This window comes from Stegodyphus dumicola, chromosome 2 (genome assembly GCF_044657685.1).
Source record: "Stegodyphus dumicola isolate Sdum_Otavi_A_Nest chromosome 2, ASM4465768v1".
Classification (NCBI taxonomy): Eukaryota; Metazoa; Arthropoda; class Arachnida; order Araneae; family Eresidae; genus Stegodyphus; species Stegodyphus dumicola.
In genome coordinates this window covers 110,565,732-110,854,089 of record NC_140769.1, presented here as the reverse complement: position 1 = coordinate 110,854,089, position 288,358 = coordinate 110,565,732, and the positions used below count along the sequence as shown (strand labels likewise).

The 288,358-nt window shown below is 34.7% G+C and overlaps 2 protein-coding genes across 2 annotated transcripts; both read right to left on the bottom strand.

The window, feature by feature from the left end:
• Positions 1-47,573: 47,573 nt before the first annotated feature.
• LOC118183104 (uncharacterized) lies at positions 47,574-65,974 on the bottom strand. Its single transcript, XM_035352534.2, has 4 exons — positions 65,819-65,974; positions 53,301-53,415; positions 49,195-49,313; positions 47,574-47,780 (listed from the first exon to the last, which is right to left on the bottom strand). The coding sequence occupies exons 1-4, from the start codon at positions 65,858-65,860 to the stop codon at positions 47,670-47,672; spliced, it is 387 nt and encodes a 128-aa protein (XP_035208425.1). The 5' UTR covers positions 65,861-65,974; the 3' UTR covers positions 47,574-47,669.
• An 11,773-nt stretch (positions 65,975-77,747) lies between these two features.
• On the bottom strand, positions 77,748-187,112 carry LOC118183105 (uncharacterized). The gene is made up of 15 exons (XM_085811028.1): positions 186,880-187,112; positions 186,205-186,534; positions 172,313-172,601; positions 167,040-167,244; positions 155,905-155,942; positions 149,558-149,579; positions 139,470-139,533; positions 131,182-131,272; positions 115,642-115,819; positions 109,549-109,696; positions 99,422-99,634; positions 93,887-94,113; positions 93,356-93,433; positions 85,517-85,628; positions 77,748-77,960 (listed from the first exon to the last, which is right to left on the bottom strand). Exons 1-15 carry the CDS (start codon positions 186,886-186,888, stop codon positions 77,835-77,837), a joined length of 2,130 nt encoding a protein of 709 aa, XP_085667154.1. The 5' UTR covers positions 186,889-187,112; the 3' UTR covers positions 77,748-77,834.
• Positions 187,113-288,358: the final 101,246 nt, after the last annotated feature.

Sequence of the window (288,358 nt, the reverse complement as noted above, 5' to 3'; positions counted from 1 at the left end):
TTTCTCATAAATTTTTAATTTCTCTTTGAATTCAGAAATAGTTTTACAACAGTACAAAACAATTTTGTTACTACTCTGATCTGGTATCCCATTTATTACATAATCAAGAATTGATGAATCATCAACAGAACCTCGACTGGCTATTTCACGCATGGTAATTAAATATTCGAAAAGTGATTCACCAGGTTTTAAGTGTCGTTTCTGTAACAAATTATGAAGTTGTGCACTGTTTATTTTAGAACCAAATTCAGATAAAAGATTTTCTTTTAATTTTTTCCATGATATTATACCTTTCAAAGACCTAATAAATACTTTAGCCGAACCAGTAAGCAATTTTTTAGCAAACACAATTTTCTGTAATTCCGATAACTTAAATAATTTAAAAGATTCTTCTAAATCACCAATGAAGGATTCAACTGGATATGTATCAGTGCCATTAAATTCAGAAACAGTTTCTAAAATATCACGAAAATGTAAGGAAATATTGCTAGGCGTTATAATGTTTATAATTATAATTCACTGAGTTATTAATGGGAGGTGATTCTGACTGAACAGAATTAATATCATCATTTTTATCAGAATCATAAACACTTTCGTTTTCAGATAACTCATCATCGTCATCACTTTCGGATTTTAAAAGCTCAAAATCACAAAGACTATTCAATATTAAATCACAGTTTTTATCAGGATTTGAATCATAATTAAGATGTAACAAATTACACACAGAAATAAAATCATTTGCAGTAAGAGTTTTAAGTAATTTTTGTTTTGTTTCTTCAATATTAAAATCAGATGGAAAACCGCAAAAGTTACGCAATCTAGCTCTATTTTTTCGATCACCCAAAGTTCCAAACACAATTTAATGTAAAAGTTTAATTGACTTAGTAGGCCCAGTCTTTAAAGAATTTGAAATTCTAGGAATAGAATTCAAGGTAGTCATCTTAATTCACAGTATCATAGAACACTATTCTTAGAAGTAACAATGTGGAAATAATCGAAACAAAACTTACTTATTTTGTAATATTCATAATGCTTCTTCCTAGGCTTATCCCGGCCCGAGCGCCCAAATCTGTAGAATCGGTATTTACTGTCTAGGAATATGATGTTCGTAAACTTACTTCCGATGTGGCTGTCTAGGGGCTAATAAACTAGTCCAATTTACAAATAACTTGAATATTTAATGAAACATGAATAGTTGCTACAAACTACAAAGTAATTACATACATAGAAGGAAATAGATGAGATTATTTACAAACGAAGAGAAGGAATCGTATTTCATAAGCAAACATCTTTGAATCGCGTCATCGTCTTAATGCCGGAATCGTCTGCCTTCTATCATCGGAAAAGTAAAAGATTTATTTTCACAGCTTGTCGCGTCATCCGATTATAAATGAACGATGCCAACCCACATATTTTCAGTTTCATTATGAATCAACTTAATATTTTGTGAAACTGTATCAACTTGGATAGAATCAGAATTCAATTTCTTTATTTTAGAATGAAGTTTCGATTTCCAAAAAATTATTTTTTCTTTTATTTCTTCCGAAGCTTCTATATCTTCAGATGTTGTCTCATCGCTCAAAGGATTTTCAATTTCATCATTTAAAGAATTTAAATCAGTTACTTTTCCGATTAACTGTTCCAAAAATGCTTCCAACTGATCAACTGTTTCGTTGTCGTTGTTGATAGCAACTTCTATTTTGTTAATTAATTTCGTCAACATCGAACGCATGGAAGTGCGTTTCTTCTTCAACTTTGACAGATTTTCTGCCATATTTAATTTCTATCCGGGTATAATTCAGTTTCAATAATTCAATAAAGATTCTCTTACCGGGTTTTTGGCGTAGATGCACCAAATGCGCATCGGTGGTTTTAAGATTCAGTGGTAATCCAAGTTTGTCGAAAGAGTGGTGGTTCAGCAAAACATAATATCAAATCTCATATCAAATAAATCAAAATCAATAATCACCAATCAATAAAATATAAATTGATTTAATTAAATATAATAATATCTCAATCTCAGAAATCGCACATCATCCATCGACTAACTTCCATGGAGTCTCAGTACACACTCAATGGCGCTCTCAGCGCCCTCTAGCGTTAGGCGGGTCTTACCAATCATTTTTAGGACTCGGTGATTCCATTATGCACCCAATAGGCCTTTTTCACATGTTGCTTCAGAATCAAAATATAAATTTTAAAATTGATATTCATGTTATTGATGACAACTTACATTCTCCTGACGCAATTATTGGGACTTATTTCATTCAACAAGCTGAATTTTCTATTGGAAAACCTAGTTTTAATTTAATAGAAATATGATTAGAAACACTCATTTTACCGTTAGAAAAGCTGTATGAAGAAACTTTATGGTAGATAAAACACATAGAGAATAAACTTGTACATACAGAGAATGATATATGTAATATCGAACAAAGCTACTATTTATTGCATTCGTTAAAAGTGAAAGAACTCGTGAGTAAATGTGAAGAACTAAAAGAAATCTTTAAAACATCCCAAAATACAGTATAAAGGTAATATCTTTGAGATGAATGTAACCATTTTAAAGTTAGTTAATAAATTGAGTTAAAAGAAAAGCTTTTAAAGGAAGAACTTAAGACGAAAAGTTTGGAATGTGCTCTCCAACATGTGAGAAATGAAAACAATGATCTTTGACAAAGATTTCTAAAGCTGAAAAGGAAGTAAAATAACAGGAAAGTTTAAAGCGTTAAATTGAACAGCTGGAATGAAAATATCAATATGCTAACAGAAGAGAGAAAATACCTCAATTCAGCCCTAAATGACACTAAGAAAGCACTTTTGCGAAATCAAACAGAAAAAGAATATTTGTCCAAACGTTTCCCAGAAAACTTTTCAAAATTTCAGAAGATTTTGAAGCAGTTATACATGATTCTGAAACACTGATTCATTCTAATGAAGAATTTAAGTAAATGATGCCAAAAACGAAGATTCTTGAAGAAGAACTGCAGTCTAATGAAGAATATATTCTACCTAATGAGAAAATCTACGAAAAGGACAGAAATCAAAAGAGAAGGAAACTGCTGCTTAAAATGCAGAAATATTCTGATTAGAAGAATAATTAAAATATGTGAAATTTCTGTTAGATGATTCCAATAAATTAAAGCACGAAACGAAAAATACATCTTTTTTTTCCCCCTCAAGACGCTAGAGAAACACACAACAACAATTTTTTCTTCCCCTCCCTTTTTTTAGTTTACATGTTTTAGATTTTACTGTATATTCATCGTTGCCAGAGAACCTGTTGCATTAGAATATCCGAGTGTAAGTATCAGGAGGGAGCAGCACAAGAAGACTGGCGAAATAAAGCGGGGCAAGAGGATGATGGGATAGAAAAAGAGAGAGTATGACGCGATAAAAGAAAGATACCGTGAGAAAAAATCTGATGCGGACACCATATGAATCCCTTGTACGGCCTATGAAATTGTATATATATATATATAATATATATATATATATATATATATATATATATATATATATATATATATATATGTCCTTCATCTTTCATCTAAGCTTATTTCATGGAATTCCATTAAAGATATATTTCGCATTCAAATAATTCAATTCTCACTTCAGGGCAAGGCAAAAATACATAAAATCTCAAAGCACCTTCATTAAATTAAAAATTGTAAAATGTAGAAAAACATAAAACGCCAAATACAGTTAAAAAAAGTACTTTTTTTTTTTTTTTTTTTAAACAATTCAAATTACAGTTTCTAAACAGAAGCAAGCAATTCGTCCAGTGGACAAGAAGCTAGATTTTTTGGTGCACAAAAGTAAGTTTACCTTTGCTCCCACTCGGCAAAAAGACACTGAATTTGGTGCAGAAGACTTAATTCACTATTCTGCTAAGAGTTTCAAATGTAAACAAACGGTGGTTCCGTTAGACTTAGTGCATTTAAACAACTTTTAAATTGTTGATAATTCTATATGTATTGCATCATTGTGGATCAATAGGTATCGTCTCAGTGTGTATTCAGTCTTGTACAAGCCCATACGCACGCAACAGTAGCATTTTTTCCCCATATATTTCAACTTTTTTAAACGGCTCCATATGAAATTCTTCTATACAAGCTTTACTGCCCGGGTTTGGGAACTTCTGCACTTCAATAACAGGTAACATGAATGCTTCTAATTCCTCACAAACTGCCCAAGCCTCATTACAGATATTTTGTTACTTTGTTTTGCTCACGAACAAGGAAAGGGGGAAAATCGTCTTTGTGCCATACCAACTGCAGATTATAATTTTTCTAGTCTTGGCAGCAACAGTAGCCTAATTAGAGCACTACATTAAGAAAGCTGATCAACATTAGATAAACTTCCATTTCGAGACTTTCCTTTTTCATTTTATACATTTCATCATCCAGAAATTCCTGCAGTTTCTCTAAGTTAAATTTTTATTTATTAAGTACTCCGGAAACAGTCGAAAAGTTTATAATAAAAATCTGCTCCGTTTTATTCTATATAACTTTTGCCGTCTCTTAAGTAGCTAAAAAATTCTTCTGTCAGAGAATTCTTTATGTTTATTAGATAAAAAATCATCAAGGCAGCCTTTGATAATTTGAAACGAATTGCTCTCTTCTATTCATGGAATCTTGAACTGATTCAAATGGATGAAATTACGAGGCGGCAAGATTAGTTGAATAAAAGTATCTCATCCGTAATCAATAAATATCTGTTGAACATTCATAAAAATGCAAGACGTAACATTATCATTAAAAGGAAAAAAAATCAATGGTTACACATTTTTACAAGTTTTGCACCAAATTTCGCCTTTATAATTGCTAGCTGTGAGAAATATTAATTGATTACCTGGTTGCAACAACAATTTATAACATTACTTTGCAATCCTCCTATACATAACATCACTTTCTTGAAATGATATCCACCTGTGATGATCACTGAAAGAAGCTCATTTTATTTGCCTTGCAATCTCTCATAACATTTTAATATTTATTTTAGTTAGCATGCTACTTTATATTAATACTTTTCTGTAATTTCTATTGATCCACTCAGTCTTCAGCAGAATACAAACTAAATTTAGTTTATGTAACGGAAAAATTCGTAATTTAAAGAGAGCAGTTGCAACTTGCTAATAATATGCTTATTTTCCAAATTGACAACCCAGTGTACCAATCTGCTTTTATGGATATTTTTGTATTTATTAGCTCGAAGAGTTAGTAACCGCGATGGCTGGATCCGGATTGATTAGGCATCGATAGTTATTTTCGGTATTATGCATTTTTAAATACAGTACAATTTGTTCCTGAAAGCCGTTCTTCATCCGAAATGTTCGTAATCCGAACGTACTTTTCTCTATAGAAATTAATATAAAATGAATCAATTCGTGTTTGTATTAGAGATGACTGCTTATTTATAATTCAGAACACTACTTATGTTCGTGGCATAAAATAATGGAAATCATTATACATGGATAAAAAAAGGTAACCGCAACATTAAATAGATAAAACAGATCAAAATTTTATTTTACTGTCCCTATAGGAAAATGAATGTTTGGTATAATTCGAAAATGATGAGGAAAACATGTTATTATTTGGATGAGGAACCCCTTTCCATAAAATCATCAGATGACTGTCTTACCATGGTCTTTTTCTTTACTATTTTTTCTACATTTTGTCGCCACTAAATTCTGCTTGAGACTCGTTGGGTATCGGTTTTACAATATAATTTGCCGTAGTCTACGTTTTCAAACATCTCTAAAGTAAAACAATGCTTTGTCATTTAAATTTCTTATGTCGCGTCTTGGTTTTGCTGTATCATTTTGCCACTTTCATAACCGCTGATACTATTACGGTTAATTGCGCACCTTCTTCTACATTGCACAAATTTCCCAGATCAAAGACTTAGCTTCATTTAATCTTCCTGCCTCTTTCTCTGAAGACACTTCCTCTTTACAATCGCCTACTGTTGTTGTTTTTTAAGTTATTCCAGGCGTTTCGTTTTGAGCCCATTTTTACAGTCCTCTCATAATTTGTTAATACCTTCAGTGTTATCTTCCAAGCTCATGGTTTTGCCTAGACACATATCATAAGTAACAAAAACAGTCTCAGTGTCAAAGACCTCAAAATCTGTCCCTGCAACACAATCCGTAGTAATTTCCTCCAGGCCGAATTCAGTTCTGTAAGTCACTTACTACATGAGGGATAAACAATCAGAAGTATTAAAATGATGTTTTTAGATGTCCTTGAGTGTTGACTTCTGTCATCGTCTAAGGCATTTTAGGTCCAGATAATTTCTTCGCGAACGGATTTTTTCGCGATGAGGGACTCCACTGTAGTTGCTTTACCGGGTCCCTGGAAGTAGCGATGGATAATTGTTTTCAATATGAGTTGTATTGAAAGACGTAATTTTTAATAAACAAACAGATTTTTGGAAAAATTAAAACATTTTTCTTTTGAAGAAAAGGAACCTGTGTCTGATGACCCTTGAAATCTACACAGTTTTATTCAAAATTTATGCAGTCTAACCTTGCTTTTTATCTAATTTTAAATGTTACATTGGCATGCTTCTATTTCTCTTTTGTACTGTTAACAATTTACTTATTTTAAAGTAATTTAATCTAAAAAATAAGTTCATTTGGTTACGTAAATTAAAGTAGTATTCGAAATGAAAAGAAGACACTTTTAGTAACAGAAGAATAAACATAGACAGAAATCAAGAAAATAAGTTATAAATGTTACTAAAGAACAATAGTTACAAGAGAGTTTCAACAAATACCATCCTGTTTAAACTATGCCAAACTATCACTTAAAACGCTTTGTTTTCGGGTAGAGTTTATGTTAGAATAAATTAATGTCACTTTTGCATAATGAAACTCGGCAACGTCAAAAACAAACGAGTGCCAAACGATATACACTGAAGTGACAAAAGTCATGGGATACCTTTAATATTTTGTTGGTCCTCCTTTTGCCCGGCAAAGTGCACCAACTCGACTTGGCATGGACTTAACAAGTCGTTGGAAGTCCCCTGCAGGAATATTGAGCCATGCTGCCTCTATAGACGTCCATAATTGTGAAAGTGTTGACGGTGCAGGGTTTTGGGCACGAACTGACCTCTCGATGATGTCCCATAAATGTTCGATGGGATTCATGTCGTGCGATCTAGGTGGCCAGATCATTCGGTGGAATTCTCCAGAATGTTCTTCTAACCAATCGTGAACAATTGTGGCCCGGTGACATGCCGCATTGTCATCCATAAAAATCCCATCGTTGTTTGAGTACGTGAAGTCCATGAATGGCTGTAAGTGATCTCCAAGTAGCTGAAGGTATCCATTTCCAGTCAATGATCGGTTCAGTTGCACCAGAGGACCGAGTCCATGCCATGTAAAAACAGCCCAGACCATTATGGAACTACCACCAGCTTGAACAGTGCCTTGTTGACAACTTGGGTCCATGGCTTCGTGGGGTCTGCGCCACACTCGAACCTACCATCAGCTCTTACCAACTGAAATCGTGACTCATCTGACCAAGCCACGGTTTTCCATTCGTTTAGGGACCAACCGATATGCTCACGAGCCCACGAGGGTCGCTGCAGGCGATGTCGTGCTGTCAGTAAAGGCACTCGAGTCGCTGCTGGCATAGCCCAAGGAAGACAAATTTCGCCACACTGTCCTATCGGACACGTCCCTCGTACGTCCCACAATGATTTCTGCGGTTGTTTGACGCAGTGTTGCTTGTCTGTGAACATTGACAACTCTACGTCGCTGGTCTCGGTCGTTAAGTGCAGGTGGTTGGCCACTGCGCTGTCCATGGTGGGATGTTATGCCTGAAGTTAGATACTCTCGGCACACTCTTGACACTGTGGATCTCGGAATGTTGAATTCCCGAACGATATCCGAAATGGAATGACCCATGCGTCTAGCTCCAACTACCATTCCGCGTTCAAAGTCTGTTAATTCTCGTCGTGCGGCCATAATCACGTCAAAGCCTCTTCACATGAATAACTTGAACACAAATGAAAGCCCTTAGACTTAGACTTTATAATTGACCGAGCTATTCCGAAGAGCAATGTTGCCGGTTGCAGAATTAAACCCCAAGGGCACTTGACATAAAGAAAAATGGACATGGAGAAAATCTCAGATGAGAAAACGGAGATAAGGGGAAGAAGAGAAGTACCAAAAGGAGCAAGACAATCCAATCGGACAAGTTCGCAAAACGTGACGAGCGATCATAGCTTTCAAGGAGGACCCAAGACAATGTAAATCAATGACAACAATACACTACAGCAATAGTTCCAATGACAAATTCACATAAGAGAAGATACACTACAGCAATAGTTCCAATGACAAATTCAAATACAATAAAACAACCTCAATCAGTTGTGCTAAATACAACACAATACAAAACAACTATACAACACAATTTAAATACAACTATTCAACGAAGTTACAGAAGAACTTCGATCAAAATCAAATGCATTGGAAGTATAAACAGCTACCAGTTGAGGATATAAGTGAAAAAGTTGTCGTCTCCTCCCATGAAGGTGTGAGCTGCAAGTGGTCTGACGCTTCTATCTTCGAAGAGAATTTCATAATTAAAGACTTGGGAGTAATTAACAAAGTCACATTGCACAACTTTGTTGAAGAATTTTTCATTAGATCTTCTGATGTAATCTGGAATCGTCTCAAGTTTTAAGTCTCGGTGTAAAAGTTTATTGCGGATAAGATAATGTGAATCAGTAATAATGCGCAAAAATTTGTTTTGCACTACTTGTAATTGATGCAGTTGAGTTTGAGTGACCGTGTTCCAAGCAGGAGCAGCATAACAAAGTATCGGTCGAATGCAAGTGGTATATATATGTTTTTGGTACGCAAGCTAAGATTTGAATATTTTCCAATGACCGAGAGAAATCTGCATATTATGCCCATGGCTTTGCTCTTGACACTATTAATGTGATTAGACCATGTGAGCCTTTGGTTCATAATAATTCCTAAGTATGTGGCCTTTGTGACCAGAGGAACAGCTTCCTGAAAAAGGTAGAGATCTTCAAAAGCAATGTTTTTCTTAGTTTTGCTAAGAATTAAAAGTTGTGACTTGCTAGCATTGATTTTTACGCGCCAATTTGTGCACCAGTCTTCTACGGCGTAGAGGTAATTTTGCATTTTGTCTATTGCATGATTAGCTTGGATGGATTTAATTGAAATCGCCGTATCGTCGGCATAACATGCTAACAGAGAGTAATTGTCCAAACCAGGGTGAGGAAAATCTGATATGTAGAAAAGATATAGTACTGGACCGAGAATACTTCCTTGTGGGACGCTGGATCTCATAAGTCTTGAATTGGATTTTTTATTTCCTTGAGCGACGAAGAAAGTGCGGTTCTGCAAAAAGGAGATCAAAAGAATGAGTTCTCTAGGAAGTCCCAAGTTGATAAGCTTGAAGACGAGCCCCTCATGTCAGACGCGGTCAAAGGCTTTTGCCACGTCCAGCATAAGGAGCGCAACACTTTGCTTGTTATGAAATGCAGATCACACAAATTCTACAATTCTTACTAGTTGTCGAGTAGTACTGAGGTTTTTTCTGAATCCGTACTAATCATTAGGTAGCAGGTGAAGAAAAGGTTCCAATCTAGTGAGAATAAGTCGTTCATAAATTTTACCAAGGCTGGATAACAAACTGATTGGACGATAGCCATCAGGCTTGGTCACATCTTTACCCGGTTTGGGAAGAAGAAAGATCTTGGCTTGCTTCCAAGGATCAGGGAAATAGTTGAGAGTAAGACAAGCGTTGAGAATACTAGTGAATTTACTGATAAGTTTTCTAGGTAAGGTTACGAAGCATTTTATTAGTAATTTGATCACTTCCAGGAGCTTTTTTAATGTTGAGATATTTAATAATATTAGTAATTTCCATAGGAGAAGTAAGCTTTGGGATGTTATGAGCCGAAGAAGAATGAAGCCAGGAATGCACATAGTTTTCCAGAACATCTTTAAATGTCTGATTCATGGTTCCATATTAGGAGTAAACTGCTTTTCCAGGTATTCAGCGAAAATATCAACTTTATCTTTAAGTGAATAGGCAATTTTAGTATCCGTATGAATAGGTCTATTGTTAATACTACTTCTTTTAAGATTTTGAAAATACTTCCACAAAGAACCATCATTAATATTAAGTTTAGATATAAAATCTTCTCTTGTTTCCTTTTTAAAATCAGTGATAAGCTTCTTAATTCTTCTATTAAAAATACTGATTTCTCTTTTAAGGTCAGGGTCCCAGTTACGGTGCCAAAGCTTCAGCAATCGGTTTCTTTCCTTGATAATATCTCTGATACTGCGAGGAAGTCGAATATTATTATTAGTTAATTGAATGGTAACTGTAGCATCTCTGAAAGCTTTCAGTATACTGTCAGTGAAGATTTGAATGGCAAGATCGATATCCTGTTTGGTAGAAAGTGAAGTGAAAATAGGAGGATGTTTGATTAAGATATTGTGAAAAGTAATCCAGTCAGTATTATTTCTGATAATAGGAGGGTCTTCTTTAGAAACACCAAGAGAAGCAATGACAGGTACATGATCAGATGCAAGTTCTGCCTTGACTTCTAAGGAAATAGGGATAGAAGTATTTGTAAGGATAATATCCAAGATGTCCGAGAGATTTGGAGAGGCAGGACGATAAGTGGCTTCAGCAGGTACAGGTAATGCGACAGGATGATTGCAGATAAAATTATGCATAATACGTCCATTGGTGTTAGAACGACGACATCCCCATTCGAGGTGCTTAGCATTCATGTCTCCGGCAATAATAACTTGCTGATCTTCAGGAAGTAAGTTTTTTAACATATTTTCAGAAAGTCGATTTCGTGGTGAATTATAAATAGCCGTAAAATGGATGGTACCAAATTGTGGGAGTATAACAGCAACAGTCACACTTTCGAATTGAAAGCCCTGCCAAAGCACTTCGTATTTATACATTTTCTACGCGATACTACTGCCATCTGTATATTTGCATATTGCTATCCCATGACTATTGTCACTTCAGTGTTTTGGCGAAAGATGATTCTACTTTGAATGTTCTGATGGAGAAAGTCTTAAAAGATTTTGTGCTTCATTCATAGTGTTAAGTTAGAATACAGCGCCACCTATTGGATAAGGAGAGAAACTCTCACTTGGCCATCTGGATTCGGTTAAGCAACATGCAAGAGCATGTATTAGATCTGAATTTAGTTAATTACTGTCAATAAATTAGTTAGTTCTTTTGCTATACAATCCACTTATTAGTTTAGAATCATAGTACATGGTCAGCAGAACCGGAGAAATGAACAAAATGCTGGCATTAGATAGAAATAAAACTTCGTTAAAAGCGAAACTAACTAGATTAGAAAATGTAGTGAAGGAATATGATGACAGTTCGAATAAGAATGAAATTCAAATAAAGTATAGATCCCTTCAAAGCATTCAAATGGATATTAGAAACTTAAGAAATAGATATTTCGAAAGCGTTCATGAAAAAGATGTCACAGCCATCGATGAAGAAATCGCCGAAATGGAAGAAAGAACGAAAGTTCTAGAGGTAAGAATTATGGAAATTCTATCATCTACCGCTCATTCTAAACATGAAAATGATTGCAGTAAATTTGATCCTAAAGTACAAATACGTTTGCCAGAATTACCAATTCCTAAGTTTTCTGGTAAATATACCGAATGGAATAATTTTAAGCTTCAATTCGAAAACGTTATAGTGAATAACACTCAACTAACAGAAGTTCAGAAACTCTACTATTTAAAGGCTGCATTAACTGATGAAGCAAAAAATCTTGAAACTGTTGATGATACTTTTAATTCTCTATTTAGCTCTTCAAGATAAGTATGAAAATAAAAGAATATTAATTGAGACGCATATAAAGGATTTACGTACTTTAACATTCGAATCGTCTAAAGGAATAAGGTATGTAATAGATAATGTTACTAAAAACGTTAGGGCTTTGAATGTTTTAAAATATGAGAAAAATAATTTATCGGATATTCTGTTATTAAATATTGTACTTCAGAAACTAGATTTTGAAACGCGCAAACAATTTGAACTCAGCATTAATGCTACGGAAGTTCCTACGTTTGATGAATTAATTTCATTTTTAGAGAAAAGATGTCAGTTACTGGATAACAGTAACCGTAGTACTAATAAAATGAAATATCCGTTAGAAAAAAATTCGAAATTAAAGGCTCTGATGGTTAAAACCGATATTGTTCCGATTTGTGTTATATGTAAAAATAATAATCATCTACTGCATAAATGTGATTCATTTTTGAAATTAAATCCAAATCAAAGATATGAAATATTAGTTGAAAACCATAAGCTGTGTCTAAACTGTCTCAGTAACGAACATTTAATCGCAAAATGCAATTCTAAGTTCAGATGTTCAGAATGCCATAAAAAGCACCATTCATGAATCCATCGCCTGCTCAGAAATGGCGCCATCGAACATAAGTTAGACGAAACAAAAACGGAAGCAGCGAGTGACGAAATTATAAACAAGAACGCAGAGGTCTCTAATAAAAATCAATCAAGTTGTCTTTTGACACGCAGAAAAAACGTCTTATTGGCGACTGCAATAATATATGTTTGCAATTCCGAAGGAAAAAGAATCCCAGTTTGCGCAATACTTGATAACGGCAGCATGAGTTGTTTCCTGTGTGAAAGAGTTGCTAATTTGTTAAATATAAAGAAAGAAAGAATTTATGTATCTGTATCCGGAATTAATGAGAACGTTATAAATATTAATTATCAACTAGAAGTACAGATTTCGAATAAGGATTTAACATATGTAAGATCAGTTAATTGTTTAGTTATTTCTAAAATAACCAGTGTAACTCCATCAAGGAGTTTAGATGTGCAGTCATTAAATATTCCCATTGATATTGAATTAGCGGATCCGCAATTTGGAACACCTATCAAAATAGATATGTTACTAGGGGCCGAATTGTTCTTTGAGATTTTTAAAGAAGGAAATTTTCAATTAGAAAATCAACCGTTGATATTCCAAGAAACAGTTTTTGGATACATCGCGTCTGGTGCATGCAAGAGTAACTCAGAAGTAAATTATTGTGGTTTAGTTCTAAATAGTGAAGAAAGAGTTGAAGAAATTTTGCAAAGATTTTGGGAAGTTGAATCCATTGAAAATATCGAGGATGCTTTGAGTGAAAAAGAAAAATACTCTGAAGAACATTTCAAGCATACTCACTATAGACAAAATGATGGAAGATATGTAGTTCAGTTACCCATAAGGTAAGGCGTAGAATTAAGAGCATCGAAAACGCTGGCTGAGAAAAGATTGCATCGAGTGTGGAATCGACTAGAAAGTGATTTGAATATGAAAACATTATATAAGAATTTTATCAAGGAATATAAGGATCTGAATCACATGGGAGAAGTTCAAGAAATTGAAACATCGACTTGCAATTATCTTAGTCATCATGGAGTTTATCGGCCAGAGAAAGCCTCTACCAAGCTTCGCGTTGTGTTTAATGCATCAGCGGCTACTAGCAATGGAAAGTCACTGAACTCAATATTAATGAAAGGGCAAATACCTCAAGAAGATTTATTTTCTATTATTATTAGATTTCGAAAGTACAACTACGCATTAGGAGCTGATGTTCAGAAGATGTACAGACAAATACTTATTGAACCATCTCAACGAAACCTGCAGTTGATCTTGTGGAAGGAATCAGTTGGTAGTCCTGTGCAGACTTATCGTCTAAGGACTGTAACATACGGAACAGCAAGTGCACCATTCCTGGCAACAAGGGTCCTGAAGCAGTTAGCAATGGATGAAGCAACTTACTTTCCTCATGCCTCAAGAGCCATACTGAAGGATTGTTATGTGGACGACATTATCACTGGAGCTAATACGCTGCAAGAAGCCAAGGAGTTGCAGACACAGTTAACCTGTCTTCTAGAACGTGCTGGAATGCAGTTACACAAATGGTGTTCAAATAATCCAGAACTATTGAAGAATAAAGAAAGTGCTACTCAGGATTACTCTTTTCAAGTTACGGATAAGCCTCAGATTACAAAGGCCTTAGGAATGTCATGGAATACGTCTACAGAGTTTTTCTTACGATTTAAGGATACTTGACATTGAAGAAACAGGAACGAAAAGAGATGTCTTATCAACAATAGGTCGCCTCTTTGATCCGTTAGGTTTAATTGGACCTGTCACGACAAAAGCTAAAATATTTCTACAAAAACTTTGGCTTCTAAAATTAAATTGGAATACACCTCTTCCTAAAAATTACTTTAAAAAATGGAAGGAATTTCTGCATAGTCTAAAAATAGTCAACGATTATCGCATCCCCAGATTTGTTCTAACCAATGGATTACAGCAAGTAGAAATTATAGGATTCTGTGATGCTAGTCAGAAAGCCTATGGTGCTGCAATTTATGTGAAATGTATGTGATCTTCAAATGAATGCTCATCAAGACTTCTGTGCAGCAAGTCTCGTGTGTCACCTCTGAAGTCAATTACCATTCCTCGTTTGGAACTTTGTGGTGCAGTTCTGTTGGTAAAAGTAATGGAAAGAATAGAGGCCATTCAGCTGCCTAAGTGTATTTCCTCACTGATCCGTCAATAGTGTTATCATGGATTAAGAAGGAACCTTATCAACTAAAGGCATTTGTTTCTAATACAGTATATGTTATTCGCAGCATGACTGCTGTTCGTGAGTGGTACCATGTTAGCACTCGCAATAATCCAGCTGATTTGATATCACGTGGAGCTGAACCTAAAAATCTCTCTTCATAATGATTTATGTTGGTATGGACCAACTTTCTTGACTAAGGAGAGGATTTTGATAATCATTGTGAAGTAATTTCATCTGATATGGATCATGTGGAATACGTCAAAGAACTCACACTTAAAAGATAATGACTTAGTTAATCTAAATGTGAACTCTAATTCCCTTGTTTTAGATCATATTCTTAACATCAGTAACAACTATATTTGTATTATTCGTGTGTTAAGTTTTGTTTGTAGATTTATAGCCAATTGTAAGGGAAAAAATTTAATAGATTCTCTAACTGTTAAAGAATTGGATGATGCTGAGAAAATCATGATCAGGTATGTACAGTTACAACATTTTAGCAAGGATATTCTATCTTTAAAAAATAAGAATTGTGTTTCTTCCAAAAGTAAGTTAAAATTTTTATGTCCATTTTTAGATAATGATTCTCTTCTGAGAGTAGGAGGAAGACTTGCCAATAGTAATCTTAATTACAACCAAAAGTTTCCTTATGTAATGCCAAAGGATAATGTATTTACTAGATTAATTTTTCAGTATTACCATGTTAAATATTTACATCTTGGTGCTCAAGCACTATTTCATCAGGGTCGTAGTAAATTTTGGGTTATTAATGGTCGAGATATAGCTCGAAAGCTTGTACATGAAAGCGTAACATGTTTTAAGGTTAAACCAATTGTATGTGAATCACTTATGGGAAATTTACCTAGTGAGAGAGTTAATCCAGGGTTTATATTTAATACGTGTGGACTCGATTTTTCTGGTCCATTCCTCATTAAGTATAAAAATCAGAGAAAGGGTAATTATGCAAAAGTGCACGTTGCTATATTCATATGTTTAGCTACTAAAGCAATACATTTAGAGGTAGTAACTGATTTAACCACAGATTCATTACTTGCTACTATTTAAAAGATTTATTCCTAGACGTGGAAAATGTAATACTATAATGTCAGATAAGGGTACTAATATGGTTGGTGCAAAATCAGAACTGAAAAAATTACATAATTTAGTCCTTAAATCTAATTCTGATATAGCAGATTTCTTAACATCTGAAGGTATAAATTGGATGTAACGAACCTGCATTTTTCCATGGCGGCCCGAAGGGCAATCACAAAGCATCCGGTGGTTCAGTTTTTCTAATGCTATTTATTATCCGTTATATTTACATATTTACAACTGTCCTATTGTTAGGTGGACTACCTTCACAGAAATCATATTGCCTAATCAAACGATATTTCGTTTCTACTTACATGCATTACGCTACTGCCAAGCAGCGCCCTCTACTTCTCTCTTTACAACACTCCTCAGCTGTGAACTCAAAGTTCACACAAACCGAATACAAAATAAACCAGTATTTCTAAATCAAACACAACATTTGAATACTATATAAACTACATCAAATTGCAAATAACAATTAAGTAATATTTAAACACATTAAATCAACTTATAAAGTAATTACTAAATAAGAAACATTATACTAAATCAAAATTCGCAATAATTATATAAACTAAACTACATTTAGCAACAATCAATAAAGATATTCAGAAGATGACATAAGTGCAAACAACAAATTAGATTATTACACTGTAACTCTTTACTACTAATTATGCACTTCAAGGTTGTACAGTAATTGTACTGGTCTCTTTAGATTACCTGTTTGAGTTTTAATGAGACAAGAACGAACCTGACCATCTCTGCCAGGATAAGTTTCTATTATCTTACCTAGTGTCCACAAATTCCTAGGTAAACGGTCGTCATGTACAAGGACTACGTCATTAACATTAAATTGACCAGACACTTTAGTAGATGGACATAAATTCATAGTTTGTTGATGTTTATACCTTTTGATCAAGGAATGTCTAGACCCAATCAAGTCTTCTCTGCACACTCTTGTAACTGGAAGAGAAATTAAACGTTTACCAATTAAGAAATGAGCAGGAGTTAGCGTTGAGGGTTCTGAAGGGTCATTGTAGACATACGTTATGGGCCTTGAATTAATTATGGCTTCGATTTCTACGAAGACTGTTTCTAGCTCATTCAAGCAGAGACTAGAACGTCCAACTATTTTCCTTAAACAAGTTTTAATCGTTCTAAAATGCCTTTCCCAGAACCCTCCCCACCATGCTCCTTTTTCCACAATAAACTTCAATGTTATACCGTGGGAAAAAACAAATTTTGTACAGATAGATGTTGAATACACTTCCAAATTTTTCGCAACTCGAGATCAGCACATTTGAATGTCTTGGCATTGTCCGAATATATCATTGAGCACAATCCACGACGAGAAATAAACCTTCGAAACTCAAGCATAAAATTCTCCACGCTCATAGAAGGGACAAGTTCTAGATGTAAAGCTCGAGTTGTAGCACAAGTAAACAAAAGCAGATAATGTTTATTCTTGCTGTCCTTTGTAAAGAAGGGACCAGCATAATCCAGCCCTGTTACAGAAAATGGAGATGATTGAAGAACACGATCAGGTGGTAAAGGAGAGGTTTCCTGTGTACCGGCACGCACCTTGTATCGTTTACACAGAAAGCACTTACTTAACGTGGACTTGACGAATTGGCGTCCTTTTATGATCCAAAACTTTTCTCTAATATCGGCTAAGATAGCTTCGACTCCAGCATGAAACAATTTGTTATGAGACTCAAAAATTACTAGTTCACTGTATCTATCTTTATAAGGTAACAGCCATGGGTGTTTTTCTTCGAAAGCAAAGTCTGAGAATTGAAGTCTGCCCTTTAAACGCAGAAGACCATGGGTATCCAATTCTGGGTTAAGTGAATAAATCGACGATGTCTTTTCTAAGCATTTTCCACTTGATAGATCTAGAATCTCTTTCGCAAAGTATTTTCGCTGTGTAACTTTTACCCAATAGAACTCAGCTCGCGAAATCTCAACAGAGCTTAATGGACGTTGACTTTCACTGAATTTCGCTTTATATTGTTGGTAAACCGCATAACATAAGCCGTAATTCGATACACCTTCAGCAGCCTGCTGAATCGCGTTAACTCTAGTAATGCCGAAGATTCTACGTCTTGAACAGAAACATGAAGAGATGTTTGCATCCTTGCTTCGTTCTGAACGCTTTCCTCGTCGATGTTGGTCTGTTGATTTACTGGCCAAACACTTTCAGGTTGAGAAAGCCAGCTAGGTCCCTGTAACCAAAGGGAACTTATCACAAGGTTAAAGGCATTTTCTCCTCGAGATAAAAGGTCAGCAGGGTTTTCACTCCCACTGCTGTGAAACCAGCATTCAGAATCCGTGAGTGACTGAATCTCCGAAACTCTGTTTGATACAAAGAGTTTCCAGTTTCTTGCACATCCCTTTATCCAGTAGATAGTTGGCTATCACTCCAAAGAAACTTTTGATGACACAGTTCAGGAAACATCTTTGTCAAATACATAGACAATTTGGCGGCTACTAAAGCAGCCATCAACTCCAAACGTGGTAGAGTCATAGTCTTGAGTGGAGCTACGCGACCCTTTGCGGTAATGAAACTGGTGCAAATAATATTTTTTGAATCAGGATATCTAAAGTATGCTACTGCACCGTACGCTTTAGGGCTAGCGTCAGCAAGTACATGAAGGCTAACATTAGATTTTTCACAGGGTTCATAGCCACATTTTAGTTACAAAAATAAGCACCTATAAGCACTTTTGAAGCACATTTTAAGAAAAAAATAAGCACCTGTCTAATTACATCATACACAACTGCATAACCTTAAAAATTAAACTTGTAATTTAAAATATGAGAAATGAAGTACTTATTAAGAGAGAATAAGCATTACTTCAACCATGGAAAGAAATTATTTTTTATAAAATAAACCAACGGAACTAAAAAATATTCTGCTTAGCAAGCACAGTAAAACTCTTTTAAGTGTTCATAAACAAATCTCGGACTGAACATCAAAAATTAATTATCTCTGCAAAATATCGCAAACGTTATTGCGCAATACGTGCGGCGTAATTCTTCCCTACGTGATATTAAGCAATCGGAATTAACAACTACCGGTATTGGGAGAATAAAGAACTAAATAACTGGGGTGTTTTTCATTCTAATTTTCAACAGACGGCGTTAAATTTCCGGAATAGAATCATTCTTCGCTTGGGTTGGTAGACCGCAGAACTTTTAGTCCTATTCAATCCAGATTGGTAAGTGACCAAAAAATAAATAAATAAATAAAATAAAATAAAAAAGGTTCGTTGTTTGTTTTTCAGCGAACTGTAACAGTTTCAATATTCAAGATTTTGCGGAGAAAGGGGAGACCTCCCAACCTTCGTACTGTATAATGTATTGGCCAAAAAAATGAAATTATTTTGACTATTCGATTACTTTATTTAAGCACTAAAAACAAAAAAATAAGGGCTTTAAAGAAAACGTAAGCACCTATAAGGGCCTTTATATTTTATTTTCAAATATAAGGACTTATAAGCACTTATAAGGACCGCTACGAACCCTGTTTCACTACTACCAAAATATTTTCTCGGAAGAGAAAAATCCTCCAACATCTTTAATTCAGCTTGCCAGCGACTCCAGTCTTTAATTATTTCTAATGGAAGGGTATCATCCCAGTCCACACCTAATGTCCAAATTTTTTGTAACAGAATTTTCATTTTCATCACAAAGGGTTGAAATACACCAATTGGATCGTAAACTTTGGCCACCATTTGGAGAATAGTCCTTTTTGTGGCCTCAGCACTGTCATGGGATAAATTTCCTAAAAATTCGCAATTCAACTTGATCTTATCTGCTTCAGAGTTCCAGATCATGCCCAAAATTTTTGACTCTTTAGCTGGTTCTATGTTATAACCTTTTCCAATCCACCAGGAATTAAGTTCCTCGGAATTTGATCTTAATTTTCTCAAATTCATCTCAGCGTCTTTAAAAATCTTAACCGCGTCTGAGGATAATCGACATGCATCTTCAACAGTGTCTGCACCGTAGTATAAATCGTCTACATATAACGAGGAATCTAACATTTCTGAACTTTCTGGATTTGTGCTTTTATATTTTTTAATGTGGAATTTTATCGTCATCGCTAAAATTGCTGGACTACAGCAAAGTCCGAATGGAAGACGTTTAAACCTTAAAACTTTATATTTTTCTTCATTATTCCCGAACCAAAGAAATTTTAAATATTCCCTATCCTTTTCTAAGATTCCTATCATTAAAGAGGCCTTAGCTAAATCTCCGCTGAAAGCAATTTCATATTTCCGAAATTTTAAAATTATGTCCAAAACCACGGGGATCAAACTAGATCCAATGTCTAAAAAATCATTTAAGGACTTTACACCTTTAGCTCTAGAAGAGCTCGCGTCGTAAACAATCAATCCTACAACTTGTGGTTTCCTTAGGTTTTATTATTTCCCTGTGTGGCATAAAATACGATGCCTCCGTTATTTCCTGTGAACACTTCTCAACTATATCCTCCTTCATTTGCTCTTCAATTACGGATTTATACTGCTGATAAATCTCAGGATTTCTAATAAGTCTATTTTTAAGACTTTCAAATCGTCTTAATGCGACTCCAAAATTATTTTCTAACTGCCCTGCTTCTGATTTCCATAACAAACTGACATAGTATCTATTACCTTCTACCCGTATTTCCTTTTCAAAGCTCTGAATCATTTTCCTCACCTCGTTAGAAATCGCTGAGTCATCGGTAAGGCCCATCAAATCTAAAGTCCATAACAATTGCAATGAATCAGTTACGCAAGAAGAAAGGTTTACTATTGCCGTGTTTTGAGATACTATTTCGCTCTCTTTATCTTGAAGGCCAACTGGGACCCATCCAAACATAGTAGAAATCGCATAAATTTCCTTTCCTAATTGAATCTTTTTTTCCCCTTACCATCTTCAAGTAATAATCCACACCTATTAGAATTCCAACGCTTCTTTTACATAAACAAGCGATTCGCAATCCGCATTCATTCATCATTTTTAGTGTTTGTTTTGACGGTATGATCATATGCGCAGCCGTAATGGCGTCAGTGACGAGACAGCTGATTTTTATTTTGTTCTTTTGCTTCGCATCCGAAACACAGAATTCGACAACCTTATGTGTTTTAGGTACTGCGTATTTCATTCCGAAAGAATAAATAGACAATGTTTCTTCTCCAACAAATTTTAATTTCTTAACTACACTAATATGAACAAAACTTCGTGTAGCACCATAATCGAAAATTAAATTAGTTAACTCTGACCTTCCGTCATAATGACCTAACACTGAACAGGTTTGCAATAAAGCATTTTTTTTTCAATGATTTATCACAAGGAACAACAGAAAGCGTGTGTTCTTTCGGGGAGTTTTGTGTTTCGTCTACTGAATTGTCTCGCGAGCTTTCACACAATTCTTTTATGTTTTGATTTGAAGCCGTTCGCGCTTTGTTACGATTTGAACTACTCGTACATAGTGACTCATGATGCGACTTAAACCCGCATTTTAAGCAGTTAGTTTTATTCCTACACGATTTCCAAATGTGATATTTTCGAAAACAAATAAAGCATCTATTTTCAGTACGTAACTTCCACATTTTTTCTTTAATGCTTTTATCACAAGAAAATGAATTATGGGACTTTTCGCAGAAGATGCATGCACGATTATCAACAGCATTGAAACTGACAGCCGTAGGTACATTTCTGTGAATTCTTTTATAATCAGACTTAGCATGTTCGAAACGTGGAGGCAAGGTATTTCTTTTATCTCGCGTCAATAAACTCGACGCTTCACGACATTCAGTTTCCCGCTTTATGAAGTCCAACAAGTCAGATACATTAATTTCTTCATTTGGGTTTTTCCTTCGATTAAATTCCAGAACGAACTCTTCTGGAATAGCTTTTAACAACACTATGTTGAACTGCGGTGCTTAACCACCATGCCTGGGCGCCATAGCCCTACCCTTCATCGAATAACATGATAAAAGTTTCGAATTATGAGAAATATAACTGAATGTAGTAAATAATTAAATGAGCAAGAGTTTAAATTCATAATTGCTAATAGTTAAATACAATTTTTTTCCTTAAGTACCTAATTACTAATTCATACATAATAAACTATTTTTTTAACAACTATTTCACAGAAGAATGCATGTACACACAAGAGAAACAAAATACGAAGTGCGACGCCTTAGTGCCACTAGTAAAAACAAAAAGCAATCAGGAGGAGAAAAGAACAATATACAATAAAGAATCTGAGCAACAATTTGCATAACACATATACAAAATTACACATTACTAACATTTAGGATCGCCCTTGGGCGTTTACTGAAATTGGGGTCCCTAGTATCATAACAATAACTGACCAAATGAACCTTTCGTATCTCCTTGCGCTTCCAGATTCCGAACTGCAATTTCGATTTCATCATATAACCTACGTAAAGCTTTAATATTATTTGAATTCCTTACTGGTTCTAAATTTAACAGTTTGTTCATGAATTGACTAATTATTAGTTCTTTTTTCCCGAATCTATCCTTCAAAGTTTTTATACTCTCATAGTAATTTTTTGCATTTAATTCTAATGAAGATACTACATTACTCGCGGCACCTGTAAGTAATGTTTTCAAGTATGCGAATTTTTCTATCTTACTAAGACTTTCGTTTTTGTCTATAGTGCTTTCGTAACTGTTCCAAAACTCCGTAAATTTTTCAGGATCACCTGAATATTTCTCTAAAACTACTTTTGGAAGTTTTACCGTACTTTGTACATTTTGCAGTCTAACCATGTTTTGTTCAGGATCTTTAATACTTATTTTATCCTCTTCCAACATTCGATTAATTCGTTTAATAGCTCGAGAACATTTTTCCTGATATTCCTCAGAACTAACTATATCCGCTTCTAGAGAATCTATCTCAATTACGGAATGAATTACCTCGTCTAATTCTTTCAAATTACTTTTCTTTTCTGTTAATAATTCATACACTTCGCATAATTCATCTGTATCTTCCTTTGATAAGCTATCCTCGACTTTCTTTAATAGTTTAGATACTACCGTTCTCAATGCGGTTCTCTTTCGTTTTAATCTATCTAGTTCTGCCATTATTTCGCGTTAATACACAAATGTACCTAAGATTGCAAATTATCAAAATTCAAATCAAACACGTTCAAAATTTAATAATAATCATGCTCTTACCTAGGGCATGGTCTGGACACATACTTCCTCGTGAAATTCACTTTAACAGATCCAAACATTTCCGTAAGATGCACCATTGTAACGAACCTGCATTTTTCCATGGTGGCCCGAAGGGCAATCACAAAGCATCCGGTGGTTCAGTTTTTCTAATGCTATTTATTATCCGTTATATTTACATATTTACAACTGTCCTATTGTTAGGTAGGTAGGTAGGTAGGTTACGGAGGACTGGAACGCCTGGTGTCTAACAGAGGTAAACAGGCATGTGTTCCAAGCCCTCCTCTAACTACGGCAAGAGCTTCCTGGAACCACACGAGCCTGCACCAGGAGATTATTGAGGTTGTCAAAGGGAAGTACATGGCCTTACAAGGGCATTAGTAGGATTGTATTACAGATTGAAGAGGCAAGCTGTGGTGTTACAGATAGTAGGTAGTTAAACTAAAAATACTTGGATAATAAGACGTATGCATAAAAAAGACATAAAAATGCATAGGCAACAATACACAAAGCACCATGCGTAAAATGCATAAACAGAGAGCACAAAAAACAGGTACATACACATAGTCACTTAAGGCACAAAATGATAAATGGAGTATATGAAGTCACATGAAAGGAGCACAATGTTAGTGTAAGGCAGTTCTACAATAGGACTACCTTCACAGAAATCACATTGCCTAATCAAACGTTATTTCGTTTCTACTTACATGCATTACGCTACTGCCAAGCAGCGCCCTCTACTTCTCTTTTTACAACATTAGAAACTAATTCCACTTAGAGCACCAAATTTCGGTGGTTTATGGGAGGGAAGCAGGTATTAAGTTATTTAAAAACCATCTTCAGCGTACAATCGGCAGTTATAAATTGACTTTAGAAGAATTTTGGACTGTTGTCACACAGATTGACGGTATTCTCAATTCTCGTCCAATTTTACCTTTATCAACAGATGCAAATGACTTTGAAGCCTTAACGCCGGGTCATTTTTAACTGGACGTTCCATTACTTCACATCCTGAACCAGATTTGTCTCATCTTACAGATAATAGACTTTCTAAATGGCAAGTTATTACCAAGTTCATTCAAGTTATTTGGAAACGTTAGCAAACTGATTATTTAAATCATTTACAACAACGCACCAAATGGTTTATTAATAAAGAAACTTTAAAGGCAGGTATGTTAGTTGTGTTAAAGGAAGATAATCTTCCCCCATTTAAATGGTCTTTAGCTAGAATTCTAGAAGTTTTACCTGGTAAATATAATAAGGCCAAAGTTGTTAAAGTGAAAACATCAAATGGTGTGTATATTCGATGTATTAGTAAAATTTGTTTATTACCTATCCAGGATAATAATGCTTAGTTTACATTATGTTCTTATTGAAAATTGTGCTTTACATTAAAATGGAACTGTTTAAAGAATAAGTTCGATTGTAGCATAGTGAATGTTTATGTTCTTAAAATGTTACATTATTTTATATTATTTTCAATGATGAAAGATTATCTATTAGCTTTCATATTGTATTGTAGAATTAGTTATTCTTGGAATGTTAAATTGTATGTTTGTTTGTAATTTGCATATTGAAATTTGTAATTTCAACGGGCGGCGGTATGTTAAGTTAGAATACAGCGCCACCTATTGGATAAGGAGAGAAACTCTCACTTGGCCATCTGGATTCGGTTAAGCAACATGCAAGAGCATGTATTAGATCTGAATTTAGTTAATTACTGTCAGTTATGCAATTTAAAGTAATGCAATATAAATGCAGAAATGTCTAATAAAAATGCATGGGTAGCATATATGTTTCGTATTATGAATAAGGGATATAGGATGTCTAACGCAAAGCAATGTATATATTGGAATGTCTATTTCATGTACTGGAAAATTATGCAATAAGTACCCAAATAACATGTAATGTAAGTAACTTGTAAGACTATTATGTTTGTAAATATTTGTATCTAAAAATTAATCAGAATGTATCTGCATGTATCTGTATGCAACTGCAAGTATATGTAACCTAAGGTTAAGCAGTGTAGGTAAAATTAAGTAATATGTGAAGCAGGCGTGCCTGATTATGTATGTATATAAAAATAATGTAACGTAAGGCACATGTAATATTGGCATATGTAACTGTACATGCAAACTGTATTTATATGCAATCTACAAGTAATGTAGGTATATTTATTGAAATGTACAGCTAAAAACTGTAACTGTACACAAAAGTAATTCAACGCAATGTAAGATTAATGTAATTCAGGTAATGCATATGCATTGTATGCCGGAAATGAGAGACAAAGTCAGTACGTAACTTTGTAAATCACGTTATCCATAGAATATGTTAACCAGCAAACAAGAATGTAATACTAGATATTAACAGTCCTTGTATGGCCATGTAATTGCTCTTTTGAAAGACTCAAGGTTCAACTCTAGATATTGCTGGACGTGGCGCTACACCAATTAACCGACGGTAAAGGGGTGGTGCCCACGTTCCCCGTCGCATGTCGCATGCTATACAGTCCACTCATTAGTTTAGAAGCATAGTACACATAGCATGTTACCTTTTCTTGTGGAATATACTCCTGATAATATTACCTAATAGGTAATTCTGAAAATATGTAAAACTTAAGTTCTTTATTTCAGCACTTCAATTTAAATGCGTGTAAAGACTGTTAACTTTGATTTGCATTTTATTTGTCTTCTGTTTGAATTAAGCAAACTCTCTAACTTGTTAAATAAATATTTCGTAGTTATTCTAAGTTATGATTCCTTAATAAAACGTGCTAAATAGAGGATAGTGTACTCAAACCCCTTAACTGTGTTGTATGAACGACATATTAGTTTAGCTGCCAGATACTATCTTCGTCTCTCATTGCTATTATCCAAAGCCTTTTGCTTTGCCTTCCGGTATTTCTGTAAATAATTGTGTTTCACGTCGATGGTTTGTGATAGCAATTTTTTTCCATTCCAAAATAAGCGATTCATTTCCTTTAGATGGAGCTTGATTAATTAATTCATCCTTGGTTAATCAGGAGTTGATTGCATATCTCTGCAAAAAATCGTTTCGTTTTCCATTCAGTGAAATCTAAGGTTTACTAAAGTACTAAAGAAGGCTTAAACTATTTAATATGACACATAAAATATCAAAGAGTTCTCATCCATTCAATTTTAAATCCGAAATGGCCTTAGCCTTTTGTTCAATAGAGTTTTTATTCATTCAAGGTACCATTTATTGATTTTTCCTGAATAATCAGGAATCTGGTTCTTTCCTGTTTAATTAAACATCTGATATCTCCAGTACACTATTCTCCTTCGAGATCGAAGTTTGTTCTGCTTGAACAAATTTCGGTCTCTTTCCATTAACCGTGCAACATATTATAACAATTCGTCGAGGAAAATAGCAAAGTAGAAGCGGGAAGGAAGGAAATAATAATGCTTTTAATCGGCAATTATCATTCATTTTCCCTTCAGATGATAAATATCGAAGGAAGACAGCCATCAAAGTTAATAATCCCTCGTCATCTTTCTTTTCTCTGAAATAAATTTCAAAGGCTGCAATTCAAAGAAAACAGGAAACTGTGGGGGGAAAAGATTTTGGCAAATTATTTTTGTTCTTAGTTTTGAACTCAAATTTTACTTGTCGCTTAGTTTTCATTTACCGAACAATCTGATTTAGATTTCACACGTGTGAAGGTAAGTAACTTAAATTAAATACAAGCGTTCAAATGTGTGATCATGATATTGCGACGCAAAAGATTCAGTCAGAGGCAGTGGTTTTCAAATTTGTCGACACGGAGAACAGAACCCCCAAAACTATGCTTGAATTGAATTTATTTTCTCATCAGCTATTTCTTTTGAGTAAAGCAACATGAGTTACTTATCACTAGTGGTTCGATGAGTGCCAGAATGCGAATTAAATTAATGCTGATCTGTTTGAAATAGAAAAACGAAAGTGAGTGGTTTCATTCGAAAGCAAAGTATCGGCGTAAAATAAAGTAATTTTCAATTTTATCTGAAATTTTAATGCTGTTTGAAGGAAATATTTTTATGACTGAGAAAAATGTTTAAAAATTGTATAAACCGGGATTTTGGGCAGATTGCTACCGAATTAGATGAAGGGATAAACAAGAAAATGACTATTACTCAGTTAATTCAGCTCATCAAAGGTAATATATATTTTACATTTGATATTCAGTTTGTCACGGATATAGTTGTTTTAACTGTTGGAGATCGCAAAACTGATGAAGAAAACAAATTCAATTAGAACAGTTTAAGTGGTGTCTTCTGAAAACATGGCTGAGAAAACAACCTAAGACAAAAACATCATAGTAGAAATCATCGTCGGAGGAAAAAAAGAAAGCAAGAAGAAAACATCGCAGTTGAAAAACATCGTCGTTGAAAATAAATCGGTTCAAAAATCTTGCAGGTTTAAACATCGTCGTAAAAAAATATCATGATAAAAAATAAAAGCACCTGCAAATTACTGTCCTACAAATTACTGTCACCTACAAATTACTGTCAGCGACTTTACGGCCGAGTGGTAAAGTCGCTGAACTCTGGTATTCGATCCGAGATTGGAATCTCGCGAACGGGATGGCTGCATGGACGTTTTCATGGTTTTCCCCATGTGTAAACGTGTATATGAGCCAGTTTTCCTTTGAACGTCATCCACGAAGGCATCCGTCCTTTTAGGTAGATACCCTTCGAGGCTTTGCCGTAATCGCATAAACCGAACATACAAATCACTGCATGACGATAACATCGTAGGCATGCGTTTTTCATGCCTTAAAAGTTCTGAATGTATATCCGCATTATAATTTGTGAAGTCAAGAAAGACTGAGAAATATTTTTACCTCTATATTTCCTATTTTTGAATTAATTAATAATTTTCTGCTAAAAAATAGAAGAAAAGCTTCAAAAACCGAAACTGAGTAAAAATTTAATGCTACGCGTAACAGTTAATATAATTTTAAACTTTTGTAGTTAATTAAAGGTAATTATTTAATTAAACTCATTTATAAAATTTTCTTCTTGCTTTTCTTAAAAAATTATTAAGTAATTCAAAAATATGAGATATAGAGGTAAAAATATTTTTCATTCCTATTTGAGCTCACTTACACCTTTTAAAGCATGAAAAATACATGTCTGCGATGTTATCGTCATGCGATGGTTTGTACGTGCTTTATTCTTTTCACGATATTTTCTGTGAAGGTGCTTTAAAGCTGCGATATTTTTAATCGCTTTATTTTCGACAACAATGTCTTATACCGCGATGGGGTCTACCTGTGGTATTTTCTTCTCCGATGTTTTGTATGACGATGTTTTCCTTTGCGTTGTTTCTCCACGACGTTTTCTTCCACGATACTCCTTTTAAAATCAAGTTTTTCTAAAAATTTATTTTTACAGAAACTTCATTTCAAAGGAAACTCCTCCGACAAAAACTTCGTAACGATTTAAGTTAGAACGCCTGTAACCGTTTAAGTTAGAAGCGCTCTTTGTGATTTATTTAAGACGCCTCACCTGTGACGTCATTAAGAAAGAGGGATTCATTTAAACTGAGAACTCACTGACAGATTGCTCGAGATCGAAGAAAAGTGTTCGAACTTTTCATAGTATAGGGAGCGCTGTTGCGCTGAAAGAATTCTTCTGTGTTTTGACATTATGTAACTGTCGTTCGCCGTTGCAGTGTGTCTCTCTATTACTGTGATATATTTTGGTGTTTTCATTAAATATAAATGAAAGATATCGTCATGTATTTTTGTATACCAAATCAAGATCAAATTTAGACTGATGCAAACTCGTCGAAACAAAATTAGCGTTCGAACAGGAATCGTCAAGTGTTATTACTCGCCTTTCGAACTACGCATTCGTATCGTTAATCGCTTCGTAATAAAAGGAGACCGCTGTTAGATTGTAGTGTATGGTTAGAAGTACAATGAATGATAATTCAATGATGGTTAGATTATTTATCTAAAATGGATAATATTAATATTTAATATTCTTTAAATCGAGGACAAAATGTATTGATATTAGAATAGATTGAAGGTAGGATCAAATTATATAGATGGAATTTGTGAAAATACTATGTTTCAATTTTAAAAATGTTTCTGGCATGGCTGCCCAAAATGTTATACAAAAACAACAGTTAATATACAGAATTAAACATATGTGAATGATTTATATGAAAAGACTAAAATACTAAATAAAAAATAGAAGATGCAGGATATCAGTTATTTAAAACATGGGAATGTGATTTTAAATATGATAATGAAACGATACAGCATAGGATGAAAATACATTTTGTAGAACTATTAAATCCTGGAGATGCATTTTAGGAAGGTAAATGCGAACCTACTAAATTAAAATATTACCGAAAAAAATTAGAAAGAAAGATATATTGACTTGTGTACATTATATCCTACTACTAATTGCTTTGATGACTATCATATTGGACATCCTACAAAAATATCTAATCTAAAAGAATATGAAAAATGGTTTGGATTGGTAAAACGTAAATTTCTTTCTCCTAAAAAATTATATCATCCAGAATTTCCATACGAGAGGAGAAAAACTGGTATGTGATACATGTTCACGCCCTTTTAAATGTAGACATTTTAAACCTAATCAAATTGTAGAAAGAAATGAAATTCTAAATAACAAATGCCATCTTAATGAATAAAGAAATTTTGTAGAAACGTGGACTGCTAAAGAAGCAAAATTAGCTATTTAAAAAAGAACACATAGTTTTAAATACTATATAGTATGAAGTATGGAATTTTGAAAATAAAACAGATGAACTATTTTAGAGATTGTGTTAAAATGTTTTTAAAAGTCGAATTAGAAGCAAACGATAAATAATCTGAAAAAGTTAAAACAGAAGAGAAATATTAGAAATATGTAAAAAGAAAATTAGATGTAGAATTAGATAAAATGTTTTAAATCCTGGAATGCGATTTCAAGCAAAACCTCTGTTTAAATTCATTACTGAGAAAATTTGGACAGAGAAAAAATATGAAACGAACAGAATATATGATGTAATTAAAAGACTTTTATAGAATTTTATTTGATGATATAATTAAAGATTCAAGTGAGGTATTTAAGAATGATGGTTACGCAGAAATAAACTGAAAGATGAATATACCTATATTAAAATTACTTTCAATACAGGTATCTATTAGATAATTTTCCCACAGTTCTGCAAGAATTCGATTATATAAAATGCTTGATAAATTAGGAGGTAATGTATTATGATACAGATAGCGATGTTTTTATCGATGACGGAACAAATAAAATCGAAACAATATGTTAGGTGAATGAACAGATGAACTGGGAGACCATAAACTGATATCGTATCTATCAGGAACAACTAAAGACTAGGGATACATTGGAAAGAAGGTTCTACAAAAGTAAAAATAAAAGTATTTAAAAGAGTTATGAAAATGAAAATATTTATATTTTTAATGCCTCAATGTAAATAGTAAGAGGAGAAACAGATTATTTCAATATAAAAGTAAACCAATTTTCAATACAAAAGCACAAAAATATGAAAGTAAATTATAACACTAAAAGATGCGGGTTTGATTAAAATGAAAGAATAACTTTAGATAATTATAACACAATACTATTTGGATATTAAAAAATGACATTATTTTTAATCTTCAAAAAATTTTGGTATATATGAAACTTGAAATCCATAAATTAATTTTAAAAATGCATAAATGGTTAACCATTGTTGATTCAAAAAATGCAGATAATGAAAGTAGAAAAAAAAAAGGTGAATGTTATTTAATACTAAAAGTTATGGAAATGTTAAAGCCTGTTAATTGACAAAATATATTTAATAAATTTTTTTGGAATAAACAATGGAATAATTCAACATCTTGATATCTTTTACTGAAATTCGTAAGCTGAACTATCCAGGAATATATAAACTGATATCTTTAGAACATATCCATTCAAAATATAAAGATTACACATAGTTAACTTTGTAGTAGATGATGAACAAAATTACTTTCTTAAAACGAATCACGGTACTATGTCTTCTGATATCATCGAAAAAATAACGTGCATTATATTTTTAAATTCAAGGAGAAATTCATGACAAATACTAGGATTACAAGTTGTAAGAAACCTTTCTTAAAAATAACAGCCTATAAATTGGTATCAATTGAACGGAAATCAGATAAATTATCGCAAAGTTTGATTAGAAATTTTAAAACAGCTCTGGATTCGACAATTATCTCAAAATATCAAGTATTATCAGAACCTTTTATCTTAGAATTTAAAAATAAAAGAGATTGCATCATATATGCGCATATCAAAGTCTTTCAGAAAAATGAAAGACTTATCGAGAATCAGCATCTAACTCATTTGGATGTCGTTTATGTAGATATCAAAAGACGCTGAACACTGATAGTTCAGTCCGAAATTCAAATCCTGCGAACGGCCGGGTTGCATGAGCGTTTTCGTGGTTTTTCCTATGTGTAACGTGTATCTGAGCCAGTTTCCTTTAGAAAGTCCTCCACGAACGCATCCCTCCCTTTAGGCAGATAGCCCCGTGTGCTTTGCCATAATGGAATAATCTTAACCCTAATATAGATATCAAACGTTGCCTGAAAATTTTATATCTGAAAATATCTATAAACTAGACTGGGAACAAATTTCAGAATTTCAAACTTTTACGTGATGATTTCAGTATAGAAAACTCACGAAAATTAAATATGACCGTTCCTGGGTGTAAAAATTATCAGAAAGTGCTGTAGAACACTTGAAAAATATTATAGATTGGAATGAGGTTTTTCATACATCAAACGTTTCACAATTGTTCATATTTAGATGTACTGATAAAATACACTCATGTCCATAAATTAAGGATAATTCGGAGTCACGCGGAAATCGAACTCTAAAATAAATATATCACCTGGAAAATCACTACATACAACTTCAAAAATCATATGCAAATTTCAGGAAGTAACCAGATGATACCGATGGTACGTCACAATGACGAGAGTGTAAGAAATTGATATATTAGGAATGCAGGCAAAGAAGTAAAATTGTTCGCAGGCGCTTTAAAAGCATTTCAGTGCAATAACCGAACAATAATTAGGTCTGGAATGTGGGCGTACCCAAATGAAAGTATCAGACGAACTTGGAATTGCCCAGAGTGTTATCTCCAGGCTTTGGCAACGCTTCCAAGATGATGGTAATGTGAGTAGACGTTACAGTACAGGTCGCCCCAGAGTTACAACGCCGAATGAGGACCGGTATTTGGCAGTTACTGCCAAAAGAAACAGGCGGAGCACAGCCTCAGACCTGTCTCGTCAGCTCTCTTCAGCCACTGGTACGACAATTTCAAGGCAGACCGTGTACAGATGCTTAGGGCAGATTGGTCTATATGCTCGTAGACATGTCAGATGCATTCCACTTACTGCAACTCACTGTCGCCTGCGGTTAGCCTGGAGTAGAGAGCATGCATTGGGGACACCGCAACAGTGGGCTTGTGTGATGTTTTCCGACGAGTCCAGGTTTAGCTTGCAGTCTGATTCTCGCCGGAATTTCATATGGAAAGCTCCAGGTACCCGTTACCACCAAGAAAACATCATTGAACGACACCATTACGGTGGTGCAGGAGTGCTCGTTTGGGGTGGAATTATTCTCTGTTTCAGAACTGACCTGCATGTTCAAATTGGAATCATGACAAGCCAAATCTATCGGGACGTCATTCTGGAACAACATGTACGTTTGTTTCGGGGCGCCATGGGCGAACAATTTGTGTTTATGGATGACATCGCCCGTCCTAACCGTGCAAACATCATAAGCGAATGAATGCCTTCAATCGGAGGATATCACCTGTATGGACTGGCCAGCATTCTCACCGGACTTGAACCCAGTAGAGCACGTGTGGGACATGCTTGGCCTACGAGTTGCAGCCCGTCAACCTCCTCCTACATGTCTACCGGAACTTCGGAGAGCATTGCTTTTTGAGTGGTGTAATATCCCCCAAGATCAGATCGATAATTTGATACTCAGCATGCCTAGGCGTTGTACGGACTGTATTGCATCGTCTGGGAGGCATACAATGTATTAACAATCATACCAACCATGTAATATTGGTTTTTTGTAAATAGGTTTTTTTTTTTTTTTGGTAATTTACTCTAGGGAGAAAAAATCGCTAATTTTTTTAATAATATCAAACATGTAGCATCTTTTTTTGCTCTTTATCTTTTGTTTAATAAATAAGCTTTACAAATAAGTCAAATTTGTTTTGTTTCTAACTCTTCCTAGTTGCTTTGAACTAAAAAGCATCAGCTTTGTATAATAAACTTTATTGTTATTCTAAAACATAAAATTCTTCAAGAGAAATATTGCCTGCAGCGCAGTGCGGCTAAGAACGCTATTCTACTGAAACATAAACATGAACAACTGTTGCCATTCACACAAACTTTATAGTAAAATAAAGCACGTTGCCAGTAACAAGATTATTGCAAAAATCATAACATAAAATTAAGCAGTGAGGAAATAAAATATACAAAGAAAAAAAGAAATGCAAATATTAAATATGCATCCAACATTAACTCCCACCCTTCACCCTTGCCATTGCATTAACAATAGATCATTCCCGATGCAATGGCAATGGTAAAAGTTTTACTATAGGTCTTTTAAAATAACCATGAACAGTTTTTACTGTAACAACTCTAACAATGCCATCCTTTCCTGGATGGATTTCAACAATGCGACCTACAGGCCAAACACCAGGAGGCATGTTGTCCTCCTTAATACAATATCACCTACAGACAAATTTGGAAGTTGTTGCTTCCATTTGTATCTTTGTTGTAAGGAATTTAAATACTCCTTATAATACCTCTTCCAAAAGCCTTGTTTCATTTGCTGTAATAATTCCCATCGTTTTAATAAAGTGGGTTTGGGAATATTAGAAAAATCCTGTTCTGGGATGCTAGTAAGAACATCCCCAGTTAAAAAATGTGATGGAGTCAAAGCATCTAAATTACCTACATCATTGTGATTAGTTTTAGATAAGGGGCGTGAATTTAACACAGCTTCAATTTGAGTTAGTAAAGTAGTTAATTCTTCAAATGTTAACTCCCACAAACCACCAAAGTGGGGAGAAGCAGGTGGAATCATTTTCCATTCCACAGTATTTTCAGCCAAATAATTTAAAATCAATTCATTGCTGTTAAGTGAAAGTAGCAGAGTTTGCAATTCGGACAATTTTCTTTTTGCGCCAACAAAGTTCGTACCATTATCCGAAAATAAGTATCGAGGTGTACCACGCCTCGATACAAATCGCCTAAGAGCAGCAATGAAAGAATCTGCAGTTAAGTCGCTAACTACCTCAATATGGTAAGCTTTGGTAGCTAGACATACAAACAAAGCTATATAACCTTTAGTAGTCTTAAAGCAACTACCTTTGTAACATTTCAAAATTACAGGACCGGCATAATCAATACCTGTGCTAAAAAATGGTCTCTCAAGTATTACTCTTTGTTTTGGCAAGTTTCCCATTAACTGATTATTAGATGACAATTTATATCTGTGACAAACAATACATTTATGGATAAAAGACTGAATAAGTTTCTTACCATTTACAATCCAATAGCTTTGCTTTAAAATGTTAGCTAGTAAACTGGGCCCTGCATGCATATAAGTTACATGATATTGTTTAACAAGCAACAAAGCAATCCTGTGTTGACCTGGTATAATTATGGGATGCTTAGCATTGAATGACAAGTCAGAATTTTGCAGCCTACCTCCCACCCGTAAAACACCATCATCATCTAGAAAAGGAAAAAGTGAGCTTAAAACACTTTTAGGACTTAAAGATGAATTATTTTTTAGATCCTTTATATCTTTATGTAAGTGCACAAACTGGATCCATTTAATGATCAACTTCATAGCTGCTTGCCTTTCATTAGATGAAGGTACTACTGCAGGACTTTTTAACCTATTATCTTCAGAACCAAAGACCCGTTCTTTGCACCTAGAAATAAATCTTAAACAAAAGGAAATTACATTAACTATTTTAGATAAAGAAGAACAGTTCTGAAATAAATTGTCCAGAGTGTCATTAGTCAAATAAGCTGTTGTACAAAAAATTGATTTTGTCCTTTGTTCAGTTAAGACAGTTGCATCACTGTTAGTCTCATTACTGACAGAACATTGTAGAGGCCACTTTAAACTGTCGAACGCTAAGAATGATGGCCCATGCCACCATAGGGATATGTTCGGTAGAACTTTAGGATCGATTCCTCTAGAAGGAAGATCGGCAGGATTCTGTTTCGACGAAATATAGCTCTACTGTTGATAGGGAATAGCATCTAATATTTCTGAAGTCCTGTTTGCCGCAAAAGGCTTCCATTTTCGAGGATGAGCTGCTAACCAACAGAGAACAACCTTAGAGTCAGTCCAAGCGTGAAAGGAAATTTCAGTACTGGAGAAGGCTTTGCGGACAGCTTTGATTAATCTGGCAAGGAGCAATGCACCTAGGAGTTCCACTCTAGGTATGGACACTTGTTTAATGGGAGCAACTTTGGTTTTAGCAACCACCAAATTGACTTCATTTCTGTCGTGAGATGTTGGTTGAACACAGTAGATAACAGCAGCGTAAGCAGATTCTGACGCGTCACAAAAACCATGCAGATAGATGTGGTTAGACGTAGTTTGAAGCCACCTTGAAATTTTAACATTTTTGAGAGCCTTAAGATCTTCTTGAAGTCGCTGCAACTTCTCTTCCCATTCTTTAGGCAGTGGGGCATCCCAGTCAAGTTTTAAAAACCACAATTGCTGATAAAATATTTTCAACTTGACTGTACATGGTGATAGCAAGCCAAGAGGATCAAAGATTTTAGAAGATTGAGAAATGAACCTTCTTTTAGTAATTTCAGTCCCAAAATCCATAGAAATGTTAAATAAAAATACGTCTTCTGTAGAGTTCCAAAACAGCCCTAAAGTCTTGGCACATTCATCTGAGTGAACTTCCAGGTCATCTTCTTCATGATTATCAATGGATAAATTTTCGAGAAGCTTTGAGCAGTTTGATCTCCATTTCCTTAAATTAAATCCACGTTTTTCTAATAGCTGTGAAAGCTTAGAACATAGGTCAACTGCTTCCTCTAAATTGTTTGCTCCAGATAAACAATCATCTACATAGAAATCATTTTTAAGAACGGAAGATACATGAGGATGATCCTGTTCTGCATCCAAAGCAATTTGCCACAAACAGCGTGTTGCTAAAAATGGTGCAGATGCAGTGCCATATGTAACTGTACATAATTTATATGTCTGCATTTTTGAATTAACAGATTCTCTCCAAACAATTCTTTGTAAATGTTGATCCTCATTATCTACTAAAATCTGGCGGTACATTTTTTCTATGTCAGCAGAAAAAGCTATTTTATGTATACAAAAGTTGAGCAATATTGAAAATATATCTCGTTGTAGTGTTGCACCTACCCCTAAAACAGAGTTCAAAGAAACTGAATTTTTAGGTTTACATGAACCGTCAAATACTACACGAAGTTTAGTGGTAGAGCTACTTGGTTTAACAACAGCATGATGCGGTAGATAATATACTTGCTTATTTTCTTCATTCTCAACAACTGGAACCATATGATTTAAAGTTTCGTATTCTTGCATGAACTCCTTGTATTGCCTACCAAGTTCTTTATCTAAATCAAATTTTCTTTCCATGGATAGAAGACGAGAAATAGCCAAAGGTTTGGAGTCGCCTAACTCTTCAGCATTACTGAAAATGGGCAGTCGGACAACAAATCTGCCATTTCCGTTTACTCGATAATTTTCTTTAAAATGCTTCTCACAAAACTCTTCTTCAATCGTTGATTTCTGATTTTGGAACGTTAATTCTTCCAACTCCCAAAAACGCTTAAGTGTTGCATCGACGTTATCCTCAATATGTAAACTAATGCGATTAACACTAATGGGATGAGGAGTATTGCCTTCTGTTTTAATTCTGCCTGATACAACCCAACCAAAAATAGTATTTTGCGCAATTACATTTTTATAGCCAACAATCTGCCCTGGCTGAAGCAGAGAAAAGAAATAGTCAGCTCCAATTATCATGTCTATTTGTTTGGGCGTACTGAAATTCGGATCTGCAAGATTAATTGAATTCAAATAATCAAGGTCCTTGCTATCAATCTTTACTGAAGGCAAATGCGAAGTTAATTTTTTAAGAATATATGCTTGTATTAAAACACCATTTTTTTTTCAACTCAGATTTCGGAAACAATTTTACATTTACATAACCACGAGTCAAAGCTGCTTCAGAATCACTACGTCCCTTTACGCAAATACGGGCATTTTGTCTGCGTATATTTAATTGTCGAATAAATGATTTACTGATGAAAGAAGCTTCACTTCCACTGTCAAAAAGAATGATACATTCGTGACCTTGACCAGCAGAATCGTAAATTATTACTGCCGCCGTTGGTAAAAATGAAGTACTCTGACCCTGAATAGAAAAACTCGAAATATTATTTTGTTCGTCTGAATTAGAAATTTGTTCATCAGATGGAGATGAATTTGACACAACTACGTTATTACTTTTAATATCTTCATGCAGTAAAGTATGGTGTTTTGCTTTGCAAATAGAACACACATTCTGCGATGAACAAAATTTTAATTGATGATTTCCGAAACAATTGAAGCATAATAAATTCTTGCGAATGATATTTTTCCTAGTCGTAATATCTGCACCTTTAAATTTATAACACTTTGATAAAAAAATGACAACCATTGCAATGCTGACATTTTAGAACAGAATTTTTATTATTATGTGAAACATTCTTCGAAACAGAGCACTGATTTTTATGCGATACTCGCTTTTCATTATTATGAGTGTTTAACATTTCAAGTGAAACACACCTTGAGTTTAAGAATTCCAAAAAACATTCTAAGGTAGGAAATTCTTCTTCACCATTTTTTTGTGACCATAAATGGCGCGTTTCCGGATCGACCTTTTTCTAACAAAAAATAAATTAGCCAAACATCTCTAGACGAAGCCTTTTCGCCAAGAGATTTTAATCCACGGATAACTTCATCAGATGTATCAGATAGTTTTCTTAGATTAACAGAATCAGCGCTAGTAATTTTGGGTTGCTCAAGAAATGTTCTGACAAGCGACATTACAATTTGATTTTTTCTATCATAACGATTCATCAATTTGTCCCAAGCCTCATCGTATGTAGTTTCGGAAATCGGAATGTGCTTAATAATAGCAGCTGGTTCGTCTTTTAAAAGTCCTATCAAATATTGGAATTTCTGAATTTTCGTTAATGACTGATTGGTATGAACTGTCGCCATGTACAGATCTTTAAAATTAAGCCAATCGGTATATTTACCATTGAAACTCGGAATGTTTAAACGCGGAAGTTTAAAGCTAGCCTCAACTGCAGTGGGATTTGAAATCAAAACATTTCTGGCCGTTACGGATTCAATGGCGGATTGATACATTACTTTCGTTTCAAAATATTTAGCTTCGAATTCAGCAATTTCAGAAGCTTCTTCGGGTAAAGCAGCATCATATTGATCAAATTCTTTAAATATTTGTTCAATTCTTTCTAATCGTGCTTTTAATTCCGTTAAACTTAACTGATTACTGAAACTATTGTGAAGCCGCGTTAGGGTAGATTTCGTTCGTCCTCTTAATCTTTTAAGATCAGATTCACTTAATTCTGTCATTATTACCATGAATAATGATTAATAAGCACAAATAACTTCAATAAGATACTTAAGCAGCAAAAAATATTTCCGCTTATCTTTCTGACGTCACGCAGACGATTCGCAGTACCAGTACTTAAAAGTTCGTTAAACACAGTTCTAAAGCATATAATAACACATTAAATAGCATTAAATGCCTCACCTGGGGAACCAAATAGTTGCCTTGAACTAAAAAGCATCAGCTTTGTATAATAAACTTTATTGTTACTCTAAAACATAAAATTCTTTAAGAGAAATATTGCCTGCAGCGCAGTGCGGCTAAGAACGCTATTCTACTGAAACATAAACATGAACAACTGTTGCCATTCACACAAGCTTTATAGTAAAATAAAGCACGTTGCCAGTAACAAGATTATTGCAAAAATCATAACATAAAATTAAGCAGTGAGGAAATAAAATATACAAAGAAAAAAAGAAATGCAAATATTAAATATGCATCCAACACTTCCTTTGCCTGATTTTGCATTATCCTTAATTTATGGACATGAGTGTAGAAGAATGCCTCTTTATATTGAAAAGATATTGTCTGAAGAAGCTGTAAATCTTATTTTCAAGAATATGGTTTTAAAGTATTTCGGTAAAATTTAAAACCTAATTTTCTTATTCTTATATTCATTTTATTCTTATTTTTCAATTCAGGACGTCTTTTTTTGAAGCTCCCTTTTTTTCACGATTTTTAAGTAAGGGTGTGCCATTTTTAGAGTGATTATTTAATCTCATTTTTGAAATTTTAAGAAACAGATCAATGTTTTATGTTAAAATTTAACGGGCAGCCTTTTTTTTTTTTTTTTTTTTTTTCATTTGGAGTAATTTTTTTCTTAATTTAGTCTCATATTTGAAATTTTAGGAAAGAAGCTTTGGCTAAATAAATGTTTTATGTTAACAAGTTTTTTAATTTTTGAAATTTTCAATATTTTTTTAATTTTAAGAAGTGTCTTCTGAAAAATAAGTGCTTTATATCAAAAATGCTTTTGAAACGCATCGAGTTTTTCAAAAATCCAAATGGATAGAAAGTATTAGTCTACGAATGGTAGTTCCAGCCAACTTCTTAGGAAAACGAAAAGGTTGGCGAAATGCCAAAATCTCGAATGGATCAGAAAATCGCCATTGCAGTCAAAAATAAATAAAAATAAAAACTTTCATTTTCACATTTTTTTTTAACCAGTAATGTAAATATCATAATTCTGCAATGATTAGCTTGGCACACAAACATTTGCAAGGCAATTTTAACATTAAAGTAAATTGGATTGGATAAGTTGAATTCCAGTAAAGCACATTAGCGTTATCGTCTTAGGGGTGGAATATCTTCGTGGAAAACTTTCTATGAAAAATTGGCTCATATTCACGTTACAGATGGTGGAAACAACCACGAAACTTTCCATGTATCCAACTTCCATATATCGAAAATTTGAAATGAATAAAACATCAGTGTTCAGCTGTCTTACCACACTGGCAGTGTTGGACTAATACGCAATATGAAAAAAAATATCTATATCATATTTTAAAATAGTTTCTGTGAATATTGCATTGTCGTGGCATATCCATGGATATGAAAAATTTCAAAAAATCAGATCGGTCAAAAATGAATCAAACATTTATTTCAAGATTTGACCTAAGCAAATAGGAAAGCCAATTTTTTATAAAATTGTACTAAACTAAAACTCCGAGAATGAATTTGAGCGGGGAAAATCTATTGTCTAAAAGAAACAAAAATAAACCAACCAATTAAAGATTTTGCCTAACACGAGAATCTTTCTGCATTAAAGATTTCACTTATGAAAGGAAACCTTCAACGAATAACGAAAGTTGTTTCGCCCTACAATTAAAGGAAACTTCACCGAAATAATATGTTGTGCGTAGACTGTTTTCCTTGTGAAAACAATCATGGAGAACAACACCTTCGAGTGACCTCTGGCACAGTTATTAAGAAGTTGGGGAGATGGCGTTCTGCGGGGAATGATTCCTCGGATAACATTCTAGAATCTTAATTGGCATGCATCATGATGAAAATTACTTTGGAAAATTACGGATACCTCTACACTTCGGGAACTTTGACTAGTAATTGCTAGCTTCGTTCATTACATTGTAGTCGATGTTTTTAATTGGATATTTCAGGAAAATAAATTTAGAGCAGAAAACTAATGTTATGGAATTTTCAATATAAAATTCTGAATGGATATTTTTTTTAACTTTGTGCTGACAGTTACATAAAACTAGTATTTTGTAAAGTAATTATCCAACAATTCCTAGCTATTATGGATATTCTTCTCATTTGAGTACAATTAGAGGAAATTGAATAAAGGGTTTTTCATAAATTAAGTGAAACATTTTAAGAATCATAACAAATAAATTGAGAGACCGATATCGGAGTTTATTACACTGAAACAGAGGTAAACTCGTTAATTTTTAATATTTCATAAACACTCAGTGTGACACCTTTTGCTGGTACAATAAAAATCGATGTATCACTGGCAGGATTTACTGAGACAATATTGCAAGGTTGATTCTACAATTAAAAGAAAACAATGACACTACATTTTAAGCAAGACAGTTGTACGGTTTACTGTACAACCATTTGCAAGCAAAATTTGACATTAAACTAGACAAGACTCGCAGCACGAGGAACTGGCGTGTTATTGTGGTGATCATTTCAGTTTCAGGGTCCAATCCCTTGCGACTTTTTCTTGTAGAACTGTGAACTTTGTGTCTCGTGGGAGGAAAAAAATATCTCATTAACAGTTTAATTTTTTTTTACTCATCTCGAAAATCATTTTAAATCAAAGCAAATGTAGCGGGTAAACAGCAAAAGTTCTCAACCACAGAGAGTAGAGGAGAATTTCACATTTCAGGGTGGATTCGACCGGCTTTTTATTTACCTGTTACGTATTTGACTTCAATTTATGAATATAATTAACGCCGAAAAGAAGTGATCGCCAAGATGTAATGGTTGAGTATTGTTTAACTTGAGGAATCGGGCAACTTCTAGTTGAAGACAAAATGCTGTAAGCTGGCCGCGTGTTCTGGTTGTGCTATTCCGTTTAGATTATGCTGATCACACAATACCTAGTTTAGAGTGCCATTCGAGTAAAATACGTATAAGTTCTTATTTGTGAGTGTAGTTTTTGTTAACAGAAATAACATTAAAGATGGTACAGTCCGCTACTGTTGTGTGTGAGTTTCATGAATTTTTTGTTACAAGTGTTATAAGATATTTCTCCCGCCTTCTTAGCATGACTTCGTGGTGTAATGGTCAGCACACTCGGAGCGTATTCGAGAGGTCCGAGTTCCGGTGAGGGAACTGCTCATTTTTCACGTCTCTCAGCATCAAAAAACCTCTGCAGTGTATTTAAATTCGATGATTGATCATACTATAAAAAACTGCTTTTATTCATATTAAAAAGTTTGGTCTTCTTAGCTGTCATAAACTGGATCCAAACTATAGGTAGACTGACAGCGAAAGATTGCTAAACCTAAAATTTACTACAGAGACTTGAGAAGGGTATAAAGAACATTTTTTATTTTAACTAAAGTAGAACAAAATTGCACAACTAGTACTCATACAATCAGCTAGCACTCATCTCGAGATAACTTAAAAATAACAGCTAATTAATCTTTAAATAAACTAGTACCAAGGAACTAAACAAAATAATTTAAACGCGAATTTCCTCACAAACCTAATCAAAGTAGATATTCAAATATCGGCACTAAATAATGCAAAGCCGAGAAATTCCGGCTACCAGAACTAGGAGAAACGTAACATGCGCCCATACAGGCAGAAACACGCTCTGTCTTACTATCTAACAGTTTGAGCCTCAGCAACCCCAGTAATCTATTTAGCATTCTAGTGAGGAAACGGAAGCGAGAAATGATAGTGAAGATCTAAACCACAATAAATCGTTAGATAAACCTAAGAAACGTTACAATATTTTGGTATTTATCAACAATTTCTATACATTTTCTTGTTTTATTTATAAAACACGTTAAAAATAATCTAAATTTAAATAACTGTATTTGTAATTTTATAGTTTGGAATAGCAATAGTAAAAGGTTACAACGGCAAAAAGATTTGAGAACCGCTGGTTCTCAAACCTTTTTGCCTGGTTCACTGGCAAAACTGGTGTCAAACTTTTTTGTCCGTTGTCTCAAGTCATTTCAAGCATTAACATAGATAAGCACTACAATTGAAACACTAAAATCCTTCCAGAAAATTTAGAAAAATCGAAAACCTTTATTTTTTAAAGTTCATGAAAATACTAAAAAGTAAATTTTTTTAAGACATGAGTTGATATTGATCCAGCGAACTCTGAAACTGCAACAATCACATTATTTTTTAATGCTTATACTGGCTGTCAATAAACTAATCTTACCTTCGTTTCAAATATTTAACTTAGATTCGGGATATGAATAGTCTTATGTATAAGCGGATTTTTGCATTTAGTTATGCAAAACCACAATAGAATAAATGCATTCTTTAAAATTCACTTTGTTTACCATAGCGACACTCTGCCGCTAGGTTTACTTAACAGCATTATATTTCGTTAATATTATAACTCAGAATGCACAAAATTTATATCATTTAAAGAATTATCTAATCGTTGCCACATGTCTATTCAAATACTATAATAAAGCTACAACAATGTATAAAAGAAATTAAGCAAAGAAAACAAAAAAGAAACAGTTTTTCACAGACGATCGAGTATTTCTCATTCAATTAATTCAGTTTTCACTTCGCGACAAGGCAAAAATACATAAAACCTCAAATAATCTTAATTAAAAATTACGAAATAAATCTTAAACACTTATTTCCTCGAAAAAATTCCAGAAAGAATAAGGCATGATTTAAATAATAAATGAAGGCGTTATCTTTGTTGTTGCGAAGCTAAGTTTCTCTAGATTGGCAACAAATCCGCTATCAAATCTAAAAATATTGCATACAGATTTACTAAAGGCATAAAAACCTTAACCGGAAGATAAGAACAACATAATTCAATAATTTTTAAAGCAAAAAATGTACAATTTACAAACATATAAGAGTAAAGAAACTGAGATCACTGAGCCGGGTAACAGAGAGGATCTATATATAAATATATTTATATACGTTTGGTGCGGCCAATTGCAAACAAAATACAAGGTGCACATCTGCATGTTATAGCAGTCCTATATACAAAATTTCAGCGTTCTGAGGCTACTCGTTTTTGAGTTATGCGAGATACGTACGTACGTTCGTACAGACGCCACGAAAAATTCTCTTCAGAATTCACTTTAAAGCAGTTTTATAATCTTTTTGGAGGAAAAGAGTGTTTTATTCTGTCCTTACATACAGATATCACGGAAATACGTCGTTAAATTGCATTTGAAATAGGTCAAAATGGGATATTTTCGTTGAAATATGCTGCCTGAAACTTTTCGCGATTACAATACTTCCTTTTTACTTCGTACAAGGAAGTAAAAAGAAATTGAGAATGATAATTTAAATTCATTAACAAAATTTTTTTTTTAAATCGTGCACATTTCAGAGACGTTTTCTTTCCAGAGCTCACTAACTTTTGGGCTTGATAATCCCTTGTGGCCGTTGGTTTAATTATATTCTAATAACACGTCCAAATGTATAGCGCTACCCCACGCAAATGAACATCACCCTGTAGGCCATTGACGAACAACGGTCTTTATGATCTTTAATTTGATTTTAATGATTTATCTAAGTGACGGAATTTTAAGTACATTACATTTGAAATATGCTCATTTGATAATTTTGATGAACATTTCCAATTGGCTTTAACAAAACAAAAAAGTTTTTCTAATGCCAGTTATTAACTTTAATTGGCACAAAACCTTCTGATTTGAATTAAAAATATGCAAAGCTTTAGTTTAAAATTTTATTTTTATGTTGATTCGTCCTATTTCTTCCGTCAGCTTTCATCAGAATGCAAATGAGATTGAGCTTAAATACCGAGAAAAAGTTTAATTTAAAAAGTGAGCCGTGGTAACAAATTAGAAGAAAGATTATCGTCTGTGTCATCTTCATATATGCCGCTGTGGTTTTGAGGAGCATGTTTTGTATTTGTTGGCTCGCAGGGCTGGAAACCGCGATGGCTGTACCCGGATTGGTAATACGTCGAAGGTTATGTTTTATATAGTAATAGTAATAAAAATAGTTGCTTAGCTTGAGAGGTGTCGAACTTGTTTGATTAGAAATTGTCCATTATGCATTGTGTTTATGAAATGTTTTAAATGATACATACCGTCGAAAGGCTCAGAAAACACCTATAGAGTGAGCGATTAAAAGTTCAATATTGTTACGAAATGTCCAGCCGCGGTAAGATAGCTTCCTCGCAGAGCAGGTTTAGGGTTGCCAGGAAATACCCAGGGAAGGCAGGGTTGCCACATTTGACTAGAGATTCGTCCATTTGGCTACATTTGGCGACAAAATTAGCGATATGCCATAGACTGATGGAGAATCTTCTGGAACGAATTCTTACTGGTTTAGCCCAGAATATTCTCGAACGCAAGCCAAAAGCTATATAAAACCTGCTGGTATGCAGAGAGCGAGTTGGTAGTCAATCAGAGAGTGACTAGTCGAGTCAGCTAAAAGTCAGTGAGCGAGTGTCTCGTAGCCGAATTGGTCGTCGAGTGCATCGAGACAGTTTATTAGTGTATCGTCGAGTTTTATCATAGAGTGTGTTGAGCTCCGAGAACGACCGAACCAAGTTGGGAGCTGTACTCTAGTGTATCGTCAAGTGCATCGCGACTTGCAGCGTGGAGAGTCTCGAGAGTACGTAGAGTTCCGAGAACTACCGAGCAGAGTCAGGAGCTGTACTCTGGTGCTTTGCTATGAAGCTATTTTCACCGTTATAGCCTGATAACCTGAAGGATGTGTCGCTGATTGTTTCAGAGTGTTTATAGTAGTTCTTTGACAACTGTAAATGTGTTTGTTTTAATTTTAATTAAAACAAACACATTTAGCGATATGCCATAGACTGATGGAGAATCTTCTGGAACGAATTCTTACTGGTTTAGCCCAGAATATTCTCGAACGCAAGCCAAAAGCTATATAAAACCTGCTGGTATGCAGAGAGCGAGTTGGTAGTCAATCAGAGAGTGACTAGTCGAGTCAGCTAAAAGTCAGTGAGCGAGTGTCTCGTAGCCGAATTGGTCGTCGAGTGCATCGAGACAGTTTATTAGTGTATCGTCGAGTTTTATCATAGAGTGTGTTGAGCTCCGAGAACGACCGAACCAAGTTGGGAGCTGTACTCTAGTGTATCGTCAAGTGCATCGCGACTTGCAGCGTGGAGAGTCTCGAGAGTACGTAGAGTTCCGAGAACTACCGAGCAGAGTCAGGAGCTGTACTCTGGTGCTTTGCTATGAAGCTATTTTCACCGTTATAGCCTGATAACCTGAAGGATGTGTCGCTGATTGTTTCAGAGTGTTTATAGTAGTTCTTTGACAACTGTAAATGTGTTTGTTTTAATTTTAATTAAAACAAACACATTTAGCGATATGCCATAGACTGATGGAGAATCTTCTGGAACGAATTCTTACTGGTTTAGCCCAGAATATTCTCGAACGCAAGCCAAAAGCTATATAAAACCTGCTGGTATGCAGAGAGCGAGTTGGTAGTCAATCAGAGAGTGACTAGTCGAGTCAGCTAAAAGTCAGTGAGCGAGTGTCTCGTAGCCGAATTGGTCGTCGAGTGCATCGAGACAGTTTATTAGTGTATCGTCGAGTTTTATCATAGAGTGTGTTGAGCTCCGAGAACGACCGAACCAAGTTGGGAGCTGTACTCTAGTGTATCGTCAAGTGCATCGCGACTTGCAGCGTGGAGAGTCTCGAGAGTACGTAGAGTTCCGAGAACTACCGAGCAGAGTCAGGAGCTGTACTCTGGTGCTTTGCTATGAAGCTATTTTCACCGTTATAGCCTGATAACCTGAAGGATGTGTCGCTGATTGTTTCAGAGTGTTTATAGTAGTTCTTTGACAACTGTAAATGTGTTTGTTTTTGGAGCTGTATTGAATAATACTGGCTAATAAATTGTGTTTTGATACTTCATCAAGTGTCGTAGTTATTTATTCCAAATCCACGAATCCTTAACGTGAGGAGAGAAACGTAAAAATAATATGCAAATAGGCTAATTTGCAACATGACACCTGTGATGCCATCTCTTGACAGAATCTGATGGTATTCGATGATATAAAAAAGGTAGACTTCATCAGTTAGCATCGAGGAGGGAAGCTTCCAGTTATTTATTTATTTAAATCCCATCTATTAGCTTCACACTCTCCCTATATCTTGTTCAAATTTTCAATCACTAATAAAATACTATTTATTCATCCACTCAAGTTCAAATACATTTTTTAAACTAGTAGTGGATGACACTTGATATTACTACTGTTTTTTCACATATTAATATACTAATAATCATAATTATGAACAATATACTTATGCGAAACTAATATAAAAATACATGTTTGTAGCTTATAGGAATTGACTTAAGTTTTTTTCTATAATACTTGTTTTGTATTTGTAATCCAATGTTGGATCATAATTTGCTATTATAAGGAGATAATTTCTTGATATGAAGAGACAGCCAAACTGTAATTAGATGTATTTAAATAGATGTTTTTTCCCCTTACCCTAGAAATAGCGGGTTTTGTTCTCTCTTCCGGCCCGTTTAATTCGAGTTGAACTACGAGATGCGAGAATTCTTCTGAAGCGCAGGAAAATCAAAAATGACCAATTTAATAGTCATTAATTTTAGCTTTTGACAAATATCATTATAAGCGATGTGTGTGAAATAAAACCTTCACGCAATTTTCCCAATAAAATATTTGCACTGTCATTTTACTTTTTAATGAAACTCTTACAAAATAAATGTGTTTATTATCGCCAAAGTGAGCTCGAGGGACGACATTTGTTAGATTTATTTGTTTAAATATAGAGAATTTCTTTACATCATTTAGAATGACAGAATGTAAACAGTTAATGAAGAGTAAAATAAATAATTATTCTTCCTCCGGTTCTTTGGGAGCTTCCGTTAACTCTTCCCCCTCGGTTACTTCCGGTTGCTGCGTCACCTTAGCCACACACCTTTCATTTATCTTCACTGTTCCGAACTGAAAGCAGAGTTAAACAATGGATCACAACACAACATTCAATATTTGCATAAAAATTTTAAAATTTCCAACGTAACTCCTTAAAATGATGCTAGATGTAAAATAGTAAACTAAATTTTAAGTGCGAAAGTTTGAGTTTGGAAGTGATAATAAGTCTTTCCAAATTTTTTATAAGCCTTTAAAAGATGTGACAATTTCTTAAAGTTTTACCGTATTTACTTCCGTATTTTCGTTATTTTTTTTTTTTTTCTAATTTTATCTCTTAAAAATCAAGAGAAAATTACGGGCTGTATTCCTTTTCTGAAGAGAAAAAAAATTTTCATGAAGAGCATAGGAATCAAAAATAAATATAAATATATGTATTATTACCGTATTCTATATTTTAAAGCTATTAATTTGAATAATAATTTTTTGCTCTTACAATATACTCTCCTTTCCGCATATATATTTTATGTCATTACCGAAGATAAAAATTTCTAAATCAGATGCTGAAAATGTTAAGGGAGAAAATACGTAAAGGATATACGTGAGAGTAAATACTGCATTGACAATTAAGCTTAATTTAAACACTGTCTTCTTTTCCCTTTCATTCATGTCACTTACGTTCGCTCATATCATATTATGCAAATTAAAACAGGTGCAAAAGAGTTAACAAACTAGCGAAAGTTAACTGCAATTCATGCATTTTTTAATAAGAAGCCGTTTTGCTGTTTGTGATTTTTAATAAGAAGCCGTTTTGCTGTTAGCGAGGATCCAGTTATCAGCATAGGAAAGCGCTTAATATTGGTAGGAACCCAAGTCCTCTGACAGTGTAACTTGGTAAGTGCCCTCTTTTGTAGTGATAAAGTGAGATAAAAGCAGGTGTATTATTTTATAACAAAGTGACTGGTTTTGAATTTTTATAACTGTGTGTATCAAAGCAGATCGCCTAATTGTTACCAGCTACTCATTATCAATAATCGATCTTATAGTTTTTCAAATTTCCATTTTAGTCCTAAAGCCGAAACCTCGTGGACATATAAGTATTATATATAAGAGGTACCCTTATGTGAATAAATGCACTTTTAAGAACAGTCTAAATTATTTGATGTTAAGTTGCGCTCTCTATCTTGCTTTTTATCATCTATGCCAACTGCAGATTTTGCTGCTGTACGAGACATAAATCCTTACTTAGAAAATGAATCTTTTACTAGAAAAGTTGCATTGTAATTTATTCAGATACATTTACAACCTAAAACTTTCCCTAGAAATGAGTTTTCTTGTGTAGTTAATGTAATCTTTCAAACGTGCATGAAAATCTCGCCTAATATAATGCAACATATCAGATGCATTGTGTTAGGCGATGCTTCAGCAGGATGGTGTTAAATTCAACTTCTGCAAAAGCTAAGCACACAAAAACAGAGAAAATACTCACGAATGGTATATCTTTTATTCTGGACGGTTCGCAATCGTAGCCAGCAACGCAAGGGCAGTGACCAATGTACTCTTCACCTCGGGTCTTTATGACGTCGTCTTCGTGACTGCATTTTTCGCCTGCAAAAATAAGTTTTTCTTGTTAACAATGGTACCGCTATCCATTATTGATGATGATATTGTCGCATACCGATTTTCTGAAGCTTTCTTAAATAATTAGACAAGCTGAACAGGAAAAACTTAAAATCTTATTGAAAGAAATAAAGAAAAAAAGAGAAACAAAAAGGACATAGCAAAATTCTTAACACTCTAAGAATATCACAGATCATCATAATCGTTCGAATAAAGGTACAAAACAGTCATAACCGAGCAGAAAATCAACGGTATAAATACACCAAGAGTCCCAAGCTGACTGACTACACTCGTGTGCAAAATTAAGACAATTTGTGAATTATGTCAATTTTTACAAAATGTATTGAACCAAAACTATGTCGTCGAAGAATTATGCAAGTATTCATATTCGAACACGTAAGCGTACACGTGCGTGTCTGCGAAGCTATGATTATGAAGCAAGGCTATAATCGCTCGAAGGGTTTTCAGCGATTTGTGTTCTCGTACTCCTTCACGGTATTCGCCGTGTTTCTTGCAAGAGTTGGGTAACTTTTATACGATATCAGGTAAAATTATAAGGTATTTCTCCCGCCTTCTTAGCGTGCCTTCGTGGTGTAGTGGTCTGCACGCTGGGTGCTTATTTCAGAGGTCCGTGGTTCGATTCCCGGCGAGGGCGTTGCTCATTTTTCACTTCTTCCTGTTTCAAAAAATACCTAATGTCTCTACCAAATGAGTAGCCGCAAACATATGAATGACGAAATCACATGTAGAATTGTCGGTAGATTGGAGGCAGGACAATCACAAGCGCAGGTGGCTAAAGAGGTGTGTGTAACCCCCTGTGTCCTCTACAGTTTGCGAAAACAGTTTCAGGACACTGGATCCATATCGAGAAGACCTGAGCAAGGTCGATCCATAACATCGTTATTTGGGCACTTTCAGCGTGACGACACAGGTCTATTACAGCTTCAGAGCTCTCACGTGAGCTATATGCTGCCCCTGGAAACCCAATTTCACGATCTGCAGTTGTTCGAAGTATTCATGAGATAGGGCTGTATGAGAGAAATGAAGAACGGATTCTTTACGCTTACACTATTTGAAAAAGACAATGGGTTGAGTGCAAAGAAAGAAACAGTAACTTATGCATACCAGCACTGTACCCAAAAAATGTTTTGCTGTTCATAATATAAACTGAATTATACATAATGATAAATCTTTACATATTTATAAATTTATCAGTATACTGATAAATATACATATATTTTATTCAGCAGAAAATGAATATATATATACAAAATTCTAAATATAATATAATTTTGGATAATACATTGAGTTGAAATGTATATACTAATTAGAGAATAACATATTAAATTTAAAGATATGCAAATAATAGAAAGAAAGTTGAAAGCCAACGAATAAAATGATCTGTGTCAGCGAAATAATCTATACTTATTTGCGTAAAATTTGAAGCAAAGCTTGAAATTTCTATAATGTATAATTATATAATGCAGTATGTATTATGTATAATATGTATATCGTATGCTATATAATACATTGAGATACCAATAAATGCAGGGTTCTTGGTTGTGATCGGCAACACTGAGGTACCCTCTAGTGGGAGAAAGGCAAGGAGGTTAGAATAGTCTATTCTAACCTTCTATAGGAGGTCTATTCTAACCTCCTTGGAGAAAGGTGAGAAGATGAGCACCCTGTGAGGTGGATTTCTCGCACGGTCTGTTGCTGTGAGGAGGGGGGAGCTCTCTGTGCCTCGTGGTGGATGCTGCTCTAGTACAATATCGCGACGGAGCAATACCTGTAAATCTTGATCCTCTGTCGACTTTATTCTGTCCCTTTCCATACGACTGGACATGGAAGGTATAGTTTGTTTTGTACCGTTAGAAAATGATCAGCCGTTTAATTCAGGCATCTATTGTTGTACCTTTCGTTTTTTAACTTGTCGCGAACGAGGTAAGAGTTTCGCCTAATAATTATTTATGCCACCTGCAGCGGGTAAAGCAAAGTGTAATCATCAAACAGTGTGCACAGGTAAACAGATCTAATGCCGTTCTTCAACAGAATAGCACTAAATCCCATACCGTAAGTATGATTCAACAAAAACTTAATGGTCTGAAACTTTTGCTCATCCTCCTGAAGCCCTTATCCGCATCCACTTATTTCCTGTTCAAGTAAATGTAACATTTCCTTGCAGCAAAACTTCCACAATAACCAGGATATCAAAAACAGCAAATTAAAAATAATCCTTCAAAAACGAGATTCAAATGTTTCCTGGAAAAAATTTAGAGCTTTATAAGAAGTGCTCGAACCACTATTGTGATAAAAAAATATTGGGAATAATTCTTTTAAAATATGAACGTGTAAGAAATCGTTTTCAAAATTTGTCGAGAAATTGCAAATTGTTACGACTTCTGTCTATATCTGGCAACAATCCGGTTTTTTTATTTTATTTTTTATTTTATTTTATTTTATTTTATTTTATTATTTCTTTTTGTCGTTTGCGAATAAATTTATTTCAATGAATAAAGAATTTTTCCCTTGGCAATTTCCAAAAAGGAGAAATGTAATTCTCCTTTTTGGAAACGAGCTTTAAATTTCTACAATTAAACTCCCGCAGCAAATTTGTTGCAAAATACCTTTGAGAATCACAGCTTGATCGAACATACGAGTTTTTGAGTGATACAAGTTGCTTGAGGAAGCCAGAGAATACGTCGAATATGAACCATGCTCTGGTAGGGAGTCCATTTCCTTTAATAAGCAACACGTGTTCAAGTCAGAAATCTGGCGCTAAACGATCGTTGTTTGACAGTTACTGGTACTATCGAGCAAGTTCCTTCAGGCAGTTTGAAAGATCATTTGGATTTGTGGAGGGTCGCTACGCATGTTATTCTAAAAAACTCTGAATTTTTTCCCAAATGATAGTGTATTCATGTGACCATCATATGTCTTTAGAAACAAAACTTACTTAAACTTAATTACTTAACTTGTCTTAATTACTTAAACATGTTAAAGCTAATGAAAGAAGTTGGAGCCAAGCTTCTAATACAAAAAGAGCTCAATAATCAAGTGAATGGAGCTCAAAATAGGAAACAAGTCAGAAAATATCATGTCAAAAATCAAATATTGCTGTCCGCTCGATTGTCGTGGTATTATCATAAATTTCACCCAAATGGTTAAATTCCGTAAAGAATTTAGCCATTTGGGTGGCTATCTTTACGGAATCTTTACGGAATTTAGCCAAATTTACCATTTTAATTTGCTGTTTTTGATATCCTGGTTATTGTGGAAGTTTTGTTTTCCATTAAGTTTATTTGTCCAAATGGCGAAGTCCATTAAGTTTTAAGTTATATTTGACTGTTTTGCTGTGTTTCCTCGACGCAGCTTGTAGAATTATTGCAAGATAAGTCATAGATATTTCCACTGTGATAAAGAGCCTGGTCACAATGTTATCGCCATTCAGTAACTATTAGCCAAAATTTCAAAAAATATCATTCCGCAAGCTCTGTAGTTATCCAATATGGAACTGTGTAAATTTTATTTCTTTCCACGGTTAAAATTCCTGTTTCGTATCTATTGATGCAACAAAAGAAAATTTGTTGGGAACCTTAAAGAAATTTCTCGAAAGCAATAAGGAAATACATATATTTGGAGAGTTGAGAAAAGCGATGACAGTCGCATTGTATTTGTGCAGATTCTTTGAAAAGTATGCAATAAGTATTGAAACATAAATTGAAATCTTGTGTTTTAAGGAATCACTTCCGATACGCTTTAATCACAGTAACTCAAGAATCATCATGGTTGCAGAAGATATCTATTGAGGGAGAATGATAATAACCAGGGAAAAATAAGATTGCATGCTTTATAGTGTTCACTTCTATTACACGGAAAACGAATTTGATTAGTTGCAACAATTTTCTTTTGCAAAAATATGAGCATCTCAAATCATGTTATAAAGATACATTTAATCTCAAAAAACGATCAAACCTTTATCTGAGAGCTTTTTGCATCTGCTGCTCATAATGCCAGGGGTTACACAGCATTCACCTTCATCGCAGTCGCTGAAACCCTTGCATCTCTTGCCTACTTTAGCATCTACCACCTAAAAACAGAGTAAAAAATGTTTCAGATTTGCAGCATAATAAATAGTTACAGTGATATCAAGCTATAGCAACACAGGATAGCTCATTATGGAGTAACAGCGACGTAAAATTTAAGCAGGCAGCATCATCGAAATCTACTGAGTGCAGAAAAACAGCGTTATTTGATGCAGATTTTATAACAGAAATAATTTTGGTTATTCAACATTATCGCTTTCTCCAACTAAATTAAGTAAAAACATCGCAAGCAGAAGACAAGATCAAAGAATTTTGTAGAACTTAAACCTTATCTAACAACGACGCTATCTATAATGAAAGGTTAGGTTATAAGGTATTTCTCCCACCTTCTTAGCGTGCCTTCGTGGTGTAGTGGTTCTGCACGCTGGGCTGGTATTCCAGAGGTCAGTGGTTCGATTCCCGGCGAAAGCGATTGCTCATTTTTCATCTCTTCTGCTTCCAAAAAATCCTAATGTTTCTACAAGGTTAGGTTATTTGAATATCACAAAGCCACGAGGATATCTGCGTAAGAGGAGGGATGCCTTCGTGGAAGACTTTCTAAGGGAAACTGGCTCGTATTCACGTTACACATGGGGAAAACCACGAAAACCAATCATGTAGCCTGGTATGGAACCCAAACCATGGCGAACTACCAGTATTTAGCAATCTTAACCTTTTGGGAGCCCTATAATGAAAAAGAAAAAAATAAAGGAATCAAGGCAAATGGTCCCATTTAGGAATGGATGATGGAATCAGATCAAGGACTTTCTAATCTGTAAATGGGTCGGTGAATGTTTCGGTTTGTGTCGGTTTGTAGATGAGTAGTCGTCATGATAAGCCCATGACATGAATACGTTTTACTTTTCTAACCATGTTTTTTGCTTACTCCCTCTTTTAAAAAAGTTTTTAGTTTCTTGCAAACATTTAAATCACCATTTTGGAGATTTCTTCTTTACTATCTCCAATCTGTTTCGTCAATGATACCAAACTAGCAAACTAGGGGTCCTCTTTTAATTTAACGTTTTCGCTACTGATATTCATTTCGAAATTTGTAGTTGGTTAAAAAGTTCTCTATTTTTTCTTGAAAGTGTTGTATTTCTACTTTTTCTATTTCATTTTTTCAATTTAATCTTGCATTTTGTGAAAATGTGTATGTACTTTAAGTCTTAACACTGTAATTTTTTCATATGAGGTATTAGTACATGTCTCTAATGGATTCATTCTGGAAACAATGAGTAAGTTTTGTGTTATTTCAATTCTCCTTTCAATTAAAGTATCAATTTCAATTCTAATTTCAATTAAAAGAGTTTAAGTAATTTCAATTGCTTTATTGGACTAAGAATTTTTACATCCGCTGCGTCGGGGAGGTTCTCAGAATTTTTTGGTGAACTGTTATAATTTAATTCTGTGAAATGGTTCAACAGCTAATTTTCGATAAGAGATTAGTGGAATTCGATAAGAGAAGTCACGTATAGTGGTTTTCAAATGGAAGAGGGATACAATGGAATCTGATGTATCCTCTTCTTGATAACGTTATATCAGATTTGACTGGGTTGTTCTTCTTTTGTATTTTTTCTGGATTTTGTACTTATTGACGTTTTAGTGTTTCACATTTCTTGAATTCTTATTTTACATATTTATAAAGTATTTTGAAATTTAATGGTATCGAATTTTACTGCTTTTGGGTCTTTGTGAAATTGGTTCTAAATTTCTTACTTTTTGTCTATACTGATTAATTTTCAGCAGCATATTGAGCGGAAATACTTGAAATAATTTAATTTTGAAATAAAACATTTTGTGTTACTATATATATATATATAATTAATATATTGATTAATTTTTTCTTATTATAATAATTAATAGTCTTAATTGAATTTCTGTTCCTTGAAGATGATATATGAAAAAGTTTTCTAATAATAAATTATATATATATATACACACACACTTTACCTCCAAAAATACTGAATGTTCAAAATTGAACCTTTTTGCAAAACAAAGTTCTCGGATTACAGATATCTTTCCTGCCGGATTTCAGAATTTTTACACGTGTAGGGAGTTTATTTTATCACTAATAATAATAATTTGAACCGCTTAATAGCTTCAAACATCCTTATTTCCAGTTCTTCCGCTGGCGTGTACTTGCCATGACTTAATTTTAACATTAAACAGTATTAAAAAAGTACACTGCTCCAAAAAAAAAAAAAAAAAAAAAAGAGGACAGTGCTATATTTTCCGTTTTACTAGGCCGATTGACAAAATTCAAACTGCGTTTTTCATGTCTCGAAAGCGCGACTTAGGATATATATTAGATTTATATATAGCACTATTCTAACATTGGTATTTTGACACAAAATCGGACTTTTTCTGAAATAACATACCACTTTTTTTTCCATATTTCGATTCTACGACTCAAATTATGCCAGAATACCAAGTTTTGTAAAAATCGTACGAGTAGTTTTTAAAATATTAGCTCTCAAAATTTTAGCTCCTCAATGTTAATTGAATTTGGCAAATACTTATTAATATCTTTTTTTTTATTAAACTTTTTTGATTTTTTCTCTCACATTTCGAAATTTAGGTTCGTTCCAAATAAAATTTACCCATTTTTTGTGTTTTATTTTTTTAATTTCTATTTTTAAATAATTTTTATAAATTTTTCGAAAAACATTTTGAATTATAACCTATAAAATTTTTACCATCATCTTAAAGTAAGTGTATTTTTAAGCATATCCAAAAAATTAGACTTTTTTATTCAAAATTTTCTAAGATATACACGAATTTACATATTTTCGCGTTTTGAAATTTGGCATCTTTTTTTTAAGCGATAATAACGCCAAATGTTGTCTATGGATTTTTGTTACAGTGAATTGCCACAGCTATTTTTAACCTTAAATTTCAAGTAAAATTTTACGGAGAATTAATTATATGACAGGTTTTCCTTCAATGATGCGTAATAAATATTTATTAATTCTATATGAAAAGCTATTTTTTTTAATTATAGATGATATTATTCAAATTTTTAACTATTTTTTTAAATTTTTCTCTATCTATCTTTTTTTTTTTTTTTTAAATAAGAGTAAATTTTTACCTTCAGCGTTTTATCGTCTGCTACTTTATTTTGTTTAAATCGAATTGTCTAAAACTGAGAATTTTCGTTTGATGTTTATTTGAATTTTATGACATTAACTGCATAATTTTATTTCTAAACAAATTGTTGCTTTTGAAGTGGCTGAAAGAGCGGCTGATACTATCATCCATATTTTTAAAGCACAGTATATTTTTATAGAAACATAAGATTTAGAATAATCATTTTTATAAAAGTCAAATTATGATATAAACATACAACCCTCTAGAGACTGAATTAATGGAAGTTCAATGGTTATGTACAGTGTCTCAAAAAAGTGATGGGACGACACTTATGCTTTACAAAAGGAAACTGTAGTAAAATAAATCTAAAAAACAATAAAAAATTTTTGTGGGTGTGTTTCATACTTAAATTTAGCAACAATTATTACATAACATACATTTTCTCAAAATATTAAAATATTAATTTAATAAAAATGCAATTGTTTAGAACGGAGCAAAAATGGCACACATAAGTGATGGGACACTTACTTTTCCATCAAATATTTATCCGAAAATTTTACTTTTTAAAAGGTATAATATTTTGTTGGATTTCCTTTTCCTTTTAAAACATGATTTAATCTTCTTGGGATGGATTCCACTAATTTTTTTGTGATTTCTGGAGTGATTTTACCCCATTCTTCTTGAAGCACCGATTTTAATTGTTGTTTTGAAGAAATGGTGTGTTTGCGAATTCTTGATTCCAATTCTCGCCAAATATTCTCTATGGGATTTAAGTCTGGAGATTGTGGTGGTGTTTTTATTATTTCAGGACAGTTATACAGCAGCCAGAGTCTAACGTTCAAAGCAGTGTGCTTAGGGTCATTGTCCTGGTAGAATTTAAAATTGTTATGAAAGTTCAATTTTCGTGCTGAAGATTTCAAATTTTGATTTAAAATGTCAATATACTTGTACTGATCTATTATACTGTCAATAAAAACAAGATTACCAACTCCAGCGGACGACATACACCCCCATACCATAACTCCTCCTCCACCATGTTTTACTGTTGGCATAAAGTTCTGTTTGCGAAATTCTTCCCTGGGTTTTCTCCACACCAAGATTCTACCGTCAGAACCAAATATATTAAATTTACTCTCATCAGCAAATATAACTTCATTCCAGTAATCAGAATTCTTATTTATGCTGTATTTTGCGAAAGCCAGTCTGAGTTTTCTATTCTTTTCACTTACGAAGAATTTTTTCCTGGCTGCTCTACCGTGATATCCAGCAAATCGAATTACTTTTATAATATTCTCAGGATTAACAATTACTCCATATAAAGCTTGTAAATCAGCAGCAATTTTAGGAGCACTCATTCTTGGATTTTTTTTAATATTTCGAACGATAATTCGCTTTATTCCATTGGATAGTTTTGATGGTCGGCCAGGTCTTCTTTTATCCTGTATCATATAATTCTTTTTATATCGTTTAATGATATTGAAAACTGTTGAAGGACTCAAGTTAACTGTTTCAGCTGTTTCTCTAATAGATTTTCCACGTTCAATATGCAAATTAATAACTAATTTTCGAATTTCAGGCAAAGTTTCTTTTCGTTTAGCATTCATGGCTGCACAGAGCTAAAAAACACAAAACTTCCAAAACAAACTGGAGAGAAATACTGCAGACGATTTTATAAATTATTGCCAATTGCTTTTGAGTAAAAATAAGTACCCCAAAAGATATTTTTATTGCTCACTTCAGACGATTTTTGTTGCATAGTACGTAGTGTGCCATCACTTATGTGAGCCATTTTTTGCTCCGTTCTAAACAATTGTATTTTTATTAAATTAATATTTTAATATTTTGAAAAAATGTATGTTATGTAATAATATTTACTAAATTTAAGTATGAAACACACCCACAAAAAATTTTTTACATGTTTTTTTAATTTATTTTATTACAGTTTCTTTTTGTAAAGCACAATTGTCCCATCACTTTTTTGAGACACTGTAGAAATGATCTGCGGCTACTTAATGGCTGGATAAGTTAGCAGATTCTGTGGACAAGTAAGAATAATTATATAAACGACACCCAACATTCTGGATTCAATTAACAACGAGGATACGATGTTTATTAAATGAATTTATGAAGTTTTAAAACATAAAAAATCAACTCATTTTTTATCCTAAAATGTATTTTTGTGCGTAGCGTATTTTCATTATATCCTTAAAATTCTAATTTAGAATGTAATTGTGAAGAACTGAATCCTATTCATCAGTAATATAATAAGTAATTATTACGGTTATTAATAAATCCTTCTTATAAAGGAATTGCAAATATTTCAAAAAACTTTCTGTCTGAATGCAAATTTTTTTAATTTTATATTAATCAAAATTGCACACGATATTATTTATTTGCACTTCAATTCTTACCGTCAGTTCTAGTAGAAGTTACAAATCAATTATATTTAATTATGGATTGGATCCGATTGGATTGGATTATTTAATTATGGCAAAGAACACGAGGGCTATCTGCCTAAAGGGAGGGATGCCTTCGTGGAGAACTTTCCAAGGGAAACTGGCTCGTATACACGTTACACATGGGGAAAACCACGAAAACACCCATGCGGCCATGCCCGTTCGTGGGATTCGAACCTCGGACCAAACTACCAGTGTTCAACGTCTTTAGCGCTCGGCTGCTGGTGGGCTATTTAATTAAGGAATGACCATCTAAGTTTAGAAACTGGTGAGGCTCCAATTAAATCTCCAATTTAATATTTTATTTGTAAATATTTAAAATATTGTTGTATTCTTAGACACAAAAAGCAGAATTTAAGTTTTCTTAACTCGTTAGTAAATTACCAAGCTGTAGTGCAAATGAATATTCAATTTCTTTTGCAATAATTGTATTCACTTAATATTCTTGGAATATGAGCTAAAGAAGGAACGTTCTCGGAAGATTAAAGAAGTGTTTAAATCCAGTGATATTAGGTTTGTCTTACAAGCTCAGGATCAAAACGATTCTGCAATAGCCCGAGTAGTTGACTTGTAAATGGCTGTGAATTAAGCAGACGACTTTTAATCTTACGTTTTCAGTCAGAAAACGTATTCCAAATGTTTTGTATTGCATGAAAATGCGTCTTTTCGTTATTCAATAACCAGTCGGAGAACCGCTTGTGTTCCGTATGTGTACTCAATCGTCCTGCATGTTCTTCAAATTTGTCTTCTTGTGATTTTTTTTCTTTCGCAAAAACTAAAATTGCCTCTCAAAGGAAAGTTTTTTGACAATGAAGAGACAAAAGGAGTACGACATCTACTTTTAGCGGCATGTCAAAAACAGATCTCTACAAGCCTTCTCTTCCATTACATGTTGTGCAGTCAGACAAAAAGTTGCATCAGCGTAAATTCTATAATCTATTTTTATTACTCTGTGATTACTTTATTAACATACAGTGAATATATACTAAATCTTTTACTCCAGCTTAAGTAATTCGGAATTTTTGACGGAATTGTTGTCGGAAATAGGACTTAGAAGATAAGTCAAATTAAATATTTCGATAACCCAATAAATTCAAGGTCGAAGTTTCAATATTTTATTTTCGGAGGGAGGGGAAATTTTTTTCAGTTTTGGTCCATTATCCTAAGTATATTTGCTTCGATTCTTTATTTTTCCATAAGAGCGAAAAATTTACGCATAGTATACATATAACGAATAGCTTCAAATTAAAATTTAATAATGTACAGAGTGGTTATAATTAAAGTTCCACATTGAAACGGTCATAAAAGGAAAACTACTGGATCAAATGTTATCAAACTTGGTAATCGTGTAAAGGAGGTCATGGGAATTTATTTTCTGCGAAAAAAAGGAAGTTCGAAACCTCACCACCAGAGGGCATATGGCGCTGTATGCAATATTGATAAACGAAATATGGGTCGGAATCTAACTTAACTTTTGTTACACGGGTTTAATATGTTGTATACCCTTAAGAAACTTTGAAGTAAGCAAATTACCATTTAAAAGTGTTAAATTCGATAAAAGTAGAGTGCGCCATCCGCGTAAGTGAGAAATTCGTCCGTGAAAAGCACGAATTAGCGATTAGAAAATGTGAGATCGCAAATCACTCGCACAAGTGCGTACAATCTTGAAATCGTTTTCTTACAGATCTCTAATTTGTAATTTTTGAAGCCTGAGTTCGGCCCTAAAACATGAAGATACTGTTTCAAAACGCTTTTAATCGATTTGGGCCAAAGAAATCCTTCATGTTATCTATCTAGTTCCATTGCATTCTCCTACTGCATTCGATTGCATAGCAGTCATTCCACACCGTTTAGTGTAGAATGACAGCTAGTTTTATAACTGAACCATTTTTCTTTGAAGAGCAGTCGACAGCTGGACCACTGTGACTGCAGCTCACTTAGAGTCAATGTTAAAATGTTTCGTGATATATGAATTGCAGTAACGTGGCATTTTAGATACTACGATTTTTATGAAGGGCTGGGCCCCACCTCACGTGTGTCGCACAGTTACTTAGGCAACATTTCACGAATGAACGTCTTAGCCGACACTTCCCCTCTTCTCACCAGACCTCAACCTCTGTGACTTTTGGCTATGGGGTTATCTCAAAAGCACTGTTTTTGGTGATAATCTAAACAATTTGGCAGAAATGAAAAATGTGATACACTGACATGTCCGTAACATTCCTCCTGATATGCTAAGAGCTGCTGTTGAGAATGCAGTAACAGGATTTAACTTGCTTTCGGAAAATGATGGACGCTACATTGAACATGCTTTGTAACACGTTTCGGAAAATATTAAACACATTTTAAACAGATGTTTTCGTATCTTATTTCATTTAACAGTATTGTGTACAGCACCATTTTTCCCCTGGTGATGAGGTTTTGAACTCTTTTTTTTTTTCGCGGAAAATAAATTCCCATAACCTCCTTTACACGATTACCAAGTTTGATAACATTTGCTCCGGTAGTTTTCCTTTTATGACCATTTCAAATTGAAACTTTAATTATAACCACCATGTAAATTAAACTTTAAAAGTTTGACAGTTTGGTTCAAGTCCCAGCTTTAAAAATATATATATAAATAAAATCTTTTATATTAATCCTCTTAGAATGAATGTTTTAAGAAGCTATTTTTTCTCTCGCGTTATAGATTGTATAAAAACACATGATCTTTAATATGATTTAGATTGTTTCACTCAATATAAGAATCGGGTCACTCGGTGGTACAGAATAAACCCTGCTGGACTGTTTTATTTCTTTGTCATTTAGCAAAAATCTTTTAATTAAAATATTTATCCTTTGGACTTCGCTTTAAACTTTAGTTAAAATGACTAGAAAATGAAAAGCTGTCTTCAGCTGAAACGCAATTCATGTAATTGATATTTTAAAAAATTGACAAGAATGCAAAATTTATGGAAGTCTAGCAATCGAAAAATCTTAATTTTCTTGTGTGAGCATTGGAAATAACTGTAGAAGGAAAGAAGAAAATTAGGGAGAAAAGTAAGCAAACATTTGCAGAGAAATTTGGCTGTCAGACATACCAAGATGTTTCAAAATGTTGGACGCTTTTGAATATACTTTCAGAATACTTCAAAGAATTTAGGCGTTCAAAGAAAAAACACTTGGACGTGTACACCAGCAAATACCATCAACTGAGCTTGTGTTAGCAGAAAAGACAAAAACGATATCATTGCAGATTAAAATGAAGAGCGACTGGTTTTAGAGTGTATGGTTGTATAAATTTAAATTACGTTATAGAACATCATATCGTATCATAAATGGAGAATCCCAGAATTTTCTCAGTCGAATTATTAAGATTCAGGAGTTTATCCAGTATTGTATGTGGATGTCACCTAAAGGCGTTTTTTCCCCTCCTGATGAAACAGCGCCCGAGCGGTAAAGTCACTGCACACTGGTAGTTCGGTCCGAGGTTCGAATCCCGCGAACGGGCTGGCTGCATGGGCGTTTTCGTGGTTTTCCCCATGTGTAACGTGTATGCGAGCCAGTTTCCCTTAGAAAGTCCTCCACGAAGGCATCCCTCCCCTTAGGCAGATAGCCCTAGTGTGCTTTGTCATAATTAAATAAACCAAAACCTCTTGATGAAACCAGTCTTTCCTTTCATCTCATACCTTCAAAATGTTTAGCCTCTAAAGATTGATAAAGGCTCTGACCAAATACTTCGTGAAGAACTTTCTAATGGAAACCAGCTGTCATACACGGTACACATGAGAAAATCCACGAAAACGCCCATGTACCCAGCCCGTTTACCGGGATTCGAACCCCGGAGTGAACTACCAGTGTTCAGCGACTTTACCGCTCGGCCGTTTATGGGCCTTTATGAAATGGAAGGCGATAACTTTATTTAAAATGATCGTCAGAAATATTAAGATATTTCGAAAAGTTGGATGCTTTTTAATATACTTGCAGAATGCCTAAAGAAGAAGAGCAAGAATAAAGTAGAATGCCTGAAGAAAAAGAGAAGAAAAAATTAAATTTTTGCGTAAAATTTAGTATTAGAAATTTTTTTAATTTAAAACCTTTTAATCTTATGATATTTGATTCTTGCGATTTCAAAAATAAAATATTTGACTGAAATATGAATAACATTTTAAGAAACCAAATGTAGGATAAAATTGTGTAAAGCAATGGGCACAATGATAAAACTGTTTAAATCAGTGTATGCAAGTCATCCTAAGTTAAAATGTCGGTTATACATCTCTCTTATTTATATATATCTCTTCTGAACGGAACATTGAAAGGCGTGTTAACTGTGCTTTACTGTACTTTCTCTTTTAATATATGCAGTTTTCAAACGCATCGTAGTCTCGGTTACAAAGTATTCTTCCGAAAGAAACGCAATTCAAATAAATAAAATCAAATTCTGGAAAATTTATATTAATAAATATATTTAAAATGCTCAGTTCGAAGGAATAAATAGAAAATTTTAAAACAATTATCTGAAGAGACAATGCAACACAAACAATTAAAATAAAAGTATAAAAATTAAAAAATTATCTAAAATAATAACCATGACAAAAAATATATATAAAGAAAACTATCTGAAAAAAAATAAACGCTGCACCTTTATTTACTCAGTTCGAATAGGTAAATAGAAATTTTTAAAACATTTATTCGAAAAAAAAAAAAAAAAAAAAAAAAAACATGCAACTTAAGCAATTAAAATGAAATTCGAAAAAGAAAAAAATACTTAAAATAATAAGTTATAATTAAAAATATAATATAAAGAATATTATTTGGAAAAAAGGAACGATGGTGACTTTTTTTTCCCTCTTACGGGAAAGGAAACTAGGTTGCCATATATTAAGAAGTTCGCCAAATGAACTATTCTTGGCGCAAACTGAAAAAAAAATGGGCCAACATAAATTTGTGAATTTCTCCGTAAATTTCGCTCCAAATTTTACAAAATTTCATATTTAGGCGTAATTTGAGTTGTAGAATCGAAATATGTAAAAACAGTGGTATGTTATTTCAGAAAAAGTCCGATTTTGTGTCAAAATACCTATGTTAGAATAGTGCTATATATAAATCTAATATATATCCTAAGTCACGCTTTCGAGACATGAAGAACGCAATTTTAATTTTGTCAATCGGCCCAGTAGAACGGGAGATATAGAACTGTCCCTTTTTTTTTTTTTTTTTTTTTTTTTTTTTTTTTTTTTTTTTAAGCAGTGTACATAAAAATCCCGATGCTTATAAAACTGAATTCGTTTTCGAGTTAAGTTTCAGGTTTAAACATTCAAGATATAGATGACGTTGAAGATAGTTAGAAATAGTAGACATTATTTTTGTTTAAGAAGGGAATGGAAATATTTACAATCATTTTCTCTACGTTTAAGATCTTTTTATATATTTTAACTTTTTGAAATTTTAGTGATAAATTTTTCCTTTAGGTGATATCTAAAGTTTTCAGTCTACGATCCCCCTTCCCCGTCTACTAAAAGGATACACAGAGGCTGTTTACACATATATGTAACGATTTTGTTTTCTCCATAAATTTAAATATTAATTTTAAAATACAAACGTGACAGACACCCAATTGGAATAAAGTTTAGTTATCGTCTGCAGCATTAAAAGAGTTCTTTTCTTTAAAATGTCGCTGAAAAATAAACAATAAATCAATTTGGCTGTCCGAATAGAAATACTCTTATTTAATTATTAAAAAAGATTTGAAAATCATGGTTTGGGTATTTCTACACGTAAAATAAGTAAAAAATTAATATGAAAGGAAAGAAGCCTCAAAGTTGCTATCTGACTGCGGAAAAGGGCAAAAAATGCATACCCAACAAATGTACGTGCAGTAATAAAATAAAAAAACATGATGTTCATCGCTTAACGCCGAAACATGCTTCTCAGCGTAAGACTGTGTGCAAATTGCTGTATGAAAATTATTTGGCAGGTGAGAAATGGAACTATATAGTTACAATTGATGAGGCTTGGTTATACTTATCTGATTGCAAGAGAAAAAGATCGATTTACTACCGAAAAAGACTTAATATGTTGGTTCAAAGAAAACAAGGAAAGTTTTTCTAAAGATTTTGTGGTTATTACTGAATTCCCTTAGAACGAAAAACTTAAAATCAGGAAAGTCGAAAAAAGTATCAAAATTAATTCGGATTACTGTCATAAATATGTTTTAAACTATTTACTATTAACTAGATATTATTTTTAAAGAAGAAATTCCATCTCTTCATCCTAACAATCTTCATTGTGTTAAGTTACATCAGGATAAGGATCCAAGCCCTACCTCTAAATCTACCGCTCTATTTTATGAAAAAATGAGTAATGAAACCATAATTAAAGCTATTACCCTTAAATACATTCCACTCAAGTCCCCCGATGGATCTAGACGCTGGAAGATTGTGAAGGGGGAGTGGAATAAAATCAAACTTGGTGCTTTCATCTTGGAAATCAAGATGTAATATGATATTTCAACAAAAGGGCTATTAGAGTGAACATATTAGAAAATAAAATTCAAAGGTTTTGTTTATGTATAAATCTTTGCAAAATCATTATAAAATTGTGTGAACACATTCTGTATTTCCAACAAAATAGTGTAGAATATTTTTGTAGCTGTATTCCTTCAAAATGTATGCAGCTTTTCTCAATTACTACCTCAATCAATAGTTTAATCTTGCTTAATTTTAAAGTTGGAGTATTTATTTTACGTTCATTAAAGAAACATTCATTGAAAAAGTACTTTTTACGTGTATTAGCTTCTTTTTATCTCGTCAAAAATTCTCAACGATGAATCCCATTCACCTGATATTAAATTTTCAACCAACTATACTAAAAATACTTATCTTACCAGAAAAACAAAGAGCAGAGTAGCTATCACGAAGCACTTCATGGTGAAACGTCTTGATATCTTCGGATGTAATTGCTGCAGAAAGATCGACCCTTTTAAAAGCTCATTTTTATTTTTTCCTGTATTTGTATTGTATCTCAAGCCCTTTCTACCTCATGCGTGAGAAATCAAACAGCTTTGTTCATGAGAAATTGAACAGCTGGCATGCTAATTTCAATCTCGTATCACCCATGTGTCAGACAAAATAAAAAATTTAAAAAAAAAAAAAAAAGGATTATCAAGTCAAATAAAGATATAGAAGGATAAAATAAAGAAAATAAAAAGATAAAATTATTTCTTGTATATTCATTTTACAGTGTTCCTTTTAACGCTCTAACACCTAGTTCGCAATTATTATAGTGTAATGTAATATTAAAGGTAGTATTATGTTTACAGGCTCCAATGACTGCAATACGAACATCTAGTTTTAACTTCAGCTGTTAGTACAGTAGTTACTTGTGTTCGGCAGTAGTCTTCAAATTTTGTCGACTCACGGAAGCCTTAGAACTAGTTTTTCAGGGAAAACTCATCACACTGTTAGAAAAATGTATCTTAAAATAATATTTAAATTGGATCAATATGTTCTAGGTACTGTATATCACGTCGATTTAAGAAAAATACTGCATTTTGTCTGTAAAACAAATTTTAGCATAAAATTAATGTTGCTTACTCATTAATAGCTTTAACTCGTGCTCCCGGTGTCACCTACCATAGCATTATATTTAGTGACAGCGGTATGCTTGCATTGTTTACAGAAACTATCCAAGTCCGGCTTTATTGATGTTATCTGCATTCCTTTTCACATTCTGCATTTAATTTGTTCCTATAGTTTGGTTTTGTTGCAATATACATCGAGAGAGATTTTTCACTTAAATACGCTGTTCTGAATGGCATTAAAATGTTTGTAGTTTGAAAAATTTCTAGGCATTCTGCATGAATCTACAGCCAAAACTTTAGGAGCAGCTCTTGCATAAATTTAGATTTTTAATGTGGAATCAGTTATATATTGATAAGCTATTACCTTTTCTTTCAGTGGCAAGCCTTCTGATTTATCGTAGTAAACGTATCGTATCGTATCACATTTTTGAGGCAATTTCATGTTACATTATACCAGAGGTATACAATTTCACCCATAATTTCACTAAAATTATTTACATGTATACAAAATTCGTAACATTGCCCCTTTCCAAGGACTAATTCCAAGAACAATCCCTAGATAGGACGACATAACTCAGGAAAATTAATGCAGTGTTAAAATAATAATTTCAATAATTAACTGCCAGCAAATCAATTACTAGATCAATAAATAAATACAGGAATTTTAAAATTATGTATACATAGGACCATGGCTTTAGTATGCTATTATATACACTATGGGGACTATGGTACTATGCATAAGTAAGGGACTAACCTATCGTAATGAACAACTTTAGGTTAAAATTTGATGACTTGCGAATCCAAACTACGACGATCGGCCTGTTTAAGACTATGTAAGGACTGTCCCGGGTTGACAATAGTTTAAGAGAGAGTCCTTTCTGTCGAATCGTATTCCATAACCACACCTTGTCACTTTACCTGAATCGATGTCCTGCAGCTCTCGTGTAGGATCAGGTCTGAATCTTTTCCGAAGCCAAGTTGACTCGCTGTCGTGCAAAACTGTGCAGCACTTCAAACCGCGCCAGGAGATTTTGAATGAACTCCCCAAGCGCTGAAGGTACATCCAGAGGGCGACCAAATAACATATTACAATACAGAAGAAGGTCACGATCGAGAATATCTAGGATGGCGAATAACCGGTAGCCTAGTGAACAGCACTGCGTTAGGCCAGTATGACTAGAGGTAATTTTGGTCCCCGGCTTATTACGTACGGTTCAATTAATTAATTAAATTAAAAATTCTTTCCTTAATAGGAAAGTCACTGAAGAGGACCTGGAATTTATTGGAAATTGACTTGACTTTCCAAGACCTGGAAATCGAATGCTGTATCTTAGCTCTGCTACCGAAACAACCTCTTATCACAGATAGGATACGCTTTATAAATTAATCAATGACAACGAGTATGTATTGTTAGCCATTAGCAGTTTGTTGCAGAGGTACCAGGATATCAAAGTGATACGATCAAAAGACTCTCCTGTAAAGTTGCAGTTTCACTAGGCTGCGTGTTTCGATCCTTTCTGAGTCCCATTAGCATCTAAAAGTTAGCACCACTTTTGTAGGTCATCCCTTGCACTACTCCAGTATAAGCGCCCTTGAACTCTATGGCAAAGTCTTCATTATTTCGAAGTGGTCTCCTGTTGATTTTCTATGTTATTCTTTAAGGACGTCCGGGATCTTGGAAGTATTAGCTGCTATTGGAGTGCCTTCCCATCAACTGATTCGAACTTCTGAAGAAGACGCCGTTTTGAATATGGAGTGAGTCCCAGAGAGCCTAATATTGTTTTGTCATAGGACTGTAGATGAAAATGTGCTGCTAGGTAGGTTTCCAGTTTGAAGACTCCATTAAGTTAATTATGGGTTTAATGCCAAAGTCTTCCAACTGATCTTTCCTGATTTCTTCGTTACTCCATGGGTCTCGATCAACCGATGTTGGAGTTGTAGCTTGTCGTGCGCCGGATTAAGACGCTCGTATTTCGCTTCGACCCTGCAACAATATCGGCAGCTTTCTGGGCAGTCTTTTAGACAAGGCTTCCGCGTTTTCGTGTGATGATCCTTTTCGATGACTGATAGCTACGTTCTCCGAGGCAGAATGCAGTTCGTTATTTTTTAAAGGCTAAGGCAAAATTGTATTTTCTTAGAAAGTCTAATCTGAGTACGCAGGGATTTTTATAACATTTTCCACATGTGCCGTGTGATGGTAGGTGGCACTCCCAAACGTGATTTTTTTTTAACGTTTAACTCTCCGTCGATGTCGATTTTATCACCTGAAAATAGCTATTTACAAATACCTACGTTTTACCTATACCTTCTCAACCTTCTCTACAGCTATCCACATATGATGATAAGACATGCTCTCAAGTATGCAAGACTCAATTCTCTGCAGCGGCAAATGCAAATGAATGGGTATTCGAAACTAAGGACTGTCATCTTGTTTTTTCTCTGAGAGCAGACGCAGTGGATATCCTTCAAACTCTGCCCGAAAACCAGAGGCTAATCCGAAAACCAGAAGCTTGGAGTCACGCTTTGGCGAGAAATGACGAGATTCAGGCTTCACCTGAAATCTCGTCAAAAAATGCCCACTGAAACACTCCAGTAGCTCGTCGCGGATATTGAAAGACTCTTTTATCCCGTCTTTTCGGACATACCAACAGAAACAAGAGATATTCGGTCCCTTCAATACCTCATCGATGGTTTTTCGGGATATTGAGATATAGAAAGCCCTGCGAATGATGAATGTCAATGATCTAAAAGGCACTTTAGTGTACGCCGTGAAATTCGAGGCAGCCCAGCGAACAATCCACAGAGACCGCCATCCAGTCACAGCGGCTGAAATCCAAGAGCAAGTGGATCAAGTGATTGTTGGTTTAGACGATTTAACCAGGCAATTCGACGCCCTAAAGCAGAATAAGAGTAACTACAAACCGATCCTAAAATACTGGAACTTTAGGATGAACGTGGTGAAGGCCATTTACGAAGAAACTGGAGAATATTAATCGCTAAGGATAAGATCGCTACCCAGTAAGGAGGTAGGAAAAAAATTAGTGGCCGTCAGACACTGAGAATCAGAGAAACGCTCTGGATAAAGCTTCAAAGTCTAGCCTCTGGGTTTCGAGGAGAGTTTGAAGGATACCGACTGCGTCTGCTCTCAGAGATGCCGTTCCGAAATAATATTGATTTTAAATGGACAGCTTAGCATTAAAAAATAAGATAATTTAGGACCGTTTCATAATTTGTAAATTAACGGGAAATATATTAACTAAATTTCATTTTAAATAATGCGATTTTAGATTATTTAATGCTTTTTCCTGTAGCTTTCTTTAGCATATCAGACTCATAAATGTGAGCACATCTTATATGCAAACCCCTTCAGTCTTTAGAAGGTAAAATTGTTTTATATGTGACGACATCTTATATTTGAAGCAATACGGTATTTTATTGCGTATCTTTGCAACAGAAATTTGCTTCCAATACCTTAAAACACCTCAGCCATTTTAATTCAAAATGCTGATCATTAAGTGAGCTAAGGTTTAAATCAACAAAAATGTCCGAAACCATACGATGGGGCAATTTATTACATGTTACGTACAACTTGCCGGGAGATTCTTTTTCATGTAGTTAGACTTTCTTGTTTAAATGTTAACATGCAAATTACTTTTTTCGATTTAGTTCCCCCCCCCCTCCTCTCAAAATATAAAAATCGATTTTTAACTCTCAAGGATTAGACCTTTCCGTAAAGCTTCATCTCGGAAGCGGTGTAACAGAAACCGACGCAAAATGGAATTTGCCTTCTTAACCGACACATCCGAAACAGAAGAATTGGGAAAAAATATCAAGAGATGCATAGCAAGAAACGAGAACAGAAGGAAAATATAAAGAGATAGATGAGATAAAATGGGTGAAGAAGAGAATTTTGAACTTAGTTGCAGATTATGAATGAAAAAAACAAATCTGATGAAGAAGAGCGGATGCAATGCTTAATTTGCAATATGTAGGCACACGTTAAATGTATGAGAGGAAGCAATATATCATTTGTTTGTAGTAACTGAAATTCTGATGAATATTGACTTTCATGCTGGTTGGTTAAATAATTTTATCTTTGTTTTTCTCTAGACCTCTCATTCAGTGTCATATCAACTATTAGTAAACACCAAATGTTATTCAAATACGGTCTTTATTATTGTTAATATTTGCCCCAGGTCTGTTACAATATGCCTCAAGTCTGGAGCAAATTCTAAAAGATAAATAGTTTTGCTAAAACATTTTTTTGTGTTAAAATCAACAAAACTGCCGAACGTTCGTTTTGAAAATATTATGAAGGGATAATTATACTATACAAAACAGTAACTATAATCAAGGAATAATAAATGTATTCATGAATATAACCATTTTTTCCAAAAAATTGTTACGAATAGTCACTAGCTCCCCTATTGATGTATGATCTAAATTTAAAAATTATTTGCTATATGATAGACATGTAATTTAACATAAAAAATTCTTAATGATAATTTTTCATTTGATAAATATTGTTGCCTGCGTACAGATTCGTAATAGATTGAATGCACATAGAACCGATGGTAACTTGATAAAATTCATTTTGCCAAAAGAAAGACTTCAGAGTTCTGGAACTTTTCCCAGAAATAATCGTACGGTGTTCCCAATATCACAGAGTAAAATCAGTTAGTTATACATCAAACTACCAAGAATGTTAAACACAATGCAAAGCGCATCTAAAAGGCAAAACTCTCGCGGATATATGAGTACTTCGAAGTCTGTCTAAACTACAAACAATGAGGGCTCAAACAACTAATTTTGTATAAGATTGTAGGTTCTATGTCTATAACCTAAGGTCTAATTCTTAATAGGCCTATCATAACTGCTCTGCTAAAAATTGTTTCAAGTGCTTATCTGAAATCTATATGTAAATTAGATTGTAGTCTTTTTAATCTTACAATTTTTATATTCTTTGAGATTTTTAATATTTTTTAACTTTCTGATATTTTAATGCAAGCTTTAGAAGATATTATACTGTAATTTTACGTTTTCAGACTGGACTTTTTTTCTTTTATTTAATTTCTCATTGATTTAGAAACCTGATATCGTCATCTCTTTAACAAACAATGAAGCATTAAATCTTGAGATTTAAAAACCCAATCATTATTATCAAATGCCTGAAAGAGAAAAAAAACACTGAATAGTCTTTAAAAGTCTGCAGGAACTCGGTAAATTACGTTCGTGGTACTGAAATATTATATTACTTTTTTATACGAAGAGCGATATTCTGCAATTATTAGTTTATTAAATTTGTCTATTATATTTTCTTTACAAATATATTTGTATGACGAAAAAAGAGAGTTCGATACAAGGAATTCAAAAATTAATTTCACACTTTGACCCAAGAAAAAAGAGAGTTCGATACAAGGAATTCAAAAATTAATTTCACACTTTGACCCAAACAATGAAACGGTAAGCAAAATCAAATTAAATAAAACCGTGGTAAAGTTACTCTCTGAAGTGTAATAAATCCTTTATCCTCACACCTGTATCCTCAAATATAAAGGAACAGAAGTTTGATTCCCAGTGTGTTTACTTACTGGTTTATGTTATAATGATTATCTTAATAAAGAAGAAACTTAATTCATTCCCCCATTTTACTTTTTTCCACAGCTGGCCTTATTGCTAATATATGATAATGATTTCTGTCATAAAATACACTTAAAGGAATTAAGCATGCTGACTAAAAAGAGTTTTTAATAAAATCTACGAAATGAAACAAAATGTTCTTCTTAACGAATTTATTCCAATGTTACTGCTGCCATCTATCTACTGTAATGTAAACTAAATAATGCAGTTTAACTACGAACTGAGACTCTTGCATAAAACCATATCTGTTGCTATTCATAAATGAAAAAATAATATTGTTTTACTCCTAAATAGTTTTAATTGTTGCTTCAATTAAGCAACTTTTCCCAGCGTCATTTTTTGTTTTCTTCTTGCTCTCATCCCTAATTTTTAAGAAAAATGAATGGAGGGGTAATAATAGTTTTTTAATTAAAGATAATTAAAATCTGGACCTTTTTTTTTAACTCGTAAACATGAATTTAAGCCTGATTCTTATGGAATAAAGGTTTAGCAGTCTTGAAAAGTTTATTAAAACACATGCAGTATCCCTCCCCCTCTGAGCTGCATAAGTAATGCATTTTTAAATCTTTTAATAACTTAAATTTGTAATCTGCTTAAGTGTGATTTCTTAAGAAACTAATATTGCTTATTAATACCGAGGGTGTTTACACATTTTTAGAACATTTCAGGGCTGTTTAATTAAAGTTTAAAATGTTAAGAGTATTTTCTTTAATTGTTCGAAATGACAAACTTTTCTTTTTTGGACTATGACTCCGTACCTCGATTTCCATGACAGATGGGGTTTTTGTAAAATTTCCAAAAGCATTGATTACTACTTCCAGAGTTCATCTGTGGTGGGTTTGCGGTTACAAAGCTCTTTTCTAGAGACCAAAGGCATAATAAGTGGGGACTTTGCAGAAATACATTGAAAAGTTATACAGTCAAAAGTCTTTAATCCGGACTCGTCGGGACTTCGGCGATTCCGGATTATAGATCATCAGTTTAAATCTGGTAAGATGGCATGCAGAAATTATAAAATTAAAAATATGAAACCGTAATTTATAAAATAACGAGCAATTATGATCTAAAGGGTATCAAAATTTACCAAAAAAGAAGCCTAATATTTATTTGTTTACTTTATTAAACATTTCTTTCAACGCGCGGATGCGTAAAGCATACCTTACGCATAGCCGAAATTAGAAAATTGCAACCAGAAAACTATTTGATTTGTATTCGTGGTATTTATAATGACGAGGAATTTGATTTAAATCATATCAAAGAAGGAGTATATCGAAATTAAATACTACATTTAGTAAGGAATTATAAGCCGAATAAAATAAAAAAATCTGCTCTGAAGATAACGATAGTGTTGACAAATCAACTTCCAGTTCATTGCGCGCCGGGACGTCTTCCCCCCCCCCGCGCAGAGCAGCGTGAAATTGATAAACAGATTTCGAAACGGTTAGATAAACAAAGAATATGCCTTTATCCATTTTTTGTAGCAATTCGTTTTTTGTTTGATGGACATCGAAACATACTTTCGTTTTCTAGATCCTTTGGAGCTCCAGCATCAGAAATTCTATTTGACATAATCAAAAGTTCAAGCTTACTTTTAGAAAATTGCTCTTACAGTCTGCAAAAAATAATAAGCCGGATCCAATTCGAAGATTAAGGAACAACGCAATCATCAACATTAACTGAAATAGATAATTAGATAATTTTAGCTTATACCGTCCGTTATACATTAAACGCGCACGCGAAAACGTATTCTGCACTTGCGCAGACGCATATGCGCAGTCGTAAATGTCTTGGGCGCACGAGTAAAACGCATATCCGCATGCGTCAATGCGGCGCATGCGCAGAAAGATTTTAGCTTTGAGGTCCGGATTATAGATCATTCCGGATTATGGGTGTCCGAATTAACGACTTTTGACTGTATATGCAATACCTGTAGTCTTCATTTATTCAAGGAATGCTGTGGTACTTCTCAAAGTATGACTTGTTCCTTTGTCTTGAAGAAGTTTGCTCTTTCAAAGTCATCAAGATAAAGAAATGGAATGCATTTTCTCTTGATAGTACATTAATTTAAAAAAAGTTTTTCAATTGTTCGTAATCTTTTAATTTCCCACTACAAGATACCCTTTACTGAGACATTCTTTGCATTAATAGAACCAAATTAGTACAATTTTTTCTCTGTTTTGTATAATAAATAGACATTTTCTTATTGCAGTCATTTAGGTAAAACCATGCTTCATCGAGGGTAACAATGTATTTGCATTTATCTCCTTCTAAAGAGGTTTCATACAAGGTTCTACAAATTGTTCTACATTGAGGAACACGTCAGCAAATGCTGGTGAACATAAGTTGTAAATCTTGGTTTATTATTGCTGCAAATGTATTTAAAGACTTTGCAATTGATTTCTGCATTAGCAGATTTTCTTTTGTTGCCAACGATTTAACTTTAGAAATATTAGAAATAGTATATACCTTTTTCAAGTATTCGTTTGGAGTCCTTCTTTCAATGTAGAAGTAACTATTGACAGCTTTTCCCTTTTTGATTAATAATGTTGTTTATTTTGCACTTCAAAATTTTAATATCATGCACTTCAGAATATTTTTTAACTACGGAATAGAAATATTTCTCATCAGGAAGTACAAAAGCACATCCTCTGATACACAGCTTGTTTACACACATTTTAAAAGAAGAGAAATTGAAAAAGAAGCAAATGTTATTTCTCATTTCAAATAAAAAGCTTTTGGCCCGAAATTTTTATTGAAAAACGTTTGTGTTTCTTAAATTTTTATCAAAATTATTTTAACAGTGTGTAAACAGCCTCTGTATTTAGTACAAAATTAAGATTACTACAGCTCAAAAGAAGTGTAATCATCGTTTCATTTAATAGATATTATCATATCCTGGCAAAGTTGACAGATGAGAATAAAATGAATCTAAAAGCAGCCCTTGGCAACTGCTGCTGCAGTAGGAAATTACAAGATTTTCCTGATTTCATCATTTTCAAATTTAGCACAGACAAACTGAAATTTAAAATCAATAAAAGCAGTTCTTTTTAGTAATTTAAACCTTTATTTTACTTCCCTCCCGAGTCCAGGTAGGGAAATTTCAAAAAAAAAAAAAAAAAAAAAAAAAAAAAAATTAATATTTATAATTAGACACCTCGTGATTTAAATGTATTTTTACTTAAATTAACCAGATTAAAAGTGCAAAAACTAATCTTAAGAACACTATTTATTGCCTTTTAATAACTTGTTCATTCATAACAGATAAATTCAAAAGCTAAATATCTTATGCTTTTTAAAATGGCAACACATTGGAAAACGGAAGATAAAAGTATTTCATTCAAACACAGCAGTTTGTTTATTAAATGTGAAAGGTATTTTATTTTGCTGAATGGAATTTGTATAATGCCTAGAAGGAAAAAATGTTTTATTTTCAGCAGTATTGTCACTGCTCACATTTAAACTATTATGTTTGTTCATCAAAAATTCATTATATTAGTAAAAAATATGAAATAAATAAAATTTCGGCTTTGAGGTGCATGTTAAAATGGAGGACTGCGTGTTCAAAACATGGTGGCTCTAGCTGCCACTGTTTTTTTACAAAGTAAAAGACATACATATATAGATTCTTTATTATTTAACAATAGATTTATAACTTTGCTGTCATTAACATAAGATAATATTATACTTCAAAATATTAGACCGTAATCTGACGTTTTCACAATGCAATTTTCTAGTCTTTCTTTTATGGTAAACTTTAAATTTTTCCAACAGTATTTAAAACAACAGCAACAGACTGTATGTAATTAATATGTTAGTTAATGCTGCTGTATGACTGCAAGTTTATTAAATAAGTATGCAAGGAAAAGTATTCAAAACTATTCAATACATAAACAGATTTTAGAATACATATTAGAAAAACATTAGTGCTGAAATGGGTGCTTGAAAACTAAAAATTAAATATTGAATCAAATCAAAGCCCACCAAAAATATACTACTCCTTTACAAGGAGACATTCAGTATGTTCAGTTCAGTTCATAAAGGAAGATTAAAAGAAAAAAAGGCATGCTGAAGATGTTGTAGAATCTAACAACAAAATACATGCAGACTTTTTAAGCGATAATATTTAATTTTCTAAAATGTTTACAGAGAAAACTTTTTATTTATCACCATTAGAAATCATATTGATGATTTTTTGAAAGGAAAACTCAAAATATTATAATGTATTCATTTTGCACCAAACAAGATTTTTCTCAATTCTTGTTTCCTACGATGACCTCTTTAATGAAATTTCAAAGCATTTTTATACAATATAGAAATTACACTCGAGAATATACAGTAATCCGGCAAACAATTCTTGAATAAAATGAGATGTTAAATTTTGCTACGTCACACTATAAAACTGAATGCTATATGAGGTAGGCACATTTTAAATTTTACATTAAAAAAGGAATTTATCACCAAATCCTGTTTGACAACTTTAAGTGAAACAACAGCTCTAATGTGCAAAAAGTTCCAAAATATTTTTTAAAATTAAAATAAACTTTATTTTGGAAATCTGGAAAGAAAACAATGATAACTTTAAAAATTGTACACAGAATTCTCTCAGTATTTGCATTAGCTCCCCCCCCCTGAAAAATCAAGCTAAACAAATCTTATTAAATATTTTGACATTTGATAATATTTACTTATTTAAATGATTATAATGAGATTATGAGCCTTATTTAAATCATTCATCAACCACTTCAATATCTTTTATTAATTTCTGTATTTACAGAAATTATTAGAAGAATGAATATTTTTTCTACCCCCATCAGCTCATGCAAATATCCTTTAACTGTTAATTAGTCAACTTCTAATTAACAAGAGATAAATTGAGAGCCCTTCTAACAAATTAAGTTTGTTTATCGCAGAATGATGGAAAAATTGCTATCACAAACCATAAGCATAAAGCAAACTCTCAACAGAAAATACAAAAAACCAAAATGAAAGTGAAGAGTGGTGATAGCAAGATGTTATAGGATTTAGGAATTGTTTTTATTCACAGCAGTACTTAATTTGACTGCACCCAAAATATATAAACATTGTACAATAGAAAACAAAAACAAAGGAAAAAACTGACTTTTTATGCAAGTTGAAACTTGGCATTATTCAAGTTTTCTCATAAATACTGTTTATTATTGCCATTTATATGTCAAGTTTTCTTATACATACTGTTTGTTATTGCCATTTATAATTAAGTTTCTAATAACATTTATTCTTCCTTTGTTATTTAAAGAAATTTTATTTTTTGCTTCAAATACTGACTTAATTTACATAATCAAATGAACTTTAGATTTAGGTCCCAAAAAATATAGGTAAATTGTTAATAGTATTTTTGTTTTAATTTTACTACAAATCATACTTTTCTGTGTCTTCAATTTTCCCCTTGGATTACCACAATTTTGAGTTAGTTGTCAATATTGTTCTCAGAATTAATTGGTAAATCAGGAACTGATCATACTATTAAAATTCTTCATTTGCTTTAAAGTAACACTAAATTTTATTGTCAATAGAGAAGAGTTTATTTATCTAAAATAAATTATGATATACAACATATTATACAAAAATTTTATTACCAAGCATTTAACATCCAGATATTATACAACACATTTTACAAAACAAAAAATATATATATTATTTATTAAATTGCCATTTTTCGGCCTTCAATACTAATTGTAATTGCTCTTTGTCCTTTGCTCAATCTTTTCTTTTCTTGCATTAACCTCAGGTGCTTTTCTAGTCTGTTCAAAGGTTTCTTTGAAGGACCCTGGAAATAGATAAAACAGATTAGAAAACACTGAAGGACTTTTATATTAGCACTGTTGTTACAAACTTTTATGCAGCATAAACCTGAATATAAAATTCACCAAAAAAAATTTTGTAAAATGAACTGCACTAAATACAAGCACAATTCTGTTGATTGTACAAGGGCTATAAGTAAAGTATGGTAACACAGGTAATACAAATATTTTATTGAATTTAGATGTAAAAGTCTACTACATCTCTTCAATATAATCACCAATATGGTAACACAGTACTGCCACAGACTTAGTAAGAGATCTTGATGACATTCCTATATTTTATTTGGCACAGGCTGCCAGGATTTTTTTGCCCCAGTCACAGTTTTTTTTTCCCCCTCCCAATAAGCAATATATGCCACACTATTTATATCAACTATGCATAACACAAAACCCCTGCTTAAGTATTCCATGCATGTCAGCACTGGCTCCCTTTACCCACTACCTGCACATTTGATGATCTCCTTTTTGAGAATGTTGCTGCTACTTTATTAACCCTTTAACTGTCAAGTTATGTTGATGATTTGGGTACACAAATTGTCAAAATTTTTAATTGCAAAAATCAAATGTTTAGTACAAAATAAAATATACTTATGTAGTTAAAAATTGATATTTTGAAGTACATGAAGTTTTGTAGCCACTGCATATTTGCTTGAGGCGGCTGCCACTCAACATGGCAGTTGTAAAGTTCGCTTCTAGTGGAGCATTATTTTCTAAAAATGAAAAAAATTAATTATTTTCTAAAAAAATAAATAAATATAAGTGAATACCTATTAGTAGTTCAGTAATTAAGTCTTGTGTGGTACAACTGGAAACACTTTTCCAAGCACAAACCAACTCCACAATCACTACACCAGAATCGTGATTCCTTCCTTATCTTTTCCCCATTTTTATCCTTTTTCAAACAACACACTTTGCACTGTCTTGTAGGCTCACGTTTTGCAGGAGTAGCAGGAATATGGGATATAGAATGTCGTTCAGTAAGACGGGCAGGGTTATCTATTGTAGGTGGTCTGCCAACATTCTTTTGTCCAGAAGCTGCATCATCATATTTATGTAAAAGCTCTTCTATGACTTGGATTCGAAATTCTAAAAATGTAATACGTTTCCCAACTACATTTTTATAGAGTAAATATGAGTTTCAGAGTACCTTGTCTAGTAAATGTAAAAATATCTTTTTATAATATTTTTCTGACGTTTTCAGATTGTTGGATGAAAGGATATTTCCTAATCACAGCGATCTGCACCACCCATAGTTAGACTGTAATTAGAAACAATCTTTGGCTTGAGTATCTCCATTTTTTTTTTTTTTTTTTTTTTTATTATTTTTGAGGCTGACCATGGAAGCATAATGAATACTGCTCATCAAACACACATCCTTCATCTTCGGTTGAAGAATCTAAATCATCTATATAACGTTTCAAAGAACTGGATGCCATTTTACAACAAAAAGATCCCATGCACTTTGAACCAAAGAACTTATAACCTTTGAAATCTTCAGTAAAGTGCTGTCATCTATTGAACTGAGCGCACATTAACTTTTCCTGAAATACAGTCGGGTTTGACAAGGAGATGAAGCCGAAATAAACGTCTCCCGATATATATTCGGGTATAACAATACGATGCACTCAAAAAAAATTACCCCAAGTAATACAGTCAAACGTCATTAATTCGGACACCCATAATCCGGAATGATCTAGAATCTGGAATGAAAGCTAAAAACTTTCTGCGCATGCGCCGCTAAGCACATGCACATAGCCGTTTACACGTGCACGTAAGACCTTTACGACTGTGCATATGCGTGTGCGCAAGTGCAGAATATGTTTTCGCGTGCGCGTTTAATGTATAACGGACGGAATAAGCTAAAATTATCTAATTATCTATTTCAGTTAATGTTGATGATTGCGTTGTTCCTTAATCTTTGAGTTGGATGCGGCTTATTATTTTTCGCAGACTGTACGAGCAATTTGATAAAAGTAAACTTGAACTTTCGATTATGTCAAATAGAATTTCCGATGCTGGAGCTCCCAAAGGATCTACAACAAAAGTATGTTTCGATGTCCATCAAACAAAAAGTGGAATTGCTGCAAAAAATGGATAAAGACATGAAGAAGGTGACAGAGAGGTTAGTGAAAACGAAAAAATTTCGATTGACAAGTTAGTCGGTATTCTCGGCACAGCAATTACGGGACTTGAACAGCGGAACTTTGTAACTGAACAAAGAAAGTATGTCTGTTTATAGAAATAAAGAGAAAGTATTATCACATAAAATGAAGCAACTTAAACAACTTACATTGAAAGAAATGTTTAATAAAGTAAACAAATAAATATTAAACATTTTTTTTTTTTTTATTTTTTTGTAAATTTTGATACCCTTTAGATCATAATTGTTCTTTATTTCATAAATTACGGTTTCATATTTTTAATTTTAGAATTCCTGCATGCCATCTTACAAGATTTAAACTGATGATCTATAATCCGGAATCGCCGAAGTCCCGACGAGTCCGGATTAACGACTTTTGACTGTACTCGGGTTGACATTTTCGAGTATCTCGGTCATGACAGTTAAAAACCTGTGAAGAAAGGAAGTAGACCCCCTCTACACCATATAAAATCAAATAAAAGACTTCAACTAGTATTGCCAAATTTTATTTTTAGTTAAAATAAGACACACTTTGATATAATGTTGGCAATTATTATGAATGAATAAAAAAAAAAAAAAAAAAAAAAAAAAAAAAAAAAAAAAAAACTCAAAATCATTCCACAGCATCAAATAAATTTAATAACTAATAAATAACCACAGAATGGTTACAGAAGTTCTTATGTTTTTGTAGTTTATCTTTCTAATTCTGATATACCTATTCAAATCAAGTATGTGAATTAATTACGACCAACAGGAAAAGTGCCTATCGTCAGCCAAGCCTTCAACAGATCATAGATGACAGCTGAACTTTTGCACAGCTCTGTTTTAATATTGGTGCAGAAGATCACACAGAACAGATTTAAGGGCAGCTCCTATCTTTTTAAGCTTATGGGAAACTTTTCAAGGTGTAACTCTCAAACCACGAAATATTCTCAAAATTTTACTACTCCATGACTGTTTTCTTTTTTCCCCATGCTATAATAAATTCCTTAATAATCACATATCAATTCAATATAATCAGTTGGTAGAATTTCAATATCATTAGTTATTTGAAAAGTAACTGAAGCTGTGGATTAGCTGATCCAGAAAGATAATTGTAGGATAAATTTTGTGATTTTTATACAAAAACCATTCTGATTTTAGTTCAATAATGAAGCATGTCAACATGAGCACTATTTAGCCTAGTCCCTATAAGTTTTAGGAGAAAACATTTTATATTTTAAGCCAGTATTTCTAATAACTGCAGGTCAACACCAATAACCATCATACTGATTAGGCTGGCACATAATTTCTTAATAAAAGCTATCTTTATTTAAATTTGACAGCAGCCTGAAGTTTGGGATTATTCTTTATATATTCCACAAATACTATGGCTGTGTCTTTAAAACATTGATTTATAAGAGCTTTTTAAAAATCTACATTACAATGGTTTAAGTAACCATAGTACTTTTTATTCATCCAAAAAGAAAGGGAAAAAAAGTGCACTCTAGGTCAGCTTTGGATGCTGATACAGCTAGCAACACAACCCCCCCCCCAAATGAAGATTTGGGAGGGGGGGAATGCTGACCTGTTTAAAATTTCTCCTTTTTTCAATCATCAGAGACTCAACTTCTAAACAGTGTTACCACCACTGGAATTTTTTTTATTATTATTATGTCTGTAAAAGAATAAAATCTGTCATAAAGATTGTAATATTTTACATCAGGTTAAACATGAGTAAGAACATTCCAAATTTATATAAGCTCCTGGATTTTATAAAAATAGGAAATGAATAGCTTGATGATTTTGCAGGAATATGGAAATTCTCGCGTAATTTAGGACAGCTAGTAACTCATTTTGGATAAAAAAAAGTAGGTCTGCAGTATTTTTAGGTGGTGTGGCCCATTTTAAATTTTATTTATTTATTTAAATATTTGTTAAAAAAGTACTAATATAATCACAATCTACAAACATTTTACAGTTTAAAACACATATAATTTATGACATTGATTTAAATGATCCTAAGATAACTATACATGACAAATACAAAACATTTATGTTTTCTAGTAACAACACAAAAAAATATTTCCATCTTTTTAATTTGAAAACTTCCCAGACAATTTGGCTAATTCATATTAATTTCCTTCTTTTTAATCATCTATTTTCAAAAAAAAAAAAAAAAAAAAAAAAAAAAAAACTTGTTTCAGTAAGTAAACCAATGTTTCCACTAGTTTTTGCTTTATCTCTTATTAATGTCTCAACAATATAACTTTGAATAATAATTTTCTTTGCCTTCATGTATTCAGTTCTTCCATCAAGTTTCCTCTCCATTTTAGATTTTTTTAAAAATTTAACTAAGGATTTCTGTTATTCTTAAAAACTTCATGTATTAGAATGTATAGAAGAAACTGCTAATTTTATTTCTTTAGTAATATGAAAATTGAGAATAAATATGAAATGATATATGGTCAGGTCTAGTACAACAGCTGGTGTAGCAGAATTTTTAGAATTTAGTCAAGTAAGAAGCTACAATTTAGAGGCAGCAAAAGTTTTAGGGAGGCATACAACAAAGCAAAATTTAGGACCCACAGAAATTACATCAGGTGGGAAAATGCCTACCACTAGCCCACTGTATGATGCATTGAGACATATAAAATGAATCTTAAATTACCAGTTTTCAATTTCTTTATTACTAGAAAAATTCCTTTCTGCAAATGCCTGTTAATGTGACAAGATTAAAAACATTTTTTATATTTTTCATGCTTCTGTCTGGTGAAGAGAAGAGAAAATAAAGGGAAGATAAACATGTTAAGAGATAGACTTCTAGGATCAGTAGCAGAAAATTTAAATAATTTTGTTTTCATTGTTTTTTCCAAGAATTCATCGCAAACCAACTTCTAATAACATATATCCATTATGTGCTATACCATGAAGACATTTTTCATTTTGTCACATTTTTTTGGAATCATAGGTCTATAAATCTTGTCTTAATCCTTCTAAACCTTCTGAGATGCAATGTCTAAAATCTAAAAGAAAAATTATCCCTACCAGCTCTACAACAGCAAAATGCCAATGTTTTTCAAAAGAAAATTCAAAGAAGAAAAGCGTAAAATGTATTTTTAAAATGTATTTTTATACAGAAAAGTGACATACATCTTGAAAATTCTCAATATTTTGAGATATTTACATGGGAGAAAACTCTCACCATGAAAAAATATAAAAGAAGACATTTCAAAATAATTACAATAGCTGTTTTGCTTTTTAAAAGAATTGTTACAGAAACCATGTGTTACTTATAATTTACTATTTTGTTTATTTTTCAGACCCAAAACATTCTAATGGTTAAGTCACCAAATAATAAGTCACCAAAATAGAAAGTAATGTCACTTTGTAATATACAAGAGAAAAATAAATTTTTTAAAAATTTTAATGTTATTTCTTAAGTATAATGTTAATATATTATCAATATTTTAATGAAATTTATCAATGTTATACTGCTTAAAAAAATATTCAAAAATTTCACAAATCTCTGAATTAAAAATTTTTAATATTGATAAGTCATCAAAATTAGAGCCATTTAATAAAGGATTAACACCTCCAAAAGAGAGTTCTTTATGAGCTTTTCATTAGCAAAAAGAAATAAATTCAAAATGCTTATATTTCACTTCTTTTCGAGAACCTTGACTATTGCACCATTATATTAGAAGTAGGAAAAAGTTCACACAATAACACATCAAATACATATTTGTCAGTGAATTGCCAAAAGTTATTTCTTCAAAAATGCTAATTTCCACTCAAAATGACAGTCATAAAAAACAGACAGAAATTTCAGATGGTTAAAATTAAGGACCTTTTGTTGATTTTGGCTGAAATTAAGACTTTCAAGGACTGTACGAATACTGTCATATTTAAAAGTATATCTGTATTAAAAAGATACAAACTAAATCTGGTAAATGATGCACATAATTAATTTTTTTTATAAACTTGAAACTTACCGTATTTACGCGAATCTAATGCGCATCGTTTTTGGCCAAATGTAGTATTCAAAATTGGGGTGCGCATTAGATTCGAGTGCAAAGTTCGCCGATGACCGCGAATTGACCCCGAGAGGAAAAATTAAGCGTGCTGCACCGCACATTGTTGCACTGAATTTCTGTTGCCTGGAAAAGCATCGAAGCACCAAAGATTGTGGAATCTTTCAAGAAATGCTGCATTTCAAATTCATTGAATGGCAGTGAAGATGACGAGCTCTAGAACGCCGAGGATGACGATGATGATGATGAGGAAAGAAGAAATGAATCTGCGTCTGACGAAAAGAGCTGTGAGGATTCCAGTGATGAAAACAGTGAATAAAGACGTTTACTATTAATCACTAATTGTAGAAACTGTTAGCTAGATAGAAATGTTACGATTTATTTCATGTTCATATTTTACGATAGGTACCGTATATACGGTAGTGCTAATTAACAGTGATTGTTTCACATAACAATTGCCCACTAATAGGTTAATTCTATGTTCTACTACTTTAAGTATAAATCCATTGTTGTATAAAATATGGTATATAAATTTAAATAAAATTATCATACCATTAATTGATAGTTTATATACAAATCCACTGTTGTATAAAATAAGATTCAATAAATTCCTCATATCATTGATGCGCATTACATTCGCCGACAAACAATTTTTTTATTATTTAAAGTTTTAAAATGGGGATGCGCATTAGATTCGATGGCGCATTAGACTCGCATAAATACGGTATTTTCCCAATGTAAATTCATAGATGAAAACAATATACATAATAATTAAAATTGTTTACATTTTTTATGAATCTTTTTCAATCAAGTTACTCACATAGGGGACTAAAAGATTACTCACATAATCAAATTATTCACATAAGTAGCTCTCACTACACATTTAGTATAGAAAGAGGATTATTTTAACAAAAATAAATATTGAACACAGAATGTTAAATTCTCTCTGGTACTCGAAGATCATTATGAGGTAACACTGGAGATACAGGTCAAGTGAAACTACAATTTTGTTCTTCTCTAGACAAAAACTGTTACTGAAAATTCCAAAATTTTAAATTAAAATCGTAATGGTTTTTAAGATTAGGACTTGAAAGATTTGAATGAAAGTAACAATGCGAGTTTGAATTTCATATCTCAATACAAAATAAACAGTCTCAACATGATATACATATATAAAAATGATTAAAAATAAAACAATATTATGTGTACAGTATTATTATGTCTACACATCTATAAAGTTCAAAAATCTTTAAGTACACATAACCGAATATTTTAGTGAGAATAAATGAAAATCTTCTCTGGAGCATCAGAAAAACTAACACAATAATCAAAAATTAATTGAAACTTTTGAAATTAACTGGAAAATTACTTTGGAGAATTCAACATCAATGTTCCATTTAGGTCTATTAACATAGTCCTTAGTTGAAGGCATAGGAACACGGGCTCGAGCTATCCATCCTTTATCCCCCGGCCGAACAGATCTAACAAAATTCAGAACAAAGTTAGTACCCTAACTTCTGCAAAATTATAAGTATTTAAAATTTCAAAATCACAGCTCATAAATAATAAGAAAAAATAAAGCATACAACAACAACATAAGAAATATTAATAAAAAGGATCCTTAAAACACATGAGGGTTTGGAGAAAGGTGTAAAAAACCGCTGTTTATTTTAATCAAAACATTTAACTTTTTCAATTTAAAATTGGATTTTTATAAATCTAAATCAGATATTTTTTATTTTATTGTTTCCACACAAAAATTGCCTTCAATGTAATTAAACCTCTAATTAGGTGATAAGAAACTTTATTAGTTAGAAGCATAAAATACAACAAAATATCTTAATCAACTTTTTGATATTAGTAACTTGCCAAAGTCACTTTAATCCCTTAAACTTATATTTGTGCATATCTGTTTCTAATGGACTGAATGCACACAGAACTGGTGATAAATTGATATAATTTTTTTTCCCCAAAAGAAAGTTCTAGAACTTTTCTTAAAAGTACTTGTGCAACTCTTCTAAGTATGGTTTTCAAGGACATGAATTAACTGATAAAAAGCTAAAAAGCAGGTTATTACCCATTGCTTTCCACTGAACATCAAGATAAACCATCAGTTATGTCAAAAAGAGTTTAAAACAAGAAGCTTTAAGAGTTGAAAACAAGAAGCTTTACTAGTGTGATGGGTTTTGTTGAAAACAAGAAGCTTTACTAGACAATGGGATGTTATTGAAATTAGTCATTACACTCACACATTACTCCCTAAAGTCAAGACAGTAAGACTTCTTTCTGACACAAATTTTCACCAGACACGAAGCCTTTCCGTCCTACTTGAATATGTCTAAATTGATGAATGTTAAATGCATATGTGTACTTTGAATAGCAGATGCTTTTTATGTTTTGATAGAATGTCAAGAACTTTCACCTATTTGAAAGTGCTTCCTTAACAAGGACATTTTCCAACTCTTTTAAAAAAATGATAAAGGATGTTGACGGATTAACTTTACGAATTACGTTTATAATAACAAAGCACAATTGTATGTTTCATACTAACTATTTGAAATCTATGTTTATTCAGTTTTTGAAAAATGTATAAAGTCTTTTATCTTTTCAAATTTTTTAACTTGCTATTTACGATTGTATTTCTATTACCTGTGTACTTTGCATTTTTTGTTATATTGTTTGTTTTACACATTTGTATTTGCTTAAATTTAATGTAATGTTTTTATAGTCACTTAGATAAGAGTTAGGTGAGGTCAAGAAATCTCTCCAGACAGAGGTACTAGCATTTAGACTTTAATTCGATCTAATTTTATTCAAAATTTAATGGATTCCAAATTTTATTCAGCCTCTTGGCTTTTATGCTAATACCTCTTCAAAGGGGTGAGGACCATCTTCCATTTCATGTTGTTTTGTTTGTGTTCGTTTGTGGTTTTTTAATGACGAGTAATTTACCGAGTTATTTAATTGCCATTAAGATAAAATTTCTTCCTTGATCAGAATGTAAATGAAGAGGCATTCCAATCCTGGAAATACAATGCTTAATCGTTACCTCTGTTACTGTAACAACCTCTTAATCATAGGTACATACACTTCAGTTCATTTTGTAAAGTAATCAGTGACAACAAGGATGTATTTGTTTTCATTAGCAGATTGTGGCAGAGGTCCTAGGGTATCAAAAGGAATGCATTCAAAAGCACTCCTACACTGTAACATTGCAGCTTCACTCAGCTATGTTTCTTTGGTTATTTCTGACTCACACAGGCATTGTTAAGACTGCCACCACTTTTGCATGTCAGTCCTTGCTTTACTCCAACAGAAGCACTCTCGAATTCTAGGCAAAGTCTTCATTATTTTGAAGAGGCTTCCTGCCAAACTGCTACATAGTTCTTTAAAGATATCCAGGATCTTAGAATTACCAGCTGCCATGAAAAAGCCATTCCATCATATGATTCAAACTTACGGTATAGGACTCCATTTTAAATATGAAGTGATTCCCAGAGAGTCCAATATTGTTTCATCATGGGACTGTAATAAGTCAAAGTGTCCTGCTAGGTATGTTTCCTATTTGAAGACTCCATTACGTAAATTATGGATTATTATAAGTTGCCGTCTTCAAATTGGTCTTTCCTGAATTCTTTATAATTCCATGGGTCTGCATCAGATGATTTTAAATTTGTAACTTGAAATACAAAAGGATTAACAGCTTGTATTTTTCTTTGACCCTGGAACTATACCATCAACTTTCCGGGCATCGTCTTCTAGATAAAGTATCAGCATTTGCATGTGGTGACGCTTTCCAATGGCGGATAGTAACGTCATGGTCCAATCCTGGAGTCTTCTTCCTGGAATCCTGGAGTCTCTGTATTCATCTGGCAAATTTAGACTTTAGGGTTCTTGAAACTTAAGAGCAGGCTAAACAACGCATGACCCATGTGGAACAGAAATTTTCTACCATAGAGATAATAGTGAAAATGTTCTATTGCTTTAACTACGGCGAGCAACTCTTTTCTGGTGACACAGTAAGTTCTGTCTGGTTTAGATAGACACTTGCTCCAGTATAAGACATTTTTTTACTGTTATTTCTTGGCACCAAACAGGACAGTTACTCTCAATGCTTCCATCCATGTCAAAAATTAGTTTGTCAAGCTAGAGATATGTCAGGATTGTCGCAGATGTTAAAGCCTCCTTCATCTTGTTAAATGCATCATGTTCTTTTGCCCACAAGAACATTTGTTTGCTGTTAAGATTGCAAAGGGGTCTTACAATGGAAGAAAAATCCTTCACAGACGTTTTCACAAAACTTCTCAGCTCATAAAAACTTTTGATGTGTCTCCAATCTTTAACTGCCAACATTTTTTCTAAATCCATTCAAACACATCTTCGGCAGAGATGACATGTTGAAGGAAGAAACTTTCTGCCTGAATAATTTACATTTATCATAAATTAACTGTATTGTTGCGTGTGTACCGGTTCGTAATACACTGAATGCACAAGACCGATAAAAGGTTAATAAAATTTATTCTTATCACAAGAAATATAACAAAGCTGGGACTTTTCCTCAGAGATATTCGTACAGTGTCACGATATGTAATCAGTAGCTATACTTTAAACTACTAGTTAAATATAATGCAATTCACAGTGCAGAGAAAGCTAATTCGATCAATAAAAAAATTACAGCAGCTAAGTAAACAACTGAGATGAAACTCTCTCTGGCTTTTAACAGCTCTTTAAATCAGCCATGGGAGAGAATTCTAGCAATTTATGGAAAGCAAAAAGAGTAGAATTATGGTTACAGCTAACATAGCAGTCAATTACATTAATTCAAATTAAATATCAATTACAGAGATAAACTTTTATTTAATGTTAAATGTACATGCTCTTGTATTTTTACTTTTCCGGCGTAGCTTTCTCTTAAAATTTGTCACACGCTGCATTGCAAGGGAAATAAAACAATTTCAATAAGAATTCTACTAAAAATATCTAACTAAATACAAAATTCATAATAACATGTATATTAGTTTCCTTCAAATTTTGAAGCACATTCCTAATATTTTATAAATGTTCTTGAAAAGTTTTTCCCTGACCATGACATCATCCAGGTATATCAGACAGGCTTCGTAGGCAAAACTTCTCAGCACGGTCTCCATGAGGCATTCAAATGTGGCAGCACATTACTAAATGCATCACCCTCATTACATAATGCATCAGCTACAAGCATGAACTTGTCTGATAATAAATGCCATCTTTTCTTGGTCATCAGGGTGTATCTCTACCTGCAACTATCCACTCTAGCCACATCAAGTGTCACATCAAGAGTCCACACCAAGCATCAAAAACCACTTGCTTCCCAATGGAATGTTCGGAATGTTGTCAATTCTAGGAAAAGCACAGCTATCTTTCTTCATGATGTTGTTCAACCCTGGTGATTAGTCAACACAAAATATAGCAATTCTTCTTTCTGACCAGTACGATGGAAGAAGCCTAAAGATTTCCTGAAGGCTCAATAATGTTTTGCTTTCCTGCTTGTTCTTTAGAAATTTTCCTACCTCGTTCTGTTTAACAATTGGCAGACAACTTGGATTTTGCTTGGCTGGTGGAAGATCTCCCATATCAATTCTATGCTGTGCCAAACTGGTTCAATCAACATTCGAAAATGTGCAGGAGAAAACATCTTCAAATTCTTGAATGACACACTCTGCAGCACTCCTTTCTTCATTGCTTAGCTACATATTCTGCAATAATTCCACTGTTAGGTTCTCAGAAGACATAGAGACTGAAAGACTACTGGTTCTTTTAATGCAGCTTACTGGACTACGTGCTGCAAACACTTCAACTTTCCTAATGACTTTTACTGTATCACTTACATCTGCAACTTTCACCAAGATGATGGTCCTCGACAGGTCAACAAATGTCAAAGCCATTAGTACTCCTTTTGGGCTGCTTAGGTCCTATGATATTCCATTATGCCGCAACGGAAATCTCTCTTTTCAACTGTGGATCCAGGTAGTAAAAATTCTGTTCTTATTCATCTCCAGCTATTATTTGGTGGATGGATTTAATTCCTTCATCTTTAATTTCAAAAAGGGTTACGTCCTCAGAAGCAGGATGCAGTTCGTCATTTTTAAAATCGAAGAAAAATTTGTATTTCCTCAGGAAGTCTAATCCACGTATGCAAGGGTCTGTAATATCTGTCACATATGCCGTATGATGACAGGGGCCATTTCCAAATGTGATGGCAACGTTTATCCTTGCACTGATTTTGATTTTATCATCAAACACAGTCTGGAGCAAAACATATCGCAGCATCAAAATGAGTTTACCTTCCAGTTGCTGAGCCAAATCTTTTCGGACAATGGTAAAATTGGCTCCTGTATCAGTGGTCAAATTGCAAGGAACTCCATTTAGGTATCTCATGAAGAGTAGATTACTGCTCCCACTCAATGCAGAAATCTGAAATACTTTAAAATGGGGCTTCTCAATATCTGGCAACCTCCACTCTGTGAGATGGGCCCCTAATTTTTTTCCCACCTTGCTGGGGAGTCTGTTCTAATCTTTTACACACTTCTTGCCAAAGTGCAGCTCCGATGGACTGAATAGAGCTTTGAAGTCCAGCCTCTGGTTTTCGAACAAAGTTTAAAGGATATCCACTGCATCTGCTTTCCCAGAAGCATCCATTTGCATCAGCCCCTATAGAGAAGCGAGTTTTGCACATTTCTCAGGAGGTCTTTCCATCATACATGGATAACTTTACAGAGGGCCAGGATAACATAGGTAAAAATATAAAGCTGTCAAAATTGTTTCTTGCTGTGATTATGGATTTCTTTAAGCTAACAACTTCCTTGGCAAGAGCAGCAAAATCTCTACTGTCAACTTGTTATTCTACAGCAGAAACATTTTTTCCGATTTGTTGTTTTGCAGCTCTTTTTTGAATTTCTCCAACTTTATTTTCAAGGTGTCAATTCTGCATGCATTCCATAACTTAATTTTAAATTTATAAATAAACAAACAAATTCTATCATGGGAGTAATTTCTTTTTTTCATTTCCTCTTGACCTATTTCAATCTTTTCTTGAACTAACCTGATGCCCCTTTCACCTATTCTTGGCTTGCTTTCATCTCTTCTTGGTCCACTTTCATCTCTTCTCGATCTACTTCCATCTTCCCTTGAACTGTTTTCATTTCTTGTTTAATGGAGTTGATGGCCCTTTCCATCTTTTCTTTTAATGCAGCAAAGGCCATCACCAGCTGTCTTAGTTGCTCCTCCATCATTCTTGTCACCAGCATTCAACTCCACTCCTGATACCAAGACGATAGCTTGATAAAATTTATTCCCCCCCAAAAAAAAACACTTAACAGTTCTTGAACTTTTCATAAAAGTTCTCATGCAGCTCTTCTCAGTATAAAAGAGTACAATCAGTAGTTACCACTTCAAACTGCTAAGAATGTTAAACATAATGAAATACAAAGTGCATTTACGAAGTGAAGCTCACACAGAGATCTCTCAATACAACCAACTCACCACTGAACTAAAACTGAGAACTGATGCTCTTTCTCTCCAGTCTTGTATACCTTTGACATGTACAGAAGTAGCATTTTGTTAAAATGCTATATAATATTTAAGATATTTTCAAATTACAATTTAGCAGTTTACACATCTGATTTTGAGAACAAATTTCCTTTCTTAAAATTAGATGTTAATTTTTAATTATAAATAATGAATTTGAATATAGATAATTTATATTATAGTTTTGATTCCATAATTTTTTGCTGTACTTTTACTAAAGTTATACACATTAAATGTGTGAATAAATTAAACATTATATTGTATTAGGAAACAGACTCATCAGCAGTTTTTGCTTCAGCTTTAATTTTCATCTGAAGTGACTTTTTTTAATGTTTTAAGAAACAAAAACAAATTGGTATCTTGGAAGAGGTATTGTATCAACTTGTCTCAAAATTTGGCAATGAATACAGAAACGATTAAAAGCTTTATCACTAGTTTTATTAATTACATTGTTTTATTAATGACATTTGCCTTACCATTTGTTCAGTCTTCAGTAAACCAAATGACCTGATACTCCTAACTAGCTTCTTATATCACTGCATTTTGTGACACAGATTTTTTTTCCATGATGCTACACTTAGTAGTGGTTTGGTTTGTGTGATTAAGGCAAAGCCTCGAGGACTATTTGCCTAAGGGGAGGGATATCTTTATGCAGGACTTTCTAAGGGAAACTGACTCATATACATGGTACACATGGGAGGAAATACAAAAACACCCACGCAGTCAGCCCATTCGCTGGATTCTTAGCTGATACTGAACCACCAGTGTTATGCGACTTTACCGCTTGGCCGCTGGTAGGCCTATTGCACTTAAGAAAATGACTTTATGTCACCTATGCCTAGATATGCTACATCTGCTTGCAAATTATGTGATCTTACAAATTGCCCTGTTGCTGCTGTACAGACAGCAACAGAGGATGTGTTGAAATACATATAACAAGATTATTATCCTGATATAGTCATGCAACTAAAGGAAATCATACAAAACTCAGTACTTTTTGCATTTAAAATGAACCTGCTCATGGAAAACTGACAAGTATTTCTCATAACATAAATAAAATCAGCTTTGAGCTAAGAAGACTACCTCTACAGAAGAAATTAAAACCATCTGGAAATGTGAGCTGTTACCTTAAAAATAACTCACTATAATTCATAAACTCCTAATCATTTTGTATTTTTTAACTTCAAAATTAAAGTTTTTAAAAGGTAATCAATGATTCAAATTCCTTGAATAAAGATGCCTAAAACAACATCCTGAATGCTACACCAAACACAGTCATAATAAACGCATAAAATATTACTAATTTTTCTTTTTTAAACTGAATGATGAAAGTAATGCCACATTTAAAGCTATTTTAGAAGGTTTGAAATCATGAAAAAAAAAAAAAAAAAAAAAAAAAAAAGTCTTCCATTGATGTGGATTTTGAATAAAATTTTCCAGATTTTGAGAGCAATAACACATAAATCTCTCTTTTTGAGGAGCTAAAATATCAATCTAAGTTTGGTCTTCTGCTTAATTTTAAATTTTATGATGGTACACTATATCATAGGGCATTTTCAGTCATTCAAATGATATAAAACAATAAAAGAATTTCTATTAAATTCCTTTTGATGGAATAACTATCAATACAAAATTTTGCACTTACTTTTGCTCTCCTGTTAACTCTTTCTCTATATCTTTCTTTTCTTGTGCTGCTTCATCTTCTTGTGGAGCGTCCCGATCTCTAATTTAAATAAAAGTATTTAAGTCTCCGAATATTGTTTCAAAACCTATGTGTATTTCTTTCTAAAGCTGAGTTTTTCAAAAATGTATTTAATGAAACATATAAAAACATGTGCTGAAACTAAAACAAATAATAAAATATATCAGTTAAAAAATGACACAAATTTATAGACAACAGGTTGTTAAAACTTCATATTTTATACTTTGGGGGGGGGGATTGAAAACAGCTGCATTAACATATACTTGAGCTATATCTTTTTTCAAGTGTAAATAATTTTAAATAAAATTTGATTTGTTGACCTGATAAATAACAGTTATTATACCAAACTATAATAGCAGAAACATTTGGAAAAAGAATAAATACATATATACTTAAATGCATATTTCTAAATAACTGAAAATCAATTTTAACTGCAAGCACAGTTCAATCACTAATAGAATTCCAAATACTAACTTTAATTTACGCTTCTTTGGAATATGGTCATGATCTCTTTGTTCTCTTTCCTCTTTTGATAATACTGAGTAATCTGTAGTTACATTAAAAATAGGACGTGCCCATTCAGTTATAAGTCTCCCTGCCCTTTCTCTGTTCTCTTTGGTTTCTTTTGGATGTTTGTATAGGTACATCAGTGCTTTACCGATTCCACTTGACTTTAAAAGGCTCTGGTCAAATGAAGGTAACTATACAAAAATAAATAATATTTCTGCTATTACTACATTACAATGGAAAAATTAATAAACTGCCCTTAAGTTTAAAATAAGAAGCATTATTATTAGAGTTAATTAGGTTCATTAATTAAAAATAGATACATAAAAACTTCTATAACCTTCTATAGTGCAATACAAAGCTTGAAGCAAAGGATGATACTGCAGCATTAAGTCTAGAGACAAGACATACTCAACAGTGATTACATTATGAATCATTATAAAAAGAAAATGGCTTTATTTCTCATATGACCATATAAAGTATTCTATGATACAATTATATTAAAACCAGTTGAATATTTACGTTTGAACTATGTACAAGAATGCTTTATTTAATGAGCAAATGCCTGGGTCAAAAAATACCTTACATAACAAATTCAGTTTTGCATTATAAGCTACACATTAATTTCACCACACATTAAATAAAAAAGCTAAACTTGCTTTGTTTTCTTTTAATCACACAAAAAAATGGTCTGAATATAACAAAGACAATGAACATATAATATTTCTAAATATTATATTATTAATGAAGAGAACAGCAAACACTTTTTTAATCAGAACATGAGAAAGCACAGGAGGTGAGTTTCTTTAAGTGAGATGGAAGAGAATACCAAGTCAATGCCAAATGCAATTGTAAAGGACCTTCTGAAGGATTGGTAACTTCACATTTTTCAAAGCAACAATTTATTTAATTAGAAGTGAGAAAAGAAGAAGAATTAGAAGAGGGTCTGATCATAATCAAACAGCAGCATCTTAATACTTAAGGAAAGAGAGTGTCTGATCCGTTCAATGAAAGTGACATACACTATTTCAGAACCATTCGGAAGTACAGGGAGACCATTTTCATTCAGACAATTTCTTAAAACCTGCACTTCCCATAAGATCACAGGCAGATGTGCAAAAATGTGATGATCAGCTGAATCTGTCACATCCAAACACTTAAAAGATTGATTAACCAAGCTAAATAATACCGAGATTGTAAATACACAGAGTATGTAAATAATTTTAATTGCTCATAAATAAATTAATTCTTAGCATCTCCAATAATGGTGGTATTAATATTCTCTGTAATTTTGTGATGTTTTACAGTTTTGGATGAGGTCTGAGAATGGATTAAAATTATTTCCATATAACCAAAGGGAAACAACATCTTGCATAACATTTAAGGGGACGGTGGACTTTAAAAATCATTTTTTTAAGTTTTCATTTTTTCAACAAGAAATTTTATACATGTACATCTTATAGCATCAGTAAACAAAATATATGCTCAAAATTTCAATTTATTTTAAATTAAAAATTTTTAAAGCAATTAATTAATTATTTTAATTAAAAATTTAAAATGCTCCATGCGCTCCAATTTTTAATATTTTTTCCTAATGTTTGCTTTATGTTACTTATAAAGGCTTGGTAAAAGTATTTGTGTATCCGTTATTGAATATGATGGATAAGAAATTTTTAAAGGCTATTTTTGTGAACTTAAACCCAATTTTCGAAAAAATTTCACCTTTTGTTAAAGGTTTTCACAAGTTTAAACTTCTTAATAACCTCATATCTAAAAATGCATACACAGATCTACTGTAACATATAACAATATAGTTTCTTCCAAATATCATCCATTTTTAACTAAAAATGAGACGCATGGAGCATTTTCAAAACACACAAATTGCGAAAAAATTTGTTTTGAGAAAAATGAATTTAAAGTTTTCCTTCAAACTTACCTTTAATACATGGTCATGAGAAACAGCAAATTAACTTATATATATATATATATTATATATATAGGTTATATATATAATAATATATATTATATAAATTTGTAAACATTCGATAACATTTTTGTAAGATTTAACTATTTTTAATTTCATAATATTAAATATGACAAAAATAAACATATGACAAATTGCTAGGTGATTCGAAGTTATACAAGTAAAAACAATTTATGCCGTATACCCAATGAAATTTTTAAAAATCACCCGCACCATATGTTTTACCTTCATTTGCTACAATTGCATTATCGTTTAGTGACTTACAATATTTTTTACTATTTCTGTGTTTTTTCCATGCAGGTAAACTTCTCTTTTTACTTTGGTTCAAGCGACGCTGATCGCGCTTTTTTGCAATGAGTAGGGAAAACGAGTTCACTTCTTCCTGTTCTACGCTTATGGCATTTACACAACCAAAGTTAAATTCATTAATTGTTGATAATACTGACATTTCTAGCCTTTTTTTAGAAATAAACACTTCTTTAGGGCAATTGTTCCAAATTAAACTAGGGATACTTTCATTAGCATTTTGTGTTTTACCAGAAATGCATCTGGACAGCAATTCTGTGCTAGCTAGCCTTTGATAAATTGGCAATATTTGAGAAAGAACACTTTCAGATACTTTAGTTTTCATGGCTTTACGTGCTTTCGGCTGCTCTTCATTTGCTACTGCATGTTGATAAAAACACCATGACAACGTACCGGTAGGACATTTCGAATGTTTTGGTGAGACATCAGTAGATGAACAGTGTAGTAAGCTTGCATAAATTGCAGATTTCATTTTGTCTATATCCGGTATGTTATCTTTTATGGCCTTTCTGTAATAGTTTGTTAACTTTAAAATTGTAGTTTCCTTCAGATTACCTTCTTTTTGTCCACCGATACATATACCTCTGGAGCGCAGCTCTTTAACTTTATTGCGCAATCCTGCCCCTAAACGTTTTGCCACATGATTGATACATTCTTCTTTACTAATTTTTACGTCATTACCATAAAGATTCAGAGTTAATAAATGTTGATATGTTTTCGCATCCCCATCAGAAAGTATCCCAACATATCGCATATTACATGTACTGATGGACCGTTTCCATAAAATTTCTGCGGCTTTCATTTCCATAGCATTAGACGAACCAGAAAAATTTTTGGAACACTCTGGTTTGTGGCTTTCAAACCATATATGAAATTCCGCACTGTCAGCATCCATATTTCTTTTCGCGCATACACATTCAGGACAATATTTTGACAGAATTTCGTAGTCGATAACTAACCCAGTCAAGACATCTACGACGATACCTATTCCATACAGTGATGTATGCCCACGTTTTTGCCATGTGCCATCATACGACACTGTGATATCTATACACTCATCATTATTTGTATTAATTAATTTTTTATGCTTATTTCGAACAATATTTCGAGAAAACTGAAGGAAATCACCTTTTAGTTTCCCCTTTTCTTCAGACAAACTGTGTAAACATTTAGCAAATGTCTTTTTGTCCATAGCATGAATTCCCATAATCATGGAAAACACTTCTAAGGCGGCGTGGCCTTTGCCTATTTTCAAAAATGCTTCGACAAGTTTCGTATTCACATCAAAAGTATTTGACCATTTTACCCGCTCACTTGAAAATGATGTACTAAATATTTTATCACAGTTTTTACAAACTAATTCAAGTTTTGTAGAATATCCATATATTCCTTTCGAAAAGAGTTGGTTGAGCACTCGTCACACTTTATATTACATAGCAATGGATTCCACATTTTACGATTTATCAAAATATATGAATCATCATTTCGGTTATCACCACAGTCAGACATTCGTAATAAACTTTCATTCAGTTTCTTTACACTGGCACTTATTGAAGTACTCGCTTCAACTATAGAACTTTAAGAAAAAATTGTTTGTTTATTTTTGGAAGAAACCTCTTCACTGTTCAATGTCACGTCATTTTCCGAATGAGCTGCCCATCGTTTTTCAATTTTGCTGACAGCTGCAAGTTTTTTCTTCAATGGTCGCCCTTTAGGCTTACGGTAACGACGACTTGTGGCATGCATAATGTACAATAAATAAATATAAATATATATATATATATATATACTCTTACGCAAGAGGTTATAAATTAATCTGCAGTTCTTCCAGTCCAAGAAACTCAGTTATAAACAGTCCTGCAAAATGTAGTTGTATAAAACACAGCAAAACACTTTTAGCAAAAGAACTAAAGAAAATAGCGAGGAAAAGCACTTTTAAACTGTAAACAATGAAATGGCAGTTACAGTTAAAACGTTATATTGCCAGGTTTATAAAGAATTAAATATATAAGTATATAAATATCAGCAAATAACTGTTGAAACATATTTGTTTACATTTTCGCCAAAATTTAAAGGGCAAAGTTTATGTTGTTTACACATTTTAAATGCTTGTAACTTCGTTAAAAATTAGAATATTTGAATTCGGTTTTTTACATACGATGCAGTTAAGTATATGTAATACAACGAGAGTAAAAAAAAAAAATTTCAATATTTTGGTCGATTTTTAGCTTTTTCAAAGTCCACGGTCCCCCTAATGGCCTCTAAGAAAACAATCAAGTTAAAACAAAATTATATATTTCATGCTTGCAAGATGAAATCACATTTATAAGCAAACATAAAATCAGGAGTTTTCACAGTCGACCTTTCCACAAACTGTTAAGGAGTGCATATTCTTCTTGCTTGTTTGGAATGTTGGATCTAGTTGCACATCATAGAAAACCATTCAGTTACATGCAAATATGAACAATTCAGAGTGAGAAGCTTTCCTAGCAGATACTGATGGAATTAATTGCCTAGCTTGCAAACTTTTTTATTTATATATTTAATAGATATAAATTTGTAAATGTTATAACTTTATAGAAAAATTTACTATTTGAAAAAAAAAAGAAAAAAAAAAAAAAAAAAAAAAATTTAATTTGCACTGTAAAATAAGAATAGTTTTCATAAAAATTACGAAAAATTCATAAAAGTTAGATGATACAGATAGATGAGTTAAAGATATTATATTCTGCACAATACCAATATTTATGAAATTTAGCAGATGACAAATGCTTGCACATCACAGAAAACCATTCAGTTACATGCAAATATGAGCGATTCAGAGTGAGCTTTTCTAGCGGACATTGATGGAATTAACTGCCTAGCTTTCAAACTTTTTTATTTATATATTTAATAGAGATAAATTTGTAAATGTTATACTTTATAGAAAAATTTACTATTTGAAAAAAAAAAGTTAATTTTGCACTGTAAAATAAGAATAGTTCTCATAGAAATTATGAAAAATTCATAAAAGTTAGAAGATACAGAAAGATCAGTTAAAGATATTATATTCCGCACAATACCAATATTTATGAAATTAAGCAGATGACAAATGCTTAGAAGTAAAATATAATTCAATATATCAAACACAGCAGTCCAAAAGTTTTGAGAAGACTTTTCTGTGGAAATCAAATTTTACTAGGCAAATACATCAAACAAAGAATTCAACTTACATCACTGAGCTGTTTTAGCATGCCTTCTCGTATATTAAGATGAGGTAAACTACGATCTGGCAATGGTGCCAACCACTCTGCAATCACATGCAAGACACCTTGTTCTAAGAATGCCATCTTCAGATCTTGCTTCTTCAATTGTGACATAACCATAGATAAAATTTTCAACTTTTTGGTAGCTGTTTTCTTTTGCTTGTTTAATTCCTTATCCTCCTATATAAATATTTCAATAAAATGATAAAATAATACAAAATGTTTTAATACAAATTTGTACAACACAAACCCTGCATAGATTCTTTTACTATACGTTATTACAATTATGAAATCAGTATTTACAATAAGCCACACAATGCAATAAATAGTTGATAGGTCTATATATAAAATTTTTTATACAAATCGCAATCAATCAAGCATTTGTCTCAACTTCAGAAATCTTTTTTATTACCTTCAAACAGAGCAAATGCATTGTCAATATATCAGAACCACACATAGGGAAGTTTAATATTTCAAATCATTTGGATTCATGATAACATACAGATATCGGCAAGAATAAGACTGAGAGGGCTTCACATGGCTAATCTCTTGATGTGGTGATAATATTTACTTTTAAAAACAAAATTTATCTGTTTCAGACAAAGCTGAGTAAGAGAAATGAACTAATCAATTTGATAAATGAAAAATGAATTTTTTCAAGTCTCTAGACATTCAAGCACATCTTCCACTGGAACATTGGTGAATAACGATTTTGCATCAGAAGAAACCACAATGAAATTTCTAAAAGATTTTTTTTTTTTTTATTCATAAACTCTATTGAATGTTTTATGGTATAAGTACTATTAACTAACAAAGCCGAAAATCTAGAAACTAAATATAGGTATTTAGCCTAATGGATAAGAGAGAGTACCCATATTCAGTACAATGGATCAGAATGGAATAACATTTTTATGAATTTCTGGTATAGCATATTACAGGGTTTGTACACATTTCTGCACATGGAAATTAAGGACTTTTAAGGACCATTAATGAAAAAAATTAAGGACCTATGAACAAATGGAAACTGATTAAATTTAATTAAAAATATTATTCTATGCCTGAATTTCACTTTTGTAATATCATCTTAAAAATAAAATAGATAAGTAGTATGCATTATTACTAAACATGAATTAATGAACATAATTATTAATAACTTTGAAAATAAAATAAAACTTCATGCAGTTTACCAAATAGCATTAAATATTTTACATTTATAACGGGTTTGACATATTTGAAAGAAGATATGTGACATTTACGTTTTACTAATAGTTAGCTTTATGTTGATTTTTTTATGCCTCATTTTGGCAGTCTAGAGGAGAGGTTCTCAACTAGTGGTACCCAAGAAAAAAATAAGTGGTACACAAACAAGCAAAGTATTACCGACTACCGACTGTCATGTATTTGTGCCAGTGTCCTGGAACGTTTTTCAAACTATAATTTCTGCCACAAGATGGCACTGTATGTCCATAGGGTTTCAGGTACATGTACATTAGACCTTTTACTCGAAATGAGAGAAGCATGACTCACATACACATGTTTTTGATTATATAAACAAACGGGGAACTAAATGTTTCCGAATGGCGTGATTTATTACGTCTCTTTAAATCGCACTTTTATTCGCACGCGGTAGTTGTTTATTGTAAGTAGAAGTTTTATATGCGCTAAAGCGTTGAGTATTTCGGTTTGCAGTTCAGTTTTTAGAAAATAATTAGACCTTGTTAGATGTGAATTCTTTCTGTTTTTACCGTTGCAATGTCGAAGCATCGAAAATGTTTAACAGAGCATGAAATAGCAGAAATGATGCAAAATATTTCAGATATTGATTCTGAAAGATTAACTGAAAGACATTTTCCAAAACTTTGTTCAGAAGAGACTGATAAGAAAATGAGACGACGATGCTTCGTTTGTTCACATTCCCGGAAAAATCCTCCAAAACGGCAAATGAGTTATTATGAGTGCAAGGAATGTAACGTAGGACTGTGTGTAGATCCCTGTTTCCAAATTTTTCATACGAAAAGAGAATTTTAAGTAATATATTTAGTTTTCAGATGTATAATGTTAAAAGTCATAAAATGGTGAGTAATTAAAATAAAATGTGTAAAATATGCATTTAAACAAGAAATAAGGTAATTAAAGTATATATATATAAATATCTATAAAGCATAAGCCGTTTAAATACTCTATAGAGCATTATGCGTTGATACTTCGGAAATTTCATGGATTTAGGCTTAGTACCAAAATAGCTCCCGGCCCTGGAGAGACGCTCGCGTAAGACACTGCCGGCCTCCGAGATAAGCGCGCGTTTTCACTACCCGGCTCGAAGGGGTTAAGGACTCTTAAGGACCGTACGAACCCTGTATTATCATGCACAGTTCACAACAGATGGGATAAGCAACAATTTTTTAAATGAGGTGAAAGATCTATAGGGATTTAACTGCTTTATTTTTGAGAGGTCCAAAGATGAAGAGCTTTCAAGTACAATAAAGTTTCAGAAACATAGAAAGCAATTATTAAAAAACCATGACCTAAACACAAAAAAGAAAGCTATGTTACTCGAAATTCATTCCATCCCAAATATTACGATTTCAAAAGCTGACAAGATGCCAGAAAACCGCCACGAACAAAAACACTTGCATGAATGGTGTCGCTAAACTCTTAAATGAAGGCCTATATAACATGACCCTAAAGATCCTTCAGCTTTAGACATTTCAAAATTAAACACCGCAATTAAATCTTCACAAATCCTTCCAACTCAGGCATAAAAATTAATTTTCAGATATAAAACTCCAGACTGCTTCCAACAATTTTATGAAATCTGTGAAAGTGCACAACAGTTGAGAGGTAACTATTTGATAAAAATACCATATTAATTATTTTAAAATATCTTTGTAGTTGACTGTGGTAGTCGTGCCGAGACAGATAAGCATCGTTGTGTTAAACCATAGCGTAGGGTTCAGTTGCTTCACACATGTCACCGTCGATCGACGCATAGATGACACCCATTTTTTGTTTGTTTAACAATAAACTTTAATAAGTAAACAATTCTTGATTATTATACATTATATGTACAAGCATGAATAGGTAAGTCCGGCATGGTCTCCGCCGGATGAGAAAAAACAATCTCTCCATGACGAAAGAAAATGGCGATTCTCCCCCGCCAAAAAAAAAACTCCCACCGTCCCGTCCGACAACCAGGGTGCCAAGTCCTCTTCGCCCCCTCGTCTTTTTGTTCGTCCTTTCTCCTTCCGTCCAACGAACCACCTCTCCGTCGGACCAATTATTTCGCTGGCTAGGCTTTTCCTTCTCCTTCTCGGGTTATGGGCATTACACGCCCCCACCAAGATGAAGATTTGCCTCTTAAAGGCTAATTTTCACAACAGGTTCAACCGAACCGTTCAGCGTTCATTAGAAATAATGTAGAGTTCATTAGATACAAAACCCAGCGTTCATCCTAATCAATTCCGAATTCGTCAGAATCAGAGTTCAGAGGTTTATTAGTTGACACACTTGATTTCATACAAAATGTCAAAGTTCCTGATGGCTGACATGGATACTGAAATTTTTCAGCCCCCTACCCGACCAGGTGCAGGGGGTACTTAGAAACCAAAATCTGATCAAGATACAAAAGTCTTCTTACCATGTTTTTTCGTTTAACAAATACAAATATTACACTAAACATAACTGCATAAATACATTCTACATTAGACAAACATTTTTTTGTTTACCAACAACATTTAAACAAATTATCTCGAAAAGTATTTTAAGGCAAGAATTACGAACTTCTGAATATCTGTGGTTCCCTTTTTTTCTTTTTAAATATTACTAATATTCACACCAATCGTGACAACGCATCTGCGGCTCGATGTTGTACTCCTGGACGATAAGTGATTTTTAAATTCCATCTTTGCAAAGAGAGAGCCCAACGCGTTAATTTTGGACTCCTAGGTGTAATTTCAGTGAGATATTTCAAAGGATTATGGTCTGTAATGATTTCCACCGTCCCCCCGAAAATCCACTTATCAAATTTCTTGAGCCCGAATAACACTGCCCAGGCCTCCTTTTCTATGGCTGCCCAATTCTTTTGAGCCCCAGAAAATTTTTGGGATGCAAAAGCTATTGGTTTAAAATGCCCTTGTGCATCTCTCTGAGTTAGACAAAAACCGACGGCCACATCTGATGCATCAGAATGCACCTGAAATGGAAAATTAAAGTCAGGCGTGGACAGAGGCGTCACCTGACACAGCATATCTTTCAACTTCTGGAAAGCCGCGTCTTCAACTTGACCCCACCGTACATTATTCGGCGCATTCTTTTTCGTCAAATCCGTCAAAGGTCCAGCTATCTCGGCATAGTTCGGGATATATGTGCGATAAAATCCCATGAGACCCAATACCGAACGGACTCCCTTTTTATTCGTGGGCCTTTCTAGCACTTTAATTGCTGCAATCTTACTAGGATCTGGGCCGTGTTTGCCGTTTCCTATCTTATGTCCTAGGTAATCTATTTCCTTAGCTGCAAAATCACACTTACTGAGCCTGACAGAAAATTTTAACTGTTCCAGTATCTTAAGGATCGTTTCTAGATGCTTCAGGTGTTCTTCAAACGTGTTTGAAAAAATTATAATATCGTCTATATATGCTTGGGCGAAATCGCTGTACCGGAAAAGAACCTTATTCATTTCTCTTTGAAAGGTACCTGACGCTCCTGCCAAACCAAACGGCATGACGTTCCACTGAAACGTCCCGTTGTGAGTTGAAAACGCTGTCAGTGGTTTACTTGATTCCTCCATTCCGATTTGCCAGTATCCTCTACGCATATCTAAACTTGATAGCCATTTTGAATGCCCAGCCACATATATTAAATCATGCATATTCTTCATAGGAAATGCCGGCACTTTAGTGATCGAATTCAATGCCCTAAAATCAACGCACATCCTGATTGTCGCATCTTTCTTGACCACACACACAACCGGATGGGCTATGTCCGCTTCCGACGGTTCAATGAGACCCAGCTCTAGAAGTTCCTTGACTTGTTTGTCCACCTCCTTGCGATATGCCATTGGAATGTCATAACAGTGAGGTTTTTTCCAGTCTGCTCCAGGCATAAGATCAATCTTATGTTGTCCTACTCTAGCAGGTTGAACATGTCTCAAAAATAAGTTCTTGTACTTTCCCAACAGTAGTTTTAGATCATTAATCTGCTTGTTGTTAAGATTAGTGGTACTTAGATTATTTAACATACTTTCAAAACTACTGTCCTGGTCTAAAGTAGAGGGAATATTATCTACCTCCCCGTACTCTTCCCCGTCAAACATTACATTGATTGCATTTGACCGCACAATGAATTTCCTTATTTTATTTTGATGTACATGCTTAATGCTCCCGTCTGCCAGTTCTACTAAAAAAGCATGTGGGTTTTTCCTTTCCTTTATCACTGCAGGACCCAACGAGCATATAACCTGTTGCTTGAATCAGGTATGAGGACTACAACCCTATCTCCTATTTCAAAAGTTTTACTCGAAGAGCGCAAATTATAATACTGCGCCATCCTACCTTGTTGGATTTCACTCGTAAGATCAGCTTGCTCAGCAGCACGTTTCAACCGCTCCTTCAAATCTTGCAAATATTTATGAATTGGCTTCAGATCGAATTTTAATTCGTCATGCTCCCCTAACCATGTAGATTTTAAAATAGATAACGGTCCTTGTGGGGGTCTACCATACAATAGTTGGAAAGGTGATACCCCTGTAGTACTGTTAGGTATTTTCCTGTATGCCCATAATGCGTAAGGTATTTTGGACATGCCAAGCTCGACCTTCCTCTCTAATAATATGATGCAACATACGTTTCAAAGTCTGATTAAACCTTTCGACTAAACCATTTGACTGAGGATACATGGGTGTCGAAAATCTCGGACTGGATCCTAATCTTTTCTCAAATTCCCGTGTTAAGTCTGCGTTAAAATTGGTACCATTATCTGACGCAATCACGTTAGGAATTCCGGTCCTGGAGAAAATCTGCAGCAACACGTCGCAGGTAGTTTTTGCCGTCAGACTGGTTAATGGCACTGCCTCGGCCCATCTAGTATGCTGGTCCACCAAGCACAAAATATATTTATGCCCCTTCGAACTAGGAGGATCTATAGGTCCGATTATATCTACATTGACAACCTGAAAAGGTAACCCTGGTCTTGCTACTGGAGTAATTGGCGCTCTGTCCTTCCCTTTCACTGGCTTTGTTAATTGACAACTTTCAAATGATTCGCAAAATTCCTGGACATCTCTTTTCACGTTTTCCCAATAAAAGGAATAACGAATCCTCTCTAATGTTTTTTTAATTCCCATGTGTCCTCCAAACACTGATGCATGCGCGAGCTCTAGAATTTCATTCCTTCTGCATTTAGGAACAACTAATTGCTCTGCACTCTGTCCCAAAATCTTGTCCCGATGAAAAAGAAAACCGTCCCTCACAAAATAATTTCCTTTATCCGTTTTCGCTCTTTCCCACATCTTAGATAAGTCAGTGCATTCTTTCTGTTGCTGACGAAACTCCGTTGTCTGAGATAAATTAGTTGTTTTCTCCACTAAGGGCGCTCCGACATCTGGGATAGCAGCTACGTTGCTTTGAATGTCCGTTTCTAACTTACCCTGAGGTGTTTCTGCCTCTCCCACGTTCGAGGAATCCTTCGATTCGTAGAACCAACCACTGCTACTTCCGTCTCCGTTGAACTGTCGATCTTTACAAGTGTTTTCGCCCCGTAACATATATAACACCTGTGGGGGTAATAAAACATCTTCAACTAAAGATTTTGCCACGGCGCAAAGTATCTCCTGATGCACATTTGTACCCTTTCCATTAATTAGTGCTAAAGGTAATTTTATCAACTCACACTTTCTCGGCGGTCCAAAAATCCCCTTCAAATAAATTGCCGATCCGCTTCCAGATCTAAAATTTGGAATTATACTTTTCTTTACAACCGTTATCTCACTGCCAGAATCGATTAATCCGTTACATATCCGACCGTTTACACTAACCTGCACTCTATCCAATTTGCATAACTCCTCTTCGATTGATTGTCTAGAAATTTCCTTACCAAAATGTCCAGCTTTGGCAACAATAACTCTATTCTCTTGAGTTTCGCTAACCTCTCCGCCATCTACTGCACTTGCTCTGTTCACTTTCGCAAATTTGTCCTTCGTATTTTTATTTTGAGGGCAATCGCGCTTAAAATGTTCTCTTGACCCGCATTTGTAACATGCGAAATTTTTCTGAGGAGAGTTTATTTTGCCTTTATTTGACACTGTTGAAGCCTGCTTCTCTGGACCAAGTTTATAGCTTTCTTTTGGCTTTACTTTAATCCTCTCTGGTGATACTTCCTCTTTAATAACATTCTCTTTCCTATAACCCTTAGCGTAAGATTTCCCCGTAGCCGAAAAAAACATATCGCATTCTCTCGCTAACTCCTTTGGTTTCCACCAATTTTCACCTTGCTTAATACCAATATGAGTAGCAGTTTCCGTATCGAGCGTTTCCATTAATCTGTCGCAACTACTAACTGATTGACAGTTTCCAGATCCGTCGCTCCCCTCAATTTGCAGTAATAACTCCACATAGAATTTAATCTTGTAGCAAACTGAGTAAAATTTTCCTCCGGGTTCCTTTTAGCCCGCTTAAAATTTTCCAAACAAGTCTTAGGTGAAGGTTCATATTCCCGAAGCACTATGGTTTTCAAAGCCTCGTAATCCTCGTACTGTTCTTCCTCTAAATAAGTTAAAAGATGCGCAGCTTTGTCTCCTAACAAACACATTAACACCTTAGATTTTAAATTATCCGCTACTTTCTCACTCGCGAGGGCCTTTTCTAAACTGTTAAAAAAATAATTCCAGCCTTCTGACCCTGTGGGAACCCTCACCGTCAGCAATTTTATAGTTTTCACAATTTCATCCAAACTTTTAACTCTGGAACTCATTGTCGAATCCACCAGACCTTCCGAATTTAGACTCCGGTTTTCCGCTTCGAGTCTTAATCTTTCTAATGCTATCCGTTCGCTTTCTATGCGTAATCTCCCCTCGGCTAGCTCGATATTTTCTTTCTATTTCCTCTCGGAAATGATCGAAGTTAACAGCTCTTTAACTACATCCTCTTCGTAATTTTTACTTCCTAGAATGATATTTTTTAATTCGATCATTTTTAAATCATCCGAGACAACTTCCCCTAATTCATCGGCCAGAAGTACAAGATCGGCCTTCTTTCCTTTCATTAAATATGCCATAATGAAATATTAAAACAATATGCACAGCAATAAAATCAAAAACTTCACTGATAATTACTATAACATAAGTCATAAAGTATAAATACAGCCACTTATTTTTGTAAAAGAGATATACAAAAATCAACCAGTTATTCTAAAAAAAATTATTTTATCTACTAAAATTTAAATATACAAGCATATATGCACTCTAATCAATTATCTGAGCTTTTACATACTTTATGAGTTGATACAAAAAATGACATCTGTCAGTTAAATGTTACAACAATCCTTTTAACAAATTTTAGTACTTTACCTCAGAATAACTTTACATTTGATATGAAACAGTAATAAAACCGTAAATAGTATTTGCAGTAAGAAAAAATATCACTGAAAATTACTCTTCACTAAATACACAGTTCCCTAAATTATTCATATGACAAAAACACATACAAAAGTTTACATACATAAAATATATATATAACACTTAAATTCTACCGAGCTTCCACCATTTCCGGAGCTCCAAAACCAGAATTTCAATTGACCTGTGTTATGATACCCCTAAACTTTTGTATCCTGACGCAGAATAATTTTAAACTTACAGAAAAGTAATTTAACTTCAGATAAAATTTCTCCTACAGTTTGCTTTACAATCTTGCACCTTTTAGCCGTACCCAAACAAAAAAAAAAAAAAAAAAAAAAAAATAAAATACCCTGCATCCGATCGAACAGAGAACTAAAAAAAATCAGTACTCACCCCTGCGATGAAGCATTTGAACAATTCTTGATTATTATACATTATATGTACAAGCATGAATAGGTAAGTCCGGCATGGTCTCCGCCGGATGAGAAAAAACAATCTCTCCATGACGAAAGAAAATGGCGATTCTCCCCCGCCAAAAAAAAACTCCCACCGTCCCGTCCGACAACCAGGGTGCCAAGTCCTCTTCGCCCCCCTCGCCTTTTTGTTCGTCCTTTCTCCTTCCGTCCAACGAACCACCTCTCCGTCGGACCAATTATTTCGCTGGCTAGGCTTTTCCTTCTCCTTCTCGGGTTATGGGCATTACAATCTTCTTAAAATAACCAGGAAATTTTGAAGCTATTTTGTACCTCAGTTGCATTCATATTTAGTACATATTAGTACTTGATTAATACTTCATTTATACTTAATTATTCTGAATTATGTGTAAAGTTTATTTGTAAGTTTTGTAATGTAAAGACAGGAATATTTAAGTAGTAATTTCATTAATGTGGGTAAAACTGGTGGGAAATAAATTGTAAGTTTTATTTTCACTGTTTGTTATCTATGCAATATAAGAAAAGTTCCTGAATTTAGTGCAAGAAAAAATAGATTGTAACTTCGTTCATTGACTTTGTTTTTATTTTAGTCTTCATTGATTGAACAATGCTCTCTTCTTCATTTGCAATTAAATAAAAAACAAACACTACAAAAAGAGAATACACAGAACTTAGTTCTAAAGAAGCACTTTCAGCAACTGAACACTACTGCCTAATTAAGCTGCAACTAAACAACAAGTATCCCAAAGTTACTTATTGTTTAGTTGCAGGTAAAAAAAGCAATATGTTTCTCTCTTGAAATCTTTCTTTTATATTCAAATATATTATAAAAGAAAGATTCATATAGAAAGATTCTATATGATTCCTCCTTTTAGTTGCAGGTAAAGAAAGCAATATGTTTAACTGTTGAAAGCATTTCTGCTAAATAAAATCTGTGCCAATACCACTTTCCTCACATTCAGTGTTACCTGAAATGTCATTGTTTCCCAACTCCAAAATGCTAAATTTCCCTTTTTAAACAAAGTAACAACAAAATAAAACACAATTACCTCAGCTGCTTGTCTCATTTGTGAGATAATATCTGCAATCAGGTCATCACTATCACTGATTAAATCGACATCTCTTCGTCGTTTCCTCTTAGAGCTCTCTTCCTTCTTCTTTTGCATCATGAGATCGAAATCTGATATAAAATCTTCCCTGTAAACAGAAATTATTCTTGAGATTTTCTGTGACATATTATACACTTTTTTGGTACTTATATAGCATGGAAAAAACACCGTAATAATTCATAAGCTCCATTTCAGTGTTACTGTATACTATTTCAGAGTTGGTATTAACATTCAATAATAAAAGAATAATATTCAATCAGAAATAATATCATTTCACAACATATATTTGCCTGCACTTACCTTGCATCCCACTCAGACAGCTAGAAAGGTTTTAAAATGCAACTATTTCCAGACTTACATAATTTAAACAGCAACAGAATGTCTCTAGAATTCATTCGCTTCATTGAAAATACAGTGGTGCCTCACACAACGAACTTAATTCGTTCCAGGAGCAAGTTTGTTATGCGAAAAGTTCGTTATGTGAAACGCGTTTTCCCATAACAAAACATGTTTAAAAAAATAATTCATTCTGTAGCATAAAATATGCTAAGATGACATAAAGATAAATTTTTTGTTATTATTTTTATTTAGATACATCTAAAAACATAATTTTAAAAAAAAAAAACACACATTTTTTAAATTTTAAGACAGACTAAGTAGAGTCTACCGAATCTTGCAATCTTCATCCATTTTCTGCTTTTTCGCCGATGGTTTCATGAAAAACCTGTCCAAAGTCTTTTTCTCTTTTCTCCAACATCTGCCAAAGTTTTTCTCTTTTCTCCAACATCTGCTGGAAATAACGGACAAGAGTATCGGAGTAAAGATCGTTGATCCTGTTTGCTTCAGCTGAATCCGGATAGTGCACATTGGTAAACTCTTGAACTGCTTTCCATTTGACCAGGATGTTCTTGATGTCAGCAGTTGGGATTGGTTGTTTGTTTGATTGTTGCTCCTCGTTATCAGATGATGCTTCCCTTTGAGCATTGTCCTGTTGCTGGACCAGAAGTGCTTGGAGCTTGTCAGTTGTCAGCTCTTCTTCGTGTTCCTCAATAAGCTCCTCTAAATCCTCTTCCTCTACCTCTAATTCCAACCTTTGGGCCACTGTGATGATGTCCTTCACTCCTTCTGTATCATCAACTTCTTGTCAGCACTGCTAGCCTCACCATGCATAGTAACGCTGTGGATTCCACACCTTTTCTTAAATCTAAAAAACCACCCCTGCTGGCTTTGAATTCTTCTTCATTATCTTGATTGCTGCTACTTCCAGGGACGTTTTTCTTTAGATCATCATAAATTCTCTTGGCTTTGTGACAGATAATATCTTGGGTTGTTACGTCACCTTTCACCTGCCTGTCCTTAATCCAAATCGCTAATAGCCTCTCCATTTCCTTGTGGATTGAAGACCTATGTGGAAGCTCGGGCGAAGCAGTCGTGGAAGCTCAGGCAAAGCGGTCGTGGAAGCTCGGGCGACTTCGTTGTGTGAAACGAAGTTCATTGTATGAATCATGAAATGAAGTTCATTGTGTGCAGCGTTCGCTGTGCGAGGCGTTCTTTATGCGAGGCACCACTGTACATATAATAAAATGTCTATGCACAAAGCCAAAACTATAAAGTGACATTTTGAAGAATGAGAGAAGTTGTGTTTTTTTTTTTTTTTTTTTTTTTTTAACCAAGCAAATATCAAGCCTTTGCATATGATTTTTTAAAAGAAAAATTCTGCAAATTTGAGGTTCTGACACAGTGACAACAAAATGTATTATCAATCTGAAATATTATTCAATCAACTAATTTTAACAAATGCAAGTCTAGTTTGGATGTCTGCAAAAGAAAGAGCAAACATTTTACGATTGTTTTTGTGATTAAATGTTTGGGAAGTTTTGAATCTGAATTTATAGGGTAGCAAAGCATATGAGGACTGTCAGCTTGAGAGGAAGAATGCCTTTGTAGAAGGATTTTCTAAGGGAAACTGACATGACTATATGTCACATGTGGGAAAAACACCGATATCATTTACCAAGATTTGAACACAGATCCAACTGCCAACCTAGTGGTCCAAGCCCTGTGAAGTTCTGCAGACACATGATTTGGAAAACTTTTCATGAACAACATGTTAAATAATCAACAGCTGGTCTGATCTGATTGTATTCTAGTTAAATGTTTTAAAAAGCCGGATTTAGAGTCATATTAAACTAAACATACTAGTACATCACCCAAATCATTTCTCTCTTAATCTGGCAATAGTTAAGTCGCAGTTGAAATCGCATTACAAAAAGACAATAAGAGCTGGAAAATTTTAACACAAGGCATCATATACGAGCAGCAACTTGACCGGACTGTTTTGTATAGTGGCAAACAACATTAAAACTATTTTGCCCAAAAGGAAAAGTTGTCTTCATAGAGAATCTTCAATAAGAAACTCATTCATAACATGATAAGGGGGGATGGCTCAAAAGAAGCTAATATGGAATCAGAAAAACACCCATACAACAACATGTTTATTGGGATTGAAATCTAGGTCGAACTATCAATATTCAGCATTATCAGCTACTGGAGGGCCAAATAGCATTGAAACTCATAGAAGTATTACTTTATTTATATACTATCATACCTGCCAACCTCTAAAGATAAAAATTCAGAAGATTTCTACCCCAAATTCAGAAGATTTCTCCAAAATTCAGAAGAACACGAAAAATTAATATCATGCTTTGATATTAAAAAAATAACAATTTATACAAATAGAAAAAAGAAAATTGTACTTACATTAGTAAATCTCAATTAAGTAGTAACTAAAAAATTTATTAATAAACATAAAACAAGAACTTAATGTTACACAAAAAAATTATTGCAATGATTTAGAGTGCATTTTTTGGCTTTAGCCAAAAATTCTTTGGAAAATTTCCTGTCATAACAATTAGTTTCCTCATAACATTTAGCAATTAAAATTCTAGAGTTTTTGGTGAAATTGAAGAACGAAACATAGTTTTGTTTTTCTTCACAACACTGAAGACTCTCTCGCACTCAGCATTACTGTGTGGAATTACGGGAATAGCACTTAAAACTCTTGCTAGTCTATCATATTTTGGTGTTCCATCAGCTCTTTTTATTCTTTTTAAGGTAGCAACGAGGACATCAAGTCTATCTTCTCCAGAACTGGCAAAGTCTTCAAACTGTGCAGCAGAAAATTGGTTCTGTAGTTCATCTAAAGCATCATTATGGCATTCATTTTCTTTAATTGTTAACAAAAATGGAAATTTATCAATAAAAAAACGAATCTACACTTTCAAAAATCTTAATGGTACTTAACACAAAACTACAATATGCTTTGTTCAAATCCGAAGAAATAGACCGGCTAATAGAAGACCGTTTCTTCTTCCCTTCAACTTCTTTAACAAAGTTGACCTTTGAGGAGTCTTCTAAGCATTTTCTTTTTAAAGGGTTTGATTCTGTGTGTTGGCTTTTCCCTTTTAAAGCATTTTGATTAGAAGCAAAGTTGGTTTTCGGAATCTTATATGCCGACAAATTTGATGGGATCTGTGGTTTCGTTTTGGTCTCTTCGTGGAAATATTTTAGCAATGCATCCCACTGTTCAATAAACCTTCCTAGTGCTCTGCCTAAGGACAACCATCTCGTGGATACGTTTCAGAATTTTTCTCATTTCACCAGAGCACAGTTCTTGCAAATTCTTTAGGTTTTCTTTCCTTTTTACACTTTTTTCCAGATAGAAAAACACATCAATCAAAAGCTGGTCAATATTTAATGGTAAAGCAGCTGCAGCTTTTTCTGCTGCCAAATTAATTAAGTGGCATGGGCATCCAATAACAATTAATTCATTTTGTTCTTTTTTGAGGAAAGGGGGCTACACCCTTTTTGTCACCCACCATGACATGAGCATTATCTGCACCAAATGAAATGCAGTTTGATATTGGGATGTTAAGTTGTTTCAACTCATTAATTACCAATGAGGCAATTATTTTCCCCTGTAGCGTCTCCATTTAACAATGGAAGACGCAAAAGATGAGTTTTCATTTCATTAGAAACATCACAGAAATATGTGACAACGATGGGGTAAAGCTTCCAATCGCTGTCGTTGCTGCCATCGATTGACACCGAAAATGCTGAATTCTGGAGTGCAGCTATCGTTTTACTTTGTGCATCGCAAGCAATTTCGTTCACACTAGAAGATGTTTTCATGCGAGCACAAGCATATTTCTGAGCAATCTTGGAGTCGGGAAACATCCGTCTGAAAAGTCGACCGGCGTGATCGGCAGCGCTTAGTGGCACGTTGTGTTCGATGAGGAATGCAGTAAACAAACACTCTGCCAAAATGACATTGGCATCCGAATTCGTAGCCGAATCTGAAAAAAAATCATCCACTTTCTTTGACGTTGTCGAAGCCGAAGCATTAACTTCATGCTTTTTAGACTTAACATGCTTCACAACGTCGCTTCTTCCACCGTGACTTATTATAAAGTCACACACGCACACGTTGCAAAATGCATAGTTATTTCCTTTGAAGGATTCTTTAATTGTTGGAAATTCGGCTTTGTAGGCAGCTCGAAAATATTGAGAATATGTTTTTTTAACTCATTTCGTAACAACGACGTATTGAGAAAATTCGTAGCACGTGCAAGCCCAAAAAAAAAAAAAAAAAAAAAAAAAAAAAAAAAAAAACAGGATGCAACAATCCACGCTCGCTGAGTAATTCCCTTGCTGTTGAAGCGAACGTGAAAAAAAATAATCTGGCGCCCACAAAGAAAAGAGTGGGAAAAACAAGTTTAGCGTATTGGATTGGCTGGTTAAGCGGCGAGTTGGGAGAAACCGCAGGTTACTGGATTCGAAGTAGTCGGTAGTTGGCGGTAAAACACGATGCAATTGGCAAAAAATTCTAAAATTTCGACAAAAATCACTAAAAACACTTGAAAAAGGAAAAAAATCGTAAAATCGTAAAAATTACGAAAAATTTGTAAAAGTTGGCAGGTATGTACTATACATAAAAATTTCTGTCTTTATAAATATAATTATAATAATTTTATATTTATATTTCCAAATATAATAAACATTAAATGTACAGGACCTAATAATAGACATGGAAACTACTTTCAACTACATATATCATTTGGAAATCACTGCTTGAGACATGAAACTTAGAACACAGGTCCATATGACACACAAAGAACTTTAAGGCATTAGATCCCCCTTCCAAAAAAAAACTGAGAATGACTGATTTATGAGAAACAAACATATAAAGTCATATAAAATTCATAAGTATCAAAGATTTTTGAGGGATGGTTAGGTTAGGTTACTGAATACAGCAAAGCCACAAAAGCTATCTACTTAAAAAGAGGGACGTCTTCATGGAGGACTTTCAAAGTGAGGTCGAGTTCGCATGAAATTGCAGTCAGGAGTAAACTTTATGTTTATAAATGCTACTTTTTATTTGAATGTCTTCCTTTCTTTATAATCACAATGCACAAAGTTATCTTCATCACTATAATCTTTAATACATATGTCTACAAAATTCTGCATATTTCTTCAATTTCACTAAATCATGACAGAAGTTCTAACAGGTATCACCTTCTTTTTCACTAATCTTACCACCCAAAACTAACAGGGAAACCTATACTGCGGAGAATTATGCTGAGAGGAGCAGTTAATGCATTATTATGTAATTAAAATGAGTATATGAATATGACTTGTTAATATTGTATTTCCTTGCATATTACCTCCCCCCTTTTTTAACTAATTTTATTGTCTGAAAATACTAATCTGTGAAAATCTCGATGTTACATCATCAGTTTGTGGAGGAATCCATTTCATAATAAACAGAACATTGTAAAATCATGCTAATAAATACAATGCTTCTAAATCATATGCTAAAAATACTTGGTTGAAAGGTATATGAGTAAATAAAAAGTTATTAAACATCCCATCTAAATAGCAAAATAACTCAGTATTTTATCAAAAATAAATCCATAAAGTAATGAGCATTAAAAGTTAGTAAAATTAAGTAACATAGATATTCTATTAATTCACCTCATTTTCCTGTCAACATCATCATCTGAATCATCAGATTCAACTTTCTTCTTTTTTGAAGGTGGTGGCATTTCTTCATCTGCAGGTGGTGCAGGCACATCTTCAATTATCCCACCAGCTTCTGCTTCAGGCTCTTCCTTGTCTTCATCTGCAGCTTCATCTTCTGAATCGGACATGACTGAAAATGAAGATAATTGCACATATAATACAGATCACATTAATTTCTAGTAAATATATCAAAATATATACAAATAGAAAAGTATGAAGTAGTATTCCCAAACATCTTACTTTACACAAAAATTTGAATGAAAATACAGTCTAATCCAAGAGTTTCATGACACTCTCAAATGAATACTTTTTTTCGCTGGTCTGACATAACATATCAAATCACTGGCAAATTATCTAACACTTCTGATTGACTTCTTCAGCTTAACGATAACATTTTATAAAGATTATTATCTGCTGCCAACTTTCTGAGAATAAAAATCAGGAAAAAGCACAAAGTGAGTTTAAAAGAGAAAACTAACTGAATCTGAATGAAATGACTCTGAATGGTAGACAAATCTAAATATTTTGTAAAAATTTAAATGGATAAAAAACTCATATATGAAAGCAGAAATTAGAGGAAAAAAATTCTTTCAATATACTTATAGTTCCCTCACATATAAAGATAAATTTGAAAATTACATTTCATAACATTTATTACCTTGTTTCACGAACAAGAAGAAAAAAATTACCAAACACAAAACATTCAGACATTTTAAAGCATAAGGGTGGGCTAGTGTTTCATTTTCAAGTTATTTTTTGGAAAATAATGCAGTTTTAATACACCGTTGTTATTTTAACGATTTCATGAATGAGATTAATGGTTCTTTATTAAAACAAAACAAAAAAAAAAAAAAATTACAAACCACTGAATCAATATTTCCATGCCAAAATCACCAAGTTTTTAAAAAAGTTATTAAGTCTAATGATGTAATATAGAATACTTCACATTCCAGAAAACAAAGAACTTATTTTTGATATAGTTTTAAAAAAATCCAAATGGTAACTGAAATATCTGCCAAAAATATGTGCCTAAAAAATAAAGACTCAGTGACAAATTGGCATAATTTTTGCTCTCTTTAAAAAAACTGAAATATTTGCAGAAAAATTAAGTTTGCATACAAGATTGTAGATCAAAACTTCACTAGTATTCATAAAAATTATGAGCTGATAGACATGACAGCCTTTAAGACTATGCAGCTCTCCAACAGTGTTAAAAAAACAAGTAATATAAAAAGACACATCACAGACATTAATGATATACTCTACAATTACTACAGTATATATAAATTGTTTTTACAATCAAGAATGGGGATACTTTTGAACTAAAATGCCCATATTAGTCATTGTAATGGTTGTGAAAATGTCACCAATAGTCTAAATGAGTCATCATAATTTCTCATACTTTTGGAGCAATGGATTATGAAGGTACTGTTAGTGGTGTTTTTCGATTAAAGCCATTCATTCCATTTGGTGCATTTTTTGTTTTGGCACATTTCCTCAGACTCAGGTGTCACCAGTTTGATTTGGCTTCTTTCCTGATAATAACTGTAGTTATAAAAATCAATCATACAATGTTTTTCTTCAAATCTTTTTTCCTTCTGCAACAGATTTCATAATTTGGGATAGATAAAGAAATGGCTACCTTATGTCTTCAAGAATGAGATAAAGAAAGGTTGTATTCTAATAACTACCTCAATATACAATGGTGTGCAAAAATTAAGGACAAAGTCGGAAAATTAACATATCAGCTGAACTAAGAGGCAGAGCGCACAGAAAGACCAATCAGGAGATTAAGTAAGGTGATGCATGGTAGCACATGCGCAGATATGCAGGTAGACGTAACGGGGGAGTGTCTGAGTAGTATAAAGCATGTTGTCGGTGTAAGATCAGTATTTCTGGCAAAGAGATTACACGCCGTATAGCAGTTAAAATCACACCGAGTTGCTGCCTCAGCGAGAAATGGCGAATAATCAATCTGTTAGACGACATCTGGATGCTTTTACCTGAGGACGAATCATTGGGAAGTTGTAGGAAGGCTGCAGCGTGACAAGTGTGGCTGCAGAGTTCGGAATTGCTCACAGCATCGTTTCACGACTTTGGAGACAATTTCAAACTACAATAACAGCTATCCGAGGGTTTAGTAGTGGTCGTCCACGAGGAACCACACCTGCAGATGACCGGTATATTGCCTTACAGGCCAGAAGAAACAGGCGGCAGAAATCGCTAGACACATGACACAGGCGACTGGACGACCAATATCACGTTTTACCGTGGCCAGAAGACTGCACGGTGGTGGTCTGTTTGCACGACACCCTTTACGGTGTGTACCTCTTACGCCTGCCATCGGAGAAGGCGTTCTCTGTGGTGCCGGGAACACAGGAATTGGAAAGACAATGAATGGGGATGAGTACTCTTTTTAGATGAGAGCAGATTCAGTCTGAGTAGCGATTCTCATCGCATACTCATCTGGAGAGAGCGGGGAAGCCGCAATCATCCCTCGAACATCATTGAAAGGCACAGGTATGGAGGTGGCGGTGTTCTCGTTTGGGGAGGCATCACGCTTGGTAGTCGTACAGACCTTCACATCTTCGACGCAGGTTCAGTCAACGGGACCCGTTATTGTAACGAGATTCTTCTTCCATATGTGTGTCTTTTTAGAGGCGCTATGGGTCCGCAGTTCCTTTTCATGGACGACAATGCACCATGTCATCGCACAGTAGCTGCCGAACAGCTCTTAGAGAGTGAGGATATTGAACGTATGGATTGGCCGGCATGATCCCCGGATCTTAATCCCATCGAGCATGTGTGGGATTTTCTAGGCAGACGCTTGGCAGCTCGTACCTTACCACCAGTAACGATTCCGGAGCTTCGATTAGCGCTGCAAGACGAATGGGCAACAACTCATTGACACCCTCATTCTCAGCATGGGCAGACGCTGTGAAACCTGCCTAGCAGTCAGGGGAGATCATATCCCCTATTAAAGACCGGATGTTTCTTGCTGGACACCCATCACAGGGATGTTTCGGCCTTCAGTCGCATTGCGCTCCCTGCTACTTTTTCAATAAAGCTTCTTTTTATCCCTCTGATTTCTCTTTTAGTAAGTGTTGCTTACATTACTCATGTCCTTACGTATTGGGGATCTTACGGTATTAAATGTGTTGATTTGGAAAGCTTTTGTACAAAGTTATATTGAAAAAAACCGTCTCGTCCTTAATTTTTGCACACCAGTGTATATGTAACTCACACTCAAAATGACTATGCAGCTTTCACACATGCTGGGAAGAAAAGTGTACAAACACAGATGTGATTTGTGGGATTCTACATTCCTTTCATTACTGTCACAAGATACTATTGTCTATTAAGTTTTGCAAACCAAAGCTAGCTTCAAATTAATCACAATACCATGGTTTACTAGAATAATAATGATGATATAAGAGAGGTATGTGCCAGTTCTTTATCTCATTCTAATGTTAAAATCAATGGGCACAAGAAAATAATACAAAATAGAAACTTATCCACAAAAGGAAAAAAAAGAAAAAAAGGCCACAATGCGCTTTGAGGGAATTATGTTATGCAATTAGACAATGTTCCTTGCTGCTGTTCATAATCATTCTATTTCACGTAGTATCAAGCCAAAGCTGTAGGGAAAGAAATAGGTCTAAATGCAATTACGTGGAACCAAGAATGTGTGGTACAGCTTTAACAGAAAAGTACCCTGATGATTCTACAGCAAACTGCATGTATTAAGACATGCCAGAGTTAATCATCTTTGAACTGAGCCAAGTCTGATTAGATATCACAAGAAACAAAATTTATTAAAAAAGATGAATTCAAGACAGCAGTCCAAACTGGAAAACAACTAGATTATGAAACATTAAATTATTCATAATCATACAAAGATAGGATAATGTAAAAAATAATGCATTTAAGACAAGAGTAATGTGAGCACATCTACTCATATACTTTTAAATCACATATACCTTTCCTTCAAATAGCCCTTGTGTACAGCTTCACCTTAAACCATCAACGAGCCCGCCTCTTGGAACGAAATGCTTTGAAAATGGCCGCGTTGTCAGACAACAAACCCTCCAAACAAAATCGCTTTCGTTTTCTGAAATCTCTCTAAGATGGCCCAGCCTAAGGCAGTATGTTTGCTTCCCCTTAGTGTGATGGATAAGCCATAAAATTGCCTCCCCAGTATTGAATGGCAAGAAGTAGTTGTTGCGTTTAGTTTCGTCTCCCTCCTCTTTCTTTGTACTAGTAGCCTGTAGACTTGTTTCTTTTAATATGTGACAGGCAAATTTTCCGAAATTTTTTTAGAATTTTAGCTTCTAAGCTTGTAAATTTTCAATTATTCGACATGTTTTATTGGGCAGTATTTTAAGAAAGTTCATTATTTATTTTGTTACACAATTTTTTTACTATTTACTTATCTATTTTATTTAGTTTTAGTAGGCCAATTTATTTTGGGAAATTAAATTTTAATCCATTCTTTTAGAGACTCAGTTTTCATCACATTATAAGTCTATATATATTTACGATGAGAGTACAATATTTATCAGGAATTTTTGGAAAATTTGGCATATGTATTTATATTTTAGCGTTGAATTTTTTCCACAAGTTGTTCATTAACGGTCGAGCTCATCCTCGTAAACGCTTGATCTTTTCAGCATGGAATTGGCAAGCAATAATCTTCCTAATATTTTTCGGGATTTTATAGCAATTTCTAGAATTTTGGCGGTTTTCTACAAATATTTTGGTAAGTTTAGCTATTATACAATTGCTACTAATGTGGAATTTAAAGCCAAAAATGTATTCCTTCATTGATTTGAGAGATCGCATTTCGAATTTAAACGGAAGTTTAAATGAATTTGATACAATCTTACCACAGACTAGAAAGAACCATTTCTCCGTGTTGGATGGATTTTTCTCCCTTTTCTGCATTTGATACATTAAATGCATAAAGCAGACACGCACAAATAGAATTTAAATAAATTTCTATTTTCATTTAAAATTTTTCATTATTAGCACCTCCCGCAGTTTTATGCAATCATAGGATTTTCCGAATTCTATTAGGTCGTTAACATAATTTCAAGGCCTAATAGAAAAGTGATAATATGTCTTAAGTACCAATAGCCAAGTATTTGTGATTAAATAAAAATAAATATTGAATACCAGCCGCTTTTTTTATTTTTATTTTTTTTTACTCATATAACAAAAGATAAACAAGAATACTATTACATCTAAGAATTATTTAGTAAATTATTTTGCTAATGTTACATGAATGAGGAAACACGGTAAAAATGTTTTAATGATTGAATTCACCGTTAAAAATCAAACAAACCCCAAAAATTCTAGCCATTGTAAGCTACAGATATAGTGGGAAAAATTCTCATTTTACATAATTTTTGGATAATTATGTTAAATACTTTTACGTTACGTTAAATAATTTTTTACATTAAATAATTTTAGATTTTGATTAACACAATCGATGAATATGGCAGAATAATAGTTTGTTGGGAACGAACATTGTAAATTTCAACATTTTTTAAGTAAAGTTTTCAAGTATTTTAAACCAAACCAAAGATTATTAAATTAGTCTTATAATATTTACTGTTTGTTTTTCAGTGTTCTGAATTTGCATTTTAAAAACATAATTTAAATAATCTTTCTTTATGCTAGTCGCTTTTAAAATGTTTACCTATGTAAACACTTACTAATGTTTAATGTAGCAACTTTGTATGTACTTAACGAAAGACTTAGAGGAATTTATAAAGAAAACTAATTCACATGGAAAAAATCACAAAATCTTCCCTACAGCCAACATATTGAACAGAAACCAAAGCCAGGTCAAAATACTTATGATCATCTCTTTTATCCACACAACCATTGGTAAACTTTTCAAACTTATACTTGTTCTTATTGCACTTATAAACAGAAATGTGAACACTCAGATACTGCGCTTGTTAAAGTTAGTACAGTCTGTGGCTGATTCTATATCTGTCGAGGTGTTTTCGAAAAAAACTTGAAAGATAGTAAATTACGTTATCTGCTGAGTCATCGAAATATTATATATTTGATTATTGAAACTGAAAATTTTATAATTTTCTATAAAACTGCAATGGAATTATTGCATTGAGCAATCTTCAGTGTGATGTAATTAGTGTCCTAAATATAAAAGTATGTAAAAATCAAATTGGGAATTACAGCAAATCAGTCCATAGAAATATGCTATGCCTGTATTAATCTAGTAGCAATCAATTATTCATGAATATTATAGTATGCATGCCATATAATGATTTGTCAGCAGTACAGGAAACAATTTCGATATGTGTGCCTTTTCTTTTAACATAGCGTTTCTCTCGTTACTTTTAAGATAAACATATAACTTGAAATAGTTTTTCTTCCTCCAGCTTTCACTTATTTATTTCTTAAAATATCTCCACTAAAATCAGAGTGATATTATCAACGATTTTTCTTTATATATAAAATTTATCATTTATTATATAAATAATTGAAATGCTTAAATTTGAGATTCTAATAAATATTTTATAGTAACTCTCTGAAAAATTTAACTTCTTTTAAAATGTATGAAAATGAATAAAATCGTTTATTTTTTCCAGTCTTAATGATAATAAAATTTTAGAATCATCAGTTACATATCTGTATTGATTATGAGAAATTATCTCATTCTTCTTTGAGCTAGAAATTGTTCAAAGGAGCTTCTTCCAGCTAGAATTTGAACTCGGGGTGTAAGTGATAGTAGATCGGACTATCAGTCGGAATGCCTGTGGTTCGTATTCCGCTGATAGGATAACGGATTTTTCTTTTTTTTTCTCGTAAAAACGCTATGTCTCTCCAATGGCACCCCAATGAAAACATGTCAGACGATAATTCGTTAACACATGAATTATTCCGACAGTGTCTCGTGCTTCTTCTCTCTCGCCCTTTAAATGAAAACAAATAATAAGGAATTATGCCATTCTTACTATCTTGTTATAAATGAAAGTCCTTCCAGTTAGAATTTGGAAGACCTCCTTATTAGAAGCATAACGAGGGCACTGCTGAATTTTCACATTTCTTGCTTCGAAAAAAATCCAATGTCTCTGCATGGTATCTTTCTGTTTGTGCAGCATTTGAAATTATTCCGCTTTTGCAAATTTTTCAAATTTACTTTTTCTTGTATCGTTTTTTCATTTGTCATACATTGATAGGTGAAACAATGCAGATTTCTGTCTATTTTCTTAAGTTTTCGTATCGGCAGCAAAATATACTGTTGCATTTAAAATTGGTTTTAATGCTGAAAATGAATTTGATTGTTTGATTCTATTTTTCCTTTTTCTTCCTTTTAAGGTTTATTTTTCTTCCATATATTTATTTATTTATTACATTTTATTCTAATAGTCTCCCAAAAACTAAAGTGATAAAAAAGTTCTTTGATTCCAAGATGAAAGAAACTTTCATTATGCTTTGAATTTCTTCAGCAATCTTTCATCAGTAGGATTTATTTTCTTCTTACACCTACCGATACTATGTGATTCTATATCTGTAATATATCTGATTATGTATGTGTGTGTGTGTCTCATGGTTTTATTGATATATATATATATATGTCATCAATGATATATATATATATATAATTAATGATATATATATATGCATTCATATTTTAGCATATGTATATATTAGAATGCATATATATATATATATATATATATACACATTTCATTTTACAATTTTATAATTTCATTACACAAAAATTTTATACCTTAGGGAGTATATCTTTTATAGTAGATTTTGGGAATGCTTGAATTTTGAGTGAAAAGGAAAGTCACGATTTCTACTACTTTACCCCATTCAGTGCTTTTCGCTTTTACTGAGGAATTAACATCATAGGGGGGCTGTTTTCGCCCAAAGGTTCGGCCTTTGTGGGAAGGGTTAGGGGAAACCGGAAAAGCAAGAAATAATTTTTCATTCATGAATTGACATTTTCAAGAAGCATTGACTCTCAGTGAGTAAAAGACAAACATCTGGGAAGATGTATTCTGGGAAGATGTATTTAAGCATAAAATGGTTTTCGAATTGAAATAACATTAATTTAGAGAAATTTTTATGGATGCAATATATAATTTTGAGATAAAAGTAAGTAAAAGAGGGCGATGTAGAGTGATTTCACTATTCGACTATTCGATACACTATTCGACTATGTTAGAGAAAGGCCTCAAACATAGTACTGTCGGCCCTGTGTTTAGATTTGCTAAATTTATTAAAGCACGTGATATCTATCTACCAAGATAGAGATATTCTACTTCCGATGAGCTTTCTAAGAAACACTTACACACATTTAGTTTACATGTTGAGAAATATCATAAAAGTTCCATGCAGTTGATCTATTTTGTCGCTGAAAATAGAAGCCAAGAAGAATCGATAGTGTTCTCTGGCTTCAGGCAACTAGATTTCTCACTTTGAATTTGGAACTAGAAATATAATTACAAATGTTAGGGAAGATCAAAATTCATTATTTTTTCACACATGTAAAATCTGGTTAAATACGTTTTCTCGTTTATAAATTACAGAAGATTTTTCAATAATTCCTGATATTTTAAAGGAAACTTTTGATATATTTGTTTCCTGTAACAAGTCTAAATAATCATTCATTAAAGCCACACTAATTTTAACGATCTGAAAATTAACAAATGAGTTGAACTCTTTCATAATTATAATAAAAAACTTAATTTGGGTTTAAGATTACCTCAGAAGTGAATTTTTTTAAATTTCGTAATTTAGATGCCTTACAATCCAACAGTTATTTCCCCTATTAAACTACGGCCATATTAGTGGCCGGTAAATACTGGTAGTTCGACTTAGATTTACACCCTGACGAACAAATATGATGGCTGAATGGTATTTTTCCATGTTTTTTCCTATGTATAACATGAATATGAAACATTTCTCATTAAAAAGTCCTCTACGAAGGCATATCTTTCCTTAAAAGCAGATAGTCCTCGTGTGTTTTGCTGTATTCATGTAACCCTAACCTTCAAACTACGGCACCTGTCACACTAAATCAAGATGAAAGGTTTCTAAACAAGATTTTTAATCGGTCTGTGGGCCCCAGTGGCCAAGCGCTAAAACCGCTGAGTACTGGTAATTCTACATAAGTTCAAATCCTGGTGAACACGCTTGTTCGGTGAAAGTTTTCTACGTTCAATGTGAAGGAAATCTAGTTCTCCTTAGAAAGTCCTCCCTGATAGTTTCCGTCCTCTTGCGCAGATGCCAACTCCATTAAATTTTCTGCATTAAATACAATTGTAATTCTTTCTTTTTAAAGAAATCTCAGGGGAAAAAATTTTAAACAACAGATCAAGTGCGATTATGAATTATTATTTTAAAGCAGTTAACACTTTGAGCGGGAAGAGCATTTTTAATACGCTCATTAACAACCCCTCCTCTAAACTGAGATCAAACTGTATCGATTTCTACAACAATCTATATAAATACGTTTCCAAAAAATTCTGCTAAATTATTAAAAGTTGTATTTGTAGAGCATTTATTAGTCAGATTTGTAACTACCTACTCAACTCTTGGTTTTCATAACCTATAAGGTATTTTCTCCCGCCTTCTTAGCATACCTTTGTGGTGTAATGGTCAGCATGCTCGGTGTGTATTCGAGAGGTCCGTGGTTCGAGTCCCGGCGAAGCATTGCTCCTATTTCACATGTCCTGCTTCGAAATAACCTAATGTTTCTATAGTGGCGCCCAAACCAAAAAAGGTGGTGGATGATGATTCTCCGCCGCAGGGATTTGGCGATTCGGTCCCCTTATCCCCAGTCACCCTTTAAAAGGGGGGGGAGTATATACAGTATTTTTTCCTGCCCTTTTAGCATGCCTTCGTGGTGTCAGTACGCTCGGCACGCATTCGAGAAGTCCGTGGTTCGAGTCCTGGGTAGGGCATTCCTCATTTTGAATGTCTCTTGCTGTTAAAAAAAATGTATAATGTCTCTACAAACCTTCCATTCATCAGAATAGTAATAAAATCCCTACGCATAGGGGGTAGGGGGAAAAAGGAATTTTAAAGAAAAGATTATTTTTACAAAATGACACAAAATTTCTTGAGACAGTATAAGTAGTTATATAACTCAAATAGTTAAATATTTGACCTCTCTTAATTTTACTAATATTTCTGTATAGAAATAGAGCACAATTAAATATCGATAATAAGTATCATAGATAGTGGAACACATCGAATGAGCTTCACAATATTTTCAAAAGCAGCCACTTTGACAAATGAACAAAATTGTCGGGAATCGCTTATGAATGTCGCTTACACGTTTCATAATGCCAAGACTGTTATAAAAATAACGGTTATGCTATATCAACAACTTACCGATCTTTCCAAAGTGTTTAAAATAGAGCTGTTCCAAAAATTGTATTCAGTTCATTCACGGTGTTTAATCAAAAGCTCGTCGTTGATTTTTTAACTACTTCTCGATAAGCTATTGAGTTCAAATTTCGTACACAGACCGTTTACGGATGATAATAATTCGATTTAGAGTTTTTAAAATTTAATGTTGAAGTAATATTTTGCGCATATTTCCATTTAAAGAATAAACTAAAAATCTCAAAATTTCTAAGTTTGCATCATTTTACATAGCGTAAAATAGCTTTTGAAATAAAATTTGCATGAAATTCGTAACCTAATTTCTGATTTCGGGGCGAATTTTGTTTTAAATTTATATATCTTTTCGATTATTTGAGGTAAAAGGATACTTGGAAGTAAAAGACTAAACCAAAAGTAATAATAATAATAATAATAATTTATCGCATGGATTAATGATAATAAGAGATTACTTAATAGCCTCTTTGCTAAATTCCTGTAATAACAAGAATAATAGGTTCTTAAATTACAAAATCAAAAAATTGAATCGCATTGTCAGACGTATAAGATTTATAAATTTATCAAGAGAGCCTCATGTTTTTATTATTCGTGATATAAATTTGTAGAAGAATTTTTTAAAGAGAATTATTTAATCTCGTATTCCCATTAAATTACACGATACATTATTTTTAGCCGAAAGGACTTTAGCCGAGAAGGTCTTTTAACTTCATTTTGGCATTTTGCTTTGAAAACTATGTCAGTTCAATTTTCAAACTGTTGCTACCAAATATTACAGCCCTGTATTATATTTAAAGATATTAAATAATGGTTTTGGTTTATTAGATTACCGCAAAGCACTCGAGGGCTATCTGCCTTGAAATTAAATAATGAATAACCTGCATAAATGTATGTATGTTTCTCGCATTGTGATAAAACAACGGTACCTAGACCCATCCAATTTTGAATAACATACATTTCCACCCTAATATGGGCATCTTGAAGCCAAGATTTTGAATTTGTTTTATTATCTGTTTTATATTTCGTAAAACTTCAATGAATTTTTTATTAAGAAACTCAACGATTTCAAATCGAACAAAGGCATTACTGTATGAAAATAATAATATAAAAAAATTATCTCCAACGGGTGAGACTGTGTATCGGAAATTCTAAAGATATGCTCATTTAAAATTTATTTTGCGGTATTGCTGTTTAATTGAAGTTTTATGGTTTAAGCGCGAAGAACATGATATTTAAAAATAAAGGTAATTTATATATGAATCCACTTTGTAACTGGTAATAAATTTGTTTCTTTAGAATTCAAATTCAATGGGAATTCCAATTGATGTTTATCCCAAAACATCGATAAGATTTCTCCCCACGCTAATGACAGCCATTACCCATTGTCGTCAGGATTGCATGGACCCTTGTCCCCTTAGGCAATGGGGGTTCGAAGAGTTACAAAAATACGGGCTAGTCGTTTTTGGCGCATTTTTTCCCTGATACAAAAACACGGGACTGTCCGTTTTCGAGGGTACATTTAAGCTAACAATAATCCGTAACGAACCGTTAAGAGACCTGCATAAAAGAACAAGAAAATACGGGTGAAACCGTTAATAGGTTAAACAATTACTACCCCTCTTTTCACAAATTGCATACACTGCATAAATTTCCTTCTCTATTTGCAGGTTGTAAATTTAAGGAAAAAAGAGGTGAAACATGCGAGTAAACAAGGTAAAAACCTGAAAACTGCTCAGAGCAACCAAGTTACTCTTCTAAAATGAGATCTAATCCCCCATGCCAAAAACATGACAAATTTGAAACTGCTTCAAAAGATTTTATAAATTATGCAGATTGCAATTTTGGCAATGATATATTTTTTCATGCATTCTATTTCATTTCAGAATACCTACGAATAATTCAATTCAAAGCCAATAATCCTTCAGGATATTAAAACAAAATTTTTACATGCAGCAAGATTTTCTAGCTTAATGCATTGATTCATAAATGCATCCAGACACTCACTTTTGCTAAAAATATTACAAAATTTGGTAGTTACATATTAGCACAACCACTTTGTTGCATTTTTGTGACATTTTACAGATGAAAAAGAATGAAAAGTCATCATTGTAAAACTTATTTATTAAACATATATATATTATTATACACATATTTTATGTTTTAATTAGGTATTTCAACTGAAAAATCAACATATAAATTTATTTAAAATAGATTTCTGCTTCTTCTGTTTTAGTATAGTTGGTTGCTTGATTGAGGTTTTTTGCCACAAAACCCATTGGGAGTTATACTGCACCAAACAAATGATATGCATTTTCAGAACTTAAAAATAAGAAAGGAAACACACATACCATTTAGTACATACTTACAAGTAGAATTGTTTTGGTATAAATTTTGTGGCAATCACTTTATAAACAGATTTAAAGCGATTGTTTATTTTAATGATTTTGCAGCAAAATACTGTATTCCCACAGAAATTTTATTACAGTTTCTTCCATTACACGCAAATATCACATGTACCTATTTTAAAATTTAGTTTATGCAAAAAATATCACTATTTTTCTCAGGCTGAGCTAAACCATTAAGCACATGCTTAGGGCATTAAAGAAAGAGGACACCACAAAAAAGGGCCACAGGCATTTAGGAAAATAGGCACAAAAAATAAATCCCATTGCTGATTTTACAACGGAATACATGGTACAGCTAAGCCAAAACTGGGATGGAAAAGGAGGGAAGAAAAACTGGTGTAAACACATGTGGGGATACCAAAATCTTTTGAGTGCTTAGGGCCTTTAAAAATTTAACTCGGCTCTAATTTGTCTATTCAAACCACTAGAACTCATAATACAAAAAGGACATATAAAAACACTGCAACTCTGCATGTTATAACTGAAGAACTGCTATGCACATCCTGAAAAGCTGGTAACTTCTACTATAGTGGTTGCACTAATACATAAGTACCAAAAATTTAAAAAAAAAAGACTTCACAATTTTTAGTCCTTCATATTCATTTTTGAAAAATGCATATTTTGCAAAATGAAAATGGAATTAGATTAAGTACAATTCATTGGTGATTTCAACAAGTTTGAATCCTTTAAAGGTTTTTCCAATTACTTTATATGGCTATATTTTCACTTGAATCCTTTAAATTTTTTCAATTACTTTATATGGCTATATTTTCAAACTAATTTAATCTTATCCTCAATATCATTAAATGATACTTGTTAAGATCACGAAATAATTTTACTTAATTTTTCCATATGTAAACCAAGCAATTTCTTCACATTTTCACTACTTTGTCAAAACGAGCTTCTTATCCAACTTGTTAAAAACGACTCTTTTCAAAAATATCACCTGTGAATTTGATGCTATGATAATCACTAGCTTAGTGTAGTAAAAGATACTTTCAAATCATTTTCAAGTTTCTGAAGTTTGATATTTCACATCATTTCTTTCCTTAAAATTTTATTGAGCAAATTTGATTGGTTCTTTCAATGTTGCTTCAAATTTCTGCAGTTATCTTAAGAAAGTTATAATACTTTAAATGATTTGAAAATGCTACTACAAATTTGAAATTCTAAAATACGGTATACTGTAGTAGGATTAAAGTCACATAAAGTATTAAAATTTTTCTTGTTGCTGTATTATATAAAGTATATGAGTATTAGTTATAAGGTTTAAAATTAATTGTAATGAGTAATAATCTCTATTCTGAAAGAAGCAATTCACATTAAAATGTTAACAGAAGAAAATTATTCCATTTGGAAATTTAAAATACACTCATGTCTATAAATTACAGATAATTTTAAATTAGTTTGAAATCGAACTCTAAAGTAAAACTTTCACCTGTAGACACATCTTCAAGAATATTATGCAAATTACAGGAAGCCATTGGATGATGTCAATAGTGCATCACAATGATGAGAGTGTAAGAGAAGTGTATATAAGGAATAGTAGCTAAGAAGTGAAACTGTTCACAAGCATTCTGTAAACTGCTCATTACCACAACTGAATACTTAAGACAAAGAGGATGATTAGGTGATTTTTTACAAGGTATAATTTTCAGCCACCTGGAATGTGGGCATAGGCAGATGGAAGTATTTGAAGAACTTGGAATAGCCCAAAGTGCCATCTCTAGACTTTGACAACAATTCCAAAATGATGAAAATGTCAGTAGGTCACCTCCCAAGTTACAATGCTGAATGACAACCGGTATTTAGAAGTAACTGCCAAAAGGAGCAGACAGAACCCAGCATCAGACCTGTCTCATCAGCTATCTTCAGCCGAGGGTACGACAGTTTCAGAACAAACCATGTACAGACATGGATTTAGGAAAGATGTTCGCAGGCCTGTCAGATGTATTTATGCTTACAGCAACCTCAATGTCACCAATGGTTAGCCTGGAGTAGAACACATGCAATGTTGACATCATCACGGTGGGTTTGTGTGATGTTTTCCAATGCTCATTTGGAGTAGAATTATACTGTCCTCCAGAACAGACCTGTATGTTCAGATCAAAACCATGACAGGCCAAATTTATCAGGATATCATTCTGAAACAACATGTATGTTTGTTTAAGGGTGCCATGGGCACAGACTTTGTGTTTATGGATGACAACATCCGTCCTCACTGTGCAAACATTGTAAAGCAATGCCTTCAACCGACTCCACGTAAGAATTGGTAGCTGATTGGTTTATATTTTGTGGTTAGGTTGTGTATTACTTACTGCATACTGAATTAAAAATGCATTTATTAAATATTTACAAGAAACTCTATTAACAATACAATAATGATAATTGACTATTAATACTGAACGCATAGACACAAATTATCTAAAAGATAAACATTGTCCCCATTATGTGAGGATCTTGCTAGCAGCAAGAGTTTCTCTAGTCAAGAATCTAAGAGCGTTCTGGGTTCTTGCTCTGTCTGATACAGTTGCAGACTGAATTAGTCATGCCCTTTTACCTTTTTGGCTGTGTTTTGCTGTCAGTTGTGTCTGGTTCATTATAATTAAGGATACTAGAAGAGCTACAGTATCATTCATCCATCAGCCCTTCTAAATAAAAATAATTCCTAATAAAAATTCTAAGAACTTACGTTTAGCTGACCGCTTTTTCTTCTCCTTTTTAGCCTTAGTAGGGCTTTCTTTGGCAGTTTTGTCAGTTCCAATATCTTCTTCATTAAACCCCTAAAAGAGAAGTAATAATTTATAATCGTTATGTTCGTATTTAAAAACAAGATCTTTCCAATTACTTTTTTATTAATGCCACTATACTTGTCAATTTGTTCTCCCAATATTTGCCAAGGTAATCATTTTTCCTGATTTTTTTTTTTGGGGGGGGGGGGGGTAAAAACCTCACAACACCTTACCTCACAACAGATTTTTTGGGGGTAAAAATAAAAATCTGTTGTGAGGTAAGGCACTGAAGAGGGAAAATTACGAGGTGAAAGGCGGTGAATTGTTTGAGGTGAGCTGGTTAGTTTCGTTCCAATTTGTGGATGCTGAAACGATTTATTGGGAGTTGTAGAAATGTTTGGACAGTTAGGGAGGTGTTAGAATTTGAAGTAGTTTAAAGAGCAGGTCTGTATTTGTAATAATTGAAACCAGAATATTGCATGTGTTATGAATTTAAGTTGTTTGTTTAATCTATATGTTTGTTGTATATTGAATTAGAAGTGTTATTTTGAATACAGTAACATTGTATGTAATAAAATAAGTAAAAATGGACATGTTAGACAAATCAAAGTATAAGCACAAGTCAGTTAGAGCTGCTACTACAGAATTGTTAAACAGCATGTGAAAAAATGTTTAAAGATCAAAGTAGTGTTGCTTTAGATACACTGAATGAAAAACTGAAGTTAACATTTGAAAAAGAAAGCATGCTTTGTGATTTAAACTTAGGTACTGAGGCTTTGTTGCCTGTTGCTGAAATTGAAAACGATGTAGCTACTTCCATAGATTATTCAGAAAACTTTCAATTTGGAAGTATAGCGAATTTGAAGGGTCCTGAAACGTCTGATACTCCACTTACTGCCCTTATGGTAAATGAAAACAGAACTTTAAAACTTCCTAAACTTATTATCAAGTAATTTTGCGGGGATCCATCATCGTGGTTAGAATTTTTCAGTCAAATTGAGTCGGCTATCGATAAAAATTCTACTCTTTCTAAGATAGATTTATCTTATAATTCATATGTGAGTGGTCAAGCTGTGAGCTCGATTGCTGGGCTAGCAATTACAGAAGGAAATTACGAGGCAGCGCTTAATATACTCACAAATAGGTTTGGTAATACTAATACCTTAATCCAAACAGATATGAATAATTTATTGAAAATTCCTGCTGTTCATAATTTGCAAGACATAGTTTGAGAAAATTCTTTGATAAAATTGAAGGACAAATTAGAAACTTGGAAGGTTTAGGTATGAAAACTGATACATTTGGTAATTTGTTAACGCTGGTAATATTGGACAAAATGCCAAAAGAGCTTGTCTTGAAGTTTAATAGAAAATGGCTGAGTGATTTAATTTTCTAGGACATACTTATGTTTATAGAGGATGAAATTCAGTCTAAGGAAAGAACAAATTTCCTTCAAGCAAAACCTAATTCACCTAAAATTAAAAGAGACTTATAATAACGAAGCTAGAAATAATTTTAGAAAATCTAATTATAATAAAAGATTGAGATCATGTGAGGCCAATAGGATGTTATGCTACCACTATTAAAAGGAATTGTGTATTTTGTAATAGCCCAGATCACAAGTTTAGTGAATTTAAAACAGCAGAACATCGGGAAAATAAATTGAAAACCATTTAAGTTGTATGAGTAAATTAACATTTGAATGTAAGTATTGCAAAAGTAAATCCCATAATTATCAGTTGTATAATGAAAATTATCAAAATAAAGCTGAAAAGCAAAGCCCAGTTGATGCAATTATAAGTGAATCAGAAAACAATGCAGTCATTATGTAATGTAATTCAACAGTATCAAAACCCAGTATATTGTTGTTGACATGCTCAGTTTTGCTAGTTTGGTAAATCAGACAAACATTTAAAAAATTGCACATATTTTGTTATATAATAGATCTGAACGTTATTGATGCACCAAACTTTTAGCTAATTCCTTAAAATTAAAGCCTATAAGTAAGAAAAGATTATCAGTTTATTCTTTTGGTTCATCAAAAGCAACCAAAAAATTATATGATGTAGTTAAAATAAAATTAAAAAGCAGATATAGTCAGGGTTCGTACACATTTCTGCACACAAAAATTATGTACTTTTAAGGACTTTTAAAGAGCATTAATGAAAAAATTAAGGACCTATGAGCAAATGGGAACTGAATAAATTCAATTAAAAATATTATTCTATGCCCGATTTTCACTTTTGTAATACCATTCTAAAAATAAAATAGATCCCTCAGTAGTATGCATTATTACTAATCATGAATTAATTAACATAATTATTAATAAGTTTGAGAATAAAACTGTATGAAATTTAACAAGTAGCATTAACTATTTTACACTTATAATAGTAGGACATATTTGAAAGAAGATAAGTGACATTTACGTTTTACTAATAGTTAGCTTTATGTCGATTTTTTTTTTAATGTCTCATTTTGTCACATACTTAGTCAGTTTAGTAAATAGCAGGTAGATTTTATGTCAAAAGGCATAGGTTAAAATGAGAAGTAAGATCATAATCAGCATGACTCATAACAAAAGACTGGAGGTTGTTACCGCTATTGCTTGTCTAGAGAGAGACCTGCTCATTACAACAAACCTGAAAGGCCTGATATAGACACAGTTGTGAAGTGTTGAAAGTTAGTCAGGCTCTGTTTGATGCAGTTAGTGTTTTAGCTTTGTGTAGAGTTCCAAGGGATTGTAGCCCAGTTAATATACTTCAATGTTCCAATAAGCGATTAAAGTACTAGAGATGATAGGTTGTTTTGTATTATTTTTAAGTTTCACTAGATGCAAAGAATAAGTTTGAATGGTGTCTCATGAGTCATAATTTCTAAGTTGTTTCGTTTTCAGGAGTCAGGTTGGAAGAACATTACAATTAATTGGCAATCAAAACTTCAAGTTTTCACAGAACATAGAAATAACATTTATTAACGATAAACTTAATGATATAGTATATTTCTTCCGCGTATAGCGGCCATGAAAACATAATCAAGCATCAAAAATTTGATGCATTTGATGCAAAAATTTGAATTTAGGATCCACAGAAATTGCATCAGATGGGAAAATGCTTAGTGCCAGCTCTGTGTATTATGCATTAAGACATATTAGATGGATCTTTTAAATTGTAAGTTTTCAATTTCTTTATTAATAAAAAAACTCCTTTTCTATAATGCCCGCTCAAGTGATAAGATTAGAAGCATTGTTGATATTTTCCATGCAAGTGTCTAGTGAAAAGTAAAGAAAATAAAGGGAAGATAAATACGTTGAGAAAAAGATTCTAGTATCAGAAGTAAAACATTCAAATATTGTTTTCATTGTTCTTCCAGACGTTCTCCAAAAAGTAAGAAATTCATCACAAACTTTCTGTAAAATACATCCGTGTTGATACCATGGAGACATTTTTCATTTTGTCACATATTTCTCAAATCTTCTAGAATCGTTGGTCTATAAATCTTGCCTTCAAATCCATCTAAACTTTCCAAGCTGCAATGACTAAAATACTAGAGAAAAATTATCTGTAACAGCAAAAAGGCAGAAATATTTTGGGGAAAAAAAAGGAATTTTATAGAGAAAATTGACGCATATTCTGAGAATATTCTAAGACGGGGAAAACGCTTACTATGAAAAAATTAAAAAGACATTATTTTAATTAATTACATAGCTAATTTTGCTCTTGTTAGCTGTTTCGTTAATTACGCTTTATAGCATTATGCCTTATTTTTCAGATTTATAATATTGTATAATAAGTTGCCAAAATGAAAATTTATAATATGACAGCGAAAAATAGAGATGTTTTATTTTAATGTTATTTTTCAAATAAAATTTCAATACATTACCATTATTTTAATGAAATTTATCAATGTTGTGATGTTTTAAAAAAATCGTCTAAAAATTCTCAGATCTCGGAATTAAAAATTTTCTATAGAAACTGATCCTAAAATCACCAAAATGTTAACAAGTCGCCAAATTTAGAACCGTTTAATAAAATAATTCACATCCCTAAAAGTGAAAAGTTGTTTAAGATTTCTTTATTAGAAAAAATGAATTTCTGAATGATTATGTTTCACTTCTTGCTTAGAAACTTGAGTATCCCATAATTTATATTAGAAATAGAAACAAATTATAACCCATTCAAAAGATAACCATACGTGTCAGTGAATCGCCCAAAAATATTCCTCCAAAATACTAATTCACACTCAAAATGGCAGTCATAAAAACAGACAGAAATTTTAAATGATTAAAATTAAGGACCTCTTGCTGATTTTGGCAAAAATTAAGGACTTTTAAGGACCAAAAATTGATTCCAAAAAATTTAAGGACTCTTAAGGACCGTACGAACTCTGATAGTTCAGATAAATTTATTGAAATTGAGCCATTAATTACTGATACAATTAGGACCATGTCAATATTTATTCCAGATGATAAAATGCAGAATATTCTGAAAAGCCAGGGTATTATTTTAGCTGATAAATGTAAAAATGATGATCAGTACCTAATCATAATAATTGGAGGAGACATGTTTTGGAATACTATTAGAGTTCTGGGTTTCAGAAAATAAATAAAACTCTTGATTGCATACCCACAATTTTTGGTTTTATTCTGCAGGGAATTCAGCAGAGTTGCAATAAATCTAGTTGTGTAAATTTGGTATCTTCAAACTTAAATACAGGAACAGATGTTCAAGTGTTATGGGAAACCGAAAGCTTAGGCATAAGAAATAGGGATTAATTATATGTTACTGACAAGTGTTTAACTGAGCAATTCAAAAAGGATCTGAGAGTTATTGATGGTTGATATGAAACTAAATTGTTATGAAAAACATTGCCTTCCCAATTAGAAAGCAGAATTAGAAAGAGAAAGCATAGCTAGAAGACAGATTTACAATTTGAGAAAGTGTTTAAAAAAAAAAATGAGTGGATTGTGAATAAATATAAGCAAATAATTTGCTACCAAGAGAATAAAGGAATTACTGATTTATGAAGAAAACGCTCATTCACTTTGCTGAGTTTGTATAAGTGTTACATTTGATAATTTGTAAAACTACATAAGTATGAATATTTTATTTCATGTAATGCTATAATATTTGATGTTCTAACAGGCCATCCCCCCCCCAGTATGTTAACAATATTTTTTTTATGATGGTTGATTAATGTATGTTTATTTTAAGCTCACACCAAATCTGGGGCCATTTGGCATCCATAAGATTCCAAGCTGAGTAAGCCTATGTAGAAGTACAAGTTGTTCAGTCTGTGCTGTGAATAAATGTAGTCTTGTGTTAGCGTGTGTTTTTGCCACCTAGTTCTGTTCCCTTGTTTTATGTAACAATCATTACACTGACAAAATCATAAAATATTATCGAAAGGAATTACGAAAAGGAAATAAAATACCAAAATAATATACTATTAATATTAAAATTAATTAATAGAATATTAACAAATACGACAATGTTAATATATTATAAATAATACCGTCTTTTTTTGAAAATAAGACATCCACCGAAAATAAGCCCTTTCGTGATTTTCGGAACTTTTTGTAAAATAAAACATGCCCCGAAAATAATCCCTAGTTAAAATAATGTGACCAAAAGAATTCATTAAAAAATGCTGTTGATTTATTAAGTATAAGTAATAATATGTTTAGCTTTCCTAATACTCGTATTTCAGAGAAATGTTTGAAACAAAATATTCCAAGAAATTAATTGTTTACCTCTACAGTTCGCTTCAGATTAATTCTTGGAATTTATCTTAACCAGTTCACCGTTCGCCCCGAGAGAGATACGTTCACAGGAAAGGCATCGTCATCCTTTAGCATCGGCAGACTCTCGTCGGGGTGAAATTTGGGCTAAACCGTAACCCCCGAGACACATACGACGCAGCGACCTTTTCCCAACCCCCAAAGAATGAGTCGAAAATCAAAAGGGGTGATTGATGGGTTACTTATTTTCTCAGCGGTGTCGCATTAGGATCACAGCGAGGCTGTTTCAGGAAAGTAAAGGATGGGGACACTTTCTTCAAATAGCTACCTCCTCAACATATCTTATGAGATCCACAACAGCTTTCTCCCTTTCTATTAAAGAATAAAGGGATTTGAATGCTATTTTCAATTCTTAACGATTAAATTCTCTTTTGTTACAGGACATCAAGAAAATAATAAAACAAAATTCAAGGACATTTCAAATACTAGCTAATGCCCTTATTTTTACTTTATATAAAGCTTTTTCTTGACAATTAAAAATTACATTTACATTGTAATAGATTGCAATAGATTTGGGGTTGGGTGCAGGAAGTGGAAGTGGAAGTGGGGTTGGGTGCAAAGGGAAAAATAGCTGCTCTAAGGACTACACCAGTCTTTGTGTTTTATGTTGCCCCTTAGGGGCTTGTTATTCACCATCCTTCAGTGTGACAAGTACACTGTTCAATCTGATTTGAACAGAACTTCTAAACAGGCTTTCACAGGTGGTGAAAGGGGGAAAGAAATACTCTGAGCCCAGTTTTAGACACAAAAAGTTTACCTTTGGATGCGAAAAATGGCACGAAATGTCTGCGATTTTCCTAATGGCGAACTGGTTAAAAATACAACATAAGGCAGCAGTCTACATTGAGCGACAGTGCAGGTATACAACATTCATTCATTTCAGTCTTGTAAGTCTGATTATTTCCTCATACGTAATTTTATTTAAAAATAAAGTGAATAATTTTTAACCCCAGTTAAAATAAGTACAAAACGAAAGAGCTATTCCATCGAGTACAAAAAGGGAATCGTGGAAGACTGCAGGGTTGTAAATCTTGTAGCATTCTGTAAAGAGAAGATGCTGGATCTCCGTATGGTTCGTAAATGAGTGCAGACTACGATTACCTGTGTCAACTGGTGGACCAAGAAAATGAGAAAAAACGCAGAGTTGGATCAGGTCGGCAGCCGTTATTTTCTGAGTTGGAAGATTGCATCTGAGAATGGATTGCAGGCAGGAGAGCAATGGCTTTGGTTGTGTGCAGGGCTGATATTCAAAAATTTGCCCTCTAAACAGCAATTGAATTTGATATATCCACAGAAGAATTTAAAGCATTGTCGCACTGGTTGGACAACTTCCTTAAATGATATGAGCTGTCTCTAAGGAGATCAACAACATTGTTTAAGCTGGAAGACAATGAAGTTGTTAAGCGTGCACTTGTGTTTAAGCTTTTCGTTGATGGCATCAATTTTTCGAAATACCAACTCTCCAACATGATTGCTATGGATGAGACCACGGTATTCCTAGGCCAAGGAGCTCAAACTACAGTTCACCACAAGGCTTCTTCGTCAATTTACGTTCCTCCTACCGGTTATGATAGTGCACGTGTTACCTGTATTTTGGCGATTCATCTAGATGGCAAGAAAGTATTGTCATTTTTAATCACTAAATGTAAAAAAGACCAGATTCAACGTGTTTCAGGAATTTATGTCATTGAAAGTGAAAACGCCTGGTGCACCCAAGCAGTTATAAGAAAGTGGGTTGATTTTATGCTGCCCCCACTGTTGAGGGGTCAGAATAGAGGTTTACTAGTTTGGGATTCAGCCAATACTCACCGCGCTAAAGACATGAAAAACTTTCTTGCTGAGAGGAAGATTGATCAAATAACGATTCTGGCAGGAATGACTGGTTACCTCCAGACACTTGATGTTGCAATAAACAAGCCATTCAAGGATCATTTGCGGATGGAAATCAATGAATATATAGAAAACAGAATGGTGAGAAATCATTGAGGTAATTTTGTAAAACCAGGCTTACAAGAAGTTGTGAATTTGGTAAAAAATTCATGGGACAAAATAACTGATAGTGATGTTTCCAATGCACTACAAACAGGCTACTTAGACAAGAAGTATTCATTTAACGATAGCTATATCGCAAGACGTGAGAGATTCGAACCGATGATTCAACAGGAAATGGATTTGGAAGAAAATCAGAATATAATTCAGAATTTTATTTATGACGATTTCCAGAAGAAGATGACATGACTGTAATTGAATAAATTTAAATTTCTGTATTCTGTGTAAAATAAATATTAAATAAAAAAATATATAAATATACTTTTATTTTTGCCCTCCCCTGAAAATAAGCCCTAGCGCGTATTTTGGACCAAAAAAGAAAGTAAGACAGTGTCTTATTTTCGGAAAAAGATGGTATGTTATTAATATAATATTAAAATTAATACAATCAAAAAGAAATACCTCAAATTCTTCATCATCATCACTTTCACCAAATATATCTGCTATAAGACCACCTACTTCTGACCTGAAAGATGAATTTTTTTAATAAGTAAATGCAGATTTCTCTATGTGTTTTGACCTTTTATTTTTACCTTGCGATATAGCTAACTGTCAAACTATTTTGATGATTTGGTTGCATGAATTGTCATTTTTTTTTAATTCCAAAAATGAAATGTTTGCCTCCCCCCCCTTTTTTTTTTTTTTTGCAGCGCACTATGAATTTTAAACTCTATCCTTTGAAACCTTCAGTAAAGGGCTGCCATCTGTTGAACTGAAGCCGAAATAAACTTCTCACGATATATATTCGGGTATAACAATACAATGCACCCAAAAAAAAAATTAGCCCAAGTAATATTCAGGTGTGGCATTTTGGAAGACCAGTGCTGTGACTGAGATTATTTTGGGCATGATAGTTAAAAGGTTAAAAAAATAGCATCATTCAAGAAAAAATACCTTATACAGAATAGGATTTCAATTACCAGAATCACTTAATCTTCTTTCTAGCCTAAGTAAAATTAAGCTTATAGCTAATTTACTTAAATAGTATCATTGTCAGTTTAAATTACATAAAAAATAATAACAGTACACAATGTGTCACATCATTGGCTTTATTAATTTAGGCCACTAAAAAAACGTTGGATCTATTTCCGTAGCAGAGAAATGTTACATATTTTATCTCACACAAATAAAAAAATATTTTATTTATTTTTAGTATGGTAAAAATAAAAAGATTATTCACCTAGCTTTAGGTCATCTATAAATAAAAATTAAATTCATCATTTCATTAACTAAAATAGAAATGAGTTGTGTAAAATACAAATTTAAGTAAAAAATTCCATTGTTTAGATTAGTCAAAAATAATATATTTTGTATTTTCTTTTAAGCATATAAAGATATTTTATTTTAGTAATAATATAACCTTTGTTAAAACAGGATAAAATGAAAATATAAAATTTCATGTTGTGTTGCAGTAAATGCATAATCAACATACAGACACAGAGCAAGTATCAGGATTTTCTGAATACCTGACGAAGCTTAAGTACTAATTAGTTTAACAGCTGTGATGTTTCACTTTAGATTATAATTAAATTTCTGAGGTTTTCTATTTTTGGTATAAACTGCTAAAATATTTTAATTTTTGCCCTATGTTCTTAAATTTAAAAGACTTAAAAATTCAGTTTGCATAAAGTCAGAGAGTACACAAATGAGAAGTTCATTCAATTTCACAGAAATTTACATATTTGCTTAATTCTTCTCTTTACTTTCTCTCTTCCTGTTTTTAGGGAAGGGCATAAGCTTAGTTTTTCAACACTTATCAGTGTAACTGTATAAATAATTTAATGCATTTCTTCTGAATATGGAGCCACTGTTGACAACAATCACGAGTCACAACCAAGAAGATCTAGATCCTGTCTATTTATTAATCATCAAGTTAAAAGATCCTACCTACATTCCTCATATTGCTCCAGTTAAATCTCTAGTTCTTCCTAAAATCAAGACCCTAGGTGTACAGAAAGCTGTGAAAGTCGCTATGTTATTATCAGTGTAGTTAATAAAACACTTGGATCACTGTCAAAAATCAGTTAGCCACCATCTTACAGAAAATGAATTAGCCTCTGAAGAAATGTGCCAATACTGAAACAAACAATGGTGGTAATGTTGGAAAACAAACAATGAGTGTGCAAGAGCAAGATAACTAATTAGGTATTCAAAATTACTTTTTGAAATCAAATGGACTTCTGCACACAATCTAAAATATAGCACTTATTATCATTATCACTCTGCACATAGAATCTTTATGGCACTTGGCTTGATACATGATTAGCATGAGACGGACAGCATTGGTGTTCAATGTATACTATGCCAGGTTTCTGTTAAAATTTAACTTTTAATCTCCTTGATTTTCCTTGATTAAATTGAGGAATTTTCTCAACCAAATACAATATATTAGTTAGAAAGTGAGTAACTGAATAATTTAATGCATTTACTAAAAAACATAATAAAATTCTGATTATGATCATAAAACAAATGAAAGAAATAGATTTAGAAAATGTGCATCTAAATCATTAAAGAAAAGTAGAAAGTTAAAAAAGAGAAGAGACATCAGATCTTAGAAAAAAAAAGCTATTCATTCTGCATATTAAATTCATAAAAAATATTACTCGTACGGTGTGACAAAATTAAATTGAAGAAAATACTTAGCATAACTATTTGATCATGCTATTTATTTCTGAAGGGCAATTATACTTTGAGAGAGAAGTGTAATGGAACAGTTACTAAAAATAGAGACTATATACTATAGACCAGCAATTCTCAACCTTTTGACTAACACATACCATCTAAACAAAAACTGAAAACCTTTAGTACCACCACTACAAAGTACTACTACCACCGCCCAGTGTTGTCAGAAATTTTTCAACTAAAATAGCAAAAGAAGACTTTAAAAAATCACAGCTGACATCAGAGATTGCGTGATTTTTGTGACGTCATCACAAATTTACCGTCTATTGGTTCTGTAAGTTACACACTGTATTCGATTCAAAGTTTTTTTTAATAACACAGCTTGGCTTTAATGAAAATTTTAAAACTATATTGCTTATTTTCAATTGTTTAAATATCTATTTCTTGTTTAATTCATTCTAATTTAATTTAGGTTTCTATTTCTAAATTAATTTGTGCATATCCATTCTTAGGAGATTCCTCACGTTTAGACTGTTAGTGCTTTTGTACTAAATGTTTTGAGTTGGCAATACATTGATTTTAATTTTTTTGGTCTTAATTGTGAACATTTTAATTGAGGAATGCTTGTCAGTGACATGTTCATTTTACGAGGTGGATTTATTTTAGCATTCCGATTACTTAAAAAAAAAAACCTTGTTCGTTCATTGTTAAATTTATTTTTGTTGTTATTTGTAAAAATTGCTTTGTTTCGATTTTTAAGTTATTTCCACTGCTTAGTTTTCAAAAGTATTATAATCAGGAGAATGAATTTTATTTTTTCCTCTGTTTGGGCACCCAATATATAGCGCGCAACCCACAAGTTCTTCCGTTCGATTCATTATCACCCTAGAAATGGGGGCGGGGAACTGACTTAAAAACAAAACACACGAAGGATGAGGGGGCAGGAGGATGAAGGGGGCACGGAGGATGAGGGGATCTGCTTTGAGACCTGGTCTCAAAGCAGTTTTGTTTTCTTCCTCACTTTTTCAACTTCAGGCATCAGTCTGTGCAAGCTTGTAAAGGAAAGCCAAAATATAAGCAAGAATGCCAGATGCCAACTTCTGTTTAAGCCTAAATAAACTACTTTTTATATATATATATAAAATATAATTAATTGATACATTATTTTAACATAAAAGCATTTTACAATACATTAAAAAAAATCTTTGAAGTCGCAAAAAATAGCATAAGAAAATGATGGATGTCGCAAAAATTTCGCAAAATCGCAAATTCTAAAATTTTATTAGCATAAGTTTGTCAAAAGTAGCAAATCTGCAAAAAATTGCATGATCTGGCAACTTCGCCACCACCGCTCTTGAATAAAGCTCAGATCGCGTAAATTTACGAGTATTAGAGAAAAAACTCAATCAGGATATTGAGGTTTTAATTTTTGAATTTAATAGTTAAAAATACTTTGTTTATTTGCTTACTACCTACTTTTCTCTTGCATACCACCAGTGGTACACGTGCTACAGGTTGTTGTACTTATGTCTATAGCAGCTCAGAAAATGATTGAGCAATTCTATTTCTTTTTTACGAGTGATAATTTTTGTTACCAGGTATTATTTTAAAAGGAATTCTATACTGTGTGGGAAAACTCCCTGCCTTTCGGGAAAAAATTCCAATTTTCTCCTAGCTTTTTGAGAAAAGTTTATATTTTTCTTTATACTTCTCACTTTTACCTGAATTTCTGCAAATATTCAGCATTTTGCAGCTGAGTGCTACTATAATAAAATATATTAGGACAGAAAGCCTTCAAATGCTTTGCTAAAATTAATTGAGATGGAATAAAACTCAAAATATTTAGATAGTGAGACAATAAGAAAGTCTGGATAATTGGGTAGTCACTTTCCAACCAGTTACCAAATATGTATTTACTGTTATATGCAAGAGAGGAATTTTTTTCAATTATCATATTTTATTTCAACAAGAGATCATAGAGCAATTTTTTATTTGCAAAAATACACAACTAATTTCTATTTTGAACTAAAATAAAACAATGAAATTAATTTTTAATTAGAATTTCTATTAAAACAGCAAATAAAATTGAACACACGATTTTATCTTCCTTATACTAATTTAATAAAAGAATTTTCCCCTCCCAGAGTCAAACAACATAACCTGTATTCAACTAAAATTTAGCCCAAATTATATTTCTTTATTAATTGAAAATAACAGTCTATAAGTGAATGCCATAAAGTGACCAAAATATTTTTTCTGTTGTATTTGGAGGAGAAAATAAAGCTGAATTTTACTATACTAGCAAAAACAATATGCTACATCTTAAGGTCCAGATAATTCTAATAATTGAAATTATGGATAGCTATAAACTAATAGTTGGCATTTTGTAGTACTTTACTTCAGCAAAAGTAGTAGTTAAATTTAAATAAATGAATAAATATTTGCATCACCCCTCCAAAAAAACAAGTACAAATCACACTTTCATTAAAAAATCAGACAAAATTATTTTTGCCTATACTCACCATGCATTTCAATAAAAATAAGATACTAAAATAAATTTTTATTTAGATCATAATCTCATTTTCTTTTACTGCACAAATAAAAGACAAAGAAATTATTTTTATTTCAATTTAAAAAAATTAAAAACCTCATTTCTTTTTACTAAGATTAAATAAATTTCTTAACCCCTTTGCGATGGCATATTGCTGAATGAAAACCCTCTACAGACGCGTGTGTCATAGAGGCATCAGTCCCACATGTCATTAGCAGCTGGGTGATGCACTGGTGCATTTCTGCTTGCATTGATCTTACAGACGGGTGTTGCATATATGCATTCCAAACATACACGTTCTTTTAGAACTTTTTTAAATCACAAAATGGCACTCCATGTCCACTACAATTAGCTTATTTGAACATATACATTGTTTATCTTGTTTTTGCGAAGTACTTTCTGATTTTAGTGATTCCTATAGATGTACGAGCAGATGATATAAAGTTAACAAAACCCAGCTGACATGCAGTTGGCTTCAAGTGATATAAACATTGAACAGTTTCCGATGCTTAAAATTTTTTTTTTTTTTTTTTCCCCCTATGGGAAGTTTGGGAGTGGAGTTGTGAGGGACTCTGATTTGTATTCAGCTTGCATCTTCTTTAGATAGCAGACATAAGTTTTTTGCACAAGAGTGCAATGCCTAGAAGAAGAAGAGTATATTCAAATTGTAAAGCGCATAAGTGTACATTAGAGCCCATGAGTACCTATTTTGAACCGAAAACTCTAGATTTAAGTGACAACAGCGATTACAATACCAAAATTTTCTCAGAGACTGAATTGGAAGTTTGTTTTGCTTTTACCTCACAATCCAGCAGAACAGTGACTACTCCATCAAGAACTCGATCTGTTAAGTAATTGAAGCCTTATGCATTTACAGGAATCACAGAAGTAAACTTAATTCAAAGTTATGAAAATGAAATTGATTCTTCAACCTTTTTTTTTCAATAATCTAATTAACATAATGGTTGAAGAAATTAATAATTTCTATGAACAAAAGATGAGCGAAAATCCATCTTCATCCAAAATCAACATGCTCTTCTAGCATAAGAAAATGATGGATAGCATAAGAAAATGATAGATCTGAATAAAATGAGGAGATTCCTAGGATTAATTATTCTGCGGAGATGGAGTAATTAGAACATTTGACCTGAAAATGTCTTTCACAACTAATGAAATGAAAGTGACTAGATTATCACACACTTTCTGAATCATTTACACTATGATATTTGATAATATATTTCATTATTTTTTATGTATATTTAAATAGAGATTTAAGTCAGGTTTTATATAACACTTAATTAAGATGAGTGAACTATTTTATTTTGCATTTACATTTTAGTTAGAATTTTTTCAGAACTTCTTGATATTCTATATTTATGATCACATTTGTGTTAGATACCATTACAGAAAAAAAAAAAAAAAAAAAATCAAAACAATTGGTAAAATAAAAAATCTTTTTAATGAATGTTTTTAAAAGTTGGGCTTAGGGATGTGAAATAGCCAGTCTTGCGAGTTTGTACTACTCCAACAACACACCACCTCCAAGGTGAGTGCATCTGTGTGCGTCTTTCGTTTGTGCTGCTGTCCTAGGATAATGGACCCAGGGCTACGAAATTTGGTACATAGGTGCATCTAGACCAGATCCAGTACACCTTGAAGAAATTTTTTAAAAATTTGAATAAGATTTTTTATTTTACCTTTTTTGATAAAATTGCATCATTTTGAATTGTTCTTTTAGAAATATGGTTTTGGCAACAGTTTTTCAATCAATGCTTTGTATACTGGACTGTTGAAAATATGAGATAAAATATTTATTGCTTATTTCACTGCTTTTAAGACAACTGAAAAGTTTAACAAAATTTCTCTTTCCTCCCCCCCCCCACTTTTTTTTTTTTTTTTTTTTTGAACAGGGAGTTGGTTAATTTATTTATTAGGACAATTAATATTTGTATTAAGGGATATTGGTCATTTCATGCTGCTTATTTTCTTCTGATTTTGGGACAAACAAATTTTCTGGACATCTTATTCTGATGCACACGTGTCTCGCGAAGCACAACAAACAAAATGTCCTCCCCCCCCCTCTTTATTAGCTAATGTGGCAACAGTTCAACAGTTTTTCATTCATTGCTTTGGATACTGGACTGCTGACTGTTTTCTCTTGAAAATGTGAGATTTATTGTTTATTTTATCATATTTTTTTAATTATATTTTAATTACATATAATTTTAATCATATAAAAAAGTTTTTTTTTTTTGTGTGTGTGAAACAAAGTACTTAACTTCCTTTATACCATTTGAATTCTTAAGCTTTTGCAACGGGAAGTTGGTTAATTTATTTATTAGGATAATTATTATTTGTATTAACGGATATTGCTTACGTCATTGTATTTTTTTAAATATGTGATTTTTTTTTTTTTTTGATAAAATTGTTCTGTTGAGTAAAATTCTATGCAGGTTTTAAATTTAATTTTTGGTGTTCCCTTTAGGCATTTTTGCGGTACATTTAAAAGCCAGGCGAAGGCTGTATGCAGAGTGGCTAGTAATAAAATAAACGATATAATAAATATTTTAATTTTCATATTTGATTTGTAAAAAGATACTTTATGGAATAAGAAAAATTTATCTAAAAGATGTTTATTTTGTTGCAATCTGGATGACTGAACTCTGGATAGTTTCTGAATTCCTTTCTGACCATTTAATCTTCCCCCCCCCGACTTTACAATTATTTTTCTACTTATCAAATTATTGCATAGCTTAGCTTAGTGCTGGAGATGATTATTAGGTATGCATGTGCTAATTGAATTTGAATTATTTCAAGTGCTCTTAATTCAATAATTTAAGACAATTATTTACTCAGAATTACACTTTTTCACTAAATAATGAATTTTCATTAATTATCTTACTCATGGCAGCATGCTCAAAAAAGAACTCAATTCAGATCCAATTAATTGTTAAAATACAAATGGTAGAAAGTTTTCCAATAGTGAAAGAAATGAAAAGCATTTTTCGTGTGATTTTTCTTAAATAAGAAACATTTTCACGTGACTTGACAAAACTAGATAGCAAAATAATTTTTAACTTACAAGCCCTCCCCCCCCAAAAAAAAAAAACTGCTGCAATTTTTTACCATTGTTTATGCTTTATTTTAACATACATTTAGCTATTTTCCACATTGTTCAAAGTTTTTATTTTTTATTTAAAAAGAGAACTGAAGATAATTGAATATAGAAAATAATTTTAACTCAGCATATTACATTATGCAAAAAGTATAATTATGCTAAAAGTATGAAGTTATTGTTAAAATTAAAATTCTGTAGTATTTTATATCAAGATACTTTTCATCAAGTAATACAGCTAACAAGCTACTCCTTGTTCCTTTTGAATATTAGTATTCTACATATATAATAAGACTGGATGATAAATATATAAAGTTATTTAATTTAGATTTGATTTCAAATTATTTAATAAATTCATGTTAAAAGCAGGTTAACTTTGTTAATACAAATAACTAATTTCTTCAAATTTTACATATTTTATCTGCAAAATTACAATGCATTATTCCTAATAAAAAGAAGCTAAAAAAACTATTTACTAAACATATGCAATTAAATTTTATAACCATTATACTTAATATATACTATGTTACAATAAATAATTTATAAACAAAAATAACATTTGAAGATCTCACTTGCTAATAGTCAAGAAACTGACAGTACATATTGAAAAATTCCAAGCATTTTTGTGGCCGCTCATTCTTGCTTAGTCATTTTCATTTTTTGCAATCACTGATATTTAATTCTCAGGTAGACATCATCATTTTATATGCAGATAAGAGATTAAATTTTACTCAAGAATTTTGTTTTTAAATGCCTTGGTATTTGTTTCTAAATTATTATTATTATTATTACTTGAAATGGTGTGAAATATAGATTAACTTCAAAACTTCATTGTAACCTTTAAATTTTACTTTACATGCAGAAGCATACATAAGATGCAGAGTTAGAAATATACTGACTTACCTATTGCAGAATTTTAGACATCTTTTTATTCATGAAATTATTAATATAAAATAACATTTCTTGTAAATGGTAATTACATATTAATGCAACCAGGCCAAAATTCGCATAAATCGCCAAATTTGGTGACCCCACTTACGGCAACCCTACGTGTTTAGACGAAAGTTTATTTGTAAAAAGAAAAAATAACACTGGGCGTGTACTACCACAGCAATGGGTTTTCGGCAGAATTTGCCGAGAAAAGAAAGAGACTTTTTTGGTTACTGTACCTAACAGAAGCGCCGTTACCCTAATGGAAAAAATTTGCGAAAATATCAAGGAAGAAAGCATCATTTATTCGGATTGCTGGAAAGGATACAATACAAGCGAGTTCGAAAATGCTGGATTTCTGCATGGAACTGTTAATCACAAATATAACTTTGTGGATCCCAACACGGGCGTTCACACACAACATGTAGAGCGCATGTGGGGCTCAGCCAAATGGCGCAACAAAAAACAGAGAAGAACAGCCCATCATCATCTTGACTCATACCTTATCGAATTTATATGGCGCCAAGCTCAAGCTGTTAATGGCGAAGACGGTTTTCAATTAGTGCTAAAAGCAATAGCCAAAAGATTTCCGCCGAAAAAATAATTCTGCAACTTTTTCAAATTCGAAACCGGAAGGGTTTAATTGCTATTTTATATTTTAAAACAAAATAGTATAAAAAACTGTATTAAAAATTATCTGTAATTAATAAATGTACATTTTCTTTCTATTCATACTTTTTTACTCAAACTCACAAATCGCGCCAACCTGGTTGCAATAATACGTAAGTACCTAAATTACTGTTAAGGAATCAAGGTGACAAATTTTATATGACTAACTTATGCCCAACTGATTAACATATTTGTATAATACTGCAAATAAAAATAAAGACCTTACCATTGAATGGCAACAAAATTTTATCATAAAGTGAAAACAACATACCTCTTCAGGGCATTAAAAATATTTTCAATGGATAATTATTTTCTTATAATTGAAAACCCATGCAGCTACTTTTTTATTTTGAAGCGATGATGATTAGATTATTATTATCCCAACAGTCCTTTTTTTAATGCACATGTCACATTGTCTGTCCCCAATAGATCAACTTAAGTTAAAAAGAGAAAAACACGAACCTATTCTTGCAAAAGCACAGAATTAAATGTGCCCGTTTTATAATCTATACAATAACAATAGAATTTTAAATTAATACAAACAGATTTACAATATATAAATATCTAAAACATATATAATTAGCATTTAAATAAAATACTTACTCATCACTTTCTGCATCACTTTCTAAAAAATAAACAAATTTATATTAGTACAAGGTATGAAAATTTTATTTTAAGTGACATTTTATTTCTTAATACATTATAAACTCAACAGTGAAAGAAAGCAGAGCACATAGAAAAAGGCACTATATATAAATGAAATTTAAGACATAATGATACACGATCTCAGAAACACAGCAATACAGCAATTATTAATTTAGAAGTCAAACAATAAAAATCAGCGTTATATTTGCAAATTTTCACAGGACTAATTTCGATGATTGTATTGAACCAACATCCTCCGCTGGGAGGATTTTAACTTTGGCGGCTGAGGATGATGCTTCAGTAAAACCATCGAAACTAGTCCTATGAAAATTTGCAAATACAATACTGATTTTGTTGTTTGACTTCTAAATTAATACTTGTTTAGCATGTTATTTTATCTTAATATGGCAATTAGTCACGAGCATGTAGGACTTAGTCCAGTTTTCAGCATAATGCTGCACACCAAGTAATAGAATATAGGTCACCACACATTCTGGCATGGAGGTTCAGCAGAGTTCTATATGGTAGATGGGATCCATCTGCCACAAGGTTTATTCTAAATCTTGGAATATTCTGGTATATCTGCATGCCTTCTTTCATTTGCTCCCATGCACATTCAAAAGAGGAGACATCCAGAAAGTGAAGAGCTTAAGCAAGTTACATATTTAAGACATAGTGAATGATGACAACCCATGACGAATGCAGCCAGGCACTGTTCTGTTGAACACTGAAGAACTCTTGACAACAAACATGAGCATATACGAACATATGATTTCATCCATATACAGCTAGCTTGCCAGCATACCATGAAGCAATCTAAAGCAGTTCAATAGTCATAAAATATGGTTTCCCAGCCATAATACCTGCTACTATAATCATGTGACATTCAAAGTGAAATTGGGATTGTATGCTGGCCACAGGCCTCTATGCCTTAATATGATGAACATAAATCCAACCTCAAATAAACGTAACTCATTGCTGAACTTCACAAAACACCATTCTGTGGTGCTCCATGTTGCCATGGCCTGATCCCACTGGAAATGGAGCTGCCAATATTCTAGAGTTAAAAGAGGAGCACGTAAAAGATACTGGGATTAGAGATTCATTTTCTAGAAGCAATTTACATTGGGTTTCACACACACTTGAGCCACAATAGCTGCCTGGGTAGTGGATCAGGTTCCTATTGGATTTGTATATGACTGGGGAACGAGTCTGATATCTATCTAATGCTTCATGAGCCAGTCACTGTGTATGACTTATATACATATCTCTGCTGTTGTCATCACTGTCAGACAGCATTATTCAAATTATACAGGTGGTAGTTTATATGGCATGTTGTTCATCCTGCAATTTTTATTCTGGTAATATCTATCTGGTAGCCTGTGAAATGTAGAAAGTGTCTTCTCTGGAGCGTAAGTGCAATCTTTCTTTTTCAATGTGACTGCAACAGCTGAGCTTTAACCACTCATACAGATGCTGCTACCTAAATCTCCTGGTTCACAGTTGTAGTATCATTGTTAGGTATATAACCACACTTAACCATAACAAATTTAGATAACTTGCATACTAACATGCACTCTAGCTATTTGCATAATTTTGCAATCTTGGCATAACTTCTTCAATGTGCACTAATTCCATCAGCCATGAACAGGTATTAGCTTTCAGATGCTGACAAGTTCATTAGTGTTAGTTTACAAGACACCAACATTAGCATTACTCTACATAACACACAAAATGCTAAATAAAACATCTACACATTACAGAAATATGTTAGGTCTGATTTACAGTAAAAAAAAAAAAAAAAAAAAAAAAAAAAAAAAAAAAAAACTGAAGATAAGATTATCAATTTTGATAAAACTGTGCGAAATAATTTGACACATACAGTATTACTACATATTTCAAAGCTTATTCTTAAATTCAGAGTATACGTAACTTACATTTTAACTGATAATGGAGATTTGGAGATTTTCATGGCAATTCTTTGCTAATAAATACCTGCTAAAGCACTGCAATTATTTATTTAGAGTCTAACAAAATTTTTAAATACTGCTTAATGGAACGTAAGCTCAGTTTCCTAAATATTAGTATGATGGGTAGGAAGTTATCAACGAAATTTTGCATTGAAGCAGATGCAGCACTAAAACCATGAAAGACCAGATTAGATAGCAAGACACAAACAAGGGGGAAAAGAAAACTATATTAATTTGATAACTTTATCCAAAAAACGTGTTTTACATTTCATTTTACAAAGAAAAGTGCTTTTCCAATTGTGTAATTTTTGATGATTCAAAATTCAGAAAATGATAATAAAAGCTGGAAACTTAGATTACAATCTAATGTCTCAAAGAAAAGTTTATAGAATTTCAATATATTTAAAAAAATTGGAATTAAATCATCATATTTACACTGCAGTATAATATCTGAAACATAACATGTTATGATATGCCTACCAGAGGAGGATATTTCTGAAGATTAAGAATTAATCCTCAGAAAATTCAAGATGCACAAAATAATATCAAATATTTACAACAAGCTGTTTCAAACAGAAATACCACAGAATAAGTGGAATAAAACTTTTTGCAATATTTATTTTATCACAAATTAATACCACATAGAGACATTTCACATTTATTTAATAAGAAAAAGACTATTATTCCATTACTTAAAGCATATATAGAATTTATTTTCATTTTTTAAATAACTACACACTTTTTCATTGGATCACCTGTATACTGCAACAAAGATTTTCAGCAAGTGAAATGGCAACAATTTCTATTCTGCTAGAATACAGAATTTGACAGGGCTTGTACACATTTCTGCACACGGAAATTAAGTACTTTTAAGGACCATTAATGAAAATTTTAAGGACCTATGAGCAAATGGGAAATGATAAATTCAATAAAAATATTATCTATGGCTGAATTTCACTTTTGTAATACCATCCTAAAAATAAAATAGATCTCAAAGTAGCATGCATTATTACTAAACAAGAATTAGTTAACATAATTATTAATAAGTTTGAGAATAAAATAAACTTTATGCTATTTATCAAGTATCATTAAACATTTTACACTTATAACAGCTGGAAATATTGAAAGATAAGTGACATCTACGTTTCACTAACAGTTAGCTTTATGTTGATTTTTTTTAACATCTCATTTTGTCACATACTTGGTCAGTCTTGGTTTAGTAAATAGCAGGTAGATTTTATGTCAAACGGCATAGGTTAAAATGAGATGTAAGATCATACATAATCAGCATGATTCATATCAAAAGACGGAATGTTTTCACTGCTACTACTTGTCTAGAGAGACCTTTAAATTGCCCTAGATGCTCTTTGCATCTTATTCTTTATAATATTGAAACTTCTTATAAATTTACAACTCATACAATAATATGTAGAGATAATTTTAAGGGTAAGCAATTAGTTATAAATAATTAAATTATGTAGTTAGATAAACTTAGTTATTATGGATTTACATGGCCACTATTAAATTTTATTTTTAACAATATTTGTTAAAAAGACCTATTAAAATCAAAATAAAATAAAATTCCACAGTTTAAAATACGTGTAATTTATGACATTGATTCTTAAATGATATTAGGAAAATTACACATTAAAAGCTACACGACACTCCAAATATTTATCCTTCATTTTAATTTGAAGCCTTCCCAAACATTTGGCTTTTGTTGTTTGACTTCTGAGTTAGAATTAGGCTAGTTTACATCGATTTCCTTCTCTTTAAGCATCTTTTCTAAGAATTAGAGATTTGTCTCAATATGCAAACCAATGCTCTCGCTAATTTCTGAGTGATTTATCTTCTAACCTATCAACCTCTCCACAATGTACCTATGATGGTTTACTTGATCTGGTAAAAGTGAAATAGTCCAAAACGTCAGACACATATGAAGCAAATTATTGCTATGTCTGAAAATAACTACAATATCAGATGAAGGTTTAAATAAGCCTCTTATTTAAAAAGAACTTAGAACATGAAGGCATGTTCTTATGCTAGCAAAATCAATTTCAGACATAATTAATTAATTGACATAATTAATATAATTATGACATAATTAAACACGAACAGTCAAATTCAAATTTAAAAATGTGAACTAATGGTCAAAGATTATACAATTTAATTTTAATTTGATCTGGCCCAGTAACTCTATCATATGAGGATATAGAAATTATAGTAAAGGCTGAAATCATAAACAATTGGGTAATTTACATAATGATAACTGCAAATACCTTTGAAGAATAATTTTCTTTATGAATTCAGTTTCTTTCTACAACATGTTTCCTTTTCATTTTAGAATTTTGGGATTTAATTAAGGATTTCTGTTATTCTAAAAAACACTAAATGCATTTAGAATATATAGAAAAAGTGGCTAATTTTATTTCTTCAGTAATATGAATATTCAGAAGAAATATGAAATATAGATGGTAGAGGCCGGGTACAGAACTGGCGTGACAGAATTTTTAAAATTTAGTGACACATGGAACAACAAAATCTAGAAATGGCAAAACTTTTAGAATTTCGAACAGGCATTGAAAGCAGAATTTAAAAAGGCACTAGGCAGCAGAATTTAGGATCCACAGAGATTGCATCAGGTGGGAAAATCCTTAGTGCCCACTCTGTATATGATGCATTAATACATATTAGATGAATCTTTTAAATTGTATGTTTTCAATTTCTTTATTAATAAAAAAATCCTTTTCTATAACGTCTGCTCTCAAGTGATAAGATTAGAAGCATTGTTGATATTTTCCATGCAAGTGTCTAGTGAAAAGTAAAGAAAATAAAAGGAAGATAAACACGTTGAGAAAAAGATTCTAGTATCAGAAGTAAAACATTCAAATATTGTTTTCATTGTTCTTCCAGACGTTCTCCAAAAAGTAAGAAATTCATCTGTAAAATACATCCGTGTTGATACCATAGAGATACTTTTCATTCTGTCACATATTTTTCGAATCTTCTATAATTGTGGGTCTATAAATCTTGCCTTCAAATCCTTCTAAAATTTCCAAGCTGCAATGTCTAAAATCCTAAAGAAAAATTATCCCTACCAATTTGTAACAGCAAAAAGCCGGAAATATTTTGGAGAAAAAAAAAAAAAAAAAAGGGAAAAAAAGTGTAAAATTAATTTTATAGAAAAAACTGATGCATATTCTGAGAAGTTTGAATATTCTGAAACGATTACATGGGAAAAACTATTACTATGAAAAAATTAAAAAGAAGACATTTTTAATTAATTAAATAGCTAATTTTGCTTTTGTTAAGAGCTGTTTCGCAAATTGTGCTTTATAGCATTATACCTTGTTTATTTTTCAGATGCAAAATATTTTATAATAAGTTGCCAAAATGAAACTTTATAATATGACAGCAAAAAATAAAAATGTTTTATTTTAATGTTATTTTTTTAATTTAATTTCAATATATTACCATTATTTTAATTAAATTTATCAACGTTACGATGTTTTAAAAAAAAATGGTCGAAAAATTCCCAGATCTCGGGAGAATTTTTTTTAGAAACTGATCCTAAAATTGCCAAAATGTTGATAAGTCGCCAAATTTAGAACCATTTAACAAAAGAATTCACATCCCCAAAAGCGAAAAGTTGTTTAAGAGCTCTTTATTAGAAAAAAATGAATTTCGAAATGTTTATATTTCACTTCTTGCTTAGAAACTCGAGTATCCCATCATTTATATTAGAAACAAATTAAAACCCATGAACCCATTCAAAAGATAACCATATATGTCAGTGAATCGCCAAAAATATTCCTCCAAAATGCTAATTCACACTCAAAATGGCAGTTGTAATAACAGACAGAAATTTCAAATGATTAAAATTAAGGACCTTCTGTTGATTTTGACCAAAATTAAGGACTTTTAAGAACCAAAAATCAATTCCAAAAAATCTAAGGACTTTTAAGGACCGTACGAACCCTGTTTGAACAGCGAAAATAAAACTTGAACTTTTTTGAAGATTAAGTAGGCTTTGAGGCTGCATTGTAGAAGTCAAAAAAATTTGTTTTCTAAGAGGAAGTATTAGATTACTACTGGGAAAACTTCCCAACTGAAAATCATTCATGATCTGAAATGAAAGCAAAGTAATTTATTTTTTATTATTGAAATTTCAAATATTAATGTATGAAGTACATGGTTTTTACTTCCAATCTATTTTCATGAAACTAATTTCCTAGTATACTAGCAAGACTATTAAAATAATTACATTGTGTGACTTTAAGTAACTGGGGTTGACATCAATTTAACAATTCTGAAGATATGAAATTTTCAAGTTACCTGAATCAGCATTTTCTTCAGCATCACTTTCAACTTTTCTGCATAAATTAGGAGAAAAATAATTTGCAATTTAATAATAGTTAAATTTTCTCATCAAATTGAAATTAAATAAATAGCAAATCAACACAAGAACAATTTTAAAAAATACAAATATTACTGAACAACTACTAACAATTATTAAGCTATGGATTTCTTAGGACTTTTTAAAAAAATTACAATTTGGTTAGAACAGTGTAAAAGTTATCTTGTTTTGTATCTATTCCTTTAATTTGTGATAGAGTGGATTTCAAGAAATATTCAGTGAGTTATACAACAAGAAGTGGAGGAATTAAATGACTTGACAATTATGTAATTGAAAAAGGGAAACAAAAAAATTACACTGAAACCTTGTTAAGTGGCCAATCCAAGACTAGGTGTAAGTGACATAGTGGCCTGTTATTATCTAGAGTTGTAATAACAGTCTTTTAAAAATACATTTTAAAGAATGTGTATGAAGGAGCAATATTAGATAATACATTTTGTAATACTGAGATAAAAACATTTGGCACTTTTTTATAATCCACATCTTCACTGAAAAGTCATGAAAAAGTATTCACGAGGTAAAGCAGTATGTTGCCAAAACCCAGATATCCACGTTAATATGTCTGTTTAGACTACATTTCAAAGCTGAAGTGTATAGATGGCAAATTTATGCAATTTTCTTATGTCTTTTTAAACAAAAACAGATTGCTGTGTACATCAGGAGAACAAGAGTGCAAAAAAGATTTTCAAAAAAAAAAAAAGTTAAGCATTTTATTACTGGCATTTGATTTTTCTTGATTGATTGTTCTAGTATGGACTTCTTAGCGTGCTGCTTTTTGGAAAATGACTATTGTCATTCACGCATTAGCTTGACAAAAATCAGCTGCAAATGAGTTTGCAAATACTCTCAAAAGTCAGTAACGAGTTCATGACTTTTTCGTGAAAATGCAGATAACCAGAAAGTACTAAATATTTTTTAATGAATTTTTTATTTCTGGGATGAGTAATGTTAATCCTACATTCACCGTTTTCTAAAGCTGTTTCCACAAAGACAATGCACGCTGTTATGTCAGTACTTTCTGAAAGATTTCTTAGCAGTCATTTTCCACTGTTACTAAGTTTCTTTTCCTAACCTGCATGCTAATCCCCTTTCAGAAAATCATCTTCTGATGAAAATCTGGGAATTTCTTCTTTACTCAGGGTAGAGCAATGATGTTATAGCAGGAGTTGTAATGGAACTTGTAAAGCACATATACTTATATCCCTACGATAATGTATAGATTAAATTTGTCTTGATAGACAGATGCTAACTAGTTTGATAGATTTCTAATGGGAATATGTTTACAGTCTGGTAAAATGTTTTGGATAAAAAAGAAACCAGCTTTCCTTCTGTAACATGGATATGTCTGATCGCTTTATGAGTTTGAATGTAAATTTATAGCTAGAATCAATATCTCGAGGGTGACTTAACAACTAGTACACAATGTACGGAAATGAAATTAAAATTGGCCACAAATGAAACAACCTGACCCTAGTAAATAGAATAACTTCTTGGGTGACCTGCTAACATAGTTAACTGTATAAGTAAAATTATGCTACAACTGGATACTGTAGATAAATGACGGTACTGTTCTGTTATCAGGACCAGATTCAGAACTGTACGTGTGTATTGATGTATGCATGTATATGTTGTAGGCATGAATGTATGTGTGTATACATATACACATTTATGCACATACACACATGCATACATTCATACATTTCTTAATCTGGTCTCGATAACAGAACATTACCTAAGAACATTACCTCTTAAGCTAAGTTACTATAATACTTCAAAAAAAAACTGCTTAAAACTGGCATGTGAAATCTACACACATTACCAAAAAAAAGTATGGATAATATTCTACTATTTCTTTAACAATAAATAAATATGCTACCATTCAGCTTTATTCCAATTTTTATCAATTACTTTGTGCATAATTTACATTCATATTTATTTTTCAAATTTGTATCTTTATTCTTCCAAAACAACAAAAATATACACATTGACACATTTAAAGCATACATATTTGCTTAGTGTTATTATTTTATATAATTTTATATGTAATTTCTTTGTGGAACTGAAATATTGTATTTTATAATTCAAGAACATACTCGCAACATTTGTAACCTCTAAAAGCTTACAAAGGTATCGTCCTAAAAAAACAAGACTTAAAACTTTCTGGATTTTACAACTATTTTATTTGTATACAAAAGCCATTATCATTGAGTTCTGGGTATAACTTATTGTTGAAAATTCAGTATACTAAAAATAAGTTTCTAAAACCTCAATGATTTACTATCAGCAAGCACTTTCAAGTTTAACAAAAGCTTTCTATTAAAATTCCATGCAATGAATTAGGAAACGAAATTAAGCTATGTTAAAATAGCACAGCCAATTCTGCTTTTAAGGAGACCTTTTTATACAAGTGTGACTACACCAGTAATTATCAACCTCTTTTGCCCCCATGCACCTCTTTCACCACCGCTAGACGATCAGCCCCTCTCTTTCAAAACTTGAAAAATACACATACATTTATTTAAATTTAGATTATTTTTTAACAAGTTTTATAAATTAAACTAGAAAAAGTAAAAAAAATGCTGCTAAATACCAAAAGTTGAATAGAATTAGTTTTTTACATTCATAAATTAAAACTAAATACTCAACATGTAAATAAAAGGATGACTGCATCACCCCAGAAAATCTGAAACCCCCCTAACATAACTAAACATAGTTTTAAAAACAATCACAATTCTCTTTAGTCATGATTTATTTTCCCATAACAATATTTGTTGGAAAATATGACTTATTGTAACCCTTTTTCTGCATCATCTCTCCTCCTTGAAATATTTATTAGGCTTAGTTCTTATTTTTAAAGGGATATAGTAGTTACTTCTACTTATTTTTTTCCACTGCCACTGATTGTGTTGAGAACGGACTGTTTCAGCCTAATTGAAATGCAAAAACGAAACGTGATGTTATGTCATCTGAAAAGCCGAGTCGTGCCGATAGCTGATTGGTTGCCGTGAGATGACGTCATGCCTACTTCTGGTATAAGTATCTCGCATCGCTCTGGCTCATCCCTTCTAGTTCCTGCTTTCTTGGCTCTTGGGTGTGCGGTTTCCAGCCCCTATTGAAAGACGTCTTGCAATGCGTGCAGTCCGGGGATAAGTTCCGAGGTTCCAGTCTACAAGATGGTTTTTCCTGAATAAGTTCCTTGGTTCCAGTCTACAAGATGGTTTTTCCTGAATAAGTTCCTTGGTTCCAGTCTACAAGTTGGTTTTTCCCGAATAAGTTCCTTGGTTTCAGTCTACAAGTTGACTTTTCCGGAATAAGTTCCATGGTTCCTGTCTACAAGATGAGTGACTGCCGTGGGCGGCATCCATGTTCTTCATGAAGGCGGCATTTAACATAAGTTAGCGGCGATGTTTTACTGGGCTATGATTCCTCGTGTTCAACTACAGTGAGCGGAGTTAGGCCAGATTTAAGTGTCCTCAAGGACTTAATTTAATTTTCAGGTGCTTTTTGATCATTAAGCATGGATCTATTTCATAATTACTGTTTAGGATACGTTTTTTTCACGTATTGAATGCCAGTATTTTGGAGACCAGGTAAAATATTATTTAATATATGAAATTTTGATAATGATGGTTATATTATAATTTCTAAGTTACTGATATTGTTTAATTTTATTCATTGTGTTTTTATTTTTTTTTTTTTATATTGTTAATAAATTGGTTAAGTTTGAAACCTTTTATTGTCTTCAATGTCTGCACATCACATAACCTTAGGGAGCTTCTATTGCTACTGCTGCTAAATGTTTAATTTTATAAACTTTAAACTTTGCTTTTGCATCAATTTTTAAACATTGTTTCACAAAAATCTCCATTTAAATCTAAATTTTTAAAAAATATTCTTATTCAGAAATATTTTCACAATCCATTTTTCAAATAAAGATGCCACTTTACAATCAAATTTCTGATACATACAACTTTTAAAACATATAATTAGTATTCCCAGAATAAGAGCTACATTAATGTAATTTCCTAATATCTTTTTTCCATTTAAATTTTAAAATGGAAAAATAAATCCTTATTTTCTTTTATAAGATCTTAATCTGCTAGCTGAAGTACGAGGCGTATTCGGAAACTAATTACCGTTTTGAAAAAAAAAATAGGAAAACAATTTTTTCGAATCCAATTTTATTTTTACATGAAAATACATGTCTTAAACTATTTTTCAACATAGTTTCCGCCAATGATCAAACACTTGTCATAGCGGGTGACCAGTTTTTGTATACCATCGTCAAAGAAACAGTTTCGATAACCATGACTCCACAGCATTTTTCGTGTCATAGTCAGATCCAAAGCGCTTGCCACCAAGCTCGCACTTCATGTGCAGGAACATGTGATAGCCGGACCGTGCCAAGTCCGAGCTGTAGGCACCAAGCGGCGGGTGATCGAACTGCTCCCAATGAAACTGTCGAATTAACGATTGAGTGACACCAGCAGTATGGGGTCAAGCATTGAAATGGAGCAACACAATTCCTCTACTGAGCATTAATCTTCGTTTGTTTTGAATGGCACGCCTTAGTTTTGTTAAAGTCTCACAATATCGTGCCACATTAATGGTTTCACCTCTGGGAAGAAATTCAGTAAGCAAAATGCCTTTCCTATCCCAGAAGACAGTGCACATGATATTTTGTGACGACATTGTCACTTTGAACTTTTGTTTTTTCAGAGAATGAGTGTGTCTCCACTCCATCGATTGTTGTTTCGATTCTGGTGTGAAATGACACACCCAATTTTCATCACCTGTCACAATTTGGTTTAAAAAGTTTTCTCCATCACTGTACCGCGTGAGAAATGTCAGGGCACTACCAAGTCGCTTTGTTTTGTGAACATCAGTGAGCATTTTTGGAACCCATCGGGAACACAGTTTGCGATAACTCAAGCGGTCAGACAGAATTTCAAACAAAACAGTATGTGAAATTTATGGAAATGCCTCTGAAAGAGTTGTCATTGTGAAGTGTCTGTTCTCATGAATTGCTTCATCAACTTTCCTTACCAAATCGTCGGTGACAACAGAAGGCCGACCACTCCGAGCTTCGACGTGGACATTTGTTCGACCTGCATTAAACATTCTTACCCACTTTCTCAGCATTCCATCACTTATTGCGTATTCACCGTAAACTTCTGTCACTTGACGATAAATTTCGGTCGGTTTAACATTCCTCACGTTCAAAAATTTAATCACGGCACGAATCTCACAGTCAGCGGGAGAACTAATTGTCTTAAACATTTTCAATGTGCACAGCAAACTCATATCTGCCAACCTCTAAAGATAAAAATCCAGAAGATTTCTTCAAAATTCAGAAGAAAATGAAGAATTAATATCATGCTTTGATATTAAAAAAAATAACAATTTATACAAATAGAAAAAAGAAAATTGTACTTACATTAGTAAATCTCAATTAAGTAGTAACTAAAAAATTTATTAATAAACATAAAACAAGAACTTAATGTTACACAAAAAAATTATTGCAATGATTTAGAGTGCATTTTTTGGCTTTAGCCAAAAATTCTTTGGAAAATTTCCTGTCATAACAATTAGTTTCCTCATAACATTTAGCAATTAAAATGTTTTCTAGAGTTTTTGGTGAAATTGAAGAACGAAACATAGTTTTGTTTTTCTTCACAACACTGAAGACTCTCTCGCACTCAGCATTACTGTGTGGAATTACGGGAATAGCACTTAAAACTCTTGCTAGTCTATCATATTTTGGTGTTCCATCAGCTCTTTTTATTCTTTTTAAGGTAGCAACGAGGACATCAAGTCTATCTTCTCCAGAACTGGCAAAGTCTTCAAACTGTGCAGCAGAAAATTGGTTCTGTAGTTCATCTAAAGCATCATTATGGCATTCATTTTCTTTAATTGTTAACAAAAATGGAAATTTATCAATAAAAAAAACGAATCTTTTCAAAAGATGAATTTTCAATTTGTTTCAAATTTGCCACTTCAGCATTTAAAAGAACTTCATTTTGCAAATATGTGACAATGATGGGGTAAAGCTACCAATCACTGTCATTGCTGCCATCGACTGACACCGAAAATGCTGAATTCTGGAGTGCAGCTATCGTTTTACTTTGTGCATCGCAAGCAATTTTGCTCACAATAGAAGATGTTTTCGTGCGAGCACAAGCATATTTCTGATCAATGTTGGAGTCGGGAAACATCCGTCTGAAAAGTTGACCGGCGTGATCGGCAGCACTTAGCGGCACGTTGTGTTCGATGAGGAATGCAGTAAACAAACACTCTGCCAAAATGACATCGGCGTCCGAATTCGTAGCCGAATTTGAAAAAAAATCATCCACTTTCTTTGATGTTGTCGAAGCCGAAGCATTAACTTCATGCTTTTTAGACTTAACATGCTTCAACAATGTCGCTTTTTCCACTGTGACTTATTATGAAGACCCACACGCACACGTTGCAAAATTCATAGTTATTTCCTTTGAAGGATTCTTTAATTGTTGGAAATTCGGCTTTGTAGGCAGGCCGAAAATATTGAGAATACGTTTTTTTTTTTAACTCATTTCGTAACAACAACGTATTAAGAAAATTCGTAGCACGTGCAAACAAACAAAAAAAAAAAAAAACAAAAAAAAGAGAGAGAGAATGCGACAATCCACGCTCGCTGAGTAATTCCCTAGCTGCTGAAGCGAACGCGGAAAAAAATTATCCGGCGCCCACAAAGAAAAGAGTGGGAGAAACAAGTTCAGCGCATTGGATTGGCTGGTTAAGCGGCGAGTTGAGAGAAACCGCAGGTTACTGGATTCGAAGCAGTTGGTAGTTGGCAGTAAAACACGATGCAATTGGCGAAAATCGCTGAATTGGCAAAAAATTCTAAAATTTTGACAAAAATCACTAAAAACACTTGAAAAAGGAAAAAAATCGTAAAAAGTGGATTACGATTGTAAAATCGTAAAGACAAACGCATTTTTGTAAAAATTACGAAAAATTCGTAAAAGTTGGCAGGTATGCAAACTGAAAACACAACATAGAGCAACCAAAATGGTGACAATTGAAAGTCAGTGAACAAGAAAGACTAGTGCGCATGCACGGGACGCCTACCACAGTGCTGTGACGGCGCTAGAATGAAACGGTACTTAGTTTCCGAATACGGTACGTATATTTATAAGGGGGAAGTGAAGTTGATGATGAATGGGAAAATGTGATAAAAATGGTTCCAATAGTAAAAGTATTTATTTAAACTCGGAGATTCTTAATGAGTGACATTTGAGTACTGACAACTAATAGATTTGTACATATGTGATATTTTTTTTAAATATATATAAACATGTGCTGCTTGGACACCTACAACAGTAGAACAACTTACATAATATGAGACACAACAAATTTGTAGTTAAGTATGCAAAAGACATCACACTGAAATTAAAATGTGCAAATTAAAGGAATAAGGTCTCTCTCTGTAAACAAATCCTCTTTTCCTAATCCATTCTTTTTCATTTAAACAATGTGTCTCATATGTGTAAGACATATATATATGTTGTCTCAAATTATCTAAGATATATATATCATGTATGTATATATCTTGTAATAATATGAGCTGTTGGTAATAATATAATACATATATGTATATTACACACTAATGTGAATATACATATATACATTATGTATATTCCCACTAGCATGTGAATATTGTTTTAATCATGTTAATTTTTACTTATGACAAATAGTGTTTACTGCTTATTAAAAATGATGTACTTCTGAAATGAACAACGTAAACTGTATGAAATTTTGGTATATATTCTACCAGTGATATTTATATTTACATATATACTATATATTAATTTACTGAATCTGGGCACATTATGTCACTACTAACCGTAAATTCTAGAAGATTTGTTTGCAGTTTATGTGAAGAAAATTGTGGCAAATAGCAATTATATATCATAAATTATTCCACTTAATACAGAACTTGAACACATAGCCAATTTCAACATTTTTGGTTCATATATGAATTTAAAATGACCCCCAAGTCTTTAGGCTAAAAATTAAGAGGTTATCTCATATTCAGGAAAGTATGTTATGTGTATACCCAAACATATACATACACAAAGGATGTGTATAAATTTTTAGAACAATTTCACTAAAGAATTTTTTTTAAAAGCAATTGTTTTGGAATAAAAATTTCTGCAACAGCTTATTATTTGAAATGAAAAATGTGAAAATTTTAAATTTATTCTTCTTCCAAAGTGTTGCATGCAAACAAGCTGTGGATTAAATGATACGTTTTTTATGATTAAATGATACAGGAAAGTATGTTATGTGTATACCCAAACATATACATACACAAAGGATGTGTATAAATTTTTAGAACAATTTCACTAAAGAATTTTTTAAAAAGCAATTGTTTTGGAATAAAAATTTCTGCAACAGCTTATTATTTGAAATGAAAAATGTGAAAATTTTAAATTTATTCTTCTTCCAAAGTGTTGCATGCAAACAAGCTGTGGATTAAATGATACGTTTTTTTTTTTTTTTTTTTTTTTTTTCCCCACTTTCTGAAGAGAAATATTCATCTTCCATAATTCAAAAACTTTGTAAAGTGCATCATAAAAAAATAACTGACATTATTAATCTGAAAGGGAAAAACTGTCAATCAATACTTCTACACGAAAAGAAGACTCTAAAAGAATGTGATACACAGTTTCTAATTTTTTTAAAGGTTAAATCATTCATAACAAGATAAAAATCTGCCAATGTAGATATCAATTGCAAAGTCTTTAAATACATCTGTAGTAATAAATAATAATAAACAAATATATACAAGTAGAAAAAGCTACAAAGCATCATGTTTACTAGCTTTTGCACAGACACACAGCTCAACGCAAAACAATTTGAAAAGCCTGGTATGAAAACTACTTGGCAGGAGATAAACAGAAATACATTGTGACCCTTGATGAAGCATGGGTTTATCTAAAAGAGAGTAACAAATAAAGGTTTCTTTATTATCATAAATGTAGAGAAAAAAATTGTACAAACTTAGTTCCATCAATGCAAGAAAGCTTCAGTAGGGAATTTATGATTGTCACAGAATTCTCGTACAGTAGGAAATTAAAAATAAGAAGAGTGGAAAAAAAATGTTGAAATCAAAATAATGTACTATCAAGAGAAAGATTTACATCCAATTTTTACAGAAGAAATTCCATTTCTGTACCTCAGTGATTTCCAAAGAGTGAAACTTTACCAAGACATAGGAACAAGTCATACTTTAAAGAAATATGAAATAGAAGTAAAGAAAAAACAACTTGGAGAAAAGTTATACAAAACCCAGACTATTTTGAATGAAGTAACAAAAAGTTATTTAAAGGTGGCAACATATAAAAATAATTCAATAATTTTTTGCCCGACTTTTGTGACATGTTACCTTCTTTACAAAAAATTATTTATATATTGTTACGAATTTTGTACATAGATTATGCTAGTGCAATTATATGTGAAACATGAACATGAAAATCTAGAGACAATGCTCTGCCAGAAAAGTAAGAATACAAGGGCAAGTCTATTTAACATTGAGTAAATGGCTGTTTTACTAATTTGGCGATATACCACCACATTGGAAGTAGTTTTGGTGGCCTTTTTTTTTTTTTTTTTTGCTGTAATTGGTGAACAATCGCTAAAAGTCGCCAAATTTGGTGACATTTTGGTCCTGTCCTTGTATAACTGTAATGGATACTGTAACTCAATCAGCCCTCATATGGCTTTATGCCTCGTGCATTTTTTCGTTACTAAAATATTGGGAAGTGCATCTAGCTAAATGTTTTCATTTATATCATTAGTCCAAAGGAGTTTTGTCCCTGAAAGACTATTGTTTTCGTTTTGCGATTTTACCTTAAATCACTATAAATGTACGTTTCACTTTTCAAACTGTTGCCACCAAATGTTAAAGTCCTGCATTATATTTGAAGAAATTAAATAATGAAAAATCTGCATAAATGTATATATATTTCTTGCATTGTGATAAAACAACGGTACATAGAGACATCGAATTTTGAATGACGTAATCCTCCTACAAATATGGGCATGTGGAAGACCAAATTTGAAATTTGGAATTTGTTTCATTACTGATTTCATATTTTGTAAAACTTTAACAAACTCAAGGATTTCAAAGTGATCAATGGCAACACTCTAATGGTGGGGGGGGGCAACCTTTTTATCTCCAACGCACGGAACTGTGTATCGGAAATTCTAAATATTTGCTCATTTTAAAATTATTTAGCGACATTGCTGTTGAACTGAATTTTATGGTTTAAGTGCAAAGAACATAATATTTAATAAATAAAGATAACACATAAAATGTTAAAAAAATTTTTAAAATGCCCCTTTGAACATAATTTAAAATCTGAAACATTTCAGTTTTTTTTTTTTTTTTTTTAAAGGAAGAATGTGAGAAAACACTCTAGCAGGTGTAACGTTGCGGAACTTTCATGATGGAAAAATGAGTGATGCATCTTACTCACTCGGCATGTCTCAGGAAAAAGCTGTCCTTGTTCTGTATTGATCCTCATTTTAAATTATTCCACCATGCAGCAGAATTTTTAAATTGGACTTTAATTACCTACAGATAATTATTTTTTACTTTTATATTTGTAATTTTGTTTTCATGTGTATAGTTATAATTTTAGTATTTCACATGTTGCCTTTATTCCTATTAATTTGGTATTCTTTACATTAATTAATACATATTAAAACTTAGTATATTAAATATGTAACTTCACAAATTTGGTCAATATATTAAAATGCTGATTTTATATGAATTTTTTTGTAAAATTAGGCTTGACTGCTGAAAATGCGTGGGCCGGTGGCAAAGTTCCATTTCGTGGGGGGAGGGGGGATTTGGTCATGTGACTGATTTTCGTTCTCCGCATGCTGTCCGCATGGTCCTCAAAGGATTAAATTTCACTACCAAAGTGAAGTAATTATATAAACTATAATAAATATAATTTAAATGATAAGTGTATGAATTTTAAAAAATTAATGGTTGTCTTACGATTTAGATGATTTTTTCTTCTTTCCAACAATGGAAGATTCTTCATCTTCCTCATCTCCACTTGCTACGGGAGATGAGGGTTGTCGCTCGGAACTAACAGGAGAATTTGAACCAGATCTTTCAGGAATGCCATTCACAGATACCTTATCTTCATTATCACTTTTATTTTCAGCATCAGACTCTACGTCACCTCCATCATTATCATCTAAAACATAAATAATGCAAAATGCAATAAATTATTTCAGGTCTTCTTCTAAAAATTTAACTTTTTTGCTAATTTTTATTTATTTACAGTTACATGTCATAACAGCATTAACAAGCTTATTTAAATTTCCTTATTCTTAATCTTTTTTTTTAAATATCTATTAACCAATAATTACATAGAACATCAAGCAACGAACTGCACGCATACTTCGCTTACTGCATTTCCTCTATCAGTGGCAAATTTATGAAGTGGTATGAATGAAATCCATTTATGAAGTATATTTTGGGGAACTTTGATAGGGTAAGCACCTCATCTTAACTTTTTCTGGGAGTTAGGGTTTATATATCCCACTTGTTCACTCCATTAAATAAAGATTAAAAAAAATGAAGTTCACTATGGAGATTTAAAATTTGCTGCTTAAAACGAAGAAGGGAATGGCAGATCCTGTATATTTGTTTTTGTCTTCCTTGCTAATTGAATAGTTGACTAAATGGCTTCAATACATAAAATATACTATAGTCCACATGAAAAGTTAAGATCTGGAGTATGTTTGCTATTTATTAAAAATTAATTAACAATTTGGGGCTCTTGGATCAAGGGACTTCTCATTACTGCAACCTCTGCAACTCTATAAATCTGCCTCTGTCTTGACTTTTGCAATAAATAAAGTACCTTTGTACAAAGCAAACTTGCAAAGTCGATCGGTTCCATTTTGTAAACCATATCTGCACATTTATTATACTTCAGTGTAAATTACTTTCATAACTTTTGGACTATTTTAAACTTTAATGTTATTATTAAATTATAGTTAAGCCATATAATAAACATGCAATAGATATTAAATGTTTAGTAACTAATACAGCATTTATTACTTAATTGCAGAGATTAATATACATTTTTAATTAGTTTTAAAACACTTTTTTTAATTTTCACCATTTTTTAAACTATTTCTCTCACAAATTTCTCATTTAAATAATTTGACAAATATTATTGAAAACAAATATTATCACAAAAAAAGTTTTTGCTGTATTAAAGTATATTTAAAAAATTCATTTATTTAATACACTAGTATTTGATTCTTAATCACAACAAAAGTCTGACTATCCAGAAAGCACTGGAAATGATAAATGCCAACCAGATATGTAAAAATTCCAGATAATTGAGCACATAAAACAATTCAATTCATAGAAGAAAAACTAAATTAGTAGAAGAAATTTCCAAACTAAAATCATAAAAATAGTTGCTCTGTTTGCTATCAAAAATCTAGATTTTAAATTATGTAAGGTTTTAAGAGAAAAATGCATTTAGGATGCAAAAGCTGACATATTTTTGAAAGGCTTAAAACATATAAAAGCAAAATATCTTTATCAATTTAAAATTTTACTGTATTTCAAATACTTTCACTTATATCCAAATTAGGATCATTTGTTTTACAGATCATAGATTCCTCGCAGTGTTCAAAGAAGAAATGATCAAGAAGAAATTCAAAGGTCATATTCTCCTTTTAAAATAAAAGCTGAAACTAATTAACCTTGTAATGAAAGGCCTAAATTAAAAGACTTCTTGAATCAAAGAGCGAAATTAAAGCATAAGTTATTAAAGAAAATTGTGATGTAGCCGTTCCTCAATAGACACTAATGCCGGCTAGCTTTAAAAGGATTTATTAACAGATCACACAGGAACGGTTACAAACAAAAGAAATATACATAAAAATGAAATATATACCAAATGGAACATCAAACATTTAAATAACATAACATAGTAAACTATCATCATGGCGGCTGGAGGTCGACTGACGTTTTTTCATATCGCCACGAAATGGCATTTAAATAAAATATTTCAGTTACAGTTCATGAGTTCATGGCATTGAATAAAATAGTCCAATTACACTTAAATAGGTCTGTTACAAAATTAAAATTGCTATTCCAGCACAATATACAAACTGTAACTGAAATAGACTTACTGCATTATAGCACATAATAATATACATAATTTGTATTTACTCACAGAAACTAAGTAATGTAAATATGTACTATTACACAATAACCTCAGAAAAAATTGGCAAAGTTTCAGAATGCCCAAGCTCTGGCAACCGTGCACAGTTCTTCAGGCAACCAAGCACATGACAATTCTTCAGTTTGCACAACCAAGCTATGTGCTTATTCTTTTTGTTATATTCCAAATTTCTTCAGTTTAAAATCCTGATATTTTTGTCTTGAGCTCAGTTTTAGAATATGTGCTTCTGAAATTTACCTGCATTGGTAGCAAGTGCAGTGAAATTTATGTAGCAATACAGAATTTTGGCACACAACTGCTAAAGGGAACAACTACCTCAAACTGCTTCTTAAAGACAACACCAAGAAATTCCCACCAGAACAAAATACAAAAGCCTTCTTGTAAGTAAATTTATTAATTACTTCTAGCTTTACACAGATAAGAGTGATTAGTTTAAAATTTTCATATAATACAGTCAAAAGTCCTTAATTCGGACACCCATAATCCGGAATGATCTATAATCCGGACCTCAAAGCTACAAACTTTCTGCGCATGCGTCGCGTTGACAGAACCTTTACGGCTGCGAATACACATGTGCGCGTGCGCAAAATACATTTACGAATGGGTGTTTAATGTGTAACGGACGGTATAAGCTAAGCTAAAATTATCTAATTCAGTTAATGTTGCAGATTGCGTTGTTCCTTAATCTTCGATTTGGATTCGGCTTATTATTTTTTGCAGACTGCTAGAGCAATTTTATAAAAGTAAGCTTAAACTTTCGATTATGCCAAATAGAATTTCTGATATATATTTACTAATATGTAAAGGATCTACAAAAGGAAAGTATGTTTCGAAGTCCATTAAACAAAAAGTGGAATTGCTGCAAAAAATGGATAAAGGCATATCCTTTGTTTATCTAAACTTTAACGTTTGTTTATCTAAACTTTGTTTATCTTTAACGCGGGGGCGCGCAATGAATTGGAAGTTGATCTGTCAGCACTATCCTCATCTTCAGGGCAGATGTTTTTATTTTATTTGGCTTATAATTCCTTACTAAATGTAGTAGTTCATCTCAATGTACTCCGTCTTTGATATGATTTAAATCAAATTCCTCGTCATTATAATTTGCTTCCGATAGCGAAGAAAGTAACAGAGGTTTTTGAAAACGAAAAAATTTTGATTGACAAATTAGTTAGTATTCTCGACACAGCAATTATAGAACTTGAACAGCGGAACTTTGTAACTGAAGAAGAAATTATTTCTGTTTAATAGAATTAAAGAGAATGTATTGTCACATGAAATGAAGCAACTTAAACAACTTACATTGAAAGAAATGTTTAATAAAGTAAACAAATAAATATTAAGCTTTTTTTTTTTTTTTTTTGTAAATTTTGATACCCTTTAGATCATAATTGTTCTTTATTTCATAAATTACGGTTTCATATTTTCATATTTTTAATTTTATAATTTCTGCATGCCATCTTACCAGATTTAAACTGATGATCTATAATCCGGAATCGCCGAAGTCCCGACTAGTCCGGATTAACGACTTTTGACTGTATGACATTCCTTGGTCTTTTGACCTTTTGACTGTATGACATTCCTTTTTCCATTAAAGAGACACCAGTTTGTGTGTGAGAGAGAGTCACATACATGTACATCGTTTTCGGCTGTTGTCTCTTTAATGGAAAAAAGCCCATTTCTTTAACCCTTCGGCATTTGTGAGATTTAGCAATCTCACATATGTGCAATATCTGTCAGTCATAAATTTGTAATATGAGCTGCGTGAGTTTTCGCCTACTGGGGTGCATAACTGAAATGTAAGCTGATCTCGTTCATGACCATCACAAAAGGTTAACATGACCTGACAAGGAACAACAAATTAAAAATTTAATTTAAAGCAAAACTGTATCAGCAGCAACTTAGAATAATGATAAATATATATACATATTTACAACAAAAATCTAACTTTAATTTCAACCACTAAAAATTCCTCTTTAATATAGTTATTTTCCTTTTCTATTCCCCAAATGATGGAAGTATGTCATTTTTAAATTAATGGCTACCATATGGTTCTTATATAATGCAGATCATGCATGTATTTAGTTAATGATAAGAAAAAATAATTTACCCACTTATAACTCAAATCAAAACTTTTATTAACTTATGTAATAAGGCGATACTATTTCCCTGTTCTGAGACAATATGGAACTTCGCTATTTTTAATCTAACATTAGTAAAATAATCTTCCTCTTCAAATGTTTGCCTTCATCCCCCAATTAACATGTAATCTTTCATCTCTTGATTTCCTTTAAATATGTGAAAAATTAACTTGCAATTATTGAAAATTGGGTGCACTTTTCTTGGCACTTATATTTTTTGTTATGCTTATGTAAAGATCTTTTAATGCCTACTAAATGTTGCAAACATGCCTTAGTGAAAGAAGGCATTTTGGCAACATTTAACAGCCATCATATCCAGGACATCATGGAAAATTTCTATTTACACATATAAGATAAAAAAATGTATAAAATAAAACCCTAACTTTAATTTTAAGAGCTTTTTACGTCTCTTAATTAATTTAATTATTTCTCTTTTCTATCCTAAAAGTGGTATTATGCTAATAATAAATCTTTCTAATCAAATCATTTTCAAATCATCAAATAATTTTAGTTTTTTTCTTTTAAATAAAATTATGCTGCCCCTTTCAGGCAAAGTGGTGGTTTTAGAACATTTATTAGAATGAGGCATAGTTATCATGGTCCCTAACGCCAACTAGTGGGTGGTGGAGATTTTTTTCGACAATGATCAAAGGAGATTGAAAGATGCATGGATGAATACATATAAACCACTTCAAGAATAAAGAAACGTTTAACCAGCCATGTTTGTAATTATTTCCTTATGAATTGGCTTTCACCAATGTCATTGATGAGAGACAGATATAATAGCTATTAAATGAAAACAGTAGGCTCTTTTTTTTAAACCTACCCTTATTTTTTACATTATTGTTCTCACATTATATTAACCTTGCCATGTCCAATACATACAGAAACAATGAGGAAATAAATTATACCTTTCTCCTTGTCACTATCAGCAGCCATTTCATTATCAGAAGAAGCAGCCTGCTTTTCAGAATGCTGCTCATCTTCATCAGCACTTTCTATATTAATTTCAGGAATATTCTCCTCTTGTTCTGATTCTTCACCTTCACTATGCTGCTTAGCTTCATCTTCTTTCTCACTGTGCTCTGATTCATTACCCTCTTCATCAGTATTAGCACTTGCTTTTTCTTCATCAGGTGCTGTATCACTTTGATTTCCTTTTCCTGCCTCTTCATCACCACTCTCTTCACCAGCACTTACCTATTAGAATAAAAAGAAACTGACTTAGCAACATCACAAAAATAATAAAATCATACCTAAATGGCCCACCAGCAGCTGAGAAGTCACTAAACACTGGTACTTCGGTCTGAGGTATGAGTCCCGCAAACGGGCTGTTTTGTATGGAGATTTTCACGAGTTTCCCCATGTGTAGCATATATACGAACCAGATTCCCTTATAAAGTCCTACACAAAGGCACCCCTTCCCTTAGGCAGATAGCCCTAAAGGCTTTGTTGTAATTACATAAATCAAACCAAACCTAACTAAACAAATGTCAGTCCCAACTTGATAAAAATAATTTAAAAAAACATAGAAAAATAGCAAACTGGCATTGTTTTAGAACTGATAGTTACAGCAGCAACACAATTTACTTGAACTTGGTATAAGCAAAGAGCCATTTAAAAAAATACTTCTTCAAAGACAGTTTACAATTACAACTTTTTGTCAATTAAAGATAGAAAAAAAAAATTTAACTCATTACTAGACAGCATAGAAAGATCACACAAGATATGAAATGTACGATTTAAAACATCTTTTATTAATTACACTAAGACTTTTAAATTCTACATATGTAGAAAGGAAAAATATTTTTAATAATGAATCAACTTTAAATAGTAACTAATTAATATATGAAAGTTCAGTAGAATAGAATGGTGGCAAAATGGAGCTTATAAAAAAGCAAAAACCTTTGTTAAGGCTCAAAGACAAAAACATAAAAATTTTTTCTTCACAAGATAAACTTATAATAAATAAAAAAAATGTCTCCCTTGTCAAGCGACTTTTTTTATTTTAGGCAAGTTTTGTTTTGGGAGAGCCTTATATTTTGTAGTATTATTTTGAGAATTGCCATTTCTCACACCTATTTTTAACAGTGGAAGTAATAACCACATCTCCATTTACTTAAGGTATTTTATAAATTTCAACACAATAAACTCTAGAAGCTTAAGCAACTACCCTGAAAAATTGCACTTTAAAATTTTAATAATTGGCTATACTACATATTTAAAGCCTGTCGAATCTCCCTTTAAAGTGGGGACAGAAAGTAAACTAAATTTCTGAAGAATATGGATTTAAAAAAAAAAAAAAAAGAAAAGAAACAACATTGAATACAGTTTTGAATAAGTATGATTGCTTCCATTTATACAGAAGCAGAATGAACTGTTTTACTGGAATCAATAACAGAAAATTTATTTTTCATACAATTTCTTGAACTTATTTCTTCTAAACCTGCAGTTGTTTTTCTCCTTGAAAATGGGTATTTCTTTGTACGTTGTTAGAAGAAGTACATTGTTATTTTGCGGTTTACACGGTAAAATGGCAGAATGTTGTAAGATTAATTTGAAGTTTCTGTATGATTTGGAATGAAAGGAAAAAAGCATTAATTAACTGCTGTGCAAATGAAGATTCACTTAGTTGCCATTATAAGTGTCCTGTTTGTAGGATGGAAATGCATATGGTCAAACGTCAGAGGATACCGACTTGTAGCGGCGATTTTATCGCCGCTACACAAAGCTAAAATAACTAGTCAAAGAATTGCACAAACTCGGTATCCATGTAACGCCAAAAATTGCCAAGGGGTACCAGTAAATATATTTTTACCCACACTACTGAAGGTAGGTGGGGTGTAATAAAAAGAGATTTTCGAAAGAAATGCCACCGACTGTCGGGCACTATGAAGGATATTTTTTATTCTTACTTTTGTGAATTTACATGGTGACGGCAATATAAAGATTCTAGCTCAGACAGTTTTAAACAGTTTTTGGATGTTGTTAAGAAATTTCGTGCCACACACTGAAGAAGCAGAAATTTCAGTACTTTTCCGTTTCACCGGCGCAGGCGATAAAGTCACTAATAATGGTACAACTGATGCCAAACGGAATATCCTCGATGGTAACCTTTTACACCTCAATTTCAAAACAAGTCGCAACTTTCTTTCAATACTGGCATACAATTACAAACGGAATTTTCTCACTGGTAACCTTTTACGCCTCATTTTCAAAACAAGTCGCAGCCATTTCTTACCAGATTGTTTCTTTCAATATTGGCATACAATTACGTAGAATTTTTACCAGATAGTTCAATTTTATGCCATTCGTGGTAATTAAGTCAATTAGGATGCATAGACTCCAACCTTCAGCAAACCTTGTCAGTAGTCAACGCGCGAACGACATTTTTACAACTTTGAAAATGTGCGCGTAGCGTATGTTGTAATTAACCATTCATTAATTTTAAATTAATAATTAATTGTAATCAATTTTATTACATTTAAAATCCATATACATATAAAACTGAATAATTAAAAATATACCTTGTAAATTATATGCACATTTAATTAGAAATTTTCTTTTAACTCCTCAAGCATTCACTAATAAAAAGTACTTCAAATCACTACTAATCATAGAAAAAATCAGAAGCTATAAATCATATCTTTATTCTGGATATGATTTCTACAGGGAAATAAAATTTAAATAACCAAGAATGATACATATAAGTATTAAACAAAATACGCATAATTTATGAATGCAAAGATTTATATGTAGCATGCTTAGCAAGCTTAAGTTCTGATTTTGAGAATTTTTTTTATAACACAGTTCTTCATTTGCCTGCATATTTATTTTTTCAATCAAAACTGCTTCAAGAGTTTTAAGACCTAAATTTGGTCGAAATTCCGTCTGATTTTTTTTAACAATAGAAAAAATTCTTTTGCAAGCTGCATTTGAATGAGGTATTATTAAGACAGCAAGCATTACAGAAGGCAATACTTTGTATTTAATACACCCATTCATATTTTTTAATTTGGCAATTTCTCCCCATGCTATATAAATACGCAAATCTACAATTTCTTTCAAATCATCTACTTGATACATGGAAAATTCAATTTCTACTTGATTAAGACATTTTTCATCAATAATGGATGGAAAAGTATTCATCAAGTAAAGAACAGATGAAAATGAGACTTCAGTTCTCAAGTTGATGTCAGCAACTTCAGCATGTTTTAGAAATGGATCACTCAGTGGAAATTTATCAATTATATATGAACATGCAGTTACAAAAAAAGCTCGCACAGAATTGAAAAATGATTTCACTTCACTTTCATTCAACTTGGCATTTTTTAAATATAGTCTTGTTTCCGCACCAATCACTAAATTTTCATTTTCTTTTTGTTTACTATACTTCTGAAATGGAATAGACATTAGAGTAACATCTTCATTTTCTTTAGAAATTACTGATGGTTTTACGAATCTAACAAATAAATTCATTAAAAGTTCAAAAAGTTCTCTTCTCAATTTATGTATATAAGGAGCTTGTTGTTGCAAATTAATATTTACTGTTATAAACAAAGGCAAAGTATTTTTCAAAAATAACAAGTACAATTTGGTGGTCGGTGACTGTAAAATTTTTTTAATGTTTTGCAATCTCTTTCCTTCATTCTCACTGTTATCTGGTTTATCTCCAAAAAAATTTATCACAGCATCCCACTGTTCCAAAATCCTTGTTATAGATTCTAAAAGAGACAACCATCTCGTACTGCAATATTTCAAAATTTTATGAGATTTTGCATTCTGTCCCAAAATTTGTTGAGCAACTTTGAAGCTATGCTTCCGTTTCGAACTTTTCTCCAAGTAAAAATATATATCTATTATCAACATTTCAATTTCTGAGCCAATTAATTTTTCAGTAGCTTTTTTTTGCAGCTATATGCAAGAGGTGGCACGGACAACCTCGGGTGATTATACTTGGTTGATGCATTTTGATAAATGATGCTACACCTTTAAACTTTCCAATCATATTACTAGCATTATCTGAAGAAAATGATAAGCAATTTTTCCATTCTAAACCTTTGTTTTTTTAAAGTTTTCATTTATACAATTAAAAATACCTTCTCCTGTATTATTCGTGCATTCTAAAATAGAAATCAATGAAGTAATTATCACTCCCTTTTCTTTACTGTAGTATGTTATAACCAATGGGTACAGTTTGTTATCATTGTTATCATTACTTCCATCAGTACTTAGAGAAAATGATGTACTGCACACTGATTTTATAATATCAGCAACAGTATTTTCTGCAAGCGTTTTCACAATAGCAGCAGTTTTGGTATGACCGCAGCTAAATTTTTTTGCTATGGCAGAATCCGGAAACATTGCTTTGAAAAGCTCTTTGGAATGATCCGAAACAGAAAGCGGTAGATTATGTTCAATTAAAAAACGAACAAAATAGCATTCGGCTTTTATAGGATCTGTTTCATCATCTTTTATTAAGAAATTTGTTATTTCTTTAGATTTTACGGTGCCAAGTTCTATATGCTTTTGAGAAAACACATGCCGTTTACAGTCATCTTTTCCGCCATGAGCAACTGAGAAGTCTTTGTTGCATACACTGCAGTGTGCGTGATTCACAGAAATTCCGGACGCTTTAATGCATGGAAATTCTGAAGAATATGAATCTTTAAACTTCTGCTTTGATAATTTTGCTTCTTCGTTCGAGGCAGCATTATGATTAAAAATCTTTCACCTGATTCACAGTTCACAAGACACACGCTAAGCTCTCGCCGTAAACTACACAATGCAGCCGAATGCAGCCTAAACACGCATCAGCGAGGAACCTGGGAGACAGACAATTGGGTGGAACTATTGATAAGTCGTTAACGGTTGGAGTTACTGATCTACGATTGGCTAATTCTTCAAAACTAGGAACGCACTCAACACGTGATATATGATAACACGAGTATTCAGCCAATCATCGGATGAATTAGTTGGTTCCGTTTTGCGTACTGGTTCTCCTGCTCTTGTTTCTGTAAAATCCGTAGTTTTTTCCATACTTTTCGTAGCTCGTAGTTTTTCATGAATTTCCGTAGAAACTACGGAGAATCCGTAGTAGTTGGAGTCTATGAGGATGCAATCACACCGCTTACCTGAAGCCAAAAATATAGAAAAGGCAAAGGGTTAAATTCATCATTTCTAATGAGAATGCACTAACGAAGTAAAGCACTGCGGTTTTACATAATTTCCAAGTGAGCTATTCGTACAAATTGAAATAATTCTTGAATTTAAACTTTTATTCTAATTTAAGATTTAACTTGAAATTAATGTAGATAATTACTGAGAGAATTAGATTTTTGTAGCGTAGTTTACGTGAGATGAGATCACTTGGGGTCACGTGATGTGAACCAGCGAATCAGGATGTTGAACCATGAAAGCATAGTAAATTCTTAAATTAATGTCTTTGTACAAATTTATTGTCTTTATTTATTAGATTTTTTACAAAATTTTAAATGATTTTAAAATGTTTATGCCTTTAAAATAAAAAATTCTTAGACCTAACATTTGTTAACATATTTTGTGTGCATACAGTATGTTGTCGCCAATAAAGTCTGCTTGACGAGATTTGTGAAACAGAAAAGTATTGAAATTTCTAAATATGGTAAATCAATATTTTCTTTTTGTACTGTGTAGATTAGATAACATGTATTTCCATTTTTATGTTATTTCCTTGTTTTATTTTGATTTAAAATGCAGTTCATTAAGATTATAATTTTTTTATGTTTTAATTATGCTTTATTGCATTATGTTTTGGACACCATTTTACTTGGTAGGGCATTGCACATAAACAGGAATGGGGCCAAAAAATCAGCAATTTTCACCAAAGGGAACCCTGAAATATATTTTTTCCAAAGTAACATAAAAAATGGTACTTTTCCATTTTGCTAGCACAAGCAATAAAGTCGCCAAAAATGGTACAACGGATACCAAACGAAATGTCCTTGCTGGTAATCTTTTACGCCTCATTTTCAAAACAAGTCGCAGCCATTTCTTATCAGATTGACTGTTTCCTTCAATACTGGTATACTGGTATTTTGCAGTAATTAAGTCAATTAGGATACAATCACACTACTCACCCGAAGGCGAAAATATAGATAAGGCAAAGTCAAGGGTTAAATTCATAAATTCTAATGCGAATGCACTAGCGAAGTAAAGCACTGTGGTTTTACATAATTTTGGACTAAGCTATTTGTACGAATTGAAATAATTCTTGCATTTAAACTTGTATTCCAAATTAAGATTTGAGCTTGCAACCTGATTGTTCACACAAAATTTAGCACTGTGATAAATACATCAAATGACTGAACTACATAAATCTAATCAAAAATTTGAAAAAATAAAAAATATGATCAAACGCAAACAGATAATAAATTAGGCTTTTCTTATGTGTCACACTTCTCAGAATATTGTAATTGGCTTCAACAGGCAAAAATATTCTAGCAAATTTAGTTAATGTTCACAAATGAGGTAAAAAAGGATATCACTCTATAGCAAAGGTTCTCAACTTTTCTTGCCCCATGCATCCCTCTTACCACTGATAGAAGATCATTCCCCCCCCCCTCCTTTCCAAAACTTGAAAAATACAAATAGACATTTATTTAGATTTAAATTATTTTTTAACGTGTTTCATAAATTAAAGAACTAAAAGCATAGAAAATGATGGTAAATACCAAAACTTGATAACCATAACTTAAAACTAAATACTTAACAGCTAAAGAAATGGCTGACTGCATTCCACCCCCTGAAACTATGAAATCTTGGTTAACCCTTATCCCATAACATGAGCCCCCAAATTTTTTTTCAAGCCTCCCTACTGCCAAAGATGAATATTACCGTATCCCTCTTCTCCAATAATACCAATATTACCCACCTATAAGGGCAGTAAGAAGAATTAACCTAATTTATGAAAGTTTTATTATAGAAATATGGTAAGGAAAAAAAATTAAGGAGAGGAATACGCTTGCATATTTTTGACAAGATTTTCAGCTTTTCGTTGAACAGAAGGAAGTGTGTAATGTAATCCATGAGCAATATCGAATTTGAATATGTTTCTACAGTTCATTTTTGTTACTACAACTGTTAAAAACACCCTTTCGCACAAATAAGTTTTTAAAAACAATAAGTTGCAGTGCTTGCTCTGTTATGCTGAGATAAATTTTGAAATATTTTACCCAAAATAATGGCTTATTCATCTTCTCAAAGTCATATTTGGCTGCAGAATAATTTTTAATTTCAAAAGTTTACTCTCGCAGTGTTTTCGGCAGCACATCTCTATCAGCATGAAAAAGATCCGTTGCAATCCATAAATGTTATTATCACACAAGTTAAAAAAGTAACATTTGAATTTATCAGTGAGGTGCTGCAAATGATTTTAAATATTTTATTCTTAGCATCAATACCCTTAGAAACCTCCTTAAAACGTACTTTTTCCAGAATTCCAAATGATTTAGAAAAGCAGGAATAATTGACGTCTAAAATTTTACGTTCCCAGAGTTGCAATTTAAAAGTAAACGCTGTGATGGCATCCCTATGATAAATTAGGTTCTAATCACCACCTTGAAATTTCATCTTGGAGTTTAATGAATTGAAAATATCTGATAGATAAGCTTTACAGGTTGAACACTTGGCTTTCGGAATTTTATATACAGTTTGATCTCGAATTTTCAAAAACTAAATCACTTCATTTCAAAGTTCAAATAATCTTGCTAATATATTTTCTTTTGAGAGCCAACATATATCAGTATAGAATAACAGTGATAAGGGCTATACAGAGGCGTAGCTAGAGGGGGGGGCATCTGTCCCCGGGTGCAGAATCCAAAGGGCGCCAAACTGATGTTACTACGTTACAGGTGACTACTGATGTTACTACAGAATTAAATGTTTTCCATCCTTGGCAAGCAGTAGGGGGTGCGAAATCTTCGGTTGTCCCTGGCCGCTGAAAACCCTAGCTACGACTCTGGGGCCATAAAAAGTCAAGTATTTAACACACTTTTTTTAACATGACCAACATTTTTAATGCATAATTTTAAGACACTGTTGAGTTTGTTTGGAAGCATCTTAGCTGCCAAGGCCTGAAACTATGTAAAACAGTGAATAGCAGCAACAGTGGGATTTTATTCTCTGACCATCTGTACGAATTCTGAGCGAGATCCAAGCACTGAATACAGCCATTGTCTGTGTATATGCCTATCAGTTTTTGCCATGACAGTTCATATTTGCAAAAGAATTCAGAAATTGCTGTCATATGAAGTCTTTGGAAAACAGCATTTTATCCTCAATTGTTTCATTTTGTATGTATCAAATGAAAACTACTAGTTGACAACATTTTGCAACATCTTTACTCTCATCCAACTGTATAAAGAAAAAAATTACTTTTTTCATGGCCTGCATTAACTCATTTTTTATGTCTTTGGCCAAATCATCAATGCAATGTTTTACGGTATTATCATAAAGGGCTATTTGTGAAAATTTTTACTTACTTTCTGGTCCAAAAATAATATTAGCTGCTTTCAAAAGACAGGGTATGATGAGTTTATCACCAAAAATACAACTTCTCTTGGCTTTAGTGATAAGTAACAGTAATTAATATGAAGGTTCGAGCACTTTTTCATATGAGCAAGGTAGTGTTACTCATGTCTGTAGCAAACTTTAAGCTGCACATGCTAAATGCTTAATAATTCTAAATGAGTAACAGCACTCGTCAGGGCAGCCCAAAGAAAATTATGCCTGTTTTCAAGTCAAGAAATAGCCCTTCTCATGGCTCGAACACGGTAGCCTTCTTAGTCCTTTTCTAGAAGGTGGCTTGTCTAGTATAAAATTTACGGAATTTCAAACTGTTTCAGCTAGAGAGATTTGTGATGTATTTGCTATCATAGAGGCTGGTGTTTCTACTGACCTGGAATATTTCAAATGCCAAAACTTTAATCTTTACCAAGATGCCGTCAAATTGCCTCCGGCATTAAAAGTAGTATTACTTGCATTTTCAAAATTCTTCACTCAATGCAAGTCAACAAATTAGAGGCAGTTGAGCTACACGTATGGAAGGGATCGTAGTGAACTAAATTAGTTTCTGTTTATAACCCTCCTGGTAATATACCTAACATCTCTATCCTAAAAAATGCTCTTGATAGAAACACCATAATTGTTGGAGACTATAATTGCCACTCTTGCAGATAGGGTCACAAGCGATCAAACCCTCCTGATAGCACATTGGTGGTCTTCCTTGACTCTTTTGCTCTTGATCTTCACTAGTCTAAAGGGCATATATTTCTCTCTTTTAAAGGAGAAAAGACAAACCCTGATCTTGTTTCATCACACATTAATTTGTGAAAAAAAAAAAAAAAATTACATTTGACCTTCAGGAGTCCTGTAGTGAATATGGACATAAAATACCAAAGATAACTCACACCCTTGATTCCCAGTGCTCTTATACTTATAGAGATTTTTTTCCTAGATGGAATTTAAAAAAGGCTGAATGCCCAAAGTACGCTCATTTGAGTGACAAACTTCTTGATGTGAATAAACTTGACTTTTCAAAACGCAGATAAATGTAGTAATTTTATCACAGAGGCTATTTGTGTTTGTGCCAAAGCCTCAATTTCTAGAGGACTGAGAAATTATAAACCTTTCTGGTCTGCTAAATTATCTGGATCTGAAAAAAAAAAAAAAAAAAAAAAAAAAAAAAACGTGATGATGCCCGTTTACAGGCTAAGCTTCTGGGTGACTTAAAATCAAATGCAACTCTTCGTCTTTCACAGACAGTCCTTAAGACGGCTATTAAAGAATCAATAAGAAAGTGTTTTAAAGATTTTGTTTCAGCTTTGGACTTAAGAGACGGTGTCCGGGCTTATTCGTTTCTCTCTTCCTGAAATAATGAACAAAATGAGCCTTTGGTTAAAAATGGAAGATCTTATTATACCAACTTTGCCAAATTTTACACCTTAATGTGCAGATTCTCCATAAAAAAAATGGACTAGACTTCCTTATCAGCCGCCATCTGGATGTCTCAACCATGACGATGAACTTCTTTTTAACAGTGATTTTACTCTTGACGAGCTCCACAGAGCTATGCATGAGACAAAAATGGGTAAATGCCCTGGACCTGACGACTTGCCCAGTGAACTTTTCATTAAACTGGGTAAAAAGGGAAACAAACTCCTCTCCTCTTTTCACTTTTTATAACATTACTTGGAAATAGTATATTCCCTTGGAGTAGAAAAAGGCTATAATAATTGCTCTCCTGAAACCTGAAAAGCCAGCTGACAATCCATCTAGCAATAGATTAATTTCCTTAACAAAAAGTTGTAAATTAATGGAAAGAATGATAACTAATAGGCTAAACTTCCATCTGGAGGACAATAAGATTCTCTTAGACCTTCAGGCTGGTTTCCATACAAAACGTAATACTATGGAAAAAACAGCATTCTTTTCACGATTTCATAGAAAACAATCCACACTTGCTGTCAATGATGTAGACCTTAAAAATACCTATGATAAGATCTGGCATTAAAAAAAAAAAAAATGGTTGAGAAGATGATTTTGGCCAGTGTCAGGGGAATTACGCTAAATTTGGCTTAAATCAATAATTTTCCAACGAATGGCCAGGGTTAAATATCAGTCCTCTTTGTCCAGGTATGTTCTTCTCTAAAATGGACTCCCTCAAGGAATTGTAATTAGTTGTACCATGTTTAGTATCATTATTAATGAAGTGACTACTAAATTGTTGGAGGTACCAGGTATGAAATACCTAGCATTTGCCGATGACATGGTTATCTACAGTACAGGAAGCGACATTACTGCTATAAAGTCTAGAAATGATGCCTTAAAGATCTTGAAACTTGGTGCAATCAAAATCTTGTAATTATTAACCCTGCAAAAATAGTGTGCCAGCTTTTCACTTTGTCAACAAAACATTCCCAAATCAACGTTTCCTATGGTGGTCAAAATTTAATTCAAGTAGATATTTTTCGCTACCTTGGCGTCTTCTTAGATAATAAACTCTTGTGGAGAAGGTACACTAATGATACGGCTAAAGGGGAAATAACAGACTCAAACTTTTAAAAAGATTGTCTAGCATCCCTTGGAATTCCTCGACTGATACCCCTTTTGACCACATATAAAACTTATGTCAAGCCTGTTTTGGAATATGGGGGTGAACTTATAGCCACTGCCTCTAATACCTGTCAAGAAGATATTGACGCAAAAAAAAAGCATTTAGGATTATTACTGGTGCAGCTGGTTCCACTCCAATCACTGTCATGAAAATTCAAACTGGCAATGAGCCTTTAAAATTTAAAAGACAAAAATTGACTTTAAAACTCCATGATAAGTGTAAAAGATTGAAATTTGCAACATTGGAAACAGTACTTTCCCATCACTCATAGACTGAAAACACACAAATCATTTATCTCTTGTGCTGAGGAACTCTGTACCCTATATAACATATGCTACTATACTTTCCCTTTCCAATTTTTGTGCTGAGGAATTTTGTACCCTATATAACATATGCTATTATGCTCCACCCTTCCCAGTTTGGACTCTCTCCTCCTACTATTAGTACTATATCTCTCCTCCTACTATTAGTACTATACCTCTTCTGTCTATACTTATAATCTTGCTATCGGTATGCCTGAAAAGAAATGTGATGCAGTTCCTGATGCTCTTCATGCTTTTTCTTTAGACGTTATAGCTACAAATTACCCTACCTCTGAGTTAATCCACATTTTCATGATTCTGCATATGAGAAAAATACTGCTGCTGGGTTGTACCATAAAGGATATTTTGAGGAATTCCATGCTGTTGGCCTTAATATCTCTAACTTCAATGCAGAGATTTTCACCATGGGAAAAGCAATATTAAATCTTCTTGGACTTGATACTAACTTTAGTAAGGCTTTTATATTTGTTGACTCCTGGTCTGCAATTATGGCAGCTGTCGCCTATACATCTTATGATTATTCTCTTGGTGAAGAGACTAAGATAAATGTATCCAAAGTAATTGCCTCTAGTTGGGAGCTTGTTTTTCAATGGATCCACAGCCACTGCGGGGTGCCTGAAAACAGAAAAACCAATCTTTTGGCTAAAAATGTCTGTAAGCCACCCCAACAACATTTTCCTCTATCCAGCCATCAGTTTAGTTCTGAAGTAAAGAAAGTGGACCAACTCTTAAACTCCTTTTAACTGTTAAAGTGTGGAATAATCTTGCATTTTTACAGCAAATTTTCGACTCTCGACAGGACACATGCACCGCACTGATGTAGTTGCTGATGATGTCTGTCCTCTTTGTCTGTCAGGTGAAACCATGGACTTTCTTCATTTGACAACTTGCACTGCACTTGAATTTATGACTTTTAATTCTAACAACTTTATCAAGGCTAAATTTTATTGGGCTGCCAGAAGTCTCATGGCAGATATCGTTACAGATTGACGTAGGGGGGGGGGGGGGGAAACACTTTTGCAGATAACTGAGTAAAGGATATAATATTATCCTATTTGATACATTTTAAACTTGTGCATTCTGCAGCAAAACGACTCTTTTGTCTTGTCGGTTAATCTTTGGATTATGGTAACATGGCGATTTTTTGGCGAAAATCTGACGACCAACCCTGCTACAGCAACCGGCTAGTTTTTTTGTTTTTTTTTGGATGCCATTTTGTTTTCACGAAGTAAAGGTGTTTTTTTTTTTTTTACTCAACATTTTTTCCCAACAATTTGCTAGCCGAATTACGCTTATGCTAGAATTTTTATGGAACAAAAGCGCTTAATCATGACAAAAATTAGATGCGAAATTGGGAGAAAGTGCAGAATCGCCCACTGCTTGCCGCGTTTTTAAGAATTGCACATACACGGTATCATCCATGTACACGTCGACCTATTTTCATTTAAAAAAAATATCTCAGAATTGCACAAAAATGGCATTGTGTACACTCTTGACTTTATCCATGTACACTGCTAAAGTCCTAGCTAGTAACCTTTATCGCCTTACCAAAATGTCACCAAACTACCTGTTACCATATTCCAAAGATTAGCCGTCTTGTCTTTTAGCATGCTATGTTTTGTCGACATGTGTCGCTCCACATGAGAAGGTCTCGTGGCATCACTTCTCAATACTTCATAACTAATGAAACATTCCGGCTGGTCAATACAATTTTTTGTATAGCAACAAAACCGTATTTAATATAATCAGCATTGTTTTTTTTTTTTTTCCCAAATACATAGCAAAATTAAAAATTGCTTAACAAGTCAATAGTTTCAAGATGCAAGGGAATAGTTTATTTTTGCATCAAAAATCATAAGTACACGTAACTACACTGTGATACAGATGGTTCAGTATGAGTGAGTGGCAGAGTACTGCAAAGTAAAAATATGAGCATATTTACAATGAGCCATCATTATGCAGCAGTCCTTAACAGCGTCTAATTCCTTTGTTTTGTGAAAGAAAACAGAGCTATAAAAAATTATAGAATAGTTTTGAAGCTATCTATAATCTGGATCTGTGATCCCAAATGGTAAGCTGATACCATGGACAATCACCCTTCGTTACATCTCAACGAAGGATGTTTGGTTATTTCTGCATAAAGAGCCATAACAAAAACAAGAAACTGAGGTATAATAATAAATAATAACATCATAAGTTATAGCATATTAAGAAATGTATCACTTAATTACATCTGCAAATAAATTAATACAAAATTAAACATTAACTGATAAAAATTTTAAAAACCAATACTACAGTTACTAGTTCAACATATAAAACAACTGACCTGTATTTCATCTTCCGACTGTTCAGCTTCAGATGCTCCCGAATGAGCCGGCGAAGAAGCAGATCGGGCAGGAGATGATGCTGATCGGGCAGGAGATGATGCTGACCGTGCAGGAGATGACGGTGATTGAGGTGGAGAAGATGGTGATGCTGGCTGAGATGATGGTGACTGAGGTGGAGAATATGGCGACTCTGGTGCAGAAGCCACTGAGTGTGGTGGTGATGGTGACTGTGGTGCAGAGGCTGGGGACTGAGGTGGGGAAGCTGATCCGACACTTTCCACATCACTATTTCTGGCTTCAGCGCCATTATCAGATTCGTCATCTACAGACTAAAATAAAACTTCATTTTCATAACAAAAATTACAATGTTACACAACAGCCACAAACAAAAATTCAAAAAGTCCATGATTAAAAATGAGAGCAAAAATTAACTTTATAGCTGCAATTTAATAAGAAAAACAGAAAAAAAAAAAAAAAAAAAAAAAAAAGTGGCGAAATTATTTAAAATAATTAATCGATTAAGCAATGTAAATGTAAATGTTAAACAACAAAAACATACGGTATTTAAATTACAAAAAAAATTCAGATATAATGCAAAATTTTCAATAGAAATCAAAATTCATCTGATTAGTTATTACTCGCGAATTAATCTATATAAAGAAAATACATAGTACCTCACTCATAGAGACGATTTTACCATATGCAGATTATGCAATGATCTAATTATTCTCTAGGCTCTGCTTCCCAAATGAAACGTGCTATAGCATTAATTTTATATTAAAACTCTATATCAGTTTAATGATTCTCGAAACAATGAGAAAGAATAGCTAGATTAATTTCACAGGAGCAAACGAACTCCCGTGCATAATATACCCACTCTCGCAACACAACTTTGCATCCGGAAAAATCAGTTTTTATTCTCGCGGTTACAGTTATTAGCCCAAAGGATCATTAGCTCATAACCACTACGTAGCGTGTCAAGGTTTGAGGAGTAAGTGAGAAAATAGTGATATGACTAGATCTGATCTCTTGACTGAACTAGATATAGCCTAAAAATTATTTCATGAAGATGTTAATCTTCCAACAGAAGGTGCTAGGTTCATAAGCACTAATAAGTTACAAGATGTCATATCATATCTGTGGATTGCATTAATAATAATGCTTAAAATACCTATTATTGTGGTCGCTAGCGACAGAAACTTTTGTGAATTAAAGCTTGAAGTGTACTTACGGTATAGAAGTGTACTTGCGGTCAGCCACATATCAAGACACACTTTGGCAATTTTGGGTCTAGTCTGGACACCGTTCGAGATCAACCAGTCCTTTGCACTCGACAGCAGACAGGAGAGCGAGTCTGACCACTTAAAATTCTGTCCGCGAAAAATGAAGTTAAAATTCCGTCCGGAAGTGACGTTTATTGCATAACAAATCAGTCTGTCTCACCTCTAAATTGCTCGAGGCTCAGGGGAAGGGGATAGTTTGTTGTCAAAAGGGCTGTTTCGCACCGCTGTGTTACCCGTACGACGTCGGACATTTAGCTGAAACATGGTAAAAATGCTAAACGTACGACTAGTTGCACAGAGACACTTTCGTGATTTCTGCGCATTCCGACCAGTCGTAAAGAGATGTTTGTTTACATTTGTGTTTATTATCGGAAGGGTGAATTGCTTTTCCGTGTAGTGCTAGAATGTCAAGAAAAAGTTATTTTTTATTTCGTTTGATGACTAATTACTATCATTCTTTGATAGATACCTAAAACATTATATAAAATAAAGAACTTTAAGTATATCTGAATATTATTCTTGTTTTAAATTGCTAATGTTTGATCATTTTATACTGATGCGGAGTTTACACAAATAATCAAAATTTCTTGAAATTCTTATCAACAGATTTAAATAAATCATGCATGCAAGCAGTAAAATCACATTCTTATGAAACTAAATTGAAAAATCGTCTTAAAACCTTGTGTAACTTTTCTGTCATGCGTAGCTAAATATTTCTATAAAATTGCATACAGAAGCATTTATATACATAAAGAGTGTGTCAGGAGATTAATTCAGAAATGTATGTGCATATGCTTGTATGTACGGATGTAGGTGTTCATGTAGCATATGTATATGTGTGTACATACGTTTGTGTGTGTGTGCACAGATATACATGCATACATACATTTTTGAGTCTGGTCTCGAAAAAAGTCTTCCTGAAAAAGAATGTAAACAAACCACCCAGCTCCTTAAAAAAAAGTTTAGAAATTTTTTATCATAATTTTGGTTTCTACAGCAAACTTTGTGTGGGTTTGTTTTAAACTCTTAGAAGAACTCAAATTTTAATATAAAGACGTGAAAAGTTTTGACCTTTTGATAGTGTACCTGATGATTTATTAAAAACACAATTGACTCTCTCATATTTAATATTGAAAAGAAGGAGGGGGATATGTACAAAATTATAATAAAGATAATTCTAAGGTATTTTTTATAAATATATGTGACTGATTACAAACTCTGAATATAGAAAAATAATCGCTTACAAATGACTTATGCAGTACTTGTTTTATTATCATATTCTGCCCCCATAAGCTCAAAAATAAAACTTTATACAGGAAAGTCATTTTACCTCCAAATATATTTTATGGTATTGAAGTATGATAACAGATGATTATTTTTGTTAGAAAAATTATAATGTTATGAATATTTTCTAAAAAAAATATTTTCCTGAAAATAATTATACATTATATTCAAGCATATTTATATATTAATATATATATATATATTATATTCAAGAAATAGATGAAATATTTATATATTCTATTTAAGGAATAAATAGCAGCACTATATCTTGTCATTAACTTTATCAAAAGAACTTATAGGTTCAAAGCACCTAATTTCTAGTATAAGAACTGTACTTCGAATGTCCTTTTCTTTTCCTTTTTTTTTTGTTTTGTTTTTTGTTTTTTGTTTTTTCTGTAAGAGTTATGCTTTATACTATTTACAGATGGACATCTAAAAATGCTTGTCCTTTTTTATCCAAATGTCTAAATATGGAAGTCTGAAATAATGCAATATATTTGTATGTATATAGAGTAAAATATTAGTAAATTCTACATAAGTACATTATTATTCTAAGATAATGTATTTAAAAATATTCAGTTTAATGCAAATATGTGAATCAATTTATACATATAAATTTTAAGTATATGCCTTCTGTTGGATGTTTTAAGTAAACAATAAAAAAAAATTAACCTTTTTATCAACTTATCTTGCACATATATACATTATTACTATAAGAATAAACTTAATCTAATATAATAATCTAAAAATAAATAATACACAACATCTATTAAGGCAGACCATTTTTAGTACAGTAACAAATAATACAAGCACTATAATTTAATACTTTCAGTCATCAGAGAATGAAGTGAGTTTTGTGAAGCTATTTAATGAACAAATCTGAAAACAATTTTTGATGGTTCTAAAATACAAGTTCTAAAAGAATTAAAATATGTACATGAGATAAATGCCGTTCTTTTTGTTTTAACCCCTTTGAATAAATTTTAACCAATTTGATACTTTTTTTACTTCTTTTCAAAACCTTGAAATACATGAGAAACTGATTTCAGGACCAACACATTTCAAGAAATATTGCTAACTGCAATGAATCAGCACACATGTATGACTTCATAGGAACCATGTATTACCTTTATTTATTTATTTAAAGTTACTAATGGATTTATATCTAGAAGAGCTGAGATTTCTAATACAGTTATCACACTGGCAGTTTTAATGATCTTTTCACTAATGATTTGAAATCTATATATATTTTTTTATTATTATTCAAATGAAAAGTTTTTGTTCATTTGTTTCCAGAATAACAGCTACTTCCTTAGTTCAATTATTATTTTTTTAACTGGTTTGTCTGGTGAACTCCTATGAATCTTTATTTTATTTATTTATTTATTTATTTATTTTTATTTTTTTTTTTTTGAATACATTAATTCTGTAATTTTTTGTTTTCAGTTTTTAATTTCTCTTTTGAAAAGTTTTCTGCAGTTTAACTTAATAGCCTTGAAACTTATGATCAACATTCAAAATCTAACTTCCATTTTAAATTTCAATGTTTACCTGGATTCATAACTAACAAGTGTATTGTTTTTAAATTATTCAGACAACTTAAGAGCTCTGTGTCTTACATCTTCATAATGGTAGAAAATTTCATTGTACAGCCTATGTACATTTTAGTTTTGTCATGTCATGCCATTTGTGAAATATTCCTTCTCTCTGCTTAATTTTATTCCATATATAGAGATATTCAGTAAGTTTAAGCATAATAAATTTGTAGAAGATAAATGTCTAAAATTCCATTCTCAGTTTCCTATGCAGACTTAAATGCATTTAGTACAGCAATCAATTACCCATTGAATTCCAAAATAAAAATATTTTTTATCACAGCCTTCAGATCATTCCTGAACATCATTCAAATCATCATCAGACTGCGGTATGAAATATACAAACACTTCTGTTTTTGAAAAAAAAAAGAAATCATTTGATGACAAGGTCTGGTGAACATTGTGCATAGGGTATAAGCTGAAATTATCATTCCTCGAACAGCAATCTGGCAAATTTTAGTCTTGTGTGCTGCATCGTTTTTATGCAAAGCGGAATTTTACTGCTGAGTTTGCTACACAGTTTTATAGTTAATAGGAATTGTATTGTATTATTACGTCAAAAAAATGTGAGAACTATCTGTCTAAGAGAAGATATGCCTTTTCAAAGGAACAATATAAGGGAAACTGGCTCTGATTCACTTTATACATGAGGAAAACAGCAAAATCTCCTCTGCAGCCAGCCTATTCGTCAAGATAAAACTCTGAGCGAATTACTAGCATTCAGCGGATTTACCTCTCGGCCGCTGGTGAGCCTTGTACAAGTTGAGTCAACAGGTTAGCGTAATAAACACCTTTTATCATGATATTATGTGACCTATAATCTATAAGCAATGCTCTTCATAAAAAATGTTAATTCTGTTTGCTTTCTGGATTCTGAACTTAGCTAGTATATGTGATCTATGCTCTATTCTCTTGTTTTGAGATCTGTTCATCAAAACAGAGCAGCAGGTCAATTAAAGAAGGATATGCATGCAGTGCAATCATCTTCAGTACGATCTCAAGTCATAGTCACGTCTTTAATCCACCTAAAATCCAGTCCCATGTACTTTTCACTCTTTGAGCAAAAGTATAATTCCAGTTGGAGTGTAAATTAAGATGAGTTCCGGTATTTCAATTTTCCACTGAACTATTTTCATTAATTAAATTATCTAAATTTATTTATTAATTAACATTTTTTTTCTTTACTTTTATCTTTGCTGACGACCTTTCATAGTCCTGCTTCTTTTAGAAATTAAGTACTGACCACAATGCATTGAGGCATAAAATTGAACAGGCACTCGTATAATCCTATGGCAAACATTCCACACTTGCTAGATAATGTGTTTCACATTGAGGACATCGAAGCAACTGAGCCTAAGCAGGCCAGATAGAGCTTAAGTCACATTATTTTGATCACGGCAAAGCACGCAAGGGCTTTCTGCCTAAGAACAGGGATGCTTTTGTGGAGCACTTTTTAAAGGTTCGATTTGGTTTGTTTGATTTTAAAAAAGCACTAGAGGGCTATTTGTCTAAGAAGAGCAAAGATTCTTGATGGCTTCATGATGGACTTTTCGAAGAAAACTAGCTGGCATTCACATTGCACAAGAGAAAACATCAAAAACTCCCCTGCGACCACCCCGTTCGCTGGAATTTCACACCAGTCGAACTAACAGTATTCACCAAACCAATTTTACTGGTAGGTTTATGCTCAATAGGGGACATATTTGTGGATCAGGTAGGTTGTGTAAGTGTCAGTAAATAACGTAGCCAGTCTTGAACAATAAGCTATGAGTGGCGTTCATTATCCTACTGAAATATCGTACTTGGATTCTTTGTCAGGTATTGGTGTATATTGGTAGAGACAGACAGATTTTCACATGTTAAGTCTCATGTGCAAGCAGTAATCAGAATGGTGCAAAGCATAGTATAACATAGTCAACTCATCACAGTTGTCACATCAGTGTCATCACAGTTGTGAACTCATCAGTGTTGTCACATTTCTAATTGTCATTAGACAATTAGAAATGTGACAACACTGACTAAGAAAGGAATGCAAAGGATACAAAAGCAGATTCGAAGTACATCTGTATTCTGCTCAAATCAGAAGGTGAAGGCTCATATGATAAGGGTAACACAAATACAATTATCACTAGGGGATATAATCCTACTCAATTGTGATGCAGTCTCTCTACTGTATATTCATGCTCTGTATGAGATCGTCCACGAATTTCTGAGAAATTATGTTCAATTCTTCTTGCAGAGCTGATTACAGCTATGAAAGCATTGAAACGCACTGGCGACGAGCTGTCAAAAGTAGGTTAGACCATACACCATATATTAAGCTGGAGTATACGACAGCCTTCAGAATGCCTACGCTAAGACAGGTGCTATATCTTCACTCCTTAACAAGCTAGCGACAGTTTGTATACCATGAGGTGTAGCACTATTGTTCGCGAAGAATCTTGGAAAAGATACACGTGAGGAGAAGAACATTAGCACAACCGCAGTCAGTAGTGAATTAATCTTCTTCAGATGCATGGAGCTTCATATAGAGACCAAACATTTCACTTCCACAAACGAAAATTTGAGCACTTGCAAACTGTTTCCTTTCGATGATGTTAGAGGGACGACCGCGTAATCTCTGCTTTATCTAGATATTTAGACATCCAGAATGGCTAGATAATCTAAATATCGGAAGATTAAAGCTGTTATGTTATTCTTGAACCTGGATGATAATCCCTGATATAATATTGCAGCGGCTGCTCTATCTATAATATTGCAGCGGCTTTTACTAGAAACTGGATGACAGCCCCAGCCCCTGTTTAGTCTTGCCAGCGACTGCTGCTCTCATCATTAAAACTCAACTCTATTGCTGAGCTACTCAGTGGCGTAGCGAGGGGGGCTAGGGGGTGTATGATGCCCCGAATGGTCTCCAAACAAGATTTTCATCATATCACTGTGTTTTTGTCCGGGGAAAGGGTGGCGCCAAAAAGGTCTTTTGCCCCGGGCGCCAGTTATGCTCGCTAATCCACTGGAGCTACTCAGATCTTTTGTTTGCCACACTACAGAAGACACTGCCTCCTACGAGAAGGCATCAAGGTCCGCAAAGCGATCAAAACACCATCAGATTGTTTCGTAGTGATATTAGTGGTATAGCTAGAGACGGTCAAGGGTGGACATCTGTCCCTTGGCGTAATATCAAGGAAATGCCAAACTGACGAAGTTTTAGAATGAAACAGTTTGCATACTTAGAAAACAGAAGAGTGTGCGAAATCTGAAGTTCTCTTTAGGCGCTGAAAACTCTAGCCAAGTCTTTAGCCATATTGGATGTCCAGTAATAGATTGCATGCATCTTAGGATTTCACCCACTTTCACCACCACTAGATGATGGGGATCATTAGCATAGATCTCCCATCATCTAAAGATATCTCTCCAGTGGCCGAGCGGTAAAGCCGTTGAAATCGGGCCGGGGTTCGAATCCCGGCGAGCAGACTGGCTGCTAACTAAGCGTTTTCGTGGTTTCCATATGTGTAGCCTATATACAGTCCAATTTCCCTTAGAAAGTCTTTCACGAAGGCATCCCTTCCCTTAGACAAGTTATCAGGTTCAGTGTTCCGCCTTACTTTCTTTGGGAACATTCAATGACCTGACTCGGAACAGGGAGCTTACTAAAGCTATGTTCAATAAAAGTGGGAAGTAGACAAGATATACAGGAAGGGTATACGAAACCCTTTATTTTTTACTCTTTACAATGATTTCCGGACTTCGGAATACAGAGACCAACCACTTGTGGTCTGAACGTAAGAATATAAAAATATTAACTAAACTCTAACTTAACTTTGGAATAATAAACAAGGGCCTCCGAGAAGATTGGCCTTATATTAACATGAAGCCGTATGTAGTACAGAGAACTGTTAACACTACAATACGTTTAAAATTATTAAGAGGATTAAACCTCTGGCCTGGAAGGCAACCAGCAACCGAGTAAAACTGCTAAGGCAAGCGGCCTGCTTCTACTAACTCCTTCCTCTCTCTTGCTTGGCAAAAAGCCACAACTTAAGTACTTGGCGTTCTAAGACAAATCTGCATAAATAAGTTAAAGCTTTTAATTCTGGCCGGAAGTAGAAAATAAGAAGTGATAGTAAAGATTTAAAATAAAATAAACGTTAGTAAAACTTAAGATCCTTACATACTTCCCGCCAGAGTTAATTAGTTTGAAACTGAGGTCTAAAACGACCTTGTTGAAAACTTTTAGCTCTAGAATCTAACGCGAGGCCAACCTTTTACAAACATTTCTCACTAGAAACTAAAATTTTTTTAAAAAATTTGTTTTTACATTATCAGCTCCATGGACAATTACTTTTCATCTGTACTGCATCTAAACAGGAGCTTTTAGTTGAAATCTGGTTCCTTCCAGAGATCTGGAAGGAAAACTAGTTTAATGAAAAAATTACACAATTAAATGGCAAGTCACATGAATATTTATATTTCTCCTAACATTCTTATTTCATTCATGACTTTATTTTAATTATCTCTCCCCGTGCTCTCTGACATATGTTGTAAAAAAAACACCAAACACGAATGTGTTTATGTATAAGTGTTCAACACTGCCTCCTATAATCAAAACACTAACGCGTTAAAATTCAACATAACAAGACCTCGTAACACACCTTATCCTCATCTCTAAACCCTGAGGTACTATTCTGAAAGTGGCTAACTCTGAAGTGTAGCGTCAGAGAATCTAACTACATTCATTCAACTTCTAACACATACTCACAATAATTTGGCTCTTTCTACAGTCAAGCGAATAAGTTTAAAATGTTTTGGCATTACTTTCACTTTTAACATATCACAGTATTTCTTAACGCTTAAAATGACAGTTCACATTGTATATAAGAACATATTAACATGCCGTTAATTTTACGCATTTTAAAACATACATTAGTAGTACATTGTTAACTTCTATTCTTTTCCAAGCAAGTGCCAATTCTTCTACATTGAAATACTACATTTCAAAAGTCTTTTAGACTAAAACTTCTTTCTTGCCAGAATGTTTTAAATAAAATTTATACAATAACTTTTACAATATTCAAGTATTTACACATTCCTATTATACATCAACTTTAGTTTTACGCGCGAGTAATTGAAAAACATAATACCAAAATAGGTAACAACTCATTTCTCGCCTTTTGGCGATAAAGGTAGACCTCACATGAGATAAAACTTCTTGAAATCTGCCACTTGCAGTAAGAATGAAAGATTAACTTAAGTTTGCAAAGTAACATAAAATTTTAGTTATCTTTGTGATCTTCGGACATTCTTTTCTCTGCCCAGTCCTGGAAGGTAGCGAAGATTCGTGTTTGATTTATCCTCCTTCTTGTGCGGGCTCGCCCTTCAGTTCCTTCCTCTAGGAGCTTTCTTTTCCCTCCAGTTCGGTCACCCTTGAATACCTTCTTTTTCGCCTCTGCCTTTGGTCTTGGCCGTTTGATGGCCGCTGGTCTTGGCGGAACCGGGACATATCTCTCTCGTTCGTGCTTGGATCTCGTTGCTGGCCGTTCAAATTTTCCTTGTATCTTTTCCTCCGCCGCTGGTGGTCCTTACGCATTTCGGCGACATTTGCTGCGTAGAGTCCTGTCCGATGAGTAGATCTTCCGTTTGGGAGCCGGGTTATAGTTGCCGTTATTTCTCCTGGCTCTCTTTGCATTCGTCGTACTTCTCCCTTCTTCATTCTGGGGGTGGTCGTGCACTCTCTTTTCTGGTCGGTGGAACGGCTTCTTTTTCTTGTTACCTTCAATTTTCCAACGGGGAAACTTTCTTTTCTATTGCTCCTGCCTCCTAATGGCTTGTCATTGTGCTTGTCGTTGTTCCACCGCTGGAGCTTGTGCCTGCAGTACCTGCCGTGCCGGATCCTGGAAAAGATCTTTAAATATTTGCATTTTATTACGGTCATAGTAGGGTTTTATCTGGTCAATGTTTGCGGAGCATGTTTCACCATTCCTGGCTTTTAACACCACTACAGCGTGAGTTATTTTTTCTATGACATATGGTCCTTCAAATCGTGGAAAACATTTGGCGGTTTTATCTTCTGGTGCTGAAGAAAGTGAATGCTTAATTTATAATACTTCATCTTCTACTTTATAAGTTACTCCCCGTCGTTTCATACCATAATAGAGCTTCTGTTTTCTTTGTGCTACTTCTGTTTTTTTTTTAAATTAATTTTTTTATATCACCCATTTTAAATTCTGGGGCTCTTTGTTGAACATAAAATAATTTATCTAACGGCGTTATAATCTTTCTGCCTAAAAATAACTCAGCAGGAGCTAAGGGCGAAAGCAAATTCATTGACATAGTTATCCCAGCTTTTATGAAAATTTTTAACATAACTACGGATAATTTTCACTATATTTCTATTGAGCAGTTCCGCTATATTTGATTGCGGCCGATACGGGACCATTTTTAAATGACGTATGCCCAGTTTTTGGCACATGTCTTCAAATATATTACTTACAAATTGAGGACCATTATCCGATGTAACTTTTAGGGGCGCCCCGTATTTTAAAATATATTTATTTAAAATAGAATCAGTAACTAATTTCGCGGAGGCTCATTTTAAGGGAACAATATCGGTCCACTTACTAAAATGATCAACCATAACAAGGAGATACCGACTTTTATTTAACTGACTTTTTGGGAAAGAGCCCAATAAATCGATGCCAATTATTTCATTTGGAAAATCGGATTTAATACTATTTAGAAACCCGGCCGGGCGGAAATTAATATAATTAACTGCTTGACATGTTGGGCAGGACTGGACATACGCCCTTGTTAACATTTGTAGTTCAGGAAAATAGACTGCCTCGCGTACGCGTTGGATAGTTTTTCGAATACCAGCATGAGAAGCTAAAGGGCTGTCATGTACAGTCGGTCACAAAAGTATTCGAACACCGGTACCCTATCAGAAAATGACAAGATGGCGTTTTTTCTCTTTTCCTCTGTGTGTCGTGTTATTCCATCCTAGGTTTTCTTCTCCCCCCCCATCTTGGAAAAAACTGGAAAAAATTGGTTACGATCCCTTTTTGAATGGGGAGATGCCATTTTGAGAAAAAGCTGACGACCCTATCTTGGAAAATGAACATGACCGCTCTACACACCCTTTTACTCTCTCTCTCACTCTCTTTTTGAATTGGGAAGCCATTTTGGGAAAAAGCAGACGATCCTATCTTGGAGAATGGAAATGAACGCCTCTCCCTCTCTCTTTGAAATGGGAAGCCATTTTGGGACCCTCTATTCTTGGGGAGGGAGAAAACTGAAGTCTGCATTTCGCTGTCTCTGAATGCGGAAAGCCCTTTTGGGAAAAGCGGACCCTCTTCTTCTGATCTTGGAGAACTGGAAATGAACGCTCTACACGATCTCTCTTTGAATTCAGAAGCTATTTTGGGACCTTCTAATGTTGGAAAACTGAAATGAACGCTCTACACCTTCTCTCTCTCTCTCTCTTTCTCTGAAATGGGTAGCCATTTGAAAACTCCCTAACTTTGGAAAAAAACAGAAATGAACGCTCTACACCATCTCTCTTTGAAAATGAGGGGGGGTGTCATTTTGAGACCTCCCTCCCCTAAACTTGAAAAAAAAGCTGAAATGAATGCTCTACACTTTCTCTCTTTGGACATGGGTAACCCTTTGGGGACCCTCTCCTCTTGGTAGAAAAAAAAAGAACTGAAGTGAAGGCTCTACACAATCTCTCTTGGAATGGGATCCATATTTCGGGAAACGTGGATCACCTCATGCTGGAAAACTGAAGTGAACCACCAAGATTGGACTCTATATAATATTTTTTTTAATTGACATCATGACCCTCCTCCCATTTGTTATTAAAAAATTGTTTTTTTTTGTTTTGGTTTTTATCCCATTTCCGATGTGATTTCAGAAATGCAATTCCATAACAGTTCAATTTCATTCGAGGTTGAATGATCTAAACAGTCTTTGACCCACCCATCCGTATGATTATTTTCTTCTCCTTCCTGTTGCACCAAATTTTGTAAGTCCATATAATCATTCCATACGGGAAGGGCTGGATCCTCACAAGGCTGTCTTAAAACACTTGGAGTCTCTTTGGGATGAGTGGAGGGATCTAGGATGTCTGGACCCGGCTGCGATTCTACCTGCATGATTTCTGGACCCGTTGGAACTTGTTTACCCGGCTGAAATTCTACCTCTACGATTTCTGGACCTGTTGGAACTTGTGGACCCGGCTGACATTCTACCTCTACGATGTCGGGACTTTTTGAAGCTTGTGGACCCGTCTGACATTTTACCTCTACGATGTCGGGACAGGTTGGAGGAGAAGAAGAAGAAGAAGAGGATACTAGAAGAGGTTCTGTCTGTGAGGAGTCCGAAAGAGGTTGCCTGTTTGAACAAGTCGGGGAAGAAGAAGAAGAAGCTTCTGGATTCTGAAGCGGATCTTGCACGCCAGGTAGGTTCCGGTAAGTCGACCGTTTTTTAAGAGGTAATTTTTTTTCTTCCTCCTCATCTTCAATTGTGATGACTTCAATTTCATTCCGTTGCCGGGTCGATTTTGTTTCGGGAAATAACGGTTTGGTCCAGCTCCTCTTATCATCTAAGGAAGGGATGGGTAAAGGGGGCGGAGGGTTTTCTTCTTCTTTTTCTTGAAACATCATCGGCGATTGGAAAGAAATCTCCTCTTTCAATTGTTTCCAAAGCGAGTACGAGCACCGATCGACGAGAAAGAGACTCTTCTGGGTTGTGACGATGAGATATTGCGTTTTCGGGGGAACGACATAGTTTTGAAAAGGTCTTAGAATATATTTCTTATATTTCATCCTGTCGCTGACTTTAAAACTTCTTTCCTTCAGATTGGGGGACGATGATTCGTAATAGGCGAGAGGAGCGGCTGTGGTTTGAACAATATGAACTTCGTCCTCAGCCGTCGTTCTCACTCCAAACGTAAAATATCGTTTCGTGAGAAAAATATTCTTCCACCGAAAACTCGTGCGCGGATCTGTATATCGCCGGTCTGTTTGAATGGGCCGTCTCAAAGCTCGATCCATCCGATTCCAAGAGAAGGGAGATTCCTGTTTCGTTTGTTGCGATTCGAATAAATTTCTGTATATATTCTGAACGAGCAGGTTGGAGGATTCGACATCTTGGTTGAAAGAAACGATCGCTTGATGAGGTGGTAAATGCGGAATAAATGTCGCACAATGACACGCCAAAAAAATTTTCAAGTTGGAGATTTGCTTTAGCGTCTTCAAATCCTCCCCGTTCGAAATCCGTTGAGTTGGAAAAACGTCTAATAGCGACATGGCTCCCAATGGAAAAGAAATGATCTCGCCCAGTTCTCTCGTCTTTTTATATATCTATATAGACACACACAGACACACATAGAGGCTCTATGACGTCCGTTTTATTTGTTTTTTTTTGTTTCTCTCTCTCTTCTTTCCAAGAAATCTTATCTCCATGACCTCTTTTTCTTTTCTTAAAAAGATGAATGTGTGTGGGAATGAGGAAGTGAAAGTAATAATTTAATGAACAAAAAATTATCCAACCATGACCTTCTTTTTTTTTTCAAAGTCACCCTTTCCAATCCAAGGACGTCCAGAGATAGAGGAAGCAGGGAGAGAGGAGGAGGAGGGAAGGGAAGATCACACTCTCTTTCTCTCTATAAATAAAAGGGGAGAGCCCCAAAGTCGTATTTTTGTCCAAGTGGATCATGAGGAGGCATCCCCAGCTCACTACGTGTATTCCTTTCAAATATAAATATGTTGATCTTTCCTTTTATATCATCCAAGGAGTCGTTTACCTGAAAGCCTCCGATTTTTCAAAATGTGCGGGTTATTATACCGTGGGGAGTTATCAAAAGATGCGGGACGAATTTTTTTCCGACGAAAACGTGTTGATGGCTCGTGACATTCCACCTTTGGATGCACAAATTTTGTTAATGAAACGAGCCAAATATTTTTACACGTCCCACTTTCTAACCGTCTCGCAAATGAATAGGATTATGGATCGTCTTGAGAAGACAAAAGGGATTCTCGTTCATTTTAGTGAATGGTTGCATAAATGTTTGCACGAACCTCTCTCGATCGAGAAGACTGGGAAGAATACCTATTATATTCTTCTCGAGGACTCTCCTCCTTCGTCTCATCATAGAGAGGCCACGACTTTTGAAAAAATCCTCGAGCAAGAAAAAATAGAATGGTGGAACAACTACCCCATCCCTCTTCCCGAGCATCAAGAGGAGCCTGTTCAGAAGAAAAAGAAAAACCCTTTCCAAAAGCCTATCCTCATCCTCCTCGATAATGATGGGGATGAGGAGAAGCCTGTTCAGATTCCTCTCAGTTTGTCAAAACCCGTCGAGGATGAAAAACCTCTCCCTTCCTCAAAACCCCTTGAGGAAGAGAGACCCCTCGAGAAGGAGAAATCTCTCCCATTGTCAAACCTCCTCGAAGATGAAAAACCTCTCCATTTATCAAGACCCCTCGAGAAGGAGGGACCTCTTCCTTTATCAAACCCCCTCGAAGATGAAAAACCTCTCCATTCATCAAGACCCCTCGAAAATGAGGGACCTCTCGATTTGTCAAAACCCCTCGAGGATAAGGGAACCAAAACTTCTCTCTCTTTCCAAGAGCAGGGACCTCTCAATTTGTCAAGACCCCTCAATAATAAGGGAACCGAAAATCCTCTCCCTTTCTCAAGACTTCTCGAGGAGGAGGAGGAGAGACCGCTCCATGTCTCAAGACAGGACCCCCCTCTATCTCTTGAGGATCCGAGGGAAACGATTCCTATTGAAAAACCATCTATCGACGATCCCCAGAAAAGGTCTTCGGAGGAGATTAGATTTCCATGTAGAAAACGAATCTGCCACAATAATAATAATAATAATAATAATAATAATAATAATAATAATAATAATAATAATAATAATAATAATAATAATAATATACCCCCTTCTCAACAACAGAATCCTACAACATTTGCAGATAAATGCATTCAAACCAATCCCTTTATAGTAACACTTTTGATTGGAGAACCCGTGCATTAGCCTCGAAAAATAAAATGAGATTCTAGACTGTTTCTATGACCTGAATGTTAAGCCAATAGATAGGTCTAGCTCAGAATTTTTCTTTTTAAAAGAAAATAAATAAATAATCCAAAGACTATTCGTAAATATAAATGGTAAAGTCTTGAGTCGGCTGGAAAAAAATTTTCAGAGCTGAGAAAAATTCTCCAACTCAAAAAAAAAAAAAAAAAAAAAAAAAAAAAAAAAAAAAAAAAAAAAAAAACCTTTTTAATTTTTATCATGTCTTAGACATGATAAAAATTAACGACCCCCTTCCCTTTTCGTCTGGGAATGTTGTCTCACTCTTTTGAAAAACAAATCGTGATTCATTCATGGAATGATTGCCATTAGAGAAAGGACGAGTCATGGTCTATTTTTAGAAAGGGTGAGACATCCTTCCCAGACAAAAAGGGAGGGTCATTAATTTTTATCATGTCTAAGACATGATAAAAATTAACCAAAAGTTTTTTTTTTTTTTTTTTTTTTTTTTTCATTAGAGAATTTTTATCTCACCTCTGAGAAATTTTTTTTCTCCCAGCCGATTCGAGACTTTACCATTTGTTTTTAAGAATGATTTCTCTCTGATCTATTATTTCAAAATTCCAAGTTTCACTTCAGAACCATCTATGCTGTTGAAGAAGTAACGTGATATATGTATTTTTTTTAATGAGTTCTGTCAAGATTGAATTGTGCAGGATCGACCTTGCGAATTTCTTCTCTGTGTCTTTAAATAATAATGATACCGAACTGCTTTTTGTAGAGCGCAATGGAAAAAACCTTTTGTATGGTTAGGACAATTCATGTGTTCGATCCCATTGTATTTGAGAATCTCTTTCGTCGATCCCGAAATGCAATAAATGGATCTTTGCAACCATTTCTCTAAAAACCGCCGTTTTATTTCTCCTCGCACCCAAATCATGGAAAAAGGTTCCGTCAACATCGTTAACACCCATGGAAAATAACTGTACGGAATTTCTCCTTCGTACCACGACAAGCCGTGATAATAATCACTCGCCCACACAGCGGTTCGTTTTTCTTTCTCGGTGAGCATTTGCCACGGAAACGGGGGTTTAAAAACAAATACCCCTCGAGAAGTACCGTCCAATGTGACGTAAGCCAATTCTTTCACAATAAAGGCTCCTTGAGAATCGTAGAAACCTTCAAAGTCGAGCACGAGTTCCATGTTTTTTATTTCTTTTTCTTTCCAAGGTGACCTTTATTGTTATTATGATGGATGTCTATTGAGATACGCACGATATTATTCAAAAAACAAATATATATACGAATGTGACCTTTCCCAGAATTCATACGACCTGTCACGTGCAACCTTCTCTCTCTATATATATAAAAGAGGAGACGGCGAGAGAACGCTATCCATTTTTTCCTTCAGGACACACAGCGAGAGAGAGAGAATTTTGTTTTCTTTTTTTCCTCAATTGAAGAAGATGGACATTTTGAGTGCCAAACCTCTCAAAGATTCCTACATTGTTCTGGACATGGAATACTTTCACTGTTATGATCCAAAGACGGGAGATATATGTTTCATCTTGACAGAACTGGGCTACATCACTTGCGATTTAACCTTATGCGGATCCATGATTTTTCTCCCTCCTGTCCATTACGATGACTTATCGTCCCGCAATCAAGCTGTGGTCAACCAGACTACAAATAACCGACACGGCCTGCAATGGACCGAGGGTCGTCTTTCCTACGAGCATCTTCCTACGATACTGAAAATGCTGACCGAAAATGTGGAGACGATCTACGTGAATGGGTACGATAAAGCCGAATTTTTCAGCAAGCTCTACCAGCGATCCGTTTACGAGTTTTACATCCCAGGGAAAACCGAGTGGCGGAACAAGTCGAAATGCACGCGACACCAATATTTCCAAAAGATGATTCATTGTGCCGAGGACAAGGTGAGAAATTTTCGATACCATTTGATGGAGGGTAGTTACGTTTTTCGGAAATTACATTGTTACCCCTCCGAGAGCAAAGCTGTCGAAGACGAAGTGGAGGCGGAAGAATCTCCCCAGGAGAACTCGTGCGACGATGAGGAGGAGGAGGAGGAGGAGGATGAACTTTCTAATAATAATAATAAATGTCTAAGTTGGGATGCTTTAGAGACCCAAGAATATTGGTCTCAACCCTTATCTCACCTAGACCTGAAAGAGGATCCTCAAGTGTACTCTTTGTGGTCCTCTTCTAAAATTTGGTCTTGGAGAGAACCCTTGAATGTTCATGAATGAAATGGTATGTAAATCCCTAGAGAAAAAAAAATAGAAAAAAAAGTTCCTTTTTTTTGTAATATGTTGATTTCTTTCCAATCCCATTTCTTTTCCATAACTCCACCCCAATCGACGAGAAGAAGAAGAATTTTCCAAGTTACACAAGACGTAGAAATATTTCACAAGGATTTATAAATTACACGCTCCCACATGATATATGTATATAGAGAAAAAAACCCTCTGTTCTCTAGCCAATACGTCAAGACTTCCCTAAACTAAGAGAGATCATGAGTACCGAGGAAACCTTAGCAGAGCAAGTGGAAAGACTTTCAAAGAGATTAGAAGAGTTAAGACGGGATAGATTTACAGTTCCGCCGACTAAAGAGGAAACTATCATCGATTTCAACAAACCGCTGTACTTTCATCCCCTACCCCAAAGAATGAGACGAATGGACTCGCCGTTGAACAGTTCCAATGAGAAACAAAATGTCACTTATTTGAATAGCCAATTTCAACACATGAATATTTCATAAGTATTTTTTTTGTTTTTTTTCCCTAAAGCGTAGGGAGATCGGATCAGTAGTTTTTCCCTTTTCATCGTCGAAAAAGATTGGGAGGAAAAATCTTTCTCAGCTCTCTCAGAAAAATTTTTAAGCCTTAAAAAAAAAAAAAAAAAAAAAAAAAAAACTTTTTGTTAATTTTTATCATGTCTTAGACATGATAAAAATTAACTCTACCCCCCCTTTTGTCTGGGAATGTTGTCTCACACTTTCTAAAAATAGACCATCACTCCTCCTTTCCTAAAGAATAGAATTCCAAGAATGGGATCTGGTCTATTTTTAGAAACGGTGAGACCCTATTTCCAGACAAAAGGCGGGTAGAGTTAATTTTTATCATGTCTAAAGTTCAGGGTCCATCCATCTTCTTATGTGAAACGGTGACCCTGACAAGATCGAGATAAACAAGTCCTGTGAGTTGTTTTGTAATCTTGACGCGATCCAAGAAAGACTTTTTATTATTTTTTTTTTGAAATAGGCGGGGGGTGGGGAGAGAAAATATTCTCACGACCCTCAGATATCTTTTCATAAATATATTTTTATCAAAGTGTTTCTTTCATTCCGATCCTTTTAAGAGGTTGGAATGACCCTGACATTTAGATGGGGTCGCGATCCCGACAGATGTCGCGCGAGTATAAAAGTTTGTATCCTCCGCGAGATTTCTTCAGAGAACAGAAGAAGACGTGAACTGAGCTGGTAAGTCCCTTTGGTCCTATGAATATGGTTTAATCATAACTTCATTTAAAAAGACCTTTGAAACTTCTTAACCCTTTGAAAAGAAAAATGTCTCTTTCAAGACGACGACTCTAAAACGTTTTATTGTTTTTTTTACCTTTCTAGATCTTCCCTGTTATACATATATACCTTTTCGATTCTCTTTTTTGCTCCTGTTTGTGGAAGACATCACCGTATTCATCGCCATGGCGTGTTCAGAAAACTTTATCGTGCTCGATCTAGAGGGTTTCCAGTCCTACAACCACAAGAAGGGTGAATTTACCTACGTTTTAAAAGAATTGGGCTATGCGACAAAAGATTGTTTGACGGTGGGATCGTTGACGTTTGCTCCTCCTCACCCCTTCCACCAACTCAATGAAAAAAACCAAAAGACGAATGCCTGGCTGACGAGAAACCGGCACGGACTTCGTTGGAACGAGGGTCATATTCCCTACAACCATTTAGGACGCATTCTCCAATCGCTCACTCACAGCTTCTCCACGATTTATGTGGTGGGATGCCAGAAAGCTAAATTCTTTGCTAAAGCCTTGGATTATCAAAAACCCGTGACGGAAATTTATGTGCCAGATGGAATCATTTGGAAGTATCGGGAAAAATGTGCCCGACATCATCAAAGGATGAAATATTTCCATTGTGCCGAAAACAAAGTGCGCAACTATCGATGGCATATTACGGAAGGAGATTTTCATATCAATCACGTCTATCCAGACGGAACGGAGAAAGAGGAGAGGATTCAGGAAGAAGCAGACAATCCTCTGCAAGCTTTTGATAAGGCCTACGGTCAGTTAGAGAAGGATCCGTCCCCAAAAGCGTACGATAACCTCATCCAGAAATGGGATAATCTGTCCTGTTTCCAAGTGATGGAACATCCGGATGAGCATACGCCTTTAAACTTGATGGGCTCTTCTACTTCGTCAACTTCCTCCAATAACTCGAGGAAGACGGAGGGTTGGGGAGACATACCTGAAAATATTCCCCATTACGATCCAGCAGCCTGTTGGGACGAACCTTCCAAAGAATCTCATGAGACCCCCAAAATATCTTCAGAGGATCCAAAGACAAAATCCACTGAGTGTTGGGACAATGAACGGACGACTCATGCTCTAAAATCCACTAAGACTATGTCCACTGAGTGTTGGGACAATGAACAGACGACTCATGCTCCAAAATCTATTGAGACTATGTCCACTGAATGTTGGGACAATGAACGGACGACCCATGCTCCAAAATCGACTGAGACTATGTCCACTGAGTGTTGGGACGATGAAACCGAAAAGACGACAGAGAATTGGGATGACCGTTCTCAAAAGTATTTGAATTGATATATACATAAACTCAGGAGAAAAAAAAATAAAGAACAGATTTTTAGAAATAAGTAGAGAAAGGTTCTCCGCTTTCCCTATATTTATGGAAATGGACTGAGGAGAGAGAAAGAGAGACGAATCAGGAGACCAAAAAAAAAAAAATGGGTCTTGGAAGGAATGAGTGCAAATGCATTCGATTCCTTCCAAGACCCATTTTTTTTGGGTCCTCTCTCATCCAATCTTGCAAAAGAACTTTGTCCTATTTTTCTAGGTCCATTCAAAAAGAAATGAATCTATCCATAAATTTTCTTAAAAGAAAAAAAAAAAAACAAAAAGATCCTTTACCTCATGACGGTCCAAAGTCGAGAATCTTGGAAAAAGTCATCCACTCTCCATCCAGTCAAGCTTCTCTGTAGAAAATCTAGTAGGTGCATCTGCATTCTTGAACACCCGGCAGTTATTATTGGACGCGAAACGTCGAATGCTGAAATAGTTAACAGTGAGCCCATTCTTAAAGAAACGGGGATGTTTTATTCATCCAGTCGAGTGCGGAAAAATTTCTGAGAGCCGGAGAAAAATTTCTCTGACTGAAAAAAAAAAAAAAAAAAAAAAAAAATGTTTTTAGATGTGAATAAAACTTTACTGTTTTTTAAGAATGTTATTTAATGGATCGATTTCAACCTATCGAGTTTCGCTTGAGTTCCGGCCGTGCTGTGGGCCCACCTGGATACAAGTTTTCCCCTTTTGGAATAGAATTTCCGTCAAGGTAGGCTACTTTTCCTCTTTTTGCATTTTTCATGTCATTTCATTTGTATTACAATATACTGAAAACGGGTGTTTGAGTCGATTTTCAGTATATTTCAATACAAATAGAGCTCGGTCCAAGAAAGAAATGATGTCTTTTTTTTTTTATTTTGTGAACTGCCAATTTGTATTGGAATATACTGAAAACGGGTGTTTGAGTCGGTTTTCAGTATATTTCAATACAAATAGAGCTCGATCCAAGAAAGAAATGATGTCTTTTTTTTTATTTTGTGGACTGCCAATTTGTATTGGAATATACTGAAAACGGGTGTTTGAGTCGATTTTCATTATATTTCAATACAAATAGAGCTCGGTCCAAGAAAGAAATGATGTCTTTTTTTTATTTTGTGGACTGCCAATTTGTATTGGAATATACTGAAAACGGGTGTTTGAGTCGGTTTTCAGTATATTTCAATACAAATAGAGCTCGATCCAAGAAAGAAATGATATCTTTTTTTTATTTTGTGGACTGCCAATTTGTATTGGAATATACTGAAAACGGGTGTTTGAGTCGGTTTTCAGTATATTTCAACACAAGTGGAGCTCGATCCAAGAAAAAAATGATGTCTTTTTTTTTATTTTGTGGACTGCCAATTTTGTATTGGAATATACTGAAAACGGGCGTTCACGTCGGTTTTCAGTATATTTCAATACAAATGGAGCTCGATCCAAGAATGAAATGATGTCTTTTTTTTATTTTGTGGACAACCAATTTTGTATTGGAATATACTGAAAACGGGCATTCACGTCGGTTTTCAGTATATTTCAATACAAATGGAGCTCGATCCAAGAAAAAAATGATGTCTTTTTTTATGTTGTGGACAGCCAATTTTGTATTTGAATATACTGAAAACGGGCGTTCACGTCGGTTTTCAGTATATTACAATACAAGTGGAGCTCCATCCAAGAAAAAAATGATGTCTTTTTTTTATTTTGTGGACAGCCAATTTTGTATTGGAATATACTGAAAACGGGCGTTCACGGCGGTTTTCAGTATATTTCAATACAAATGGAGCTCCATCCTAGAAAATAATGATGTCTTTTTTTTATTTTGTGGACAGCCAATTTTGTATTGGAATATACTGAAAACGGGCATTCACGTCGGTTTTCAGTATATTTCAATACAAATGGAGCTGGATCCAAGAAAAAAATGCTGTCTTTTTTTTATGTTGTGGACAGCCAATTTTGTATTGGAATATACTTAAAACGGGCGTTCACGTTGGTTTTCAGTATATTACAATACAAGTGGAGCTGGATCCAAGAAAAAAATGATGTCTTTTTTTTATTTTGTGGACAGCCAATTTTGTATTGGAATATACTGAAAACGGGCGTTCACGTTGGTTTTCAGTATATTCCAATACAAATGGAGCTGGATCCAAGAAAAAAATGATGTCTTTTTTTATGTTGTGGACTGCCCTTTTTTGTATTGGAATATACTGAAAACGTGCGTTCACGTCGGTTTTCAGTATATTACAATACAAGTGGAGCTCGATCCAACAAAAAAATGATGTCTTTTTTTTATTTTGTGGACAGCCAATTTTGTATTTGAATATACTGAAAACGGGCGTTCACGTCGGTTTTCAGTATATTACAATACAAGTGGAGCTCCATCCAAGAAAAAAATGATGTCTTTTTTTTATTTTGTGGACAGCCAATTTTGTATTGGAATATACTGAAAACGGGCGTTCACGGCGGTTTTCAGTATATTTCAATACAAATGGAGCTCCATCCTAGAAAATAATGATGTCTTTTTTTTATTTTGTGGACAGCCAATTTTGTATTGGAATATACTGAAAACGGGCGTTCACGTCGGTTTTCAGTATATTACAATACAAGTGGAGCTCGATCCAAGAAAGAATGATGTCTTTTTTTTATTTTGTGGACAGCCAATTTTGTATTGGAATATACTGAAAACGGGCGTTCACGTTGGTTTTCAGTATATTCCAATACAAATGGAGCTGGATCCAAGAAAAAAATGATGTCTTTTTTTTATGTTGTGGACTGCCCTATTTTGAATTGGAATATACTGAAAACGGGCGTTCACGTCGGTTTTCAGTATATTACAATACAAGTGGAGCTCGATCCAAGAGAAACATGATGTCTTTTTTTTATTTTGTGGACAGCCAATTTTGTATTGGAATATACTGAAAACGGGCGTTCACGTCGGTTTTCAGTATATTACAATACAAGTGGAGCTCCATCCAAGAAAATAATGATGTCTTTTTTTTATTTTGTGGACAGCCAATTTTGTATTGGAATATACTGAAAACGGGCGTTCACGTCGGTTTTCAGTATATTTCAATACAAATGGAGCTCCATCCAAGAAAAAAATGATGTCTTTTTTTATGTTGTGGACTGCCCTATTTTGTATTGGAATATACTGAAAACGGGCGTTCGAGTCGGTTTTCAGTATATTCCAATACAAATGGAGCTCCATCCAAGAAAAAAATGATGTCTTTTTTTTATTTTGTGGACAGCCAATTTTGTATTGGAATATACTGAAAACGGGCGTTCACGTCGGTTTTCAGTATATTACAATACAAGTGGAGCTCGATCCAAGAAAAAAATGATGTCCTTTTTTTATGTTGTGGACTGCCAATTTTGTATTGGAATATGCTGAAAACGGGCGTTCACGTCGGTTTTCAGTATATTTCAATACAAATGGAGCTCCATCCAAGAAAAAATGATGTCTTTTTTTTATGTTGTGGACTGCCCTATTTTGTATTAGAATATACTGAAAACGGGCGTTCACGTTGGTTTTCAGTATATTCTAATACAAGTGGAGCTCCATCCAAGAAAAAATGATGTCTTTTTTTTATGTTGTGGACTGCTCTATTTTGTATTGGAATATACTGAAAACGGGCGTTCGAGTCGGTTTTCAGTATATACCAATACAAATGGAGCTCTATCCAAGAAAAAAATGATGTCTTTTTTTATGTTGTGGACAATCAATTTTGTATTGGAATATACTGAAAACGGGCGTTCGAGTCCTTTTTCCGACATTTCTACACACATTCCACTATATTAAAATGACGTTATGGTTGAGTCCAAACAGAGTCGTCCCCGGACAGAGTCGTCTCCGGACAAAGTCGTCCCCGGGCAATTTTATACCGAATTTGTATAGAGATATACTTAAAATGGGCTCGGAGGGGAGGGCGCTTTATAGTATATTCCTATATACATTCGGTTGCATTCAGAAACAAAAAGAAAGTTTTTTTGATGGACAAAAAACTTTTTGTTAATTTTTATCATGTCTTCTAGACATGATAAAAATTAACTCATCCCCCTTTTGTCTGGGTATGTTGTCTCACCGTTTCTAAAAATAGACCAGAACCCAGTCTTTTCTTGGAATTCTATTCTTTAAAAAAATGAGTCATGGTCTATTTTTAGAAAGTGGGAGACAGCATTCCCAGACAAAAGGGGGGTGAGTTAATTTTTATCATGTCTAGAAGACATGATAAAAATAAACAAAAAGTTTTTTTTTTTTTTTTTTTTTTTACATCTCAGAATTTTTTTCTGAGCTCTGAGAAATTTTTCCTAGCCGATCCCATTTCGTTTTTCGACTTTCACTTTCAACTCTTCACTTTTCCTATCCACTGTCGTTGGAATTGTGTTCACTGGAGGCTATTTCTTTTTTTGCAATCTCGCTTTTAGTTTTCTCTGAGATTCTTTAGAAATGGCTATACAAATTTCACCATCGATATAGAGATGATGTCCAAACAAAGTCGTCCCCGGACCATCTTGATGACCGAATATGTATAGAAATAGTCTGAAAATGGGCTTGAGAGCCGGTTTCTGGACGATTCCTCTACAAATTCGGCCGCATCCAGAAAAACAAAAATACATAGTTTCTTTTTGGGTGGACAGGAGATGATAAATTTCTTTTCTCTCTCTCTCTCTCCCAATATTGGAGGAGAGAGTGGCCCAAAAAAATGGGTCTCGGAAGGAATCGAATGCATTTTGAAATGCACTCATTCCTTCCAAGACCCATTTTTTTGGTCTCCTGATTCAACTCTCCAGTCTATGGAATAGGGAAAGCGGAGAACGTTTCCCCTTCTTTAAGCGACTGGAGACCATATCGCATCATCATCATCATCATCACCATCACCATCGTCCACTTTCTGATACTTTTCAACGAAGGCTTGATGTCTCTGGATGATTTTGGGGAGATGATGGATCCCGAATTGAGTGATGAAAAAGAGAGGACTCTTTTTCCTTTCTTGTTCGTCTTGCACAGTCTCTCGGAGGGTGATATACGTTTCCCCGTCCTCCTCACTTTTCGTCAGAGGTCTCATGAATATTTTACACATCCAAGGGAAGAGCGACTTGTTATGCAGGGATTTCGAAGCGACGAAGGCCGCTTCATTCGAAGTGAGGACAATGTGGTTCGGTTGACCCCATTCTTTGGAGTAGTTGTCCAAATCGCCTAGTCGAAGAAAATGGTGTCGATTAGGAAAAAAGACTTGGAGAACACTCGTCGTATGCGAGACGTTTGTAGGCAAGAGAGTCAAGATATCTTTGGCATTCCAGTACAGGAATCCTAGATCCACATACGCGTGCACGTAATAGTCATCGTTATATTCCAGTTTGAGCAGCATGGCTTTTGTATTTTTTTTCCGTTCTCAAGGCGAAACACTCGTTTGATATGAACAAGAGCTCGCTGGCGATCCGTTTATATAGACTCCTCAGAGAGAGAGAGGGAGAGGGGAGGAGAAGGAACAAGGTTGATGAATTCTAAAATAAAAAAAATGATAACGAAATGAGATCGGGTGGCAAAATATTTTCAGAGCTCAGAAAAAAATTCTGAGATGTAAAAAAAAAAAAAAAAGAAAAAAAAAGAAAAAAAACTTTTTGTTAATTTTTATCATGTCTTCTAGACATGATAAAAATTAACTCACCCCCTTTTGTCTGGGTATGTTGTCTCACCGTTTCTAAAAATAGACCAGAACCCAGTCTTTTCTTGGATTCTATTCTTTAAAAGGATGAGTCATGGTCTATTTTTAGAAAGTGGGAGACAACATTCCCAGACAAAAAGGGGGGGTGAGTTAATTTTTATCATGTCTAGAAGACATGATAAAAATTAACAAAATTTTTTTTTTTTTTTTTTTTTTTTTTACATTTCAGAATTTTTTTCTGAGCTCTGAGAAATTTTTCCTAGCCGATCTCATTTCGTTTTTCGACTTTCACTTTCAACTCTTCACTTTTCTATAAAAGCATTCCACGTTTCTGTTCAGAACAGTGTCTCTCTCTACCCAAATCTGAAACCCTAGTCACGAGAGAATATGAGACTAGAAAAATAGTTTAGCTTATTGATCTAAAAAATGTCCCATGCTAGAACTCAGAATTATAATCAGAGCGGGGCTTTCCAGTATCCACTTCCAAGATTTTAGATTTGTCATGGGTGACATGTTCCCAAATTCATAAATTCTTCAATTATAGTCCCCTTCTTTGACAAATGGCTAAGAAATTCTTAAAGAATATCATGATAAAGATTTAGCTATCTATATATAACATTATGTTTTCTTTTCAAAAAAAAAATCAAGTCTTGATCGAAATGGACTTTACGCACAATTTATTGTATCCCCACCTTTCCAAGATTGGTTTGAAGAAGTGATAAAAAAAAATGGGTCTGGAAGGAAAAGGGTGCATTTCGAGAAAAGAAAAGAGGACCCTCTTTTTCTCGCAATGCACCCGTTTCCTTCCAGACCCATTTCTTTTGCCTCCTCAGAACTCTCTTTATTTTCTCCTCCCTCTCTCTCTTAAGAGGGATTGAAAGAAAGAGGCGAGATGGAAAAGTTTCTTTTTTTTTTCTTTCGAGAAGATAAAAAAAAATTTGGAGGAGGAGCAAATTTTTTTTGGGTGGTGGTGGTTGTTTTTTTTAGAAGGTGATAACTTTAGTGACATTTAAAGAGACCACCAGAGGATCCGTTTGAGTCTCGACGACCTTTTGTTGACGGGGGTCTGTCTGGCAATAAGCGCTGGCATATTGTTTAGGGTAAGTAGAAGAATCCGTCATGCCTGGATGAGGCGGTATGTAGCGCACTCTCAGATTAAAGAGGGTGATGAAGGGAAATTTCTCCCCCGGATAGAGCAGTCGGTAAACGGGTTGATTGGGTACAACTCGAACCAGCGGCTGAGTTAAAATGCTATACACCCAGGCCAGAAGCTGATTATTTTTAGGATTATTTTCGGCCAGATGTAACATTTCTTCGCTGGAGAGGACATATCCCTCTTGAGAACTGCCGAGACTCTCAAGATCTTTTATTTTCCTGAAGACGTGGTGTTCGTCGAAAAACACGGAGAGAATGTCCCAGGTTCTTTTACTGGAAGTATGAATCAGAGGCAAAATGTCCGTAGCGTTCCAAAACAATCTTCCGTCATCCACATAACAGCGAATGCTCACAAACTCATTATATAAGACGCGGATCATCATCTTGAGTAGAAATATGGATACGCACAGCAGTCTCTCTCTCTCTGGGAAATAGAGTCTGTCTTCCACTCGCCTCTCTATATATACGAGAAGACCACGTGATGGGCGACGTGACTGTTCACTTCTAGAAAAAAAATCAACTTTGTCTATCTCTCTCTCTATGACCTTTTATTTTTTTCCTAAAGAACACCCCGTCACCTTTTCAAAGGTCATGGGATTGAGAGGAACGAAAGAAAAAAAAACAACCATCCTTTGTATACTACCTATGACCTTCTCCTAGAGACCCCTGTCATTTTCTTCTCGAGAGCTACGTGATGAAAGCTTTTTTTTTATTCTAAAGTTTATCAACTTTGTAGACACATGACCCCGTCACCTTCTCAAAGGCCATGTCGTATGGAATGGGACCCTTTTGGTTTTTTCTTTTGAGAAAATAAAAAATAAAACAACTCTATAATCATCTCTCTATGACCTTCACAAACACTCATTTCGTTATCATTTTTTTATTTTAGAATTCATCAACCTTGTTCCTCCTCCTCCCCTCTCCCTCTCTCTCTCTGAGGAGTCTATATAAACGGATCGCCAGCGAGCTCTTGTTCATATCAGACGAGTGTTTCGCCTTGAGAACGGAAAAAAAATACAAAAGCCATGCTGCTCAAACTGGAATATAACGATGACTATTACGTGCACGCGTATGTGGATCTAGGATTCCTGTACTGGAATGCCAAAGATATCTTGACTCTCTTGCCTACGAACGTCTCGCATACGACGAGTGTTCTCCAAGTCTTTTTTCCTAATCGACACCATTTTCTTCGACTAGGCGATTTGGACAACTACTCCAAAGAATGGGGTCAACCGAACCAGATTGTCCTCACTTCGAATGAAGCGGCCTTCGTCGCTTCGAAATCCCTGCATAACAAGTCGCTCTTCCCTTGGATGTGTAAAATATTCATGAGACCTCTGACGAAAATTGAGGTGGACGGGGAAACGTATATCACCGTCCGAGAGACTGTGCAAGACGAACAAGAAAGGAAAAAGAGTCCTCTCTTTTTCATCACTCAATTCGGGATCCATCATCTCCCCAAAATCATCCAGAGACATCAAGCCTTCGTTGAAAAGTATCAGAAAGAGGACGATGGTGATGGTGATGATGATGATGATGATGCGATATGGTCTCCAGTCGCTTAAAGAAGGGGAAACGTTCTCCGCTTTCCCTATTCCATAGACTGGAGAGTTGAATCAGGAGACCAAAAAAATGGGTCTTGGAAGGAATGAGTGCATTTCAAAATGCATTCGATTCCTTCCGAGACCCATTTTTTTGGGCCACTCTCTCCTCCAATATTGGGAGAGAGAGAGAGAGAAAAGAAATTTATCATCTCCTGTCCACCCAAAAAGAAAGAATGTATTTTTGTTTTTCTGGATGCGTCCGAATTTGTAGAGGAATCGTCCAGAAACCGGCCCTCAAGCCCATTTTCAGACTATTTCTATACATATTCGGTCATCAAGATGGTCCGGGGACGACTTTGTTTGGACATCATCTCTATATAGATGGTGAAATTTGTATAGCCATTTCTAAAGAATCTCAGAGAAAACTAAAAGCGAGATTGCAAAAAAAGAAATAGCCTCCAGTGTACACAATTCCAACGACAGTGGATAGGAAAAGTGAAGAGTTGAAAGTGAAAGTCGAAAAACGAAATGGGATCGGCTAGGAAAAATTTCTCAGAGCTCAGAAAAAAATTCTGAGATGTAAAAAAAAAAAAAAAAAAAAAAAAAAAAACTTTTTGTTTATTTTTATCATGTCTAATGTTGTCTCCCACTTTCTAAAAATAGACCATGACTCATCCTTTTAAAGAATAGAATTCCAAGAAAAGACTGGGTTCTGGTCCATTTTTAGAAACGGTGAGACAACATACCCAGACAAAAGGGGGAGGAGTTAATTTTTATCATGTCTAGAAGACATGATAAAAATTAACAAAAAGTTTTTTGTCCATCAAAAAGACATTCTTTTTGTTTCTGAATGCAACCGAATGTATATAGGAATATACTAGAAAGCGCCCTCCCCTCCGAGCCCATTTTAAGTATATCTCTATACAAATTCGGTATAAAATTGTCCGGGGACGACTTTGTCCGGAGACGACTTTGTCCGGGGACGACTCTGTTTGGACTCAACCATGACGTCATTTTAATATAGTGGAATGTGTGTAGAAATAGTCGGAAAAAGGACTCGAACGCCCGTTTTCAGTATATTCCAATACAAAATTGATTGTCCACAACATAAAAAAAGACATCATTTTTTTCTTGGATGGAGCTCCATTTGTATTGAAATATACTGAAAACCGACGTGAACGCCCGTTTCCAGTATATTCCAATACAAAATTGGCAGTCCACAACATAAAAAAAAGACATAATTTTTTTCTTGGATCGAGCTCCACTTGTATTGTAATATACTGAAAACCGACGTGAACGCCCGTTTTCAGTATATTCCAATACAAAATTGGCTGTCCACAAAATAAAAAAAAGACATCATTTTTTTCTTGGATGGAGCTCCATTTGTATTGGAATATACTGAAAACCGACTCGAACGCCCGTTTTCAGTATATTCCAATACAAAATAGGGCAGTCCACATCATAAAAAAAAGACATCATTTTTTTCTTGGATGGAGCTCCATTTGTATTGAAATATACTGAAAACCGACGTGAATGCCCGTTTTCAGTATATTCCAATACAAAATTGGTTGTCCACAAAATAAAAAAAAAGACATCATTTCATTCTCGGATCGAGCTCCATTTGTATTGAAATATACTGAAAACCGACGTGAACGCCCGTTTTCAGTATATTCCAATACAAAATTGGCAGTCCACAAAATAAAAAAAAAGACATCATTTTTTTCTTGGATCGAGCTCCACTTGTATTGAAATATACTGAAAACCGACTCAAACACCCGTTTTCAGTATATTCCAATACAAATTGGCAGTCCACAAAATAAAAAAAAGACATCATTTCTTTCTTGGATCGAGCTCTATTTGTATTGAAATATACTGAAAACCGACTCAAACACCCGTTTTCAGTATATTCCAATACAAATTGGCAGTCCACAAAATAAAAAAAAAGACATCATTTCTTTCTTGGATCGAGCTCTATTTGTATTGAAATATACTGAAAACCGACTCAAACACCCGTTTTCAGTATATTCCAATACAAATTGGCAGTTCACAAAATAAAAAAAAAAGACATCATTTCTTTCTTGGACCGAGCTCTATTTGTATTGAAATATACTGAAAATCGACTCAAACACCCGTTTTCAGTATATTGTAATACAAATGAAATGACATGAAAAATGCAAAAAGAGGAAAAGTAGCCTACCTTGACGGAAATTCTATTCCAAAAGGGGAAAACTTGTATCCAGGTGGGCCCACAGCACGGCCGGAACTCAAGCGAAACTCGATAGGTTGAAATCGATCCATTAAATAACATTCTTAAAAAACAGTAAAGTTTTATTCACATCTAAAACTCAAGCGAAACTCGATAGGTTGAAATCGATCCATTAAATAACATTCTTAAAAAACAGTAAAGTTTTATTCTATTCCAAAAGGGGAAAACTTGTATCCAGGTGGGCCCACAGCACGGCCGGAACTCAAGCGAAACTCGATAGGTTGAAATCGATCCATTAAATAACATTCTTAACAAACAGTAAATTGTATTCACATCGAGTCGGCTGGGAAAAGTTTCTGAAAAATAAATTACCCCCCTTTTTAGTCTGAAAATTTGAAAATTGATGTCTTCAATTTTCGAAAAATTGAAGACATCAATTTTCAGACTAAAAGGGGGGTATTTTTTTTTTTTTTTCAGTCAGAGAAATTTTTCTCCGGCTCTCAGAAATTTTTCCGCACTCGACTGGATGAATAAAACATCCCCGTTTCTTTAAGAATGGGCTCACTGTTAACTATTTCAGCATTCGACGTTTCGCGTTTAATAATAACTGCCGGGTGTTCAAGAATGCAGATGCACCTACTAGATTTTCTACAGAGAAGCTTGACTGGATGGAGAGTGGATGACTTTTTCCACGATTCTCGACTTTGGACCGTCATGAGGTAAAGGATCTTTTTGTTTTTTTTTTCTTTTAAGAAAATTTATGGATAGATTCATTTCTTTTTGAATGGACCTAGAAAAATAGGACAAAGTTCTTTTCCAAGATTGGATGAGAGAGGGACCCAAAAAAAATGGGTCTTGGAAGGAATCGAATGCATTTGCACTCATTCCTTCCAAGACCCATTTTTTTGGTCTCCTGATTCGTCTCTCTTTCTCTCTCCTCAGTCCATTTCCATAAATATAGGGAAAGCGGAGAACCTTTCTCTACTTATTTCTAAAAATCTGTTCTTTATTTTTTTTTCTCCTGAGTTTATGTATATATCAATTCAAATACTTTTGAGAACGGTCATCCCAATTCTCTGTCGTCTTTTCGGTTTCATCGTCCCAACACTCAGTGGACATAGTCTCAGTCGATTTTGGAGCATGGGTCGTCCGTTCATTGTCCCAACATTCAGTGGACATAGTCTCAATAGATTTTGGAGCATGAGTCGTCTGTTCATTGTCCCAACACTCAGTGGACATAGTCTTAGTGGATTTTAGAGCATGAGTCGTCCGTTCATTGTCCCAACACTCAGTGGATTTTGTCTTTGGATCCTCTGAAGATATTTTGGGGGTCTCATGAGATTCTTTGGAAGGTTCGTCCCAACAGGCTGCTGGATCGTAATGGGGAATATTTTCAGGTATGTCTCCCCAACCCTCCGTCTTCCTCGAGTTATTGGAGGAAGTTGACGAAGTAGAAGAGCCCATCAAGTTTAAAGGCGTATGCTCATCCGGATGTTCCATCACTTGGAAACAGGACAGATTATCCCATTTCTGGATGAGGTTATCGTACGCTTTTGGGGACGGATCCTTCTCTAACTGACCGTAGGCCTTATCAAAAGCTTGCAGAGGATTGTCTGCTTCTTCCTGAATCCTCTCCTCTTTCTCCGTTCCGTCTGGATAGACGTGATTGATATGAAAATCTCCTTCCGTAATATGCCATCGATAGTTGCGCACTTTGTTTTCGGCACAATGGAAATATTTCATCCTTTGATGATGTCGGGCACATTTTTCCCGATACTTCCAAATGATTCCATCTGGCACATAAATTTCCGTCACGGGTTTTTGATAATCCAAGGCTTTAGCAAAGAATTTAGCTTTCTGGCATCCCACCACATAAATCGTGGAGAAGCTGTGAGTGAGCGATTGGAGAATGCGTCCTAAATGGTTGTAGGGAATATGACCCTCGTTCCAACGAAGTCCGTGCCGGTTTCTCGTCAGCCAGGCATTCGTCTTTTGGTTTTTTTCATTGAGTTGGTGGAAGGGGTGAGGAGGAGCAAACGTCAACGATCCCACCGTCAAACAATCTTTTGTCGCATAGCCCAATTCTTTTAAAACGTAGGTAAATTCACCCTTCTTGTGGTTGTAGGACTGGAAACCCTCTAGATCGAGCACGATAAAGTTTTCTGAACACGCCATGGCGATGAATACGGTGATGTCTTCCACAAACAGGAGCAAAAAAGAGAATCGAAAAGGTATATATGTATAACAGGGAAGATCTAGAAAGGTAAAAAAAACAATAAAACGTTTTAGAGTCGTCGTCTTGAAAGAGACATTTTTCTTTTCAAAGGGTTAAGAAGTTTCAAAGGTCTTTTTAAATGAAGTTATGATTAAACCATATTCATAGGACCAAAGGGACTTACCAGCTCAGTTCACGTCTTCTTCTGTTCTCTGAAGAAATCTCGCGGAGGATACAAACTTTTATACTCGCGCGACATCTGTCGGGATCGCGACCCCATCTAAATGTCAGGGTCATTCCAACCTCTTAAAAGGATCGGAATGAAAGAAACACTTTGATAAAAAATATATTTATGAAAAGATATCTGAGGGTCGTGAGAATATTTTCTCTCCCCACCCCCCGCCTATTTCAAAAAAAAATAATAAAAAGTCTTTCTTGGATCGCGTCAAGATTACAAAACAACTCACAGGACTTGTTTATCTCGATCTTGTCAGGGTCACCGTTTCACATAAGAAGATGGATGGACCCTGAACTTTAGACATGATAAAAATTAACTCTACGCGCCTTTTGTCTGGAAATAGGGTCTCACCGTTTCTAAAAATAGACCAGATCCCATTCTTGGAATTCTATTCTTTAGGAAAGGAGGAGTGATGGTCTATTTTTAGAAAGTGTGAGACAACATTCCCAGACAAAAGGGGGGGTAGAGTTAATTTTTATCATGTCTAAGACATGATAAAAATTAACAAAAAGTTTTTTTTTTTTTTTTTTTTTTTTAAGGCTGAAAAATTTTTCTGAGAGAGCTGAGAAAGATTTTTCCTCCCAATCTTTTTCGACGATGAAAAGGGAAAAACTACTGATCCGATCTCCCTACGCTTTAGGGAAAAAAAAACAAAAAAAAAATACTTATGAAATATTCATGTGTTGAAATTGGCTATTCAAATAAGTGACATTTTGTTTCTCATTGGAGCTGTTCAACGGCGAGTCCATTCGTCTCATTCTTTGGGGTAGGGGATGAAAGTACAGCGGTTTGTTGAAATCGATGATAGTTTCCTCTTTAGTCGGCGGAACTGTAAATCTATCCCGTCTTAACTCTTCTAATCTCTTTGAAAGTCTTTCCACTTGCTCTGCTAAGGTTTCCTCGGTACTCATGATCTCTCTTAGTTTAGGGAAGTCTTGACGTATTGGCTAGAGAACAGAGGGTTTTTTTCTCTATATACATATATCATGTGGGAGCGTGTAATTTATAAATCCTTGTGAAATATTTCTACGTCTTGTGTAACTTGGAAAATTCTTCTTCTTCTCGTCGATTGGGGTGGAGTTATGGAAAAGAAATGGGATTGGAAAGAAATCAACATATTACAAAAAAAAGGAACTTTTTTTTCTATTTTTTTTTCTCTAGGGATTTACATACCATTTCATTCATGAACATTCAAGGGTTCTCTCCAAGACCAAATTTTAGAAGAGGACCACAAAGAGTACACTTGAGGATCCTCTTTCAGGTCTAGGTGAGATAAGGGTTGAGACCAATATTCTTGGGTCTCTAAAGCATCCCAACTTAGGCATTTATTATTATTACTAGAAAGTTCATCCTCCTCCTCCTCCTCATCGTCGCACGAGTTCTCCTGGGGAGATTCTTCCGCCTCCTCTTCGTCTTCGACAGCTTTGCTCTCGGAGGGGTAACAATGTAATTTCCGGAAAACGTAACTACCCTCCATCAAATGGTATCGAAAATTTCTCACCTTGTTCTCGGCACAATGAATCGTCTTTTGGAAATATTGGTGTCGCGTGCATTTCGACTTGTTCCGCCACTCGGTTTTCCCTGGGATGTAAAACTCATAAACGGATCGCTGGCAGAGCTTGCTGAAAAATTCGGCTTTATCGTATCCATTGACGTAGATCACCTCCACATTTTCGGTCAGTATTTTCAGGATCGTAGGAAGATGCTCGTAGGAAAGACGACCCTCGGTCCATTGCAGGCCGTGTCGGTTATTTGTAGTCTGGTTGACCACAGCTTGATTGCGGGACGATAAGTCATCGTAATGGACAGGAGGGAGAAAAATCATGGATCCGCATAAGGTTAAATCGCAAGTGATGTAGCCCAGTTCTTTCAAGATGAAACATATATCTCCCGTCTTTGGATCATAACAGTGAAAGTATTCCATGTCCAGAACAATGTAGGAATCTTTGAGAGGTTTGGCACTCAAAATGTCCATCTTCTTCAATTGAGGAAAAAAAGAAAACAAAATTCTCTCTCTCTCGCTGTGTGTCCTGAAGGAAAAAATGGATAGCATTCTCTCGCCGTCTCCTCTTTTATATATATAGAGAGAGAAGGTTGCACGTGACAGGTCGTATGAATTCTGGGAAAGGTCACATTCGTATATATATTTGTTTTTTGAATAATATCGTGCGTATCTCAATAGACATCCATCATAATAACAATAAAGGTCACCTTGGAAAGAAAAAGAAATAAAAAACATGGAACTCGTGCTCGACTTTGAAGGTTTCTACGATTCTCAAGGAGCCTTTATTGTGAAAGAATTGGCTTACGTCACATTGGACGGTACTTCTCGAGGGGTATTTGTTTTTAAACCCCCGTTTCCGTGGCAAATGCTCACCGAGAAAGAAAAACAAACCGCTGTGTGGGCGAGTGATTATTATCACGGCTTGTCGTGGTACGAAGGAGAAATTCCGTACAGTTATTTTCCATGGGTGTTAACGATGTTGACGGAACCTTTTTCCATGATTTGGGTGAGAGGAGAAATAAAACGGCGGTTTTTAGAGAAATGGTTGCAAAGATCCATTTATTGCATTTCGGGATCGACGCAAGAGATTCTCAAATACAATGGGATCGAACACATGAATTGTCCTAACCATACAAAAGGTTTTTTCCATTGCGCTCTACAAAAAGCAGTTCGGTATCATTATTATTTAAAGACACAGAGAAGAAATTCGCAAGGTCGATCCTGCACAATTCAATCTTGACAGAACTCATTAAAAAAAATACATATATCACGTTACTTCTTCAACAGCATAGATGGTTCTGAAGTGAAACTTGGAATTTTGAAATAATAGATCAGAGAGAAATCATTCTTAAAAACAAATGGTAAAGTCTCGAATCGGCTGGGAGAAAAAAAATTTCTCAGAGGTGAGATAAAAATTCTCTAATGAAAAAAAAAAAAAAAAAAAAAAAAAAACTTTTGGTTAATTTTTATCATGTCTTAGACATGATAAAAATTAATGACCCTCCCTTTTTGTCTGGGAAGGATGTCTCACCCTTTCTAAAAATAGACCATGACTCGTCCTTTCTCTAATGGCAATCATTCCATGAATGAATCACGATTTGTTTTTCAAAAGAGTGAGACAACATTCCCAGACGAAAAGGGAAGGGGGTCGTTAATTTTTATCATGTCTAAGACATGATAAAAATTAACAAAAAGTTTTTTTTTTTGAGTTGTAGAATTTTTCTCAGCTCTGAAAATTTTTTTCCAGCCGACTCAAGACTTTACCATTTATATTTACGAATAGTCTTTGGATTATTTATATATTTTCTTTTAAAAAGAAAAATTCTGAGCTAGACCTATCTATTGGCTTAACATTCTGGTCATAGAAACAGTCTAGAATCTCATTTTATTTTTCGAGGCTAATGCACGGGTTCTCCAATCAAAAGGTTTACTATAAAGGGATTGGTTTGAATGCATTTATCTGCAAATGTTGTAGGATTCTGTTGTTGAGAAGGGGGTATATTATTATTATTATTATTATTATTATTATTATGATGATGATGATGATTGTGGCAGATTCGTTTTCTACATGGAAGTCTAATCTCCTCCAAAGACCTTTTCTGGGGATCGTCGATAGATGGTTTTTCAATAGGAATCGTTTCCCTCGGATCCTCAAGAGATAGAGGGGGGTCCTGTCTTGAGACATGGAGCGGTCTCTCCTCCTCCTCCTCGAGAAGTCTTGAGAAAGGGAGAGGATTTTCGGTTCCCTTCTTCTTGAGGGGTCTTGACAAATTGAGAGGTCCCTCCTCTTCGAAAGAGAGAGAAGTTTTCGTTCCCTTATCCTCGAGGGATTTTGACAAATCGAGAGGTCCCTCATTTTCGAAGGGTCTTGATAAATGGAGAGGTTTTTCATCTTCGAGGGGGTTTGATAAAGGAAGAGGTCCCTCCTTCTCGAGGGGTCTTGATAAATGGAGAGGTTTTTCATCTTCGAGGAGGTTTGACAATGGGAGAGATTTCTCCTTCTCGAGGGGTCTCTCTTCCTCAAGGGGTTTTGAGGAAGGGAGAGGTTTTTCATCCTCGACGGGTTTTGACAAACTGAGAGGAATCTGAACAGGCTTCTCCTCATCCCCATCATTATCGAGGAGGATGAGGATAGGCTTTTGGAAAGGGTTTTTCTTTTTCTTCTGAACAGGCTCCTCTTGATGCTCGGGGAGAGGGATGGGGTAGTTGTTCCACCATTCTATTTTTTCTTGCTCGAGGATTTTTTCAAAAGTCGTGGCCTCTCTATGATGAGACGAAGGAGGAGAGTCCTCGAGAAGAATATAATAGGTATTCTTCCCAGTCTTCTCGATCGAGAGAGGTTCGTGCAAACATTTATGCAACCATTCACTAAAATGAACGAGAATCCCTTTTGTCTTCTCAAGACGATCCATAATCCTATTCATTTGCGAGACGGTTAGAAAGTGGGACGTGTAAAAATATTTGGCTCGTTTCATTAACAAAATTTGTGCATCCAAAGGTGGAATGTCACGAGCCATCAACACGTTTTCGTCGGAAAAAAATTCGTCCCGCATCTTTTGATAACTCCCCACGGTATAATAACCCGCACATTTTGAAAAATCGGAGGCTTTCAGGTAAACGACTCCTTGGATGATATAAAAGGAAAGATCAACATATTTATATTTGAAAGGAATACAAGTAGTGAGCTGGGGATGCCTCCTCATGATCCACTTGGACAAAAATACGACTTTGGGGCTCTCCCCTTTTATTTATAGAGAGAAAGAGAGTGTGATCTTCCCTTCCCTCCTCCTCCTCTCTCCCTGCTTCCTCTATCTCTGGACGTCCTTGGATTGGAAAGGGTGACTTTGAAAAAAAAAAGAAGGTCATGGTTGGATAATTTTTTGTTTATTAAATTATTACTTTCATTTCCTCATTCCCACACACATTCATCTTTTTAAGAAAAGAAAAAGAGGTCATGGAGATAAGATTTCTTGGAAAGAAGAGAGAGAGAAACAAAAAAAAAACAAATAAAACGGACGTCATAGAGCCTCTATGTGTGTCTGTGTGTGTCTATATAGATATATAAAAAGACGAGAGTACTGGGCGAGATCATTTCTTTTCCATTGGGAGCCATGTCGCTATTAGACGTTTTTCCAACTCAACGGATTTCGAACGGGGAGGATTTGAAGACGCTAAAGCAAATCTCCAACTTGAAAATTTTTTTGGCGTGTCATTGTGCGACATTTATTCCGCATTTACCACCTCATCAAGCGATCGTTTCTTTCAACCAAGATGTCGAATCCTCCAACCTGCTCGTTCAGAATATATACAGAAATTTATTCGAATCGCAACAAACGAAACAGGAATCTCCCTTCTCTTGGAATCGGATGGATCGAGCTTTGAGACGGCCCATTCAAACAGACCGGCGATATACAGATCCGCGCACGAGTTTTCGGTGGAAGAATATTTTTCTCACGAAACGATATTTTACGTTTGGAGTGAGAACGACGGCTGAGGACGAAGTTCATATTGTTCAAACCACAGCCGCTCCTCTCGCCTATTACGAATCATCGTCCCCCAATCTGAAGGAAAGAAGTTTTAAAGTCAGCGACAGGATGAAATATAAGAAATATATTCTAAGACCTTTTCAAAACTATGTCGTTCCCCCGAAAACGCAATATCTCATCGTCACAACCCAGAAGAGTCTCTTTCTCGTCGATCGGTGCTCGTACTCGCTTTGGAAACAATTGAAAGAGGAGATTTCTTTCCAATCGCCGATGATGTTTCAAGAAAAAGAAGAAGAAAACCCTCCGCCCCCTTTACCCATCCCTTCCTTAGATGATAAGAGGAGCTGGACCAAACCGTTATTTCCCGAAACAAAATCGACCCGGCAACGGAATGAAATTGAAGTCATCACAATTGAAGATGAGGAGGAAGAAAAAAATTACCTCTTAAAAAACGGTCGACTTACAGGAATCTACCTGGCGTGCAAGATCCGCTTCAGAATCCAGAAGCTTCTTCTTCTTCTTTCCCGACTTGTTCAAACAGGCAACTTCTTTCGGACTCCTCACAGACAGAACCTCTTCTAGTATCCTCTTCTTCTTCTTCTTCTCCTCCAACCTGTCCCGACATCGTAGAGGTAGAATGTCAGACGGGTCCACATGCTTCAAAAAGTCCCGACATCGTAGAGGTAGAATGTCAGCCGGGTCCACAAGTTCCAACAGGTCCAGAAGTCGTAGAGGTAGAATTTCAGCCGGGTAAACAAGTTCCAACGGGTCCAGAAATCATGCAGGTAGAATCGCAGCCGGGTCCAGACATCCTAGATCCCTCCACTCATCCCAAAGAGACTCCAAGTGTTTTAAGACAGCCTTGTGAGGATCCAGCCCTTCCCGTATGGAATGATTATATGGACTTACAAAATTTGGTGCAACAGGAAGGAGAAGAAAATAATCATACGGATGGGTGGGTCAAAGACTGTTTAGATCATTTAACCTCGAATGAAATTGAACTGTTATGGAATTGCATTTCTGAAATCACATCGGAAATGGGATAAAACCCAAAACAAAAAAAAAACAATTTTTTTAATAACAAATGGGAGGAGGGTCATGATGTCAATTAAAAAAAAATATTATATAGAGTCCAATCTTGGTGGTTCACTTCAGTTTTCCAGCATGAGGTGATCCACGTTTCCCGAAATATGGATCCCATTCCAAGAGAGATTGTGTAGAGCCTTCACTTCAGTTCTTTTTTTTTCTACCAAGAGGAGAGGGTCCCCAAAGGGTTACCCATGTCCAAAGAGAGAAAGTGTAGAGCATTCATTTCAGTTTTTTTTTCAAGTTTAGGGGAGGGAGGTCTCAAAATGACACCCCCCCATTTTCAAAGAAAGATGGTGTAGAGCGTTCGTTTCTGTTTTTTTCCAAAGTTAGGGAGTTTTCAAATGGCTACCCATTTCAGAGAAAGAGAGAGAGAGAGAAGGTGTAGAGGGTTCATTTCAGTTTTCCAACATTAGAAGGTCCCAAAATACCTTCTGAATTCAAAGAGAGATCGTGTAGAGCGTTCATTTCCAGTTCTCCAAGATCAGAAGAAGAGGGTCCGCTTTTCCCAAAAGGGCTTTCCGCATTCAGAGACAGCGAAATGCAGACTTCAGTTTTCTACCTCCCCAAGAATAGAGGGTCCCAAAATGGCTTCCCATTTCAAAGAGAGAGGGAGAGGCGTTCATTTCCATTCTCCAAGATAGGGTCGTCTGCTTTTTCCCAAAATGGCTTCCCAATTCAAAAAGAGAGACAGAGAGAGTAAAAGGGTGTGTAGAGCGGTCATGTTCATTCTCCAAGATAGGGTCGTCAGCTTTTTCTCAAAATGGCATCTCCCCATTCAAAAAGAGATCGTAACCAATTTTTTCCAGTTTTTTCCAAGATGGGGGGGGAGAAGAAAATCTAGGATGGAATAACACGACACACAGAGGAAAAGAGAAAAAAACGCCATCTTGTCATTTTCTGATAGGGTACCGGTGTTCGAATACTTTTGTGACCGACTGTCTGATTATACTGGGAGAACCATAAAATCGGAAAAGCGATGGGTTTCACAGTTAACGAGGCAATCGAAGACAGACTGGGAAAGAGAGATCCTTTTTTTAGCTGAGAAGCAGATTGCCCTGGAAATCCGTGACTCTGACCATATAATTTCTCCATAGACTCTTTGAACGGTATTCAGGAGACATCCTCCATGAGGGAAAAAAAATCTCCCCTTCCCCTTCTAAATCGACTGGAAAGAGAATGAGGTGGAAGAGATCCATCCACGAGAGATCATACTCTTGAACGTCAGACAAATACGAAGTCGAATAGCTTAAACAAAAAGTGCTTGAAAAGTCATCGAGTCTCGAAAATCTAGGTCTCTCTCTCTCTGAAGGAAATGAGAAAATGGGAATCTGCGTTTTTCTTCCTAAACGGCTAACATTCATCTGAAGTCACACTCGAAATGCTTAAATAGATAAACGAGAGTCCATTCTTAAAAAAAATGGCGCTGTGTCGTCAATTGGAGAATCGAGTCGGCTGGGAAAATATTTTGAGAGGCAGGAAAAAAAAATTTTCTAACTTAAAAAAAAAAAAAAAAAAAAAAAAAACTTTTTGTTAATTTTTATCATGTCTTTAGACATGATAAAAATAAGATATTAGATAAGCGATGTCTTTAGACATCGCTTATCTATTTAAGCATTCCCAGTTTGGCTTTAGATGAGTGTCAGCCGTTGAAGAAAAAGCATCCTGTCACTTGGGAGAGACATATTTTGAGGAGTCAACATGTTGTGTGGACCGTTGAGATAGATTTTTCTCTTCCCATTGTGTGGACATTGTTGAGCGTTTTGTGAAGCTTTGAAAGAATGGAGGGGTTTTGATGGAGAATATTTCTTTTTATTGAATTTTTAAAAAAAGATTTAAGAGTGACATTTTATAACAGGTTTTACATGGAAAGAAGGTTTTTCTTCTAGTTTGACGACTTCTTTTTCTTGGGAGATGTTTCTATTGGAAAGATGATTCCCACATTGAAGAAGGTTCATGAGAAACTCGTACGGATCTTGGTTCTCTTTTCGAGCCGATATATCTATCATACGGAATCCGGGACATGTTTTGCAATCGCTCCAGTTCCTCCTCGTATTTTTGCTTGCTCGCCAATTTCATGCGGGGACGAAACTGGTCCAGAATATACAATCCCTGGGGTTGAGTCACTCGAGAAAAAGCGACATATTGCTGAAATCGATTAAAAGGTCCGTGCATGTAAATTGCGATCGACGGAAAGGTGGCTCCTTGGGCTTTATGAGCCGTAATCGCTTCGGCTAACATCAAAGGAAACTGTTCGCGATAAAATGCGAGTCTTTTCGTCGAACAGGTGTCAATACGAATGGAGACGCGATTGATAGGAGCTAGACTATTCGAAAATTGCAGCCAGACACGCGTCACAACTCCGTCTTCATCCTGGTCTATTTGGTGTAGTGTTCCAATCGCTCCATTCATCCATCCTTTGGCTCTGTCGAGCGTTTTAGTCAATTGATATCGCGCTCCTCTTTGTAAATGGAGGACGGATTCGAGATTCGCCATCTGAGATCGATGTAAATGTTGACTCCGTTTCATCATCCTCTTCCGCAATTTTTCGCTCTCGGAATAAATCACGTCTCGAGCCAGACACGAACAGTACGTCCCTCGGGATTGGAGACGTTTCATATTATATTTCTCTGCATCCTTGCTCGAAAAACAGAGAATAATAGCTTCGCGAGGAATTTCGTCGACACTGCGAACGCGGGACTGGAAAAATGCCACATCGTCCGGTTCTAAAAAGTGATTTCTTGTTAAACGATCGAGTCTCTCCTCGTAATCCAGAGAGAATCGCATACATTCGACTAGTTCATAGTAGAGCGTGGATTGAGGCGTCCACCACCCTTCAGAATAAAAAATGGGCGTGTCGCGAATCGGTTGGAGCTGCTGCAAATCTCCGAATTTAATCATATGCACATTCCCAAACGGTTTATCCAACACATGACACAATTGTCGAAGTTGCTGGTCGAGGCGCGAAACTAAATTGGATCCGATTGTGGAAACGTCATCCAAAATCACCATCCGTAAAGGAGCATACAGGGGTCTGTAATAGTCTAAAGTCTCTTGGGTCAGAGGTCGAACAAAAGTCCCGTTCATTTGAAGACGCAGGGCATGATGCAAAGTATCTCCCGTAATGTAGACCGCTCCTTGAGCACTAAGTGCGAGTTTGAGAACCGAGCACGCTTCGCTAAAAAGAGGCGTTCGAATCAGATTTTGGTATAAAGCTTGGATCAGGAAAGATTTACCCGTTCCGGCAGATCCTTGCACAATAATATCCAGAGGAGGGGGACGTTTCGATTCAGGTAACGCGTAATACGTGTACAAACGGACGAGAACGTAGATCAGGAAATTGTATTGCTCTTTATTACATTGTCGAATACATTTTTGATAGGCTCCTTCGGACCACATATCCTTATACTGCAAATTCGTATAGCTTTCCCACTGCTTGGGAGGAAGATGTTTCTTTCGCGGTCGGGAGTTCTTTTTAAGAACAGCATAACGTTCCCTTTGAAGTATTCGTTCTCGCTCTCGATTAGCTGAATTGCTTCGCCAGCGTCGTTTCTGTTCACGCATTCTTTCCCTAAGACGTTCTCTACTGGATAGGCTCTTCGTGACACCACTCAAAAAGGTGAAGTGTGTGTATAGAAAATCACTTCCTTTAATTTATATACATATACTTTTTGAGGAGGGGCGGATGTGAAATGACCTCGTCTCGAAACGAACCAATAGCACTTCGAGAAGACTTGGAACGAGATAGGTTTCTTAGAAAGAGAGAGAGGGACACAAAAAAATATATAAAAAATCAGAATGATTTATCCGTCGACCTCTAGGCTAAAAGTAAACAAACAAAATTTGAAAAGGTCAAGGTGAACTCACTGAATTCATCTTAGAAATCAGATAGGAAAAAAAAATGAGGGTACCCATGTTTCCTCTTCAACAACATAGACTCATCTAAAACGAAACTCGGAATGCTTACACAAATAAACAAGAATCCATTCTTAAATAAAAAATGGGGACGTCTTGTCGATCGAGTGGGCTGGAAAAAATTTCTGTAACTCTGAAAAAAAAAAAAAAAAACTTTTTGTTAATTTTTATCATGTCTTTAGACATGATAAAAATTAACTACCTTCCCCTTTTGTCTGGGAATGTTGTCTCACCGTTTCTAAAAATAGACCATCACTCATCCTTTCTAAAAAGAATAAAATTCCAAGAATGGGTTCTGGTCTATTTTTAGAAACGGAGAGACAACATTCCCAGACAAAAAGAGGGGACAGTTAATTTTTATCATGTCTATAAGACATGATAAAAATTAACCAAAAGTTTTTTTTTTTTTTTTTTTTTTTTTTTTTAACTCAGAAATTTTTTTCCCAGTCAACTGGGCTGGACAAGACATCTCCGGATTCTTTCTGGAATGGACTCTATGATCTATTTAAACATTTCGAGTTCCGAGTTTCGCTTCAGTTGAGTGTGAGCCGTTCTAGAAGAAGAAACCATCCTGTGACTGGATAGAGAGAAGTATTCCTTTTTTCCATTCACCCGTTGTGTTGAACCGTTCAGATATTTGCTTTTATTAATATTTTTATAAATTAAGGAAGGAAGGAGCAGGCGACGAGAACTAAGCATGTCTGTTTATCGAGTAGACGCATCGGGGAAAGAACGATACCCGACCGACCCCCAACATCCTCACTACGAATTATACGTTACGGATCCTGAAGGAAATCCTATCTTGGCTCGAGACGAAAACGGTCATGAGTATTACGCGGTAGATTTAAACGGAAACCAAAACATTTTAGCTCCTCGACGGTATGCCCGAACGGCTTTTGGACGAGAATACTACCCGAAATTTCAAAATGGGGACGAGTATTCGCTTTATACGTCTGTTTTATTCCCTTATGCCAAAGACGAATCGGGGCATGAAATGTATCCTAAAAAGGCGGATGGAGTCGAATATTGTTTAACGGCCGGCGATCGAATTCGTTATGCTCGCGATGCTTGGGGAAACGAGTTTTATCCTCGAAGAGCGGATCAGCAAACGGAATACCTCTGTGAAGAAGTGGGGTATGCGAAAAGAGCCGACGGATCCGAAACGTATCCTAAATTTTATATCTACACTTCTGGTTAAGATCTCTCTCTCTATCGAAAGAGAAGAAAATAATAAAGAGTGTGTTACTGCAATGGAGCATTCTGACGCGGAACCTGTTTCGTATTCCATTTGGTGTGTGAAATGCCGAACCAAGACCGATACGGTCGACGTCCACTATCGCATGTCGAAAAATCGACGGCCGATGGTCACGGGAAAACAGTTTATTACAAATGCTTCAGTTCCACCTGGAATTCAGTTCCTGGATGAGGAGGAAGAAAAAGGAAAATGTTCCGAGTAAGAAGAAACAAGTATATTCAAATCAAAAATTGGAAAAAGATGGATCTTACTATTATCTGCTCTCCTAAAGCGGGTGGTTCACCTTTACAGTTTGGCATACAGACGGATTCGCATAATCCGGTTCCAAGACTCGTGAAATTTCCTCAACCGGCAACTCCACCCTTAGATACTTCTTCTTTGAATGAGTTTTCTAGCATTCTGAAAGAATATCTAAACGTCGTGAGAGAATTGATTCTTCCCCTGCATCGAAATGTTGAAGAAAAGAGCTCTGAATGTGGAAGCAAGGACACGGATCCAAAGCCAAATTCGGAGGGTTGAAAGGGATAGGTGAAAATCCATTATTAAAAAAAAAGAAACAATGGTCATGTCATATCTTGTCGATCAAGTCGGCTAGAAAAAATTCTCTAGATAAGATTGAAAAAAAAAAAAAACTTTTGGTTAATTTTTATCATGTCTTAAGACATGATAAAAATTAACTCTCTCTTCTTTTTGTCTGGGAAGGATGTCTAACCTTTTCTAAAAATAGACCATCACTCACCCTTTCTCAAGGCAATTATTCCAAGAATGAGTCATGATCTATTTTTAGAAACGGTGAGACAACCTTCCTTGACAAAAAGGAGGGACAGTTAATTTTTATCATGTCTAGAAGACATAATAAAAATTAAGCAAAAGTTTTTTTTTTTTTTTTTTTTGTGAGCTCTGAGAATTTTTTTTTCCAGTCAACTCGATGATCCAAACAGCAAGACATCCAAAATTGTTTCTAGAAGAAACTTTCGCTTCTCTATTTAAACCCCTCGCGTTTCCAACTTCAGATCTGTGTGTGCTGTGCACTCAACCTAGTATTGCGCTTCTCCTCCCTCCTGGAAAGAGCCTTTTTTTTTCTGAGCTCTTAGCATTTTTTCTCAGCTTCATTTCCATTCTCCAGGTTTCTGTCTCCTCCTTTCCATTAACACTGCAAAATTTCTAAATTTCTCATCACTCGGAGCTTGGAAATCTGTCATCCAAAAAACATGACATAGCTCTGCTTTCAAGGAGTCGGTTTAGATTCGTCAGGATCATGGCTGATTTTCCATGATGGCTCTCCAACCGCAATATTAGAGTTTGAAAGGAATAAGGTAAAAAAGTTCGTCCTAGATATGCAACGAAACGTAAAAAGAGCGACGAGGATCTAAAAAAGCTACGACCCTTTCCAGAAGGGGGAGGGAGCAATGGATATTCAGGTGAGTCCACAGCATGGACTGCACGAAAATGAAAGGGCTTCCGCAGATAACAGAATGTTCGAGATGTCTGTCGTCGATCAAGTCAGCTGGTAAAATTTTCTAAGAGCTGAGAAAAATGTTCGCATACCTTCACAGAAATTCTTTCCAGGAGGGAGAAGTGTGTATCCAGGTCGAATTCACAGCACAGACTGAACTAAAGTTGGAAACACGAGTGGTTTAAATAGAGAAGGGAGAGTTCCTTCTAGAAACAATTTGGATCTGTGTTGTTTGGATCATCGAGTCGGCTGGGAAAAAATTCTCAGAGCTTTGGAAAAAATTTCTGAGCGATCAAAAAAAAAAAAAAAAAAAAAAAAAAAAAAAAAAAAAAAAACTTTTGGTTAATTTTTATCATGTCTTCTAGACATGATAAAAATTAACTCTCTTCTTTTTGTCTGGGAAGGATGTCTCACCGTTTCGAAAAACAAACCGTGACTCATTCTTGGAATAATTGCCATGAGAAGGATGAGTTTTGGTTTCGTTTTCGAAACGGTGAGACATCATTCCTTGACAAAAAGAGGGGACAGTTAATTTTTATCATGTCTATAAGACATGATAAAAACTAACAAAAAGTTTTTTTTTTATTATTATTACTCAGAAATTTTTTCTCCCCCTCCAACCAACTCAATGGAATAGACGATGAGTTTTTAAGAATGGACGTTTTGTTATTTATGCAGATATTCCGAGTTTCGCGTCAGGTAAATGCGCGCTCACCTTAGATTGGATTCCCTTCAGACAGGTCTAGAGATTGGATAACCCATCAAGATTTCTTCAACAGGTTTTTGGAAAAAAGAAATCGTCAAGAAGTGAGTATTGATTTTGATATTTTCTTTTCAACCTTGGGTCAGTTTCTAGTACATTCCTATACTAATTCCATTGTATTTAAAAAAAATAATGTCAGCACGGACTGATCTGACCCGAAACGCTTGCCCATCCAGTTGGCTGCTGGAGGGAGGAAAAAAAAAGAAATTTGTTGTGAAGGATATGTCAGTTTTTTTCTAAAAATAGATTTCTAAGAAAAGAATGAAGCTTTGTTGGAAATCTATTTTTAGAAACATGTCTAGACAACATGTTGAAAAGAAAAAAATTCTTTTTTTTTTCCTGAGAGTGAAATGATTTTTTTCTTTCCACCCACTTTTCTTATTCTTTGGGAGGAAGGAAGAACTTCCCTTCCCCCCGCCTTTTTTCCACTAGTATTTATATAGATCCGAGTTTTTCTGCTTACAGGGTTCATTCTCGCTCTTCCTTCTCAACCGAGCAAAACTAAAATGTCGACCGATGCCGTTGCAGTTCTACCTACCCTGGTGGAAATCACGCCCGTCTGTCATCTCGAAGTAGCTGATCAATGGGAACCGCTCTCCCGTTTCGAAGAATGCTTTCGGGACCCGGAGCGTATGGAACAAATCGTCCAAGAAACAATGTGCTATTTATCCTGTTACGATGGAAAAATCCTGCATTATTTTTCGTCCATCGAAGTTTTCAAGCACTTTGCTTTCCAATCGATGATGGAGGCAGGAACCTTTCGCTTACACGCTTATCTGCGATGGGAAAATGTGATCGCCGTCGATGCTGGAACCTTTTTAAAACTGTTTTACGTTTCACCCGAGTGGGTTCATATTCTTCAAACCGGAGAAGCTTCTATCCGTCTTTATGGATGGGAAATGGAATCAGAAGCCGACGGGTATCGTATGATTCCCTATCGACTGCGAGCTCGCTCCGTGTACATTATTCACGGACCTCTTTACTACCAACTCCAATTTCATGACAAGACGGTGTTTGCCGTAGACGCCCTCTCCAGGAAGAAAATGAGTCTTTACGAGCGTTGCATCCTGAACAGCATTTTCAAGTCCCTGCTCGCGAGGAAGAGAGGAGAAGAAGAAGGAGATCCAGAAGAAAAGATCCAGAAGGAGGAGACACCTAAAGAGGTACTAAAAAGAAGTCGGAAGGTAGAAGCATATTTTTTTTTTCATTAACGGAAAAAAAAACTGTGGATCATTCTTTGTATATTTCTTGGAAAAAGAAAGAAGAAAAGACTAATAGTCATAATAGAGGGAGTTAGGAGGGACCCTATCTATATATAACTCTCTATATAAATCGGAAGCGTCAACAGGACGGTCCACCGAAAACAATCTACCTTATCTTTCTCAGAGCAGAGTGGAAGAAAGGCCAAGATGCGTGGACTCATTGGAAGCAAAAAAATTCGAGTGGTTTAAATAGATAAGTGAGAAAAGATTTTGAGAGGTGTTGTTTTATGGATGGAGCTGGCTGGGAAAAAAAATTGGCAAAGCTCAGAGAAAAATTTCCTGAATTGAAAAAAAAAACTCTCTCTTCTTTTTGTCTGGGAATGATGTCTCACCGTTTCGAAAAATAGACCATCACTCATCATCCTTTCTAAAATAATAGAATTTCAAGAATGGGATATGTTCTATTTTTCGAAACGGTGAGACATCGTTCCCAAACAAAAAGAAGAGAGAGTTAATTTTTATCATGTCTATAAGACATGATAAAAATTAACTCTCTTCTTTTTGTCTGGGAAGGATGTCTCACCATTTCGAAAAACAAACCGTGACTCATTCTTGGAATAATTGCCATGAGAAGGATGAGTTTTGGTTTCGTTTTCGAAACGGTGAGACATCCTTCCTTGACAAAAAGAGGGGACAGTTAATTTTTATCATGTCTATAAGACATGATAAAAACTAACAAAAAGTTTTTTTTTTTATTATTATTACTCAGAAATTTTTTCTCCCCCTCCAACCAACTCAATGGACTAGACGATGAGTTTTTAAGAATGGACGTTTTGTTATTTATGCAGATATTCCGAGTTTCGCGTCAGGTAAATGCGCGGTCACCTTAGATTGGATTCCCTTCAGACAGGTCTAGAGATTGGATAACCCATCAAGAATTCTTCAACAGGTTTTTGGAAAAAAGAAATCGTCAAGAAGTGAGTATTGATTTTGATATTTTCTTTTCAACCTTGGGTCAGTTTCTAGTACATTCCTATACTAATTCCATTGTATTTAAAAAAAATAATGTCAGCACGGACTGATCTGACCCGAAACGCTTGCCCATCCAGTTGGCTGCTGGAGGGAGGAAAAAAAAAGAAATTTGTTGTGAAGGATATGTCAGTTTTTTTCTAAAAATAGATTTCTAAGAAAAGAATGAAGCTTTGTTGGAAATCTATTTTTAGAAACATGTCTAGACAACATGTTGACAAGAAAAAAATTCTTTTTTTTTTCCTGAGAGTGAAATGATTTTTTTCTTTCCACCCACTTTTCTTATTCTTTGGGAGGAAGGAAGAACTTCCCTTCCCCCCGCCTTTTTTCCACTAGTATTTATATAGATCCGAGTTTTTCTGCTTACAGGGTTCATTCTCGCTCTTCCTTCTCAACCGAGCAAAACTAAAATGTCGACCGATGCCGTTGCAGTTCTACCTACCCTGGTGGAAATCACGCCCGTCTGTCATCTCGAAGTAGCTGATCAATGGGAACCGCTCTCCCGTTTCGAAGAATGCTTTCGGGACCCGGAGCGTATGGAACAAATCGTCCAAGAAACAATGTGCTATTTATCCTGTTACGATGGAAAAATCCTGCATTATTTTTCGTCCATCGAAGTTTTCAAGCACTTTGCTTTCCAATCGATGATGGAGGCAGGAACCTTTCGCTTACACGCTTATCTGCGATGGGAAAATGTGATCGCCGTCGATGCTGGAACCTTTTTAAAACTGTTTTACGTTTCACCCGAGTGGGTTCATATTCTTCAAACCGGAGAAGCTTCTATCCGTCTTTATGGATGGGAAATGGAATCAGAAGCCGACGGGTATCGTATGATTCCCTATCGACTGCGAGCTCGCTCCGTGTACATTATTCACGGACCTCTTTACTACCAACTCCAATTTCATGACAAGACGGTGTTTGCCGTAGACGCCCTCTCCAGGAAGAAAATGGAGTCTTTACGAGCGTTGCATCCTGAACAGCATTTTCAATTCCCTGCTCGCGAGGAAGAGAGGAGAAGAAGAAGGAGATCCAGAAGAAAAGATCCAGAAGGAGGAGACACCTAAAGAGGTACTAAAAAGAAGTCGGAAGGTAGAAGCATATTTTTTTTTTCATTAACGGAAAAAAAAACTGTGGATCATTCTTTGTATATTTCTTGGAAAAAGAAAGAAGAAAAGACTAATAGTCATAATAGAGGGAGTTAGGAGGGACCCTATCTATATATAACTCTCTATATAAATCGGAAGCGTCAACAGGACGGTCCACCGAAAACAATCTACCTTATCTTTCTCAGAGCAGAGTGGAAGAAAGGCCAAGATGCGTGGACTCATTGGAAGCAAAAAAATTCGAGTGGTTTAAATAGATAAGTGAGAAAAGATTTTGAGAGGTGTTGTTTTATGGATGGAGCTGGCTGGGAAAAAAATTGGCAAAGCTCAGAGAAAAATTTCCTGAATTGAAAAAAAAAAACTCTCTCTTCTTTTTGTCTGGGAATGATGTCTCACCGTTTCGAAAAATAGACCATCACTCATCATCCTTTCTAAAATAATAGAATTTCAAGAATGGGATATGTTCTATTTTTCGAAACGGTGAGACATCGTTCCCAAACAAAAAGAAGAGAGAGTTAATTTTTATCATGTCTATAAGACATGATAAAAATTAACTCTCTTCTTTTTGTCTGGGAAGGATGTCTCACCATTTCGAAAAACAAACCGTGACTCATTCTTGGAATAATTGCCATGAGAAGGATGAGTTTTGGTTTCGTTTTCGAAACGGTGAGACATCCTTCCTTGACAAAAAGAGGGGACAGTTAATTTTTATCATGTCTATAAGACATGATAAAAACTAACAAAAAGTTTTTTTTTATTATTATTACTCAGAATTTTTTCTCCCCCTCCAACCAACTCAATGGACTAGACGATGAGTTTTTAAGAATGGACGTTTTGTTATTTATGCAGATATTCCGAGTTTCGCGTCAGGTAAATGCGCGGTCACCTTAGATTGGATTCCCTTCAGACAGGTCTAGAGATTGGATAACCCATCAAGAATTCTTCAACAGGTTTTTGGAAAAAAGAAATCGTCAAGAAGTGAGTATTGATTTTGATATTTTCTTTTCAACCTTGGGTCAGTTTCTAGTACATTCCTATACTAATTCCATTGTATTTAAAAAAAATAATGTCAGCACGGACTGATCTGACCCGAAACGCTTGCCCATCCAGTTGGCTGCTGGAGGGAGGAAAAAAAAAGAAATTTGTTGTGAAGGATATGTCAGTTTTTTTCTAAAAATAGATTTCTAAGAAAAGAATGAAGCTTTGTTGGAAATCTATTTTTAGAAACATGTCTAGACAACATGTTGACAAGAAAAAAATTCTTTTTTTTTTCCTGAGAGTGAAATGATTTTTTTCTTTCCACCCACTTTTCTTATTCTTTGGGAGGAAGGAAGAACTTCCCTTCCCCCCGCCTTTTTTCCACTAGTATTTATATAGATCCGAGTTTTTCTGCTTACAGGGTTCATTCTCGTTCTTCCTTCTCAACCGAGCAAAACTAAAATGTCGACCGATGCCGTTGCAGTTCTACCTACCCTGGTGGAAATCACGCCCGTCTGTCATCTCGAAGTAGCTGATCAATGGGAACCGCTCTCCCGTTTCGAAGAATGGTTTCGGGACCCGGAGCATATGGAACAAATCGTCCAAGAAACAATGTGCTATTTATCCTGTTACGATGGAAAAATCCTGCATTATTTTTCGTCCATCGAAGTTTTCAAGCACTTTGCTTTCCAATCGATGATGGAGGCAGGAACCTTTCGCTTACACGCTTATCTGCGATGGGAAAATGTGATCGCCGTCGATGCTGGAACCTTTTTAAAACTGTTTTACGTTTCACCCGAGTGGGTTCATATTCTTCAGACCGGAGAAGCTTCTATCCGTCTTTATGGATGGGAAATGGAATCAGAGACCGACGGGTATCGTATGATTCCCTATCGACTGCGAGCTCGCTCCGTGTACATTATTCACGGACCTCTTTACTACCAACTCCAATTTCATGACAAGACGGTGTTTGCCGTAGACGCCCTCTCCAGGAAGAAAATGGAGTCTTTACGAGCGTTGCATCCTGAACAGCATTTTCAATTCCCTGCTCGCGAGGAAGAGAGGAGAAGAAGAAGGAGATCCAGAAGAAAAGATCCAGAAGGAGGAGACACCTAAAGAGGTACTAAAAAGAAGTCGGAAGGTAGAAGCATATTTTTTTTTTCATTAACGGAAAAAAAAACTGTGGATCATTCTTTGTATATTTCTTGAAAAAAAAAGAAGAAAAGACTAATAGTCATAATAGAGGGAGTTAGGAGGGACCCTATCTATATATAACTCTCTATATAAATCGGAAGCGTCAACAGGACGGTCCACCGAAAACAATCTACCTTATCTTTCTCAGAGCAGAGTGGAAGAAAGGCCAAGATGCGTGGACTCATTGGAAGCAAAAAAATTCGAGTGGTTTAAATAGATAAGTGAGAAAAGATTTTGAGAGGTGTTGTTTTATGGATGGAGCTGGCTGGGAAAAAAAATTGGCAAAGCTCAGAGAAAATTTCCTGAATTGAAAAAAAAAAAAAAAAACTTTTTGTTAATTTTTATCATGTCTTATAGACATGATAAAAATTAACTCTCTCTTCTTTTTGTCTGGGAATGATGTCTCACCATTTCGAAAAATAGACCATCACTCATCATCCTTTCTAAAATTATAGAATTTCAAGAATGGGATATGTTCTATTTTTCGAAACGGTGAGACATCATTCCCAGACAAAAAGAAGAGAGAGTTAATTTTTATCATGTCTATAAGACATGATAAAAATTAACCAAAAGTTTTTTTTTTTTTTTTTTTTTTTTTTTATAACACGAAATTTTTTTCCAGAGCGCTGAGAAATTTTTCCCAGTCGACTCACTTATCCAAACAAGACATCTAAAATTGTTTCTAGAAGGAGCTCTTATATTTTTCTATTTAAGGAACTCGAGTTTCGGCTTCCCATCAGTTTGTACTGTGCATTCAACCTGGATACCCATTTTTTGGAGATAGGGGGGAAACTTTCGCAGTTTTTTTTCTGAAACCCTCTATGGATCAGAGAATCTCACACATATCCTCCTCCGTGGATCGAAATGGACTGACCGCCACATCTGTTTTAGATAATAGTTTTGAATTTTCCACCTCCTCCCCAAGATTGGACTATCTCAATATTTTTTTAAAAGAAAAACAAAATTATTTTTTATGATTATTCTGCAATTTTTAGTTTCCTCCCCACACTCTTTAAGAAGAATAAAAACATAAAGCACATTGAAACAGTTCCGATAAATTTTGAAACTGAAAGTCCATCACCTTGTTCTCCACGGGACTAAAATAAGTTTCCCCGGTGTGAAAATCTTCTTGGATTTGAAGAGGTTCTCTCATCACACTCTGAAGCCAGGTCGAAAAGAGGAGAGCGTCTGGACCCAAATCGTTGAGAAGTCTTTCCAGGGAATTGAAGGTGATAAAAGGGGTATAGCGGAGAATCCGGCTAGGGCGGTCCGACGTATCGATCCAGAGATCCGTCGTTAAGGATCGGTAAGGGCGAAAAGGGGCTCGAGAGATCCATTGCTGAATAGTCCGTTGACCTTTCGGACTCATCCAAGTCCCTTGCTGGGAAAGGCAAGTTACGAGTTCCGATCCTCGAAAATAGAGCGTGCCCGACCCCAAGTAAAACGTGAGGGGAATTGTCTTGGCGAAACGGAAACGAATCGCGAGGGAAAAAGACTCTCGCCGTAACCACTCCATGGCATTTGGTTTTCTCTCTCTTTCTCCTGAGGATGAGATGGAAAAAAAAAGAAAAGACAACTTTTCTCTCGGTTTCTTTTATATATAGCAAGAGAGAGGGGAAGGAGTGTTCTCGAAAAGACTCATGGGAAATTTCCTCTTCTTCTTCTTTTTGGGGTAGGTGGGAGGAACTCGTTTTTTTGGCGGAGAGAATGCGTCGGATGACATCCCGAGACATTAAAAAAAAGAATAGATAAGATGGATTCTTCAAATGGGAAATGCGGGGTGGTTAAGGGATCTTATTTTAAAGAATATTATTACCATTCTTCGAGTGTGAGACGTCTTACCATTAAGTCAGGTAATCCGAGATGATGAGCATTCCTTTTGACATGCCTCATATGTTTTCTAATAGTTATGTAACATAAATTTTCCAGGCTAAGAATACGTGGTTCAACAGCATAATTGAGTAACCGCATATTTTCCTCTTCCAATTTTCCATTTTTTCGCCAGCGTTCTAAAACGGTTTTGGGATCGCAACACCGGACATTCGCACCAGCAAGCAACAACATATCCACGATGAGTTTGCATCGTAATTGACAGGCATAGTGTAAAGGGGTAAAACCAAAAATATCATGTTTGTTCATGTCGCATCCAAGAAGAATCAGTTGCCGAACGATATCATCCATTGAGAACAAAATAGCGAAATGTAAAGCATTTCTTTTCGTTAATCTGTGTTCATAAAAAACGGGTGGTTCCGCGTTTATTATTAATTTTGTGAATATCCATTGATGAAAACTGTTAGAAAAACTCATATTGAATTCAACTCTATTAAATTTACGCGTAGCTTCTTTGATAGATAGGTAGGAGATATCCTTAAATTCTTCACTTGACGGGGTTCTTGAGAAGAGAGGGTAGAACCATGTTGGAGAGCACACACTCATTCTAAAAGGAAACACGGATTGAACTAAAGCGAAACTCGGAATGCTTAAATAGATGAGCGATAGTCCGTTCTTAAAAAATTGGATGGTTTTGTCCATCGAGTTGCCTGGGAAAAATTTCTGAAAGCCAAGAAAAAAAATTTCTAGGCCTTAGAAAAAAAAAAAAAAAACTTTTGGTTAATTTTTATCATGTCTTAGACATGTCTTAAGACATGATAAAAATTAACTCTCTCTTCTTTTTGTCTGAGAATGATGTCTCATCCTTTCGAATATGTTTCTAAAAATAAATTTCCAAGAAAAAAATGAGTCATGTTCTATTTTTAGAAGCATATCGAGACAACAGGTTATCAACATCATTTGAAAAAGAGGGTATAGTTAATTTTTATCATGTCTAAAGACATGATAAAAATTAACAAAAAGTTTTTTTTTTTTTTTTTTTTTTTTTTTTTTTAAGGTTGAAAATTTTTTCTGAGAGAAATATTTTTCCCAACGACTTATCTTTTTTACTCCTACCTACTTTCATTCCCCCCTCTCACTCTTTCTCTATATAAACGATTGCAGAAGGAATCGCGGCTCATTTTCTTGAGCAGATAGGTCGAGAACAGATGGCTACGGGAGACTTAATCATGACGTGTGAAGACGATAATGAACCCTGTTTGGACTTGCAACCTTCTTCGCCTTTATATGAATGTGTTTCTTCGGAGAATGAGTATATCACGTCGTGGTCTGACATATCTCCAACTCCTTCTCCTCCACCTGTCCGCCGTAGGATCAAAAAGAAGAAACCTAATCCAATTCGTGATACTCCTTCTCTGAATTTCAATCCGCCGTTATCGCCCATTTCGTCTCCTTCTTCTCATTATTCAGAAATAATGGACCAATCCTCTCCACCACACATGCGTTCTACAATCGAAGAAGATCTTCCCTCCTCATCTCATTCTACTTCTTCTACTAAAAAAAAGAAATATCGAACTGAAATTCATCCGAGTGTCATAGGTGTGCTGGCCATCACGTCTGATGGATACACTCTGACAAACAGTGTCCGGTTTGTCTCTAGAGACATGAAAACGTATCGACCGCATACCAAATGGATTCAGCAATTGAATGAGGATCTGCGAAAACTTCATATTCAAAGACTGTATGTCGCGAATGAACATTGTCGAAAAAAAATTTATCAATTGTTCCGTGTTGAATCTGTATGGACAGTAAGCTATAAACCTTCTCGTCGTCCACAGCAATGTGGGTATTGTGGAACGAAATATTGTCATCGATTTATGGCTATGATCGCCCTGCAACAAATAGTGAAATATGGTGTCAATAAATATATTCATTGAAGAACCAAATGAAGTGTCTTTTTTTATAGATGATGATTAGTATTTTGTCCAACCTCCTCTGTGTTCTATGACAGATGCAATTCGTCGAGGCATGGACGCGATTAATGTTTCAAAATAAGTTTCTTCCAAACTATAAAAAGCATCGCGGACCAAGTCCCATAATTCCAATCGGTTTCGAGCTACCCGATTCGCTAATCGACGTTCTAATTCCGCCCAAACATTTTCGACGGGATTCAAATCAGCTCCTTTAGGAAGCCAGTCTTCGACCATAGGAATTTCATGTTCTCGAATCCATTGTGTGACGCGTAAACTCGTATGGATCGGAGAGAGATCGTGCATGAACAAGAGTCGGTGTTCGGTGATCAAAGGGTTTAAAGAAACATCGGGAGGTTGACTATGATCGAGAAGCACCGGCTCTAAAATATTAGAGAGGTAATAGTCGGCATTTAAATGCTGGATCCCGATTCGACGGATTTGGTTGGGAAATTTTCCGCTCATGCACATCCAGACACTGAGATTAAAACGACCGGAACGTTGACGGCCTTCTAACGGAGAAGAAAAATAACGTTCGTCTTGATAACGCAGGACCTGTCGAGGCCGCCATACGCGAATAATACCGTACCCGATCGAACTGAATACTTTCTCGTCGGAAAATATAATCCGGGACCAATCGTCGACCGTCCATTCCGCACGCTGAGAAGCAAAGTCGTAGCGTCGTTGACGATGAATCTCCCGCAAATAATCTTTTTGGACGGGGATGCGCGACACTAATCCTTTTTCTTTTAATCGACGACGAACTGTTTGAGCGGTGCAAGGCACTTGTAATCGACGACCAATATCCGTCGCGGGTAAAAAGGGATCACCCGTCGACATTTCAAAAATACGTTGATCCATTTCTTGGGTCGTGGCTCGAGGTCGGCCGGATTTGTGTTTGGTTTGATAGTTCTCCTCATTTTCCGAGGAGCGGGAGATCCAATATTGAACTGTGGAAGGAGCGACATTCAAGTGTCGAGCAATTTGACGAACCGTTTGCCCTCGTTCACAATGCGAACGACGAATTTTCCGTCTTATTTCAATAGGTGTATACGGCATGATAAGAATAAGAATAATACAAGTAGGATCTTGGTTACCATGTTCCTTGATTTCATTTCAACGTGTCACGGTCCCGATAAAATCGTAGCAGGTGTCAATGGTCAATTGCAGTGCACGGAATGTGATCAAATTCAAGATGCGTATGCTTTTATTTTACAAGCGTCCTTTCCTGATGACAGTGATCCGTTCTTATCGGCTCGTCTAGCTCGAGAATATGCGAATTGGACGGGAGATTTGAACGTACCCTGCACATTTCCTCTCATAGGGATTCTTGGTATTTTACCGATCCGTAATGTTTCCGTCATGTTACGTATTTTATTAAACGGGATTCGATTATTACAATGCGTGAATGCCCCTTTTCGATCCCAGGCCGAACCTTTTGAATCGTATGAATCGCTCGAACGGTTCATGATCGAATACATGGACGAATACGCCCAGCATATTGAAAAAATCGCCAACGAAGAGAATCACTCCCAAGTCGATAAAGCGGCTCTGCACGCTCTTTTCACCAACATGAAATCGCTCATGGAAAATGTCCATCAAGACGAGGACCAACCTTTCAATTTCTTAAGTTATTATCACAAAGTCCTAGCTCCCTATGTAAAAATATGTGACGGCGACGATGCTTCGTTCCTTCTACCTCCTACTTCCAAGGATGTTGAAAAGGATCCCGCTTATCAATTATGTTTTGAAATGAAAGACTCGAATCAAATTCGGGCTCGTTATTCTCCTTACACGACCCTATTTGATCTTGTGCACGTCATGATTTATTGCAATTTATGCCGGAACGAACTCAACGTGGTGGCGAATTTCGTGTTTGAGTTTGGAGTTCGCATTTGTCGTCGCCCCTTCTTCTTCAAAGAATCGTTCTTGACCCAGCAATTGCGAAAACTGGTCACTTCTCAAATTACGTACCATCGGAATACAGAATTCTACTACCTCCTTCGAGAGATTCAACAAGGCGGCACGTGCGATGCCTTATCACTAGAATTTATTGAAAAAATGAGTCGAATCGAAACCTTTTTAGCGAAAGTGTTCCTAGGAAAAGCGGATGATCGAATAAAGCAGTTTGCGTTCAAACAAAATTTCCCCTACGTCCTGTTTGTTCCGAAAGAAGACGAAGAGACGACGAAAAAAGCCACCCAAATTGATGAGTACCTCGGATATCTTTTCGGGACCGGGTTTATTATTTCCAAGCTCAAAGGTAAAGGATTAGTGAAAGGTTCGATCGCGACGGGTAAGAAATTTTACCGTCTTGTACAGAAAGTGGCCTTGAAAATACGCGAATTTGAAAAATCCGAAGAAGAAATTTTCTGGACGATGGAAATGGTGAAACTGTTCTTATGTTCCGACGGGTATATGGAAAAAGAATTGAGAATGTTACTCAATGTAGCGACGAAGGAATCTCAAGTTCCCTCTCCTCAAGAAATATGTCAAGGAGGAGGAGGAAGAAGAAACGAAGATGGCGAAGAGATGGATATGTCATAATCAAGTAAATCATTGGGAAAAATGGCAGACGCAGAGGAAGAATTCTGTGGAATTGGCCTGAAGGCCTTCAAAGAAACGAAACGCCATAAAGTCTACAATCTCGATTGTGAGCATTCCTTTCATATTAAATGTATAAAGAAATGGATTCGAGAGTATGGTAAAAAGAAATGCCCGACCTGTCGGACTCGTATCAGCCAGGATGATATGCTGTATTTTACCAGCGGAACGTTGCAAATGGAACATTTAAGAATAGATTCGGATGAAGAGGAAGAGGAGGAAGAACCAGAGGTGGAAGAACCGCCAAGGCAACGACGAAGACCCGAAGAAGAATTAGTCGATCTGGGAGGCCATGGTCTCATTTTTTCAGGGCCTAGTACCAGTCAGACGAGACCCAGAAGACAGAGAAGAGAAGATTTAGTGGGAGATTATGCTTATATGGATACACCTAGACAAAGTTCACCTACCTCAGATGATGAAGAACGGGAAGTCAATCCTTATTTTGGTCGACCGAATGCATTTTGGAGAGAAATGAGTTGACAAAGACGAAGTAGAAGGAATTAGATGATTCTTAAAATAAAAATAAATACAGTACGCAAAAATAGAAAAGTAAGACTCACGACTGGTGTATAATATTTCGTTATCAACAGATCCATCTCCTATACATCGTTATATCAACAGATCTATTTCCAAATGGAAAAGTAAAACCGACCGACTGTTGAAAAATATTTCTCAAAAAAATTTGATAGTAAAAAAAAAAAAAAAAAAAAAAAACCTTTTTGTTAATTTTTATCATGTCTTTTAGACATGATAAAAATTAACTGTACCTTCTTTTTTATTTTGAATGATGTCACCTTTTCTAAAAATAGATTTCTAAGAATGAATCATGCTTTTCTTGGAAATTTATACTTAGAAACATGTCTAGACAACATGTTGACATCATTCCAAACAAAAAGGAGGGTAGAGTTAATTTTTATCATGTCTAAGACATGATAAAAATTAACAAATTTTTTTTTTTTTTTTTTTTTTTTTTTTTTTTTTTTTTATATATACCACATTAGATTTTTTTTGAGAAATATTTTCCACCAGTCGGTCGGTTTTACTTTCTTTTTTTGGAGATGTTGATAACGATATATAAGTCGATATATAAGTTTCACTCACTGGGTTCTGATTCATTCGTTTTCGCCTTTGCTTTCACGAGATATCGAGACCGCTTCAGCATTTCGAAGGAAGCCCCTTTGATGTTATACTGTTTCTTCAATCGTCGCTTTAGATTAAATAAATACTGGTAATGATTTTTTCCAAATAGTTTGGATGGAGGAGCATTGAAAAGAAACTGGAATAACTTTATCTGATTTGGATCCTTATAGACTTCTAAAGATTTAGACGCAAACGCTTTTCGTTTCTCTGGATCATCGTTTAGATATCCCAAGATGTGAATCATCCTCAATTCCGTTTCTAAAAGTAATAAGACTATCAGCGACAGTTCATCTGTTTCATAATTGGAGAGACAGTGATTACGGATTTGATTCATCTGCTCTGCTGTAAAAAGTTGGTGTTTTCGACGACGAGGTTTCTTGACCACCACCTCATCTGCAGAAGGTAAGAACCATTTTCGTCGAATAGCATTTAAAGCATTTGAAATATATTTCGCGGAACGTTGTTTCTGATCGATAAGATATTGGTGATATTCTTGAAATGTTTCGGTATGATTTAGATCTTTATGCATTTGTAAACACCAAGTTTCATATTGATTTTCATAAATAGAGTAGACTAATTTACTAGTTTTTGAGGGAGACATGATGCTTCTTTTATTTTTGGTATAATGACGAACTCTTACTTATTTATAATTTTTTTAATAGGTTTTTGAATCAAAAAAAATATTTATAATAATAAGAAGAAACAGTAGAAACAAAATGGCCGAATGTTGTCCAATTTGCTTAGACGAACTCATTGCCGAAGATGTAGAAACCATTTCTACTTTAACGTGTCAACATCAGTTCCACACGAAATGTATTGACATTTGGAGAGAAAAAGCATTGACGTGTCCTGTCTGCCGAGAACCGTTTGAAGATGTCCTGCAGAAATTAACTTCTATGTTTCTCCCTTTCCGACGTTCTTTTTTATATGATGTAATTTACGATTATGAAAACCGCATCAGGTTTTCAGACGATGAGGCTGATTTAGATGATTTACTCATGTATGAATTATTGGGACCTTGGGAAACTTCTGAGGAGGAAGAGGAGGAGGAAACAGAATCAATCGAACCTGAGGAAGAAAACCAGAGTGAGGAAACTAATTGAGACTGGAAAAAGGAATCGAGACCATAGATGGGTTTGAGTAAATTAGCCGATGACGGATGTAGGGATTGGACTCGAACCGATGGAATGGATTGGGACTGATATTCATCCCATTTCTTTAATCCCATCCGAAGATTTAAATCCAATGACTTTTTCATATATTCGGAAAGAAGGAATCGCCAGGTTTTGGGACGATACTTTCCAACAATCTCGAGAGCGTTTAACATGCTGAGATAGCATTCTTGAGCAGTCCGACACAGTTTCAAATGAAAGACAACATCCATTTCATTCTCGACTTGCTTCCACCATCTCCCAGTTTGATATTTCCTTGGGTACAGCACTTCATTGTGTGGATATATTTCAGCCTCATCTTCGATCCACGGTTTCATGGTACTGGAAGGAAGGTCGTAGGGATCGCCTAAATAATAATTCAGTAACTGACAATTAGATAAATTGAGATGAAGATGGCTCGTGAAAACAATGAGACGATCGGCATAGGCTGGTTTGACCACCGAGTCTCCAAAATTCGGTTCGATCCAGATGAGAAGATCGCAATGCGTGCCGTCGCATTCGTAAGACGGATCTAACCCGCTGACGAACCAATCGTTGGAATCGTCGAGAATAATATGAACCGTTTTATGATGTCGAACAAAAAGGGTTTCCAAATGATAGGATAAGAGGGAAGGATGCCTTCCTAAATTACCTAATACAACGGTCACGGGTGCGTCTTGACAATTCTTGAAAAGATCTTGAATGGAACCCATGCTGGTTGTTCCGCATACTTGATTCCCGAGACGAGTCAGAAAAGACCCCATTCTTCTTTATTTTTTTAACGCAGCTCGCATATATTCTTGATCTTTCTGGAATTCCGATTCAGGATAAGGTGGCTTTTGAAGACTGGCATTCACTTCATTATGAAATTGAAACCAGACGTGGGCAAAGTGTTCGCCTAAAAACCGTTCTTTATACGTTTTGAGTTTGGATAAGTAATGATACACACAAATCCCGCATCGGAGAGTTCGATATAAAGATTCTGTCACAAAGTCTCTCCAAAGAGTTTTCGCGAGACGAATATCCTCGTCCTGCTCGTCCTGAACTGAAAACGCTTCGGCCATCCAATGTAAAAGCCGCCAGTAATAAGGACCAAAGACCAACGTGTTGTGGTAATTGATGTGATGAAAATAATCTTCGGCTGAAAAAGGTTGTGGGGATACGGAAATGCCGATCCGGGTCATCAAGTCTCAAATCGCCTGACTTTTCCCCTGGAGTAATTCAATCACCGCTTCGTCTAAAAAGAAAAAGTATTCGCTCTTCCATCGAATACGGTACAGGAGCGTTAAGACGCAGTACGTAGTCAATTTAAAGAGTTGAATCCAACTGTATTCGCCTACCCAAGCTCCAGGTCGTAGAAACGTCCGTCCCCATTTATCTTGGTTCATTAAATTGGCCATGAATAATAAATAGGTGACGACGACTTCATCTAATCGTTGTTGGGGCTCTTCTTCTCGGAAAGCGGTCGTAAAGTGGGTGACGTCAATACCCGGAGGAGGAGGTGGAGAAGAAGGGGTTTTGAAGTGTAAACGTTCATGAATTTTATGAGCCACGAACGGTGAAACACGAGCCTGGCTTTCTTGGAGTTCGTTCGAAGCGATCGGTTCATCTTCTAAATAAGTTCGTTTTAAACGTTTAAAGGTTTGAGCATCCATTCTCTTTACTTAAACCACCATTGACGAAAACGGCAATACCAATCTCCCACGTCTTTATTTTGCACCAAACTGCCGAGCAATTCCCCGAAAGTTGTAAAAATCGTCAGCTTGCGAATGTATCCAAAAGCCAGAAAGAGAAAAATGAGTCCGTTGATGAGGAGGAAAAGGAGAAAGAACCAGCTTTGTGTTAAAATGAGACAAAACAGGATCACGAAGGACGTATACGCTCCAGCGACTAAAAGCGTTCCTAATGTTAAGGAATCCATTTGTTTTGTTTTCTTCTTCTTCTCTATTCTTGACCTAATGTCTCGTAATAAAGGGTCCGATACGTAATATTCTGGTAAGCATTATAAACGGGATGGTGGATAAAGAGAAATAATAAAATCCATAAGAGGATCGATACCATATTTTTGTTTTCTTTGTTCTGAGTCAGAAGAGAAGAGATAATAATAAAGTAACTCATATTAATTAAAAAAAATGGTTCGAAGGGATAAATCCAAATCTGATAAAGCGGAACGAAAATTGCTTCGAATGGAAGCAGCTCCTCCTAATCATGTAGGAGACCCAGTCGTTGACAACCCCCTTAACAATCACCCTCCAAGCAATCCATCTAAACATCCTCCTCCAATCCATGACAATCCTCCTAATAATGATAATGTAGGCAATATTCCCATGGACGTGGATGAGGAAATAATTCGTCGGCATAGGCGAGATCTCCTGAATTACGAAGAATACTACCCCGATCGAATGAAATCAGATAAGCGCTATGCCAAATTGTCTGATGGAAATGAGATTTATGCTAAGAGTCGACAAGGAGATGAATTTTATATGCTGGATCCCGATGGAAATATTGTGTTTGCAAAACAAATCTCTCCCATCACCGGTAAAATAACCCCTGTCTATGCCGTCGATCATCTGAACCGTTCTATTTTACCCGTCGACGCCCAAAACCGTCCCGTGTATGGATTTGATAGTGATGGGAAACCCATGTTTCCCATTGAAAACGGAAAAATGGTGTATCTGTTCTACGGAGGAAAAGAATGGTATCCGGAAAATCCTCAGACCAAAGAACAAATCTATGCTTTAGACGAGCACCATCGACCCTATTTTGCCAAAGACGAGCATCAAAAGCCTTACTATGCTCGAAAACTCGATGTCAATCAATTCCCTATCGAATATGCCCCTCTCGATTCCAACGGTCAACGGATCTATATTCCCTTAGAGAACAATAAATTCCAATACCCGTTTAATCTCGTCACAAAACGACCGCTGTTTGAACTCTCTCCGGATCAGGACGAAATGTATTTCCGAAACAATACGCTAGGTGAATATTATCCCGTCAACGAATTCAACGATGAAATTTACGCTCGAGATCGTTTGCACAATGAAATGCCGGCTAGGAACATCGATGGAACCCCTTATTACGCTAAGAGAGCGAGTGGGGACGAATACTATCCCAAGCAACTCAACGGTCTCGAAACGTATATTCGAATTGGAAATAGGGACGAACCGGCCTTAGATGCTTTAGGAGGAGGCATTTATGCGAAAGATGAAAACTTGGACGAATATTATCCGAGAATTTACCATGACGACAATGACGAATAAAGCAAAACGATTACCAAAGGATCTTCGATGGCAAAAGATGAGTATTATGCAGTCGACAATCTTGGAAATCAACGATATAGAAAGGATCGAAGGGAATTTGAAACATATATTACCACTGACGATTCCAGTCTACTGTATGCCCTAGACAAATATAAAGTTCCCCATTATGCTAAAAAACCCGTATATATCGGTGGAGAAAAAAAATTTGAGGAGTATTATGGAAAAATCAATAACTTGCCCGTCTTTCTAAAGTACCAGGGTCGAGAAATGTATGCCAAAGAGCATTCCGGGGCCGAGATTTGTTTGGGAACGACATGATTGCTCGAGATGCCGACGGGCGGTATTATTATGCTAAAGATGAGACAGGAAATGAAAAATATCCCTTGTTCGCCGACGATACGGAACACAAGCCCGAATACATGTCTTACGCCCTCGATAAAAACGGTATTCCGTTCTATCCTATCAATTCTCAGGGTAAACCCATCTATCCTAAAAATGCTACAGGCGATGAATTTTATCAAATCCTTCACCCTTTCACTCAGCAAGTCATCTTTGGAAGAGATACCGATCAGAACCAAGTGTATGCGCGGAAAGCGGATGGAGGCGAAATTTACCCGGATAGCGGTCAATTCGCCATGACGAGGTTGAAAGAATTCTTTTATGCTCATGATAAGAACGGGATCATTATTTACCCTGTCGATCAACACGGCAACGAACGATATTTAGTGACGGACAAAGTATCGTACGATCAATTGATGAAAGATCCGGCCGTGAAACGATACGCCAAAGATGCAGACAATAATGAAATCTATCCGGAAATTATTCATGCCGATAAGCGTATTACCCAAAAACCTTTAGGAAACCGGTACGCTCAAAATAAATTGGGTGAATATTACTACCCGGTCGATCGATACAATAACGAGTACATTGTCCAGTTCAAGAAAGTGAGTGAGGAACAAATCTTTGCGAGTGGATACCCCATCACGTGTGATCAAATCATCATTGTTCCCAATTTAAATGACAAGCCCTGGACGCCTGCGTTTATACGAGACCCTAGAATTGAACCCGAAAATTTGATAGGCTACTTGTACCGATCGCATTCGAAACCGATGGATTATTTGACCAATTTGAGATCTAAACGCGCTTCTCGACACGGGTTCCAACCCTATAAAGTTATATATAATAACTCGGAGGGTAAAGTGGTCGAGAAAGTGGAAAGCGGTCTTCCAGGACAGGAAGATCCAGTGGAAGAGGAAGAGAAAAAGAAGAAAAGAAAAAAGAAAATATATGCCAACCCGATACAGTCTGACGAAAATAATCATCAATCCACCACCAACTGGACTAAAATCATTCTTTCTATGATAGGTATCTTGGCCATACTTGCGTTCCTAATCTGCATTAATATACTGTTTAAAAACTAAAGTCGTGAGAGAAAGAAAAATATCTGAAACAATCCATTCTTAAAAAGATTGGGACGTCTTTTCAATCCAGTCGGTTGGAAAAAATTTTTCAGAGCTGAAAAAAAAAAAAAAAAAAAAAAAAAACTTTTTGTTAATTTTTATCATGTCTTCTAGACATGATAAAAATTAACTATCTACTCTTTTTGTCTAGGAATGATGTCTCACCCTTTCGAAAATTAGACCATGACTCACCCTTTCTAAAAATAAAATTCCAAGAAATAAATGAGTCATGGTGTATTTTTAGAAACATGGTGAGACATCATTGAAAACAAAAGGGGATAGTTAATTTTTATCATGTCTAGAAGACATGATAAAAATTAACAAAAAGTTTTTTTTTTTTTTTTTCATTATAGAATTTTTTCTTAGCTCTGAGAAATTTTTTCCAGCCGACTGGATTCACAAGTCATCACCATTTTTTTAGGAATGAACTCTTCCTTATCTATTTAAGCATTTCGAGTTTCGCTTCAAATGTGTACGTGCTGTTGAAGAGGGACCCACCTAGATCCTAGTTGACTCATTCATGGGGAAGAAAAAAAAAGTATTCTATAACGTGTTGGATAATGTTGGAGGTAAGTCTCTTTCTTTTTCATTTTTTTCTAAAGATTTATGAATGACAAACGGAAAGGTTTCTTTCTTGTACTCTTGAAGGCGATGAAAATAAAACAAAGCTTCTTGGAAAGCACAATATTTGGTCCGACCTATATGTTTCGGACAAAACGATGAATATTCATAGTTCATTGGTATGGGCGCGGTATGAAACGCCTCCTTGTTCTTGGAGACGAAATTGAAATAAATAGGACGGGCCAGTATCTGGTACAAAACATTAATTTTCCAATAATGAGGGCAGTAAATGTTTTTATATCCTGCCGTTAGAGCTACGAGAAACGGTTTTAATTGATCGTACGGCAAATGACCCTCATTCCATGAAAAGCCATGCGTTATATCCGCTAACGGTAAATGAACACTCGATACACTTTGTTTGGCGGAATAGGATAATTCAGACCACGGTATGGGTGGTTCCACGTAGATAATGCCTTGGGAACGATCATGGGTGATATAAGCCACTTCTTTAATAATATAGTCGGAAAAGTCATCATTATAAGAAAGACTGATTTCTTTGGCGAGAGGATCACCATTCAATTCGAAACCTTCGAAATTGAGAACGATATAGGATTCCATGTTTTATTTTTATCGGTCATCTTGTTTCAGGAGAACATTGAATCTAAAATCCTCTACGGTTATCACATGAAAATCTCTCAATTTGCCTTTTAGATAGGTGGCTCCAACTAAGTGGATGGATTGAGTTCCATATTTTTTCTTTAACTGTTGGAAACAAATCCGCTCTGATACTTGTACTGCAATAGGTCCTAGACGTATCTTATCCTTGCGAGTGAACAGAGTTATATATTCTATACCCACTCGATGTTGACGAAACTTTTGTAGAAATTGTATTAAGGACCAAGATTGAAGACCCAAGGTCGATTTTAAATCTCTTTCCAAATTAAACGTGGCAGTATGGGAAATAAGAACAATATATCGAAAGGAGGGACCTATTTGTCGATTGAACCGTTCGGTGATTCGCCATGGAAGAAAGGTTGAATGATTCATTTTTTTTTTCAATTTAATTTAATTTTTTTTCTTCTTCTTCGGTTCGAAGGATTAAACAAGCATGGCAGAGTATTACGATATTTCTGTTTTGAAAACTATTCAATTACCGATTGATCGACTCATCCGATTCGTGATTGGGCAAAATCCTCAACTTGAAAACTATCAAGCGACGTACCGGTTTCTGAATTTATTTTTTGAGATTACGCCTCGACTCGTTCAAGATTTTCAATCACAAGCCGTTGCTCATATCCGTCATGTGTTAGATAATATGTCGCAATATGGACACCTATATCTTTTAATCGATCAGCAGCCCCTGTTTAATGCCCTGGAATGGAATGATGAAGAATTTATTTTATCGAATGAAGAAGTCTTAGACCCTATTCGCAAAATGGCCAGTCAGTTTTTTCCTAAAGATTCTGCTCATTACCATGTCACTTGCATCTATCTCTTATATTTTTACGCACTACTCGCGAATCCGAAATATACTTGGATCACAATGGATTATTTAATGCACGGCAATAAATATCATCAATATTTATTAGTTAAACATGCTCACGAAGAAAAGTAAAAATAAAATCATTAGACGAGAAATTTATTTTTGAAAAGATAAAGCAATATAATGGAATTTTATCCGAATCGATATAGTAGCGAATATTACAAATATCGAAAAAAAGATCCAGTCTTTGTGAAAAGTGAATATGGTCATGAAAGGTATGCCATTCACTCCCAAAAGGGGGAAATCTATCCCGACAAAGGTGATCCTTTCGCTAAAACCCGAGACGGCCTTCCATATTATGCCAAAGATCGGAAAGGAAATGAAAAATATCCTCTACAACGTAAAAAATCCCTCGTTATTCAAATTCAAAACGAATTCGTTCTGGCCAGATACGCGGACGGAAAAGAACGATACCCGGTGGATTTCCGAGGGAACGAATATTATTTAGTGAAAAATGAAGAACCTTACGTCCTGAAAGATGCCCAAGGTGAAATCTACTTTGCTAAAACATGTAGTGGAAAAGTCCTCATTCCCTGGAATTATTTTGAACAGTACAAGTATCTTCTCTCAGAACATTATAAACGCACATGCGATGCTGCAGGAAACTGCGTTTATCAATCCACGGTACCCGTTGAAGAAATTCTTAAAACGTTGTTTCCATGCCTCTGTTTGTGCTTAGCTGAAATACCTACAATGGCTTTTATTCTAGCAGCTACGTTAATGTCAATACCAGGACTGTAAGAACAACGTTCTTATATATAGTCAGTGAGAAGAGAAAGAATGACTCGAAGCTGGCTGAGAAAAAATTCTATTAAAAAAAAAAAATCCCCTTTTTTTTCCGAAATTGATGTCTTCAATTTTCGAAAAATTGAAGACATTAATTTTCAGACTAAAAGGGTTTTTTTTTTTTTTTTTTTTTTTTTTTTTTTTTTTTTTTATCTTTAGAATTTTTTCTCAGCTGTTAGAAATTTTTCCAACCCGACTCGATCGACCGGACATCACCCTTTTTTAAGAATGGACTCTCACTTATATATTTCAGCATTGCGAGTTTCACTTCACATGATTCTGTGTTTTTGAAGAAGAAACATCTTGAAATCTGGCTTTCTTCAGTCAACTTTTGTTTTTTCCAAGTCATTACACAATGAAATGTTGGGAACCTACCTCATGCATATGTAAAAAGGTTAGTAATTCTTGTCTTTTTTCAGATTTTTGATGATAACATTATCGTAATAAATAACTTGTCTTTTATGCTGAGGCAGATCAATGGGTTCATCGTCCACTTTTAAATGTTTCGTGGTTGAGTGTTCTCCCTCTTCGTCGTCATGCTTTCGTTTGAGAGACGAATTCAATTCGGCATTTTCAAACTGAAGGGGTTCTACTATATCCAAAGACGAGGAAATATTATTTTCGGCTGAAAAGGAACTGAAATCCATTTCGGTCCGTTTCAAATGTCCAAATTCATCATTGAAACGCATAATGAGTTCCGTTTCGTGGATGGAGGTGTCGCGCATCGTTTTCAAAAATTGTCGAATGGCCGATTTCAGTTCGTTAAAGGTCGTAACAGAACCGGGAATGATTTGTACATCGGCATACTGTTTGAATTGTGTAAAAATATCGGTCGAAGATATCGGTGGAAGAAGAAATTCTTTTTTGAATTCTACTAATATTTCAGGTTCGGAACGGTAACGGATCATGCCGTCCTCCATGTTAATATTGTGGGCCAGATGCAGATAAATCATTAAAAAGAAACCTTTATAGGAATCTTCGACGATAGAATCTTTGGTTTCGAGTAAATATTGATCCTGCATCACTTGTTCTGAGGTGAGGGATGGAGCATTTTTCGTAAACACGGCGTCAAAAGGAATTGCTACCACGCGATCATTAAATGCCTCTGTGGCCGTACACAGTGGGAACGTATTGGTAGAAGCCATGAGTTTGGCACTGGCAATCGCTCCTACATTTTGCTCGTATAAATTCCGAAAACTGGTGGTCGAATTACCCGTGATTTCTTTCACGAGGTTTTCGTTTAATTTTCCCGACATTTCTTCAACAGTCACTACTCGACAACAAAATAACGAAGAGGCCAGTTCGGGTTGGGCTGATAGTCCTTGACCACTCGTCGTTTGTAAATTGACGGCTCGAATACCATGACTATAGCCTCCAAAAACCTTCGAAATCATTTGAAAGAATTTACTTTTTCCATTGCGCGTGTTGCCTTTCAAAATAAAAAATTTGCGACCGTAATTGGTCGCAATGAGAAGACTGGCCAGGACATCTAAAAGGTACATGAACAAATCGTATTCGAAACACGTATATTTACACATGTGCACATAAAAATGAAGCATGCTTTGAATGAGCGGGTTGGTTTCTAGTTTGTCATGAAACTCGCGCACTTTTTCCCGCAGCGTATCCAGTAAATCGTCCGTGAGGTCGAGAAAACAGCTTTTCAGGTATTGTAAAAAAAATTTCCGGTCGGTTAATAAACGATAGATGGCTATCAAATCCGGATCGTGACGAAATTGCATCAACTCGTGTCGACTAAAATTGATGCCCAGACGTCGATCCGATAGGTAAAATTCCGGAACCGTCCCTCCTACATGACCCGTCAAGAGATTCAGAACCCCATCGTGGGTTCGAATATGCCATTTATGTCGATCCATTTGAATGATTTTACGATATATGTTGGTTCGACTCAGAATGGACAAGACCACATAATTAATGTTGACCTGTTTCATGTCTGTGAAAGGACACATGTTTTTAGTTTTATCGGCAAACTGATTCCGAGCATAGGCCTGAATGGAGGACCAGATGGCATTCATCAGGTTTAGAATTTCTATCTGGTGGGGCACTTCTTGCCAGTACTCGTGGATATTATTCCACATATAGCGTTGAGGTTTCTTCCAGGAATTGTGCATGGTAATGACGAGAATCGGAAAATATCGCTCTTGAATTCGATGAATTTGTTCCACGAGCTGATCTCCAGACACCGAATATAAAATAACGCCTTTCATGGTTTTGATAATAGCTTCCAGTTTATCTTTAAATTTGTAAATTTTAGGATTGAGATTCGAACCACAAAAGAGGATCGTGTCGAGAGTAAAATCTTGGGAAATGATATCTATAATTTTACTGTTGATTTTTTCTACAGAATCTATGAGTTCGTGAGATTCTAATATCGTACTCAAATGGGATGCGAGTGTATGGGAGGACATTCGTAAATGTTGACACAAGGCACAAAAGACAGGTAAAAAATAGTAACCTTGATTGTACTGCATAATCGTACGAAGGGGATTGGGATCGGAATGCAAACTAGGATTGTCTAACTTGAGAGCTTCATTCACCGTCTGGAATACATCGTTTTCGATGACGATAGAATTTTGACTTTCCCGGTACCATCGTTTTAGAGCCCGGTTATTAGATTCAAAGTCTGAAATCACAAACCCGTTAAACTTGATAAAGTAAAACGTTTTTAACCAATGATGACCTTCGGTTCCAAAATCCTTCCCTTTGTAAATATACATCGGGGTTTTTAGTTTATACACAAACGTAGCCACTTTTTCATCGTCGGGTCCAGCTTCCTCATGTTTGCTAATAAGCGTGGGATACGATACACGATACAAAGGATCGTACAGTGTCACCACAGGCATCATATATTCATAAAGTTGTTTTTGAATATCCATTGGCTGGAGGTGGAGCAGTTTACGAAAAAAGGAATTGGTATTATCCTTGCGACGTTTAAATTTTGATTGAATGCCTAACAATCGCATGCTGAAAGCATTAGGATTGGTCAAATCTAAACGCCAGGTGGTTTGTTCGTCTACATAAATAATCAACATGGGTTCGTATTTATTCGTATAGGGCTTGGAGGAATTCACAAGCGTCGCATTCGCTAAAACGTCCAACTGGAAAATAAATTTAGATGTTTCGTGATAGAACCGGGGTTGAATTTGGCTGCAGAATTGAATATAATCATCATGAGCGATCGAAATTTCCGGCAAATGGACATGAATACCACCTCCTGGACGAACAGCCACAATAAAAGTAAAATGCTTAAGGGATAAAAAGTAAAATTTTAAGGTTGAGAGAATAACAGAATCTACATAATCGTAGAGCATAGATGAAGGAAGGGATGCATCGCATTCAGTTTTAATATCAATATCTAGGATAAGGGAATGATGGGTCGTCGAGCAAAGATCCATCGTTAAAAAAAGATTTTCGGCAGACGTTCGAGTATAAAATCGAGAAAATTGTGCGTAGTCTTTTCGGTTACAGTAAAAGATTCCTCCCGACATCTGGTAGAAAATGTAAGCATCGTTGGGCGCATCTCCAACCGAATTAATCCTTGTTAAATAATGGAGGCTCTGCGACATGATTATATATCTTTAACTTGTTTAATATTTCTTAAAAAAATACAAGCAATTCTTTGTAAGTAAATATCCTATAAAATCTCCACGTGCTCCTCTAAAGAATAAATAAACTGAGCACTTTTACCTTCATAAAGTCTGTTCCTATATAATGTTGAATTCACGGCACAGAATGATTTAAAGTGAAATTCGTTTCGCACGTCTTAAATAGATAAACCAAAGTTCTTTCTAGCCAGAGCTCAGAAAAAATTCCAAAGTGGATATTTAAAAAAAAAAAAAAAAAAAAAAAAAATTTTGTTAATTTTTATCATGTCTTTAGACATGATAAAAATTAACTAACTTCCCCTTTTGTCTGGGAATGTTGTCTCACACTTTCGGAAAATAGAACATGACTCATCCTTTCTAAAAATAGAACTCCAATAAAAGAATGGGTCAAGGTATATTTTTTAGAGAGTGAGACATCCTTCCCTGACAAAAAGAGGGGACAGTTAATTTTTATCATGTCTAAAAGACATGATAAAAATTAACAAAAAGTTTTTTTTTTTTTTTTTTTTTTTTTTTTTTTAATATACATTTCAGATTATCTGAGAAATTTTTCCCAGCCAGCTTTTACTTTTCTAGACATAAACGTCCTTGTTTATGTCCTTGAATGACGTCATTTCTCATGTATATATAAAGCGTGTAAGTTGGCTCTGTAGACTTATTCCTTTCGAGGAAGAAGGCGAGATAAAGTAAGCTCTGTCATGGATAATGAAAAGTACTACAATGTTTCGGATTATGTGGAAGTGTATGGAAATGTTTATAGACAATATTATTTTATAGCTGTTCGTTTCAAATTACCCATCTTCCATGTCGATACTTTGAAACATTTTAGCCCGGGTCTCGTTCGAGCACCTTGTATTCTCGTGGTCAGTGAAGATCGACTCATTTTCCAAGGAGAAAATTTAGACAAAGACTATCCGTTTCCTCGTGGGTCTTTAGTCTTTTGCGTGCATGGAACAAAAGAGGATCCTCGTTGGATTAACGTCTCTAGAGATACGACCGATCAGTTTTTACAAAGTTTATTTCCCTCTCGAGATTTTATCAAGGTCTCCTATGAAAATAATACTTTATTTGTTTGTTCGACCATCAATCCGTTTTCCTTGTTCTGGAAAGTACTTCCTCGCAATATGGCTTTTCGCGCCTTAAGCGATCTGACGATGACCTACATAAAAAGAGAACCTTTCCAGTTAGAGCATTGCATGCGCCTCCGATTTTTCAAACGAAATACGCACGTCTGGGAATCGTGGTCCAACTGGTATCACTATTTACATCCCATGCTCATCCTCCACTTCATACATTTAACGGGACAAGCTGCGAGTGCTCAATTGGCTGCCAAACTTCATAAATTGTTTAAACGCTCCCTTCCACCTTACCTTCATACGGATTCTATTCCATCGGACTTTTATACTTGTGAAATTACTTTTGACGACACGAAATTAACCGGTGTTTGGTTTGTCGTTTTGAATATGTCTTTAGTGATGTATGTTTCGCCCATGATTGCGTCATTCCATCATGAAACGTTCCTCGACGTGAATCGTGAACAATGTAATTATTGGCTACCGTTTTACCGAAATAATGAATTATGGACCCGAGAAGGATTTAAAATATACGTTTCCAACTTTAGAAAGAATCGTCGCTACTTGAAAGAAGTCATGATTTGGTTATCGTCCCGCTCCGAAGAAAAATATCAATATATATTGCTCGATTTGAACAAAGTAGCCTACCTTTTAATGATTTAAAAAAAAGCAAAAAGAAAAGAATGTTACGAGAACTGGTTCGATGTCTTATTCAATACCAGTCCGACCCCACTTTTATATCTTTAAATGTTGTCGATGGTCTCAAACAAAATCTTCGAGACGACGTGATCGATGCTTTTCTCCTGAGTCGACCTTTACTCCATCTCTATCCTCAACTGTATAAAAAGAGTTCGAGCATCATCGATTTCTTGTTTCGCATTTCGGGCTTGCATTTGGAAGAGATTGTTCCGATGGAATCTCAGGACCTGGAAAACAAAATCGCTTCTTTGGAAACTCAATTGGAGGCAGATCGGAAAGCTTTTGAGAAACAAATCGAGACGCTCCAACAAGAGCACCGGAACGAAATGCGTTATTTTCTAGCAGAAAAAGAACAATATGTGAATACCGCTCGATTCGGAAAAGAGCATTCAGTCGTGGATTTGCAACGACAATTGGAACGCCTTACATGGGAGAAAGAAACCCTGCAGACTGAGTTGGAGCAGCTGAAACGGAATCACGAAACCTTACAAACTCAGTGGGAGCAATTGAAACGAGATCACGAAACCTTACAGACACAAATTCGAACGCACGAGTCTGAAAAAATACAATGGCAGAGGCAAATAGTAGAACAACAACAACAACAACAACAATTGAATAATAATAATAATAATAATAATAATAATAATAATAATAATATCGAGTTTCCAAACCGTTTGATGAACGAATGGCAAATGCTCCACCAACGCTACGAAACGGGACTTGAAGAATGGATGCAACGAACGGAAAGTTTAATCCGCCCTTTGCAAATGGCTTTACAAGAAACGATCGAGCAACTGAAACTTCCTCCTTCTTCTACGACTACGGTCATTGAAACTTTACCGCTCGAATCGCCTCCTTCTCAGCAGCTCATGATCGAGTCGTCGCGATCTAAATTAGAGCAATTACAAGAAACCCTCGACCAGTTTTTAACATCGTATCAATCGGAACAAAAACAGCACGTCCAGCAATTGAACGAGGAACTGAAAGGACAATTGACCCTTTGTCAAAACGAAAAACGGATGTTGGAAAAGCAGTTGGAGCAGGGTCAGAAAGAACGAACCGACCTCCTGCAAAAATGGAAAATCGAGTCCGAAACACATTTCCAGGAAGGTATTCAACGCGTTCTTGACACGCTGCAAAAGAAAAATCCTCATATCGAGACGATTCTTCGAGACGAAATGGCTAAACAAATGAAGGAGTTCCACGAAACGCAGTTTATGACGTTTTTACAGACGATCCTTCCCCCCTCATTTTGGAAACCTTTAGGTGCGAACCAAGATTAGAAAACGTTTTTCTTCCAGCAAATTCAAACGTATATTCAGTATTTACAAAATTGGCAATCCCAGCTTTTGAACCAATTAACACTTCTCGGGAATGCTTTAAATCAATCGCTAACGCCCGACAATTTAGCTCATTCCATTCTTCACAGTCTCCCTTCTTCCTCTAAAAGCATGATGGAAGACACGACCCTCTTGCAACGATTGCACGATCTTCAACAATCGATTGAGAACCAGAACGAAGCGAAGGAGGTCCTACAACAAATCCAAGCTCAACTCCATCGGGATCGTAGCCAAGAACATAAAAAATTACAGCAAAGTCTAGAACATGAAAAACGGCAACGCGTCGCTTTGGAAAAGAAGCTGGAGGTCCTGAAAACGAATTTGGTAACTCTGATGCGGACTAAATGGAATGCGTATTTTGGGGCCACGGATTACGATCAGATTCTCTCGGAACTCGAAAAAGTATTCCATTTCAAAGAAAATCTAGAGAGGACCCTCGAAACGCAATTGGCGCAACTGAAAGGTCATTTTCCCGAAATACCGGTCGTTCAATTCGATAATTTGGCGTCGAGCATGATCGAATGGGCTCGACAGGTCGAGAATCACAACGATTGTGAAGTCGAGCTCCGTAAAACCAAAGAACAACTTTTCGAATTGAAACAGAAACTCGATCAAGTCGAAAGTAATTATACGAAATGTAATGAGTACCTCCTCTACGCCAAAACGAAATTGACCACGTTCCTAAAAACAATTCTTCAGAATGACCCTAGTGATCAGAGGGAAGATTGGCCGCAAGCCGTTGTCCATCAACTCCAAAACGTGATTCACGAGCATCGACAATTTCAAGATCTCGTTTATAAACAAATTGTCACGCTTCGAGCCCAGTTTCCGAACATACCGGATCCCATTGAAGAATTGGCGAATTCGGTGATTTTATATTTCGAGCAGGAACGAGACCTATATCGACGGCAGTTGGAGGAACGTCCTCACATTACCGAAGTGAAAGAACCCACTACTGTACCGGCCATTACGTATCCTACGGATCAAGTGGAGGAATTACAGCGGGAAGTGAAAGATTTACAAAACCAACTGGAAGTGTCTCGGTCTCGAAACCAAACGTTAGAAAACCAACTGGCTAAAGCTCTCGTAGCTCCGCAGGATGTAGAAATGTCCGATACTTCGAAATATAAACGAAAGCACGTATCGACGGTCGACGAAGACTATGTAAGAGGTCTGTCATTGGATTTACAAGAGGCCAAACACGCTTTAGATCGATGTCTGGACGAAAAAGCCCACTTGCAAAAGGAATTGGAACACATTAAAACCAAACTAACCCCTTCTCCCTCCGTATCGTCCGATTTCAAAATGCTCAGCGACCTGTTTTATCAATTATACGTGTCCTATTTTCGATTACGATTTGATGTCGTGTACGGAAAAACCGTTTTTTCGTCGGAGGAATATATTAGATCCGTGCTGAATAAATTGGATTTCGTGGATCGAAGCATTCGATCCAATATGACTGTGAAAGAATGGACCGATGTTTTATTGCAATACATCAAATGGGACGTACAAACTCTGACAGGAGGGTTAGATTGGCAGGGGTCGCATGTCGCATACAGCCTACATTAAAGATGAATTCTTAACCTATTGCATGAATCAAACGTTTGAAATCATTGACCGGTACGCGAAAGAATTGAGGAAACAGGCCGAGATGTTTAGAAGTCCATAAAATAATAATAAAGGGGAACTATGGAATATTCAGAGTTAATCGATCGTATTCTTGCGCACCCGATTTTAAAAGCGGGGATTGACGAAATCGTTGAAAATAACCCGAGAACGTTAAACCTTGTGAGCCGAGAATGGAAAAATATATTAGCCAACAATCCTCAGTTTCAAGATTTTCAAGCTAAAGCGATCCCGTTCCAGCATCCCGTAGAAAAAGGTTATATTCAGATTGAAAATATTAAAGATTTCAATCATCATTATAATATTCTCGTAGCGGGGTATTGGGTTCTCTGCGCTATTAATTATAAGAGGAATCTGAATGCCCATTCTTTCATATGTAAACTCTGTCCTCCTCTGGTGGACATTACCAAAGCCGTGGCTGCCGATCATTCCCAAATGCTGATTTCAGAACAATGTCGGTTCTTCATTGAAAAATGTAGACCTTCTCTCTGTAGAGCGTGTCGGCAAATGAGTCAACGAAATGATCTGAATTCTCAGATGTCTCAAAATCAATGGTGTTTACGCAAAACCAAAGTGTTTGATGGAACGACCCTTTTAAACGTGTTTCAAGAAACCCTGGACCAAGAATTTGTGAATAACGATATGTTTATTGGTATTTTAAATATTAAAATTAATTCGCGGTACTTTTACGAAACGGACGCTTTGTATTGTAGAGTAGGAGGCATTTGTAGAGATATGATTCTCTTTCAAGAAGATGCTCTGAATATGATCGAAAAACCCGTGTTTCAGTTAAATATTTTAGAACCTTCTTCGAGAAATATTATTAACGAAACCATTTCCACTACCTTCGATAAAGAGAAAATCAAAACTGAAAAGGTGGATCCAGACCAGGTTCCCATCAAAAGCAAGATCAATCCAGATCTGTGCAAACCATTCAAGAAAGAGAAGTCTAAGAAGGAGGCTGAGGATGTAAAAGGCAATGAGGATCCAGTCTATTTAGGTGAGGTTTCTGCCAGTTCTATGAAGAACAAGTTTAGTAAATTTGCGTATAAACCGTACGCTCTCAGGTCTCGTCGTGATCTGGATAATCTGGATTAGAAGTTAAAAAAAAAAAAAAAAAAAAAAAAAAAAAAAAAAAAACTTTTTGTTAATTTTTATCATGTCTTTAGACATGATAAAAATTAACTACCCTCCCCTTTTTGTCTGGGAATGTTGTCTCACTCTTTCGAAAAATAAACCGTGACTCATTCTTGGAATGATTGCCATTAGAAAGGATGAGTTATGGTCTATTTTTAGAAAGTGTGAGACAACATTCCCAGACAAAAAGGGAAGGGGATTGTTAATTTTTATCATGTCTAAAGTCATGATAAAAATTAACAAAAAGTTTTTTTTTTTTTTTTTTTTTTTTCAGATTTTAAAAATTCTTTCCAGCCGACTCGATCAACAAGACCATCATTTTTTTTCAAGAATGTGTTCTCACTTATCTATTTAAGCCATTCGAGTTTCATTTCAGATCGTTTGATGCTGTGGCCTGTGTACAAGCTTCTACATGATGAAAACAGATTCTGTGTCAAGGTATATTACCATTTTTTTTTCTTTTTACATAATAGAAATTTTTCTGTACTGACTTTTTAACCCCCCCAACCAAATCAATTTATTTCTCCAAACCTTTTCGCATTTAGCAAGTTAGGAACCGCGTATCAGAAAAGTGCATGGCATTTTTCATAATGAGATTATCGGGCAAATCCTTTCTCGTCAATTGTTTATTTAAAGCCGTTTCTTTGGGATACGTGATGCATTTGGATTGATAGAGATACGAAGATCCTGTTTCTTCTCCCATCACAACAATCGGTTCAGGGTGACAAATATCTTCTAACGTATAAAACGCAACCCCTTTCTTGTTCGCGACATTCGAAATGACGGTTTCGGGAACGAGGTCTAAATTGGGTAGTTTATGAAAATCGAATAAACAATGCGCCAGCAGGAAATTGTAAAAATGAGAGAATTCCGTTTTAGGGTCGACAAAAAGACCTCCATTCGCCATGTCGCATACCTTTATCTTGTCGAAGAGCGTCGCTACATTTGAATTATTAATATAGTGATATAAACCGCAAAGACGTTGCTGAAGCGTGCTCTTGAAATGCACCATCATTTCTTCTTGCATCTTCGTGGTATTGTTCACGCCTAAACCAATTTCGTTCGTGTTGCCAACACTTAAATTCCGTAGCAGTTCGTAATGGAAACGCCGATCAAACACATCCATGGCGTTATTGCGTTTCAAGTCGGTCGGGTATTGAGAATACAGGTGGTTGATATAGTGCTCGATGCACGGGTTGAGATTAAATGTGAGATCGTCCAACTGGACGTCGTGTAAATCGGGTCGGAAATGTTTATCCAGGAACTCGCGCGTCGGTAAAATGACAGTATTTTTCGGAAACGAGAAATTTTCCTTCACAATCAGGATAGGTCCAACGACCTTGGTATGCGATTCCGATTCCATTCGATGATAATAAATTTGCAATCCATAAGGATTTCGAAGATGGTTCAGGCAGAGAATATTCCGAAACGCCGAAATATTGTCCGACCCACAAGGAATTTTTCGATTACTAAAAATACAATTGGATTCGTTCATTGTCTTGGTTTCTGAAAATCCGGCAAGGGTCAAGAGACATGCGATTTTTTAACAAGTCTGGAGGCAAAGTCGCTAAACAATTTAAACAATTCGACATTCCTGTCAAACGAGCAGGGGAGGTCGCTAAAGTCGTCGCGAAGAATAAACCCCTTCAAAAAGCTTTTGATAAAGTGTTTAGTAAGAAAGCTCTTCTGACCGCAGGAGGGGTGACGGCCGTCGCGCTCGGTTCTCAATATGTCAACCAATACATTCGGGACAATTCGGGCTGTTTTCTCTACAACGGAGGGGACATGGTTTGTAAACTTAAAGAATTGAGTTGTTGTCAACCCGAACCTGTTCACGGGATCGAATCGTGCACGGGATTTCCTATTCAGCAATGGAATGCGTGTGAAGGGTATGACAACGAGAAAGAGGATACGTGCTGTCGATTATGTGATTGTCAATATCACGATTGTACACCGACGCAAGAATTGAAATGCCGTCGACCCACGATCGGAGAAGCTTTAACGCATTTCAGTCAAGACGTGACGGGTTCCATCACGAGTGGTATTTTAGATGTTTTGGGTAATATACCGTACCTAAAACCAATCTTGTTGGGAATCGTTCTTGTCATCATCGGCCTTATTATTTGGAAATTCGTATAAGAAAAGATGGATATCGTTACACTTCAATCCTTAAAAACTCCTATTGATCACCTTCTTCATCATAAATATCGTCCTCGACTGAATACCGTGGTACCTCAATATATCAAATTTCATAAATTTCCGCCCTTCACGAGCCTCGTCACGCTCGAACTGGTGCGCGATCCAGAAGTACGGGAAGCGGTGCGAGACTATATTCAAACGCTGTTTCGAGAAAAAGAGAAATACGGCTATTTGTATTTTTTGCGTAAACAAAACCTCGTACTTCCATTTACAATTCAATGGAATACAGAATTGGTCGTGGATCCATTGAACTTTTTTACTACCATTACGGAAATAGATCAGATAGCCGACCAGTTCGCTCAACGGGGAGATATGACGTACGAAATAACTCGCCTTGAAATACTCTATTTTTTAGTGTTGATTGTGAATATTCAACTCAATTGGATCACGGTCGATTATTTGCTACGATGTAATCAGATGTATGATTACTTGATTGCTGCTCCTAATCGAATCTTGACCAATTCCGAAATGGAAAAGAATACAATATGATCTCCAAGTTACGAAATGCTTCTTCTTCAACCCTCCTGAGCGATCTGAAGTAAAACTTGAAATGTTTAAATAGATAAGCGAGAGTCCATTCTAGAAAGAATTTTGAGATGTCTTGCCAATCGAGTCGGCTAGGAAAAATTTCTGAGAGCCCAGAAAAATTTCTGTAGATGAAAAAAAAAAAAAAAAAAAAAACTTTTTGTTAATTTTTATCATGTCTTAAGACATGATAAAAATTAACTCTCTCTTCTTTTTGTCTGGGAAGGATGTCTCACCGTTTGAAAAAAACAAATCATAACTCATCCTTTCTCATGGCAATCATTGCAAGAATGAGTCACGGTTTGTTTTTCGAAACGGTGAGACATCCTTCCCAGCCAAAAAGAAGAGAGAGTTAATTTTTATCATGTCTTAAAGACATGATAAAAATTAACAAAAAGTTTTTTTTTTTTCCAGCCGACTCGATTCACAAGACATTTCAAGATGACGTCATCGTTTCAAGAATTGTGTATATCAGTGGATAACTTTCGAACTTTCGCACTTCTTGTGAGTTGAGTTCCTAGCTGAGCTAAGGGAATCACCATCTCTCAATCTACAGATATTTGCTTCGTTTTTTTTCTCTTTACAACAGAACACATGGAGAGGAAACTGGTCATTCCATAAATTCAATTCTTAACCGGACAATATCGAGAAATTTTCGAGCTTCCCGACTTAGGCGAATGACGATCGTGGACGATGAATTTCTTGGTACAATGATACCTTCTTCTTCTTCGGTTTCGACCGTTTCGGCCGAAAAGCATATTTTATGTCGAGCCAAAGTTAGAGCCAATTGAAAGAGTTTCAGATTGCCGTACCTGATTTCTGGATCCGTGGAACGATTCTGATGATAAAATTCCAGCCATGATTGAACCAGGTAAGGTAGATGAGCATAGGGTTTAGCAAGTGGAACTGGTTTTTCTTCTTCGATTTTGGTCAGACACCATAAATCATGAGGAATGGAAGCATATCGAACTCGGTGAAGCGCATGCTGACAATCGTATTCGTAACTCTCGAGAAACGTCAATTCGCTCACATCTGTGACGGGATGGAACAGACACGCCGTGTTTCTATTAGCAGGTTGTTTCGGATGAGATTCGAGCATGACATAACTTAAACATAAGAAAGCCTTTTTGTATTCAAACCCGATGATCGTCGAACAGAGTACGACCGGTTGAAGTGGATACGTAGTTTCTGGTTCGTAAAGAATAGGAATCCAGTGCACGGTCGTGGGGATGGCTTGATATTCCATGTACCGCTGATACGGTGATCGAACATATAAAATCGTTTCCGGTTCAGAACCGTTGACGACGAGTACAATGCATTTCCCGTTAGGATTCGATCGAGTAGCATTTTCGAACCCGATTTGAAACGGGTATTCGATCAAGAGTCCGACCTTCTCAAGCGAATTTCTCTGATCGTACGTATTCAAAATATCTTGGACAATATATTGAGGATGGTGCTGATACGTCCATTGTTTTTGAATGAGCGCCGTACTCTTATTGTACTCAATGGGAAACGGGATGGGTTTCTCAGGATTCACGGACGGTAAAAATTCAATAAAGGAAGACGGAAAAGCCGTTCGCGTTTTCAGAAGATCGTAATAAACGTCCGGTCGATCTTTCCATTCGTTGATGAAATTATGGACGAGGTCATTCTCGTGATGGACCTGGTTGGACAAAAAACAAAGACGATACCTTTTCCCTCCGTCATCTTCTGGTAAATGTAATCTGGGCCCGTTATCATCATCAAAGTAATGTCCTCCTGGATACGGTATATCCCATTCGTCTAAATATAGAATTGTATGATTATTTTGGGAGCGGTACACGTTTTCGAACACGGGATTTTGTAAATACCGTTCGATCGTTTTAGGATCTTTCGCAAAAAATGGTGTGGCGAAAAGTTTGAAAAGATTGTGGGAGGATTCCGATGAATTCGGGATCGTGGGGAAAATGACCCGTTCGTTTTCTAAAAGAAGGATCCATGATGCATTGCGTTGAAGAAAAACGGTACACGACAAGTCCGACATTTTACAATAGGCGGCTAGGGCGAGAACGAGTGGTTTCTGACTCGGGACGACTTTATCGAAATGAGCGAGTTTTCGAATCACAGAAGGTTGAAGCCGCATATGGGCTAAGGGAAAAAAAATCGTATCTTGAATCACATTGAATCCTCCTAAATGCAAGCCATGAAATTGGCTGTAAAGTGTAGCGTATTTATGAATATTCATTATCCTTTGTTTTTGAGAGGGTCGGATTAAAAAAAGAAGAAAATAGACATCTGAGAAAGTATCCGCAAGTGGAAAAGCTTACGATGAGCCGATTTTATAGTTGGCGTAGTATCCGAACTGACATTCGCTAAGGGGTCTAATAAAATCTAAAATCCATGGTTAGAGAATAGATGGGAAAGTCTTTTATGCTTCTGATAAAAACCGCTCGTTGTAAATCCAGAATCCATTGGTTAGAACAGATGCGGGAAATGTATTTGGAATTCTAATAAACAGACCAAACTGCCTTGAGTATCTGCAAGTAAAAAATCTTACGATGAGTCAATTTTATAGTTGAAGTAGAATCTTGGATCCATTAAGGATATTGATAGAACTTGTATGTAAATAGAGAGAAAGGAATGAACAAGATAAAATGAGTTATGAATCATTTCTCCGATCCGTTTTTGGATCTAATTATAAGACATTTATGCCTTTTATTCATACTATTCAGCTTTACTGTTTATTTGTCATTACATTAGTAATTTGTTTGACCATCTACATGATTTATGAAACACAGCAAGATAAACATTAGGAAAACTATGTTCCCCCTTCATGGTATTTGTTTTTCAGACATATATATTATGGATTAAGTTATTTCTTTATCAATAGCGTCAGATCCTGGCACCCATTCAAAAAATCATTAATAATAATTTAATATCATTAATAAAATTTTGAAACCTTCTAGTATAAACCTTTTATCAAATTTTTAGTAAAATAACAAAATCCTAAAATCCTTAACTTTTAAATCTAGTGTGTCCCATAGGACAAACCGGTTTGTCCTATGGGACACACTACATTTAAAAGGTAAGGATTTTAGGATCTTTGTTATTTTACGGTCAAGGAAAATTTAAAAGTTTTATGGAATCCTTATATTTTTTTAATCAATTTACTTTTTAGGTACCAAAAAAGGATTAGATTAAAAAATATAAGACGAAGTGAAAAATAATAGATAATAATTAATAATGAAGGGTAGGAGTCAAGATGGATACAGAGGAACCTACAATTTTATCTGAAAGGAAAAGAAAAAGAAAAGCATATTTGAAACATTATTGGTCACTGGAACGAGTAAAAGAAGCAAATCGATGGAGAAAACGAGAAAGGCGAAAAGATCCAAACGTTCGATTCAAAGAAAAAGAATACCAACGAATGAGACGATGGAAATGTTGGGATAACGCTCTTCCTAAACATGGACATAAGCCTGACAATACAGTATTCAAACAATGTCCGTCGATGGAGGAATGTCAAAATATTATTAAACGTATGAATATTTCGGAAGGAACACGAGCTAAGTATGAATTTTATTTTAATGAATTCTATGATTGGTATCAAAAACATGGTGACGGTATAAAATATCATTATAAAAGAGCACTAGAGATATATGAAAAGTATCTGACTGAGGAAAAGAGGAAATCGTATAATAAAATAAAAAATAAAATCGTGTTTTTATACCGTTTGCTCGGTGAAAAAAGGGAGCGCTCGAAACAAATTCATATTAAAAGATGTCAAGGTCCGCTTCTTACATTAAATGATCTCAAAAAACTTAGAAAAATAGTTATAGATCGCTATGAATATGAAGAGATGGCTTTATTTATTCTTGTCATTCTTGAAACTGACTTAAAAGCAAACGAAATTTTAAAACTTCTGAACGAAACAGATCTTCGACGACATTATGCAGAAAAGAAATTGGCATCGTCCAATATATGGGATCAACGTAATCGGTTTTTGTATGAATTTTTGGCTTGGGTTATTGCCGGCCCACTTTTCCCTCGATCATTAGATGGTTGCTTAAGAAAATTAAAACGATTCTTTCAAAAGTATTTTCCGAATCGATCCTTTAGTCCTTCCTTTACCATCATTAAACGTTCTATGAAAATTGCAGGTTATCGTAAATATATACAAGAAGAAGCTAAAAAGGAGATGGAATCAGTAACACAAGAGTCTATTCTTTAAAAAACTTTCAAAAATATAGGGATCATTGCTTTTATGGATTGAAAAAGATAACCAGATTGGATCTTCAAAAGCACTTCGTAATCTGAAGTAGAACTCAAAACACTTAGATAGGTTCAAAAAAAAAAATAGGATAATCATTTCTTTCTGGTAAAACGAAAAATAATTAAGAAGGAAAAATCTCTTACCTTTATTGAAGCATTTGTCGTAACGTAGAAGCTGCGTTGAAAGATGTTACCTCTTCAGCAGTACAGACTGATCTGTAGGGAATGTCGGATTGTTTAAATAGATAAGTGAGAGTCTGGATAATTAAAAAACCATAAGGATCAAGTCGATTAAATTGGTAGGAAAAAAAAAAATTCTCTCTTTTCGTCCGAAATTGATGTCTTCAATTTTTCGAAATTGTGAGACATCATTTTCGGACGAAAAGAGGGGTAATTTCTAATTGCACCCAATGTAAGATAGAGTCACGGTTTGTTTTTTCAAAAAATTTGAGACATTTTCAGACGTACATTTTTTAATGATCCAGTTCATTACGGATCCCGATAAAACCGAGCTATATTCCTATGCACACACTGAGGTTTTCCTTGAATCATAGCCTTTACTTGTGGAAATTGACACATGCATTCATGCTGATTGAACCCCCTATAGATAAATGTACCATTTTGACAAACGTCTTTCGCCAATTCTCCACATTCCGGTCCATTGTAAAAAGCTGGATCCGTACAGTAACACGACCACTGATAGAATCCATTTTTTTCGGTAAGAATAATCATACCCCCTTTTTCAGTTTGACACGGGTAAGGATTCAGTTTGGGCATACAGAGTCCTCGAACACATTGCATTTCTTCCCCGTTTGTGCAAAGAAAATCACATGTATCCACACACCAGACTTTTTCTCGTCGACAATCTTTAAGCGGTATAGATTCGTTCATGGGGATGGAATCCGATTCTATGACAGAAGTAGGAAAGAAAAATAGAAAGAGACCAAACATCATCAAGAATATATACATTTCAGCCATCTTTTTTTTTCTTTGGACAAAAAACAAAGGATAAGGATATGGAAAGACGAGTTGATCAACACGAAGAACGTCGATCTTGTCGTCAAACGGCTCTTCAGTCTAAAATTAATACTTGGCGAGATGCTTGTACGGCATGCTTTAAAATCATGGATGATTGGGCCACGATCGATTTTAAAAAATTCCATTTCATATTTGAACGATGGGTCTCGATTCTCAATCGTATCTTGGAAAATCCAATTCGTCGATTGGACCGTTACGAAATGTCCATGTTTTATTGTGAAGAGCCAGGAGGACCCAAAGAGATTATTCAGTTATATATTAATGAAACCGAAACCGAGGAAGGAAAAATTCCCGTCTACGTTATTTTTAATCTTTTCGAGTTTATTAAAATTCATCGCAATTACTGCTTAAACTATTCCACTTCGAACAAGATGCTAGTAGATCAAAACAGGGGCACGATCAATATGAACACCTATTATGCTAATCAGGTCAATGTAGATCAAACTCGATTTTATCGTAATGAAACGACATGGCAATTATTATTCATTTTTACTTTACATGCCTTGGCTCATTTAGATGTGTTTGATTTATACGATCACGCTTACTATGATACACACCAGCACGTTCGAGATTCAGTTTTCTTCCGATTATATTTCTATGGACAAGTCATTTGGGGAATATAAAGCAAAAAAAAATGTCTTATCCTTCCAAAGTTCCTATTGAGTATGTTCAAAAAGTGTTAGAAGAGAAATTAAATCGAAACGTGCGTCGTTCTGAATTGACAGGGACATGTTCGTTGGGGCACGTTTTATTCGACTTGTCTCATTTACAAAAATTTTTCCCCGCTATAGTCCAGAAGAGTTTATAAAGTTTCGAGACGATAAATTTATAATCATTCCGGGAAATTACTGGTATGATGCTATGAGTGAAGAACCTCGTGTCCAAGACTATGTAAAACGTTTCTTAAACCGTAATAAAGTAGAAATAAATCCAAATATGCGGCGTCGATCTCAACGTCAACGTTCTAGAAGTCGATCGAGAAGTCGATCGCAAAGTCCAACGAGAGTCCGAACACGATCTCAAAGTCCAACAAGAGTCCGAAGTCGATCTCCAAGTCTAACAAGAGTCCGAAATCGATCCCGAAGTCGCTCTTCGAGTATAGATATACCCATTCGGCATTACTTGGCTCCTCTACCCAAAAAAAGAGGGAGAAAGAGAAAGTCCAAACTCAAAGCTCATGTTGGCTACGATCAAAAGTTTATAAAAGCCCTCGAGACAAACGAATCGGGTCTGATTCTAAAACCGACTCGAGGAATGGATCGAGATTTAAATTTGCCGGGATCTATTTGTCGAGGTATTCGCCAAGTCTGTCGCTACAAGGATCCTCAAACGAAACGTTACATCAATTTTGTTCGTGACGGGAGTGAAGACGATGAGTACGTGCTGCAACTGGAATATTAACAAATGATGGGATTTTCTAACGGATTAAAAGCCAGCGGGACAAGAGCCTTCCAGTGATCCGAATAATATAAATTATAAGGATCGTAATCATATACATAAGACGGTAAAATGGCTTTATCGGTATGATTCTTCCAAGCATAATCATCTCGAAGGGACAATAATACTGATTTAGAAGTGCACGGTGACAATAAACCTTGAATCATGCGTGTTTCCAGTAAAAGAGATGAACGAGGTCCAAAATATTCGGGATCCATAATTTGATGAGTGATCTTGGCCGTTTTATAGTTATACACCCATAGTCGTATGGACTGGGGTAAATATCGAGTACTTTCGTCGTGAGTTAAGTTCAAAAATTCTCGAATGGCAGGAATGTTACTATTCAGATACATTATGAAATTATAAATTTGTTCTTCGAACATCTTGTATTTAAACATATCAAATTCAGCAAGATGGTGACTGGACAGTTTAACACGAAAACATTTTTCCGGATATTGATTTATATTAAAATCTTTAGGATCGATTTGTCGTCGAATAACCAATTTACTACTCTCGTCCGAAGTGATAAATTCCAGTTTATATGGATTGGGTTCTTCTAAATATCTTTGATTCAACTCGAAACATGGGGAGTCAAATCGTTTTACTTTCCCGTCTGATTTATAAACCTCTTTGTAATAAATATCCATGACCACATAACCCAATAAAATGGGATATTTTTTCTGTTTCAATAAATCGAGGACGAGTTGTTTATAATCCATCTTCTTGTTTATCTCGCAGAAAGCCACGTTCGAATGAGTTGACGAATAGGCTCATGGGGCATGAGTTCTTGAAAAGTATCTAAAACCTCGGCCAGACTGCGTTGTCGACTTTTACAAATCAGTTGATGCGTTACATCGTTGAAGACGACTTTCTCAGGGAGAATGCATTGACCGCGACATTTCTTCTTAAAATAATCCGGATGCATGAGTTTCACGTACCGAATAATGTCTCGAGTCGTTCGTCGTTTCAAGAACCGATGCCATTTCTTCTCGTTTAAAAATTCTCGATGACCGATGCGTTCTCTCTTTTCCACATTCAGAGCTCCAATATCCACGAGCACGGGATGATGGTCCGTGTACACAAAAGAACATAATTTTAAAACGGGAGCCGTTCCTCCGAGTCGATAACAAATACTACACAAGAAAACAATGAACGTGTAAAACGTTTCTGCTAAATATTCCGGTTGAAGAATGCGAGCACTATAAAGTCCAGGATTCATTTCAAAGAGACCTATTGTATATCCCGAACGTTCTCGGAAATGCGTCGCAAAAGGCAACACATACTCCGAACTCAATTGTCGATGAAGAAGGATCAAATCGAAAAAATGTTCGGGCAAGTCACAAGAGCTGCTGGCACTGTAAGATCTCCACTGCATCGAGTGGGAAGTAAACAGGCAGTGGAATCGTCTTTGATTGAAATTATTTAAAATGAGAAAACAGGCATAATCAAAATGCCAAGGACATTTGGAAGGAGCATAATAAACAATTTCTTTCACGTGTTCAATAATAGTGTGAGTGGTGGATCGACTCATCTTCTACTTTCTTTAAAAAAGAAAGATGGTGGTGGTCTGTGTCTTAGATATGGATGAGACGCTTGGATACTTTGATGGAGAAACATTTCAAATTCGACCCAAAACCAATTTCTTGATCCAGTTTTTACGTCTTTGCAATATCGATATCATTTTGTGGAGTAAAGGTTCGGATGATATGTCGAGCGAGTGATCAACAGTTCATTGCACGATATTGCACGATATGCGTATCGGATATTTGGCCGCACACAATGTGAAAAGTCGTGCCGAAAGTATAATATTTCAAAATGTTCGGAACATATCAGAGTCTTGTACGATTACGACATTCTTTTAATTGGGGTCGATGATAACGTCAATGAAAATATGGACGAGCGCTATGATTTAAGAATTCACGTGAAGCCGTACAAGCAAATAGATCCCCGTGATCAAGAACTGTATAAAGTCGTGGAAAAAATTACCCAATTTTGTACAGATCATCAACGAGAGTTGTAGATGAAGCGAGATAGGGTTTTTGCTATGTCAGCTGGGAACCCCATTCCGTATAGAGAAGTGAGTACGAGAAAGTTATGTGTATATAGTTCTTGAAGCAATGACGTCATTTTTAAACAAACCAATAGTAAGCCAGTTTTAAAAAATGATGATTGGGAAAAGGTCGGTTGAAAATCTGGCTGGAAAAAAATCTGTCAGGAAAAATTTACAACTTAAAAAAAAAAAAAAAAAAAAAAAAAAAAAAAAACTTTTTGTTAATTTTTATCATGTCTTCTAGACATGATAAAAATTAATGACCCCCTTTTTTGTTTTCAATGATGTCTCAGCACCATGTTTCTAAAATACACCATGACTCACCATTTCTAAAAATAAAATTCCAAGAAAAGAATGAGTCATAGTTTATTTTTAAAAATGGTAAGACATCATTCAGAGACAAAAGGGTGGTAGTGTTAATTTTTATCATGTCTTAAGACATGATAAAAATTAACAAAAAGTTTTTTTTTTTTTTTTTTTTTTTTTTTTTTTTTTTTTTTTTTTTTTTTTTTTTACTCTCCAGATATTTTTTTCTTCCAGCTCTCACAAAATTTTTTTTTCCACTCGACTTCATCAACCAAACAAGACATTGCAAAATTCTTTCTAGAATGAATTCTCGCTTATCTATTTAAGTCATCCCATTTTCGCTTCAAATCAGTTTGTGCTGCTGAAGAGGTAACATCTCCTAAGGCCAGTAGTCTAATAACCAAGATACTACATTCTACTTTGTTCGAAAAAAAGAAATCTATTGAGTAAGAATGGATTATTCGTTGATTATCAAGAATATTCTTTTTTCTCCCATCCTTGAGAAAGCTATCGACGAATTAAAAGAACGTCAAGGTGCTCTCAACTTAATATGTTCCGACTGGGAAGATGTTTTAAATCACGATCCGCTGTACGAGACACATTGTCAACAAAAAGTTCAATTTTCCAAAGGAACTCGAAAAGATACTGTTCACATCCGAAACATTATTGGTTTACAAAATTGCTATAATGTTCTCGTGGCTGGTTATTGGTATTTGAAACCGGGGGAGAATAATAAAACAGGAACTTCGTTCATGACTCGACTGTGTGCTCCTTTAACTAAAATTGGCGAAAGCATGAAAGAGAATCCGCAACACAAATTTGCGGAGAATTGTCGTTTTTTCATGGACCGGTGCGATCCCGCGTTTTGCTCTGCTTGTAAAGGAGCCCAAGATAAATTTCAAATTCATAGAAATATGTGGTGTATACGAAAGAGTCGGATCTTTAATGGAGAGGGTTTAAAAAATACTTTTCAGTGTTCGATTGAAAATATGTTTGGTACGACGACTTCTTTTCTAGGTATTCTAAACCTTCAAATTTCTAACCGGTACACTTTCGGAGAAAATTCGTACAAGGTAGGAGGTTTAGTTCGCGAATTTATCTTATTTAAAGAATCTGTCCTGTTCTCGACCGATCTGGATATTGAAACTCCTCTTTCCCTCCCTGTAGTCGAAGAGATGGAAGAAGGGGAAGAGAAGTGTCCCGAAATTATCGGTATTCCCAATTACTTCAAACCCGTTACTCATTTTTAAATAAGAAGAAAGCATTTAGAAATGGATTTATGGAAAATCCATCGTCGACATTTATTATCCAAACGACGTTACCGATTTTTTGCCAAGATGGCTCAAAAAGAAATGGATCAACTTCCCTATCTCACTCCTCATAATATGTTTATTCATCGAGGTTTATCGGAATCGCTGTTGAGTAACATTTTTGTGATTACCGATCATATGCTTTCCAGCATTATACACCGAAAAGATAATATTGATCCTCAGTACAGTCAATATTTGAACAAAATCGTTCCTTGCCGCAATTTTAATCAACCTCTCCTCCTTCAGTTAATAGCCACCTCGATCGCGGAAAAGGTGAAAACGGAAGAGAAAGAATTACCGATGGACACAAGAGGACTTCCTAAAGACCCAATAGAGGATCCAAACGCTAGGAAAGTAAGTGTTTTTAAGGGGGGTCCAGGAACCTCCACGGAGGATGCACTGAATCAAATGTTTGGCGTAAACAAGTAATTTAAAAAATAATGGACGACCCTGTCAAAATGGTGAAGGCTCAACGAAACGATATGGTCTACAGTGTTCGAAAGTATTTATTATCGATCCAGAATCTACAAACCAAATATAAATTTTTGCAATATTTTGAACAAATAGGGGCTCAACGAGATAATGCCGGTCTGGTGCATGAAGATCGAGGCGATAAAATAAAAGTTGTGAACCTCTATTGAAAAAAAGAAGATGACGCTTTGGATATTTCTTCTCGTCTTTTATCTTTACCTGATCATGATCTACCTGTTTCGAAACGAGTCACAAACGACTACAACCCATCCTTGGCAATCCATTTCCTACCACCCTCCTCAGCGGACGACGCTTTATTCGACTTGCATTCACGTAACCGATTGTGACGACGATCAAATATGTTTTCGGGGTGAATGTCTTCCCAAACTCCTTCCCCATGCTACTTGTTCTTCAGCTACGGGAGAGTGGGTTCTGGTGAATCAAAAAGGATTGAAATTCGCGACCTGTTTTTGTAAATATCCTCATCTCGTCACGCAAAAAGAACGCGGGGGGAATTGTGACGTAGACATTGCTTGCGGACCTCACGGCCGATTAGAAAGTTTAGACAAAGATCCTTTGAAAGAAGGTAAATGTGTTTGCGATTTTGGATACAAACCGCTTTTGCAAGGTTTCGGGTGTGAAGAAATGACCGCTCACGAACGATTAGCGTTTTCGAAGGAAGAAGAAAAAAACAACGTATGGGATCCGACCGTATTTTCCGAAAAGTATCTCGCGTCTTTCCAAAAACCCGGTTACTTCCAGTAGCCCTGTTCCTTCGATGCTTTTACAGGTCAGCCTTTAAAACATACTTTTTCTCATGCAGAATTTGGAAGTTGTGTGTGTGATCTGAGGTATGGGAATATCGGGGTGCGACTCGATCATCCCTATTATTTGAAAAATAACGATAAGGGCTATAATGCTTGCGCGAATATTTTTAAAAGCGAACCCGATTCCCCGATCCATCATGTGAAACTGTTTGCCTATTTCTACATGTTTGATTATTCGCCGGTCGCGTTCATCGAATTTGAAAATTTAGACCCGACTCAATTAACCTATCCTTTCAATTATTACGTGGTCCAATCCAAGAAACACCATCTACAAATCGAAGAAACGTGGCCTTTTGACTACATGCAATATGTTTTTAAGTACCTTCCCTTTACGGTGCATACGCGTCACTGCCACGAAGATCCTATTTTTCATGTCAAAACGTGCTACGAAACCATTATTCGACAAAACCAGCTCACGCGTTGCCAGTTGATCGAGCAAGAACTGGATGGAAAATTAAGTCAACACGCGAACGCCTACACGCTCCTGTATCGATATCCCGTATGTCTTTTTTCAGAGGAGGATCGACGCGTTCCCGAAATTTATCAAGGCCATGTCGTTCTCAATCCTTTCCATTTACTGTTGAAAACCCTCCCAAACCTTCTTCGATCGAACGGTATTCAGATGAAACCGACTGAGGAAGGCATGTGGCATGTTACGTTCGCTCGAGCTCCTTATGTAGAAACATATGCGGCGACGTTAGATCCAGCCGTCTTTCCCGATATTAAAGGAGAACCCACGAAAGCGTTGGAAAAAGGTCATTTCTTTTAAAGAGAAAGAGAGAAAAAATCAAAATAAAAGAAAGGGAGACATATAATCAAAATAATGAAACGCGCTCATGAAGAATCCGAAAAGGAAATGGACCATGAAGAGGGGGAGAAGGAGGAAGAAGAACCTACCCATAAACGAATTAAACAGTCGGACGTGTCTCTATTATTAGAGCTTCAAAATAAACACACGGATCCCGGTCAGCAAATGAATCGAGAATTGGAAACGGCTCGCGAAAAATATCTCGTTTCTTATCTACGGAAAGTCATTGAAAAACTGCCCATGAGTAAACACGTTCTAGATTCAACGATCGAAATTCCAGAAGGCTACGAAGGATTTTTAAAAATGTACAGTATCGCTAAAACATGCGTCCATTCGGAAATTCAGTTAAAAAAATTGATGGCGTTTAATTCCATCTTTGACATGTTGAATGGCGTGATCGGGAAAGTCATTCACGATAAATATATCGCTCCATATTTAACGAAACTCGTCACCGATCACGATTTGAATCGGGCTTTTGCCGTATTCCAAGAAACTCTGCAAGCAGACGATACGAACGTATCCACGGAACTCCATTGCGTTTCGTTTTTGATTCAAGACGAATTGTCAAAGAAGGAACCTCTCAAAGTCCCCAATCCTTTGTATAATCGTTTCACGCAGCAAATGTATGCCGTCAGTAAATACGTGACAAGTATATTAATGGCGATCGCAGCGAATCATGCAACTGCATCTACGCCTGACTTTGAAATGATCGGAACACCTAGAAAAGGAGAAAAATAACCAATGAAAAAAAAAGCTTAGGAATACGAAAGTCCATTAGTAGCAAAACATGACAATGTCAGTTGGAAAAATTTTCTAAGAGCTAAAAAAAAAAAAAAAATTTTAATTTTTATCATGTCTTTAGACATGATAAAAATTAACTCTACCCCCTTTTTCTTTTTTGTTGTGAATGATGTCTCACACTTTCTAAAACTAGATTTCTAAGCAAAAGAATGAGTCATATCGTTCTTGGAAATTTATTTTAGAAACATGTTGACACCTGATTCAAACCAAAATAAGGGGTGAGTGGTAGTAAAGTTAATTTTTTTTTAGTAGTCAATTCGATGTGGACAAGAAGTTACCCTTTTTTAACCAGAATAAACTTTCACTTAACTATTTAAATCGTCAGTCAGTGCTGTGGACTGGATCCAAGCTTATACTCCATCATAGGAAAAAACCTTCTTATTTGGGTCCATATTCTTAAAAGAATTTCTTTTTTTGAATGTCTATTCTCCATTCGATAAACCACGCAACAAACACCAGAAACACGATCCATCGAAACTGAAATATATAGAAGAGTTTAGGAAAGAAATGAAATCCATGAAATATAGTTTCGGCCGCTTCATGATACCGTAAACGCCGATCAAGGTTGACGAGCTGTTTAACCGGTTCAGGAGCGATTAATAATTGTCTGTCTTGATTCACCAGAATCACGGAATGAGCCCAATCCACCTCATTTAAAGAATCCACGTTGAATTTTTCTGCCGAGGGGTAATTGGGATAAACATGTTCCGTTACATATCGTAAATGCGCGTCTAAGAGTTGAGCTGTAAAAATAATATTTTTGGGATACGTCAATAACAATTGACTTCTTAGAAATTCTTCCTGATAAGGAATCCAAGCTGATGAACGATCAAGAATCGTTTCCATCATGATATTATTTCATCTACTCTGTTTTTTCCTTCTTTACCTATTCCAATGCTTCATGTACCGAAATTTACTCGTCTATTATTCGGGACAATCGATCCCTTTACATTTCAATCTTCTTCAATGGTATCGACAAGTCCATCAAGAAATCACATAATAAAGGAATCATTAGTGGATAAAACAATGTTTGGTTTTAATCTTCGTTCGACCCTCGCCATAACCATTTTAATATGTCTGGTGACAACACTGGTCATCATGGCCCTCATCGTATATCGTCTCTCCTACGGCAGTGTGGCTTTCGTTTACGATGCTGCTGATCCGAATAAAGCCACGACCAAAGGAACGACAGCGAGCGATTTCTGGACCAACAATAAAATGTTGCTCATTGCTCCAACGGTTGTCAATGTAATCAATATACTAATGGTCGGTTTATTACTTTACGTGTAACCGAAAAGAGAATAAAGACTAGATTCAAAAATACATCACGATGGATACAAAGGCTATCATGGTAATTATCTTATTAGGAATTGTATTTGTCTCGTTACTCAATTTCGGCTACCTGGCAACAGCTATTTACAGTGATGCGACATCCAAAACAGGAGCCGAACATTTTAATCAACGCAACTGGATGTTTTACGGAAATATAATGCTACATATTATAGCTCTGATGCTAGGTGGATGCATTTTTATGAAAAAGTAATGATTTAATTCAAAAAAATATGACAAGACCTACCCAAGATGAATCCAAAATCTTTCAGAGAAATACTTTCATAGATAACGATGAGTCACTCGTATTCATAAACACGTTCAAGGTGATGGACGGGCGTAACTTCAATCCAAGAAGAAATATACCAACAACTGCTTTTATTGACATCTTGCCCACTCAAGAAGGAAGAACAAGAATGATCAGAGTCAGCTAGAAAAATTTCTCAAGAGCTAAAAAAAAAAAAAAAAAAAAAAAAAACTTTTTGTTAATTTTTATCATGTCTTCTAGACATGATAAAAATTCACTCTACCCTCCTTTTCGTTTTGAATGATATCAACATGTTTCTAAAAATAGATCTCTAAGAATGAATCATACTTTTCTTGGAAATCTATTTTTAGACACATGTTGACATCATTCAAAACGAAAAGGAGGGTAGAGTTAATTTTTATCATGTCTAGAAGACATGATAAAAATTAACAAAAAGTTTTTTTTTTTTTTTTTTTTTTCACTACAAGAAAATATTTTTCTCAGCTCTCAGAAATTTTCCCAGCCAACTCGATTGACCAGACATCACCATTTTCTTACAATAATGAACTTTCACTTATTTATTTAAACCATCCCAGTTTCACTTCAAATCAGTTTGTGCTTGAATACAAGCTTCTGTTCAGGTATGTTAATAATATATTTTTTGTTTCTTTGGCTTTTCGCGTTTAGTTTATGTGATTCGTCTTTCGCTATAGAGATCCAATATTTTATAATGGCAATTTTGATTTAAGATGGTCACCATTTTCGCCATTTTCCGTAGCGCTTGATCTGCTCCAGTGTCCATGTTGCGTCTATCTTCATAAGACATATCTAAATACAGCTCATTGGCGTTCGGTTCAATATTTAGGTGATACACTTCATGATTGCGTTCTTTGTCCATGAGAAACTTGAACACATCAAATTCATTTGGCCGGCGATCGGATTTGAACGGTTTCAGGACTCTCGGACTGTAAAGTCGTTTCCCCTTCGGATCAAAGACGAAACCCGGACAAGGTCCACCTTTTTGAGAACGAACTTCCACCTCGTCCGGTTCGACATCTTCTTCGACCTGTCGGCCATTGTCGGAACGATACTGTAATTTAAACCGTCGCCAATTGTCAATAAACGCGTCGAGAGTATCCTCCGATTCTGGAAAATATTGTCGGTAAAGCGTTTCGGCTTGAGTTTGTTCTTCGGGTAATAAATTGGCATACTCCACATATTCAGTGAACAATTTCCGGAAAATAGGATCTTTCTCACTTAAATAAGTGGCCATTTCATCCAACGTCATTTCGTATAACTGTTCGACAAAATTCATGATGGAAGTGCTTTTTTCTTCTTATTATTATTATTATTGAATTTTCAAAGCGGACATTATATCTTCCATTCTCTCACATTGATAGCGGTATTTTAAATATTTGAAAGATGTGATGGCCATGAGCGCTAGAAAAATGACGAGCGTTAAGACCGTGAAATGAAATTTAAAGTGAGTTTCTTCCTCATGCACAATCAACACGCAAATGGAATAAAGTAATCCGCCCGCTAAAGCAAAGATACCGAACGGTTCTAGCTTCGAAATATTCATGGGGATCCTAAAAGCGACTGGGCAACTCTCAAGTTAGTAAATACTTTATTCCAAAATTCTTCGTGAATAGCGAGCGAATTTTCTAAAGAGGCCTGGAACGTTTCGTACTGAGGCAGAGTTTGAGCAAACGATAAAATACAGTCTTTGGGATTCTGCATCGGCGTATGAACTAACCATTCGCGTAACCGGCTCCACGTCTCGGGCCAACATTGAATTTCTTGGTTGAACCGATCGGCAATTGAGGGATCGAACGTTTCATTCAAAAACCAAGAAATGCAAGCTACAGTTTGTTTCATAATCGTTTCTGAATTCATGGTTCCTTATTTTTAAATATTTTTTTTCATTTATTTCAGAAAAAGAAAAAGAAGAGCAAAGAATGAATCATTTAGACGAATTGTTTCAGTACCTTCTCCAACACAAGAAAACAATTGTGTTTGAGAACCTGAGTCGATTACCCTATGTGATCAACGATTGCATTTCCAAACATTTATCCCACCTCACCATTTTTGTCATTTGTCCCTTTTATACGTACCCGTCTTCCCCTCATGTGCGTGTAATTAAACCGGAAGAATTGAGCACGAACACGTGCGATTTATTATTCTACATTGAACCTTTTCCGCATGCCGTTTTACACCACGACATTAAAACGGCTCAACACCTCGTCATTTTAACGAGCCACATGATTTTTATCGATCGATACCATACGTGTTCCTATTTATCCTATTTTCATTTCCCGGGAAGTTTAGAAAGGTATATGGAAAAAACCAAACAGCTGATGGATTTGGAACAGACTTTCCTTTACAAAACGGATCTACCCGAAGTTAAAGAGTCCAAGAAAGCTCTTTCGATCGGTCCTAGTCCTACCCTGGATCGATGGATCAGTCCCGAGAATCCCGATCCGACTCCCTTAGAAAACATGTCATGGATTTTAATCGATCTCACGTCCTTCCGGAATACGTCGTCACTGTTATTTCATTTTTGGACAGCTTTTGATTACATGCTGAATCATATCGATCGCATTGAAGGCTGGCAATTGTGTTTTAAAACGTCCGCGGAAGCTCGTGCTTATAAGAAACTCGTTCAGAAATGGATCGATTATCTCTGTTGTAGGGAATTCCAGCACGGGAACGTGTTACAATTGAATGAAATTCTCTCCCTCACGCCTTTTTATCGAGCAGGGACGGTCGATCTTCCCATTATTTTAGAAAAGAAACGATTCGGACCTTTGGAATATATTCTTTGCACATCGGTTCAAGATGCGTATCGAGCTTCTATGCGATATAACTTAGATCCTGTCGTCGGATCCGTGTTTCGATTGAAATAAAGTCAGAATGAATGATCCTAACGAGGATGATGTTTCGAAGGAAATTCCACCTCTTGGAACACCCAAAGTTATTTATTATGACGATATTCTACCTTCACAAATTCAAAACCAAGTCGACCTTCCCGACGATTTCGAACTTCAATTTCCTCTCCACACGTATGCCAAATCCGATGTAACCACTAGCCCTTACATTATTCGACCGTCCGTTTCTCCTTCTTCTCGAAGTTCGAGTCCAAGTTCAAGAAGAAGTCCAAGAAAACGCAGTCCGAGTCCAAGAAGGAGCAGAAGTCCAAGTCTAAGCAGGAGCAGAAGTCCAAGTCCAAGAAGAAGAAAAAGTCAGAGAAATCGTAGTCGTAGTTTAGAAATACGTCATTCTAGAAGAAGAAGTCCTGTAAGAAGAAGTCGTTCGGCTTCCTTTTCATCGTCTGCATCTTCTTCTTCTTCTCCTTCCAATATCAATCGTAGAGGAACACAAAGACCCATTCGTAGAAGACCTATGAGAAAACGTCGAGGATACGTTCTTGGATCTCGAACCGTTCGTGTGGGTCCTAATCGATTGCTTCATAAATATGGTAACCATTCCAGTACGTTTGTGACCGAAGGTGGGGCCCACATACGAAATAAGAAAATTCCCAATAAAGCTTGTCTATATCTATTAAGTGATTGCTCACGACGGCATCCAACAGCTCGAGATCGATTGCCACGACAAGCTCGTATTGTTTTGAGAAAGAAAAGAGGTTAAACACAACGAGTTGAAAAAGAAACAATATCCAAGCAATTCACAAAAGCCAAAAAACAATTCAACAAAATAATAAAGTTTACTTACCAAAATGTGTATATAATAGACTTTAACTGAAGATCTTTCGAGGCTGGTATCCAAAGCACAAACTGATCTGAAACCGAAACTCGAGTAATTTAAATAGTTAAGTGGAAATCCTTTTTCTGGTTTTATCGATCGAACCAACTGGGAAAAATTTCCAGAGCTGTATAAAAAAAAAAAAAAAAAAAAAAAAAAACTTTTTGTTAATTTTAATCATGTCTTCAGACATGATTAAAATTAACTATCCCCCCTTTTGTTCAAATGATGTTAATCTGTTGTCTCGATATGTTTCTAAAAATAGAACATGACTCATTTCTTTCTTGGAAATTTATTTTTAGAAATATGTTCGAAAGGATGAGACATCATTCCCAGACAAAAAGAAGAGAGTTAATTTTTATCATGTCTAAAGAAATGATAAAAATTAACAAAAAGTTTTTTTTTTTTTTTTTTTACTACCCAACTTTTGCTTCTCCTTTCTACCTCCCCCCCTTTCGTTTCACAGTATATAAACAGCTGGAGCAGAGACGATTTTCTCATTTCATACTGAGGACAAGATGGATCAGGAAAACACTGTAACCCTGGAGCCTTTGACATTACCCTTGAAGGATCGTCTCAAGTACGTGTTGGATGAAGTCGTGCTGGAAGAATTTAATCAATCTAATTTGTTTACGACTAAAACCACCGTTCAGTTGAGAGTTTTAAAAAGAATAGCTAATATGATGATGTTTCCGTGGACCTTGATTCAAGATTTGAAACCTCTTGTACCCGGCCATCGATACTGTTTAAATACCATTTGGCGTTTATGGATGGATGTGCAACAGCAGTTGGTACAAAATAAAACCATCTCCACGCCAGAGGAATGGAATATGATCGAGAAAGTTTTATATAAAGACTATTCTAGATCGACCGATCTAATAAGACTTTCCAACATCTTATTCAAACGACAGGAAATACCTAAGATAGAAGTGTATAAATTATTTGCCGTAGACGGATTGCTGGGCGAGGATCTGCAAAAGTATGTTTTTAATCTACAGTACGGAGGAGATGAAAAAACCCCTTTAAACGAACAAGAAGTTCTAGATTTTAAAGCAGTTCATGCTCGAATCGTCCGTTGTTTATATCACGAAGTTTCCAAACGATCGGAATCTCTTCTCTACGTGGATGTTATTCGACGTACTATAGAAGAAATAATAAACACTACACATTCTACCAGTGATGAAGTAAGCGAATGGGGTGCATTGTATTTAAAGTATCTTGGAGAGGATCTATTTTCAAATATATTTTACGAAATTAAAGTCTGGAAGACGAAAGAATTGGAACAATACCAGGCGAAAAAGAATCAACAAGAAAATAATTCTCAAAAGAGAAAGAATGTGAGAGAGGATCCTAGAATCAAGAAGAAAAACAGAAATAATATGTCGGACCCTACTTTAGCTTCGAGTGATTATTTCGACCCTTCGATTGTCGATTTGCAACCTGTTCGTTATCCTTCTCCGAAGAGTCCACCTCCATCGGAAAAGGGGGAAGAAGATCCTATTTCTCCCGAGAGTCCACCTCCATCGGAAAGGGGAGGAGAAGATCCTGTAGAAGCTTCCTTCGAAAGACTAGAGTGTGAAGACGAAAATGTAGAAATTACAAGTAGTGAACAAGGCAAAATGAACCCCTAGAGACTCGGAACATTTTTTCCATGGCTCTTTAATGGAATATAAAGAGTGGACAGTCCAATAATACATTGAAGGTATGTGGGAGACTATATATATATTTTTTGGAATAGATTTAAATACTTTAGATGCACAAATATTAGACGAAATGAACTTGTTTTTGTCCTTTACAAGAAGAACTACTAACCATGATAAAATGTTTTTTGAATAGCATCCTTTCCAAAATATTTTTTCATCAGGTTCCATCCTCAACTGTAAAAACTGATTTTGACAAGATTTTATAGATAAGATAGTTCATTAAAAAAAATTTTTGAGAACTGGTTTTTATCGCTATTCCATACGCAACTGTAAAAACTAAAATTTATAGGATTTTATAGTTGAGACAATTTATTTTTTAATTAAAAAAAATTTTTTTTGGAACTGGTTTTTGTATATGTTCCATACGCAACTGTAAATACTGAATTGAATCTCATTTTATACTTGTTACTATATAAAAAAAAGAATCCTTTTATTTTTGTTGTTAAAAAAAGCAACAACATCGAACTTTTTTTCGATATATAGGAACAAAGCCCTTCTCCAAGATGAAATGGGATTCGTTTCAAAATAGAAATGAATATACTGTCACTTCTTACGATCTCGATCACGCTATTCGGTATGCTCAAGAAGCGACTCAACTCTATATTTACGAACAAGCTCTTCAAAGTCGGTACGCTTTTATTTTTAAACATACCACCTTCCAAATAAGAAAAGCCGACTCCAAACGGGATTACTACATTCCTAAAACCCTCGAT

Excerpts from the sequence above, each read along its gene's own strand:
- LOC118183105 (XM_085811028.1), bottom strand. Across the intron at positions 115,820-131,181 it reads GAAAAAGCGGTCAGCTAAAC|TCATGTCCGATTCAGAAGAT; the intron begins GTAAGTTCTTAG and ends CTTCATTTTCAG. Across the intron at positions 94,114-99,421 it reads TGCTAAAACAGCTCAGTGAT|TTACCTTCATTTGACCAGAG; the intron begins GTAAGTTGAATT and ends ATTTTTGTATAG.
- LOC118183104 (XM_035352534.2), bottom strand. The coding sequence starts at position 65,860 with ATGAAGTGCTTCGTGATAGCTACTCTGCTCTTTGTTTTTCTG. Across the intron at positions 49,314-53,300 it reads CAAAAAGCTCTCAGATAAAG|GCGAAAAATGCAGTCACGAA; the intron begins GTTTGATCGTTT and ends TTATTTTTGCAG. Across the intron at positions 47,781-49,194 it reads GAATAAAAGATATACCATTC|TTCGGAACAGTGAAGATAAA; the intron begins GTGAGTATTTTC and ends CTCTGCTTTCAG.